Source organism: Eublepharis macularius, chromosome 11 (genome assembly GCF_028583425.1).
Source record: "Eublepharis macularius isolate TG4126 chromosome 11, MPM_Emac_v1.0, whole genome shotgun sequence".
Lineage (NCBI taxonomy): Eukaryota > Metazoa > Chordata > Lepidosauria > Squamata > Eublepharidae > Eublepharis > Eublepharis macularius.
Window position 1 is genome coordinate 37,567,308 of NC_072800.1, and position 288,358 is coordinate 37,855,665.

Genomic DNA, 288,358 nt, shown 5'->3' on the forward strand with positions numbered 1-288,358 from the left:
CTACTTCACAAGTCCACCACATATGATATAATGATCCTTCGTGCTTTTTACATTTCCAGCACTTATCTGACATATTAGCATTCCCCAGCGCAATTTTTTTCGGTGTTAGATACCATCTGTATATCATCTTATATACATTTTCTTTAATATTCGTGCACGTTGTAATCTTTATTGTATTCTTCCACAAGTGCTCCCATGCCTCCATTGCTATTTCTTTATGGAAATTTATTGCCCACTTCACCATCTGTACTTTCACTATTTCATCCTCAGTGTACAATTTTAGAAGTATCTTATAGATCTTTGAAATTTGTTTCTTTCCTTCTTGCAACATTACTTCTTCCAGTTCTGAATTTTCCATTCTTATTCCTCCCCTTGAACAGTCCGATTTATAAAGATCCCTAATCTGTCTATATTGAAACCAACTGTAGCAAGGAGACAACTCTTCTTCTGACTTTATTCTTAATGTTGATTGTTGTATTTGTATTATCTCCTTATAAGTTAAACATTGCTGTTCATTGTTGACAGTTCTCGGGTCTATTACTTCATACGGGACCACCCAGGAGGAGATTCGGTCTTCCAGATACATCTTATATTTCTTCCAGATTGTGAAGAGGCTTCTTCTAATATAATGATGCAGAAACAAAGAGTCCGCTTTTATTTTATCATACCATCCAAATATTTTCTTATAACCTTCCAATGCCAGAAGTTTGCGATTTTTCAACGTTATCCAATCCTTTATCCGTGTCAAACAAATTGCTTCGTAATACAATCTTAGGTTGGGCAGTTGCAAGCCACCTCTTTCTTTCGCATCCTGTAATACTTTCATTTTAACACGTGGTTTCTTTCCTGCCCACACAAAATTCGAAATTTTTCTTTGCCATTTTTCAAATTGTTTAGAGTCTCGAATGATCGGAATCGTTTGTAGCAGAAACATCACACGAGGTAAAACATTCATTTTTACTGCCGCAATTCTACCTGCCCATGATAAATTCAACTTGTTCCATTTTATCAAATCTCTCTCTATTTGTATCCACAGCTTTTCATAGCTGTTCTTAAATAAATCTATATTTTTTGCAGTTAATTCAATTCCCAAATATTTTACTTTGTTTGTTACCTCGCAGTCCGTTAGTTCCATCAACTCTTGTTGCTTCTGTTTAGTCATATTTTTACATAGTATCTTCGACTTCTTTTTGTTTACAAAGAAACCAGCCAAATCTCCAGATTCCTTTATCTTCTTTATTACCTTTGGCATGTTGTCGATTGGATCCTCTACAATCAACATTATGTCATCCGCAAATGCTCTGACCTTGTAGGTAAACACTTTTTTCTTTATACCTCGAATTGTATCGTCCTCTCGTATCTGGATCATCAGTATCTCCAAAATCAATATAAACAGCAATGGAGACAGTGGGCAGCCTTGTCTTGTGCCTTTGCTTATTTTCAGGTTTTTTGTCAAATCGTCATTCACTACAATCGCTGCACTTTGGTTTTTATATATTCCTTTAACTGCTTGTATGAACTTTTCTCCCATTTGCAGCTTTTCCATAGTGGCGAACATAAAGTCCCAGTTCAGATTGTCAAATGCTTTTTCTGCGTCTACGAAAAAGAAACCAACCTCTCTATCGCAATGCTTATTGTAGTATTCAATAGCATTTATTACTGTTCTCAAATTGTCCTTAATTTGTCTATTAGGTAAAAATCCCACTTGTTCTTCTGCAATGAATTCCGACATCCATCCTTTAATTCTTTCCGCCAATACCTTTGCAAATATTTTATAGTCATTGTTCAACAGTGAAATTGGTCTATAATTTTTAACATTAGTCAAATCTTGTCCTTCTTTTGGAATCAATGATATATTAGCCTCCTTCCAAGCGTCAGGAATCTCTTGCTCTTGCATAGCACCATTCATTACCTCTTTCAGGAGGGGCGCCAGCTCTTGGTCCATTGTTTTATAAAATTTTGCCATTAATCCATCTGGACCTGGGGCCTTCCCCAGCTTCGTTGATTGAATAGCTTCTTTTATTTCTTCTTCTGTCACTTCCTTATTCAATTTCTCTTTCCGTCCTTCTGAGATTGTCGGAAGTTTCATCTTATCTAAGTATTCCGCTATTGAATCTTTGTTCACTTCTTTTTTTTGATACAATTTTGCATAAAATTTAAAAAAGGCTCTACTAATGGCGACTTGATCACTTAGTAACTTGTAATCTCGTATCATACCAATAATTTTCTTCTCCTTCCTCTTTTTTAGTTGCCATGCCAAATATTTCCCAGGTTTATTTGCACCTTCAAACGACCTCTGATTCATCCTCTTTAAATTCCACTCCAATTCTTTATTGTTCATTGCCAATAACTGTTCTTGCAATATTTTAATATCCTGGTATATTTTCTTTTTGCCTGGTCTCTTTTTGAGTTGAATCTCTTTGACTTTAATTTTTTCCATAATCTCTTGTCTTTTTTCCTCCTTTTTCCTCCTATCTCTTGCATTCAAGTCCATTAGTATCCCTCTGATCACGGCCTTGTATGTGTCCCAAACCTTATTTGTTGATACTTCTTTATTCAAATTGTATTGCAAAAAGAACTTGGTCTCTCTCCGCAGCAACGCAATATTCTCTTCCATTTGTAACAGGTCCTCATTAATTCTCCATCCTCTTCTTTTACTGTTCTTACCAAATTTCCACACAATTGGATTATGATCTGAGCCTACCTTTGGCATTATTTCCACCTCTTTAGTCCAAAGCAACAGTTCTTTGGAGGCCCAGATCATATCAATTCTTGATAGTGTAGAATGTCTTGCAGAGTAGTATGTATATTGTCTGTTCTTGGGGTACTGTCTCCTCCATACATCCTCTAAACTTTCCTGTTTTGTGATTGCAAAAAATGACTTTGGTAGTAGTCCTCTTTTTTTTTGTATAGTCTTAGATTTCTTGTCTTCCTCCAAGTTTGTAACTCCGTTAAAATCGCCTGCCAATATTATTTGATCATAAGACAGTTCATCTAACTGTTTTTGTAAGTCCATAAAAAAATTTTCTTTTGCTCCATTAGGCGCGTAGATTCCAATCACCAATGTCTTTTTTGAATTCCAAATTATTTCCACCGCCAAATATCGAGCTTCTACATCACTTAACACCACTTTAGGCTGTAGTTCCTCCTTTACATACAATACAACACCCCTCTTTTTCTGTTTGGAGGCAGCTACAAATTCTTTTCCAAGTTTTGCCATTTTCAAATATTTTACATCTTGCTTTCTAATATGTGTCTCTTGTAGGCATACAATTTTACATTTCTGTTTTACAAGCCAGTGGAAAATAACCTTACGTTTACAAGGTGAGTTTAGTCCATTTACATTCCAAGATATAACTTTACACTCCATGATCAAGCTTTTGTGGGTTTTGGTAAGTCCTTTTCATTTTTACTAATAAAATCCTCCATTTCCTGACCAGATCTGATGTTCTTTCTTGCTCCACCAAATTCAAATGTCAGTCCCTCTGGTATTTCCCATCGGTATTTTACTTTCATTTCTTTTAACATCTGGACTAGCTCTCTGTATTTCTTTCTTTCCAACAACACCGATCTGGGTAGTTCCTTCATAATTCTTACCGCCTTTCCGTCAACTTCTAATGGATCCTGAAACTGTTTAGTCACAATTAATTCTCTTGTATTTCTTGTCATACTTTTCTTTCACCTTTATAGCTTCATATTTTAGAGTTCCTTTCATGGGGAGGAGGGGCTTGTAATATGATGAACCCACCCTTAACTAGGGCCTAACTGCATATTATGACCTCGGATATAAGGTGGAGAGGCATGTTATGATGTTGGCACTTCCCAAGTGTGCACAGAAGGACCAACTCAGATTGGGACTGTAGCACATGGAGAAATGGGAGTTTAGACCCTCTCCCTACATCATTTTTCTGACCTGAAACATCCCCAGGGGATGTTATTTGCCCTGTTGGGGGGTTGAATGTATGCTGATGAACTACATACTATGTTTCCACAATGAGGTAAATTGCACCCTCAGGGCTGTTTCAGGTTGGAAAAATGGCACAGGGAGAAGGTCTAAACCACCTCTCCCTGTGTGTCATGGTCCCAATCCACATTGAGCCTGTACATGCCTGGGAAGCACTGAAGTTCAGAACATGCCTCACCTGGGGATGTCCCTTGGGAAAACATCATGTTTACTTAGGCCCTAGAGTGCAATAGAAATCTAAGTGACCAAGCAAACAAATAAATCCCCATGTTGCTTTGCGTGACCTTGGGACAGTCACTCACTCTGAACAACCCACTTCACAAAGTTGTTTTGAGGATAAAATGGAGGAGGAGGAGAGAACCATTTAAGCTGCCATGAGCGCCTCAGAGGAAAGGAAAAATACAAATGTGATAAAGGACAGCTGAAGAAGCATTTTGTCTAGATTTGCTTCCTCTCTCTGGAAGGAAAGACAATTGCTAGTTGACATGTTTTATTTATATATATGTACATTTTGTTTGATGGTTTGTGAGAAAGCCTTTAATTGTGGTAGGTTTAACATTGACCATGTACTACCTGTAACCTTAACTTGTCACCATCACTTCAAGAGTCTATTATATCGACTTCTCAATAAGCAGTCCTGATGGATTCAATTTGTAATTTCTAGGGATGGGATCCTGAAAAAGTTTAGCATTTCTAGTTCCATTTGTTTTGATTGAAGGGTTAATGACATGCACAAACCTCTCTCATTACAGTCAACGTGATTTACACATGCCTAAATCTCACAGGGTTGGGCCCATTGATTTCAATGGGAGAGTTTTAAGTGTATGCTTAATTCTTTCTCCTTAAAATCAATGCTTATTTGGGATGCATTGGGCCCTAAATTTTTGTCCACTGCAAATAAACTAAACTTAAAAAAAAATACCCTGTTTCCTCTCACCCTATCTTTAACATTCTAATATTTTCTCCATAAATCCATCAACAGAGTTTGAGCTCTGATGGCATTGATAGACCAACCGCTGTTTGAAGAGATGTTATTTACAGTCATTTAGAGAGCAACGGAAATTAACCAGATTGCGTGACTGGGATGGGAAAGAGCTAGCAGTCTCTGCTGGGGGACCGATTGACAGTTTTCTACCTGTGTTTTGTGTTCTCTTTTGAATTTGAGCAGTAGAAACTCTTGGCCCCCTCTTGAATCAAAGAGGGAAAGCAAAAGCTGAGGGTAAAGGTGGACTAGTCATTTAACCTAAAGTGGGCCATTGCCCTTGAGGGCTAGTGAAGCAGAGGAGGAAGCAGAATGAAGCCCCTGAAGCTCTGTCAGCACCTTGGAGGCCTCAGCTCAGACCCTTCAATGGCCACAATAATTGGTGTCAACTCACCAATTGCCTCCTCCCACATGCTGGCTTGCAGGAGTGAGAAGACATTGCTGAGTCGAGTGGCCCCCTGCAACACAGGCTTATAGCTCTGCAGTTTGCCTTGTCCCACAACCATTTTAACTTTTCAGGGCCCTCCTCGATGAGGGAAGATCTAGAGGGTTAGAATGAGGGCTAGGGAGAACAACATTTGGGAGGAGAACTAAAACTCACCTCAGCCCAGAAACCAGAAAAAAGTTTTAGGAGAGATCCCTGATGGAGGAAGTCTCCCCTTACAATGTTGGGTGGGTTCAAGATTGAGGGTGATGGTGAGCCTCCAAAAGTCTGGTGAGGAAATCACTTCTGTAAGCTGTGTGTACACCACAGAAGAGGTACCACAGAAGAGGCCTATCTGACCCAGCATTTGATGACAGTGACTGCCAAGACTCAAGGGGGGGAGCTAGATAATACTTGCTTTAGGCCCTCCTCATACAAAATAACCAAATAAAAACAAGTCACATGCCATGCTCAATTCCATGGACCCCCCATGGTAATCAGGACCCCCAGAATGTTGTCCTCCTCAATCTATCATCTTCAATAGCTCTACTGATGATTTCTCACAAGTTAACATAGAAGTGGGTTTTACACTGGAGAGAAAGAAGGCAAACTCCAAATGCTTGTATTTCTTATATTCCTCCTTGTCTTCTAAAGGGAGTCTATTCCTACTTACTCCCTGCTCACCTTACAGTGCAATCCTAAAAAGAGTTACTCCAGACTAGATCGGAATAACTCTGTTTAAGATTGCACTGTTAATGTCCTTTGAACCTCTATTTGAATCATAATTTTTATTTTACTTTGAAGGCTAGATTGTAAGAAAAGCATTCCATATAGAGACATAGTGATTTTGAAGGAGACGTTCACTGGACAAATAATTCTCCATTATCTTAGTGCTGGTATTTTATCAGAAAGTGGATTTGTGAAAGAGACAGGCTACAGCCTGCTTTCTTTACTAGGTGGGGCTGCCATACTTTAAGTAGATCTTTAGGGAAATGAATGGAAAATCTGTGATTAACTGAGAATCCTGCTATCCTCAAGCCCATGCATGCATTTGTATGTGTGCACACATGTGTGTATATGTATGTATATGTATTTATACTGGCATTGGATAACATGGTAAAAAGGAAAAGTTATTTTTAAGTTCAAATGTCTTCCTTACTTATGATGAACATGTGCTATAAATAAATAATAACTCCCTTATGCTTTTCTCCCTTCAAGCACTTTGGCTTGTTCACAAGTTATGGTAGCTAAAGGGCATTTTTCAGTATACTTTCAGCAGGATAAAGGCAGTAATACTCTTTTAAAAAATAACCCTGGGCCACACACAGAAAAGTGGTGGAAGACTCTGTCTACTCTCTCCTGCTTTTAATTTTCTCCATAAAATTATATCTGAGTTATATTTTTGAAAAATAACGCAAGCTGTCCAGAAAACACACAGCTGTCCAGAACACTCCACCCAAAGGAAATGTTTCGGTGCATTACATACAAATCTACATATTTGCCAACCATATGTTTCCAGTCAATTTTCTTCCAACACTTGCTTATTCTGTTTAATGCAGGATCTCATACTTGCATAGTAGGAAATGTAGGAATGTAATATACACAAACATTGTATAGCCATTTTGCAGGCTTTTATTCTGGCTTGGGATGTTTAGTTCTGCTATTAAAATAAAAGAAGGTCAGAAATGTTTGAAGGCCAGAAAGAGTTTTATGAAAAATTTCTTCCAGGGTGTGGTTTTCAATCCAGGAAAGCTATTGCACCACTGATGTCATTTGGGATAGGATATAGTTTATGTCAGTGATGGCATATCTTTGCTTCCTTTGAAGATTCTTGTTGTGCTAAGCTGTAGGAACTCCATGCAAGGACCTTTTGAATGTAGGGTGAGAAAGTTAAGAGGGATGGGTGATCTCTAATGGACATGAGACCTATTCACATGTTACTGTAAACACACGTACATACTGCATGTACATGTGTACATCTGTTTTTAAGAACAAGCCAACATGTATTCACTTTACAAATGAGATTGAGGACTAGTACCTGGTTAAACATGTAGTCTAATGTTCAGCTGTACATACATTGAAAGCAACATGAAAAATACTCAAAGAAAAATCAAGTGTACACCGTTCATATATTGTATGAGCATTCACTGTGCCTTGTAAACAAGCTAGCTGCTCAATGGAAGGTGGACATTTATTGCTAGCAGAAAGATACAGCAAACAGGATTTGAATGGTTCTGGAATGTAACTCAGCATTAGAGCAACCTAGGTTCAGTCTTTGGCATCTCTAGTTAAAAAGATCAGGTACTGATCTTTTTAACTAGAGATACTGATGCATCTGGCAAGGAGAGCTGTGGTTATCGAAGGCTCATACTGCATTGGAATTGGATGGTCTAGCTGTTTGGCTGCTACAAACTAACAGGGCAAACTCCTTTGAAGCCAAATGATCCACACACCAAAAGGAGATGTTTACATATACTAGCAAAGGAATGTTTTGGTTGCACCCTCCCCCTCCCCCCTAATTGCCTCTTCTCTCTCCTCCCCTTCTCCTCCCTCCTCTTCTATATTTGACCAGTCTCTGTATCATGCATTTGATGAAGAGAACTTGATTCTCGAAAGCTTATGCTACAATAAAATTGGTTAGTCTTAAAGGTGCTACTGGACTCTTTTTGATTTTGCTACCACAGACTAACACGGCTAACTCCTCTGCATCAAAGATCAGGTAGTAAGCAGTGATGTGAAATACTCTGACTCAGTCTGGTAAACTGCTACCAGTCAGAAGAGATTATACTGACCTTGACTGACTACAGTTCTGACTTAGTATAAGGCAGCTAGCTTCATGTGTTCTGCCTATGCTACAACAGGGTCTCCCAGAAAGTATGATTCATATAATCTTGTAAAGCAGTATCATGATTTGACTTATCCCCATATAAATATGTCTAGAATCGCAGATACTTTTTTTCCTTTGGTGTTTCTGAGTTCATCTGGATATTTAAGAAAAATAGGCACAAAGCACAAATGCCCACATCTACAACATCCACTTATTTTCTAGTTTGCAATAAATTTAAAGTATCTTCCACCCCATCTGAATATGCATTCACTTGAAATGTGGATCATTATGTTTGAATTCTGAACTCTTACACATGGACAGCTGTGTTACTGAATATAAACCCACATTTGGGCACTATGTTGTCTGCCATTTAATAATAATAATAATAATAATAATAATAATAATAATAATAATAATAATAATAGTAGTAGTAGTAGTAGTAGTAGTAGTAGTAGTAGTAGTAGTAGTAGCAGTAGCAGTAGCAGTAGTAGTAATAGTAGTAATAGTAGATTGTGAACTAGAAGAACTATGGGCTGAAACTACAGCTATTATTAAGGAAGAATGTGCAAAGACTATTCCTGTAGCCAAGAGGAAGGAGAAGTCTAAATGGATAACTGAGGAAGCTAAACACAGATGGGAAGCAAAAGGTGACAGAAATAGAGTCAGCTAAATGCAGCTTTTTAGCAACTTGCATGCAAAGAAATCTATTATAGTAACCAGTGCAAAGAAATAGAAGAGAACAACAAAAAAGGAAGAACAAAAGATCTGTTCTACAAGAGCCAGGAAATCAAAGGAAAGTTCAAGCCATGGCTTGGAATGCTGAAAGATCAACATGGAAATACAATATCTGATCAGGCCAAAATAAAGGAAAGATGGAAACAATACACTGAAGAACTATACAAAAGAGATGGAAGGATGACAGATACTTTTGATGAAGAATCTTTTGATGAAGAACCAGAAATCCTAGAAAGCAAAGTAAAAGTTGCACTCAAAACAATTGAGAGAAACAAAGCACCTGGAGTAGATGGACTACCAATAGAACTATTTCAAGCCACAGAAATGGAGTCCATCAAAATCTTAACAAGAATCTGTCAACAAATGTGGAAAACAAAACAATGGCCCACGGACTGGAAACGCTCAGTCTACATTCCAATTAAAAAAAAGGGGGATACCAAAGAACGCAGCATCTATCAGACTATCACATTAATTTCCTATGCAAGCAAAGTGATGCTCAAAATTATACAGCAAAGAGACATTTTATTGACACGAGTTTAGCATTAACCATTCACTACTTTGGGCATGAACCAGTCTGAGTAAAATACAGTTAAATTCCATCCCTAATTATAAGCAACAGATTATCAAAGGCCAGAGTGCTGTAGCACAGTGGTTAAGTGGTTTGGTTGTGGATCAGCACTCTATTGGTTCAAATCCCACTACTGCTAAGAGCTCAGTAGGTGGCTTTGGAATGAGAAATGCCAGATATCCAAGCTGGATTCAGAAAAGGAAGAGGCATCAGAGATCACATTGCAAATTTAATGACTAATAGAAGATACCAGGGAATTTTAGAAGAAAAATCAGGCTACGTTTTATAGAGTATGGAAAGGCTTTTGACTGTGTGGATCATGAAAAGCTATGGATAGTGTTAAAAGAAATGAGAGTGCCACAGCAACTGACTGTTTTGATGTGCAACTTGTACTCTGGACAAGATGCTACCGTTAGGACAGAATATGGGGAAATAGAGAGGTTTCGAATTGGCAAAGGTGTCAGATAAAAATGCATATTATTTCCCTACCTGTTCAGTCTCTATGCAGAACATATCATAAGGAAAACTGGATTAGATCTAGAAGGATGTGGAATGAAAATTGGTGGAAGGAACATTAATAATTTGTAATATGCAGATGACACTATGTTACTGGCAGAAAATAGTGAAGACTTGAAATGATTAAACGTAATGATTCAATGCTTTAACCTTTAAATGTAAACGTTTAAAGGTTAAAGCACCAAAGTAGGATTGCAGCTGAACATCAAGATGACAAAAGTAATGACTACTGAGAAATTATACAATTTAAAGTTGACAATGAGGAAATTGAAACTATTCGAGATTTTCTATTCCTTGGCTCAATCATCAACCAAAACAGAGACTGCAATGAAGAAATCAGAAGAAGATTGAGACTTGGAAGAGCAGCTGTGAGGGAACTAGAAAAGATCCTTAAAAATAAAGATGTCTCTCTGGGGACCAAGATCAAGATAATCCAAACTACGGTATTCTCCATTACTATGTATGGATATGCAAATTGGACAGTGAAGAAAGCTGACAGGAAAAAAATTGATTCATTTGAAATGTGGTGCTGGAGGAGAGTTTTGAGGATACCATGGAGAGCCAAAAAGACAAATAAGTGGATACCAGATCAAATCAAGCCTGAATTCTCCCTAGAAGCTAAAATGACAAAACTGAGGCTGTCATACTTTGGTCACATCATGAGAAGACTAGACTCACTGGAAAAAACAATGCTAGAAAAAATGGAAGGAAGTAGGAAACCTAAAACGAGATAGCTTGACTCAATAAAAGAAGCAACGTCCTCCAGTTTGCAAAACTTGAGCAAGACTGTTAATGATAGAACGTTTTGGAGGTCCTTCATTCATAGGGTCACCATAAGTCAGAGGCAACTTGACGGCACATATCATACAACCCAATCCAACCTGCTGGTTTATGTTTGTGTTCATTTTTAATATTTTGATTCCTTCCAAAGGCTTTCTCACAGAACAACTCCCCCTTTCCATTGTATTGGCTTGCATTTTGGATAGCTTCTGGTATATGAATGCCAGTTTTAAGAAGTTAGAAGATCCTAAATTTAAAAATGAATCTTAGACAATAAAAGGTACGGGCACTGTTGGAAGACACAGGGCAAGTCAAATATCACACTTTTCATACCCAAACGTTGACAAGCTGTCATCTTTGATCCTAATTATTTGTGTCATGTTAACTGGGTTCTGTTAGGCTTCACGTTACGTTTGCACAGTTGCAAGACACTGTTTTGTCCATGGGCTAGTGCTAGGCTTATATGTAGAAGGTCTGCATTCAATTCCCATTTCAAGCAATATAGTTCATAGGGGGGTCTTGGACTAATAATTCTCTCTCTCAGGCTCAGCTCTCTGTCTTTAAATTAGGAATAATAATGACTTATGTCCTAAGAGCTAGCATGGCGTAGCAATTAGAGTGTCAGACTAGGATTGGGAAGACTCAGGTTCAAATCCCAACTCTACTATGAAAACTCTCTGGGTGACTTTGTGCCAGTCATACTCTCTCAGAGTCTCGCAGTCGCTACACAAGACAGGAATGCTCAAGTGAAAGATCTTATACTTGCTCTCCCATTGTGGATACACATGCACTGCTAGGGAGACAGAGTACACTTGAATATAAGACCACACAGAAAGTAAGTCACTTGAGCATCCCCATATAAGATGTCTTGTGTAGAAGGATTCTCAGTCAAACCTGCCTCACAATTCTCACGTGACAGTAGAAAAGACAAAGCATCCAGTAGCACCTATAAGACTAACAAAGTTTGTGGTAGGGTATGAGCTTTCATGAGTCACAGCTCACTTCTTCAGATACGAACTGTGACTCAGAAAAGCTGCTACCCTACCACAAATGTGGTTAGGCTTATAGGTGCTACTGGATTCTTGCTCTTTTCAACTTCTACAGATAGACTAACATGGCAACCATCTTGATCAGTTCTCATGTGAGTATACCAAGAAGGAGGGAGAATAAAATACATTGCCCAGAGTTGTTATGAAGATAATCATATGAACAGAAAAATACCTTGCACAATAGAAATATTAAACAAATGGCTGATCTGTAGAGCTGATATCATAAACATTTATGACTGTAATCCTGATAGTGCCATCATAAGCCGAGTTACCCCCCTTTTGAGCTGGCTGAAGACCATGAGCTTTGGACTGCATTGTAAAAACATATACCTGAAAAAAAGGAATCAATGTAACCCTATCAAACAAAGATGGTGAAGATTTTTGGATTGCAGACAGACATGAAGCTGAGTCAGACCCTAGGGCTATCAAAGTCAGTATTGTCTAGATTGGCAGCTTAGGTCTCAGGTGAAGGTCTTTCACATCACCTGCTACTGAAACCTTTTAACCAGAGATACTGGGAACTGAACTTGGAACTTTCTGCATACAGAATAAGCGCTCTGCCCCAGAGCCATGGCCTCACCCCAACGAGCGTTCTACCACTTACTAACTTTTATTTGCACCATGGATCTATGATATTCACACATCTCTGTTGCAGGTACCATGTACATCATGAAAGCTGTGAAGATACTAGAATTTTCTCTTCTCTGTATTGCTGTCCATCTGTCTATGCTTTCATAATAATTGCATACATGGAAGCAAAACAGTGATGGAAATCAGACTCAGTTGAGCTTGAACTCAGAAGTAAACTGTTCACTTTAACAGGGTCAGACTTTTACCTCTGCTTCAATTAATACATTTATAGATCCATTAAGTGTTTAAATGCAATGCAATGTAGATAAAAAGGCACTGCAAGGCAAAATGCCGACAGTAAAGCTAAGGATCAGGCTGCCAGCGAGTCCATTATAGTTGCACAGGTTGCAGTTGTTCATGCCCTCCTCTACGTGCAGCACAAAAGAACTGGTATTCATTTTAGAATAACCGTGACAGGATTACTTCACATGGTTTGCCCTTTTTCACAAGAATGCAGTTGAAGACATTACTTAACACCAATTGCTGACTCAGTTTGATGGATCTATAGGGACAATCACTGCTATTAGTTATTACAATCACAGAACCAAATGAAGAGTGATCTTGTAAACATAACCATAAACTCAACCATCACAGGGACAGTGAATGCATCTGATTTTGCCCCCTTGAAATTGTACACGTTCCTCTTTCTAAAGACTAGCATCAAAGAGCAACAGGTTTGCCTTTGTTGCAGGCCCATCTTCTAGTAAATGATGAAACAGATGGGACTGTGGAGACGAGGCATATGCCAGTCATAAATGCCTCCCAACATTGCACAATGGATTATCACACTGTTTAGCACAGTGTTTACTGTCTACGGTAAAGCACAAACTTTGCGTTAATTGTACCACTGATGTCTGAGTTATGCCCTGAGTTAAAATCATCTCCCGTCTTCTGCCTCACCTAAATGGAAGGATAATGGCTGCCATCCTAAATCTACACCGCTACGAAGTCCAGCTGTAGGTCCTGCTGACCAGATAGCCTCAGGGAATTCTGTGCTTGGAACATAATTCCCACACTGGGCCTAAGAGAGGGAGATGTTTCTAAATTAGAACTACAGCATGGGGGGAGACAGAGCTTAAACCTTCCCTCTCATGTTTTTTTTCCCAACCTGAGAGAGCCCCAGGGAACCTCTGTTTGCCCCACAGGGGAAATTTACAAGTATTGATGGGCAACTTCAATCTAGGAAAGCAGCACAGGGTTTTACAGTCCTTTGGAAGGAGGATGGCATACGGCCCCTCCACTCTGTTCTGTGGTTCCATTCGGAATGCCCCCCCCCCCACCACCACATTACTGGGAATTAAGTCACGTCCTTCTAGGGGAGGACAGAAGCACTTCAGCCCTCCATCAGGGGAGGACCAGGGCTCTTTTGGTTGCTCAGTCTGTCCTGTTGGGTAGGATTCCTCCACGGCACCCTGAGTCATGGCTAGCTCCTCACTACAGTTGCTTGGCTTCTCTTTCCTGCCTCTAGCGCTCTTCATCTGCTGCCCAGAGCCTTTCGACACTGGTGAGTTCATAACTGTCCAACTTTGTCTTGTCCAGTGACTTCCTATGCTATGCTTGCAATTCAGGGGTTCTCGTGTCTGGAAGGGTTGAAGAACACTGTTTTAAAAGATGTTAATAAACCCTACCAAACTTGTAGAAGGTGCAGGATATAAATTTCTTAACAGCAATTTGGGCTATAATCTTGTGTCACTTACTCAGAAGTAAATACCTTGGGATTTCGTGGGATTTACTCCTCAGAAAATATGCATATGCTCAGCTGTACTATGAGCTATGAGAACTTCTTTACTTATTGTGTGATCCATTATAGCCACAATTCCCGACTGGATTTGGGTCCAGTAGCACCTTAAAGATGAACTAGATTTCTAGGGTATGAGTTTTGAGAGTCGCAGCTCTCTTCCTAATCCCAACCGGATTACTATGCAGTGGGCAAGCCAGTGCAGTTGGGAATGCCTGCTAGTAGGCAACGCGTGTCCTTCGTTTCAGGGGGAAAGAACGCATAGGACGAAGCAAGGTCCACGGGCCATGGGGTCGAACCGCTACTAGCCACCCTGCTGATTCCTCCTCCTCGCACTAATGTGCCGCCAGCCTCCAATCCTGCTCCTCACACTACGGAGCGCAGGACTCCCAAAGTGGCGACTCGACCCGTTCAGAGGGCTCGTGGAGACGGTTTGGAGAACGACCGCTTCGGCTTCGTTGCCCGGGGGCGCCCGCCAACAGCCTGGCCTGAGCGTCTGCGCGCAAACGGCGTCGGAAGGCGGGAGCGTGGAACGAGTTGGGTTACCGCCGTCGCCTCCGCCTCCGCGCCGGCCTCCCTCACAGCTGGGCGGGAATCTCCCTCCCTCCCTCCTTCCCTCCCTCTTTGCAGCGACGAGGCAGAGATTCACAGCTGCGCTTGGCTGGAAAGGCCGGCCTTGGGGGAGTCAGGGCGGGTCTCTGGCCCTTTGGGCACCACCTCCTCTCCCGCCCGCCCCGGTAGCAGCAGCAGCAGCAGCAGCAGCAGGGGGAGGCGGCCGCGGGTCCCTCGCCCGGCCGTCCCTCCGTCTTCCCTCCTCGCCCTCGTATGAGTCAGGTATTTCCCGGCCGGCCGGTGGCGGCGGCGGCGACTCTCTGCAGCCGAGGCCGGAGCGGCTCCGGTCCCTCCCCGCAGGCTTCATGGAGAAGGCGACGGCGCAGGGCGGCCCCGAAGGAGCGGCGGCCGCGAGTGGAGGCAGCAACAGCAGCAGCCGGAGCAGCAGCCGCCCCGCGTCGGCGGCTTCCTCGCCCTCCTCCTCCGCCGGCCGGGGGCTCGCGGGCCGCCAGGCAGCTGCGGCTGGCAGGCCCGACGGAGGCGGCGGGAGCAGCAGCAGCCCCAGTTCGGCCGCGGCCAGCCCGGGAGGGGGGCTGACGCCCGGCAGGAGGACGGAGCCGGTGCTCGAGGGGACCCTGAGCAAGTACACCAACCTCCTCCAGGGCTGGCAGAGCAGGTAAGGGGCCACGGCGTCGAGGGGTGCCGCGCTCTTTACCGCCTCCGGGCGCGCAGGGGAGCTCGACCACCCCCGCTCTTTTATCTCCCCCACCGCGGCCCCGTCGCTTCACTCCCCGCCTCAAAGGGTCTCCTCTCAGCTTCCCTCACGGGAAGCTGCATACAGAATTATTATTCCTGCCCCTCTTTTTTGGCAAGGGATTGGGATTCTCATCCATTCTCTTGGCTAGTCAACCTTGTAGAAGTTTTTCCGCTTCATAGTCTTATTCGGGTCCCAAGAATGGCTACTTCCAGAAAGTTTCAAGTGGATAGCCGTGTTGGTCTGCAGTAGAAGAGCAAAATTCGAGTCCAGTAGCACCTTAGAGATGAACAAGATTTTCTGGTATGAGCTTCCGAGAGTCAAAACTCCTGGAAATCTAGTTGGTCTCTAAGGTACAGCTGGACTCGAATCTTGCTACTTCCAGAACGTGCTCATAGCCTTTTGAACTCCTTTACTGCTTCTGTTCTATGTGTGCTTCTGTATATCAAAGCTTGACTCTAGCTCTAGGTCTGTTCCCACTATTGTTAGCTGAGTGGTGGGCACTAGATCAGTAGAGCTGCCCATGTGGTGGATGGGGCGCAGATTTAAGTGGCACTGGGTATTATATGCACTGTGTAGTCATGTGCTGAGTTCCACTTCTGGAGGATTCCTGGTGCCTGCTGATAGTTGAGTCTTGTGTGTGGTTGTGGTCTTTGTGACCAGCTCAAGAAAGGCTGGAGGCCCCAATACAGCCACTGTAATGGATGTCATCTGTAAAGGCAATCTGAAATTTTGGATTCACTTGGTGCACATACTTAAGTCTTACATTGGAGGAAGTGAGCTCTTACTCAAGAAAGTTTACATTGGAATAAAATTTCTTAATATTTAAGATGCTACTGGAGTCTTTAATTTTTACTCAAGTTATATACTGATCCATTTTCCCTTAGTACACCTTTTATTATCTGAACTGTTTTAAAGATTTGAAGGGAAAGCAGATTTTCCTCACCTCCGCATTGCACAAAGAACAGAAATTACTGAGCACTTTGGTGAGCTAGAACTCAGAGAGCAGTATTCCGAGTTAATTGAGATGACATTTCTTTTTTAAGGGGACACCAGATTCCTTAACCACTGTTTTTACATTTTGGATACCTATCCAGGGGTATTGGAGTTTTATTCCCACTTGATCGATATATCTTTTTGGTTGAAGTAGGAACTGTAATTTGTGTTGGTCTGTTTTGAATATGGAATGGGGAAGTGGTAGCTATTCCTAATTTACATACTACAGATGTGAAGCTGGTATGTATACTGTGCAGGGATGCCATTCTTTGCATTCTACATCCTATTCCTTTTCTTCTGTGAGTTGATACTTTCACAAACACCAGTCCTAGTACTGGTAAATGGCACTTGATTTAAATTACTATTAGATGCTTTATTAGGATGGTAGTAGACAAACTATTTTAAGACAAATATGAAGATAGTTTTGGGTGGTAGCCATATTGGTCTACAGTCGAAGAGTAAGATCTTGGTCCAATAGCACCTTGAAGAGTAACTAGATTTCCAGGTTATTTGACTTTCAAAAGCTTGTACCTTGGAAATTTAGTTGATCTTTAAGATGTTCTTGCAGCCAGATCTTATTTTAACCCAGTTTCCCAAAAATGAATACTATTAGATACTAACAAATCAAAACCTAGTAAAATATTTTGGGAGAAGATAATAGAGTTGGATTATTTAAGGTACAACCTAAAAAGTACACAAGTAAGACAAAAGTAATGTATTGTCGAAGGCTTTCACGGCCGGAGAACGATGGTTGTTGTGGGTTTTCCGGGCTGTATTGCCGTGGTCTTGGCAGTGTCCACTGGGACACTGAGAGATCTCTGTCTTTTGGTGCTACACCTCTGAAGATGCCAGCCACAGCTGCTGGCGAAACGTCAGGAACTACAATGCCAAGACCACGGCAATACAGCCCGGAAAACCCACAACAACCAAGACAAAAGTAAGTTTTAAATGTCTTGAACAGTTTTTTTTCTTGCCTACTTGTTTCTCCGTTGACATTCTGTTAATCATTCTTGTGTGTGTATTTCACAGTTTGGTATATCTAATATCTTTTTTCTGTTTGTGGGGCATTGAGAACTTTACTAGTATTTAAAGCTTTGTGGGTTGACAGCATCATTTATTTTGGTTTGTGCAGTGTGAGCAAGCTACCCTCTACAAAGTCACTGTGACTTTAGTGGGACTACAGGTGGACACAACAACTGGGGAAGAGATGAATGTGCCATTTTTATGCAGCAATATGTGGGAGGATGTAATGCTAATAGTTTTTGTGAGTGTGTTTGTGTGTGCTTATCAGAGCTGAAGTTCTGTTTTCCTGAAGATAATCCAGTAAAAGATTCAAAGTATTTTTTAACAGTCAGTTTGAATAACTGGCAGAGTTGTTTACTCAGTTCAGTAAGCTTTTCTCTTCACCCGTGGATAGCCACTTTTCCCCCCCTCTAGAGCCACTTTGAGAAGAGGAAGAAACTGTTCAAGATTCCGGATTCCATGAGGCCTGTAAGCCAAGTCCTCATGCCCCCCACTTCTGTCACACCTCTCTAATTACTGGTTTGGCAGTACAGGGGAGGGAGGCAGCTGCTCCTCTAAGAGGGGCAAGTTTGCCACCAGAACAAGTAGTTGCTGATCCAACCAGGCAGGCATTCCTTTCCTGTTCAAGGATTTGTGGTCACTTAGTCAGTGTTTCCTTATTGCAGCCAGTTGATTGAAGAAAATTTTAGTCTTAGACTGGAGTACTTTAAAATTACTAGACTTAACCTGTTGGGCTTCAAGGTAAACATATTTCCATATGTTCCCAGTCTTTGCTTTTGATAAAAGGTGATCAGAATTTGCACAGCATTCTAACCACAGGCAGCATTATAATACTTGCCCTCTTATTTTCAGTCTCTTTTAGTTAAAAAGTTAACATGGAATGTGCTTCCTCTCTGCAACAGCACATTATCCTGATACTTTCATTGAGGTTTCTACTAAAATTCTATAGATCCTTATTCCTTTTGCTGGGGACTTGCTCTATTAGATTTCATTAGTGTATACGTGAAGCTAGATTTCTTTCTATCCCGGCCAGCATTCTTATGTTGCATCATCTCATCTGCCATTTTGTTGCCAACTCATCCAGTTTACAGAAATGTGTAGGGTTCGGTCGTAGGAGCTTTTGCCTTTCATAATAATTTTGTATCTTCTGTAAACGTGACTACCTCACTATTTATATTGTCTCCAGGTCACTTATGAATAAATAGATTCAATTATGGATATCTCTGTGTTTATGAATATGCAGAAAGGACTCTATTTAATTCTTGTTTGTGAAAGCTGTCCATCTGCTCTTAACTGGTTGCTGAGCTGTGAGAATTATTTCATACCATGTCTGCTAAGTTTCTTAGGTACCTGTAGCAAGGGGCTGTGTAAAAAAAAAATTTTTTTTTTGTAAATGCAAGTACACAATATTCACTAAATAGTCTCAATCAACATACTAATGGAGGTCCTCAGAGAAATTAATACTTTACTTTGCAGAAGTCATGCCAATTTTTTCCTGACCAGAATTATTTTATATTCAGTTATCTATATGTTTCGCTGTACCAGGATTAATGATTTCTGTTTATCTTCCTGGGGCCAAAGTTGGAGAAAGATGTCCATGCTTCTGCTTCCTTTACTAGGAAAAAGTTGTCTTTTTATCTAAGCTCTAGTCTGTACTTTACATACTTCTAAAACCCTTTATTCTCCATGAAATGCTTGCCACTTGTTAATTTTTTAAAGCTTTATATTGCTTTAAATAAACTCCTTTTTCACAGATTAGATAATGTAATACAGATGCTTATTTGTGGAAGGGATTGGATTTCATATGTTTTTAAAAAGTTCCTGATGTAATAAATCCTCTTGATCAGGGTTTAGACCTTGCAGAGCAAATGAGTTTCTGTTAAACTGCCACCCCTTTAAAGACACAAGTGCTATGAACAGATGCCAGATTATGGGACAGGTAATATTATACGTTAACCTGAATTTGACCAGCTCACGGAGCCAGAAAATAGACTTTCAGCTAGTATCAACTGTGTATTAGTGCTTTAGTGCCGTTTTGTTGAGTCCAGAGCCAGGCAGTCCTGACTTTCCCTTTAGCAGCACGCTTTCATACCCAGCTTGACACATGACCGTTGAAATGTCATAGAACACTTCTAGGATACTATTTGCTTGAAGTCTCTTGTTTAAACAAAGTCGGTTTCACATCCATACAGTGCAGAACAGCAATTTTCAAACTGCTGTCCCCTCTCCTTTAACACTGGGAACTGCAACCTGGGAATCCTGTCGAACTTCTAATCACTGATGATTTCTCTCTCTCTTTCCTCCTGTGTCGTCCTTTTCCCACCATTGTCTTCCTAACAACAACTTCAGAAAAGGAAGCGTTGATGATGCCGGTGGTGTGACTCATGTCATTTATGTGTGTATTGTGTCTATTTTTCAAACTGATACCCAGCTTGGCCTTAATAATTACAGTTATCCGAAGCATGAGATAATAAATGGTATATTTAAATTTTTAAAGAAGGCCATGCTCAGAGCAGCTGCTCCACTGAAATGAACCACTGTTAATCTGAACTATTTATTTAGTATTGAATCTTTTGCTGGGCTGCTGGAATTGGAACTGGATCAGTCATCTCTTTTTTATTGATTTTGCCTGCCAAGTAAGCAAAAGTTTCAATATATGGACTCTGTCTTGCATCTAAATGAAATTGTTCTTTTACTCAGACCACCCCCCCCCCCAAAAAAAAAGAAAGGAAAGAAACCCATTGCAAGACATAATTGTTTTGTAAGAGAGAATTTGGTCTGAGGTTTAGCCCAATCCTTTGCACAGTTGCGCCAGATTGAGCCCATTGAGTTCAGCAAACTGGAGTAACTCAGCCTTGGGCTGAGTTGTGAGTGAAGTGGCTGGTAATGTTCTGATCTCAGCATCTGACATCAATGAGAAAATGAACTAGGGAGGCTTTATCTTTATCTAAAGATCAGCAGTAGCTTATATGGTTCATCTCTCTTGCTCCACATCCATGTCATATGATTATAGGGTTGCCAGCCCACAGGTGAGGCATGGAAAGCTCGCAGAATTGCAACTGATTTCCAGACTGCAGAAATCAGTTCCACGCGAGAAAATGGTTGTTTTGGATGTCATAATATGCCATGTTACCATATTGAGGTCCACCACATATCTCCAGGATTAGTGTTAGCAACAGAAGCTAAGGGAGATTGACTAGGCTGTCACACTTACGGAGCTTGTCCCCTCCACCATTAATTTACAATTAAGCAGGAATTGAGCAGGTCCTTTAGCCACGAAACCCGCTGAGACAGCTTTTCATGTGAACTGGAACTGACCACAAGGTTTAAGGCAACCAAGTAATTTTAGCTTTGAATTCTGTCCTAGTTCACATGAAAAACCTCCCCGAATCATCTTTTGTCATTTTATATTCTGTCCATGATTTAGTAAAATGACTTATTGTGTTTTGGGATCCTTCTTGTTCAAAACGTTCATTTCACAAATATTCACAAAAAGCAGGGGTTATGTCTTTTTAGAACTGAGTATTTAAAATGCCACATTTCCTGAACTGGTTCAGCAGGACATCCAGTGTTCTCTGACTTCATTAAAGTATTTGTATCCTGCCTTTTCTTCCATATGAAGAGGCACAGAATGGCTTACTATAAGCATGAACCTAAAATAGGCACGGATGAAAAAGACAACAAAGCAACAAGTGAACAGTCTATATTCTGGACCCCCAACAGAGCATGTGGCAGAAATGTCAACCTCTTTCAAAGGCCCTCCTGAATGACACTGCTTTGCAGTGTTTCGTGAAAAACAACCGATGTGGATGCTGTCCTGATCTTCTCTGGTAGGCTTATTCCACAAGCAGGATACCTCCTCTGAGAAGGCCCAGCAGCTAGCAATCTTGGGATGATTAAACCTAATGCACAAGATCATAGCACCTTCAGTTGCCCTGGAAACATAGGTAACCAATGGAGCTGTTTTAAAAGGGGCAGATTATACCTACATGCTTCAGTCAGTAGGCAAGTTCCTATACATTGTGTCAGTTGAAGTGCCTGCACTGTCTTTAAGGGCAGTCTGATGTATAATTCATTGTAGTAGTCCATCCTTAAAGTTACAAAGGCATGGATCAGAATAGTAAAATGTGCTGAATCCAAATGTGGAAACAACTTCTGGACTAAATGCAGTTGGAAGAAAAGTATTATTTGCCATTAACAATAAATCTAATAGCCAACGTGGCTCCATCGGTAGATACTTAAATCCATGAACTGGGGCAACTGAAGAGATTTTTCTGCTAAACTGGGGGGACACCCAGCAAGTGCTGACAAATGTTTTCATGCTGCAGGTCAGCATAGGAGGAGGAGGAAGTGGGAGAAAGAGTGGAAGACCCTATCCCACCCTATCCCGTTTATCTACTGAGGGTGCAAAGCCAGAGGCAGACAGGGGAAGGAGGAGTGGGACCCATCACTGCCCTCCTCTCTCTCGGCCAGCAAGGCCTCAGTGCTTGATGTGGGTGGGGGAGAAGCTAGAGCTGTTGCTGCCCCCGGCTTGCAGAGGTGGCTGTACTGGGACAGGTGGGAAGGAGGAGCAAGAGACACCTCCCCACCCCTGAGGCAGCAGTGCTCCAAGGCTGTTGGTGGGGGAGGAAGAGCCACCACTGCCCCCCTGCCCTGTGAGTTGGTGAAGAGAGGGGCCAGTGCTTGGATGTTCCCCGGTTGCCTTGCTAAGAGTACCTGAGAAGCAGTGGGGAATCTGTGTGAATGTGAGAGGGCTTGAATTTCCCCCCCTTTCCTTTCCCTCTGGTCATATTCAGGTAGCCACCACCACTCATATTACATTTCTTTCACTGTCTGTGGTTGGAGGCCCAGATGGAGACTGTGTGGGTGAGCTGCTACACCCTCCTGCTAACTAACATTAGCTTAGTCAGGAGTTTTTGAATGTAGTCGAAACTCTTTGGAAGGAAAAAAAAAGACCTTTATTTACTAAAATACATATCTATTCAATAGAAAAGCTTATCAAAACATTACAGATGTTGGTTGTTGTGGGTTTTCCGGGCTGTATTGCCGTGGTCTTGGCATTGTAGTTCCTGACGTTTCGCCAGCAGCTGTGGCTGGCATCTTCAGAGGTGTAGCACCAAAAGACAGAGATCTCTCAGTGATCTCTGAGTGATCTCACCAAAAGACTGAGAGATCTCTGTCTTTTGGTGCTACACCTCTGAAGATGCCAGCCACAGCTGCTGGCGAAATGTCAGGAACTACAATGCCAAGACCACGGCAATACAGCCCGGAAAACCCACAACAACCATCGTTCTCCGGCCGTGAAAGCCTTCGACAATACATCATTACAGATGTGTTAGAAAACTAAGAAGAAACAACAAAACATGAGGCTAACTAAGTTGTACAAGTATTACCTTGGCATTCTGTTCTGAGGAATGGACACACCAGAGCTGGAAATTTGGAACAGAGGCTAATGAAGATAGACTTCACCCCATTTCTCTTTGTTTCCCGGCTTGTGCCCTTACACAGAGTGTGCTAGTTCATGTCGTCCCAGCTGGGAGGGTTTTGCTTTGATCTATCCTGGAACTGAATTTGAGTTCCCATGTGTGTTGCACTACACCTTTTCCCAATCATACCAAGGCACGTGTTCTCATCTTTTATTGCCCTAACTCAGGATACCTCCTGCCCGGTGGTCAGATGACCACCTCCATGTTGCTGATTTGTGTCCATAAAAAGAAACCATCTTCTCTCAGCCTGAAATCCAAGGATCTTATGACTTCATTCCCAAGAAAGAGGGTTACCTGTATGGGGGCCAGAGCCACTTGCTTAGCATGGAACTCTAAGCAACAGCCTGTCTTGGCCATGTGATTTGGACTCCCAAGAGCTTCCTGCAGTTGCTCTACCACGCAGGGGAGAGGCGGTCCTGATTCCCAACCCCCAATTTTTTCCAGGATGAAAACACAACTGTCCTTCTACCCTTCCTTTTCTCTCCCCAATTGCTGCATAACGGCCTGAGAACTGAACCTGTGGTGGAATTCTGAGCTCTCCAGAGGGAAAGAAAACCTACCTGTTCCATGCCATGCTCTCTGTCCAGGTGTGTCACCTGGAGTACAGAAAGCCATAATAGTCTAGGAACTCTTCCTTCCAGTTCCATTGCCCATTCCATGGAAACACATGTCCCTTCACCTTCAGATGTGATGGCTGTCCAGTAATCGCATGATGCTTTGGCCTCTGCAAGGACCAGTTTCCCTTGGGTATTGCCAGATGAAGGAGGGGGAGCAGCAAAAGCTGCAGCCATCACAATAAAGGGTGTGTGTGTAATATTTAGAAGCCTGTTCCATATTTTATTACAGTTCCCGGGTGCCAGAATCTGGAGGAGTTGAGGCCGGTGTCTTGTTACAGTTCTGTGTAGATCAGATCTAGGCTAACTGCTGTGAAGGAATCTGGTAGGCCTCATTCTCCTTACCTTTTTTCATACGCTTTGTTCTGAAAAGAACAGATTAATAAGGTTCTCAGTATGTTCCCAAGTGACAGGTGGAAAGGAACACATCAGGGGGTGAGGGAGCCCAGGGCCCAACAAAAACCTGGAACCGATCCTGCTGCTCAGGATGACTTGCTGAGTAAAAAGACGCTTTCGTAATGCTTGGAATCATGGCAGTAAAAACAAAGTCCTTGGCTGAAGTTCTAGCAAAATTTTTGCCTGACCGAGGATAGGGATATAATAGGTGCTCAGTAGTAAAACACCTTTGATTCTATCTCTTTGATGAGCTAGAATTTATAGAGAAGGACCACCAAGGGAAGGCTTTCATGCAAACTACATCCGTGACATTTTTTGTTCCTTTGAAATGACATTAAGATACAAATTGTAAAAATTCCGTAAATACTCTTTTCTTTTTGCATTTTCTTCTAAAATTGCGATCTCTGTTTGGATTGTTAGCCTTCTGTGAGGATTGAGCCCTGCCCCCTGCCCGCTAGTGATTCTAAATTAATGTCTGTATCATGACTAAAAAAAAATGTAGCTGGTAACTTTTGTGAATGTGTAAAGCGATGTGCTATACTAGTAGTGTAAATGTATGGTTTCTGCACAGTGGAATCCTGTTTTGTTCCAAATGGAGCAGATCTGGTGGAAGAAAACAAAGCATGTCTAGGACATTCCTAGGAGCATCTGGATTTGCTCCTCTTTCAACAGATGTTGGAATTGGGAGCAGATTTCTTTTCCTGGATTGGAGGAATTCTCTTCTCTTGACTCCCTGACTTCTGGTAGGAGCATTATGGATGAGTTGTTTGCTCCAGCTTGGATATCGTTGGGAAGCATGTTTTTTTCTTGCTTCTTAACAGTATCATGGTACTTTTGTGCACATTCTGGGCATTCTCTGGCTTTTCTTTCCAAAACCTGTTTGGCTACAGTGTTTTTGGACCGATCACATCAGAGCTAAGTGTGGCACCCATGTGGACCAGAAAGTCCATTGCTTCCTGGTCCCACCCACATCAGTGCCATTTTCCTTGCTTCAGTCTTGGGCAGTGACCATTGGTCCCCTGTAGGGTTGCCAGCTCCAAGTTGGGAAATTCCTGGAGATCTGGGGGTGAAACCAGGAGAAAGTGGGGTTTGGGGAGGGAAAGACCTTGGCATGGCATAATTCCATAGAATCCACCCCCCCCCCCAAAGTAGCCATTTTCTCCAGGTGAACTGATGCCTTTGGCCTGGAGACCAGTTGTAATTCCGGGAGATCTCCAGCCACTACCTGGAGGCTGGCAACCCCTGCCACTGGCTTGCTTTTTCAAGGTTTTTTTTTAAACTAGTAATTGAAAACTATGTTGATATGTCAATTTCAGGTTTTTAAAAAAAACCTTGAAAAGCTGCCTAGTGCTGATGGGGGAAAATGGCTATTATGGGGGACTGTGGGAGAGAAAATGCAGGGAAACCCGCCATGTGGAAACCCTGTTGTGGTGAAGAAATCACAGGAAAGGATTGTGAGGTCTAAGGTGCTGAAGTCTGTCTTTTCATTATCCCTTGCAAATAGGGTTGTCAACCTCCAGGTGGGGCCTGGAGTTCTTCTGGAAGTGCAGCTGATTTCCAGAATACAGAGATCCGTCCCCCCAGAGGAAATTGAGGCTTTAGAGGGTGGATTCTGCAGCATCACATTCTTGCTGAACTCCCTCCCCTCCTCAAACACTGCCTGCCCCTAGACACTGGCCCCAAACCTCCAGGGATTTCCCAAGCCAGAGATGGCAGCTTCACTTGCAAATATTAGCATAAAAGTCTTAAAATTGGATAACATGACATGTTGGAAACCTTAAAAAGGGGCCGGGGCAAGTGGTTTACTAAAGTTTCTTTGCTTGGTGAGGGTCAGTGACTCTTGCTTGTCATAGAGACTGGATATTAATGAGTCTGGTTGAAGAGCAGCTGAAACTGAAGTGATGTATCTTTCACAGGTAGGAAGAATAATAAATAGAAGCTTACTTGGAGTGTATATGTCACTATCAGTGTAAGCCTAAGAAGACCTACACCCATGTGGCTCAATTGGAGGCTTAGACGGGTGTAAACAGTATTTTAGTATTACAGGGGGAGTGTGAGAAACCAGTTTAAGTATCTGCTCATTAGCTCCTTTTTCTTTAGACTTTGATCCTAGAAATCCCTGTGTCTGTCACACAACTCTCTGCAGCTTATTTCTGTATTGTTTAGGGAGAGCAATAGCCTGTGTTTTAAGACTAGGCAAACAAACATCTGTGATTGTGCTTGGATATTAAGGTGTTAAATACTGTAAAAAGAAAAAAACGTTACCTTAAACCTAGTTCATGCTCTGTACTATGGATTGGACAAAGCAGCACTCCTTACCTTAGTCAGCAAAATGAGACAGTTTGTGAAAAAGGAGATATGAATAATTAAACCAAAATATGCATTCTGGAATTTAAGGCTAGTATTTTTTTTTAAAAAATGCAGTGTGTTGATGTAGAGAGATAACTGAGATATATAAAGGCAATGATGTCAGTTTATAAGATGTGAGAACTTGAATCCTCTAAGCCCCTTGTTCCCATTGATTTATTTATGCAAATTGACATCAGTTCATAGAGTTTAAATAGACGAAAGAATGAAGTTCTTAGCTCCAGAGAGACCCCAGTCTAAAAGGGAGAATGGAAAACAGCAGAGGGCGGGAATGGAAAGACCCGAAGTTGCAAAGGATAAAGGTGTAACTTGGTTACAGTGAGTAATGAGGATTAAGGGTTTAAGCCAAAGACCTTGCAGGAAAAGGTAGGGTTCATCAAGGAAGTTTTAAGACTTGGATCACTTGCAATCAATCATCTACCTTGCCAGAGAAGCCGAACATAACTTCCTGTTTCTCAGACTGCTAAAATAGAAGTGAGAGACTGAAACAAAGATAACCGTACAACTTTCTGCTCCATTGCAGTTGTTTAACATACATATTTTTGCTTCATCCTATTCCAACACTCTCATGTTTTGCCAAGTATTTAGTGCTGAAATGCATAAACATGGTAGTGAATTGAGGCCAGGCTTACAATGTGGTCAATGCTACAGGCTTAATGTTGTTAGTGATGAGAGCCAAGCTTTGGTATTATATATGGTATGGCTTTGATTTGGCCTTGGCCTTTAATTGTGCCATTGGAAGCTGTGACCATTATGACTAAATGAGGCTATGACGTGAGATGAGTGTGTGGGTGGGGGGTGGGGGGGTCACAGATGGCTTCCTGAACAAATGTAAACCAGCTAGCCTGGTATTGGTCCCAACTGAGTGTCACGTGGCTGTCTTCTAAGTGAGCAACAAAAGAGTTGGCTGGGAATAGATGGGAAGCCAGCAGGGAAGAAGGCTGGTGAGAGGAAAATTTGAGGCCTTTCCAGATGATTGTTTTGGCGCGCAATACATCTGCAGGGTTTCCCCCCCTTTTGATGGGATCCAAATATCTTTCTCCCCAGCTGGTGTGTCTGCTGTAAAGATATCTTATTTTCTCTGTACACAATTGTCTATGTTTTGTTTTAAGGAAAAGCAATGTGGTTTGTTCCTTAGCTCTAATTTCATTACTGTTCAAAGTGCTACATAGAATGTGGTTGCAGAAATCAAGACCACCGATGGGCTGTTGTCACTCATAACAAGCAGTTTCCCCACCCAGGCCATTTATAAAAAAAATCTGAGGCCAATTTCTTGAACATTTGAAAAATTGCATTTGGTGCAGAACATAATATTCTGAATACCAAGCAAGCGGTACATTGGAAGCTCATAAATGTAATGATCAGTTCAAAATGCTGGTTTTCACACACAGATAGTTTAGGATCTTATATACCGTTTAAAACCGGTATTTTCCTCCTTTTTATGTCATGTTTCTTTGGCTAGCTGAAGGTCCTCCATCTAGAAAAAGTGAACTCTAAAGACCCACCTCAAATCTAGAGAAGTATTTTGACTGCTTCACAACTTTGACACACATCCCTGTTGGTGATTTGACATTTTTTGGAAGCAAACCAAAGCTTCATTTAAACAAATGAGTCCTGGGCATAGGTGGATATATAAGAATATTTCAGCTGTTTACTGGTAGTCAATTTGTTGTTTGTTATAGAGACCAGCAGAAATAATTATCTTCAGCTATACTGTGTATAGGGCTGTAACTTAAAATTCCTGCATTTAATGGGTATGCATAAATATGTTGATTCATATATTTTACAGAAAATAGCCTTGGGGTTATCTGCCTATGAAAGTTAATGTTCAACACTGAAGACTTGCTGGTGTCTGGCAATAATTCTTGCTGAGGGCAGGATGTTGCTGCAGCAGAGGGTGAATTGTGAAGGACTGGGCAGGAGGAAAGCACCAGTATGACCTCGATGCACAACTGTGCTGACTCAAGCAGGCTGAATTAATATGTATATCACATTGCACAATGATAAAGGCTTTAACCGATTTACGTGCCTAAAATTTCATCATGTTCACCCAAAATGTGTGAATTCCTGGCAGTGTACGATTCAATGATATCTTGAAATAATAGTATTAGATTCCCCCCCCCTTGAATATGCCGGTAGTGTATTATTAAGAAGCAAGTTGGTAGTAATAAATGTAGTGTTGTTTTCTTTTTAAAGCTAAGCGTGTGACAAGTTGTCAGATGTATCTAGCACGGGGAAAGTTTACAGAAAAATTGCAGAAGCAAAAGTTGTCCTCTCTGTTTAGGACCAATCAATTCACACAGCGTTTGAGTTTTCTAATGCCCTAGAACTCTTCATCAGGCTGGAGGCTTGGTGCAAAATGTGGTGGTAGTGGATAGGACAGGGAAAAGTAAGAGGGTGACGTGAGCGTGGTGGGAATGTACCACTTTTCTTTATTTGCTGGGGGGGGGGCGGCGGCTCAGGTAGTGGGGGAGTGAGAGAGGTTTGTTCCATGAATGCAGCACCATTTGTTGAAGAGCCTAATTTGGACATAACATCAACATAGGTGTGCGCTTTATTGGAGAATCCCTAGTTTGTCATTGTCAAGCTCTGTATATATTCATGCAACTATTGTCGAGGGAGAAATTGGGGAGTACATGAGCCTGAGGACTAATTTTTGTTGAAGTAAGATGCATAAACAACCTTGGAAAAGTACATCTGTTCATAACAATTGGGCATGGTCTTCAAATGTCAGTAACTACACATCTTTGACATCTAGTAAGAACATATAGGACATACATGAAATATGCAGCATCTTAAGAGTATTCAAAACTGTTATAATATTTTATGGATCTATATTAACTTGTTTCACTTTAGTACTTGGCAAGAGCATTTAAGAAGGAATGCTTTCCAACAGTTTTGTAAGTTCTGTGGCTTGTCAATGATTGTGGTGGAAGGACAGATTTGTCAGACAAATTTAAGGGAGGAAGAAGATAACTTTCCATTAGCTCAGTAACATTGAAAGCACAAATTGTTTCTCTTCCTCTCGGACAAGCTTGAGGCACTGACCTTTTAAGAAACATGGATATTGTGACATGAACTTGCAGGTGCAAGATGTTACTGTCTCTATTTACTGTAGTATTCTTGCTAGGTCAAAATACAAAAAGATGCTACCACAATCTCTTCTCTTTTGAGATTTTAACAGAGTTGCAAGTTTCTGAGATACACGTGTGTGTGTGTGTTATGTGCCTTCCAGCGACGTATGAATTCACAACCTCCAGAATATCCTGTCGTTAATAGACATGAGCACGAACAGCATTACGAACGAAAAAAACTCACGAACAGCCCGTTTGTCTGTCCACAAACAAGCTGTTTGTGAGGCTCCATTCTAAACAAACAAGTGGTCGTTGCAAGCCTCGTTAGTTGCCTTCTTCAGCCATTTGTCAAGCCAGACAGTCTGGGGCCTTTCAATCAATTCCCCTGGCAACGACAGGGACTGAACTCTGTCTGAACTCCTTCTGGCTTTCCTTCTGGCTTTAACCCTTCAAAGTACTTCCAGCAGAGAGTCCCATTTTTGCCACTGTGAAGAGAAAATGACAACAAAGGGAAGGACCCATGCATCATGCCTTTTTCAGGGTGCAACCTCTCTGAAACTTGGGGAGTCTTCGGAGGACAGTGAGGACTATGTCCCCTGCAAATGTGGTGGGTATTGGACATTGGGAAGGTCAGTTTGTGGGGTGTTTAAAGGGCCCTGCCCCCTGCCAGTTTAAAGGGATCTTTAAGGGGCCAGGAACAACGAACATGTTTGTGAACAGGGTCATGTTCGTTACTGTTAGTTGTTCGTGGATGGCAATGAACAACGAACATCTTGTTCGTTTTTTTCCATTCGTGCCCATGTCTAGTCGTTAATAGCTTTGCTCAGATCTTGTATGGCTTCCTTTGTTAAGTCAAGTGATCTCATTTTGAGTCTTCCTATTTTCTTACTGCCTTCTACCTTTCCTAACATTATTGTCTTTTCCATTGACTCTTCTCATGATATGACTGAAGTATGATAGCCTCAGTTTCATCATTTTAGCATTTCAGGCTTGATTTGATTTAGAACCCACTTATTTGTCTTTTTGGGTTGTCCATGGTATCTGTAAAATTCTTTTCTAGCACCACATTGCAAATTAATCCATTTTCTTCCTTTCAGCTTTCTTCTTTGTCCATCTTTCACATTGATACATAGTAAGGGGGAATACCATAGAATGAATTATCTTGATCTTGGTCACCAGCCACACAACCCTATCCTTAGGGATTTTTTCTGGTTCCTTTATGGCTGCCCTTTCAAGACTCAGACTCCTGATTTCTTGGTTGCTATCTTCCATTTGTTTGATTGAGCAGAAGAATAGAAAATCTTTAACAATTTCAATTTCGTCATTGACTACCTTAAAACTGAGTAATAAGGGAACATCATATGTTCTATAGTATTCTAGAAACTCTTGCTTAAAGTGTATCTGTATAAAGTTTATCTGTATAAAGCATGGAATTCATTTTACCATTGAAAAGGGGGTCAATTGTTGGAGATATAGCAAGTGCAAGTTTTTCTCTTTTCCTCCTCCATTTTGTCTCTGCCCATCTCCTGGGCTGCTTTTGAGGCTCAAGTTTTGGAAATGGTCTTCTATGCACTGGGGGAGCTTGAGAGCCCCTCAGTCAAGCATCCATTTGCTAAAATTAGAGCCGCATTTACACCCACTGTCCTGAGCTGTCCTGAGTGGGGCAACTGGAGCAGTTTGTCCCAGGCAGTCACAAATCAAAGGGTTCTCCTAATGTTGGCCCCTGCTTTGCTCATCAGAATTCTTCATTCTAAAGAACTCTGGTGTGTGATTCTCCAGCTTGGTACATACACTTATGGGTCTGTGTGTGGGTGTGTGGATGGATAGTGGTAGGCCCCCAACATCACACTTGCCACAAGCCCTAACTCTTCTGATCAGCCTAACAAAGAAATTGCAAATATGAATTGTTAGTTCAGTATTTTTTGTAGCTTAGTATGTTCAATGATTCATACTCATGCTGACTTTTTTTGCAAAAGAATGGATAAACTGCAGTAGGCAAACTTTTTGAAAGACCTGTTGTGCTTTCTAAGAGACTGAGAACAGAAGTGAGACTGGGGAGTGGAGAATATTGGCTTTTGTCCTAGTGGTTGCTGTTCTTAAGTTTTCAGAGTAGGACACTTTTAGGAATATCTGGTGTGGGAATCTTATTTTATTAATTACAAATTGATTTGCTTTCTGTACGAGACACATTTAATTGGCACCTCTACCTTTGTTGTGACAGCTCTACACACACACACAGAGAGAGAGAGAGAGAGAGAGAGAGTATAGATTATTTGCTTGCTTTTAGTGCAGGGGGAGGCAATCCTTGGCATCATGCTGAACAGTGGCGCACCAGACCATTTTATCAAAGTGCAGGGCCAGTTTTCCGTTCAAGCAATTGAGATGAACCCTGCGGTTTTGGCAACCCCAGCAGGTTGGGAGAATGCAAGAAGTTTAGTGTGTCTCTGCCATTGCCCTTCAGAGCTACACAGCTGCCCACTGGGACCGAGGCAAGTTCCTGAGGTGCTAGGAGTGCCCCTGCATGCTGTCAATATGACTGGCCAAGCCCTTGTCTTGCCATCCCCCTTTGTTTGCTTGCACAATAAATGTTGTGGGGTTTTTTCCTGGCTCTTAGGCCAGAAAGGTTAAGAGTTAAGCACTGGGACTTCTTTATATGGTTCTAACCAGCAAGATGTTTTACATCATATGCTTAACTTTTCTTTATTAATTTCTATTTGATTTATGAGAAACTGAATATGTGTCTTGGCTGTTGAATTCATCACTGTACTGGAAGGTACATCTCATTACTTCTTTTCAGATGTTACAATCATACATACCAAGAACCTACCAGCTGCGTGCAACAGGACGCAGTTCTCATGGTTGCCATGTTGTGTAAACAAGGCAATGCACATTTGCCATGCACTGAAAGCATTAGTATGCATGAACCTTGAAAAATCTGGTAGTCAGTTCACATGTAATGTGCATGGTAAACATGCACATTGCCTGTTAATACAAAATAGTGACCACACATATTGCTGTAGTGTGCACTTCCTTTACACATGGTTGGCCCTTGGTACCTGTGAGTGTGTCTGGAATGTTAGAAAAGGGCTGTTTACACCCCCCCCCATCTTTTCCTGGCCTACAGTGGGTTTCATAAATGGTCCTCAACATGATAAAATATTTGCTGTAATTGTTGATTTGCTGGTGGGGGCCTGTAAAAATTGTTCATTTATATTAAAATACGGTTTCTAAGAAAGGGCTGCTGGCTTGAAAAGCAGGAGATTGTTTGCTTTTAAAAAGGACAAGTTTCATTTTTTCATAATAATAACTTAAAAAGGTTAAATTGAGGCAGTACCCACTCTCAATGCATGATCTTGAGGGGAAAAATATTGCTGCCATCATTTTCCATTTCTTAGCAATTAGTGGTTTGGAGATTTTAATATTAAATAAATCCCGAAAGAATTGTACATTACTAAGAAGTCTAGAATCAAATTACATGTTTTTATAATTTATCCTTTAGATATGTGTCTGATGTTCATGGTAAACCACTGGAATTGGCTGCAAAATGTGAGCCTGCCAGCATAGACTGGTAGTTATAAAGTAATACACAGGCACTGAAAAATATCCTTGAGCCTGTTTGCTTGAACTGCAAACAGTGAAAGGGCAAGAACCTTAATGTTGCATTCTACAAGGTTCAACATTTATGTGAGGGGGCTAAATTTGTGCTTATTTTTGTACTTGCTGCTGCTGCTGTTTGTGGGTTAACAGCTGAGTAAAGAAGAAATGTACTACAGGCAAGCATCATTTAGTCAAAACGTGAAACAATGGTTGAATAGGTAACAATGTAGGCTACAAAATTGACCGTTAAATGGAACTTCTGTTGTTATTGGTCATAAGCCTCTGAATCCCGATGCAACATGGTGCCCTAAGTATAATTACACCCACCAACACCTCTCCTTGTGACCTCCAGGTGTTTTTAGAAAGTAGGTGGGGCTTTTTCCTAGCAGGGATTCTGATTGGCCATTGGAGATTTGATTGGCTATGCTGATTTTTAAAAAGATTGCTTTGGCAAAAGCTGCATCTACAGCACAAGGATCTTCACTATATGACTGAAGGCAAACTGTAGCAGCCATTTTGTGGCTGGCTCCACCTCCTGTAGTAGCCATTTTGTGGCAGCTATTTTGTTGCTGTGCCCACCACACTGTGTTAGAATTTCAAATATGCCCACAAGCTCAAAAAGGTTGAGGACCCCTGCTTTAGGGGGAGGTCAGCAGCAGGCGGTGGTCTTTACTTCTATGCCCTGCTTTTAGGCCACCTGGGGGCATCTGATTGGCCACTGTGTGAAACAGGATGCTAGGCTAGATGGACGAGGGATCAGATCCTGTGTGCTGCCCTTGCGGGGGGTGGGTGGAGGTTAGCAGTTATATCTGGTGTCGGGCCAGTGCAGTGTTAAACTAATGTTGTCAGGTCCCCCTTGTGGAAGTTGATGTGATGTGTACTCTGACCACTTCCTGCTTGTTGAGCGGGTAAAAGATATGATAGGTATAGAAGTATAAGCATGACAACTTGTAGGCTTGTACATGTATATTTAAAATTAATGGTGAAGTTGCAAGAGAACAGTAACTTATGTGCAAAGCCTCATCAACAGCTGAAAACTAGAACAAAACTAAGGCCCCCATCACCAAAGAGAGAGTGGCTGGAATGAGGAAGCTTTGGCATACTCTTTGCTGAGTTGGAGACCGGTTAAGGTTGGCAAATCTTTGCAATTGTAGGTTGCTAACAATGTAAGAACCAGCTGAGTCCAAGCTTTGTTACCTCTGCTGGGTCCAAATCAGAATTATGATCTCTAGTATCTTCAATATAAGGATGCAGTTTTGGATACGAAGCTAATGTGCCATGTCAATATCAGATGTTTTGGGTTATTTTGCAGATAATAGCATATTTTCATTATGATTTTGCAGAGGGCTCAGATGCCTCCATAGCATTTTCATTTCCTAGTATGTTTTATGGCACTTAGCAGAATAATCAGCTACAGAGTTCTTTGCTATCTTGGAGGCTTTTTCTTTAGCTATGATGTAATAAATAAAAGCAAATATACATTTTTCTTTCTTTCAAAAGGCAATGATCAATGCTGTTTCTAATTATAAAACTGCAGTGCTACCTGCACATTTAAACGCTCCCTAGAAATTACTTGAATTTATTTTCAAGTAAATATAATTATGAGTGAGGCAAAAGTAGCATTTAAAAACATTCTAGTAGATACTGATAATAAATGTATTAGTCATCTAGTTGTTTTTTTTAAACACAAGGAATATGTTCTAGCTAAAGCACTCTTTAAACGGAACTTCATTTCTAATGAATAAGCCCATTTGTTAAATTGGCAGTTTTCATTAGGCTACTGCTGAATGTTTTAATTGATGGGAAAAATGGCCAAGTCAATTTTACTTGCTAGTTATTTTTACTAATTAATTATGGATTTATGTAGTTTCTGGCATCTGTGTTTGTAAGTAGCTTCATTGTAATTGGCAAGGCAATTTATATTTTCTGTATAGTGTAGCTGTTTTTCTGGAAAGTCTGATCTCTGTAATTTTTGATTGATAACGGCTGTTTGTATCCATATGTGTGTTCATGCCTGCTTCATCCTGAAGTCCATCCTTCAGATTTGGAATCACAGTGGGTCCCTTCATCCGTGAATTACAGTGGTGTCCACATTGAACTCAAGGTGCAGATTTTAAAGTGAAATATAGCTTCAATACAGCAAGCAACACTTTCTTTGATTTCAACCCATTCCACCATTTAATATCAGCAGGATAAGGTTGTGAAATTCCTGGAGATTTGGCGGTGATACCTAGGGAGGGCAGAGTTTGGGGAGAATGCTCGGAAGCAATGTTATGCCATAAATTCTGCCCTCCAAAACTGCCATTTCTTCCAGGGGAACTAATCTCTGTAGTCTGGAGATATTCTGTAATTCTGGGAGAACTCCAGGCCCCATCTGGAGGTTGGCAAGCCTACCACAAGACATTCTGCTTCAAAGACCTGTTGAAAATTAAGTGTGGAACTTGGCCACTGTAGCATAGATGTATGCTATGCTCCACCTCTTTATGTGTATTTAGGTTAATATTGCATTAATTGTTTTCAGATTCTGTATAGTAAAGTTTTGGCAAAATTAAATTACTGCTATTTCTTTTTCTCCTTCATTAACAGGTACTTCATGCTAGATTTTGACACTGGAATTCTACAGTATTTTGTGAACGAACAAAGTAAAAACCAGAAGCCGCGAGGGGTGCTGTCTTTAGCCGGGGCTGTGGTTTCCCTCAGTGATGAAGCACCAAACATGTTGGTTGTATACTCTGCTAATGGAGAAATGTATAAGCTAAAAGGTACAGTAGCCTGTTGCCAATGTTATAAAGTTTGTCCTCGAAACATGTCATTCTTGCAACTTCCAGTCTTCAGCTATGCTTTGCTTAACTGTTGGGGACTTTGGATAATGTACATCATGGGTGAAATCGTGGGGCAGCAATTTTGGAGGTAGAAATATTTGGGGCCAGAACCAGACAATTTGGCTCACATCAAAATCACTTCATTTAAAAATAGCAGTATATCCCATGATCTGAAAAGAGACTTGCTCGTGGTACCTCCACAATTCAGGGCTGAGCTGAACCTTGCTCCAAGTCTACAGCCTGGGAATAGAGTGAAAATAATTTTAATTGATGGGTAGAAGTCACAGGTAGTGGCTCATGTGGGATGTAACAACTTTCTCTTCTTCTTTCCTTGGCTAGTGTAACTAAAGGACAAGGGAAATTAAGCTGTTCAGTTCTTTCATACCTTCAAGGAAAGCTTTCTGATTGTGTCAATGACTGAATGTTAATAATAAAACAAGCTTCGTAGTAGATTATTCCCATCAGGTTTCTTTAGGATTGATGCAGTGTACTAATGGCTACTGTCAAGGGGCCTTCCAGAGAAGAACTTCACAATCAATTCAAGGCAATGTGCGGTTGTTCTATATTGAGTTTGGTGACTCTTCTGCAAAATTAGAGGAAACCAGAGTTGTTTCAATAATGCTTGCATTAAAAGATAAAAGTAGTCCCCTGTGCAAGCACCAAGTCACTACTGGCCCGTGGGGGGGATGTCGCATCACAACGTTTTCTTAGCAGACTTTTGTTATGGAGTGGTTTGCCATTGCCTTCCCCAGTCATCTACACTTTACCCCCAGGAAACTGGGTACTCATTTTACCGACCTTGGAAGGCTGAGTCAACCTTGATCTGGCTAGTTGAACCCAGCTTCCGCCAGGATCGAACTCAGGTTGTGAGCAGAGCTTGGGCTGCAGTACTGCCGCTTACCACTTTGCGCCACGGGGCTCATAATGCTTGCATTATGGTCCACAAATTGAGTCTTGGCTTTAGTAGCCAGGCGTTATTTTCTGCTAACTTAGCTTGACAGTGCAGTCCTAAATAGAGTTATGCCCTTCTAAGCCAGTTGAGTACAGTTGGTTTTAGAAGGGAATATTTCTGCTTAGGATGGTTCTGCCCCTGAACCTTATAATAATTGCGTTAATAAAAATAAAAGCATTCTCTAGACTTTTGTGTTTTTTAAGCAACAGGAGTTTGGACTTGCTGTATATAGTTACAGCATGTCCTCTTAAGTGTAAGTTCCTTTACAGGATTGTTTGCGGGATATAAAATGGAGAACAAGAGAACAATTAGCTCCTTGGAAGAAGGGTAGGATAAAAATATAAATAATAATAATAGAAACTCCTCCTACTGTAGGAAAATTACAGCGTTTCAACTTAGGAGCATCTATTTCCCCCCTAGAGTAAATATGGGAAGTTTATTCTACCTGAAATCATGGCCGTCGTCACACGGGCATCTCTTCCGTTAAATTTACAGCATATAGCGTCCTACCTGTTATCGGCACAGTAATGTTTCTTTGGGTCACCTAACGGCTCTTCGCGCCACCAGCTGTCCACACCGAAGCACTCTGTTCTGTTCTCTCTAACCGCGCAGAAGCAGCTCCTCCCCCCCCTTTTTTTATTATTCTGGCGTTTAATTCCACTATAACGGAATAACAGCATATAAACATTCCGTTAGAGCAAAACATTACGACCCTTTTGTTTTTCCAACATTGAAATTATATAAATAGCCCTTTGCCCGCAGAAAACTCCCTGTCTGACGTGATCCCCATCGCTGAAGGCTCTGCCATGGCGATTGAGTCATTTTTACTTCAGCAGAAAGTTTTCATTGTGTTATGGCGTTATGGCGTTATAAGGACATAATAAAATTTTAAAAAGGGGAGTCTCAGGAAGAAATGGATTCTGGGATTGAAGGGAGGGCATAGGACGTTGCGAGGCGAAATACATAGATGTGAGGCATTCACACTGAGGCACAAAATAGCATGACTAGCAAGCACAAAGCAGAAGAGAGAAAATCGCTACAGTGTTGGAATAAGGTGGGTGTTTGCTGGGAAATAGCGCCATTTTAGCGCTAAATAAAAGCCCGTGTGACGACGGCCTATATCAGAAAGAAAAAGAGGCAGACAAAAAAAAGGAAGGTTTGAAAAAGCATTTTAGTAGGTAATCAGTAGCAATTTTATTTTCATTTTTAAAAATAATTATTTATTTATTTATTTATTTTATTAGATTTTTAGTCCGCCCTCCCCGCCAGGTGGGCTCAGGGTGGAGTACAACATTTCAATTTACATAAGTAACAGTTAAAAACAGATGAAACATTATACAAATAACATTAAAACAACTTTATACAATAAATACAATACAGCTTCTCTTCAGGTGGCAATGATAAAATACTGCTTTTCAAGCCCTGGCTCATTTATAGGCTCATATGTAGGGTGGTGGACAGATCTTTAGTGTGGCTGGTGGTGGGGGGGCACCAACCTAGCCTCCACCACATGCCTGGCGAAACATCTCTGTCTTACAGGCCCGGCAGAAAAATAACAAATCCCGCCTGGCCCTGGTTTCCTCAGACAGAGAACTCTACCAGGTTGGTGCCAGGACTGAAAAGGCCCTGGCTCTGGTCGAGGCCAGGCGGGCCTCCCTTGGGCCAGGGACCGCCAACAGTTGTTTATTTGTTGAATGAAGCATCATCTGGGGTACATATGGGGAGAGGCGGTCCTGCAGATATGCTGGGCCCAGTCCACATAGGGCTTTATAGGTCAACACCAAAACCTTGAACTGGACCCAGTACTCAACTGGTAACCAGTGCAGCTGGCGTAGTATAGGTGTTATATGTTCCCTAATCAGGACCCTTGCAATTACTTGCACAGCTGCATTTTGGATGAGCTGTAGCCTCTGGATCAGGCCCAGGGGAAGCCCTCCGTAGAACGAGTTGCAGTAGTCTAGTCTAGAGGTAACCATTGCTTGGATCACTGCAGTTAAGTCATGGGTTGATAGGTAGGGGACAAGCTGCCGGGCCTGTCCTGGATAGTTGAAAAATGAAGACCGCGCAACTGCTGCGACCTGTGTCTCTATAGTCAGGGAGGCGTCCAGGATCACCCCTAGGTTCCTAACTCTCGAAACCGGTGCAAGTAGTGCTCCATCAAGAGCTGGGAGCCGGAGTCCTGTGTCCATGTCCCCCAGAACCACATGCAGGACCTCTGTCTTTGTGGGATTTAATTTCAGCCGACTCTGCTTCAACCACCCAGTCACAGCTTTGAAGGCACGCTCTAAGACATCTGGGGCAGAGTCAGGCCGGCTGTCCATCATCAGATATAGTTGGGTATCATCAGCATATTGATGACATCCAAGTCCAAAACGGTGCACCAGCTGGGTGAGGGGGCGCATATAAACATTAAACAGTAATGGGGAGAGTATTGCCCCCTGAGGGACACGGCACACCAACGGATGGCGGGATGACAAGCCACTGTAAGGTAGTCCCTCGTATACCCACATTGGTGAGGTGGTGGGTCAATAGATCGAATACTGCTGACAAATCCAGTAGTATCAGCAGTGCCAATCCACCGCAATCCAGCTGCCTGTGGAGATCGTCCGTGAGGGCGACCAGCAACATCTCCCCTGGTACCCTGAATGATTCCTCATCCCTAGATCCCTTCCAGTCCGGCTTCCGCCTGGGACACCTACAGGGTACCCTGTAGCTGCCCCACTACCACCTGCTCAATCACCTTAGCCAGAAATGGGAGGTTTGAAACTGGGCGGTAACTGACCGGGTCAGTGGGGTCCAAAGATGCCTTCTTCAAGAGAGGCCTAACCACGGCTTCCTTCAAGGCTTCAGGAAAAATCCTGGAGCTCAAGGACATGTTGTAGTCAGAACCAAGTAGTCTGACCATGGCACCAGTTCAACTGCTTCTAGATCCACATTTATTCCCACCCCAAAGATCAGATCCAGTGTGTGGCCTGCTTGATGCATGGGGGTTGAAACAATCTGGGAGAGTCCCAGTGCAGCCATGGAGGATATCAGGTCTGCAGCCCAAGTAGAGGCGGCATCATCAGCATGGACGTTGAAGTCTCCCAGCGCTATTAGTTTCAGATAGTCCAAGGCCCACCCTGCTACTGCCTCCAACAGGTATGACAGGGTATCTGCTGGTGTGCTAGGCGGTCAGTACACCACACAGATAGCCAAACTCTCCTCGGCACCCCACACTGGGCCCGCACAATCAATACTGGAGATATCAGGGGCGGGGAGCAGTCTGAAGGAGAAAGACTCACGGACAAGGATTGCCACCCCTCCTTCCTGGCCACCCATTTGGGACTGATGGAGGGCCGAAAACCCGGGGGGGGGAATCAGTTCTTTCAAGGTGACTGTTTCGCCCTCCCTTACCCAGGTCTCAGTCATGCACACCAGATCCATATCATTCGCTGCAAAATAATCATGCAGTGTTCTAGTTCTATTATTTATGGACCTGGTATTGCACAACATCAGTGTCGAAGGGGGGCTAAATTTCTTAACTCCACACCTAGCATTTCTCAGGATGGGACGCAGGTTGGAAGGACACCAAGCTCTACCGTATCTCTGTGTCCTTCTCATCTTGGCTTGAGGCCCACCGCCATACTTCCCTCGCCCCAGAGGATCGGGATCCCTGACTCCATACCGGCCAATCCTTCTTCCACCACCCTTTAGTTCGCTCTATCTGTCCAAGCTACCAGCTCTTTAATAATTACAGCTTAAAAATTCCAAGGCATACAATCAATCATTAATCATGTGAGCCAGCTGACATAGGCATTTCAGGCCTATTTAAGAACATAAGCATAAGAACATAAGCAAAGCCATGTTGGATCAGGCCAGTGGCCCATCCAGTCCAACATTCTGTCACACACAGTGGCTAGAAATCCAGTGCCATCTAAAGGACTGTCAGTGAGGCCAGGACACCAGAAGCCCTCCCACTGCCTTCCTTCCAGCACCAAGACAACAGAGCACCACCTCCCCACAAAGAGAATACCATCTATCTCCTGTGGCTAATAGCCACTGATGGACCTCTGCTCCATATATTTGTCCAGTCCCCTCTTGAAGCTGGCAATGCTTGTAGCTGCCACCACCTCCTGTGGCAACGAATTCCATGTGTTTATCACCCTTTGTGTAAAGTAGTATTTTCTTCTATCTGTTCTAACCCGACTGCTCAATAATTTCATAGAGTGCCCACGAGTTCTTGTATTGTGAGAAAGGGAGAAAAACACATCTTTCTCGACCTTCTCTAACCCGTGCATTATCTTGTAAACCTCTATCATGTCTCCCCTCAGTCGTCTTTTCTCCAGGCTAAAGAGCCCCAAGCGCCTCAATCTTTCCTCATAGGGAAAGTGTTCCAACCCTTTAATCATTTTAGTTGCCCTTCTCTGTACTTTTTCCAGTGCTATGATATCTTTTTTAAGGTGTGGCGACCAGAACTGTACACAGTACTCCAAATGAGGCCTCACCATCGATTTAAGTTCTTTAGGCACTTCAGGCCTGTTAGGCTCTGTTAAATACAGGCCCAATTAAATTCATGGCATGCCTCTCAAAAGGAGGGGCAAAAATGTAGTGCTTTTTATGGGTGAGGAGCATTGTGGTGGTCAGAAGCCATTTGATGCTTAAAGAAAGAGATCTCATAATACATCAGTCTGATAGTGCCTGGAACTGGTTAGGTATTCCCGCCAGTTGCAGCATTGTGCTTACTAAAAACAAAAAGCTTGCCCAAGAGGAGATTGTCTGCTGCTGCAAAACAGTTGTCTTTATGGAAGGCTTGGAGTGCAATTCTTTGCATTTCTACATGAGGTTGGCCACATTTGATAAGCAGGGCTTACTCCCTACATGTGCACAGGGTTGTATCTTAGCCTACAGTCTTGTTCACAGAACTTGAGACTGTGTAAACTTGTATAGAATTATGTAGTCAAAGAAGAAGGGGAGGGATGGGGAGGGGTGGCTGTTACTCCTGAATACACTCTGGGTTTTTTTATTCTTTTCCCGCTCTGAGCAGGAGCTGCGTGTTCTGCATGCCCTCTTGATAGTTCTCCCCTTGGAGTCTGTGGCAGTGGGAGATCTTCTGGGCTTGAATCCTACCTACCGCTGCTCAAAAGGGCAGTGGGGGAAAAATGGGGTGGGGGAATTTGGTTTAACTGTAGAATTTTGGATGAATCCTAGAACACCACCCCAATGATGTTGCTTTTGGTTTCATACATTGAAGTTGATAAGCTTAAATCTACATAATTAGTCTCACAACAGAGTGCCTTCTGGTTCCAGGGGATTTACTGGACAGAATGAAAAAACCATTGCCCATTGGCAACTGGTTTTACAGAATGCTGATTTTGCATAACAAGTGTGTGTTGGGAAGAATGAAGTCATTCTTTTTTAACATCATAAAACACAGGAGGAAAAGCTTGAACTTTTTGAAGAATTTAAAAATACTGTCCATCCTTGCTAGCTAAATTGTTGATTATTGTTGCCTTACAGATTATCATCATTATACCATTTTAATGGAAATATTATACTGGTTTAATGTTCTGCCAGTAGTAGATTAATTCCTTCTTTATTAAGATAAGATATTAAGGTAAGATAAGATTATTAAGGTATTAAGATAAATACCTTTAGCTTAATATGAAGGAGTTCAGGACTGAAAAGAGTATGCACTGAGAAGGTCAGTTAATTTAAATATGCTTCAGTTTATGCAGTCATCAGCATGGTGCGACAAAGGGTTTCTGGAACCCTGTGGTTGGATGATGGTAGGTATTACTTGTTTGCTCCCTCGTTGGGGAAGTCGCCCCTCCCAGCACACACTGAATTGATTAAATTTGTTTATGTTACAGGAAAGCAAAAAACCCTGAACATAGTGTCACTGGAGATAAGCCAGCAGCCATCAAATTTAAGGATAAATGCCAGTTAACAAAATGCCAATATCAGCAAGCCTGTTTCAGTATTAAGAACTTAATAGCAGAGTTTCTTCTTAGCAGAAAGCTGCATCCATCTTCACAAAATTGTTTCTGATTTTCTTGGCTATCACTCCAAGAGTCATCACAAATGCTTTAGACAATTATTAAAATGCCGTTCTGGCTACATCAGCTTGAGATTTTATCCTGACTAGCCTGTCAGGTATAGACTTATGCCTAGAACTACAATAAAGTGTGCAATATAATAAATAATGGGGATAAATGTTCCATTGATCTAGGTCATGTACGTTCAGAGTTTCTGCACATTTTAGTGTATCTATCTTTAAGAAGTATGGTGGGCATCTTAAGAAGAAAGTTCTACCCAGCACTACTTCTCATCATGCTGTTGTTCTGCCTGAAGAATTTCATGTGGTCAGATGTTACCTGATAGTTGAAATGAAGTTTTCTGTTCTTAAGTTTTCTGAACTGTATTAAAGGTATTCAAAAGGCTATAGTTACTCGAATTTAAATTAACTAAATTACATAATATTATGATTTGTTTCTTTTCCAGCTGGTGATGCAAGAGAGAGACAGTATTGGGTGACTCAGCTTCGATCCTGTGCCAAGTATCACACCGAAGGCAATTCAAAGGTAAATAATTATAGTATGGGAAATACTCTTTTGTTTCTTTTTGGGATAAGTAAAAGTCATTGCTAGAAATTTTAAGACCGTAAATACTATGCCCCCCTCCCACCCATGAGAGAGCCTTCTTATCTGCTTCTACAGCTAGCAGAATGGTGATCTCTATACATCCTGTTTGACATTTATTTAGATGTTGGGAAGTGATGTTGAGAAAAGGAAGAGGAGGTACTTGAAATTCAGTAGGGGCAGGGCTTTTTTTCAGCTGGAATGTGGTGGAACGGAGCTCCGGAACTGCTTGAAAATGGTCACATGGCTGGTGGCCCCGCCCCCTGATCTCCAGACAGAGGAGAGTTCAGATTGCCCTCGGAGGGCAATCTAAACTCCCCACTGTCTGGAGATCAGGGGGCAGAGCTACCAGTCATGTGACCATTTTCTCCGAGGGCAACCCACTGAGGGCCAAGCTACACATGACGAATGACACTTGAACGGCAAGTGTATTTCTCCCTGTTCACTTGCCCTCCACTCAATCCACTTGCCGTTCAAGTGTCATTCGTCATGTGTAGCTTGGCCCTGAGTTCCATCACCTCTTTTCCCAGAAAAAAAGCCCTGAGTAGGGGGATTTTTACTGACTATAGGGGATGTGTAAAAGGTAAATAAGATTCAGACAATAAATGCCTTCCCAGAATGAGAAGCAAAATTACCCCTTTAAGACTAGCCCAAATGATTGATTTGCAGTTGCATAGAAAAACATTGTTAAGCCTTCCAAGGTGTGCAGTTTGGCATGATAGGTTTCCAATGTGAGAAAAGATGGCAAAGAACAGTAAAAGTTGAGACTTTAGATTGGGAGTGGGTAGAAATAGTAGAGAGATGTGCTGTTTTGCCCAGGGGTGGAGAGGAGGAAAGCAAGATTTAGTGAAGAGAGCTGGCAGGCACAGTGACAAGCCCTTGTGCCCAAGACTGGTTCAGGAGTGGTGTTGGTTTCACATTACCCCAGTATTGTCTGTGAGAATGCAACATGATGTAAATTTGGCCTCAGCTGACTCTCTACTTCTTGCAACACCTGAAATTTATCTCCTGAGTTAATTTGATAACTTCCAAGTGTTTTCTTTGTTCTCTTCCCAGTTTAGAGAGATATTAGAGACAATTTGTTGGATTTTGCTTTTACTATTGAGTAATGGCAAACCACCCCGTAAAAAGTCTGCCAAGAAAACGTCGTGATGCGATGTCCCCCCATGGGTCAGTAATGGGTCAGTAATGACTCGGTGCTTCCTTTACCTTTAATGGATTTATTACCTCTTACCCAAAAGACCTGGGTGTCCCCTTCCCTATGTCATTCTTCACCAGAACCTTTCCCTTCCCGTAGCTAATATCTCCTCTCTTGCATTCTACCTGAGTCAAAGTGAGAGTGATTATCAAGTCTGAGGTTGTATCTTGGACAAAGGCAGTCTCCTTGAACAGCTGGTAGCCTAAAGCAGGGGTGGTCAAACTGCAGCTCGGGAGCCACATGTGGCTCTTCTAGACATATTCTGCGGCTCCCAGAGGTCTCTGAGTATTGCTGTGGCCATACATTTTATTTTATTTTATTTCCCTCCCTTTTCTTCTTTCTTTTCATGTCTTTTCCTCCCTTTTCCCTTCTTTCTTTCCATGACTTTCATATTTTCAATAAAAATGTTGGTGTTGCCAGATCTGATTCAGAAAATACCTGGGAACTTTGGGGGTGAAGCCTAGCAAGGATGTGACATCATTTTTGTGATGTCACTTCCAGCATACTGCTCCAAAACCCCACCTCTTCCTGTGATGTCACTTTCAGGACACTCCCCCAAACCCGCCTCTTCATCTGAAGTCACTTCAATGCATCATGTCTTGCAGCTCTCAAACATTTGACATTTGTTCTATGTGGCTTTTACATTAAGCAAGTTTGGCCACCCCTGGCATAAATCATCATCCTTTGGCAGCTGCCCTAAGGCCAAGCAAATTCTTTAGTGCCTCTGTGCTAGTTGGGTGGTGATGGTGTTACTTCAGCCTGAATTGCTATGAGCCTGAGGACCTGAAATTCTGTGGGCCTCATCTTTCCTTTCCTCAAGGTAAATAGGTACCCCTGTGGCCACTGGAGTGGGATGTGTCTTCTCAGCTGGAAGCACTGAGCAAATACGCTCTTCATTTATTTTAACAAAGACTGGATATTTGACAAGCAGGGAAAAAGAAAAAGTAAATATAGGAAAAGCAGAACTCATGCTGCCAGGTCTCCTGGTGTGGGCAAAGTATACCCACTCCCAGCCTTAGCCCCCTGCTGGCTGGGGTAAAAGGCCTGGGAAACAGGCCCAGGAGGCAAAAAAACCCTCCTGGGCCAGTGTGTAGCGGGCATGCTCCCACCAGGCACAATGATGTCACTTCTGGAACTGACATCATTTTGCCTGGTGTCGGTGTCCGTGTGGTGCGCACGCCTCCAGTAAGTGCCAGGTCCCCCTGTCCTGCTGGGAGTTGGCAGGCCCTAAGTTGTGGCCTAGTTTCAAGAGAACGAAGTTTCTACTACTTTGTCTGATGGTGAATTTAGTATGATTAATGTTGTCAGTTAGAACAAAAGAAAAATAGAATAATCAGCCTGTTTGTTTTCTGAAATGATATTGATGATGATACAGTAAAGAAAAAAAGAAGGGAAAAACACAAGCCAACCCTACCAATTGAAAAGGTTGGGACCAAAGACAAAATTAAATATAGTTCAAAACACAGTACAAATAAATAAAGAACCAGTACAAACATTTAGTCGAATAGAAAATAATATAAAAATGCATTTAAAAGCAAATACAGTGTGTTTCACTGTACTGGTACAATAACATTGTATACTGAAATAGACAATTTTCAAATGTACAGATATTACAGTACAGTTATCACCATATGTATAGAACCAAGAACTAGACTCTTTTGGGCCTAAAGCCTTCCTCCATGGTATATTCTCATGCTATGCATTTAGGGATCCCATTCCCTTGGTGGGGGTGAGGGATTCCCTGCTCCCAGTCTGCACCCCCCACTTCTCACCTGGCCAGTGGAGGGAAAGGCATGGGAATTGTGTAAGACACCCCCCCCCCAAAGTGTGCTCTGAGGCACTCTGGATCACTTGAGTGTCATGCTGGGAATGATATTGTTCCTGGCGTAATACAGAAGTGATCCAGAGCTTGCATTTTGTGTGCACACAAGATAAGTGCTCCTGGCGTGCCTCCATAACCTCTGGTTTGAGCCTCAGTCAACCTGGCTAACCTATATGCTCCCCATAAATATAGCTATTTAATGCAAAAATTGGTACAGGTTACCTTTTCAAAAGAACAAGGAAGAAAATGTATTCTTAGTCTCATGTCTTGTAAAGTACAGGGAAAATAAACTTGACCTTTGCAAGAAGCTATGTAAAGTGGAGGTGCTACATAAAATAAGCAGAATGTCAGACTGGCTTGAACTTTAAGAAAAAAATGTTAATTTAGCTATGATTTGCTGAATACTGGAATAGTTCACCATTAATCTTCTAAATGATCGTACAACAATGGTGCAATAGTATTTCATTCTTAGTGGGATAGGAACTTTAAAAAACTAAAAGAGTGAAGCGGTTGTAAAAAAATCTTATTTTACCATTTCCTTTCTTTTTTTTTGATTTTGTGTTAAGATTTTTACAGACAAAACCTAACCATTATGCCTGGTATAATCATGCAAATTGTTCTAGATACAACTGGCTTTTGTTTGAAACAGGAAATAGTGGCATTAGTTACTGAGTACTGAGAGCCACATTCTTTGGCTGATTGTTTAGAAGTAAGCCCCTATGAGTTTAGTAGGATTTATTCTTGAGCAAGGGGTCTTAGTATTGCAACCTTAGTGTTGCGGATATTTCTAACTACATGTTTTAAAAAAAGACACCAAAAAGCAAAATGAAGATTTTGTTTTAAAGATGTACTTCCCATACTGAATATTATTGGTTTACCCACAGTGTATGTTACTGTGCAATCCTATATTGAGTTATTCCAGTCTAGAACCATTGAAACCAGTGGTCTTTCTTGAGTAACTCATTTTAGGATTGTACTGCTGCTATAGCAGCTGCTTCAACTTGCATCATAGCATGCTAATATGGTTACATTTCTAGAGTTTAAATAAAATGGCAGGATTCCTCAAGCTATCTGGTTGTGGTGTTTAAAAAATCATTTGAGCGAATGTATTAATTGCTCAAATGCTTTCCCCCATGGAATATAGATGTCAGTTATTCTTAATGTATATGTTTCCTGGATAATGTATGCTTTCTTTTTAATTAATCCAAATCGTGAGCAAGTCTGATTTTCTTCACTATAAATTTGTGCTAATTTCTGTTCCTTCAGCTAGATGATCTTTGATTTCCTTCTCTTTCTTCTTTCCCTTTCTGTCTCATTTTTTATTATTAATTCTTTGCTTAATCTTTCTCTCCCTGGCTGTATCCTTCTGTTAGGGAATTTCTATGAACCCTATTCTAAAAGACCTATGTATGAGCATTTATTGGAGTTGACCTGTCACACAGAAGGCAAAAGTTTTTTTTCTTGTCGGCAGATTTCTTCTGACACTGTGGTTAAGTAAGGTTAGAAAGCCCTATTGCAAGGACAGTGTCTCTCTTGTTTTGACTTTGTACTTTAGAATTTAGCTTGAATAAGCTTCCACTCGGGAAGACACCCAAAATTCCTTTGTGGCACCAGACATGTAGCATGTTTAATTTACAGAGAGAGTTTACTATCTTGTTAATCAGGCCTGTATTGGTACCATGTCTCCTGAAGAATTTTATTCTGAAGAATTGTTTGTATCTAGTTTTGTATAACAATGTTATCTCCTTTCTGTAAACAAATAACTTTGGAAAGTATATAAGATTCTCTGCTATGGCTGATTTTTATGCATATGTCGGAACATGGCATAGCATCTGGGTTTTATTGTAAACAGAACTCATTAATTCTTTATGGATCACTGTTTGGTGTCTTAGTTAATTGTGGGTGATGGCTGTTCGGAAATATAATCTGAACACAGAGTACCTTTAAAGAAATTTTTCCTTAACACTCTGTTTCTAAGTTAGATAGGCTCTGCCCAGTAGAGTGGCAGTGAAGTTTATGAAGTATGAGTTTATGAAGTGCCACATTTTTTTTTCTGCACCAGTTCTGGAAGAGCTACATTGGCAGCCCATCTGCTTCCAGGCCCAATTCAGAAGTATTAGTAATTACTTTTAAAGTCTTAAACTGCCCAGTGTCAGTGTATTTAAAGGACAGCTTGGTACTATTACTAACTTGCTTATCATTCAAGGTGGCCACAGAGATCTTGTGTTATGTGCCTGTTTTCAGGTGGATAGCTGCTAGGCATCTTCAAGCTCTGGGATTATGCTGATAAACTATGGGAGATGGCACAGAGAGCATCATTGTTAATGGTCAGCTAGTTGGTTATGGTGCAGGAGGAGGGAGAGGGAAGGCAGAGGTCATGGGAACTGTTGGATAAATAAGCATAATTTGTTCAGAGAGAAAGTGTAGTGGGGGCAGTGTCATGGGCTGTAGAGGGGGAAGTGGCAAGAGGTTGAAGTTGGAGGGAGGAAGCAAAGAGATAAAGGGAGTTTTCTCTATATGGAAGAGGAAGGAAGCTATTAACATAATGTGTGTGGATTGTTGTTGGCTCCCTCCATGTTTCTGCTTGTTTAAACCTGGTGCTGCACATACTTGCTAAGTAAGAAGGCCTTCTGAAACTTTGTACAGCTGTCTGATTTTCATAGAATTCCATTTGTTTGATGCCAGTCGGTCTTGAGCATTTGTATGGCCTATGTTCAGGTTTTCAGGGGAGCAAAGTGGGGAATCCATAGAGAAACTTACACTGAATGTTTGCTGATACGTTCACAGTCAAAACTACAAAAAACTTCATCCTTGATTTGAAATCTACATTTCTTATACAGTCACCGTAATGGATGTTAACTTCTAATCATTCTAGAGCTCTTCATCTTCACGAATGAAAGGCCTTTCTTTGTTTCCTCATGGATCAACCAACTCCACATCTCCGAGTTCCCAGAAAATCCTGAACCCGAGTGGCCCACCAGTGGTCACAATTACACATCACAAATCCCCTGCAGTAGCCCGAAAAGCCAAGGCACTGTGTCCTGGCCATCTACATGAAGTCAGAGAGGTAAGAAATGCCTGCTTTTTTCTTTTTAGCATGTTAAACCAGAAAAAATCTCTAGAGTTCTTACAGTTCTAAAAATACAGATCATTTGGCATGAAATAAGTCCTTGTGGTTTAAAATAACTACTGAGGTCACCTTATTGTAGCGCAGCATTGTATATAAAGTTCAAGGGAAAGTATATTTTGGGGTACTGAGCAAACTAATTATGATTGGCCTGCTGAAAAGTATGTACTGTATTCCCTATTAAGAAAAGTGTGTGATGTGTTCTGTTTAAGACATAACTCTCTTTCCTCACTGAGGTCTGTCCTTGTAGAAGGAAGATAATGAATTGGCTCCTGTTGTGCAGAGAATACTGTATTTGGAGCTGCTATTCAGAAATGAAATAACAAGGTCCTACATAGTGTAGAGCAGGGCTTCTGAGAGCCACTGCAGACCCTGGGACAAAAATTCCAACTGCCCCCACCTGAGGTGCTGGCTGTGTATGAGTTTGAGTCTGCAGTATAATCACCCATTTTACTGGGCATATCAGGGAAATACATGTACCCTATACATGTCAGTGTGAAACAGCCCATTTTCCTGCTTAATCACATGGAAGAGAAACCTTCTTTCAGCTGCCTCACTTCTAGGCTAAAGAGAGAAGTTTCAGGCTTAGTTTTTATATCCATCATAAAAGTAGCTCCCAATTTGGGCTGCAGAGGATATGCTGAAAAAGCAATGAAACTCCTCTACAAACTTGGTAGGAATATTGAGAATCTGGAGAGTGAAAACAGAAACAAGGGGAATAGTATAAGCAGCTGTGCTGGAGAATTCACAAATGTGAGTGGTCAAAATAATAAAGCATTCAGAGATAACACCAAGCATTAGATGGCCCATATGAGTAGTCAGATATTCCAATGTAATGTGCAATGTATTGTTCTCAAGAAGGGGGAGATAAGAAGCCAAAAGAGTATAGTAAGAAGGTAAAACAGGGGCTAGAGTTACCTATCTGTGCAGGTCCAGCAAGGTTGCGGTACTCCAAGCAGGAGTCCATCTGTTCAAGCAACAAATAATCCCTAAGAGGAAGGGCAGTGAAAACATGTATCAGACTAGATTCTTCACAGCTGTGGAAACAGATGTTTTATTGCTGGTCAAACTCTGGCTCCAACTGTAGAGCAGGGGCTTGAGTTTAAAAGCACAATATTCTCTTTTTCATGTCTAAAAATAAGTTCTTTAAGAACTCAAATGTGCAGTGGCTGATTTCCTAACAAAAATACATCTCTGAACTTGACATTGCTTCTAGAGGACTGAAAGGTACAAATGTAATGCTGAATTTAGAAAGAGGTCCAGAGGAGATCTGGAAAATTGCAGACTAGTTGCCTAATGTCTGTTCAGGGTAAATTGGTAGAAACTCTTTTTAAAGGGGAGAATGATGAACAGCAACTTTATTGAACATGCAGGAAGGGAATATGGGAAGTCAGGGAATGAAATTGCTGAGGTAAAATTTGTTGGTAGAACACTTTAAAAGTAACAGGCAAAATAGTTTTTTGGCAGCTTAGTTTCAATATTTATTATTATTATTTATTTGATTTAAAGCCTGCCCTCCCCGCAAGCGGGCTCAGTCCTTAATAGTTAGAGGTGTTTTGTTTAATACTTTGGTTAAAGCAACAGTATTTCTTCACAATTTCCCTTTTCAAATCAGGTGTCCTGACGTTAGTTCAACATTGTTTTCCCTTTACAACAGACCCGGAGTCCTCCTTAGAGTTAAACCCCCTTCTAAACACTGGGCAGGAATGATTCTTCTTCACCTAAGAAGACATAACCCTATTCACTTGACTTGAATGGGAGTCTCTACTTACTACCCACTCTCTCTGCCAAACACCCCCCCCCCCCAGTTCTATTGTGACTGTATAAAAGGGTTTTAATTTGTGCTGGCTTTTATTCTTCGAATTCTTAACTAAAAGTCTTTCTTAAGACAAGGTTGTTACAATTAGGGCAAATGTTTTCCTTTTCCTCACTTCAGAGGGAACCTGTCTGACCCTCCTCCTCAGACTCTCAAACATACTCAACTGAACTAAAAAAAATCCTTCTTTCAGCACCGTCATCCTGAGGGCTGGTTCTGACTGGCTAAACAGAGAGAGGAGGGAGCAGCCTGTCAATCAAGCTTTCATTCCAGGCAGTTGTTAACTCCTTCTCTTCCATCTATCCGAGTGCTGCACTAAGGAAACCTACTTTAAAGTGAATTCCATTAAAGATGCACATTGGAGCAAACAAATTCCTCATCACTGTGTATGTGAACTAGTGATGACTGGCCAGGACAGAGTTCTTAGGGTTGTGGTGGATAATTTGAAGAAAATACTGGCTCAGTGAACAGCAGTGGTAGAGATAGTGCATTCTATAGTAGGGAAGAGATTAAAAACAAAATGGCAGATTTCATAGTCAGTGTGGCTGCATTAGAGATGTTGAGTATAGCTCTGTTCATCCCACTTCTGAAAGGATATTGTAACCCTGGAAAAGGTGCATAGAAGGGCAGTCAAAATGATCAAGCAGCAGAAACACCCCTGCAAAGAAAAGCTAATGACTTTGGGGCTCTTTAGTTTAGAAAAAAGATGGCCAAGGAAGGAATATGTGAGAGGATTAGACTTCTCTTTGGATTGACAGTTGTCTTCTGGAAGAGTGAGGAGATTATTCAAGTCTCGCTCCTTCTGCTAGATCTCTGATTTTTGAGGTGCTAATGGTTAAAAATCCAGTTTCTATTTGCCTATAACTTGAAAAGAGAATGTGGATCCATGTAAAATGTGGGGTGGGGGCAAACCAAAATGGACAATTGAAAGCTATGCCTATAAGTACAGAGGAAGTTCCTGAGGCCTGCTGGAACTTAGTTGGTGAAAATGTTCATCTTGTGTATGTGTGTCGAATAGACTCTTACATAAACAAAGAATAGACTTCTGATGAGAGACCCTCTAAGCTCAACATAAAGCATGCAAGCTTGAGTGCAGTTTAGTTTCTTAGATACTGCAACTAAAGGAAAGCATGGAGACCTTTACTGCTATATGTGAAATCGCTTGTTAGTATTTATTTAGTTATTTATTTGCTGCCATTTATGTTCTGTCTTTCTCACAGAGATTTAATAGTTGCATACTGTAAGTGTATCATACTCAGTCTTTTCAACTGGCTTTTGCTACAACTCCCATGCAGTTCTGGGATTGCGACTTAGCCCAGAAATAACTTCGCAGTATTTGTAGATTTGCCATTCCTGTAAAAAAATACTGGCCAGAACTTGAGCAGTCAATATAGATGGAGTGTTGTGGTCTGTTGCTTACAGTGGGGGATGGCAGCGCAACAATGTAGTGCTAGAGAGGGGATGCACAGGAAATATAGATGGGTATTCTGAACATTGCTGGCATTGAAAAAAGCCCTTCCATAAGGTAGCTGCTAAAAGTACTGGCTTGTTCCAGGTGAAGCTTTGATAGGTTGGTAAAATGAGAACTGTGTAACTATACTGGTTTCCATCAATGGGAGAGATGCCACTACTCTAGCTTCAACCTACCAGAGCTCTGTGAAAGTTAAAAAGCTTTAATATTTTCATTTGGCAAAGCTGGCTTATTGAGATTGCCTCATTTTCTTGTATCACTATGATGGTCTTTGTTAAATTCAGCAATTATAGGCATGGTTTATCATAACTGTGTCATAGGGATGTGTAGGATAAATGGGTGTGGGTGGGTAAATTTTTTTAGAACTAAATGTGGTAGTTGGTATTCTGCAGCCTGATCCATAATCAAGTCTAATATTAGGATGCTTTGCTCCACTGAATTCAATTGAGGAAATTAAAGGGCTCCTTCGGGACTGAACCACGTGAGAAAGAAGGCAAAAGCCCCCTGAAGGGGAAAAAAATCCAAACTGTCCTATTAAATATATTTTGTTTATTTTTATAGCTTCTTTTATTTTTTACTTTAAAGTGCACAGTGCCTAAAGTGCTTAATAAGTGTAATAAATATACCCAATACAAATCCTAAATAAATAGTACCTAAGACTCCCAATTTAAAATCCTAGGAAAGGGTAAATATGCATATACATCATATATAGTCTCATATACACCACTGGTTGCAGTTAGTGTGGGCTCAAAGGGGGAAGCATGAGTGAGAGGAAAGCTGCGAAGGGCCCCGGGGGAAAGGCCAGTGGTAAGTCTAGAGGGATGGAGGGGAGGGGGAGGGGGAGTGCTGCAGCGATCCCCCCACCTGAGCTGAGAAGGCCCTCCCCTGCTGCCATTCACCAGCCTGGCTTCTGGTGACAGGAAGTGGGTTCACAATGCCCTCTTTCCTGAGGCAGCTGCTGGAGGGCCACCCCCAACCCAGGTGTCTGAGGCAGGGGCTGGCACTGGGTGGGGGCCTGCTGCTGAGGCTCTCCCTCCTCCAGGGGTTGAGACCCAGCTGCTGGAGAAGGGGCAGCATGTGGTGCCTCCTGGGATGGACGTGGGACACATGATTTTTCCTGCATTCCTGCTCACCCCAGGGACCCGGTGGATGTTGAAGGAACTGCAGGAGGAACCCTCTGCTGGGCAGTCCTCCCTTGTTTTCTCTGAGGCCAGCAGCAGGCCTCTCATGGCTGTGCAGGAGGAAAGGGTGCTGGAGGAAGAGGAAGAGACTGGTGGAAGAGCCCACATCTCTACCCCTTCATCCTCATCCATCTCCAACTGCCCAGCTGAGAGTGAGACATGGTGTGTCTGCCCCGAGTACCTCACAGGAGGTGTCTCCTGGGGGGCCTGTAAGTGCCTCCCCTGTGCGGTGTGGGCCCCCCATTATCTCCGATATCTGGAGTCACTTCCAGAGAATGGAAGACCCCCGGTTTGCCCAGTGCCAGCATTGTAGGCAACAGATCAGTTGTGGGAGGGATGTGAAACATCTCTCTATGTCTGGAATGCAGAACCACCTGAAGAGGCAACACCAGACGGTGCTTCTTCGGGGGGAGAGTTCAAGTGGCACCACACAGCTGCCAGCTAGCCAGAAGGAGGCAGGCTCCTCTGGTGCTCTCCCCCCTCACGGGTTCCTGTAGGACAGGGATGCCAAGCCTCTTTGACGGAGATGCTTGGTACGCAGGGTGCTAGTGTGCCTAGAGGGGGGATCCAGAAGGCGACCCGGCGCGTCATGCGCCACATCATCAATATGATAGCAGTAGATGGTCAGCCATTCTCCTTAGTTGACCACTTCGGCTTCCAGGGGCTGCTCCGTGATGCCTATCTCTGGTACACGATCCCTGCTTGCACGACGTTGAGCAGGACCGTGGTGCCCTCATTTTACAGGGCTGCCAGGGACCATTCCCATGCTGTGGGAACCTGTATTTTCCTACAACAGGAACCAATGGAGAGTGGCTGGCCAGTTACTGCAGGGGTGGTTAGTTTTTTGGGAGGGGGGTTCTGAGGGGCTGCTTGGGGTATGTAGTAGCTGGACTGTGGCTGTGGCCATTGGCAGCCACAATCCATTTGTTTCTGCTGTGTGGGAGTCTTCCCCACAGTATAAATAAAATGGTGTGGTGGGAGAACCACCTCTTGGGGGGGCATAATATGGCCCCCAAAGTGCAATCTCCCTGAAAGTTGGGGGAGGGTGGGAGGAGAGGTAGGAGCAGGTCCCCTGAAAATTGGGTGCATTTTGCTTGCAAAATGCCACCCCAAGCCACCTAGAAAGCCCCCTTGTTTTTCTGCATAGGGAATAATGGAGAGTGGAGGAAGATAGGGGCACCTTCTTTGGGGGCCATAACATGGCCCCCCGAAGTCCAATCATTCTGAAACTTGGGGGGTCATTAGAGGAGAGTTAGGAGAAGGTCCCCACCAAGTTTGGTTTGATTCGTAAAGAAAATGTCCCTCCAGGCTCCCGAAAAGCCAGGCGCATGTTCCACATTGAAAATAACGGTTGAATCTTTACGAAACAAACCCGAATCTTTCCAAATCGGGTATTCCTAAGTGGCTTGCCACTTCGGAATTCCCTTTATTCCGAATTTCCCCCCTGATTCAGGTAATCCAAATCGAGAAATCCAAATCACCCTGGCCCTGCACACCAAATCACCCTGAACCTGCACAGATATGATGTAACATTTGGTGGAGTCTCCTGTTGTGTACCAACAATGGTCATTCTTATAAGTGTGTGGCTGTCATTGTTAGATGTTCAGTTTCACATTCAGCATTTTTTAAAATAAATGTCCAAAAGGATTTAGTGAATTAAGATGAAAATTATTGAATGCTTGTTGAAGCTGTGCATGACTGAATAAGCTTAGGGTAATTAAGTTCTGATAACTTGCTACATTCATTTATGTAGGGTTTGTAATCTTGCTATCTTCTAAAGAGATATTTTAGGAGTGCAAGCTTCAGTGGTAGGCCCAGTTAGAGGAATTAATGACTCAGGCTGTGGCAGAAACATGTTGAACTGTTACGTGTCTATCAAAGTCTGTGTTTTTAACCAAAATATTCAAACTTGTCTTGAGGGATGGGATGGGGAGAAATGGAACTGGACTGACATGTCCAGAATGAGGCATTTAATATGAATACTACATTCTCTTCAGTGGAAGGGCCCCCTCAAAAAGAAAACCCTTTTTTGCTAATGGACATGTGGTTTATCCTGAATGCTTCTAAAAACCTCAAGAAAACAAAAAAGAAACAAAAAAAGATGGAGGAATGGAATAAGAGACAAAACACTTGTGGTGCTATTGATTATTAGCTTAAAATATCTTTGTGGGGGAACTGAAATGGAGTTTGCAAGACAGATTTGGAATGAGAGGCAAAATAGTGTCTATGATGTCCAGAATAGCTAAAATATAGGCTATCTTGTACTAAGTACTGAGCATACTGCATTTTCCCCTCAGTGTTGGATGGAGCACCTCAGGAATAGGGGAATAGGGCAAGGCTATAAGGCTATTATCATGTCACATGCACTGTGGTTTTATGATTCTGTCATGATGAATACAAATGGTTCTTTAAGTAGAGTTTGGGAAGATGAAATGATGACTGTCAGAGGAACAAGCCCATGGATGTCTGTATGTAATGGTCTTTGCTGACACTTTCCAAAAGAATATTATAATATTATTTAGATTCACTTATGTTTTTAATATTCTTTATTCAAATACATTTTTGAAATCACATTGGCATTGACTATATGACAACTTCAGTCTTTTCTTAGTAAGAAAATGTATTGTTACTAGCTTTTGTCAGCTAAAGATTTTACAGTAGGTATAGTTTGGGTGAGTGTGCTATTAATCCTGTGCATTTTAATCTTGATTTTCTTCCAAATTGGTCAAAGCAGTGTACATGGTTTTCACATTCCCAATTTATCCTCTCAACAACCCTGTGAGGTTGGCTGGGCTGAGACACAGTGACTGGTCCAAGGTCATAGAGATTTGAACCTGGGTTTCCAGATCCCAGTCTGGCATGCCAACCAGCATATCACACTCTATGTATGTGTGCGTGTGTTATGGAATTCACTTTAAAGAAGATTTCCTAAGTGCAGCACTTAGAGAGCTGGAGAGGAAGGAGTTAACAATTGCCTGGAATATGAGTTTGATTGATAGGTTGTTCCCTCATTTCTGATTGGCCAGCCAGAACAAGCCTTCAGGATGACAGTTGGTGGCTGACAGGATTTTGAGGAGAGGATTTAGAGGTTAGATCAACAGGGAAGGTCAGACAGGTTCCCATCTGGTGTGAGGGAAAAGAAGGATTTTGCCCTAACTGTAACATCATTGCCTTGAGGGAGATTTCAAGTTAAGAATTCCAAGTTTAAAAGCCAGCACAGGCCGAAACTCCTTTACACAGCCGCAATAGAACCGGGGGGGGGGGCGTGTTTTTGGCAAGAGTGAGTGGGTAGTAAGTGGAGACTCCCATTCAAGCCAAGTGAAGAAGTGTTCATTCTTCTTTGGAGAAGAAGATTAATTCCTGCCCAGTGCCAAAAGGGAGTTTGGCTCTGAGGAGGACCCCGGGTCTGGTGTAGTTGTGAGCTAATGTCAGGAAACCTGAGTTGTAAAAAGGAACTCTGTGAAGAAACGTTGTTGCTGTAACCAAAGTACTAAACAAAATACCTCTCGCTGTCAAGGATTAAGAACCTAGAAACTAAGCTGCAAGAAAACTTAATTTTGCCTGTTACTTAAAGAGTAATCTGTTCTACTAATGATTTTTACCTCAGTTCTTTCATTCCCTGACTGCCCTTATTCCACCCATGCATGTTCAATAAAATTGTTGGTTTTTTTAATGTTATACAGTCTCCAGTGTCATTTTTCACACAGAAGAAGAGGGCTCCTGCTTTTCTCCCATCACGTTTCTGAAATGGGCTAAAAATCTAAAATTATAACTGCTTATCAGGATGGGACACAAAAGAACTTTAAAGCCACAAACAGACACACTACTTGGGGCTGCTCAGCCACAGCAAGCAATCCTGGCTTTTGGTGGGAAAATCTACCTCAGAATGAGGGAGTGAAGGGGAGTGTGTCATAGCATGTTTGGATCCGGGGTGTGTATAATATAGTACTGCCTTGGATACAGATTTATGATGCAATTCTGTATTTTGTGTTTGAATATGAGCTTGACCCCCCCCCTCCCCAAAAGTTGTAAAATATATTATAATGTAATATCTCTCTGGATGATTGAGGCAGCCAATGATGATGTTTTTTAAAATTTTGGGTTATGGTTTCTTTTAAGTTCATGGGGCTCATGTGCATAGCAAAACTGTATCCAGGTGTATACAGTGGCCATTTGTGCCTTATACATAGTGAAACAAGACAGTGTTTATTCCTTTAGTAATTTCTACCCCCTCTCCCTGACCGTACTTCATCAATGTGAAATCCTCTTTGAGCTTCCTTGTTTATATAAGGGCAGAAGCAGAAGTGGATAAGGCAAAAACTATAGTTACTACTTTGAAATGTCTCACAATCCCAGTTAGCCCAAGGAGAATAGAGAAAGGAGTTGTTCCTTTGTAATGCAGTGCCTTCTTCAGGCAGCATTTTTATATCTGTAGTTCTAGTGACCTAATTTTGTCATTACTGCTCACTTATTGGCTGTAACTCTGAAAGGGGAAAGTGAGTCGGGCCTCAATTACAGTGATAACCGTAACTCCAAAGTCAAAGCTTTCAGTACTGTGATGGGGAAGCAAAGCTCAATACTGCTTCTGCTGCCATTCAATTTCATGTTGATTAGAAGCATAAAGTAGTTGCTGAAGTGGATAGGCAGGTAATACAGAGAAGAGAATTTACTCTTCCTGTTTCCGCAAAGTGATGCCAAAAATCAAGTAATGTAAAAGGGCTGTAGGTATGTCACAGCAGAAGTGTGTACGAGTGTGAAAGACAGAACAAAATGTACTCTTAATGAACGTTGGTGATCACACACCCAGCTAGCAGCAGCTGCTGATAGGCTGCATATGTTTAGTAACATCAGTACTGTAAATAAACAGCTAAAGAGAGAGAGAGCGACCTCTGTCGTAGCCTAAGAATTTTGTGGATCTGTTGAAATCAGATCCCCCGAGAGTCACATTTGCAAGTAAATTTCAATTTTGTACCTTCCATTATAGTTCCCATTCAACCTTGTTATTTGCTGGAGCCCAGTACTTTTAACTTTGGCTTCAGAATGTTCTGAGGGTGACCATTTTTAATGTCCAATTTCTGTCAGTTTATCCTTTTGCACATAATCTGTATTGTTTGACTTGTTTAAATGGTGGAAATGTATGGATAGCCATAGATCCACAGGTTTTGGCTGACCTTGATAGTCTGCGAAATTTGTGTTTGGCACTATCTGTAGTAGCCCTCTTCTGAGGGGGAGGGACAGGATCTTGACTGTAGCAATATGCAGACTTGATAAGAGTCGGTTGTTCTCTAAGGTCCTCCATTTTACAAGATTTTCAAATATCAACGCAGAGCTCTGGAATATTCTTCATGTGAGAGAGAAGGGGATGGGGTGGGGGTCAGAGCCACCTCAAGGCATTCTGCTGCCCCACATGCCCTCCTCCTGTGCCCCCCCACTAGCTGTGTATGAGGTGAGCTGTAAAGGCATTGGCTGTTGCCTCCTCCTTTGTGTTATTTTGGCATATCTTATGATGATCTGGCTTTTGACAAGTTGCTTTGTGTGTGAATGTATTTGTACTGTAAATATGTGTACATATACTTTGCAGATGATGAGCCAAGTGGAGGGACAGCAGAAGAGCCTTGTGCAAGCCATCGAATCCCTCCCAGGTTCTGGTCCTCTTTCTGCCTTGGATCAAGACTTGCTACTTCTAAAAGCTACCTCTGCTGCCACCCTCAGCTGCCTTGGGGAATGCCTGCATTTGCTACAACAGGGCATACACCAAGTGAGCCAGCACAGTAGTAACAGGTCATTGGCTTCAGGTGAGCAACACCATTTTTATGGTAGACTTCCCTTTTCCTCAGTAACAAAATTCCACTCATAGCAAACCATACACAACAAGACTTTTAACCAAAATGTGGAGAGTAGGAGAAAGGTAATGGATGACTTAATCTAGTTCCCTGTTGGTGACTCATGAACCAAGTCAGCACTTAGCTTTCTGTGGTGAATTTAAAACTTAATTACTTTGTATGGGATTTTAAGTGAAGAAGAATTCTCTTTTGTGTGGCTTGATAATCAGACTTGCAAATGTAGGCAAATACATTCTTAGGAAAGAATGATCAACCACTTTGCCAGTCACATGTCAATCTAATGGCATTTCAGGAATATTTATGAAAGGTCTCAGTAGAAATGCATTTACCTATATTTTTAACTGAGCTCACTATGACAGTATAGTGTGTGGAAAAACAGGATATGGTTTGCAGATGATTGCTCAAATCCTGCTGAGTCTTGACAAATCCTGGTTTTCCTTGTTTTTTCTCTGGCCCAGCATCCCTTTAGTATTCCAGTCAAATTGTAATAATGTGTAGACCTTACGCTGGTCTTGGGAATGATCTTTCAGTTCATCAGACCTTTGAAGATCATAAAGCACCCAGGTACAGTTTGCACAACTAGTGTTCTACCGTTTCAAAGTCTTGAAAATATAAAATGTCTAAAATCTTCGGTTTTCAGCCATACCTTGACATTTCTGTTGATGATTGTTTCTACATAACTACATTTATAAAGAGCCATGAATGTTCTGATTTCAAGCCTGCTTGGTGAATCTCCAGTGTTCATTTAGTTAATTCAGATTCCAACAACAACCACTGTGCCTATATACCACTCTTCTAGACAGATTAGTGCCCCACTTAGAGAGATGAACAAGTTAGTGTCATTAATATCTCCACAATACAGCTGGGGAGCTGGGGCTGAGAGGAGTGGCTTATCCAAGGCCACCTACTGAACTCATGGAAGTAGTGGGATTTGAACCAGTAGAGTGCTGGTTCACTGTGCTACAGCTATAACAGCTTCCTTGTTTTAAGACAAGTATAGGCATGACATGGGCTACTGATATGGTTTGCTGAGTATTCACTGGTCTGTGGGTAGCTTGAACATGATGGTTCATGTACCTCTTTGCTTTGGGAAGGCAACTTGAAGGAAGACTGGTTTTATATTAAAAACGACAAACTGGGATTTAAGCCCTTGCTGGGCAACACAGAAGTATAGCTTCTGGCATTCTTCCTTTGTTCCATCACAAAAGTCTAGAGTGAAAAAAAATCTTGCTAGCATTCTGTGATGTCACAAAGCCCTGTCTTCTTTTCAGAAGCGCAGTGGAAGCCAGTTTGAGTGTTTCCTTCTTCAGAACAGATCTGGCATTTTCATCTATGCCTATATTCTTGTACTTGAAGCAGATATTCTGTTTCAATTGCTGCTGCTATGACAGTGAAAAAATCTCAGGTGCTTGTTTGCTGTTTTTATGCCAACATAACAAGTTTTCTGATTGTGATTATTTTGTATTTTGAGGTTACAATCTTGGAATAAATAGATTTTTTTCCCAGAATTCACTTCTGGGTCACACAATAAAGTTTTTGGCTGTCTAGGCTGGATCCCTCAAAAGAGAGTGAATAGAACACATCTTGAAAAAACATGTATTGCAGATAACTTTGTCTTTTCTTTCAGAAAACATCCTAGGATGGCATGGGCCAAAGTCTCATTCTGCAGAACCACTGAAAAATGGTGCCCTTAGTTCTTTGACATCTGCCAGTGCCAGTCTTACATGGGCAATAGTACCAACTGCAACACAGGAAGAACACGTACAACCAGCTACAGAGGTGAGTGTGGTATATATACAACTTTTAAAACTTGTACTGTTGTACAATATGGCCTGGGTGGTATGATATGACCTGTTAAAGACTGAATTATTCTCAATAAATGCCGACTTCTCTTTATAACTGGAATACGAACATGCTTCTATTAAGTGCTGTTCCTTTCTTAATGTCGTTTTCTGAAGCTGTATTTTTTTCTTCTAAACACTAGATGTAGCTTAGAGAAAAATGTTGGTAAGGTACAGGATGGCAGTCATGGAGTATTTTGTGTGGACCTTGCTGTTCCATTGCAGATTACTGGTTGTCATTTTATCTGGGTACCTCCTGTGCTTCTTTTGATGCGGGGATATGACTTTCATGTGTGTCACAATTTATGCAGCTTTGTTGTGCAGCACTCCTCTAACATTTTCTTGTACACGCTAACATAATATGCTGTAACATCCCCCTTCCCCGCACCCCAATGTTGGTATTAGGTAGCTGGGGAAAGGAGAAGAAATCATTGGAACCTTCCTCCCCAGCCAAAATACCCTCCTCCAGGATATTGCTAAGGAACTTGAGCAGGGCATTTTCCCATCTTCATCTTGATCTGGTTCGCCCCCTCCCAATTCTCGCTGGCTCTTGATATTTCAAGGGCAAGGAGCAGCAGCTCAACCCTCATGAAACTTTTTTGTGGATGGGGTGTGTGGTTTTCTTTCACAAATGAGTATGTCTCTGCATACCTAAGGACTTTTCTGAGTATATCAACAGTTGTGGGTGGACTCATTTTACTGCCTTCTTGATAGGCACTAAGTTTATGAGTTTTTCCTGTATATCTTTTGTAGTCCCACAGTATTGTTTGCAAGTGGCCGAATTATGTAGTTTTGGCAATCAGCACATGCCACCCACGTTGTTGTTATATATAATAAAAATAACTATGCATGTTGTGATATTTGTAGCCCAGGATGATAAAGGCCCTGTAAATAGATGCTGATGATGGGTAAATGAGTTGTGTGTGTCTGTTCAAGTGCTTGGCTTTCACCTTAAGCATATTTATAGTCTAATTGGCAGATTTTTGTGTGCAAGACCTTTATTCAAGTCGCTGGGCAGTGAAGCAAATAACTGCAGAAAGTGAGTATGGGCAGAAAACACTCTCTTGCTGATGAATCGTTTCCAAAGGCCATGTCAAATTAGGAATTGAATAGGAAATGTTGCTGCATATTTGAACTGGGCAGCCAGTACAGTAGGATGAATGATATAAATTAATTGTATTGCTTGCAGTTCACTTATGGAGGTGGCCCCTGGGCCTTATTGGGATTTATTGCTCACTTTGAAAAACTAAACCGTTTGGAAGTGATGTACGACACTTTCATCCAGGAGCATGTAAACCACAGGTGCCTTGATAACAAAGGAACTGCTTTAATAACAAAGTAATGACCTTCATCACCATGTTAATGGCTTTCATTTTCACGAGTCTTATTATATAGGTCAATGCAGTATTACTGTTTATGCCTATACTTAATCAAATCTGGTCGTTCAGATGAGATGAATGTGTTTTCTGCCTCCCTGAGAGCAGCAGTGTATGCAGTTGTTTGCAGTACACCTTATTCAAAACCTTATCTCTTGCTAATGCACACTGGTCCTGGTGACTGTTGTCCAGACCCTGGGCAGGTCTTGTGATGTGTGTTGTCCACTTGCTTTCCTTACTTCCTCTTTGCTCAAAATCTCCTTGAGCCTGTTTGTTGTCTTTCCCTAGGGATGTGAAGTACCTGTTTTCCAAATTGTTTTCTGCTTTTGCAGGTGGGGAATATGCAAATATACCCTCTGTTTTTGTTCTTAAAATTTTATTTGTTTGTGTTTCTTGGGTTTTAGTGGAAAATAATTTCTGTCCAGCCTGGATTACCTTTTCAATGATGCTAACCTTCCCCCAAGGTATCATATCTGCCAAATTTCAGACAAATGTGTGAACAGTCCATTTTCTAGGCATTTGAAGTTGAAACACACCAGAAACGAAAAAATCTGTGACAACTGAATGCCTCCCATATGTCAGTTTCTTTTTTTTCTCCCCTGCTGACTGCACATATCAGAAACTAAAAGATCGGTTTTGCTTTTGACAGAATTAATTCCTGTTTATATGAAAATCTCTAGTGGGATGTGTGTGATGTCTTCCCACACTTTGCGGTTGTTGAAGAGGTAGTTATCCTGATGCAACATCATTCTTCCAAAAAAGATTCACAAGCCTTTATTTTAAATTGCCTGTAATACTGGTACCCCTTTCTGAATCTCTCAAATTTGGCAGAGATAACTCGTTGGTGAATGATGCAATCCCTAAAAATCACCTCTCCATTGGATGGAAAGCGGAGAAGGTGTGCCAATAAAAACATAAACTTAACTGCGTAAATTAGTTTTCATATATACATTTCAAAATTAATGGCTGGTTTTGGTTTGTATTTTTTCTTTTGCTTTGAAATAAACCTACATCTCAGCTTAGAGGCTTGCCCAAAGAAAAGAGAGTGCTTGAAAATCATTATCATGTTACAGGACACCACCTGCTGGTTGTATGCTGTCACAGTAGTCACACTTCAGAATCAATTTTCATTTTTCCTCCATGTAAAGATAAAGGTAGTCCCCTGTGCAAGCGCCGAGTCATTACTGACCCACGGGGGATGTCGCATCACGACGTTTTCTTAGCAGACTTTTTACGAGATAGTTTGCCATTGCCTTCCCCAGTCATCTACAAATCCAAAACCCCCAACTATCGGCATTACCATGATGACAACAACAGCAATTCCAGACAACATCCTGATGTCACTGGCATGTTTCATCTAATGTCTTTCTTCCACTTAGTGGGAAGTAGAAAACTCCTTGCCTAGTTCTGGGGGAGTTCTGTGCCTGGTCTGCCTTCTGGATGATGAAAGCCCCCAAATTAGACCACCCACAGATAAGGATGGAGGTCTTTACTTACTCAGGGACTCCCCAGTTAGGCAGAATATAACTTTGTAAATTAAGTAAAAGAGAAACGCCTTTTGAAAAAAGCCCTGCTGAAGGCTGAAAGTCCTTAGAATGGATGGAATGTTAAGAGAACAGCTGAGTGCTGGTTAAACAAAATCAGGGAGGGGGAGAGAAGAAATTGGATTGCCCAAGCTCCTGAGAGCTTAGAGCATTCTGGAGATGTTGTACAGTGGGGTTTCCCTGTGGGCTTCAAAGGGTATAACTCTGCTTAAGATTGCCCTGAAAGTTATGTATACTTGCTATGGACATGCCATATTGCCTTACAACGTGCCCCAGTTAACTTAAAAGTTGTATTTTGTGGTGAGTTGATGTGGAATGTGATGTAGTGAGCCATATATTCCTGTTTTCCGTCATATAGATAAATTGTTCTTTTGTACATTTGGGTTCTCTCTATTTTTTTCTTTGTGCCATTTATGGATTTGAAAAGTTTGGGGCGAGGGGAGATCAGAATGTTTCTGGAGTGGTACAAAGTTAGCATAGTATCTTTGAGTTGCCTAACTGAAGATCACAACCAGGGGACCCAAAAGGTCTTACTTGCAAGGGCATCTCATCTTCCCCATCTCCCTTATTTCTGCTTTCCAGTCCATGAAAGCCCCTATAGTCTTTTTGCTTTTCCTGTTTCCTTCTCATGTTCCCACCACCACTAATCTATCCTTCATCTACTTCATTGTCTTCAGCTTTCCCTCCTTCCTTCCCCATAGCAACCCGGAAAAATATGGCCCAGTTTTCTGGTGCCGGCTGCTGGGACTTGCAGGGGGCACCTCATTTTCCTATGTATCCCCCTCCTCACACTACTTCCTCTTTCTGTCCTCCTGGCAACTTTCCCCTGCTTCCTTCTCTTCCCATCCACCCATCAGCCTACCTTTTATCTGCCCCCCTTTGGGTATATTTATTATTTATTTAATTCATTTTTACCCCATCTTTCTCTACAACAGGGACCCAAAGTAGTTTACATCATTCTCCCCTTCTCCATTTTATCCTCAAACCAGTCCTGTGAGTTAGCTTGGGCTGTGAACGTGAGAATGGCCCAAGGTCGCCCAGGCAGCTTCTGCAGCAGATTGGGGATCTAAACATGGTTCTTCCAGATCCTAATCTGAAGCTCTAACCACTCCACAACACTCCACACTGGGGTGACTGCTGTTGAACAATAGCAAGAAGCTGGGCCTGAGTCAGTCATGTAGGTTGTGCAGTAGCAGATTGTATGGTGGTTGCTGGTGGGCCTGGCCCTAATGAGTCCTTCCTCAATGGCCAAAGCAGCCTTAGAAAGAGCTCTGCCCCCTGCATTTTACTGACAGAAACCAAGGTTTAAAGTAACATATGAATACTTAAATGTATGTTTGTCCTCCTATGTTGGTGGTGGGGTGAATGTAACAAAGCAGAAGTATTTTTAAAATGTGGGGAAAGTATTACACAGAGAAGTGAGTCACCAGCTTCAGCCAAGCAGCTGAGTGCAGAGTTGGCTTCTGCTGCCATGCCATGCAGAACCAGTTTTCCTTTGAGTGTGATCTGGGGGAGAAGATCGTTATGAGTACACTTCCACAACAGATTTGTGGTTTAAATTATGTGCAGCTTTATGTACTCTAAGTTTAAAAAGTGTTTTGAGTGTCTCATACAATAGCTCCTGAAGTGAAATCAGCATTTAAAACTCATTTTTGTGCATGTCATCTTATTGGGCTTGTCACCATAACTTTTCTAGTAGGTGGTATTAATTTTGCATTTGTAACTAGTTTCAGAACAGCATTAATTGTTGTGTGTTTTACTTCACACTAAAAGTATACTGTGACTATGTAATGTTTCTGCAAATGACCCTTGATAGGTCTTGGGGGAAAAATAGATTAAAGCATGACCTGCTACAGAAATCTGTGAGGACCCACCCATGTGTCATGTGAAGCTTTTCCCTTGAGTATTTGCATGTCAGTTGACTATCTCATCTACAGACAGATTTCATCTAGCGATTGGCTTTGCCTTAATTTCTGTTATACTATGTAGTACACCGCCACCGCCTCAATCAGAAGTCATAACCTAACTGGGAGGGGAGGAGATGTGTTTGGCTGGCATCCAGCATATACATTGCAAATTACAACTAAAAATGACCCAGGTGGATACTGCCAGCAATAGAGGAATTCTCTTACCTCATAGCTGTAATTATTGTTATTTTGGAATTGTGTCATTTAATATGCTTGAAATTTCAATGAGTGTTTTAAAATATCCGTATGAAGGGATATATATGTGTACCATATTACATAAACAAGGGTCCCAGCCTTGTTGAACCTGCAGGTGTTCCAGAATTTTGAGAGTGGGTGCCACTTCAGTGGGTGTCACAGGTTGGGGGGGTGGAGATAAGCTTGTTACTTTGGGGAAAATAGGCTATTTAGTTTCTGTTCCACAGTAAGGGAGTGTTTGCTTCCTGCTCTGCCACAGAAAGAGATTGCCAACCCCAGAGACTTAAATCTGTGTCTGTGGCCAAGCTGTGGGTGAACAGTTTGCCCAGGATGAGCTCAGTCCTTTGCTAGTTAGTCAGCTGTTAGGAGTGACCCAAAGGTCTCTTCATTACTATATTGTCATCTTTCGGGATTAGTTGTGTGGCTGATTCCAACTAGTTGGGGATCAAATCATAAACTGGATAATGTTGTGATGCTGTGGACAGGGTTTTCTGAATTAAGAAGAGCCTAAAAACCCTGTTGGATCAGACCTATGATCCATTTAGTCCAGCATGCTGTTCCCCACAGAGACTGACCAGATGGCCCCTGAAGGCCTGTAACAACGGCCAAAGCTTCATGCTTCTACTGGCCCCAGTGACTGGTGTTCTGTGGTATACTACTCATGATTATGAAGGTTCCATTTAGCCGTCATGGCTAGTAGCTATTCTGGATCTACTGCCATGCACATGTCTTAGAATCTGTGTAAGCTAGTGGCCATCCCATGGCAACAGGGTCCTCAAGGTATGCACCGTATAATTACTTTCTTTTTCCTGTTCTGAATCTACTGCACAACAATTTCATTGGGTGCTCCTAAATCCTAGTATTTTGGGGATAAGGCAAAAATATTTATATAATTTTTGCAGACTATGCATCATTTTATAAACCCCTTTCAGTTCTTCCCTTAGTCATCTTTTCCTCCGAATATGAGAACTTCCAAACTCTTTGGCCTCTGTGTGGAAAAGACATTCCCTTGATCATTTTGGTTGTCCCTCTGCTTTTTCACCTTTCCCATCTCTACCGTATCCTTTTTGAGGTGAGCAAAGTGAACTGGACACAGTATTCAAAATGTGCTTGTACTGTACTCTTATACAAGGGCATGACAACACTGGCTGTTCTGTTGTCAGTCCATTTCCTAATAATCCTTGGCATGGATTTTGCCTCATTTTCTGCTGCTGTACACGCAGTTGGTATTTTTGTCAAGATATCCGCCACGGCCCCAAGAACTCTTTCCTCGTCAGTCACTGTCAATTGAGACGCTTTGCCCCAGTATGCATCACTGTAAACTAACCTCTTTTGAAGCCGTTATTGAACAATTGGCAGGATATTTGTCTTGATGCTGCCAAAATGCTTGTGAGAAGCATTTTCTCTTAAAAGGTGAAGCCTGTGTAGAGTAGACCTGAACATAAAGCTCTTTAAATAGTATCTGCTGTAAGCTATTAAAAGGGATGTGTTTACAGGTTCTAAGTAAATAGATCATGCAGATCAGTTTCCAGACAGGACACCCCATTCCATTCTGGGGTCTTGCCTACATATGTGACTTGCCTACACGAGAATGATCATTGTAACAACATCAGTTCAAAAAAGATACTAAGGGCAGGACAGGTTGCACTGCACAGCCTTCTTGCCTCAGGCCCATAGTTCCTTCTCCTTTATTTTTACTTATACCTTGCTTCCACTCCCATTCTTCTTTCTTGCTCTGCCTCTTACTCCAGCAGGTGTGCTGATTAAGAAAATGATTTCTCCTTAACCCTTATCCTCCATTCTCTTTCTCTCGGCGCTAATTTACCCCATGGATTTACTGAGTAATGTTTTTTTAATTTTATTTTCATTTTATTTCATTTATACTCTGCCTTTCTCCCTAGTGGGGACCCAAAGTAGCTTGCATTATTCTTCTACCCTCCATTCTAACTCTTCCTGTCTTTATTTCTGCTTATGTCTTCCTTTCTTGCTGTGAGCCCTACAGTCCCCAATATTTCTCCTCTGTACCATCATCCATTCCTTAGTAGCTTTCTCTGACAAATTGAGCTGCGTTTTCCAGTTTTCTTCTCCTGTGAACTCTGTGGTCAGGATTGCAGATGTTGCTTTCTGTGGTCCAGCATTAAACTACTACCAGTTCTGTAAGGATCCCCAAATTGCATGACAGAGTCTTAGAGCATCAGCGACAAAGGTTCTAGCCAAGGCCTTTTTCTGATGTGTACATTTTTTTGTATATGGGAGCTCACATTGTTTACCAATGAAAGCTGCATGCTCACCAAAGGTGAGTGGCATATTGTAAGGCTGCACTGTGCCATTTGTGGGTTGCATCACTCTTCTGTCTAGTGGGTGGTCTAGCTAAATGAGAAGGGAATTGTATTGAATATTTATATTTAAAACAAGATGGCTTTCTCAGGTCTTGGTAAATCAAATGCATCCTATTAAAACCTACGGTCGCTTGCTGTTCATTAGCAGTAGATCATGTTGTAGAGAATAGAAATGCCAAGGGCACTGCTGTTGCGGTGCTGCGATTGTTTTTAAAGCCAGGAATTGGTATGTTGCATCTTTCTCCAGACTTGGCGTAAACCTTAGTATTTGATGTCCCCAGATTAACTAAACAATAACCCTGAACCAACATCATCTGCAATAACCAAAAGTGAACAGCTTCAGCTTTGGCAAGAGCATGGGCAGTATTACCAAGTGTGGCACATTCTCTGCATGGCAGACAAATTAAAGGATTTCTTACTATGGCCTGTCTTTTTCCATTATGCTTGATTAAATCCGTTTTAGGTTGTATAGTATTGCAAATGCCTTTAGCCTATAATGATTTGTTGTACAGTGAAATTAATCTGTTGGCAAAAAGCTACAGTTCCAAGCTTATTCCCTCTTTGAGCATTTGAGTAAGACATCTGAGACAATCTGTTGGAAAGTCCCAGGTACAGTTCAGTGATTAAATGTACAATTATACTAAAAGTAGAATTAAAGGACATAATCTTATGATAGCGGCATTAGTAGATATGACAGTGTAATCTAACTAATCTTAATTTTGTTTTCATCTTGCTCTGATGAACATTATGCATGCAAGTAAAATTGGTGGTAAACCTGTTGTGTATATAGTTACATTGAAGTACGTCTTAAGCAAAGTTTCTGCCTTTATTGTCACTTGGATTGGAATATTATGGGCAAGAGATGTATTGCAAGACCTCTTGTATTTAAAAATGGGATTGTTTAGTTACAATACATGATTTGAGTCCTGTAGCACCTTAAAGTTCAACAAGATTTCTAGGGTATACTCTTTCGAGAGTCAAAGCTCCCTTTGTCAGATACAGGAAATTTGTCTCCTATTTATGCATTTACTTACTTCATTTATACCCCACTTTTCTCACCAGTGGGAACCCAAAGCAGCTAACATCATTTTCCTCTTTTCCATTTTATTCTCACAACAATCCTGTGAGGTAGGTTAGTGTGACTGGCCCAAGGTCACCCAGTGAACTTCAATGGCAGAGTGGGGATTTGAACCTGGGCCTCCCAGATCCTAGTCTGGCACTCGAACCACTATGCCATACTGGCTCTCCAGTGTAGGGGAAGGGGGTCACTTGAAGCTGACTGTCAAAGACCAGTTTATAAAATGGTTAGTTTCTTGTTTACTTAACCTGCAAAACAGTATATTATCTTTATCAGGTGGGAAATATCTTTTCTATAGACAATATTGTGTTTCGCAGTATTCCTGCTGCTTATATTAATATAAAAATAATACTGTAAAAAGGGATTTCAGAAATATTTTTAAATTTAGGGCAAAACAATAGAAGTTTGCTCTTTGATCACATAATTTTTTGGCTTCTCATTTATTTCTTTTTTGATAGCAATTCTGATTGAAATATGCTAGTCTTGAGGTGTACAGTGCTTTCGGAACAGATAAATTGTGTTAATTCTGACATTTTCCTACTTCCCATACCTCATACTGAACCTGACATTCAGGGTATGGATCAAAAAATCCGTACAATGGGAACACGCAGTGATACAAATGGGGAGATTTTTGAACAAACCTGGGGAAATCTCCAGGCTAGCAGAGTTAGATGGGTTTTTTTTTTTTAAGTGAGGGAGGATTTAACCTCCCCCAAAGTGAAAGAAAAGGTGAGGTCTTGCAAGATGTCACCTATCATCGTGGGCATCCCCCAAGATACAGTGACAGGGATGGAAGGAGCTGATGGTTGGGGTGGGAGGGAGACCAGGCAGCCATGGGCTCCTTTCCAACCTAAACACTCTGTGCTCAGCCTCTGCCTTTCCCAGCTGACTTATGCTTTCCTTTCTGGCATTAGCACAGGAGAGGGTGCTAATTCTCACAACAATCCTGTGAGGTGGGTTAGTGTGACTGGCCCAAGGTCACCCAGTGAACTTCAATGGCAGAGTGGGGATTTGAACCTGGGCTTCCTTAGGAAGGCAAGAGGGAAGTAGGAAGGCAAGTAGGAAGGCAAGAGGGAGAAAAGCAGTGGCAAGGAGGAGGAAGTAGGGAGGCAACCAGTGTTGGAGAGAGGAGCAGGAAGAAGTCATGGAAGGAAAGAGGTAAAAGGTGGCAATGGGAGGACAAGGTGGTAGTGGTGATGGTGGAGGCAGAAGCCAGAGGAGCAAGTGGGGCCTCCAGGGGAATTTCCATGTGAGTTGCTTGCTGTTCTCTTCATGTCAAATATCTAGAATCTATAGCAGTTTTGGGTATAGTCAATAGTATTGATTTCTCCCCCCGTTGCACAGCAGCTCTCCCCCTGCCGGTATCAGAAACTGATTTATAAAAAGGGTCTTTTGTTTCATTTTGGGAGAGCAACACTACCTTTTGACAATATGATTTGACAGCTTGGTAGGTCACATTGGCTGAGTGTTATTGAGGAGCAAGGACAGAGTGCATTAGAGCCATCAATAGTAATTTTCCTGTATAGAGTGTAATAGTAAATTGATCAGTGCTTTACTGGAGTGTCCTCTGGAAAAGGTGACTTACAGTGGTCATGATTTCCCTTTTCTTTTGTATTCATTAACTGAGCATTTCTCATGTTTATCCTGAATTGTGCATTGGAAGGCATCCTCAGTAACTCGCCTAATTTATATTGGTACATCTTTCTGTGCTTATAAGGTATATATACATCTTTCCAGGTTCCCAGGACTGAAATTAGAGTTTGTTTAGCTCAACCATATTGCTTGTTTGACTCTTATTTGAACAATGTGTTTCTCTCACTTGACTATGAGTCTGTGGAAAGAATTGGTGCTTTCAATTGTTACGTAGTGGGGAAGTGCCACAGAGAAAAAAGTGCTGTGGACAGCTGCCACGGACCCCAGGTAAAAATTTCCTCTTGGCCCCTCCTCCCATGAACCAGTACCAACCCAACTTCACAGGAAAATCTCATTACTTGCCAGGGTCTGTTGGATCCAGGGTGACTAGGGCACCTGGAATCTCTTCCCTCCAGTTCTTGCCCCCCACCAACAACTTGAAAAGGAGGAGAATTGTGTATGTGGCCAAAACTTTCATACCTTAGAAAATTTATGTTGCTCAATTAAAAGTCCTTCATTTTACCTTGGCTACTAGAAACCGTGTATAGATTTTGATTCTAGGATCTCACAGACTGCTATGATGGCTGCTGTCAGGAAAAATATTGCTTCTACTTCTGTTTAATTCATCTTAAAGGTGAATAAATTGTTCTTATTTCCTTCCAGTTTAATTTAGGGAACCTGAAAATTACAATCCATTTCAAAGACTGTTTTGCTGGGAGGTGGGGGGAGATGTAGCTGCCTTACACTGTATCAGGGTAAACAATACTGGCCTGAATAAACAAAAGGTCTAACTGGCAGCAGCTATCCAGGGCTTCAGGCAGAATTAGGGTTGCCAGCCCAAGGCGGACAACTGGCAGGATATGGGGGTGGAGGGGAGCTTGCTGGCAGTAATGTCACTGATAGCTTGGTGAGGCCTTTTCTGGCACAACCCAAAAGTGATGTATTCACATTTCAGGTGCTGCTGTACTATTCTCCCCAAACTCCGTAGTTTAACCATAGAGTTCTGGGCAAATGCTAGAATGTCTCTTCTGGGTTGTGCTGGAAGTGATGTAATGGTGTTGAGATGCTGCTGTCATCCCCCATATCTCCCATTTCCCACTACCAGGGTCTCTTACAGGTGAGCACATGGGCAAAATCAACTGCAGTCCATACACGGGCCTTCTCTGTGGTAGCCCCTACCCTATGGAACAACCTGTCTGAGGAGGTCAGGAGAGCTCCCACGGTCTTGGCTTTCCACAAACAGTGCAAAACTGAATTATTCAAAAAGGCTTTTTACTCACATAGGAGGGTGGTTTTATAGGGAAGAGGTCTCGGATGTTTTGCTAGTGAGTTGGGAACCATGGGCTCTACCATTCTGCTGCTTTACATATTATCTGTTTCTTTGAATATGTACTCGTATATACTGCTTGTCCTTCATGTTGTCTAATGTCAATCCTATAATGGAGTATGAAGCAATCCTTCAACCCAGTATTGGATCCTTGCTAATGCTATGTCTCTGTAAACTTGTATTCATCTACCCTATGCCATTGTTTATGGAAATGTCCTTGACACTGTGTGGAAATGCCTACCCTTGTCCTTGCTACTGATTGTACTGATCTCACACTATGTAATCTGCCTTGAGTCCCAGTGAGAAAGGCGGACTATGAATGACATAAATAATAATAGTAATAAATAATAATACTATCCCACTCAGCTGAGTGGTGGAGTGTGGTCATCTGCTTTGGTAACCCTGGGCAAGTTTTTCACATCACCTGCTACCTGATACCTTTAACTGGGAGGCTGGGAATGGGGCCTTTTGCATACTAAGCAGATGCTCTACCACTGAGCCACAATCCCACTCCTGGGCTTAATTTACAACAAGGGGTGTGTTTATATGTTTTCTTCGGTTACTTTAAAAGGTTAAGTTCTTTAACCAGGGACCATTTCAGATATTATTTTCTACTGACACGTACCTTTAAAGGCATTAAGCAGGATCTGAAGTGCTGTAGGTTTTACTCTCTTGGAGGGACTTCTCAGTCCCAGCAGTTGGGATGCCCTCTAGAGTGGCACACCATGAGAGGTGCTGTTGTGGATATACTCTCTGCTTGTTCAGGAATGGGAGCAGTGAATACTGACCATTATCTTTATACATATCAGCGTCCCTTTGTGATAGATCTCCATGCGTCTGTGTTCTTCCCAGATGAGTGTTCAGAAAAATCCCTATCTATGGAGAAGCATATTAATCACAGAAAGAAGAACACTTGCAGTTTTGAGACACGATGGTGTGTATATGCAGTCTTTTAAACCTGAAATTCTCTCGCACAATTTATGACCCACCAACCCTGTACATGTAGCCGGCTAAGTCTGGGAAATCTCTCTGTTTTTGCAAAACCAAGCAAGGAGTAAAACCAATTTATTGCACCTTTGAGCTTCCACACATGATAAGAGAGTCAAAAGGTATGCAGTGTGGTTACAGAACAGAGTTGTGTATGAATTAGCTCTTCAAGACATGTCTTAGTGTGTTTTTAAAAAGTAATATTAACAGCAGCCCTCTCTTTTTTCTTTTGGCAATTCAACTTGCATGAAAATAAAGATGTGTGTGTGTGTGTGTGTGAGAGAGAGAGAGAGGGAGGGAGGGAGGGAGGGAGGGAGGGAGGATGTGGGGATATGTGAGGGTGTGTTCATGTATACACACCCATTTGTTGTTTTCAAGATATCAAATTCTAATGATTTCCTAGTAAAAGTAAAACACTGATGGTTCCTGGAGTGTGACATGCTCTCGGGGCCCTTGGGATCTCCCAACCAAACACTGCTTTCTCAGTGCTGAACAAGATGCTCTTTCTCGAGCTAGCTCATGTGTACCTTGGGGCAAAAAACCCCTAACAGCAGCATTTCTAGAGTTGCAAGCGATTTGGAATTAAGCTCACTGATCCTGGGTCATGTGATTAGAAATGTAGGCAGCAGATTCATGCTGAATTGACATCATGCCTTTCAGATTCACTGGAAAATTAAAAAGAAGGTGGGGGCAGGACAGTGAGGAGAGGTTCTCTTGTCTCCTCTTTCTGGTGCTGGTACTAATTCCTAGCTCCATCTTGCTATTTGGGTCCCTAGCAGCTGCAACCAAAACCAGCAGTGCTGTTACGTAAGTCGGGACGCTTGATGAGGTCGAGTTGGATGCAAAGCAAGCCTGCTGTAGAAACCTCTCCTGTAAGTCCCAAAGCTCCTTCTGATAAGTTCTTCCCTCTTGTGGTTCATTTGCAGGCTAAGCTCTCTACTTGGCAAGACTGTGGTTTCCTACTTTGCAGCTATTGTAAGATGATAGAATTGGATTGTGTTACACTTTGCCTTTTTATGTACTAATATTGAAAATTTAAGCTGTATGTGTAAGTGAATGTCAAGAGATAGCATTGTTTGTAAAGGATATGTTGTCCTACATGTGCTTTGACGGGGAAGAGGAATGGTTATTTTACTCCTGCTGCAAACTATAAAACTATCTAGTTATGCTAAGCTGGTGACAAGAGCAAATAAAATCATACCATGGCTTGGGGTGCAAGATATTTATATAAGGTAATGTTACGTTTTGGAAGACAGATGTTAATCTTGTTCAGGTTCTATAGATTGTAACAGGAACATGCTTATATAATGTCTCCACTGAGTAGATTGCAGAGACAATCCTTTCTGCTTTGGACTGGTTGGAAGTTCCTGAACCAGTTTTATTCGTCTCCGAAAAGAGAATTCAGTTACTTGTAAAAGAACAAGCAAGATGTTGCCTTTAATTCTTCTTCTTCTGAAACTTCAATTCTGTGGTCTTTTCCCCTCTAGTCACATTTTTACAACTACTTCTGTAACTACCTAAAATTATTTATTGATTTATTTCACAAGAACAGATATTGCTATGAAGCTGTTGCTGTGCTTTCATCAAATATAAAATATAAATGAAACTAAATTTCCCACGGTGTTTAGTTATACCCATGCAGGGATACAACCTTAAGAAATGTGAGTGGTGAAGGTAATAACTCTGCAAGAACAAGCCCTCCCTTCTTTTCCTCCCCCAAAGAGGCAGAAATGCTCGTCTAACCCAAATGCCTGGAGGAGTGCTTATGCTTTGCTTGTGATCATGGGATAGGGATTTCAAATCGAGTAAACAAGTGCAGTTATTTTCATAAATGCCACAGGGGAAAGTAATTAGTTAAAACAGGATCTCAAACAATATCCACTATGCCTAGAAAAATGTTCAATATAATGTTGTTATCTTTAACACAAGGCAAAACCGGCTACATTCTTGAAATCACTAATTTTATTTCCACTTTTAGTTTTAAGTAGCTGGTTGTGGTGTGTGTGGGGAATACAAAATGACGGGCACATTTCTCAGGAGAAAACATCGTTTTACATGTTTCTCAGTGAAGAAGATGACAACGTAGGCAGTGTTGGTATAGGAAATGCTCAGATTCATTCTGAGTACTTTTTGATAAAACTGTGGTACCCTCCAGAGGAATTAGTCGTGTTAGTCTGTAGTAACAAAATCAAAAAGAGTCCAGTAGCACCTTTAAGACTAACCAACTTTATTGTAGCATAAGCTTTCGAGAATCACAGTTCTATGTATTGTCGAAGGCGAAACGTCAGGAACTACAATGCCAAGACCACGGCAATCACAGATGCATCTGAAGAAGAGAACTGTGATTCTCGAAAGCTTATGCTACAATAAAGTTGGTTAGTCTTAAAGGTGCTACTGGACTCTTTTTGATTGTGGTACCCTCAGTGCTGTGGAAATTCCTATTAATAATCTATTGATGATTATTCTAGTCTTCTCACAAGATTGAGTGAATATTTGAGAATGGATCTTCCCTTGTGTTTTCAGACAGCCCCATCATTGAGAGTCTATGTATTCATGCCATATTGCATTTTGTGTGTCCAGATGGTGATACTTGGGTATGTGTTAATCTTTTTTTTAGTGTTCAGCTCACGAATCAATTCTGGTTGAAGAAGAGATGACAGATACTGAAGATAATGCAGAGGATGATTTAGGAGTCATGGAAGATCAGCGCAGCATAATTCTTCATCTCATCTCTCAACTCAAACTTGGAATGGACCTGACCAGGGTACGCAAATCACATTTTCTTTAAAAATTACCTGATGTTAAATTGTCACAAGACATGCTCTGGGGATGTTGTACTTTTATTTCTTTTGAGTCTTGACTCATTTAGGTTTGTAAGGTTCAGTTTCCTAGTTAATCAGAAATGCTGTGTTTGAGAGAGGCTTTCAGGTACTAGCTTGTGTATATAGCATGAAAGTTGTTTGAATTTACTATACTGATTTCAAGATCTGGCACGTTGATGTTTCTGCCTTATTCTTAGGCAGAAGTCAAGAGCTAAGTAAACTAAAAAATTGAGAACTGTGGCCTGTTTCTCACTATTGTCCATCATGGTGTTCTTTCCACCTCTCTACCTTGTAAATGACATCTGTTCCCATCTAATGTTAGTAGAAAATTAATTCACAAATATAAATAGGAGTGTTAATTTTCTCCCTTCATGCTTGTGAAGTCCAGGCTAATCAACATAGCAGAAAGACCTGTTCGGTTTTAATACCAATATGACTGCTTTTCTGGTTGCTGAAAGGAAGTTTTGAGCCCTATAAAATGGCAGTCGCACAACACCAGACAGGCCAGAATCATCACATTTTGAGATCCAGCTACAGATGCCTTTTTCCATTGACATTTTAGCCTTGATTCTTCCCATCTGGACTTCCTTATGTAGGACTAGAGAACTTACTCATCATTTCCTGGGTGTGGACTTACTTTCAAACTTGCAGTCTTCTTGACCGACCATCCATAAATTGGCAACTCTACATTCCATTTTGATTAATGTTGTAGTCTCATGGACAGAGCTCCTGCCCCTTCTTGTGTGTGTGTGTGTGTGGGGGGGGGTTAATGCAGCTCAAAATGTTTCCTTCCCCCAAGTTCTCTACATGATGCTTAGAAGGTTTTCTTTATTTAGAACATTTATATGATGCCTGTCCTGAGACCTCAACAGTAGGGATCTCTTTCCTTGAAATGGACTCTAATGTGCATCTGTCTTTCGCATTTGGTCGCCAGATTGGGACATTGCACTCCAGCCATACTTCTGGTTGTCTTGCTGGTAAAATGTTGTTCATGTTTGTGTGTGTGTGTTGTGTTGAAAACTTGTAGGAGTGCTGCAAAAATCTCTTATTATGCTGGCCTGTTTCAGTCAGCGCTTGTCATTTTCCTGAACATAGGAAGGTCAGAAAGCCATCGATTTTGACTGCTGCGGTAACCTAATATACTGATGTTCAGAACGCTTTCCTGAATAATGCATGAAAAGAAAATGGTTTCTAGGTCTGACCTCGCAAAGTGGATGAATATAAAAGACAGTTAAAGAGAAGGCATTGGTGAAATGTGTATTTTTCCGTTGAATTAAGTGCATTAGCAAGCACATTTAACAGAATACTATTAAATATGTATTTGCATATTTTAGATCATTCCAGAGAACTTTTTTTTCAATCAGAATGGGTTATCTTATGCTGGTAAAAAGTATTTGTGTTTGCAGTGGTAGTTAGCTGTGATGGCTAAACAGAGCCTCCTACTTCAAGCAGCTGGTATTCAGATGTATGCCTCTTTCCGACATCTCCCTCCCTTTTCCTTTTATGACCATTTGCTCTTCATTCAGATAGCAGTGTTTGTCTAATGGTACATGTAGAAGTGTAACCAGAAGTGTAACTTTTTATAGAGTTGAAAGAGGCCTCATAGGACATCTAGTCCAGCTCAGTGTAGGAAATCAAAAGCCAGTGCATTCACATTAGTTGGCCTCAGCTTTTATAAAACATCTTTAAGCGAAACTAAATTCTCAGGGCCAGATGAATTGCATCCAAGGGTACTAAAAGAACTCGCAGATGTAATTTCTGAGCCTCTGTCCATTATTTTTGAGAATTCTTGGAGAACTGGCGAGATATTAGAAGACTGGAGCCGGGAAAATGTTGTCCCCATCTTCAAGAAGGGGAAAAAGGAGGATCCGGGAAACTACCAACCCATTAGCTTGACGTCTGTACTTGGAAATTTTTTAGAACAAATCATCAGACAGTCAGTCCTTGGGCATTTAGAAAGGATGGCTGGGATTACTAAGAGCCAGCATGGGTTTCTTAAGAGCAAGTCATGCCGGACTAACCTTATCTCTTTTTTTGAGAAAGTTACTACCTTGCTGGATCAGGGGAATGCATAGTTTATCTCAATTTCAGTAAGGCATTTGATAAGGTTCCACATAATATCCTTGTCGACAAGTTAGTAAAATGTGGTTTGGATCCTATTACTATTAGGTGGATTCTGTAATTGGTTGAAAGATTGCACCCAGAGAGTGCTTGTTAATGGTTCCTCATCCTCTTGGAGAAGAGTGACAAGTGGAGTGCCTCAGGGATCGGTCCTGGGACCTGTTCTGTTCAACATTTTTATAAATGATTTGGATGAAGGAATAGAAAGAATGCTTATTAAATTTGCAGATGATACTAAATTGGGAGGGGTAGCAAATACAGTCAAAGACAGAGTCAGGATACAGGATGATCTTAACAGGCTAGAAAACTGGGCTAAAACAAACAAAATGAATTTCAACAGAGATAAATGAGAAGTTCTACATTTAGGTAGGAAAAATCAAATGCATAATTATAGGATGGGGGAGACTTGTCTTGGCAGTAGTATGTGCAAAAAGGATCTTGAGTTAGACCCAGGGCCTTTTTTCAGGGGGAACGCAGGGGAATGGAGTTCTGGCACCTCTTGAAAATACTTGGCAATAGTGGTTGAAAAGAATATGATTTCAGGTGGCTATTTGGATATCCTGAGTTAAGCCCTGCATGTGGGGATCCACTCCCAGTTTCATTACAGGTTAAAGTGAAATGCTCACATTTGGGACAGGATGAGTTAAAAGGTTTGGACACCTCTCAGAAGCGCACAACCCATGATTTGAGGAACAGGAAGCAATGGAGTGAAATCTGCCTTAACCAACCTCTCTTTTTTTCAAAGTTCTGGTGGGTTTGCATCCATTTTAGGGAAGGGAGTGCTAAGGTAACACCAGTGTCAGTCCACTTTAGCCTCCATTAGTTTTCTGTTCCTAGTTCTGTAAGACCATGCAGTGTTTTGATTTAGTTTTCTAATGTCCTTGTGTCTATTAAATTGAGGCTGTATTTTGGTAAATAAAGATATTTCTTTTTAAAGCTCTACAGCTGTGGTCAAAGAAACTCACCCAGGGCAACTGACTGCTCATCCACTCAGTATACTAAAAACTCCTGACTGGGCTACAGAAAGTGACCTGGCCAGAGAGGAGGGTGTGTGAGAGACTCTGCACAAACCCGTGCATGCACATAGCCCCTATCTGTTCCTCAAGCTGCAGGTAGAATAAGAAGGGGCAGAGTTTGGGTGATGGTGGCTGCCAAAGGAAGAAAGCAGAGAGAAGGAGGGAGGGCTGAGGGAAGGCCAGAGCCATCTCTCACACAAACAGATCCCCGGTCCAACTTAGCCTCCATTAGTTTTCTGTTCCTAGTTCTGTAAGATCGTGCAGTGTTTTGATTTAGTTTTCTAATGTCCTTGTCTCTAATTAAATTGGCCAAAAGACAGCAGGAGGGAAGGGAAAACAGGGTTGACATACCTGTAACTTGTGTTCATCGAGTTCTTCTGTGCTGACACACATGGGGACTGCGCAGGCGCAGGCCAGCCGCTGGAGAATTTTCTACAGCTTCTATAGCTCCGAAGGGGCCGTTTGTCGCGCGCCTCAGCGACCGTTTTCCCGCCCAAACGGTCACATGCTCCTCCAGCGACCAACGGCCCCTTCCCTCAGTTCTCCCTTGTCGCCGCTCAACCAATACACATAGCCAGAAACCTTCAAAGACACCAATTTTCGTTATAGGCATCACAGCATCGTGCATTGGAATTCACAGCGGGGTAGGAGGGAGGGTTGTGTGTCAGCACAGAAGAACTCGATGAACACAAGTTACAGGTATGTCAACCCTGTTTTCATCTTCGTTCTTCTGTGCCTCCACACATGGGAGAGTACCAAGCTTCACACAATGAGGAAGGTGGGGTGAAGTCCAACTAAATTTTATTATATACAACACAGTAACAATCAACATGTGCAATAAATATACTACTAACTATACAGGAATATCTACACATATACACAACATGTGCAATAAATATATATACATATATATACATATATACAAACACAAGAGGTCTTGTAATACCACCATACCATCCAAGACTCCCTTAGGAAAACAGGGAATGTAGGACAGCCTTGGCCACAGATACATCCTGCTCTGCATTGACATCAACGGCATAATGCCTCACAAAAGTGTCAGCAGAGGACCATGTGGCCGCCTTACAAATGCTAACCAGGGGCACACCCCTGAGGAGTGCCGAAGAGGCAGCTTGGGACCTTGTGGAATGGGCCCTGACCTGAAGCGGGCAAGCTACCCCAGCAAGAGAATAGGCCTTAGCAATGGCCGACACGATCCATCGTGACAGGGTCTGTGAAGATGCCCTGTTACCCTTATCCGTGGCCCCAAAACACACAAACAAGTGAGGACTAGCACGGAAGACCTTAGTCCTGTCCAAGTAGAACGCTAGGGCCCTTTTTAGGTCCAACGTATGAAGGGCTTTTTCCCCCTTTGAAGAAGGTCGGGGAAAAAATGCAGGCAGCGATATATCCTGCGAGAGGTGGAAAGCGGACACCACCTTAGGCAGGAAGCCTAGGCAGGGACGCAGGACCACCCTGTTTGGATGGAATAAGAGGAACGGGGGGTCAGACCTCAACGCAGACAGCTCACTGACCCTTCTGGCAGAGGTTACAGCCACCAGGAATGCCACCTTGTACGATAACAGGTCCAAGGGGCAGGTTGCCAGAGGCTCGAACGGAGGCAACATTAGACGTGAAAGCACCAGGGACAGCGACCACTGAGGCACCGGTGCCGACACTGGTGGGTAAAGGTTGAACATCCCCTTAAGGAACTGGCGGGACTTAGGGTGAGAAAATACTGTACCACCATCAACTAGAGTATGGGCAGCAGAGATAGCTGCAAGGTGGACCTTGAGAGAGGTAACCTTCAAGCCCTGGTCCCTCAGGTGGCACAAATAGTCGAATATAACCCCCAGGGGGCTGCTGGCAGGCACCACTCCTTCAGCAAGTGCCCATACCTCAAATCTGCGCCACTTGGCCTCATAGGAGCGCCTAGTGGACGGTCTGCGAGCATTCAGGAGGACCCTTTCCACCTGACCCAAAAAACCTACAGGGGAGGAACGATCCGCCAAGCCGTTAGGTGCAGCTTCCCGGGGCCGTGATGGACTAAGCTCCCGTTCAGGAGAAGGTCCTGCCGAGGGGGCAGACTCACATATGTCCGTTGGGACATCCGCAGGAGCTTTGGAAACCAAACCTGCCTTGGCCAAAAAGGGGCCACCAGGTTGCAGTCCGTCCCGTCCTCCTCTATTTTGCACAGGACCCTGGGAATCAAGGGGAACGGTGGAAACATGTAATGCAATCCCTGGGTCCACATAAATTGGAATGCATCCCCAATAGAGAGGGGGTCGGTCCCAGCCCTTGAACAGAACCTCTGGGCCTTGGCGTTGTCCGCAGTTGCGAACACATCTATGTCCGGATGGCCCCACATCTGAAAGATCGGCCCAACGTACTCTACGTTCAGTTCCCACTCGTGGTCCAACAAAAGGACCCTGCTCAGGGCATCTGCCCGAGTGTTGTCTGAACCTGCCACGTGTATAGCTTGAAGCGTCACGCCATTCCTGACTGCCCACTGTCAAGTGAGCGTGGCTTCCCGGCAGAGAGCCAGGGACACTGTGCCCCCTTGCTGATTTACGTAGTACATGGCCGTCGTGTTGTCCGTCTGTACCAACACCCGGCGATTTTTCAGCAGAGCTGTAAGGGACACAAGTGCGAAACGAATGGCTCTTAGTTCAAGCACATTAATATGGAGGGTCTTTTCCCTCTCAGACCAGACATCTTGCACACATACATCACCACAATAAGCCCCCCATCCCAGCAGAGAGGCGTCAGTGGTCACCGTGACGTCAGGATGCTGATAACCAAAAGGGGTCCCTGTAAATAAATTGTCATCAGACAACCACCAGTCCAAGGAGGACAGGATGACCCGTGGGATGGAGAGCTTGAGGGACGGAGGGTGCTGCATGGCATTGTACCTCCGTACAAACCAGTTTTGGAGAGGGCGCATATGCAGCCTAGCGAAGGGGACCACAGAGGTGGCCGCTGCCATATGACCTAATAAGCACTGGATAGTGCGCACGGATTGGAAACGGTTCCTCTTAAACATGGACACAAGACCCCTTAGGGACCTAGCCCTCTCCAGGGGGAGTAGAGCCTTACCCTCCACGGAGTCTAACAGTGCACCAATGTAGGAAACCTTGCAGGTGGGCACCAGCTTGGATTTCTCAAAGTTTACCAAGAGCCCCAAGCGTTTACAAGTGCTAAGCACTAAGCCAATGTCCCGCACCAGCCTAGCCTCCGACTCAGCCACGATGAGCCTGTCATCGAGGTATGGAAAGATGGTACAGCCCTCCTCCCGAAGGAAGGAGACCACAGGAGCCACACATTTTGTGAACACTCGTGGGGCAGTGGATAGGCCAAAGGGAAGCACCTTATACTGGAAAACCCTTCGCCGATAAACGAAGCTTAGGTATTTCCTGTGCTCCTCCCGTATCCCCACATGAAAATAGGCGTCCTTCAAGTCAAGGACTGCAAACCAATCCCCCTTCTTCAGCAAGGTGATCACAGTTGCCAGCGTGACCATCCTGAATTTGGTAACCTTGAGAAAGGCATTAAGGCCCCTCAAATCTAAAATGGGACGTAAACCCCCATCCTTCTTGGGTACCAGGAAGAACCTAGAGAAAAACCCTTTCACAGATTCCTCATAGGCCACCTCTTCCACAGCACCCTTGGCCAAGAGCGACACGAGCTCCGCATCCAGCTCTGCCATAGTGTTATTTACAGCTGTCAGGGGAGAACTGCAGCGAGGCAGCTCAATGAATTCCAGCCCGTATCCCTTATCAACAATCATTAAGACCCATGAGTCAGATGTTATTGACTCCCACTCAGAGAGGAGTGGACTCAGCCTGTCCGAAAATATTGGGGGTACGGCTGGCGTGTCCCGTCAGTACTGCCTCCCGGAACCCTGCTGATCCCTCTGCTGGGCCGGTGGTTGCGACGGGCGAGACTTGAACGGCCTACGCCTCCTCTGTTGTTGTGCAGGAGGATAGGTCCGTTGCGGGTAGGCATGATATTGCTGGTAGCCTGGTCGCTGCTGCTGGTACCTGCCTTGGTAGTGATATGGGCCGTACCGGGGAGCGTACCGTGGCTTGGAAGTGGGTTTGTCCGAAGGAGCCAGCCCCAAGGACCGTGCCGTCTGTCTGTCCTCCTTCTTCTTTTTTAGTGCCTCGTTGGTGGAAGTGGAGAACAGCGAGTCCCCTTCGAAGGGCATACTCTCTACCCTGGATCGCACCTCCTGCGAGAGGGCGGTGGACCGCAACCAGGAGTGGCGCCTGAGGACCACCGCCGAAGCCATTCCCCGAGCAGCAGTGTCGGCAGCGTGGCTCCCCGCATTCATCTGTTGCTTTGATAGCCGCACTGCCTCAGTCTGTAGAAGGGATACCACCGCCTTCTTGTCAGGTGGGAGGTCACCAACATAGGATGCCAACTTTTCCCAGAGATAAAGTTGGTAACCAGCCATAATCGTCTGGTAGTTGACAATCCTAAGGCCCAGAGAAGCGATCGAGTAGTGGCGCCTGCCAAGTGCGTCAAGCCTCCTGCCCTCCTTGTCTGGTGGTGCAGAAGGCGGGCCCGAACGCCGAGGATGGAACTCTTCTGTGACCAGTGAAGAGGGCAGAGGGTGTTTCACCAGTGCTTGCCAGGTGCCCTGCTTGATCTTATAAAGCTGCTCGATCCTCTTGGAAGTCGCAGGCTGGTCACAGGGCACCTTCCAAACCCTCTCCACAATCTCCTCAAGGCCTTCCAGCATGGGGAAACCGATGGATGCTGGATTGTCCCCGTAAATTCTTTTCAGGAGTTTGTCCTTGGTCTGGGGGGTCGCCGTTGAGATGTCCATCTCCAGCGCCTGTGCCATCTGGGCCATCTGGTCTGAGTAGATCCTCAGATCTTCATATGGTGAGCTGGTGCTCGGTGCCACATTGTCATCCGGCGAAGGCTCGGAGCAGGACTCGGAACGGTAGTCCCCCATGCTCTCCACTTCTTCACCTTCGGAACCGTGCTGTGATTCCTCTCCCTGGATCGGCGGAGCCACGCTTGCCTTGATGTAGAAGGCCTCAGTTGCGAGTAGGAGAAACCGGCAGGTGCCCCTTGCCACTGGCAGTGGTATGTCGGGGGGAGATAGGAAGCCTGGCGAAGACGGGAAGCGATGGAACGGTCGGAACCGACACTCTCCCCAGACCGACGCCGTTCACGGTTGGAAGCAGCAGGGGAACGACGGGCAGGCGATGGTCGGCTCCTACTCGCTAAGGGGCTCGGTTCCAGCCCTGGAGAAAACTCGCCCGGCACGACCTCAAACGCCATCGGTTCCGGTATCGGTTCCGGGACCGGTTCCGGGGAACCCAGGTGAGGAGAGGGCGTGCGAGGGAGTATAATGACGTCCTCTGGTGGAACGGGACGCGGTGACCGGTGGCGATGCTTAGTTTTCTTTTTCTTGGCCGGTGGTTCCGACGAGGACCTAGGAACCGAAGGGCTCTTCGTCGTTGAAGCGGACCTCAGCTTCGACCCTTTTGCACCGACCGGAATCGAACCGGACGTCGGCTCCGACCGGGGGCTTGGCACCACGATCCTCGGTCCCGAAGAGGGTGCTTTCGGTTCCGAGCGGGTGGAAGATGCGCTTCGGGGCGGCCTTGCCGAACCCTGCGCCGGTGAGGCTGCTCTCGACGCCGAGGCACTTGGGGGCCGCGATTTCGACCCCGACCTCGCTGAGACCACCGAACCCGCTCTAGATCGCCATTCGGCAGAGGGGCTAGGGCTGGCCTTGGACGAGGGCATCGGGGTGGCCTCCGACATAACGGACTTCCACAAGGCGGAGTTCAGCCGGGCTTGGCGATCTTGCCGGGCCTTGTGGGTGAACCCCTGGCAGACTATACATGCGGTCACGTTATAGGTCTCCCCCAGGCAAAAGAGGTACAGATCATGGCCATCAGTTTGTGCCATCTTCGTGTGGCACTTCACACAGCGCTTGAAGAGCGCCTTTGAGGCCATCTCCAGGGGCACGCTAAAGAGGGGTCAAACAGTCCGAGTCGTAATTACCATTTTTAACAAAGTCCGAATCAGTCAACATTTCGTAGTCAAGAGTTCCGAAGTCAAGCCAAGAGATCCAACAAGTCACAACTATCCAGAAGATCCAAAAACACACCAAAGGTGACAGAGCAACGAAGCTCACGTTCTCTCCAAGCGGCGGCAAGAAGAGAACTGAGGGAAGGGGCCGTTGGTCGCTGGAGGAGCATGTGACCGTTTGGGCGGGAAAACGGTCGCTGAGGCGTGCGACAAATGGCCCCTTCGGAGCTATAGAAGCTGTAGAAAATTCTCCAGCGGCTGGCCTGCGCCTGCGCAGTCCCCATGTGTGGAGGCACAGAAGAACGAAGATGAAGGAGGCAACTGTTTTACAGGGTTTAGTCCACAAAAGCTTAAGTTAGAATAAAACTGTGCTAAGTTTTTAAGTAGCTGTAAGTCTCCTGTTTTTTTCTTAGAGTATTTAGTTTGCTTAACAGAACATTTGATCCTTTTTTCAGTCTATCAGGGAGTTGAGGTATAATCTTTTACATATATTTATCTAATTTCCCCCCAGTCAAAAATGAATTCCCAAAAAAGTTCACAGTAATTAAAATATGATCCAAAATGCTGCTGGAGGGGAAGGGTATCCTGTGCTTGACCCGGGTCCGGCATGGGTTACTGGCATTAGCTATTCCAGTTGGGTGGCCAACCTCCCGGTGGAGCCTGAAAATTTCCTGGAATTACAGCTGGTCTCCAGACTACAGAGTTCAGTTCCTCTTGAAGAAGCGGCAGCTTTGCAGGGCAGCATGATACCTGCTGAGTTCCCTCCCAAACCCTGCCCTCTCCAGGCTTCATCCCCCAAATCTGCAGGAATTTCCTAGCCCAGAGCTGGTAACCTTATGTCCCAGTTGCCTCAGAGGCGATAGTCGCTAGTTGGAGGGAGAAGCTTCTTAACAGAGAGGGTTTTTTTTTGGTTAGGTAGATGGACACATCACCCCTCCTGAAGGATGGCAGTTGGTGGAACCTCGTCCCTCTATTCCAAAATGTAAAGCTGGCACTGTTACTTCTGTTCATTCAGAAATTCTTTACTAAATTCAATATTCACATCATCACATGCCTATTCTGCATTAGAAGTGCTAAAGATAAAAGGAAAACCATATATTTTTTGTGACAGCCCTTTTCTCCCATAGTTAGCGTACCTCGTTACTACTTTGCAGTCTACTGTATTTGGATGCTACAGGAGAGATGCTGTTTTTATAATTTGCTTCCTTAAGACAAACTCCTTCTTTATGTAATCTGAATGCTGGGTGCCTGCTGTCTCAGGGCCCTTTTCTTTATTTGCTTTCATTAACATTGTGATTGCTGCTGAAGGAAGTTTAATGGCATTTGCCCCTGAAGGACTTGCTCATTATGTAAGCTCATTTGTTGTGCCTGTTGTAAATGGGTGACTCTAGCAATCTGTTGGCTGTGGCCTCTGGGCACATATGGAATTGATTACGCTTCCCATATAAATCAACGTTAGCACTCAGTGTTGCATAGGTGTTAGAGAGGCATGATGCTGAGCTTGCCCTTAACAAAGGATTTTGTTGCATTGACTGTTCTCCCGATAGACAATTGCTGAGTAGAGGGGACAGTTCTGCCCTGGACTGGCACATTGCTGCTGTGGAGACTGTGGCTAGCTTGGGCAGATAATTATTCTTTAGCTTTTCCAATATGATATTAAATTTAATATTAGATATTGTTTATTTTTTAAAAGATCTTGCAATGAAGGAGGATTCAAGGCAGCTTATTAAGCCAGTAATCACTGGCACGATGAATTTCGGCTGGCATTACTGGCCAATAAGCAAGAGGAGCAGTATGGCAAACTGCATCATTAGCTATGCGTGTGCCACTAGGTAGGCAGATCATTCAGGAGTATACTGGTCATTATTCTAGAACTGCTTATTTTGCTGTTTACCATGCCATATCCCAAATGTCTACTTACCTGATGTTTTAGATAAATATTCTTTTTCCCAGTCATTGCATAGCCAGACAGACTGAAGGTGTGCATTAAAGGCAATATGGCCTCTGGAAGAAAGATTGTTTGTGACTGTGTGCGCGTATATATAATGCTAACAGTGATTTAGATTGCAGGATTACTTGCTCTCTTCCCTCTTGTACACACATTTATCATCCTTTTGGATGATCTCTGCTCTATTGCATTTGGCAAGTGATATCATCTCAGCTTTCAATTCTGTGCCGTGTTGTGTCCATAGCGTCAGCAACCAGCTGACAAATCCAGAATGTCGTGTAACTCCATGTCAGTCTGACAGGTTTAATGTGGTTTGGAGAAAGTGGGTGGAAGGAGCACAAACTAATTGTAAGAAGAGGAGCTAGTTCAATAATTAAAGTATGGCAAAGTTTATTATTGAGTGAAAGATGGTGATCCCTTGTATTCTCCAAAGCAGTTGGTCAGGGAAATAGAAGTATACTTTGCCATGCAGCCTCTTTGTATGCAGATTAATGATGTGTCACTTCTTGGCACCACCTTCCAGTCCTCTTTACAGATGAGGAGCACCTGCTCTTGGGCATTGCTTAAAAACATTGTATGCAAAACCTAGAAAGAGAACACAGTGTAGCACAATCTGGCAACGTCTGGAAACAGTTTTACATCTCAGAAGTCAAACTATTGGCAATCTTTTTTTTTTTTTGCCATACATTAATTAAGTTTTGGTAGAGCTGTGGGCATCAGTTGAAATTTCCTTGGCAGCTGGCAGACTTTGTGACACACATGGAGTTGGCAGCTGGGTAGCAGAACTCAATTAACTTGACTCAAACTGCTGTGCCACTTTCTGTAAACAATGAACACTGTCCTTGAACAATTGGCCCACATTAGCGTAGCAGAGAGAGACAGAATGAAAGAGCCCATGGAGTTTGGATAGTTAGCCCTTGTTACTTGTAGGTCCATTGAGGACTATGGCAAAATAGAGAACAGGTTGTCTCATTGACCGAGACCTTTACTGGTTGCTTTTATTCACAATCTAAATCTTAAGTGCTTTTTGATAGTAGCAGAAAGAAGGTTGATTTTTGGCTCAGTCAGTTATGCAGCTGTTCTGCGTGTTGCCAGATGCACATTCATGAAAACTAGTACGTGTCTTTTATTGCTTTCCATATAGGTAGTCCTTCCAACATTTATTTTGGAGAAGAGGTCCCTGCTGGAGATGTATGCAAACTTCCTGGCCCATCCAGACCTGTTTTTGTCAATTGCATCAGGGACCACCCCCGAGGACAGAATCATTAACTTTGTGGAGTATTACTTAACAGCCTTTCACGAAGGTCGCAAGGGAGCTGTTGCCAAGAAGCCCTATAACCCAATCATTGGAGAAACTTTTCATTGTTCTTGGGATGTGCCTAAAGACAAAGTGAAACAATCCAAAACTCATAGTGCCTCTGCAGCTCCTAAGGACCAAGTCAAGGGGGTTGGCCAGGATCCATCTGCATGCTACAAGCTGAGGTTTGTAGCTGAACAAGTATCCCATCATCCACCAGTATCTTGCTTTTACTGCGAGTGCAAGGAGAAGAAGGTGTGTGCGAATGTTCATGTGTGGACCAAAAGCAAGTTCATGGGAATGTCTGTAGGTGTTTCTATGGTAGGTGAAGGTAAGATACACTGCCAAAAATACTACGTTTCATAGCATGCTTGCCCAGCAGGAGTTAAAGCTTCTTTGCAGATAAGTCCAAACACTTCTTTTTCACTAGCCCACCAACAGAAAAATATACTGGTAGGTGCAGTGGCAAAGCCCTTTACATACTTCTCAACTTGTAGGTACTAAAACAAAATAGTAGAAATAACCCTTGTCTAAGAGAAAAGGGGTTTGTTCTATTGAAAAATTAAACATATGATCAAAACAGAAAAAAACGCTCCTGTTTTCTAAAAGTGATTTATAGTTTCTGGGCTCAATTACTGTGTTGCTTTAGAATGCACAGTAGATGAGCGTGGGCTGCATAGGTTCATTTGGCTGTTTTGAATCTTTATTTTATATTTACATATATGCATGCATGCATACACAAAGTTAATATACCCATTGTAAGATCAAATGCAGTACAAAAATGATATCCTCTTTATCTGTTTCCTTTAGTGTATGGCAACCTGCAGTGGTGGGAAATATCCTAAACCCAAAAATGTACAATTAATGGGATGGCTGTTTTTGACCTAGATACTGAATACATGTTATAGTTTGGATTTTATTAGGTTTTGTCTGTCCTTAGTTCTTTTGCTCTTGTTTATGGCCTGTTTTTTCCACTGAACAATCAAACGAAAATTACCTCTACAACTGGAAAGGGTGCAGAACACAGCGGTTGAGATACCGCGGCAGATGGTGGTCGCTGCTGCAGGAGCAAACCTGGGGGATTCTTTCATGCAGGCAGCTAGTTAGAGATTTCTGGCTTTGGGGTCAGCCAGAGTTTGCCGTTATGTCCAACCTTGCAAATTATCATTTGTACTTTCCGTGAAAATGGGGACTTCAAAACAGAACTTAAACCACTGTTTTGGAATCCTGGTGGGTAGACAAAAGCACAAAAACCATACAAACGTGTAAAGTCCCTTCTAATCAAGAGGTGAGATTGATCAGGCTGACGTCATTTGAACTGTGGCCCTCTGAAATCAGGTTACCCGCATTAGGCAGTCCACACGTCCACAGGAATGCGCCACACAGGAATGATCTGCTTAGGGGATCAGTAATGAAACCAGCAATGTCTGTTTGGCTGTATGCTCACAACACATGTAAGGACACTAAGCATGTTCATGTACTTGAGAACTAAATCCCAGGACCTCGTAGAAGAACTAAGTACAGGGCAGCACTTCTCCAGGGCATGGGAAATAAGGTTCCTGTGAGCAGGAAGGGGGCAAAGAAAGATTCCTGACAGTTCCCCCTTCTTTTTGCAGCCACCCCCTAAATGTTTAAAATGTTGTGTGAAAAGGGCCAAAGTCACAGAACCTCCTGAGACTTGCATCCTGTGTCTTGCACTTCAGAAAGATGTTCCAAGACGTGAGCTACTCAGGAAGAGCTATTGAAAGAGGAACTGTTTTTCGGGAGTGTGAATTTTTTTAAAAAAATTATTTTTATATAGATTTGATGTATTGTTGAAGGCTTTCACGGCCGGAGAACGATGGTGGTTGTGGGTTTTCCGGGCTGTATTGCCGTGGTCTTCGCATTGTAGTTCCTGACGTTTCACCAGCAGCTGTGGCTGGCATCTTCAGAGGTGTAGCACCAAAAGACAGAGATCTCTCAGTGTCTCTCAGATCTCTCAGATTTGCTTACAAAATACTAATAATAAACATGCCAATACAAATTTAAAACGATCAAATAGAAAAATACCAATAACTCCATCTAATTACATGTCATATATAAGCATATACTGAGAGAATAAGGCAATGAAGGGAGAATTTTCCTTCTTACCCTTTACCAATACTTGTTGGCTCTGGGAATAGATACTTGGGAAGTTTCTGGCATAAGCAGATGGCCTGCAGTAGACATCCCTGGATTTGGCTCTATGGAGGTGACTCTAGAAGCAACCGCTGCTACAGCTGACCCTCAGTTCCAGCTGGGAAGTATAGCAGAGGAGCTGTGGCAGGTCTACTCTGAAGGGAAAGAGTTGGGCTCAGAGGATGCACACCTCAGTAGGTGTATCTTCCAGGGCTAATTCCCTTCTTCCCAGGGTCACGTTACCAGCAACAGCAAAATGGCCTTGCTAGTAAAAGGATCCTAATTACTGCTTGTAGGATAAAGGACCCTTTTGTAGGGAAGATACGGGGAATTTGGACTTGAAGCATGCACACCTGTGAAAGGGAGACAAATGCACCTTTTTGCTCTGCCAATATTTGCTGCATGCATGCTAGCCCTTGGCCCACAATGATCTTATTAAACTGTTTGTACCTTGCATTTCCTCTTAGCTAAAGGTAGCTTACAAGTAATCATGAACACTTTTCAGATTAAAACCAAATAAAATAAAATCTCCAAATACCGCCCCCCCTCCTGTTCATACCCCGTCAAAAGCTCTGGCATACAAGCCTTACATTGATCTCCAGTGAGGAGGTTCACTTTGCTGCTCCCGGTAGCCCCTCCCGCAGAAAAGGTGCCATGGTGGAAAAGGCCCAGGCTCTGGTTGATGCCTGGTGGGCCACCCAGCCACCCTGAGTGGGGACACAGGTAGCTGTCAGTTTATGGAATGCAAGTTACTCTGAATTCATCTCCCAGCCCCTTGCTGCAAGAAATCCAAGGTCTTGAGTCAAAAGGTTCTTTATTGAAAGATTACATCCATAGTACAAGTGTCCATAATTAGTCCAAAGGCATCAAAGCTTCTGGCTGACCATGAAGTTTTGTTGAGAATGACTTGTTAGTTACAAAAGGCAATATATCAAAACGTCCCTCTGAACTCCCCCCCCCCCACTGCCTGGCCACAGTCGGAGCCTGGGAAGGCAAGTTCCACGGTCAACATCTAGTTCTAGTAGATAAGGTCCTTCTGCTTCCCTGGGAACACAGCTGCAAACCTGTGGGCAGAAAAACACTGGAAAGCTACAGTGTGAGAAAGCATCTGAACACAATATGGAGTCGCTGTGGATAGCAGGCCTGACAGTAGCAGGTGGAAGTCTGAAGACTGTAGTTGGGACATAGGGACATATGGGAGGTGACAGTCCTTTGGATCTCTGGGCTCCAGGCCATAAAGATTTTTAAAGATCATAACCAGCACATTGGACTGGACTTGGCAGCTAATGAAGCTGTTTAAAAATGGGGCAAGATATGTTCCCATCAGCTAGCACTTGACAATAGTTGGACTGCTATCTGCAGGTTCTGGGTTGTCTTCAAGGGCATCCCAGTGTAGAGTGAGTTACCGTAATCCAACTGTTAAGTTACACAGCATGGATCTTTGTGGCTAGATTGTCTAAGTCCAAGAAAAGAGTGAGTTGGTGAACCAAATGCAACTGATAGAAGGTGGCCTTGGCCACTGTATCAACCTTATTTTGAAATAGCAAGGCTGGGCCCATGACAATCCCAAACTCTATGGAGGAGAGGGCAGAGAGGCAGTTTAAGAACCATAACAACATGCATGTACAGCTTATGGGACAGCATGTACAGGCTCCCACCTTGCTGTCCAGTATGCCAACATATCCAACTATTCACTTTCTCAATCCAGGAAGTGATAGTAGCTCCTATCAATGAAAGTTGATTCAGTGAGAGCTTCAGAACTGTATCTGAATGTGCTTCATGTTTTAGGTATTATATAAGCATAAACCAAATGTTGTCTAAAGTTGTTAATCACTGACTCTCATGTGATGCTAGGATTCCATCACAAGGTTGTGCATATCATTACGAGTGCTGTTTTGCAGCTACTTGTTCTATAAATCATTGTTGCTGGTGTGTGTTACAGTCATGTGGTTGAATCTTGCAGTACTGGGAACCATGTGATTAAAAAGCGGTTATGTAAAGATTCTTCCTTGAAAACTGCCTGAAGCTGCTGATCACTCATTGGACAATCCTGATGAAGTTTTAATCTTGGCTTTTTTTTATCAATGGTAATTTTGTAGATCTAACATAACTTATTAGGTAGCCTATTGGTGTATTTCATCACTATGATTGACTGAAAGCGTGTTGCTCAGATAATGGTATCAAAGAGCGGGTATTGATGACGTTGTTTATATTCACTTTTTGGAGCATTCCTTGTCCTGTATAAGCAGTATCCATGAGGCTGATCTGCTTTGGGTGGTGGAGGTGAAATTGGAAGCATCAGTTCATACCCCTAAATGAATTGGCTGAGCCTAGAATATTGTAAGTGTAAAATTGCTGCTCCCAAGAGACCAGCCTAATTAAAATCTGCATTTCTGTTTGCAATAAATGTATTTAGCAATGAATCATGGAGAACAAGAATCTCATTATTCTAAACGTAGGCTTGAAGGAGTTTTATTAGGTGGTTTGGTAGCTACTGATAATGGAATCTTGTTACCATATGAATAATAACAAGTGCAAACTGACTGGGTCAGTCACAGCTTCTAGGAGCACTCTGAGCCCCACCCACCTCACAGGGTGTTTTGATGTGGGGATAATAATAACATACTTTATAAACTGCTCTGAGTGGTCATTAAATTGTCCTGAAGGACAGTATATAAATTGAATGTTGTTGTTGTTGTTAAACTAAGTGACATCTAAATGTGATCTGAGCAAATACGTAATCTTCATGCTGGAACTGTCACTGTAGTAGAATTAGGTGAGGAATTGAGTTAATTTTATTGAATATTAAGGGAGGTGTTTACAAGTTGGCTGTTTCTATCCCTCATCCTCTCCTCTTCTGGGGCTCGTTTTCATAAAAGTCGTTCTGTGACATTTGCACTGCCACAGTAGAGTCTGGAGACTTAGAGGTGGTTTGTCTCTTCGATGGATTCATTGGTCCCATCTGTTTTGATGAATTACATAGCTACTAAACCAATTTATCTCAGACTAGGAAGACTCTAGGAAGAAACAGTTGCCATCATTCATCTTGTTTTTGTTAAAACCTCACCAGATTTAATCAAACTTTGCACACACACCCCCACCCCAAACGACCCATCACTGAGAGGAGTCGTCTACCAAATAGTCCCCCCCCCCCAGTCTCATAGGTGACCATTCCTCCAGAAATGTTACTCATCGACAAGCCTTCAGAACCATAAAAGTTTTTCATGTTTGGCTGAATTGTACTCAAACTTTGCTTCATCATTCCTGCAGTTTATTTTGTGCTTTTAAGTTTCTTTCCTCCTCCCCTCCGCAGGTGTTCTTCATCTGCTGGAACATGAGGAGGAATATGTATTTACGCTGCCTAGTGCCTATGCACGCTCTATTCTTACCATTCCTTGGGTGGAGCTTGGAGGTAAAGTCAACATTCACTGTGCCAAGAGTGGCTACTCTGCTACTGTCACATTCCATACCAAGCCTTTCTATGGGGGAAAAGTACACAGGTACTGAAGATTGTCTTTTGCATGCATTTCAGTTGTTTGTTGATGTACTAAGGCAAGAAGCATTTTAAATTCTGTGTCTGATAGTTATTGATAATTTTATACATTGCTGTGACAAAACATGCTATGTTTTGTCTTCACAGCTGCTTACTCTGTGAGTGAAACAAGACAAGAATTTGAATCCAGGTCCAAGTCCGATGCTGTTATTTGTTAGGTTATATTAGCTCACCGTGGTGTATCCTAAATTGTAATTTTGGGCATAAACCACTTGCAAGTTCTCTTGTGTAATAGTAATTGAAACAAATGGGATCTGGACAAGATCTAGGTGGTTTCAGCAGAGCATGCCAAAGAACTTCGTGGCAGATTATGCCTGTTGTTTACATACGCATATCTTAATGGTCAGTGCTGCAAGTCTTAACTCGAATGGAAGGTTGTTTCTGCTCTGTTCATAATCAAATGTTGAGATGATGTGAATATAGGGGGGGGAAATTTACGCAGTTAGTTCTAATGATCTAAACACAATACCGTGGATGTTTTCCGTCTCAGAAATGTATCCAATTTAAAAATAACAAAAAAAACCTTTCTTGCTTGAAAACTACATTCTACACTAACGTTCCTCGCTTGAATTTAGTCATGGTGGAAATATCTACATTGTTTGCAAGTTACTCCTTGTAGCAATAATCTGTGTTAATATTTGTGTTATTTGAATAAGGGTTACAGCAGAGGTGAAACATAATCCCACCAATACCATCGTGTGTAAGGCACAAGGGGAGTGGAATGGCGTACTAGAATTTATATACAGCAATGGAGAAACCAAAATAATTGACACTGCTAAGCTACCCATTATCCGCAAGAAGATTAGACCAATAGCAAAACAAGGTCCGTTTGAATCGAGGTGAGAATGTTTGGGGTTTGGGGGGGGGGATCATTACCTCTAGCAGAGTCAGGAAGACCCACACTAGTTACTGCTAAGAGCAGCCCCCATGGCTGATGAAGGGAATGTCAGAGAAGCAGGGTGGCATGGGATGCATGTCTTTTGTTCAATTTTAAAAACATGGCCTTTTGAATCATGCCCATTGACTGAGATCCAGAGAGCTGTACTAGGCATGTCAAACAGATTTGGAGTGATGTATTGTCAAAGGCTTTCACGGCCGGAGAACGATGGTTGTTGTGGGTTTTCCGGGCTGTATTGCTGTGGTCTTGGCATTGTAGTTCCTGACGTTTCGCCAGCAGCTGTGGCTGGCATCTTCAGAGGTGTAGCACCAAAAGACAGAGATCTCTCAGTGTCACAGTGTGGAAAAGATGTTGGCAGGTCATTTGCTAATGGCCTCCCGCCATTAGCATTCCACACCCTGGGAAACTCTTACAGGATGACTCAGCTCAACCCCACCCCTCCTGAGTAGATACAAATGACCTGCCAACATCTTTTCCACACTGTGACACTGAGAGATCTCTGTCTTTTGGTGCTACACCTCTGAAGATGCCAGCCACAGCTGCTGGCGAAACGTCAGGAACTACAATGCCAAGACCACGGCAATACAGCCTGGAAAACCCACAACAACCAGATTTGGAGTGCCTAGTGGATTTTTTTTTACTATAAACCTCTGTGCTATATCACACAGTGTTTTTGAAGTCCCTTTCCAAAGTAGTTGCCTGTTCCTTGAAAAACATAAGCCCTGAATCCCGTTGGAGGCATGGAAGTTGGGGTGGTTCTTTGATCTTCATTACAGTGTTAGTATTGGTAACAACAGACAAGTAATTCAGGGTTAATACTGATACGAAGTTTCATGCAGCAAATCTGCTTAGACGTTGAAAAAGTACTCTTCTGTCATTCAGAGTTGTTATTAAATATTGAATGTTCTTAATATTGATGCCCAGACCAAGAAAGCAAGAGAGTAATATATGAAGGCCATTCTAAAACCAGATAATTATATCAAAAATCTGATAATGTTCTGCTTGCTGCTCTCAGTTGAGATCTCTGTCCATTGTAATTAATAGATCTAAACTAAATTCATGGCAACAGATTTTCAACTTCAGATAAGCTAATGGTCACTCAGTGCAAACTTTTTCTCCATTTGATCTACTGCATATATCAATTGTTGTAATTTTATATATTTTAAAATTAAAAACAAACCCCAGAACTTACAGTATCAAAGCTTGATTGAAATAGCAAACATTTGAGATTTTCCTAGATGCCACCTCTCCAGGGAGAAAGTTCCAGAGTTAGAGCTGTGAGTTAGAAGTCCTTTGTTCCGGGCCACCACTGACTTTTGTTGGGGTTTTTTGGCCTGGCATATGGAGCTGGATCTCATTTGCTGAAGAGGCGTGGAGGCTGGTCACCATTCCACAAAAATGTAGTTCTTGATGCAACTTTCTCACTGACTTGTTTTTATTGTATGGCTTGATCTACTATACTAGACATCTCTGGCAACATGTCACCAGAGCCCTGAAAGAAGACAACATTATTGTAGCGACGGAGCATAAGCACCTCCTTGAGGAGAGGCAGCGGGCGGAGGAGAGACAACGGGAAGTTAGCAGTTCTCCATGGAAACCAAAATATTTTATCAAAGAGGTAATGGAAATGACATGGGATTCGACAGCAAACAGTTATTTTCTTTTGCCATGGCCAGCCCCTGTGGCAGTACTCTTAATGATCTGTAGAAGTGTTTCTGGACTTGAGTAACTGTTCAACAGCAGCCAGCCCTTCAAAGCCAGTATGGCTCAGTGGTTACAGTTTCAAACGAGGTTCTAGGTGACCCAGGTTCAAACCCCACTCACTCTACTGTGGAAGCTGGCTGGGTTGGTTGGTGAGTAGGAAGGACAGCAGGAAGTAGGAAAGGGGGGAATGAGAAAGAGGAAATAGTGGGGATGGGGGAAATGAGATGCCTCCCCCTGCAAGTCCTTTCAGGTTCCCCACTTGTTTTGCAAAAGTATAGGTCCCCGTTATGAAGTTAAAATCTGAATTGTAAGTATTTTCAGATATATTCCTTTGATTGTTTTGAAATGATGAGAAGACTGCCCTAGTTATGAAAACCTTAATCATGCCTTTCTTTGCACTTTAAATGTTTTGAGTGGGAGCAGTGTGGGCCTTGAGAGAGAACGAGGCTATGGACAGACCTGCTCTGCCGCTGATATGTTCACCAAAACAGACTGCTTTGTTGCTTGGTGAACACTAACATCAATAAGAGTAGTGATGCAAAGAAGCTACTACAAAGGGGTAATGATAGTTGGTATGCATCTGGAGCATCTTCTTTAGCTTTTTTGATAGCAGATGCTCCATTCCAAGAACCAAGCTGCCCTTGATGCTCTTTTCTTAGTAGAATCCTTCACTCCTGATAGTTTGCCACTATTCAAGTATCTTCTGTGCATTCCCAGTACCCTTGCTCTTGAGTAAATGAATGCTGTGAAACATGGCTGTTCTATACAAGCTTGTAGAATACTTTTGTTTTGTGTGAGTAGCAAGCTGCAAAGTAATAAAGTGAGGTTTATCTGCAAAATTTTCTTTACAGGGTGATGGATGGCTATACTTTGATCCCCTCTGGAAGACCCATTGATAAGCTCACTAGGACTCATGAGGATCCTGTTTCCTAGAGGCATTAAAAAGATGCACTATTTACATTTCAGGTGTGATTAAGTCTTGGTATAAATTAAAAGCTGCGTACTGTGAATAATGCAGCTCTGAACAGCTAAAAGCGCAAGTTTACTGAGGAACCATTTTGGGGGGAGCATCTATAGACTTGCACACTTACTGTGTATTATGTAAAAGCCTATTTTACACTCACGTGCGCAGGCATATAATATATAATTATAATATAAAAAGATCTGATCCTTTGCACTGAAGCCAACGCTTACCACGTTGCTTGCAGTCAGGTCTTGCGTTGGGAATTAACATTTTTTAAATTACTAATTGACGTTTTCTATTTTTCACATTGCCAAAAATGTTTTGCACTTAAAACCACTTGACACTGATGGCCATTTCATGTTCAAGCCTGTGACTTAAATGGCTTGCTTTATTGGACACAAGAATGCTGACCCACCTTGGGTATCTTGTAAGAGCATGTTTGTCTTTGCGACTCACCCTCCAGCACTTGCTTCCTGGCATTTTGGAAGAAGGTGGGAATATCTTGTCCAGTTCATCCATTGTATCCTGTTCTTCCAAAGGCATGTTTTGCATATGCATATATTATTCTCTTGGTCCTTGGGAATCAGGATCTTTGGATGGTGCCAGAGTATGGACATGCCTGAGGCCCCTGAAAATACTGTGCTTTACAGACCGTTAATTATTCTCTTGAGCACAAAGTAGTCCCCTCTTCTCTGTTCTTTTTGGCAGTGCTAACTGGTTAGATACTTATTTGTTTATAGAGAGCATATGCCTAGCCTCTTAAGTTCTTCATGGCAAAAGGGCTTTCAGAAGTGTGAAAATCCTGCAACATATCTAGTGGTCTTAGCATTAGCTTCCCCCCACCCTAAAGTGACTGCTGATGATTTACAGAGCAGACTTTTCTACTTTTTGGGGGGAATAATCATATAGACCCCAATCAGGTATTCTGAATGCTATCAAACAGCTGGTGGAAGTTGGAGTGCAGGGGATTAAATCCACTTTCTTGTCCTAATCACTGATCTTGTAGAGTAGTTCCAGTTGATGGATTGGGCAGGCGAATAGCATGCACAGCAGCTGTTTTGTATGTGCCGTTTCCCCAGTCTCTAGCCAAGGAGATGTATGCCAAAGCGTAGTTGCATTGTGGCAATAGGGGAATCTGTGTATTCCTAACTTCAGACTTATTCAAGAGGTTCACGTTAGTTAAGATGGCTTGCAGAATTTGGACAACCTTTGAACAGCATAGACAGGACTAATATGTACAAGGAACTGTATCAAGAGAGGACTACAAAGCCATTTTACAGTAAAGGAAAAAGGTCACATGAATTCATCATGAGAAATTATACAAAGTTTAACATTACTGAATTTTGGTTGTACTTCAGTTGTGGGCTTGCAGTATTATTTCTGCTCACCTCTAAATTAATGTTTGTGTAGAACATTCTGTGCTCAGTCCTTCAATTATTTTTATGGCATCCCCTAAAAATTCTGTTATGCAAACTATCTTTACATTGTAATGATTATTTTTGTGCCTTTTGTTAAATCCTCCCAGCTACTCACATGCTGTATATAAACAGGAAAGATCAAGTTAGACACACCTGGTGGTAGTACCTTTTTTTAAAAAAATATTTTCTGCTAAGGCAGCAGTTGAAATTATATGTATCTCTTATAAAGAAATGTGTTGCATCATGTTACCTTTTGAGCTATCCTTCCATTATCTGCTTTTTGTTGAAAGAGCATCAGCACCTGCCTCAAGATGCAATGATCCACCTGTCTTGAGCCATGTTTACTGTACACTTGTCTTGGCATATGAAAGCCATTGTATTTACAAAAGTTTTTCTTAAATGTGTTAAATCTCTTTTAAAAGAAATAAAATATGTACATCCTCAGATGTATAGAAATCTTGTTTTGAAAGGAAAGCTGTATAGACTACGCTTTTCTCTCTTCGTTTCTAAAAGCCAGTCACCTGTATGGACAGACTCCAGTAATACCAGCAAAACCTCATTTATACATCTTGAATTTAGAGGCCCTGGGAAATCCATGCCAAGTCATTTTTAATTCTGACAAGTGTCATCATTCAACTTGTTGGTACCATGCTTTGATCATTCACCAAAAAACCAGTTGCACTTTTCTGGAATTGTTTTTGTTTTTTATGTTCACATCTTTGACTAGAGCCCTGGACTCTTTTCCTTCTCTGATTTGCTAGGTTTGGCTGTAGCTACTCACAAACGAGAGCTTTCGGAGGCCAAAGAAAAAATTTTGAGATCCACTCATGTATAAGTAAAGAGCAGCTTGAATTCAGGGTCCTGATGGATCTGGTATTTACCATTCTTCTTCTGCCATTTCTGTTGGCAGTGGCCCTCTACAATTGCTATTAGGTGTAGTAGAGGAGAAAAGACAGGGACAACAAATGCCCAGTGTATCAGATCTAATTTCCTATGTGGCCACTTCACACTGCATGGAGCTGGTTGCTTCTGCTGAAATTAAGGTATACCACACCAATGCAGAACCAACTTTTGCCTTGTTAACAAACACTACTTTTTATCAGCACCTGCTGCGAGTCTCGAAATCTGCTTGGGTTTGTTTTCTAAGACAAACAGGCGCAAAATAATGCTAATGAGGACAAAATTCCCAGATGAAAGCCAGGACAGCCATTCATGTTCTTTGCCATTTAAATCATGCTCGATGCATTTTGCAATCGAGACATTATTTGGGGAAGAAGCAACATGCCTTATTTGTAGGTCTTCTCATGTTTGTCTTGCACCTGCAACCGAATACTTCCCTTGAGCAGACACTTTGAACTGTAATGTAAATTTTGATGTTCTTCCAGTTAACTTTGTGCACAGCTGTAGGACCTATGCAAAATTTTTCTTACATAGAACTGTTCAAAACGTTTAAAAAAAACTGTTCAAAAAGTTTATACTTATTTGTTAAAATCAAATTATCTGGCAGTCACTTCTGATTAGCCTTCCTTTCATAATTTGTGAATTAAAATCACAAACTGGAGACACTCAATAAATTTTATTTGAATGTATTGGTTGTGATGCACTGTTGTCTGTTTTACTTAGCTGTTCCAGATCCCTAGCATCTGGCACAATCCAAAAGTCAGTTTCACTTTGGTTAGTATTCAACCTCAATTTCTGTGTGTAAATTGTTTAGCTTGCACTTCTCTTGTCAAGCAAAGCACAATGAATGGGAGCAGATGTAAGTGAACCATGAGTTGAGAACTGAGAACATGTTTTTTGGATTATGTTGTACCCTAATTTATCATTAAATGTTACTACCTGAAAACATCAGTATGAGCTTTTCTATCTGGCACTTGGTTATCCAAAACACTGTTACTTGGTATTTTCCAGAGGGCAAACTCTACCCCTTGTGTCTTCAGGCAAGTGTATACAACACTGCCAACTTGATGCTTCCATTCCCTTCTGGGTTTCAGACAGCGCAGTCAGCTGATGCCATCCTCAAGTTCTTCCTTCCCCCTCAACCTGCCCATAGCAGTTTGCAGTCAGCTCTGCAGGACTCCAGGGCAGCACATCTGCTTCTTTGCTTGACATGTAGGATGACTCTGTGGCTTGGGGGGAAGGGAAAGGGTCCTGCCAGGCATGATGGCTTCAATCCGGCATGCCCAGTGGGGAGGGGTTTGGTTGCTGCAAATTCCTCTGGGTATGGGCAGGGCAGAGCAATAGCCTTGATTAACCAGCCCCCCCCCCCCATGATTGCCAGATGACAAATCTTTTACAGCACTGATCAAAAGTTCAGGTATAGTTGGCAGCAATCCCATGTAATGATAAACTGCCATAATTGGCAAGGAAGATGAAACAGGCCTATTCTGTAAGCCTGATTTCTACATGACAGCTACATGATTAAAGTGTAAAAAATGAGAACTTTTTTTTCCTAAACAAGAGCTTAATTATACCAGGGCTGAGCATAGTACATTAGAACAGAAGTTTAATTGAAAATGGGCTCTTGCTGCCATTCTTGGTACTATTCCTGCTCACTGCCAGCTGAAAAGTACTTTGGACATAGAGGGACAGTTATTTGTCCAATGACCCTTAAGAATACACATTTCAGAACAGAACCTGATTGTTTATTTAACAACGTTGGCAGCATTTTTTCTCTAAGAGTGTGAAAGTGTAATCCTGTACAAAGTTATTCCACTCTACACCTACTTAAATCAGTGGATTTAAGATCAGGAAACTGCAGAATTGCGCTGTAAGAACCATCTTCCTACTCTGAAATCAAATATGAATCTCGTGTCCAGAAAGAATTTGAGACCAATATAGTTGACTGATCTAATGCCAGCGTAATCCAGAATTATGTGTTGTCTGATAGCATGGTTTGGTTCTTGTATCTTAGTAGTCTAAGCCTTATCACACTTGCTTTCTATGTAATGATATATTCTGTTTTGGAGATTAATTTATACACATCCAGATGGCTAAGGGTAGAGAGAGACAAGATGCTTCCAGAAAACCCAAGTGCAGAATGTTATGCGGTGAATGTTTTCATCTGGCTCAGTTTTTAACTTTCCCCCCTTACTCTTCCTCCTCCCCCACCTCAATGCCTTTATGTACTCTCTGGTGTTTGTAGAACTTTTCAAGAGTCCAGCAGGTCAACATTAAAATTACTGGAGAGAGGGATGGAGAACTGCCATCCGGGAAGAGGAAGCTTTGTGATTTCCAGTCAGCACCAGATCCCTTTGCTCCTGAGCTTGCATCTCTACCACAAACCACACGTGGGTGTGGATTCATAGTGTAATTTAAGTAGTGATGGATCAGCTTTGCCTTCTGTCTGAAAAAAATTTAGCTACCTCAACCATTTTGATACTTCCATATTTTAGAGGTATAACAGTAGTTCCTCTGAGTCTAGTCAACTGTGGCTTGTGTAATAGTAGGCTAGGCCCCCTACTATCATCTTGTTCCTGACGAGTGGTTCTTTGGGCTGGATATAAACTTCCCATGACTAGAAACAAATCTAAGGATTTATTATTCATTTATACCCTGCCTTTCTCCAAAATGGGGACCCAAAGCAGCTCACATAATTCTCCATTTTATCTCTACAACCCACTGAGGTAGATCAGGCTTAGAATGTGTAACTGGTCCACAGAGTGAGGATTCGAACCTGGGTTTCCTAGAACATGGTCTGAAACTAACCACACCACACTTGGCTTTCAGGTGGTGGTTGCCGGTGAACAGTCGAGATGCTGCGCCTGCATGAGTCGTGCAAGTCACTCAGTGGTTGCTGCCAGCCCTGGTTGTGAGCCCTGCCCCACACACCTCAAAGACCAAAACAGCCCTGAAAAGGGCTCTCCCTTTGCCTTTTACTGTTTACCTAGCAACAACCAGAGGGCATTTATTTCTTAAAGCTAGTTACATTATTATTTTTAAACAGTATACCACCACCACCACCCTGTTTTGATTTTTTCTGCAAACTTGGGGCCTTTCTCAGGTTTGCAGAAAGAACTGTCTGGTTTATTCCTGTCCTGAGGATTTTTTTAAATATCCAGAGACTGGGCCATTTGTGAATTAAATACATCGACAGCAAAGGCCATTTCATGGCCATTTTGCGATTACACGAGAGCAAGGTGAAATTTGCACACACCCCCCCCCCACCAGACTCCTTTCCCAGATCACCCTCCTGGAATTGAGACCTCCTTCAGGTTATCACCTTACAGGTTAAGAAACACTCCTCTAGCTGCAATAAGTTTAAGTAACAGGGATTAGGCTTTTGGCTTCTATTATAGCATCCCCACCAGTAGTATATATACTGCCTAAGTCAATGATATCTGAAATGAAGGTCTTAAAGTGTAGGAGCATACTCATGTTGATTTTCAACAGGACTAAATATGCTTGGAATGCCAGATACAAAGTAGCAACTTATTTTCATAAAGAGCAAGGAACTACAATGCTGAAGCATGTTCATTCCGACTCCCCTACAAAAAATCCTAGCGTCTTATATTTCAAATTTAAAAGGAAGAGACACATAGTCTAACTTACATCCAATAGCATATGGTCCAAGAGAATGATTGCTGTGGTTGGGCAGAAAGTAAAACAGGACAGGCTTTTAAAACACAAGTGGGGATAGTAAAGTAGTTATGGATGCACCATAACCGCATGTTATATAGTAAGACAGAATGACATTTCTACTTCACCTGAACCAGCAATTCTCTTTATGGTTGGAGGCTTATGATTTAATGGAGTCAAGTTAAAGCTGATAGCAAGCACTTTTCAAAAAATGACCACTGTTAAGTGATACTTTGAAGTATTTTGGATGTTTCATTTCTAACTTCATTTGTAAGAAAATCTTTTTGGACTGAAAATGAGGTATAAATTGGTTGTAGAAAAGTCTTTTCTGTATTCTGATCGCTTCAAAGTAAGTAAACGTGTTCATTCACACAATTTAAAAAGTTATTCAAAAGCATCTCTTGTATTTCTAATTTAGGGCTGCAAGAAGGTCCATTTTTCTCATGCAGTTCCTAATTCCTGCATTTTCCTTGTGATTCATGTTGCTATGAAAACATCACCATTATAATGAAGTTGGTGGCTTGTATCATTTATGGTAAGAGCAAAAACCAGAGGATTCCAAGAGATGTCAAGAACTATGGCTTTATAACTTAATCCAAAGGAGTAACACCCAAAAGAAACATCATGAGGACTGAGTACAGTCCTCAATTGTATGGGCTACAATTAAGAAATGGTTTAAAGAAAGACCAGAGAGAGGAAATCTGGCTTGCTCAAGCCCCGTGAGGTTACAGAATCATTAGGGAGTGAAGAGGAGTTACAAATTGTCCCCCCCCCCCCCGCCAACTTGCTTGTACTGTATGATTAAGTGGTATACTCAAAATAAATCTCATATATTTGGAGAAGTAGAGAGTGAATTTGGATTTTTGTAAGCCTTATAAAAAGTTAGCTGTTCGGCTGAAGTTTCCTATTAAAACTGAAATCCAGATTTATAGAAATGGTATTAAAATGTGATACTGGTTCAGTGAACCCAATAAGAAGCATAACACGTCAAGAGTGATCTACATCAAAATCCATGTAAATATTATAGATTATAATATGCCTGATTATAGATATGCCTCAAAATGCATAGCAGTCCAAAGCAACAATTGTACCTGTACTTTATTTTTAAATCCTCAATGGAAAAGGAAAAATATTTATCCAGGCTTGTTTTTGGAAAATACAGCTTTTTTAATTAACACAGTGATTAGTGAACCACTACTGCAAAAATATCTGAATAAGGTAATAAGAGAATTCTTATAGAGAAGGGAAATTATGTTTAAAGAAATATTTATAAGCAGCCCCGTATCAAAAACTGGCACTACCTAACTGACAGGACAGCTCTTGCCAGATTTATAATATTTGTTGACTTCTTAGGATGGAGTCCTCATGGGTCCTTAGCACTGCACCTTTTAGAAAGTAAAGTAAGTGAAACAAGCAAAAGGAATAGAAGCCAATCACTTAACACAAAACTTGATTTAACTTTATTTTTCCCTATAGTCAACAACGGGTCTGCATTGAGTTTTAAAGCAACAAAGTAAAATAATCTCCATGACAAAGGGTCAGAAATCCAGATTATTTTGTGAAAATGTTGCCACTGCATTATTGATCTAATAACCTCTTTACTCAAAAAAGAATTTACAAATAAAATTATACATCTGAGAAAAATCAGCAGTAACATTCTCACTGAGCAATATATCTGTTTGGAAGGTACATACTATTCTGCTTTATACCAATATGTCTGGTATAAGCGGTCTCCTATATCAAAATTATATCTTGCGGCTGTCAAGGGAAACCCACCCCTCATATCTTTTCTCTCTTTTTAAAACTTTATTAAAGTAACTAACCATTCAAGTTCATAAAGTTTCCTATAGCTGGAAAGTGAACATGTTCAATCTCCATTTGTATTTAGTGCACTTGATAAACTGACTTTTTTTATAAAGTATAAAAGACAAAAGCGAATCTTTCAAGCAGACGTTTTGTAACTAAAGCACTAAATAAAAATATGAAGATAAGATAGTCATTTCCAGGAATCCAACCCCATGAAGAGGGCAGGCCAGGTTCATAAATCCTCTGCCTTTCTGATAGCCACAGCAAGGGAGTTTGGATACTTGTCAATTTTTTTTTCTAAATGGGCCAAATTGTTACGATTTGTAAACATGTAGATAAACAACTAGCAAGTTCTGAAAACACCAGGTGCAGTGGTGCTCAGCAGCATTCATTACTGTCGTGTCAGATTAAGATACAAATGTAGCCCTTGTATCTGTCTACTCTGCACAAGATCTGCCCCTTGTATGTTTCAGGAACACATGTGCATAAGGGCAGTGAGGCCATCTCTTTTCAAAACAGGCTGCATCTTCCGAATTATATAATCTATCCCGTGATTAGTGAAAACTGCAGCTTGTTGACAGTCCTGAACACAACATAACAGCAATAGAAGAGTACACAGAAGGAAATCTTGTAAAATAAATACCTCAAAAAGAAGTTGTTCTAACAGCTGAATATAAAAATATCCACACTTCTGAAAGTGTCAGACTGAGAATAGTCGATTCATACATTACCATTCCAGTTAAGATATTGCTGTTCAGCTGAACTTAAAAAAATGACAAGTATGCATGTGCCAAGGACCGAATTAGAGGGCTCTTTGGTGCAATCAGTCCAAATTCTCAATAGATTGGAAGGATAATATGTACCAATAAAAAAAATCTGCTGCTAGACCTGGACAGCAGCTCTGTCTTGCTCCACAATACAAATCTAGAACAGCTGTTCTCAGTAAGCCAAAAATTTTTTTAAAGTCAGACATTGCCTGAAAGTTTTGTACAATAATCTGGACCAATGATGGTTCTGCACCCTCATGTTGCTGTGAAACATGACTTGAGCTAAAGGCAAAGACTGGTTATCTCAAGGACAACTGCTTCATATTAGCAATCAGTGTATTTAAACTGTCTTCCTGTTGGGTCTCTTGCCCTTCTTTAAATTTAGTTTATTCTTAATGTAGCCACGCTTCCTTTTGGCAGTCTAAAAAGAAAAACAAAATAGTATATTAGTTAATTATATTGCTCTAGTGACTGCATCACGTTTTGTATTTCTCTTGAATTCCTTAAATGTTAAATTTATGTTGGAGCTGGAAAAGTGGAAGGCAGCTGGTTGCCTAGGCATTTAGAAACTATCACCAAAGAATCAGAACTATTTTTCAAGCTCTGACAATATATTGACTTAATGGCACACTATACATCTGAACTCTTAAAAAAAAAATAAAGATGGAAAAACCTTTCTGCTAGTGGGAATTCCAATAAATTAAGACTTTTTTTAAAATACCAAGGCAGTCCGTTGTATCACTATTACATGAAACCAAAAGAATAATCTTGCATACGCCTTTGAACAGTTGAGCTGGTGCCATTATAGCCCTCAGTATGGACAGTGCCTGTTCAAAACACACAAGCATTACCAAATCATGGACATCTTTTAGAAAGTTTTCCGGGCTGTATTGCCGTGGTCTTGGCATTGTAGTTCCTGACGTTTCGCCAGCAGCTGTGGCTGGCATCTTCAGAGGTGTAGCACCAAAAGACAGAGATCTCTCAGTGAGAGATCTCTGTCTTTTGGTGCTACACCTCTGAAGATGCCAGCCACAGCTGCTGGCGAAACGTCAGGAACTACAATGCCAAGACCACGGCGATACAGCCCGGAAAACCCACAACAGCCATCGTTCTCCGGCCGTGAAAGCCTTCGACAATACATCTTTTAGAAAACTGCGCTGTAAAGTTATTTTCAAAGTAACTGTTGTCAAATGGGGCACCACCCTACTTAGCTTTCATAATACATTGGGTAAAAACATTAAGCATGACTTGTTTAATACTCAACGTTATTGTACATGTTTTTGAAACAAAGGGATGTATACATAGTCTGATCTTTTCTTCGTAGCTGTGTCCTATAGAACTCTTATGCTGGCATCTTATTCCAAATTATGGTGGTTACATTTCAGTCTTAGAACTATCCAGCTACTTGTGTCATGAAGGACACAAAGCAGTCAAATTTTGTGAAATTCACCCCAAAGAACTGTTTGTCACACAAAACAAAAGGGTAATAGTATCACCATTCTGTGGTCTGGTTAATCAACTTACCCTGACACACTGCTATTTTGGAATTAAATCATAAAGCGCTAATTGCAGGATGTCATACTAAAAGCAATAAATAAATGTACAACTTCTTAGAAGAACTGCATCCTTATTCCAAGTTCACAATGCACTTTCTTAAAATGAATGGCAATCTTACAGACTTTCTGAAAGTGAATGCTAATACAAAAATGGCTTGCAGCAGTTTATGTTAAGGCATATATACTTGACTCATCCACACATCTGTTTCTCTAAAATCAAGAATGTGTTTTGTTCATTTCAAGAACTGAAAAAGTGGAGACAATACTATTGGCTGAAATGTGCACTTCAGTATTAACTTTGCAATATGTCATTAGAAAATATGGTATAATAATTTAAACACACATGAATGCTGCACATGAAAATAGCATTTGGAATGCTTATCACCTCACCTGAAAACATTTACATGATCCACTAATGGCATCAGATTAAAACCAAGGTTGGATACTGCAGACACAGCGGTCTCATTTTTCACTCCATAATTATTTGCTGATTGTGAATTTGCATTCTGTCCTACTGTAGTAGGATGTGAATACAGTGACGGTTTCATATGAAAGCTAATACTTTTTTTTCTGCAAACAGTGCAAAAATATGCACTTCTTACATCCCCATTCACAAAACAGCAGGATGCATGTTTCCAAGCAGATGCTTCCATACACCCACGTAAGATGCACATGAAGGAAACCAGGAAGCAAGACAGAAACACCAGAAAGAATGAACCCAGGGACAGGAAGGAGTAAATACGGCAGACAGAGCAACAGAGAAGCCAAATCATTATGAAAAATCAGAAACCTTTTAAAAAAAGAATGGCTAGATAATGATGTACAAATTCAGACTTACCATCAGGTCATATAAACTTTAATTCAGGACTGATTCACCTGATACAAAGTCCTCATGGCAGAGTGCATGGAGAAGTGGCTTCAGCCTTTCCGTCTGTACTGTTATCACAAACACAAACTGTCCTTAGAAGCTGGCATCTACTCTACTGGGAAACTTAGGTGTGATGATGGTTACATATAAATTTCAAATCAGAGCAAATAGTATCTTCCCAGGACAGTCTGTGAAGCACCAAGAGGAGGGAAGGCTGATGTCCCTTCTGCACCATGGTCACAATTGTGACATGGTCATTGCGAGGCATGGAATTCCTGGCATACTGCTAATACAAAGTCTTTTGTACTCTGTGAATCCATTCCCAGTTCCAATGTTAACTTACCAATAAATTTATGTTGTGAATTGTCCACATAAGTCAAACTCGATCAATAAAATTTAAGCATACAACCCTAAAATGTTTACGGTGGCAGTGATGTGACCTTACTAAAACTGTAATCATTGTAAAATGTTAATTTAATAAGGTTCTAAAAATGTTAGTTATTGATAAGGAATCATGCAAAATCAGTGGAGTTTCCAATGCTTTACTAATAGATTAAATAGTACACAAAATAGTGTGTATGAGTGGTATGTTTAAGTGAGATGATTTCAAAAAAGAGTAAGAAGCCAGACACTCAAGCAGTCAACAAAAACTCCAGATTTAATTATTTTACAAAAAAGGCATTCTGAAATTTCTAGGCATCACTTTTCCACTTTTCAGAAAGACACTTTTCACATTTTACTGAGTGAGCTGCCATAGTTAATCAAACACTACTAATGTAATTTAGATAGTATACTTGTTACATTTAGCCAGGATTTTTAAAAGACTTCGTAACAGCCTTTGACAGCCTGCCAATTTAGCAACAATAAAATTTAGTTGTTCTCACATGCTTGATTAATCAGAGTGTTAGTAAACCGCTGTCACCATTAGGCAGGTCTGATCTTCAATACAAACTGTCTCTGTATTTTGCTAGTGGACAGAACTAATACAGGTGGTAAATTTAGGTAACACTGTAAGCCTCTATTTAGATACTTCACTGTGAACCCACCTTTTTTGACAAATACTTCTGTTTTGGTAAAATGTTGGTTAATCTAGGTTTATGGTCCAATGTCTCTCGGTTGTCTAGGTGTTTTACTTTATATATTCTAACAAGCCAGTGCTCTGATGTAAAGGCTTCTTCCAAATGTTTGAATTTAATGTCCTTGTTGCCAATCTCAGCATTACGTGTGCGGTCAAATCCTGGGGGTGTCCGAAAATCCAGCTACGAAATTAATACCAAGTATTAGTTTGCAGGAATGAGCAATGCTGTGAACAGAACTAGTCATATATATATTACTGCTTTGAAAAATTATTTGTATTTAAATGCGATTTCAAAACCACATTACATGCATTTACGTACAATATTTTGTAAGAGGTTATCGTCATGGGGGCCTAGTTTCGAATAATACATTAAAAGTCAAATGTTTTGTCTTTTGTGTTATTTCTTTAATATAGTGTACCTCTCCAGTATGCAAAGTGGTGGTCAATTGCTAAAATTGTAAATGCAACGTAATATGTTCAAATAAGTAAACCAACAGCTACAAAAAAGCAGATGGAACCAAGTTAACTATAAAACCAGGAACAATAAAACAGAATAGCTAATAAAATTAAGTTAAAGTATTAAAATTATTAGGCTGTTCTCTATAAATACACTGCTTGTAACAATTCTCATTTATGCCTAGATACTAAGTTGATGCAAAAAGAAATGAGCACAAAAGGTTCCTTTAGGAGACATTTCATTAGCCTTCATATTTTTATAGGTATTTCTTCCTGTATTTGAGTGTTGGAGCAGGGAACTTGCATACTGCATCCTATGAGCTTTCCACTCATAGAGGAGGATCTTTCTTCTCCTTTCACTTGCCTCTGCTATACCTGAAAATCTGCTGCTGAACATCATAATACCCCCATATGTGCCACAGCCTACCATATGTGCCAAAATGTACCATAGCAAGAAGAGCTGCTGAAAGGAAAGGAATTGGGAGAAACATCTTACACAAGCAGAAAGCTCAAAAGAGCCTATTATAAGAAAACACAAAGTGACTACCCAATAAAATAAACTGCAACCATCTGTGGCATAAAGCATCTGATTTCTACTCTGAACTGACTTGAGACCAGTGTTATTGTAGAAAGATTAACAGATGGTTGGAAAGGATGCTTAAAAGTTATATGGCTGAGCATCCAAAGAATCGTGGTGTGTGACTTTTCAATATTTACTACTATTTGCTTATAGAGAACTAGTCTGGGAGACAGGTCAAGCATAGTAAGTAACCCACTCCAGCTCAAACTACAATTATCCTCTGTATGATGTTATTAATCATCAAATTAGGGTTTTTTTTTTTTGGAAAATAGGTGTGGTGGTCATTCAGACCAACCTGGAAGTCATATATTAACCACTAAATCACAATGCTGCTTAGTAACTGAATGGGTTTCAGGTGGGTAGCTGTGTTGATCTGTAGGAGCAGAGCAAGTTTCGAGTCCAGTAGCACCTTAGAGACCAGCTAGATTTCCAGGGTATGAGCTTTTGAGAGCCAAAGCTCCATCGCAAAAGCTCATACCCTGGAAATCTAGTTGGTCTCCAGGGTGCTACTTTTTAAAAATTCTGATGCAGTGGGGTAAGTGGGAAGCTGTACTGTGATGGGAAGGAAAATTCCTAGAGTGTGGTGGCTAGCCCCAGGAAATTTGATACAGGGGCCCAAGGAATATTCCCAATTAATTCTGCATTGTTAGTACATGGATATCTATAAAAAGGAAAAGAAAGGTTAGCTGTTCATACATTTAAATACACATACCTGAAATTTGTAAAAGAAACAAATCTCACCAACCTGCATTTCTCCAAATCTGTAATATGACATTTTATACATGAGACAATTTAACAAGGTTGGAGAGCCTGCTTTGTCCACCCGAAATTCTCCCTGGGGAGTAAAGTAGTCACTTTCCTAAAAAGAAAAACACAAAATCAAGTTTTGTCAATCATGCCCTCAAATGACCCCATGGCAGTTAGGGTAGCAAAGAAGTTTGTGGGCATCAAATTCTTTGAGGACAAAGTAGCAATGTTACTTTTTAAAGAGCTTACATGTCAGACTGCAGGTTCTGATCATCATTCCTGGGTTTGTTTTTTATAAATTTCTTGCATTTACTGACTACCACTAACTCAGGGTTACAATACGTTTGATTTCATCATCACAATTACTTTATCAGACATGTTATGCTGAACCAATGTATTTGGCCAAAGCCCCCTGGTTAAATGATTCATCAACAGTTAATTCATTATTGAATATTTAGTCCATCAGTTAGGATAAAAAAAATCTGCTGGAGGGCACCCAATATTAAGGAAACTGTAGGTTCTCAGAAAATAAAAAAGGGTGGACCTGAAATGGTTGAAGCAATGGGCTAAGCTTGAGCAGACACAGCAACTTAAAGAAAAAAGGTGATCTTGTGACATAGCAGCCCTCCAATGAACTGAGTCAAAATGTACAGTGGCAGGTTGTGTGTGTGTGGGGGGGGGAGGTGGCAGTGGGAGGGGGAAGGAGAAAGCAAGTCAGCGAGGAGATAGCGATAGAGATGGAATTCCTCTTCTTCACAGATCACCCAGTTGTATGATTATAGTCCTAATGCGGAGTATCCAGGAGCTATAGGACATCAAGCAAACCCAGCCACTGCCACTGAAAGTATAGTGGAATTAGAGGCAAGCTTTTTTATCAGACAGTACCAAATAACTGCATCTTTCCAAGGATGGGTTACTTATGCTTTTGTTTTTTAATATTGCTACTTACTCTGATGTCCTTAGGATGTTCACCTTCAGCTATCCTCACCATCCATAAGAACTTGTTGATATCATCACCAGAGTAGCCAATTACACCTCCAAAAATTATTAACACATAATCCACATCCAGACTTCTCATGATCTCATAAGCTGCTGTCTCATTTGAAGACATAGCTTTCCCAACCTGCAATAAAGTTTATTTAAACCCGTATACAAACACCACACATTTGGCAATCCCCTTTAAAAATGTACAAAAACAGCAAGGACAATATGAAGATGAGCAACTCAACTAAGTTGCCAATTTAGAATTGTGGGGAAACAGCAGTTATGATCACTGTACTGTGGAAGTGGGTCCCCTGAAAAATTAGTGCAAAATTACACTGAAAGAATTTTACATTAAAAATTACTTTGGAAAAGTCACACTGATGTTAAAAGGGCCTTTTAGTAGTGTTAATGTGAAATCTAGAATTTATACACACACAGAGTGCAACATTACTTTTCATCTAGCTATACATCGTTGGATAAGCTATATTTGTATTTCTCATGCTCACTTGTTGCAGATAAATATAGAGCAGGTTGTATTATTATAATAAATAATAATAATTTATAATGCTGCCCTTCAGGATGACTTAACACGCACTCAGAGCGATTTACAAAGTATGCCATTATTATCCCCACAGCAGAACACCCTGTGAGGTGGGTGGGACTGAGAGAGCTAGAAACTGTGAGTGACCCAAGGTCACCCAGCTGGCTTCAAGTGGAGGAGTGAGGAACTAAACCTGGTTCTCCAGATTAGAGTCCCGCCGCTCTTAACCACTACACCAAACTGGGTCCTATATTAGGTTCTGAATATAAGACATTCTGGAAGCAAAACTGCTGTGTACAATCTATCCCAACCAATTTTGATATTCAGAATGTAATTTTACATTCAACATTAGGCTTATAACATTTCAATTTTAACGGCATCTAAATGAACACAGCCTAAACATCAGCCTTATTTCAAGGAGCTTTCAAACCATGCCTCCTGTAGTTGTGTACAATATAAGATCTGTTTAATAGTGGTCACTTGAGATTAGTTCTCTTTCCTGAAGTAGAAGACAGTAGATACTGCAATCAATTGCCACAAAGAACGTTTCTGCAGATTATTATCTCCCTAAAATGAGCGGACAAAAGCAGTAAAACACAGGGGAAGACAGAAGCCAAATGCAGGGAAGTTAATTTTAACATCCAAAGTAAGTTTAGCCTGATGCCATCCTTACTCTGTGTTTTCAGAGAATAAAACTGAAAACTGCTTTCCAGTTAGAACTCATAACCATCAAAACATCACACCACCACCATGTAAGATACATTTCTCATTCCTCACATTAAAGTATGCAATACCTGCACATAAAGCAAGGACATTTTAGCATACATTAAAATGTTAAATTGTAAATATTTACAATACAAAGTACTATGTGAAACATCCCAATAATCTAATTCTCAATACTGTGACATACCAAGGCTATGTGGCTGTTATTCCAAGTATTATTGTCAACTAGAGTAGTCCGATTTGCCATTCCTGCTATTTGATAGCCATAATCCCACCAAGACATTACTCTGGCATGTTCGTCTGTATTTTGCCTTAGCCAGTAGTACGCTTCTCTGAAGTCATCCAAGATATTCCGGGTGCTGAAATGCAGGAAACAGTTCGCAAAGTGTAAATACAACTTTACTATTAGATAGCAGAATTGCCTTGATTAGATTTAATTGCCTTGATGCCCCTCAACAATTTTTTTCCCACTCTCACACAGTCAAAAATTCAATCACTGCTATTAAGCATACAAAATGGTGAGTCTTACCCGTCATGATTGTAAGAAGCCAGAACAACACTAGGACTAGAGTAGGCGTTGCTAGTGACCCATGTGCAGTGCACAGCAAACATCATCAACAGCATTAGCATCAACATCGTAACAATGCTCTTGATATTGGGGCCAAGGCCTTCTTCAGTTTTTTCCTGTTCAGATATGTGTTTCCTCACTTTACCTGCCTGAACAAAGAAACATTGAATTTTTTGATCCTCTTAGTTGATGCTGAATTTTTCAAAGCCTTTCCTGTGTTCAACAATACCACCACCACCGGGGCTCTTTCGATAGCCTCATCCCACAGGAAAACTATCACCCTCTATTTTTTATTTAGGTATTTATATAATAAACACCCCAGACAGACACCATTACGATTTCCATGGCCTACCTTATCATAAAGATTTCCTGGGTTTCTTTTATCATCCTCATCGCTGCTATCTTCTACTGGTGGATTCTCTCTCTTCATGTCATCACCCAAATAATGTTCAAAAACATTAGAGAAAGCAATTGCCGACAGCATACAGACAACTGGAGTCAAAGTTAACATCAGACGAACCATCACTCCAGCAAAGTAAACAGCACTGATTGCGTACAGAGCCACTGCAGAGACACAAAACCACTCAATTTTACTATGAGGTTTTTAAAAGGAACCAACACCATTAGTTATATTAGTTTCAGAAATAAAGGCAACACACACTGAAGTGAACTTGCCAGTTTAAAGTCTCCTGTTGCATATAGACATACACCTGTCTGAATTACATTACAACTTTCAATAAAAGGATTTCTTTACCATATTTAGTGATAAGAAGCAAGGTTATATTAGTTTTATTTTACTAAGACATCTCATCTCTCAGCATACCAATTTAACAACAGCAGGCAGAAGATTTGAGGAATAAAAGAAAATAGCTTTTAAATGACAACTGAATTACTCCAATGAGGTCTGGGTGAACTACTGAGCTCATCTGCACAACTGCTAAAGTGGGAGAGCTAAACTTGAGTGCTCACAAGTACTGTTCTAAAAAAGATTTTTTTTTTCAGACTGGATTGAATAAAATGATTTCTTCGTATCAGATTAAGCATCAGATTTAAAATTATTACAAAAGGAAAAACCCTGAGCAGACTGGAGATAGCAATTATGTCAACAACAATGAACCAGAGCAATGCTCAAATAGTATACTATACTGCAGCTATACTAGTTTTTGATGGAAGAGCAGCTTTTACCAGCAGGAAGTTTTACCTCTGAAAAACACTATATTTTTGTTTAGTTAATCACTAGATTCATCAACTTGCATATATAACATTGTCTAAAATAATGTGAATATATGCTAAGAGATATTCTGCTAAATTATTGTTATTATAAATTGCCATATTGTAGACTATTAGTGACAAGCAACCGTTTATTAGTGGAACACAAATGGGTAGAGTAACCCACAAGAATTGTGGAAAGAGGAACAGCTCCCCCTTTCTTCCTCTCCTCCATACAATTTTGTAATTCCCCTTGAGCAGCAAAAGCACAGAAGCTGTGACACAGAGACTGACAGGAAGGGAACCCTGCCACTCAGCAATGAGACGGAGGTGTGGCAGTTCTCCTACCCAAGGAGAATTGATCAGCTGCTTTTTTTGTCCTTCTGCAAGAGAAGCACAGAGGAAACTTATTTCCTCCCTAGTCACATAAGCTAAAGGAAAACACTCTGTAAGTGGCTTGCTTCCCTTCACTTTAAAGACTACTAAGCAGTATCTACGCTTGCCCCATGCTCTATATTCTTATGGTGCCAGGATTCTGAGGGCAACCCGGTTCCCATTCCTCCTTTTGGAATCCTCCCTCTTGTAAATTCCATTTTTTTGCATGCCTGGGTTTCTTCTGGATATACCCCTCCCTGCCCGGTGTGGTTGTGGCTGGTCTCATTATGCTGCTTTTGAGGGCAGAGGGCTATCCAGGCCACTATTAGAGGGAACGACATTTAATCATGTTGAGCAGTGTTTTCGATTACTAAGAAAACATTTTTAACCAAACATGTGAATGGATTAAAGGACGTCTTCTGTTAAGGAAGGAGCCTTCCCACATAGCACAAAATAATTTTTGGATTCAGCCTACTGTAAACGAACATGCAAGTATGTCAACTTTGGGGTTACAGTTTGATTTTGAAAAGGTAATTGTTTCCTCTTACCAAAGACTCTTTCATCATTGATGTTTTTGATACAGAACCACAGCCCTGCTGGGAAAGTACACACGAGAATATGTAGATCAAAAAAGAAGGACACCCATGTTGTAGGCTGATGCTCAGACACAGAAGCAATGATCGGGATGTGAATTTTCGCATACCTTGTTTAAAAAAAATTCAGTTCAAATTAATTTGAAGTGATAAACTAATAAAGAGAGTAAGTACAAAGGAGCACTGCAATCTTTAGGTTACGTATTATGTCATTTTGACTATTCAGTAGAAATGCAACGTACTTGACCATCTTCACCTTTCATAATACTTATGGTAAAGGTTTTTAAAGCTCAAATCAGGTTAGTGATATCAAAATAAGCACTTTCAAGATGCCAAAAAGTGCTTCTCACTATAATGTTTCATTTTGTGCCCTTGCTTCAGTGATGGCCAAACTAGAAATAACAGTGCCCTCATGGTGGCCACAAGGATGCCAACACCATTTCAGAAGCTTTAGTAGGCCTGCAGTATGGCACACCTGCCTCTGTGCCTTTTCATGCCAAGACATATTCTTTCCTCACACCTGGTTGTTTTGAAGCTCACTAATGCAAGGAAAAGAGATGCGGTCACTGATTATGTGTATTATGCTTGTTTTTGCCATCATCTCACCTTGGTAACTATGCACTGAGGTGCTGGCAATTTCCATATGATCTCCCTTCTGTTCTATATCACTTTCATATACGTGACCTTCTTCAATGTTTATTTTAATGAATGAATGGAAGTTTTAGCAGCACTATTTCTACTGAGAAGAACAACTGTTGTGGCAACTTTATATCCATAAGCTCCTCAAAAAGAACACTTGAGTTCACATCAACTATCACTGCCATTTTTGTGAATGCTTTCAAACTCGTCCGTCACACCGACCAAAACTGATTGTCTGAAAACCCTTAATAGAAAAATTCATGGCTGAAGATCAGAAGAGATTTTACAAACATTAAAGGAGCCAATTTTTCATGCACACAGAAGAGTAACTGAGACAGATTTGAATATTCCTACTTACCCAGTGTCCCATAGTGAATAGAATCTGCCACTCCATGGTGCAATATAGCCTGAGAAAAAAATACTTAAGACAATCAATGAGTATTATTAAAGATTTATGTAGAAGTGTGTATCAGTGTCCACTTTATCTGCATGACTGAAGAACAAAAGATCCTTCAGAAGGACAGAATGAATATGGAATACATAATTTGTTCTTTTAAAGAAGCACAAACCTTAAAGGCAGGCAATACATTAAGCTTCCTATTAACAGAGGTTTTTTTAAAAAAATAGTGAATACAGTTCTATAATCTAGGAGCCTGAAGGAGGAGCTTGGCCCAGAGTCTTGACAAACTGTACTGTTTGAACATCTCGTTATATATTATGAATTATTGAACCTATCTAAAGTGCCATCTGGCAGTGAAAAGTATTCATTTAATGTTATTTACCTGTATATGTTAGATATATGACACTCAGGAATACAACACCAGCAGCTAGCGACACACCCAAGAAGAACAAGGTTTGAAATTCCTGCTTCGTTAGCCTGTCTCTCATATACTGCAAGAAGGCATAGGCCTGCAGTAGTGCAAACACACCTAGTTCAAAAAAAAGAAAAAGAAAAAAATTCTTTTTTTCTTTATACAACTTTTATACGTATATACAACTTTTATATGTATAAAGTGTTTATACAACTTTTAATGCTTGTTCCAAGTAGGCAAATCTTAGTAGATGATATAATCCTGTTCACATTACAGGTAATGAGAAGATTAGTGGCTACAAGAAGAAAAGGAAATACATTCATTATCCTTTACTTACATATAATATTTTTTGTGTACTGATGAGGTACGTAATTCTCTTTTATATTAACTCCTCCAACCAATCTCTTGTAGAGCCATTTAAACAAACAAAACTAATGTTCAAAATTATCACTGCATAATCCATTATGGAAACTTTTTAAGATTCAACTATCCAGACTACCATAGGCATAAAGAATGATACTGTAATTCCAGGGAGAAAGACATCTCCTGGCTCTTGGTGGTGGCAAACAACTTCCTTGGTTATTGTTTCAGAAGGCTTCAGGAAGGTGTAAGTTACACTCATACATACACCCAGTCTCTGCACCATTTTTCTCTGTAGCTGTGCAAAGTAGTCTGGTCTCCAGCATAAGATTCCTAAGCACTTTTATGACTGTTGTGCAGATGTCCTCATAAAACTGATTCACAGTGACTCCAAATTATAGAAATCACTTGTACAGCACCCTGCAGCAACAGAGCAGGGGTTGTGGCTTATGAGTCCAGTGTTGTGGATGTTTTTCAGAGATTTTAATTAAGCCCCCAACTTTGCCTTCTTAATTCATATACTAATAAAGAACCCCTTAAACTACAGATTATCAGAAGATCAGAACGAGACACTTTATTTCCAACCCAAAAAGAAAAATTATGGCATTGTAGGATTGTGCTGCAGAATTATAACACAGTGAATATGTTCAATAATGGAAACTGTTATTCTTACCTGCAGCTGCCATGTGCTCACTTGTTCTAATAGGCTGAAATCCAACAAAAGGTATCTGCATGGATAATATTAAGCCCACAATATAGAAAGTGCTGTATGCTGCAAATGAAAAAACAGCAAAACAGGAAAATTACTACACTTAAACGATTTTTTAAAAAATTATACATTTAGGAAAAATGACTTAGCCTTATTAATCTAAAAAAGAAAAAAATTAGAATTTCAGAAGTAACAATCACATAAATTACAAAAGCGTTTTCATAGTTTTATCCTACATCTTCAAAAGACGTTTTATAATATTCAGATGCCCCACTTGGAACTAGCATGATTAGTAACAGCATTTTTAATATGTAACTGGTGAGTATTATTGACATAAAAATCTTCAAAGGGTGACATTTATGTTTTTTTTCTGGTGCTCAGGGAAGCGAGGGAGGGAGACTAGGACGTATCTCTGAGACAGCTTCTACATACAAAGGTGAAACAAGACAAGCAGATTGTTTCATGGTGTCTTTTGCCATGCAGCTGAGTATAGCAAAGAACATAGCAGCCTAAATGTGCCCTTGTAATTTACAAAATATACAAATAGTACAGAGATGCAGAGGCACACCGGGAGACAATACTAGTCCCCAAAGCAACATTCAGTCTTCTTCAAACCCACATCCTACTTTTCTGTAGCTGTCTCCTCACAACGCAGTCAGAATCAAATTTCTCTCAGTTCTCTTTGCCCTCACTGAGCCCAGATGTTTTCTTCTTTCAGCTTCTTATCTGGGAAGGGGTGCATGTGTGTGAGTGTGTTCATGTGAGAGTGAATTGGCCTATATATATATATAGGCTGCAAATGAAAAAAAATGAATATATATTCATAGCATTCATTCATATATATATTCATAGCAAAATACATTTCTGCATCTTTTTCTCCAACTATTAATGTATTAATTCAAAATGCAGTTGTAAATATACTTGACCTAGAAATAAATACACATACTGCTAACATATGCTAACATTATATATTCAAAATTACATGTAATGAGCACCTGTTTCCCTTCCTCATCTGATCAGCTACACTGGAACTAGTCTCGCTATACCACTAGATTTCTATAATGCACCTACACCAGAATTAAACAACAGCAAATAAAATCTGTCTGTTCATCTAACCAGGACAGTTACTCCAGACATCATAAAATCAAACTTGCAACTGTTTTGCAATACATAACATCAAAGTTACTGCGACACTGCTGCCACCATGTGGTATTCAACAGCAAAGGGTATTCACTTCTGCTTTTATTGTTTTAATCTCCTGCACTTTATTAGTGCAGGAGAATTACCTAACTGTAATCTAAAAATCTGCTCCCATCCCACACATTACATTTCAAGCGATCACATTTACTGCTGCTTGCTTATGTGAAAATGCTAACATGTTTTTAGGTCTGGTTGTGGGAAGGAAGTACAGACTTGCCCCGTCCTACTCACATAACCTTCAGAAATTTCTGACACATGCTCTTTCAAAGTAACTGCTTCCTAATTACCCTTACAAAGAACAGGGGCCTCCTATTACAAATGGAACAAGACGTTCAGCAGCACACACAGGACTCTCAGCTTTGTATTCCATCCCTGCTCTGCAGTTCAGAGGCAAGGTGGCTCATCCACTGCTTCTTTCCTGTAAACTATGGAACTCTTTTCTAGTTGGCAGAAAATCTGGTCTTAGAGTCAGACTAGGTAAAGCAGTTTATGACGGAAGATGAAGCTTTCATTTGCCTAACACGTGTCCCTGCAAATGAACCATTTCTGCAAACTTCCTTCTGCTGCAACTCAATTCTAATAGCTAACTTTCATTTATTTGGAATATATCATAGCATGTTGAAAAGGACAACAGCCAAGACATGACTGTATCATTTGGTATTGTGTTCACAAGTTGATTCAGCTACAAAATAGACACTGGTTTGACTTCTGTCAAATTTCACAGAAGTGTGAGATTTCATACTAGTAGGCAGCTCCACAGCCTGGGGAACATTGCTACAATGGAAATCTCCATAACTGCTCTAGCTGGTTCACATATTTTAGTTAAAAGCTAGCATGATCAACAATTTTTTGCATCACTCATTAGCAGTCTCATCATGATGATTCAGCAAAACTAAGTGCTAGTCTTCCTTATTTCACCAACATTCAAATTATTTACACAGCTCCATTACCAGAAGGTAGTTCTTGAAAAATCAAGAACTGTTCTCCCTGGCTGAATCAGTCCGAAAGGTGTTATGATAGCTGTGTTGGAGATAGGCATGCCTGGGAACCAAAACCATCTGGAAACTTCTTACGGCTTCAGGCAGATGACATTAATATCTCGTGTTCTTGATATCCATCCAGTCCTTCAGATTTTATGTTCAAAGGAATGGAATCAAATTGCTTCACTATGAACATGGAAGTGTCCATGGCAATGACTATTACCTGACATTCAGTTTGAGTGGACTGGCCAGCCGCTGTATTTGTGAAAATACAACTGCAAGATTAATGAAACATTTTATAAATGACACAGTATGAGAAACACAGTAAAAATCTGTGTCCAAATCTGTATTGTTACACCTGCAGCTACATTTTATATCTGATGTAACAGATTCTACTCATTATCAGTACAAGCCAGCCAAGTGCTGTCCTGTAAACTGAATCAAACGTTGCTTTGTTGTAGATACATACAGCACAAAGCAAAACAATTCGTGGAACAAGTCAACTAAGAATCCTGATGCAAGGACAGTATTCATTGTAGACCGCACGGCGGCTTTTTTTTTTTTTTTAAAGGGGGGGCGGGGAGACAAGCAGCAAACGTATCTTTCCAAAAAAATACATGAAGCACCTCAGAGAGATAATTTTTCCTTTTCTTTACAAACTAAATATAGAAAAGCCATTAAGTCTGCACATGACTATGGATTTCAGATTAGAAAATAAAGCATTTTAAAGGATTTAAACACACAATGATACAGAAGAGAAAATCATTAACAGACGTCTGCAACATGCATTTTACATATCAGGAAGCATCAGCATCTACTACTATTTTACTAGTTATACATTTATATTGTATTTCAGAAACATACATAATGGAAGAGCTATCATTTTACAATATAGGGAACAGATTCTATTAAATTCAATCAGAACTCGGTCCCAGTGAATGGGGTCTTCAACCTCACGGTGCAAGGGTGACTCACTGCAGAACCCCGCTCTGCTCCCTGCGCTATTCATGAGGATCCCCTGATCCTCAGGAAAATAATTTCATGGGGCTCAGTGGAGTGCGGCAGGGGGTTGGGAAAGTTCTGCTTCACAAATTGTTTGTAGAAGCTGTAGGATACAAGCCATGGCTACAATCATGCTATAGGTCTAGGATCTGCCCTTTGTAGGTTAACCAGTTATCCCCATATATAACTTTCTTTTTTTCTGGAGGAAAAATATGTAGTGCAATATTAAGCGTAGTTACGCTCTTTTAAGTCTACTGAAGTCAAACAGCTTTAAAGGGTGTAAATAATGGAATGAACCATTATTGGCTGGTATCCATTTTTGAGGCAATAAAAAGAAAAGAATCATTATGGCAGAGGATTTGGGTTTACAGACTAAATTTGATACATTCCTAATTAGGAAGACACAACCTGTAATATTGGTTTCAGAAATGAATGCAAAATCAGCAATGCTGAATTGACTTTTATTGGACCAACACCTGTTAGGATATAGGTTTCAAGCTATCCACAGCTGTTTTAATGACAGGAAGTAGAAGCAGGTTGGAGCAGAGGCGATTAATTTAAATGAACTGATTTAGTCACTGATTAAATCAAGTTTCCCATTTAGAAATTCATGTGTTTCTTGAACAAGAATGCACGTTCACTAGTGACGGGCAAACCCCTCTGGCTTTAAACTGAAGGATATAAGATTGCATGGTTCCAAATCCAATTCTGATATTCAATGCGCTCCCCCTTCCCATGCTAAAAAACGGTTATTCAAGGCAGCTGAATTCTAGACCTTCCAATACCATAAAAAGCTCTCTTACAGAATTATGCCTAAGATGTATATACATTGGCAAATGTTTATATTTACAACTAGACTGTATTACACTGCAGACTGAGTCATGTAGCTTATTCTGTTTTGAAGGGTTTTTTTTGTTGTTCATATTACAACTAAGCATTTACAGCAGGCTCTTGTAATATTCCAAAATTGACTCAAAAGAAGTCATATGGATGTCAACATCAATAACTTTGCATCAAATATGCATGAGCAGTCAGCAGGAGTTTAGTCAGCATTGTAGTTATGATGCCAAGTAGGTCAAATAGATGCCCAACTCTATTCATTCACTAAAGCTATAAAAAGTCCATTCCTGGCTTTACGGAAAAGCTCTGTGAATGTTAAATGATCCTGAATAAGTGCTAGACTAATTATATTATGCCCCATTAACCTTTTTAATAGTGTATGAATGCTTAGGAAAAACAATAAATACGTTACATAGGTTTTTGATGTTTTATGACAGAAAGCCAAATGTGTATTTGAATTTGCTTCACTTATTATACTGGTCAGTCTGTAAAGTATAAAGGGATTGACCCAATTCTGGTTATTTGTTCAAACTTATTGTACTAGTTATGGGGCAAACACTCTTCTACTCTGTAAGCATTACCTGTTTGCAAGCTCCAGCCAATAAAGCCGCCAAACAAAGGTTGTGAAAGACAATGATGGCAAAATAGATCACTGTCTTAAATATGACCAGGAGCTGATTTGGTCTTTATGAACAGCCCTTCTCACAAAGGGAACAAGCAACAAGGTTGCATAGATTTCTGCAAAAAGTCCATCTTAAAGCCAATTAAATGTGACTGATGCTGTTGGGAGAATAAGAAAAGCCCACCTGAGTTTGGAAGTAATGCAGTAATGCATGGGATTAACAGATCAGAAGAAATCAACTTGTTCTGTTCAAAGATCAGTGTACTGCATATGACTGGACAAAGTTAATCACAAAACTTAATTTCACAATCCAAGAAAAGGACAGAATAAAAAGCAGTTTTCACCCAGAACACTCACCTATGTAGACCCTCCTGCTGTATCTTTGCATCAACAGTAGCACAAATACATGCAGCGGAATAAGATTGATGATGAAAACATAACCACCCCATGCAGAGACCTGTGAGAAATGAATAAAACATAACTAAACAAGAGAGCTGTAAACTGCTAAATTGTAAGAATCAGAGAACACACATTTTCAGTAATAGTCAATGTAATTTTGTACATAAACACTAATGATGACCATGTTGCATATTCCAAGGGACACATGGTAGGAAGATCCATCTACCAGTGTTTTTTTAAGAGTCTATATTAACCAAGCAACAAACATTTCAGGAAGAAATAAGAACCATACACAAAGTAGGTTGGATTTATTTATTCATATATTTACTTTGGGATTCCTAATGAGGACCCAAAAGCAGCTTTAATTGTTCTCCTCTCCATTTTATCCTTACAACCACCCTGTGAGGTAGGCTAAGCTGAATGTGTGAGGCTGGTTCTACGTCATCTAGTAAGCTTCCATGGCATGGTCAGGATTCAAACATGGTATACAAATGTTGTTTATATAAACAGCCTTAAAGAGATAGCAACCAAGCCACCTGTGTGTGTGTATTTGTCACCCCAGTCCTCAGCACCTTTACAAAGATGAAATGGAGCCGCTCAGAGTCATCACGATTTCATTCTTTAAAAAGTTAGAAGTCATGGCAAGATATGGCAAGAAGTAAAAGTATCTTTAAAATACATTGTTAATACGTTCATTTGGCATGGATAGCTCAGCCTTCTTGTTCCTTCTGCTGATGGATAGGCCAGGCCACATATAATGCCCTCTCACACTGGTGAGAGAGGGAACTTGTGACATCTCTGTTCCACAATGTTACGTTTGTGTTTTAACTCTCCTTGGGCTGCCTACTTGCTGGGACACTCAGCTTCAGGACATAATACTGCCATGGATGAGGTGGCAGAAAGCTCCCACCCTGAATGGAACAGCAACATCTGCTGGCTGTAGCGAGTGGCCATTAGCTGGCACTTTCAAACCAAGCTAGTCCACTTTGTTTCATTCTGCCACAGACAGCTCAAGAGGGCTTTACCTCTCTGGCACATCCTTCCAGCATGGAGGCCCATGTCTAAGTGTGGCTGGTGTTGAATGGAGGGTAGGTAAAGGTACTTATCTGTGTTTCTGGAAGTAGTTTCAACTAGTTATTTCATCTGATTTTCTTATCAGGTGCACAGGGTTGAGAGGAGTGTGAGGAAACATGGAGGTGCTTGTCACTTGTCTGGTCTTCTTCCTATTCTGAGCTGTGCTTCACTGGTTTCTCAAGCCCTTTATCTCAAGCTTGATGTTGTGCAATATCAGGTCTCTGAAAAATTAGACCTCAATAATTCATCACCTCATCTTAGAGGACCAGGCAGACCTAGCATGCTTGACTGAAACCTGGACAGATCAATCTTTCAATATTGTTCTCTCTCAATTTGTTCCAACTGGGCACATGGATTTTCACCAACCCAAAAAGGGGGAGGGGAAGGGGTTGTACTCTTCCATGAGCCTCTCTCCTTCAACAGGTTCCCACAGGTGACATGCCAGCTTTGATTTTATGTACCTTATGTTAGCTTTCAGGAGTAGCTAGAGGTTCCTGATAGTTTATCATACATCCAGTTTGCCATTAGATTAGCATAAACTGCTTGGGAGCAGAATACCAGAACAACCACCTACTCCCATATAATTCTTAACTGCTAAGGTCATCTTCCAAGGCCCTGCCTCATGTGCCCCCACTTTCAGAGCCTGAGCAGGTGGCAACTTGGGAGTGGCTTTTTCCACTGTGGCACCAAAACTCTCTCCTCATTGATATTTGTCTGTCCCCTTCTGCCACTTTCTTCCTCTAGTGGGTGAAGACTTTTTTTGTCCCTCAACAAAAAAATGTTCATCCTTCATCTTTTTGTCCCTCATCTAGGTTGACAATTCTAAAAATTAATACAATTAATTATCCCACTACTCTATAGATTTAAACCATTAGAGTATTACATGGATTTTAGTCCCAAAACCCTTCGGGTATATCTTTTAGAGGATAGCCAGAGAACTGTATCTTACGCAGCTGCAAAATTCTGTGTGACAGCACTCAGAAAGCAGTATCATTTGACGAAGGAAATGTCAATTGCTGGGAAGTGAATTAACGAAGTGAGTGAGTTTTTACTGTTAAATATATATACATATATATGATTTTATCTTTTATGTATTTACCCATTTTAAGTATTTAAAAACTGTTCTTTTTATCTGTATCTTACTTGGCTGGTCTTGTGACCGTAATAAACCCTTTGATTGATTGAGTTCTAAAAATCTTCACTATCCATGCCAAATCTACCTTGTCAGGACAAGCTCAGGACTTCATGGCCAACATGGCAATAGCAGAGGTTGCTTTAGGCTCAATGTATGAAGGACATACACACTATCTTCTTTTCTGTACTGAGCAGGTAAATTTGTGATCTCACGGCTACGTGTTCATTAGGGAGATTCAACCATTGTCACGGTCTGAATGTTTGGTTGTTTGACATTTTTTCCAAGGTGGTTGGCTGACAAAGTCTCATCTGATACAATTCAGCTGCCAAACTGGACCCTGCACTAGAGGGGTTGAACTCATTTGCTTGTCAGAATTTTATGGATAGGTTCAGGTTGCTTTTGTTGACATACACTGAAAATATCTTGGAGTTGTAAAACACATGACCTACAATTTGGATCCCTAGGGAAAGCCATGAGAAAGATTACCAACAATTCTCTGAGGTGATGATTTTGCATCTCTGAATCACTCCCCTCCCCCACATGGATGCAGAGATGCAAAATCATCAGTTTGAATCCTGTCCTGAGGAGCTCCAAAAGGCTCAGTGTTGTGAGCAATGCTGTTTAATATGTATATGTGTATTTATGTTTTGAATGAGATCAATTGGAGCTTTGTGCATCAGCAATATGCTGATGACACCCAGGTCTATATTTCTTTATGTCCCCAAAAGCTGCTGCTTTGGTCTACAACAAATGCCTAGAGACTACTGTTAAGTAGCTAAGGCAGAACAAACTGAAGCTTAGTCCAGACAAGATGCTGCTAGTTGGCAACTCTTTTTTTTGGAGGGAAAAATGTACTTACCTTAGATAAGACTGAGTTCCACACATGATATAAAACTTTAGAGGTGTTTCTGGACACAGGCTTATTATCTGAGAAACATGTTAGTGCTGTTGCTATATGGCTTTTGCCTACTATGCCGTTTTCAACCTCCCTCCCTTTATTCTGTTGATCTGTACAAAAAGCAGCTGCTAGTTTGTAACTTGGGTTAGCTATCAAGAACGTATTACTCATATTCTGAAGCAACTTCCTTGTTAATTGATTGTTTTTGGAATTAAACTGTTTGTTTTTACTTTAAAATCCCCCTTCATGATCTGGGATCCACATATCTGAAAGACCATCTCTTCCTGTACCAACTGTGTTATTGGAGCCACCTTCTGCTTGCAATTCCCCTTTCCCCCATAGTGTATAATCTTTCTTAGCTCAAGCTTTTTCTGCTGTGGTGCTAATCCTAGAATGGCCTCCCAGAGTGAATGAAAAGCTGTTTTAATTTGATTGGGTTTCTCTATGATGTATTTGGGAGGATTTTGAAGAGCTAATCAGTATTATTTATTTGGAAATGTATTGTTGATATGATGTATTGTTAGTATTCATGTCATTAAGCATTTTTGGACCTTTGGGGGAAAATAACAGGATACAAATATTATAAACAAACAGCGATTGCTAGTGTGAATTGATCTAATATTTTAAAAATCAAACCTCCATCAAATGATTTCCATGTAATAACTTCGTCCTATTAAGCAAACTTGAAACAGCATTTGTGTCAGGGTAGGAGCAAAGGGTACCCTGAATAATGATTTCTACAAGACAGAACAGCAGCAGCCTAACACTGCTTTCTGAAACAGCTTAGCGAGGAAAACTGGAACCACCTCAGACAGAGCCTTCCATCTTCATAAAATCCCTTAGGTAGCTTTGTAAAATGTAATTAGTGCCGAAGGTCACCCAAAGATCTAGTAATACCAAAGGATACATTCAGTGTCTATGAAGTATGCCCAAAATGGATCAGAAAAAAAATTATTAAGTGAAAAATGTAGAGGAAATATAACTCTCATCGGAGGATAACAGTATAAGATTTTACAAGTTATCCCATCTCTATGATTATGGAGGGTTGCTTAAAAAATTGACTTCAGATCCTGGGGAGAGACATTCCCATGTTCTTGAAGCATATTATTTATTTTCATATTCCTCTGAAGTTGTCTGCTTAATTCAGAGAGAGCACCTAGATGTACAAGACATTGTTCATAAGAACCTTCTGAATCAGACCAGTGGTCCATCTAATCCAGTTTACTGTTTCATACAGCAGCCAACCAGTTGCCCTGGATAGTCAAACAAATGCGTATGGAGACCCAAGGCCTTCCTCTGATGTGGCTTCTAGCACTGGTATTCAGAGGTATGCTGCCTATGTATATGGAGGTTCTAAGATGCTCCTACGATGCATGCCAACTTTAAAGACACAAAACCTTTTAAACATACCATCATAATGAAAGAATAAACCTGAAGGTCAGCTGTTGTGAGCTGAAACAATATAAAGATAGCATTTTCAAACAACAGCCAATATACTTACAGTTTTTACCTACTATGAAGAATGTTCTAGACTTTAAATATGATTAATAAATGCTATTATACTGTGTCAATAAAAAATGAACTTGCATGGATAACTTTAAATGAAGAAGTGAATGTGTAATTTAGGAATTCACCTACCATGTAAAAGTAGGATAGGCAGCAGCATATTGTCCAGAAGACTGACCCAGTTTTCACAGACTTCACCTAAAAAGTAGTCAAGTTATATTACAAGTAAAAAACAATGAAATAAAAAATTGTCATACAAATGAAAAGGTAAGCAGCAGTAAGAAAGGGATACGAACTACACAATGGCTTTACATTTTTCCCCATTAAGATTCCCTAAAAAAGGCTGATCAGTGCAACATAGTTAAAAGTCCAATTCAGTTCACAGTCATATTATCTCAATAAGTGGGTTCCAACTTCGAACTGGGGCAGCTTAATATGGAGTGAAGATACTGCATTATCTCCTCTTTAATGGAGCAAATTAGCAAAATGCCTGGCTTGTGTGTATCTATGATGCAAAACTTCTGGTGGACTCATGACACACTATTGTAATGGCCAAACTCTGCTAAATGAGATGCCATTTGAATTTTGACAGACGGAAACTATTTAAAAAGAACCCTTCCATCAGATATTGAAATAGGAAGCTGTATTCTTGCCTATTTTACAGCTCAAACAGATGCCCAGCTTTTATGGTATAATTTCACCATATAGCTATCAAAACTCCATAAACGATTTTAAAATGTTAAAACTTCTTTAGGTTTGATTAAACATTTGCTATTTACTATCAAGCAAACAAGTCAAAACCTGCATAGTATGTTTCAATGTATAGAGACCAAAGACACTTGAAATGAATCTGTTTTGTTTTTTAAAAAGCTATTTATATGGATGATTTAGAGCAGTAAGTGACTGGAATGCAGGGGCTTTATTTTTTCATGTCCTAATCATTAGGATCTAATGGTTTGCTGTTTCAAATCACCTCTTTAATAGCATTCCGAAGGGATTCCAAATGCATATTTAAGGGGGGAAATGTTTGTGGAACTCTGAAGAGTAAAAAGCAGATCTGAGGGAGGGGAAATAGTTGGGGGAAATAATTTGAAGCACAGCAGTAGCAGCAAGCAGGGCAGTCTCACCCAATGGCCAACAAGGGAAGCTGCCCAAGGCCCCATGCTGAGGGGTGTGTGTGATCACAGTCCCACTCCTGATGAAAGGGGAGGACACTGCTACTCATACCTATCCCATTCAGGGGTCAGGCTGCCCACCTGTAGCAACAGGCATCTGTGCCCACCCAGACTGAGGTTCAGGTAGTCATCTTGGCAGCAGTGGCTCCCATCTGCCTTACATGTGGCAAGGGCCACCCTTTGCTGGCCTCAGCAGGAGGGGCCAGTTGGGGGGTGGCAGTGATTCTGGGGCCCCATGCTGGATTTCTGCCCAGCATGCTAGCATCACTAAGACCATCTCCGGCTGCAAGGAAAGGGTAAGCATCCCATAACCCCCACTTGTGTACTCTAAGTCATTAGTGATGTATGTTTTTCAAAAAGATACGGAAGGGAAAATTTTACAATGCCCTACAAAGAGCACAATCTGATTAATGGACTTAGTTCATTTATAAGCAAAATTTTAAAAGCATCCATATTAATTTTATGTCCCAATAGGAACAAACACCTGAACTAAAATACCTTATTTTGGAGGAGGGGATCAAAGAAGTGTGGCTTAACTGTTATCGTAAGACCAATTCAGAGCTTTATGTTGAATTTTTAAAAAATTGTAATAATATCTGTAAAAATGTAAAGACAATATAATATATACTTCCCTTAAATTGTCTAGATAACTAAAAAACCCCGAAAGGCACTGAAAATTGTTGACATACTAATTTTAGCACACCCAAAGAAATGTGCGCGATATAAAGTGGGTAAGTCTGTTGACTCATCTCTTTCAATAGAAATTAATTCTCTTCTATGGAGGTCACACTGGGCACCACAGTTACACAGCCAATCTCTGTGCCATCACTTGCATTACTTAACCATTTTGTATCAGACCTGTGATGTCAACATCCCACTATGCGAGAGCAGCTATAGACAAATAAGAATTTTAGCTCTCGCTTTAGGTGAATTCATGACTAGATTTTTATTTGGATTATTATATGTATCTGTGATTTTATCTCCCCATCCACAAATAAATAAAACAAGCAATTCCTAAGGATAAGAAGCATTAACAACTTTGAAACTGCCACTCTCAGCCAATATTGTACTGGCAATGGCATCCATTCATTATAACTGATTTTTTGAAACAATGAATCTTTAGAAATGGACAATTTTCCATGGAAAAATAAATAACCTCACATATCTGTGTGTTATCCTATTCTGAAACAGTTTCTTAAAGTAATGGCTGCTTGGTTGTTTTATATGTATGTGTCTGTAACACACAATAAGGCCCTCAGTTCAGTCAATATTTTAGTTCATCATCTCATGAAACTAAGCTTTAAGAAGGACATCAGAAACGGTAATGCAAGTGAGATTTTTCTTGGCCATGATAAGGCAGGATATCCATCTTGTTTAGAAATTAATGTAAAACATTTAAGTAAGCTGTATGGTCCATGCTACAAGGTCATGATGACGCAAGTTGTCCACCTCTATTTTAATGTGAATATTTTCAGATTCATATTTTGCTTCACACTTGTGTCACAGATTGGGCTGGTAGTGCTCTCCATAATAATGTTTGGCACCTTAACAATTACCTATGGTCACCACTGCAGGCTCTCACTTGAATTTCACCAGAAATTTCACCAGAATTTCACGCATAAGAAAAACAAAAACACTCTCTTATAGTGTCAACATTACTCCATCAGATTGCTTTTAAGAGTTTTATATTAAAGGATTACTGCATTCATGTGTTCTTTGCCAAAGTTCAGAAATACTGGCCTTGAAACTACATAGCTCTAATTTCTGCTATGAATTTTATTTCATTAATAATGGTTGATGATTCCTGCTTTGTGAATTTGTTCTCAGATTGCTCAAGCTGACGAAACATCAATGAAACACATTTTATGATTTCCTGAAAAAACAGGTTAATTATATAACCTGCAGATTCTTTTAGGTCAGTACTAGACATTGGAATTATTAGTGACATTACACCTGTGATCCACAGCACATGCATAAGATATGGAAGCAAAATATGAACTGCGTGCACGTGTTGCAGAAAAGACAAGTGCAATACCAACAGTCATAATGTGAAGCACTGCCTTTGTTCAGAAGTCATCAACAGCTAAAAGCCATTGTTTTGCTTACTACGCTGCCTAAGGGCACAATCCAGGCAAAGTTAAGCACTTTTAAGTCTCACTGATTTTAATGGGAGATTTAAGCATGAGTTTGGCTCTCTCATTGCAATTAATGGGGCCTAAAAGTGCTTAACTTTGGCTTCATCGTGGCCATACCTTTTAACTTCTGCAGCAACAAACAAGGCAGGAGACCACAGGATCAGGCTCATTCAAAATTTTCTGAGGGCCAGTTTACAATCAAGATTTTCCTTCTGATCTGTGAAAGAGGGTGAATGGGGGCAGTATGATTATTCTAATTATATAACATTCAGCAGCTCACCTCATGATCTCATTTCTACCTTATAATAGCTGTGTGCAGTTTCAAGTTGTTTTGCCTAATGTATAACTTCTTTCTTCTATTCCATGTGGTGGTGAAAAATACCCTCAAATCATAGCTGATTTATGGCGACCCCTGTTGGGGTTTTGAGGCAAGAGATTAAGAGAGGTGGTTTCCACTGCCTGCCTCGACATAGCAACCCTGGTCTTCTTTAGAGGTCTCCCATCCAATTACTAACCAAGGCCAACCCTGCTTACCTTATGAGAGTTAATGAGATTGGTCAGAATACTATTCCATATAGCCTATATAAAATCAAGATTCCTAGTTACAGTACAATTTACAGTGTACAGATACATATATACCCATATAAGAATCCATGTTTTGTATACAAAACAGAGCAACTGAAGGCCCATTAAATCACCAGCAAAACACTGCAAATTTTTTTAAAAGTGATGTATTGAGTGTGACTTAATTGTTATATAATACTAAACTTAGCCATATGACCGTTTAATTTGTGACATTTATCGTTCTTAGTCCTCTCATCTATTTGACAGATTCTTTGCAAATGCCTAGTAGAATCATTTAGCCTTTGCCATGACTCCAATATGAAAAGAAGAAAATACTCAGGCCACAGATATGAATTGTTTCATTTACTCAAAGGTCTTTGGCATAGAAAAATACAACCTTTTCTGTTTGAAAGGGCAGGGGGATCTATAGCAATACCAAATTTTACCCAATAGTTGTTCTTACCATTTTTTTCTACTGACTACTAGAAAGAAATCTAAAGATTCAAAAACAGTTTTAAAGATAAAATGTTAAATGTGGTAAACAACATGCACAGTTACTTACCCACAAATAATATGTGAACTGCAGTGCAAAAATAGCTATCCCTTCATTGTCAAAAGATCCCGCCACTGATCGTGATATGTAACCTGGTACTATCGCAATAAAACAGGCAGCTAAAAGCCCTGCTCCCTGGTTCCACAGTTCTCTGGTGAGCAGGAAAGTAGAAATTGATGTAAGGCCGCTAAAAACTGGTGCTAGAAACACACATACATCTCTTATGTGGACTGTTATGTTAAGCATATTTAAAATCCAATGTATAAGGCCTGCTGTCACCATCAGCCCTGGGTATACCTGAAAGAAAGAGAGAGAAAAATCATACTGCAAACTGAAGATACATCCTGAACTCCCACAGAAGACACTGTGGCATCACTAACATGTTTAAACTAGAGATGGGCACGAATCGAATTACGACCCAAAAAACCCGCACAAACTAGGCCGGTTCGTGGTTCGCGGAAACTTGTTTCCACAAACTGGTCTACTGGTTTGTTTGGGTCATATTAAAGGGGCAGTTTAAACTTTTGAACTATTAAAGGGGCATATAAACTTCTCCTGCTGCTTGCAAGCAGCAGGGCCCTTTAAACTGCCCAAACCCCAGCCCCCACACCCCCAGTCTTACCTTGCCCTGCAGGCCCACGGTGTCCTTCCGCGAGGGGCGGGAAGGCTGTTTTTGGCCTCTTCCGCTGTTGCGTGTGCCCGCAGGGTGGCAGAGGAAGCCAAAAATGGCCTTCCCACCCCTCACGGGAGGAGGGGGAGGATGCTGGGGAGGATGCCATGGGCCTGCAGGGCAAGGTAAGTGTGGGGCTGGGGCTAGGGTTTGGGCAGTTTAAAGGGCCCTGCCTCTTGCAAGCGGCAGGTCCCTTTAAACTATCAGCTAGCAGGCGGCGAGGGGGGGAATCCCCCCACTGCCTGCCAGCTGATAGTTTAAAGGGACCTGCCATTTGCAAGGTAGGAAAGGGTCCCTTAAACTGTCAAATGCCCCTTTCCCTGCTGTTGCTAAGCGGCCGGAAAGGGGCATTTAAACCCACGAACCATGACCTGGTTCATAAACTTGCCCTAGTTCATGCCAGTTTGTGGTTCCTGATTTGTGAAAACTCATGAACCACGAACCTCATGATTCGGTTTTTTTGTGGTTCGTGTCGTGCCCATCTCTAGTTTAAACTACCAACAATACCAAATATCTTGTTTAGCAGCTATAGCCAAGCAGGATTTGTATCATATAAGCAATACATGCAACTAAAAAAATTTCTGAATTTCAAGGATGGACTCAGAACCATAATGAGTTATCCCTTAGTAAATCAAAATTACTGTGTTCAAAAATTTCTCACACATGCCAAGTGAGAATTTGACCTTTGTGAGGGCTGACTCAGCTTCCTTCTATCACTTCTTCCATGAAACCACTTTAATCCAAGTGGACATATAGTGGATGAGGAAAGGGCTTGGAAAAAGCAAACAGGACAACTGTTAAAGCAGTCTGAGATGCTGAATTAATACATGAATCTGAAATGTACCAATGGGGACTAACCTGGTTTCACCCACTCTTGGTCACCTTTAAGGATGGTGAGAATGGGAGCAGGAACACCAAAGAATAGCTGTTACGCAAAACTAAAATTCTAATTATGTGAATTTTCATTCCAGTAGGGGGCATAATAAAAATCCCAGTAATGGGGTATACTGGAGCCTTCTAGCTTTCAAAGCAAAAAAAGAAGCACTCATTTTGTCCACATCTTTGTAGGCCTCACAACTACCCCAGCCTGGTCATTCTAGTAAGATTTTTAAAAATGGTGGCCACTACCATGCTGCCACCCACCACTTCACTTGCTTCTATGATGCCATTTTTGCTCTAATCAACTGGATAAGGAATTTCCATCTGCCAATTCTGGAGGAAGGAAAAGGGGAATTTATACTATATCTACCACAATGCAGGTTGTACAAGAATGACTGCACCCAGTGATTCCTTAACCATTGCTCCCTTTCCAGAGTCAAGAAAGTATTGCTTGGGTCTCAGAAAAAGTCACCTATCACATATGTAATGTGATTTTTAAAAGTCTGGTCATCTCAAGGGTCTTTGTCTATATCTCAGCCCCAAAGCTGATCTTGCTAGGCAGTTATTCAGAAATAACTAAACTATATAGTTCAGATTCCAACGATGCACCAGTTGCTAGACTGGCACTAATTTAGGCTGCAAGTCTATCTGAATGTCTACACACACACAAAAACATTCTCTATGTATACAAAACTGACATATCAGGGTGGTGCAAAATAACATTTAAACAGATCAGTAATCTAACAGAGAAAACCCAGTGACAAGTAATTTATGAAGCTACTTTTCAGATGTAAAAAGCTTTGTATCAGTCCTACAGCTACTGGGAAACTAGTTACTAAGTGTGTACAGTAATGTTCAGGTCCTCTGATAATCCACATAGCTTTTAACAAGAGGGGAAGGATCTTTGGTTAGTGATTAAAATCACATTTTCCATTTTGACATTCATATTTCCTGCTATAACTATTAAAGCATTGGTTCATATCAAAACAGCCCCATTAATAAAATGTACGCATTTACGTTAAAAACATAGCCAGCATGCATATCTGTTTAGAGATAACAGATACGAAAGCTTGGCTGCTTACAAAGCAAAATAACCAGAAACTGCAAGTAAACATCTAAAAAATCCAAAAGAAGTTGTATGTTAATACCTTTATTTCAAACTGCTTGAACATCTAAAAATATTGAATCATTTTAAAATGCATCACAATTATTTTTCTGACTGGTTATTAAACAAAATGCACAGCAGAAAACACATACCAAAAAGCACATGGGAAAAAATGACAGAAGACATCTATGCCAGCCTAAATTTTTTTCCCATTTGGTACAGGACTCGATCAAATTTATTTCTGGTACTTACAGTTCCACCTACAATTCTTCCTAGTGGATACCATGCTCTTTCATCAAACCAGTTTAAGAATTCATAAAATCCATGTGATGCAAGATGATGTGTTGATCTGTAGTTAAACCTGGAAACATAAAATCATTTTAATAACTCCTCATTAGTAATTTAGACTGCTATTCTACAAGCATGTACTTGCAAATAAACTGAAGAACTGTGAAATTTGCTTCTAAGTTAACAGTCATAGATCTGCACTGTAAAGTCTACTTAATTCCAAGTAAATTTAAAGCTGAACATTTGTCCATCTTTTGAATCAATGTTTCATTTTTCTGTCCCACAAAGCCTGCTACTAGTGCTTTACAGTACACCATGAAAGCACATAAGAACAGTTTAAAAATACACCTGAAGTATACACAGCTTTAACTTCAAATTAATTTTTTAACAAATATCCTTCTGGGGTAAGGGATAGGGGACTAGGAGGTTTACTGACAATCTCATAACTGGCAGATATATTGGCATGGCATTTTTCCACATTCCTATTGCCTGATTCTTTTAGATTCTTTGGAGTTTTTCCTGTTTTATATCTTCAAGCATCCCCTGGATGAGGGCTCTTTGGTGAGAATTTGGACCCAAGGCAAATCTGAAGATTTTCTCTTTTTATTGAAAATATTGAGAAATTTCGAGCAGCATTGAAAAGAAAACTATGAATTCTCTTCCTTCTGGAAAGAGTGAAATAAAGGGCAAGGTTATACTCAAAATGTGTAGGATGAAATTTTTAATTTTAGACAAATTACAGCATTAGATAATGACAAGTGAGGGGGCTGCAGGATCTTGCTGGGGACAACTTATTTCCTCCTTCCCCACTATTTCTTCTTTCCACTCCCTGAAAGTCCCTATACTCTATTCTCTTTTCTTGCTTTCTTCTCTCCTTCCCACACACCAGCCAACCTATCATTATCTGCTCCCAAATCCAGCTTTTTCCCTCCCCCAGTTTGGTGTAGTGGTTTAAGAGTGCGAGACTCTAATCTTGAGAACTGAGTTTGATTCCCCACTCCTCCACTTGAAGCCAGCTGGGTTACCTTGGGCTAGTCAGAGCTCTCTGGAGTTCTCTCAGCCCCACCCACCTCACAGGGTGATTGTTGTTGTCAGGAAAATAATGACATACTTTATAATGGCCCAGTAGTGCAGCGCCGACCATCAGGACAGGCCCAGTTGCACACAAGATCTTGCAAGAGGACCTCATTTTCCCCTGTACTCTTTTCCCTACACCATTTTCTCTTGCCACCTTCCCCTGCTTCCTTTTCACTGTCCCACTCACCTTCCCACTCACATATCTATCTACCATTTAGCTGCCCCCAACTTCAGCTATATTTATTATTTCATTTGTACCCCTCTATTTCCCACAAAGGGAACCCAAAGCAGCTTACATCATTCTCCTCTCCTCCATTTTATCCTCACAACCAGCATGTAAGGCAAGTTAGGCTGAGAATGTAACAGCTCAAGGTCATCTAGTGAGTTTGTATGGCAGAATGCTGATTCAAGAATTGTTTAAATACAAATAACAACAATCCAATTAGCTTAATATCTGAACTTGCTGGCAGTCCTACCTACTGTGACTGTGCGTTTCTGACCAAACAATACTTTGGTTTGTTTACTACAAAATTTGCTTTCTACCTTCAACTTTTATTTTTTCCTACCACTTTGGTGGCAAAAATTAAAGATACTTGTGCTATGGTAGCATATGGTGCAGAAGTCTGCTATTCTTTCAAGTATTACGTGTGTAGTTTTTCTTATAAAACTAAGGAAATTATACTTTTAAATTCCATAAACAAGCTGCAGCGTTTTGCAACAGCTAAAGTCTCTGAGTCGTATTTCAGGGAAAACCTATGTAGAGTGCATCACAGTTGTCTAGTCTTGATGTTATTCTGCTGTGAATTCAGTGGCCAGAATGGCCATGTCATGGCAGGGGGCCATCTTCCAGGCTAGTCTAGGGACATTTTTGCTGCTGCTTTTATTTCCTTCTCTAACAACAGTGCTGGATCCAATATAACCCCTAGGCATTTCACTGAGACAGCCAGGGTCAACTGGACCCCATCAAAGGTAGGAAACACAATATCCTTCAAGATCTCTGGCTTTCCAACCAACAACACTTCTGTCTTGTCTGGGTTCAATTTCAATTTGTTTGCTTTTAGCCAATTTACAACAGCTGTCAAGCAGCAACTCTACCTCTATAACATCAGGAGGAGATTTGGACAGCGAGATACAGAACTGGATATCATCTGTATATTGCTAGCATCCAATTCCATATCGACAAATGAGCTCTCCCAAAGGCTTTATGAATAATTGAATAACATGGGGGATAAAATTGTGCCTTGTAGAACTCAGTAATTCCCACACTGAGTATAGCTGGTCTCCAACAACAACCCTATGAGTTTATCCTATGAAGAACTATTTAATCCAATCCAAGGCACATCCCCTGATACCTACTTCTGTCTCCAAACATCTCAACAGGATGGCATGGTCTACCTATTGAATGCTGCAGACAGATCTGGGAGGAGCAACAATGAAGCATGGCCTTTGTCTACATTCAGGAGGAGATAATCAACTAGAACCAGTAGAGCTGTCTCCGTCCCACAGACTCATCTAAAATCAGACTGAAAAGGGTCCAGAGCACAAGTCTTGTCCAAGAAGGCCTGGAGTTGGTCAGTTACTGCTTTCTCAACCATTCTGCCCAGAAAGTGCAGATTAGAGACTGGGGGATAATAGGTTACATCATTTTTGTCTAAGGATGTTTTAAAGTAGTGGGTGGATAACTGCCTCTTTGAGAGGCTGAAGGAAAGTGCCATGAGTTAGTGACTGGTTTATGACAGACATCAAGGGCTCCTTTATGTTGTCTCTACAAGATTTAAGTAGTCAAGATGGGCAAGGATCCATATGCTAGAATTCTGTCAATATCTGTCCCTGTGACTGAGTCAAAATGATTCAGAAGTGGACCAGTGTGTTAAGCAGTACTTCTGCTTCACTTATATTACAGCTGGCATTCAAATCAGAGTATATTTGAGATATTTTATCAAGAAAAAACTTTGCAAAAATTTCACAGCTAATTATCTGTTCTTGAGCCAGTGAGGGTTCAGATTGTTTTAAATATTTATAATACTTATGTGATTTTATTTCTGTTTTAAAGTGTATATATACATATTTTTCAGGTTTTATATTGTATGTAATCTGCCCTGAGACTGCTATAGAGGGGAGGGTGGAATATAAATAGAATTAAATAAATAAATAAATAAATAAATACATACATACATACATACATACATTAGGAATCAAAAGAAGTTGAGATATCTTAAACAGCTGGGATGGACTCGAACCAGATGATGCAATAATTGTAGAAAAATAACATTTCTTTGCTGCTATCATTGCTACATCGTAAGTCTTCCAATGGGCTTTGTAGCATGCTTTATTGGATTCAACATGAGTTTTCCATCAATGTCTTTCTAGAAATCTAGAACTCTTTAGATTACCCAGCTTTGCAATGAACCATGGGGCTGGCATCTGCTGTGAGGGTGGTCAGTGAGGAACCACTTTGTAGAAATCTTCAAGGAGCTTCACATTCCATTCTTCTACTGCCATTTTATCAGTTCGTGTTTGGAATTCTAAAATCTCCCAAGGCATTTTGGAATCCAGAAGGATCTACAAGCCTTTGTGGACAGATCATTTTAGCTGGGCATCCCATTGTGTGGGATGCCATGTTAGCCCTTGACTTCAGCAGGTAATGGTCAGCCCATGGTTCAGGCTGAATCTCCAGTCTCAGGAGAAGCCTTTCCCTCAAAGGCTCAGAGCAAAAAATTAAGATCAAGATGTGACCTTTTCATGTGTGAGTCCTGTCACTATCTGAGAGAGTCCTAGGGCTGCCAAGAAAGCTATGAAGTCCTGGGCTGGCCCTGATGTAGAGCATTTGACATGGATGTTGAAGTCACCTAGAACTAGTAGTCTAGGTACTTACTGGGGAATTAGTTGTCTGATACACTAGCAGAATATGCAACCTCCCCTTAGTTCCCAATGACAGGCGCGCACAGTCAAATGCTTGTTATAGCTTGCACCACGAGTCTACCGAAGTCGAAAGTGTCATGGAGTACAATAGCAACCTCACCTCCTGCTTCAGCAGGGTTGGTGGAAGACTGCAAAATCAGGTAGAGTTAGTTGTGACAAGCACACCATGTCATTTTCTTCTGTGTCTCGGTTATGCAAGCTAGATCAATTTCCTCCTCTTGCAACAGTGCATTAACATGGGCAGATTTTTGCCTTACCAATCTAACATTACATAGCATTAAAGATAAAGTGGAGGAAGAAGAAGGATGTCTCTAAGGATGCTATGGGGGTTCGGTAACCAGCAAGCAACCTTACCTGACATTGGCCATCTTTGATAAACCTTATCTTCCAGCTCTCATCTGTACTAGAATAGTACTTTCACTATATATCCTGTTCTAAGTTGAGATAGCAACCACAACAGTAAAGATACATGTGAGGTACTTCATATTCAACATGCTAGTGTCCTCAAAAACCCTATTACAGTCTCAAGTTGACCTCGTGATGCACTGAAGTTAATGTTGCCCAACAGATGTTCTATCCCTGCAGCTCCTAGTTTCCAGATTTAGCTTTTGGTGTAGGTCTACACCTGTAGAAATGGGGGGCCCTGGCTTTGTGCTCCAGACTAAGAGCCATAGTCCAAGAGCCTTTTGGCTCACACCTTTGGCTGTGTGCTGGCCTCTTATAGATTACCTAATGGAGGTGAGAAAGAGCAGGGGCTCAGTAAGCAAACTGGCTAGTTCTCTGCCAGCCCTCTTCAACACACAGCTGAGAGCATCCTTCTATCTCTAGCCTCTGGCTGGGTGCTGGTCTCTTCAAGCTTACCTGATAGAGTACTGACACACACTAAAACTAGTGCTTTATTTAATAAATAGTCATGGGTTGGTCCCATGCAGACAGGGAAATCTGCACTATGAGGCCAGCCATGGATGAGCGAAATTCACCAGATTTATAGAAAACCCTAAACCCAACTAGAGATGTGAAGGCTTTAGAAGGGGGAGAAAATGTAGTGTGTGTGTGGGGGGGGGGAATCTCTTTTTCCTTCTCAAGGACTTTTTTCATATTTGCTGACACAAATGTTGGGGAGCACTGGAAAAAAAACCCTATCAATTTTTTTTGCTTTTAGAATGAATGACATGCTTCTAAAGGCAAGGTTTTTCATACTCAAAATACTGAGGAGTTAGCCGTGTTAGTCTGTAGTAGCAAAATCAAAAAGAGTCCAGTAGCACCTTTAAGACTAACCAATTGTATGCTATAATAAAATTGGTTAGTCTTAAAGGTGCTACTGGACTCTTTTTGATTTTTCATACTCAAAATATACAGCATGAAAAAGCCTGAGGACCCTGAAAAACTCTAAAAGCATAGTGTGAAAGTTTTTATGTACAATAATCTACAGCACTAGATAATGTGTACTGCAGACATAACATTTTCAAGAACTGTTTATCTAAATGCAAATAATTTTGGCAACAGTTAATTTGCTATAATGCACATAATGATGATACATTATTAAAGAGTTCAATGTTATGAAGTTAATACCTAGTATGCTGGTAGTCCTATGTATAGTGACTGTATGAGATTGTTTCTGTCTAGATAATACTACAGAATTTGTTTTCTACTTTTTTATTTTTTCTACCTCTCAGACAGCAACCTCCCCCCTGAGCCCCCTTCCCCCACTTACCGCAGCAGGTCTTCTGCTGCTGCCGCCGCGGCCAGCAGGGCGGCAGGGAAGGCTGCAGCCGGTGCATCCGCCGCCCGCACTGCTGTGGAGGCCTCTGCAGCGGCCGGCAGGCCTCTGCGGCGGCCGGCAGCAAGCGCCGCAGCCTACGCCACCACCAGAAGACAGCCCCAGGTAAGTGGGGTGGTGGTGGGAGGGTGGGCACTCTTTAAGGCCCTGAAGCTTTCCGAAGCAATCCAAATTGCTTTGGAAAGCTTTGATTTGGTATTTCCAAATCAGGGCCATCGTAGTGGCCCCAATTCAGAAATACCGAATCTTTACAAATCGGGCCAGGTTCGGGGTTTTTTTTCCGAACCGGGAACCCAAAGCGCACACCCCTATGAACTACATGCAATTTTTATTACCAACCTGCTGCTAAGTTAGCCACTGTACGAAGCAGAATGCTAGACTCAATGTAACTGTAGTTTGAGCCATATGTTTTATTTTCCTCCTACTTTAATTTCCAAAATTTTGGTGTAAGAACCAGAAGTTTATACAGGGTCTCAAAATAAATTCCTTCCTAATGTTTCAAGAAAAGCAAGTCAAACAAGGACTGATCATTGTAGGAGACTTATTGTCAAATGATGGAGTACACACAGAAGCAAAATAACAGGAATGGGTTACTTTAGAAGAGTACTTCAGAAGAGTTACTTTAGAACAGAGATCTGGCCCAAGGCCACAAAAGCATTTATTTTCAAAGACTTTTAGATCTTGATGGCTCAGATGCTTCAGATGTAGACACATTAATGTTCTGTCATGGCACTGGGCAGTTCCAATGGAAAAGCAATTCTATCAGTACAAAAGAAAAGGATATACTGTATATACTGCATATTGGTACAAGCAATCAGAGAAATATCATTGCTCAAGACAGCCTAAGAATTAATGTCACAGCAATAGCCCACATCATTCTTATGAAAGCCCAACATGAGAAGGAGGAATATTTTTGAGAGCCCCACCAGGGGGAGAGTCATGTTGAACTCTCCTTTCACGAACAAACATGGGATCAAGGACTTTACCACCTGAAATTTATTGATAATGTACATTGACAAAGGAGTGTTAAGATCAACTCAGGTGGCTCAGGCAGAGTTAACCTCCAATGTACTCTGGCCTATCCTCCAAACTCTTCCTCTTGCCTTCCTCTGACTACTTTCCTTCTTTAGTTTATCATCTCCACTTCTACTTCTGTCCTCCCTTGCTCAGTGCCAAACTACATGAGATGCCTGACACATCCTGGGTAGTATAGTCAAGCCATCAGTAGCAGCAGCACAGGAGGGAAAAAGTCAGTGAGGGGAGCCTTAAGCTGTCTCTCTGGGAGAAGGGATGGCTGAGTCTAGCAGCGGTGGTAGCGAGAGCCTCAGCAGCTCCTTCTGTCATTGCTAGCCACCTTTCAGCTTGGGGGTCAGCTCTCTTTGGGCTCCTCTCACTGACTTTCCCTCTTGTCCTTCTGGCTCTGCTGCTGCTGCTCTGCAAAAATCCACTCTGCTCAAATTTTCCGCCAAGAGCTTGGGGATGGGAGGCATGTCAGAGCAGCAGCAGGGCCAGAAGAACGGAAGGGAAAGAGTCAGCGAGGGGATCCTCGCTGCTGCTAGCCGCCTGGCAGCTTTGGGCTCCCCTCGCTGACTCTTTCCATCCCATCCTGCTGCTGCTGATAGCCTAACTACACTAGTCAGGTAAACTTGTAAGAATACAACACATCTAGTGTCTTGTGTAGTTTACACCTCAGTTCCCCATTCCACCAAGCTTCTCTATTCCTACTCCCATCTCCCACTTCTCTCTCCTGTTCTTTTATTCATTTCTTCCACTTTACTCTTCTTTAGCCAGACATCAACATTTTCCTTCTTTCCAGTTGCTTTCTCCCTTCCATTCTGCCCTTTCCACCCTCCAGGTACATGTGATCACATGTACCTGGCCAACATGGCTGAAGACAGTTGCCATCTGGGAGTTTCCAGGACAGCCATACAATGCAGGTTCTCCAGCATATCAGCTCTCAAGGAAAGGCACAGAATGTGGGCATACAGACTCCCCCACCCCACCAGATAGGCCAACAATTTTATATACAAGTGTATATAAACAGAGTTATAAATTGCACAGTCACAACATTTCATATTTCCAGCAGCAAGCACTGAGCATACTGCACCATGCAATGGTGAGACAAAATTGAAAAACAAAAGGACTGCAATAAATAAATCAGCTGTCTTTTCTTGAAAGACAGCATGGTAGAACAAAATGGTTATCTTCAAATTGGTCTCCATTTTCTTTTCACCAACCATCCAATTTGATGGATGACTGGTTTAGCAGATTTTGCTGTCTGCAAACCAATGCTACTATTACACATCTAAGGTGCACATGCAGGAAGGAACAAAAAAAATTCTTTCAAATTTCTTGGTATACTAACATACATAAATGCAAGGTGGACTCAAAAAATGCCATCCATATTGTTGCATGAACCATAGGGCAACTATTGGGTGCATCAGCCTGCCACTATGAAATATAGCAACTGGAAAAAACAACATTCTGAAAATTCAGAGCACTTATCCATGGATAATAAATATACAGTGTCATACCTTCCTAAAACATGTCTTTTAAAACCATATCCTTGTAAGCAGACAGGACACAAATGTACTATTTGTAGTATACAATTATTTATAGGGTAATAGAATGTTAAGAACAGAATCACTTAATTTTTCTAGAAGCACAAATGCTCCAGAGCCTAGCATGTTTCACCTTTACATATACTCACATCACAGTCTGAAAAGTGCTCACTTATTTATCTCTTTACTGTACCACAGTCCACTAAGTTTACAAAGCAAGCAAAAGCTGATATGCAAAATAAAGCTGAAAAATAAAAATAAGCTATTTTTTAGAGGAGGTAAACAACTATGGGGAAATGTGGAGAGTTTTTTTAAAAAAAAAATAAGGCATCAGTGAACAAATGTCCTCTTTCCCAAATTACAGGTTTGGGTATTTTTTTTTTAAAAAGAAACAGGAACCTGCCCCCATTCTTAGGGGATCAAGACTACATATTCAGACACACCCAGCAAAGTATTTCTCATGCAAAAACTACTATCACTAAGGCATCGTTCACATGAAGACAGAAAAGCAACTACAGCATATTGTGAATGGCCAAACATCCACAATATTATGTGCATCATTATTCCACTAAGAGACAAATCTGAGCAATTTTGGATCCTCAGCATACCACTGAAAGATAACACAAAAATATCAAACATTAGATCAGTGAACTGTGAATTAGATCAGGTCTAGTCCACAAGCACCTCCTTTAAGCATTCAGAATCAGTTGCTCCAAAGATACATTCCATTGAGAGTAGAAAGAGATATTCAGAGAAGCAGAGGATATTCAGAACTGATAACAACATAGGCAAAAATCAAAGATGTGATATAAAGACAGAGAGGGGAAGAAGGCACCTCCAAAAATGTAGGTGCAAAATTTTAGAAATTTTCTTTAAGTCTTCCTCTGTCCTTAAAAAGGTTCTTAGATTCAGCCACAATCAGAAAAAAATGAGAGTCCTAGCATCCCAACTTACAAAGCCACTAATGTTCTCTGGTATAATGGAACGCAAATGCATATTTCATGGTGAAAAAGGTGATTTCACCTCACCAGATAAAATAATAAAACGAAAAACTCTTTATTAAGTAGAGACCAGGATCAGTCTTAAAGAGTTATTTATTTAAACTGTTTATGTACCTTTCTTCCAAGCATATCAGGACCCAAGGCAAGTAACAACAACAACAACAACATTTATCTACTGCCCTTCAGGATGACTTAACACTCACTCAGAGCGGTTTACAAAGTATGTCATTATTATCCCCACAACAACAAACACCCTGTGGGGTGGGTGGGGCTGAGAGAGCTCCTAGAAGTTGTGACTGACCCAAGGTCACCCAGCTGGCTTCAAGTGGAGGAATCAAACCCAGTTCTCCTGATTAGAGTCCTGTGCTCTTAACCACTACACCAAACTGGATCTCAATATAAAAACAATTGGATAAAAATAAACATGAAAGCAACAGTTATAAAATACATTAAAATAATAAAAATAAAACATTAAAGCAACAGGTATAAAATACATTAAAATCATACTACAAACCAATCTAAAAATACCTTATGCCCCACTAGCAGAAAATCCCGCCCCCCCCCTTTTGCCCAGGTTTAGTTATCATGTTTGGCTAGACAGATGTGGGAAGGAAAGGACAACTCATGGAAATATGTATAATACTTAACGTGTTACTGTATATGATCTTAACAACAATCTGTAAGGTGGGTCAGTATTTTCACTCTATTGTAGATGGGGTGTTGAGTGATAGCGGCTTATGGCCATTTATTGAGTTACATGCAATGACATGATTGTAACTTGGGGATTTACTGATTCATTGCTGCCACTGCTACTCTTGTAAATACAACCAACTTTCTCTAGCATATTCAGATTTCCCTTTCCCTATCTTGCAATCCCTACTTCTCTTTAGCATCATTCTCACACTTCTACTTACTTGTTTCATCTAAACATGCAAGGACACATTTGTTCTGAAAACTTGGAATTTTGTATCTCATAGTAGTAATCATTTCATACCCATATTGCTATTCTGGTATGTTTTAACCAATGCTAAGGATCTTTCTGCATTCTATTAATAGTGTCATTTGAAGTCTAGCTCAGTTGAAACACTTGCAGAAGTCAAAGAAAATATGCTAAAACCAGTGGCTCATGTAGCTCAGAACTGTATGAATAGAAGCCAACAAAAGGGCATGGGTGTGTGCGTGTGCGGGGGGGGGGGGGGAGATTCCTTAAATTATTAAAAAAGCGATGAGCTAATAAGCTGATAGTCAATTTCACTTAAAAGCGCTTTAAAACAAAAAGTCCAATTCTATTCATATATACAATTAAAATCAAAGGAAACTGAATACAAAATCACATGCTGACAGCACAGGAAAATCAAGTTTCACTGTGCTGTCTTAAACAGTTTGTCAATTGAAAATGACTGGTTTCTCTGTTTTTGGGGATGCCACTTGAACACTTGTTTTGGTGAAAGCTTTATTTATAAACTTCCACATTACTAACCAGCGATTAGGTAGATCTCACCCATAATTTTTAAAAAAGTGTTATGGCTATATGTTGAGAAATTAAATTACCATTTAAAAATTCACTTAGCACTATTTGTGAGGATATGAAATTATTGAGAACACCAGACAGAACCAATGGTCTATCTAATCTAGCATCCTGCTTCCAATAGCAGCTAACCAGATTCTCAGAATGTCCTCACCTTCTACTAAACTGAAAAGCCCCAAACGCTTCAGCCCTTCCTTCAAAGAAAGGTGTTCCAACTGCTTGACCATTTTGGTTGCTATTCTTTATACCTTTTTTAGCTTAGAAGGCAGTATATTCTACTCATGCAGAGAACATAGTAGGATAGCTAGTTGATTACCATTCCAGAAGAAGGCCTATGAAAAATCATGGACTTTAAAAAAAAGTCTTAAATGTTGATAATTTGGACCTTTAATGGAATGTAGTAATTTTAAAAAGTCTTAGTGAACTCTCTAAAAGGTAAGTTGAAGTAAACAATTTCCAGGAGCACATATGTTCAAATGAATGCATTTGCCACAACAGAATATACTACTATACAATACTGACAAGAGTTCTCTGTGAAAATATATAGATCTTGAGGCTAGCTATGACAAACAATCTGATATAACATTCTGTACTCCTCTGAAAGAATTTCCTTTCTGCAAGATAACTGGCCCACTGACAGGGCAGGCTGGACAAGTAATATACACAAATATTAGGAACCTAATCACTTGAAGCCACACAGTATTTCAGCAAGGAAGGATCCAGACTTGCGAAACAAAGGATGAAGTAATCAACCCACAGAAAGCATACTGGAAGCCCTTGTTGAGTGGTTAATTTATGTAAAATCAATTTCATTAAAGCAGTGGTCTCTAGCCATTCTAGACCTGGGACCTACTGAGTTGGAAGCCCATGACAACAAGTCATGTGACTGATTCATGCACTAGAAAGAGAGAGCAGCCAAAGTGGACATCATAAAAGTCAAAGCCAGGACCATATGCAGCAGACCAAGTGAACCGAGGAAAAGAAAGACCAGCACCAGGGCAGTACTGCAGCAAGGCACAAACCAAGGGTTAGAGCCACAAAGAAATTCTATCCATCCCAGAGATCCCACCTTGCTGGCCTGCTGCAAAGGCAGGAAGCACAGTCTCTCTCTGCGCACAAGGTACTTCCAAAAGGCAGCAACTACAACTGGTGGTTTTATAGGGACTTCACAACTCAGCCAAAGGTCTTGATCCATGGCTTGAAGACCAATGCATTACTTTGAAAATTAAATGAGGCCAGAAGGCTGAAGAAATTACTTATGATATTTGAGATTCATTCGAAATGAATTTATGTAAAGGGGGTAAAACACATCTAATTTGGATAGGATTATATACATATAAAGAGTGGGAAAATATAAACATGTATGGTGGCTAGATCATAACAACTGTTGCATAATAACTCAGTTTTAATTGTTCATTCAATCAATACGGAGCCACAATTCAAAGGAAAACCAGTATGTCTCAGCCTATATCAAAAGCATATATAGACAAATGTGGATGCATCCAGGGAACAGTAGTTTAGCGCAAAAAAAGCCTTGAGATCTCTTTCAGGGCGATATTCCTTCTAAAATTATCAGAGTGGCAGAGATTCCTGCATTGCTTTTCTGATTTTGCTTTTGTTTAATAATCATGACCTTCAATGGCCTATTCGCTAAAGCAAATTTGCAAGGGCACATACCAATCCACTGCATTGTGAATACTGCCACAGGCAAAGGACCTCAGTTTATACTGTTTCCTAACATACGGAATCAAACATACCTTTGTTTAATAAAATAAAGCAGACTTGGGTAGACTGACTACACAGTTCTTTGGACCCTAGCTACCGATTTTAGACAAAACCATTAAATTACACTCAAAAAGTAATTAACTTTGAAGTTTTATAAGTTTATTAGCACATTACATTTCTCCATATATTTCAGTTGTATTTTTTCTAAGATTATTTTTTTTTGGTACTTGCCCCACAATCCTATTAGCACTTTCACAGAAACACTTCAGAGGAAAGACTGAAACTCAAAGCAAAACAAAATAACCAAAGCCCTTTCTGGGTGTCTTTTCTAAAAAGGTTTCACATTTGTCTGTAACACCAACACACTGCTGCTTAGTCCCATATACACTCCATGAATGTATATAATCCTTTAAAACTCTATCTCCCAAGATGCCCTCTGTAGCTCCATGACTTATGAAATACAATGTTCTCTGGTCCCATTACTGCATGGAAAATCTGCATGTGGATGTGTCCTAGACCTCATAGTCAATGATCTTCAATGGATCTTTTTAAAATTTCATTTGCTCAATAAAACACCATTGGGACAAAACATACACAGTATCTGTTTGAGAATTTACCATAATACAGCTCCAAAAGGTTACTAAATTTGCTCCATACCCTGGTAACTGAACCATTTGGGCACGACTCTCTCAACCATGTGGCTTCATTCAGACATGCCCTTGAGCTCAGATATGCCTTTCTCCCCTTGTACATGCCTTGGATATTGAAGACATCTTGGTTCCTGAGAAATGCAGTTTGTTGTAAAATCCAAACTGCATGATAATACAAACTCTGGTTTGTTTTCCTGACTACTTTATGGGCAAGAGAACAGTTTGTTATTAAGCTTGATTTGGTCACCACTGGATGCAGTTTCTCAAGAGGTTTTGCATATCCAAGTTGTGCACAAGGGGGACAGTAGCAAGCTCAAGAACTTCAGAAATTCACTCTTATAATGAACAAACCATTATTTGTTTCATCTGAATTAAGATTATTTTCCCCCTAACTCTTAACTTGAGCCACTGCAAAAACAAGCCTATCCCTTTCAGTGCTGCTGCATCTAGAGTCTGTATTTTTAGTGAACTTTACACTGATTACTCTGAACCTTTAACTTTACTGTATGTATATCTACAGTTAATAGCATGTTTAACTTCCAGCATATGCCATATCTACTTTAAAAGTTAAAATATATAGAATGAACTGCATTCTTTAGAAAAAAAATTTAATCCCTGTACATATGCAGATCATCACCAGCCTTCACATCCCAAACCGCTTAATTTAAGCTTGGATTAGGTTACATTCAAAATATTAAAGGCTGAAATGCACATAAGTCTTATTTAAATGTGTGTTTTTTTGTACAGCCTATAGGTGACAAGGAAAGGACAGGGACAGATAGCAAACATGTGTTTTTAAAGTGTGTAATTTCCCCCTGCACCCCAAAATAACCCTCATCTGCAAATAAGGTTATATCTAACCCCAATATTTTGACTCTATCCCCAGCAGCAGCAAATAAATCAGCAATTAAAGCAATGAAGCCTTGAACAAAATAAACAGCACACTAGGTAGCAAAAAACAAATTGTTCAAATATCTAGATATGGAAATTACCATTTTTACTCTCATGTGTCAAGCCTCTTATATCAGTCCATTCCTTGGTGTCCTGCCTGGCTATAATCCTGAACACACACAGAAATAGTTCACAAATTATATTTTAGTGGATGCATGGTACAGAGCTGCAAGTATGTGGCCCTTAAAAAGTATTACGACCTTTAAGTTAAATCAGCTACATGCCTTTATAAAGCCAGCAGAACCTGTAGTTTAAATGGATATAGCTGCTTCAAACATATGATATTAGACTAGCATTATTTCTTCAGACCAGCTGCAACTCTCCAGGGCCTGAGGCAGATGGCCTAATATTATTTATTATTATTTATGTCATTTATAATCCACCTTTCTCACTGAGACTCAAGGCGGATTACACAGTATGAGATTAGTACAATCAGTATCAAGTACATTTCAATACAGTATCAAGGACATTTCATAAACAATACCATAGGGTGAACAGATACAAGTTTTAAAGACATAGTATTAGCAAGAATCCAATACAGAGTAGGGAAAAATATTTCAGTGAAAATATATTTTTCACTGAAGATGCTGGAAGTTCAACCTGGGACCTTGTGCATCCAAATTACATGCTTAACCCCTAAGCTATGGGTGTTCTCAAAGTCTGTAAATCCCATAGGTGTGCAACATATATCTACTAAAACATATTATCAGAGGGCAAATGAGCACTCTTGCACAAATAAACCAAGTATTGGTCTGGTGGATAGGCAACTTTCTGAACCCTATATACTCTGCCTTAACACTTTAGAACGGAAGAAGTTGGGATATAAATGCAATCATATTTGCATCCTATGCTTTCTCCAAGAAGCTGAGGGTGGAATACATAACCTTATTCCATTTTATCTTCACAACAAGCATGTGGAGGCAAGTTAGGCTGACAGCAAATACAAGAATGACTGGCTCAAGGTCACTCAGTGAGCTACCTGATTGCACAAGGACCTGAAGGTGGATCTCCTTTGCTCAAGACCAACTTTCTGTTCCATGGCATTTCACTGGTGTGATTGTAATTGCACACCAATGTAATGAGTGAAATAGCTCTCGGAATATGTTCCCATAGGATTTTCTAACATGAGGCATGATCTTCTTGAATATATCAGTTCAATACATCCTGTTCTCATAAGAAATGTAGTATTCCACATGGTAGAAGTATCATGGGATTAATGCAGGCGATGCAACCCACATAGGCAAGACACACAACCCCTCACAACACTAAGTGGTGGGAGATGCTACTGAAACACCTCCAGAAATGTGCTACTAACACAGCATTAAAAGTACAGAAGTCTCTTATTCGGAAATAACCTTGCGAGCTCTGACAGCACACAGTCTTTCAAGTCAGAAAGTATAAATTTAAAACCAAAAAATGCAGCAAAAGCACAGAAAACACTTATAAGCATGTGGAAACCGACACTAAGCCTGTACATGTCTCTGTAATTTGACCAAGATCAGACGTGAAATCTACAAATATGTTTTTTTTTAACGAGGTAGGCACAGAAGAATGTGATGGTTAAATTATACACATGTACTGATAGACATGTTGACTTGGAAGCAAACCAGATTCCCAAGAGAAGCCACACTGCAAAGAGAAATGGCACTGCAGTAACAAAAGTTTTTATATCAAAAAAGCAGGATTTGAGTCCAGAGGCACCTTAGAGACAAACAAAATTTTCATGGTATAAGCTTTCGGGAGTCAAAACTCCCTTCTTGAGGTTCAGTATAAAATACTTATAATCCTGAAAATCTTGGTCTCTAAGGTGCCCCTGTATTCAAATCCTGCTGTTCTACTGCAGGCCAACAAGACTTCCTACCTGAAACTACATTTTAAAAAACATCCACATTTCAGTAAAGTTTTACTTTCTTTCCGTTTCATTCTAAAGCCACAAGTACCTTTTTTGCGCTCCTTTGCAACTTTCTCGCTTACCTCTCATGCCCCAAACCACATTTTGCAGATCCTCCCCAGAGGGCTGTGCGCGTGTGTATTAACACAGCGCAGTTCATAAACTAGCTTGCTGGCCAAGCCAAAACACCGCGCGAGCGAAACGCTAGTTTTAGCCTCTGCTGGGATTGTACTGATTTCCCCGAACGCTCTCAATAAGATCGCAGGGTTGGCTTTGCAGATACTCCTTCCGTGCCACAACAGCGCCGAGACCTCACGGCGAGGAAAGGTGAATCCACCTGTAATACGGCTCGCGGCCGCTCCCCTCCCCACTTCTTTGCCAGCGTCCCATCAGCAGTCTCTGACAAGGAGGCTCCCCCCTCCACCCCCAAAGCTCCCTCGCCCCCCTCCTCTCACGCACGCCCGTCGCCTCTGCCGCAGCGGCGAGAAGAGCGGGCGCTGCACAAGTTTGCAGAACGAGCACACGGGCGAGACTCCCGCGGCCTCCGCTGCCCCGCCTCAGACAGCGAGGGGTTTGGGGGGGCCCTTTCCCCGTATAGATTAAAGCACAGTTAGAAGAAGCCCCCTCAGCAGCGCCCGTCGACCCTGGCCGCCTCAACCCGCAGAAAGGCAACTCTGCACCGTCTCCTCCACCAACCGCCCCGCGGGGCTCTTGCTCGGCTCTTCCCCTCCAAGTTCTCCGCCCGTCCTCTGTTCGCCTGACTTTGCACCAGCAGCGCCTCGGCAGCGCCGGGCCTCCCTCCTCCCGACGGGCCCCGCAAGGCCCCTCTTCCCTGCCCTCCCCCCGCCATACATTCAATGTCCGGGTCTCCGTCGCCCCGAGCGCATCCACCAGCGGGGCTCCCCGGCCCAGGCTAGACTCTTCTTACCAGGGGTCGAACTCGTGTATGATGCTCTCGAAGCGGATGACGGCGAAGAGCCTGGAGCTGAAACCGGCCAGCCAGGCCAGGAAGAGGATGGTGAAGGAGAGCAGCGACTGCCAGCCCGCCGGCTGCGACAGGCCCCCCGACAGGCCGCCCCCGCCGCCCGCCGCCGCGCCTCTGCTGTTGGCCAGCGCTTGGGAGCCGCCGCCGGCGGAGTTCGACGAGGAGGCGGAGGAAGAGGCGGCGGCACCGGGCTTGTGCTTGTGGTCGGGGGCTGAGTGTTCCGCCATGTTGCTCCGCGGGCTCCTCGCTGTCTCTCCGCCTCACGCGCGGACGGGCGGGCAAAGCAGGGGAGGAGGAGGGGCAGAGTCCGCCCCGTTCCCTCCAAGCGCTTCGGAAGCGGGTTGGAGGCGGCCGCGCCGGCTCCTCGCAACCCCTTCACTGGCGGCGGTCGCAGCCTCCCGCCTCCTCCCCCGCCTCCTTCTTCGGAGCGACCCACGAACTGCCGCCCGAGGCCGCCGCCAACATCCCAGTGCGGCGCCAGGCAGAGGGACGGGCGCGAGACCTGACCCGCGCGCGCACGCGAGATGGGGGGAGAGGGAGGAGCGCCGAGAAAAAAAACCGCGAGAGGCTTCCGTTAGGCGGCTGAGGAGACCAGCGAAGGAGTTGGGGAGGGGAGGTGCTACAACGTGAGGGGGGAAAGGAGCGCGCGCTCAGGCGTCAGGGGGCGGGAGGCTGATGGAAGGGGAGGGGCCAAGAGGCTTTTTTTTTTTTAAAGTTTGACCACCAGAGCAACTGACAACAGTTACGGTGAACAGAAGCAAGGCTACCTAAGGGGCGGGCTATAATGGGCGAAGGTTTCTCCGCCCCCCGTCTTTCTGTCAGGAACTCCCTACCGACCTGTCAGAGAGCGACAGGTACTTCACGAGAGTGGCTCTAGCGCCTATCAGGGTCGAGAGGTGTAGGGCCCAGATAAAAGCTCCGGGGCGGGCTTTACCGGCTTTCACCAATGAGGACGGGCGGTGTTAAGTGGAAAGATGGGATTGGCGAAAGTTTTCGCCATTGACGTTCGGGCTAAGAGAGGTGAGGGTGGGGCTTTTTTAATGTCACGTGAGGTGAACGTTGCTCTCTCTCTCTCTCTCTCTCTCTCTCTCTCTCAGGCGCGAGTGTTTTAGCAAGGAGTTGCGGCGGCTCTTCCGCTGAGGAAATCTGATGAGGTTTATTGCATGCTGGGGCTTGTAGTCCCGGTGGGTGCTCCCGGAGTCTGTGAAGCTCTTCTGTTGTTTTGATAGCAGGTTCGTCTCTAGAAGGAATAGACTGGAGAGCTCAGAAGCCTTCTTTGAAATTCTGAAAGGCATTGCCTTGGTAAATGTAAAAGGCAAATTGAAGAGCACTCTGAAACAGACTGACTTGAAAGTAAGCGGATCCCACGGTCCTTGTGTGAAAGTGGAGACGAGCTGCGGTAAAGCAAATCAGTTGAGGTCGCCAAGCTCCAGCTGGAGCCCGGAGATCCGCTGGAATTACGACTGATCTCCAGACTAGAGACATCAGTTTTCCTGGAAGAAAGGACAGATTCAGGGGGTCGACTCTTGGCATTATACCCTGCTGAGGTCCCTTCCCTCTCCAAATCCCACCCTATCCAGCCTCTAGTCCACCCCCAATTTCCAGGAATTTTCCAAACTGGAATTGACAGCCCTAAAAAGTCAGCCGAAACTCAGTTCAGATGACAGACATGCTGATGGCAAATAGTTTTAGATGGGTAGCCCTGTTAGTCTGTAAAAGAAGAGGTAGATGGCCCAACCCTGCTAGAAGTCATTGCATAGTGATTTCTGTGGAATAAATTTTTAAAAAGGGATCTGTTTTGTGACTGTTCTGGGGGGAGGGAGTTGTACTTATGAAAGAGCAGGTTTAAAATTGTGCTTCTGTGTCCTGAGAGGCTCTGTACTCAAGACATTACATGGGGATGCTCAAGTGAAAGATCTTGCACTTGTTCTCCCATTGTGGATACACATGTGCTGCTAGGGAGACAAGTATACTTGAATATAAGACCAGGGCAGGCATGCCCATGGAGGCCAGGTAGGCGGTGGCCTTGGGCGCGAGGGAACTGGAGGGGCGCCGGAGAGGGTGTTGGGGGCTGAGGCGCGCAGCGAAGCTGGCATGACTGGGCTGCAGCTACTGCTGTAGCCAGCCAGCCCCGTGCTGCCGCCGCCACCGCCACCATATGCCCCAGCCGGCGCAGCCTCTGTGCGCCGCCCCAGCAGCGGCTCGGGGCTTCTGCGCCCGGCTGGGGCGCGTGGTGGCGGCGGCAGCATGGGGCTGGCTTGCGTGCTCCTCCGCTCCCACATGCCCCGGCCGGGCGCAGAAGCCGTGAGCCGCTGCTGGGGCAGCGCATGGAGCAGCCTCCGTGCGCCGCCCCAGCAGTGGCTCGGGGCTTCTGCGCCCAGCTGGGGCACGTGGCAGCGGCATGGGGCTGGCTGGCTGCAGCTACTGCTGCAGCCAGCCATGCCAGCTCTGCTGTGCGCTCCTCCGCCCCCACACGCCCCAGCTGGGCGCAGAAGCTGCGAGCAGCTGCTGGGGCGGCGTGCGGAGCACAGAGAAGCTTCCGCGCGCCGCCCCATCCATCTTGCACTGCATGATGATGTGATGTCATCACGCAGTCAGAGGTGTGCGCACGCACAGCACGCGTGCTCGTGGCTGCGGGCGCCAGAAACTCTGGCGCCGGCCCTGTATAAGACCACACAAAGTAAGTCACTTGAGCCGTCCCTGATCATTCATCCGGAGGAGTTAGCCATGTTAGTCTGTAGCTGCAAAATAGTAAATACTCCAGTAGCACCTTTAAGACTAACCATAAGCCTTTATTGTAGCTTATGTTACAATAAAGTTGGTTAGTCTTAAAGGTGCTTCTGGAGTATTTACTATTTTGAGCATCCCCGTGTAAGATGTCTTGTGTAGAGAGACTCTGAGAAACATGTGGCTGAGACTTCTAGGAGTGCCACCTTCTAACAGTTCAAGCTGATTCATCCCTTGCCAGTGGCCAGGTTACTCCTCTGTTGTGTCAGCTGCACTGATTTATTTCCAGGCCAAGTTCAAGGTTCTGATGTTGGCTTGATGCCCAATATGACTTGAAACCACTGTATGTAAAGAACTACACCTTTTCATAGGCATTCACTCATCTGTGAGTTGATGTTGTTTGGTACCCTGCTCTGCATATCTTCTATGAAGGAAGTGAGTAGAATGGCTGTCTACAGCGATAAATGAAGAAGAGGATAAGAGCTTTTAAAAAAAAGAACAAATAAGGTAGAAACAGGACAAAATTTGCACATGACATTTTACATTCATAGAAGCAAATTCACTCATAATTACTATAATTTAAATAGAAGTATGACTCATCATAGTGCCAGCGCTGTCTGTGGCAGCAGACAGAGGTCAGTTCCTTGAGTGACAGCCTGTCACGCAAATGTTTACAAAAAACTTTTCCAGAGAAAACCAATGCACTTTGGCCTTTAGAAAGCTGGCAAAAACCTTCATCTTCAGGAAGGCCTTTTGACAGTCTGTTATGACACAAGCAGCTGTTTTTATTCTGTCGTTTGTTTTATTACTGTTAACTATCTGACATGCTGCATGATTGCTTTTAATGTGGTTTCATTAGTTAGAGAATCACTATAATTCAGGTATTTACTAGCAGTCAGTGTGTTGGGAAACCACAAATGGCAGTGCTCCTAAGGAAGATACATGACAATAATAATAACAACAACATTCGATTTATATACTGCCCTTCAGGATGACTTAACGCCCACTCAGAGTGGTTTACAAAGTATGTTGTTATCCCCACCACAACAATCACCTTTAATTTGAGAACTCCAAGCACATATGTTGTTCAGTTATTTCTTTTGTACAGGTTTAGGGGATTCCTGTGCTGTAATTGGGGAGAGCTGTCAATCCCCAAGCCTTGGCAACCATAATATTTTCCTGCATCCCAGTCTTATTCCATAGAAGCAGATGGAGCACTTATAGGGCACACAGAGGATTATCATGTATTCTCTTTTAAACTGGCCTGCGTGACTATTTGTGTGCATGTTAAATCATCAAGCTCAACGCTAGGAGTAATAACAATATAAACCCGTCTCCTTTCTCCCACCCTGCACTCAAAGGTATTGTAGTTTGAAGAAAGGCCTTTTTCCATAAACAGAAGGCACTGCCATTTTGTAGTCTGTATTTGAGAGCTGATATATGTTTGTTATATTATGGAGAAATAACTGCATTTGTCTGTTACAGCAGGGAGAAAATAACCAAAAATGAGTCTTGTGGCATTTTAAAGATTAACAGACTTATTGTGCCATACACTAGTGACTCATACCTGAATGCAGGGCTGCTAACCAGTCAGAATGTTACAAACTTGGCTAAGATTTTTCTGTGTTGAGCAGTTGCCAGAATGATGTTTCTGACATCTTTCATATTCATAGAGAGAAATCTTGACTGTCTTCTGCCCTAAATCTTATCTCATTTCTGTTTTTTTCTTAGAAAAAATAAAAAAAGACTTTAATAATGTATTTAATAAAATATAAAACCGTTTGTAGAAAGCCTGTGCGCTTGTTTCTTATTCAGCTCCTTTGGACTGACAGACCATGGTAGAGTGGAATTATTGGGGTTGTGACTTTGCTGTGGGCTATGGGCTAGGCAAAGTATTGCATGGATTGATTAGGAGATACTAGAGATTTAAGTTCTTTAAAAATCCCCCTTAGAACAGGAAAGGGGAGAATAAAACATTGAGATAAGCTGGGCACCAAGATAAAGAGGAGAAGCCAAAAATAATGGATGCCTTGCTTTGGAAGGGAGAGCTTGCTCAAGCTGATGATTTGTAGGAACAGGCTTAAAAAATACTTTGATATCCAATGATAATAGGGAGGGGGCGGTTCAGCGTTGCATGGATCAGAGCACTGCAGCCCATTACAATTCCTGTAATGACCCATTCCTACACAGCAAGCTCTTATGAGGCATAAGTTACATTTGGGGCAGTGGGACTGAATTATTTCCTGCCAGCTACTGGCAGCAGTTCAGTTGATCCTTTAATGAATCGTTTCCTGATCTTGTTTCCTTCCCCTTTCCATGCTCCGGAAGATACATGCTCACCCAGTACATCCTGCCAGGTGTTGGTTCCCCACAATTGGCCACTTTCCCCTGTATTTTTCTTCTCTGTCATCCAGCCTGTCCTTTGCTGGATCCCTTCAGTTTTCCTCTTGAGCTGGTGTCTGCATTAAGTGTTTTGAAAAGGGAAGTGAGTGATTGCCAGTCCTCTTTTCTGTACTAAGTTGGGCATCTTTTCAGAAGGCCTAGCCTCTCTCTGGCAGGAGCTATTGGAGCAGTCCTCTGACCCCTTTGCTAATTCATTCATTTTTCTCTTTGCAATTCTTTCATTTACCCTCCTTTTTTGTAAGTGATTGTTCTCTTAGCACACTAATGAAAACAAAATTATGAGATCATACTTTCTCATTCTCCTCTTACAATTTGGCTTTGGAAGGGAACATTTCTTGATCTTTCTTCCGCCGTTCTTTGCAATGTCTGCTGTTTAAAATATGGCAAGAGATTGAGTGGCAGAACACTTTAAAACGACAGAGGTGACAGGAAGTGGCAGAAACTTCCAGTGTTGTCATTCTCCTGCCAGGTACATAAGTTGCTCTTTGTCAATCCAAACCAGACATCCAAAGTTTTTAAAATTGCCAAAATCTTGGCCATGGAAAAAGACAAGAGGACAACAGAGATAACTTTCAGTTGGATAATAATATCTTCTGTGTTCTCTGTTATAACCATATGAATCAAGTATGGCAACTCTAGATAACACAGCTAGAATGGATAGGACCCTAGTTATTAAATAAAAGTGTAGTAGCTAGAAAACATTTCAAACAGGTAGAAGCTTAAAGGAAATGCCATGAATGTAGCAGAAGTTATGCTGGTCTTGTTTGTGTGGCAGACACCTTATAAGTACAAGCATTTGCTTTTCATCATGACTGAAATGGCATTGTGGCCCATAAAACATTGTGTGGAGACTTGGATCAGGTATGCCAAGTAAATATCTGTGCCGTAAAGAACCAATGCATTTGAAAACTTTGATTCTGTATACTGAAGAGAAACTTAGCTAACACTTTTGGGCAAATATACCACTTTTTCCCAAGTGTCTACATTTAATCAGATGATTCTTTGAGCTAAGTAGATGCTAATTACTTTGTTGATACTTCTCTGTCCAGTAAGTCCTGTAACAGCAAGGTGGCAAGGAACAGTAGAAATGAGGTAGCTGTGCAGCCATGGTATCTGGTCACCTATTTGTAAAATTAGGCCTTTGTTGATCATAATGACACAAATTCCCAAATAGCAATACACATGTGGAAAGTCGTTTATGTTATTTGTCTTAACAGACCTCTCTGGTTGGAACATCAGCTTATTTTTACTGGTAGAGTGCCCCTGAATAGAAGCTTCCAGAAAACCAACATTTTCACCTTCATTCCATGACACGGGATCTTTTCTCCACTGCAAAGTTGACCTTGACTCTTTCCATTATCTGAAGACATAGTCCTTGCATGGCACATGTGGTTAGTGGCAGATCGGTACAAGCTATCTGTGGCATTACTGCAATGTGCACAAATCCTCTGTTTGGTGGAATTTGTACTCTTTTACCAGAAGGGATTTTAGATTTCCTCTCCTAATTTATGTCATTCAAATTTATTGTTATTGGCAGTGCTGAAGAAATGGAGCTTTTAACCAGTCTTATGTAGTTTGAGCTAGAACAGGAGAGCTATTTGCCCTGTTTTTGTTATGACACAGAAAAAAACCCCCAGCCTTTTTTCTTGCAAGGGAGTGAAAATATATAGATAAGATAGCCTTTAAAAAGACTCAATTTCTTCAAGATTCTCTGCAAAGATACAACAGATCTCACAGCTGCTACATCTCTCAGGAAATTTGACATAAGATGGTATATGGAAGAAAAATATCCCACTTATGTCAGGATTACTATAACCTCAATACCTTAAATGAGAGAAAGCAAGAGAAATATATCAGTGCACCGGTCTTTAAGACTTAAGAAAATTGGGTCAGTAGATAGATGATTCTGACATATCCAGAATTTGTGGGGTTTGGAAGAATAGACTATAACCTGAATCAGGCATACTACTTTTCTAGCAGTATGTAAGTTTTTTTTTTAAAAAAATGAATACATAATGGTTAAAAGTAAAATTCGGTGTAAAAAGGAATATACAAACATTCACACCTTTTAGTATGATGCAGCAGCTTGGTCATGGAGCCTGTGGTTGCTTTTCTGTTCCATTATTATACGTGGACGGTTTTAACACGCCATGCCCAGCAAAACTTGTCTGACAATTCTTGGAGCGGTGCTCGTCTTCAGTGACTCAGCAGTGGCCGTTCTCCAAACAGTAATGATGGTGCTCAGATGACGTTATGGTTCTTTTTTTCCCCCTGCCTCAACATTATTCTATTTACTGACTGAGATCAAAGCTCAAGGAGAGTTTTTATCAGTGTAGAAAAAAAATTATTAGGGTTACAGGGAGTGGAATGGAATGATTCTTTTGAATCCTGTCAAAAAAGAGAGCTACCTGCTCCTCACTGCCCCGGATAACAAACCAGGCTGCTGCCAATTCTAAATTGTTTGGCAGTCAGAATTCAGAATCCTTCAGCAGCAGGATAAAAAAAATGGCAGTAAAATGACATCCCCATTAAAAGCTTACAATTTTCAGGCAGCCTTATCCACCAGCCAATTAAGAGGCAATATTTGGATTTAACTGGTTCTGGATAAGTCTATAAACATTCAGCGCTGTAAGGCCTCTCTGTATTCTGTGAGCTGTTCAAATTGTATTGTGACATTAAGCATATTAGGCTTCAGAGTGTGATCGATCAAGTTCCATATCTGGAGCCTGGCATATTTCTCAGACACCAGTAGTTAAAATTGAAAAATACTGATGGGGTCATTGACTGCATCCTTCAGCTAGTGAAACATATATCTTTTACTGGTAGATAGGACTTGATGGATTGATACAGCCAAACCTTTGAAAACACAACTTGATAAGAAGCAATGTGAGTCCCATGTTATCCTGGTACATTTCTGTCAACCCCTTTCTAAGATTTAAAATGCTGAGGTACATATTTTAATCAGGGTCTCTTTTTGTTTTTGTTTTGTAATGTTAAGAGATTTACAGATGAAGAGGATTTCCCCCCAGAGATTAATACAATTTCTTAAATACACTGCAGCAAGTGTTTCAGATCCTAGAATATGGTTTATGTAACACTCTGCCTGGGAATTAATATAAGCTATCCGTTCAAAATCCAGCAGTTTTGGTTGTGATCTCGGATCTGTTGCCAGCGTCTTGTCTCTAGGCAAATGATGGAGGAAGAGAACCTCTCTGCAGAGTAGATGTCTCTGGGTTAAGTTAGGCATCTTGTTTGCATACCAACATTTGCCTATTCCAGATGCTTTAAAAGGTTGGTGATGTGGTTTCTCTTGTTCTCCCAAGCATTTTTCCACTATGCAAAAACAGCACATGGGGTGGTGGGGTGGGGAGTTTTCCCATTTCTGCTTCCACACGTGCACAAAATACCTCCACGTGGAGCAGACAAAATGGGAAAACTCCCCCCCCCCACACACACACGGTTTTTGAACGGGGGCAGGGAGAGAAGCTTGGGAGAAAGGCAGGAACTCTCCCTACCCCAGTGACAGCTTTCTGAGCCCATTTGGGCTCTCCTTTTTAAATAAAAGCCATTCCCCAAAGCTGTTGTGCAACTGCACAGAGCACGGCTTGGCTCTGTGGCGAACTCATGAAAGAAGTAACATTTAAAGTGACCCTTAGGGTATAGTGCTGTTTAAGACTACACTGCTATGTATTTTAGCACAACCTATAGTGGTGTTATCTCATATTTAGAACTTGTGACATGCTTTCCATTAAGGTTGTGGAATAAAGGGTGCACTTTTAAAATGTGTCCATAATTTGTCATAATCTAATCACTTTGGGTTAAGGTTGATTAAGTTTGGACATTTGGGCTCAGAGTTTTCCATCCTAGTAATAGAGTGTCTTTAGTACATTAACTAATTCAGGCAGAAAAATTTCTGAAGATCATGTATAGTTAATGTCAGCAAAGAATGTTCACGCTTGAAAAATTGCCTTGTCAAGTTTTCTTCAACTCTTTTCCGTTATGAGGTTTGTAGACTTGATTTTCTAGCCCTGAGGGACAAGAGGTTATTTTACCGGATATTATTTTCAGTGTATTATAGTGATTAGTAATTTGAATCATGTTGCCTATTTTGGGGTTTTTCTAGCTGCCCTTTGATATTCAACTAACCAGCACTACTGTGTTAATGAGTATGTCGAAACTGTAAGAAGGATCTCTTGCATACAAAGTGATTCAGCAACACAAACCTGAAACTTCTGTGCTTGGAGAAGTATAATTTAAATGGGTTATAAATATATCAAAGTGATCAAAATACTCCTTGGAATAAAATTCAGCCATGATTAAAATTGAAATGAATCTCTGATTTGAATTTACTAATCTAGACACTGTACTAGCATCAACTGAAATGCACAGGAGTTGAATCACATCACGAAAATTAATAACCTCCAAACTATTGATTTCATATAGCAAATGGACTGAATGTGTTGTCTGTTTTAAAATGTTTCATAATGCTCATCTGTCATTTATTATCACATTGAGAGCAGTAAATCACATTCCAGAACCAAATCTGCATCTACCCTATATAAAGCAGTGAAGTGTCACAATTATTCTTGCCTTGTAAATAGAGCTTGTATTCTGCAAGCATAGCTACTTTCCTGGCTGCTGCTGAGATTCCCTTTCCCCCCCAATAGAACCATTGATGGAGACCGGGGGAAAGCCAGTTCACACTATGGAAGATGCAGGTTCTGTCTGTGGTTCCCATCCTATGTAACTGTCAGGTACGAGTTTGGGTTGTCTTCATTTCCCATGAATGTGGTGCCCAGTTTGGATCGGGGCTGCAGTGTGTGTGAAAAAGGGACTTAAGCCTTCTCCCCACCTGGTGCCAGTTTCTTGACCTGAAACATTTCTGGGGGAGTCACTATTTAGCCTGTTTGGGTAGCTCATGTATCCCAAAAAACACATGGTTTCCCCCAATGGGTCAAATAGAACTCTCTAGTGTTTCAGGTCAGGAAAATGGTGCAGGAGGAAGTTTGAAGCCTCATCTCCATGCATTTCATGGTCCTGATTAGGGCTGTGCTATTCAGGTTTCGCTTTGGGTAAAGTTACCCGAAACAGACCCGATTCGGCAAGCCTCGGCATTCCCGAGGCAGGGTCAGCATGCTGGCCCCGATTCGGGAATGCCAAAGCTAAGCTTACCGAAGCAATTCAGGTCACTTTGGTAAGCTCCGGGGCTTGTTTAAAGGGCCCCGCCGCTGCTTGTTTAAAGGGCCCCGCCGCTGTTTAGAACTTTGGTTTGTTTAATTTAACTTGAAATACTAAAACAATTAGCATAATTGGCATATTAAAACTATTTTAAAGTACACAAAATAATGCACAAAAGCAGAATAAATTAATTGAATAAAACTAGCCTGTCAGCCTATAGCATACAGGCCCTTTAAAACAGAAGGGCTGTCCCATTTCCTTAAAGTAAGAAAATGGCACTAATGATGAAGTTCATCTACAAATAAGATCCTGCAGGCAGTTGCCAGAACTAAAGAGATTCTTTCCACCACCCTCACTAACTCTGCGTCACTCTCAGCAATGAAAGGGGCTAACTGGAGCAAGGAGAATGTATGTTTATGTATTTTAAACCTTATGATCACAGTAATTACTGGGGGATATATGTATTCAAATTACCATATTTCCTGAAAAAGAATATGAACCTGAATTTATTAATGACTCCCCTAAAAAGATTACATATTAAGGTTTTTTAAAAAAAATTACTGTACATAATTGCAATGTGTATGCGTGTTTGATGCCCCCTTTTCTTCTTGATGATATGTGGAAAGACCCTAGTCTTCCTTTCAAATAAACAGGCTTGGACATATGTTTGGGCTCCGTGTTGAACTTCCTTCAAACACAAAATAATGCTCGTGAGGAGGCCTCCCTCCTGCTTCCTATCCTGACCACTTGTTAATAACTCTGCAGAAGGGCTGTGCCTCTTTACTCGACCCCCTCCTTATATCCACCCCCCCTAGCATTATGTGTGGTATGGCTTGACAGGAATTCCTTTTGCAAATGCTTAGAGCAGAGATGTTCTCAGTAGAACTTTTGTCTATGTGTAGTAAGGCGAGTTTGATAGTTTTGCTTAGAATGGGCTTGTATTCTACAGACTCTCTAAATGTATTTAGAGAATGTCCTGAGACTCCCGACAAATAAATCCGACAAATCAATTAAATAGGGAGTCAGCAGACATGGGTTTAAATTCAGGGACCCCGTCACTTTATTTATTTATTTATTTATTAGACTTATAGGCCGCTCTCCCTGCAGTGCAGGCTCAGAGCGGATGTAGCGTGGCCCTCTGTTATTAAATGAATGTGATTAAGGAGGAACTTGGCCTAGTGATGCTCTCTCAATCTAACCTAATCTCACAGGGCAGTTATGATTATAAAATGGACAAGGGGAGTACCATACTGCTCTGGGCTCATTGGAGGAAGGAAGGAGAAAATGTGATGTGTAGATATGCAACGTCCTTTTCATTGCAGGGTATGAACCTAGACCCATAGATCAGAACAATTGCTGATGTTCTAATGCCACTCCCTTGGACTGAAATTTCTTCTTAACATAAGGACCGCTATAACTACATTGCATGGGATGTTCTTATGAGTATCTGTTCGGGAAAACAGTTGCCTCAACAGAACCTGAAACTCTTCCCGGCCCCCGCCTCCCCTGGGGGATCCTTGGGTTCTCCTTGTGTGCCTTCTATCCATTGAGCTAAGGACATTTAGAATGGAACTCCTTTTCTCTGGCTGGGATCCAGCAAGTTTTTCAGATGTTGAAAAAGGGAGGAATGGGTCTTTTTTGGCCACCAGAAAGTCTGTGCTGGGGGATCATGGGACCTGCATGGACAAAAGCCCAATGTGATTAGACTTATTATGAGGAGAACTGGGCATGAGTAAGGGCGGGGGGAAGCTACGTGGAGCCAACTGTTCCTTTCCTATCTAGGCCTGGCTGCTAGTAGTTGTTCACTGCATGTCATGACTGGTTTGGGCTGAGCTAGGCTGGACTAAGACTGCAGGTGGCGATGGCAGGATTCAGGTCTGGGAAGCCTGTTCTGCTGCTCAGGGCACCGGGGAATATTGCTCTGTCAGCCAGGTGAAAGGCCAAGCTCCCAATCGTTATATCACACATGGTCAACTCAGAGACCTCTTCCAAATATAAAACATCCAATGCAGGTTTTAAAAATCAAGTTAATCCTTGCAAGTTCCTTTGGATGTTTAAACAAGTGTTTTTTCAATTTCCACCAATTCCCCCCTCAGGACTTGTGAGAACCCTGGAAAAAGGTCCTGGTACTCTCTCTCATATATATATACACATATACAGAGAGACACTCTCTCTCTCTCTCTCTCTCTCACACACACACACACGCACACACGCACACACACACACACACACACACACTCTCTCTCTCTCATATATCTATCTATCTCCCTCTCTCTCTCTCTCTCTCTCTCTCTCACACACACACACACACACGTACGTATGGGTCTGACAGCTAACATGAAATTTCCCTGAAGCTCTCCAGGGGACTGCAAACAAACACCTGCTTGTAAATACCTGAGCTTCAACTGCTGGATATGAGGGGGAGAGCTTTTTTCAGTCTCAATAGCGTGTTCACCCAGAAATTCACAATTTGTTATGTTGTCTCTTTTTAGACTTTTCTGTTTGTTAGTGCCAATTGTAAATGCAAGATGCAGGAGGTTAATGGTCCCTTTTTCTTTCGAGAATACTCTGATAGCCTCTATATAAAAAGTTCCAAACAATTGGTCAATAGTACTAATCAAGGCATTAGCAACTTAACTATCAGTCTTAATTTGCTGAGCTCATTCCATTTGTGTCTCCTTGTGAGGGCTTCTGCTTCTAGAGAAGATAGTGACCTTTCCCCTCTTGATGCATAATATGAATAGCATGTTCACATTTTGTGATGACACTCTATTTTGTTACAGTCGCTTGAACTAGGAAACACAGTTTTGATTCCTTTTGTGAGGGTTCAGTTCAACTGCTGCATGCTTCTTCTTGTCTAGCATGCTCATTTAGGATGTATTTCCTACATTTTGAAAGCTTCCACCTGGAACATGTGAGAAGACATGTGGTACAGACCTCTTGTGGAATTCTACTATCTCAGAATCTTTCTTTCGATTGTTTATTTAGAAGGATACATGTATCAGTCTGGCTACAAGTGGAAAGCTTCTGTACTTTGAAGAAGATGTAGGATATAGGTACATGAAAAGACTACACCTTTCATGGATATTTTAACTGGCTATTATTCCTTTACCAGGAGACTTCACAGGGCTGTTATCTCCAGCATGAAAGCTATGGGCACTTGCTTGCTTCTGGTGTCTTGGGGACACCAAAGGGTCTTGAATGGAAATGCAGCACCATACCTTGGGTTGCCAGCACTTGGGGAAACTCCTGTCAGGTGGTGCCCCTGTCACCACAAGTGCGTGAGCATGCAAAGTGTGCGTGCTCCTAGGACCACATGATGACATCACTTCTGGGAAATGATGTCATTGCACAGGGTGAAGCTGCCCCCCAGGAGCGCTCCCACAATTCAGGCCACAGCTCTCCCGTCAGTGTGACAGCCGCCTGGGCTGCTGCCATCAGCTTTGCACACCCAGTGAGCTGGCCGCCCTGTTGGCACAGCAGGCAGCTAGAGTGGTGCAGGCGGCCTCCCAGCTCTCCCACAGAGCCGCCCATATTGCTGCTACCAGCTCTGCATGCTCCCAGCCAGCAGCCGTGCCTGGCTCCCTCTCTTTGGCGGCACCCGGGGCATGCAACCCCCCGCTCCCACTAAATACGGCCCTGTGGAAATGGAGTAAAATAAAAGATGTTTGGATTGTTCCCTACCAACTGACTGAGCAACAAAGGACTGAGCTTATTGTGAGCATGCTTGTCACAGCTGTGTGCTCCTGGTTTGATAATAGATCCTTTCTTGTCTCTGTTCTTGGATACCTTTATTGGGGTCATGCAGGCAACAAACACTTCCCTTTCTCTGGTAACTGAAAACCATCATCTCTTCCCCAAAGCAAAGGGCTAGTTCTGCCCTCCTCTGTGGCAGCCATTTTGGGGCATTGCCCACTACCCTGCCTCAAGATTCCAGCAATACCTACAGACGGCACAAGGTTCACAAGGTTGTATGTTTGAAGAGTATTTGTAGAAAATGTGTCCAGTTCCATGTGGGTTATTTTCCCCATTTAAGTTTGTTGCTGTTGGAAATGCCTTTTTCCTCCTTCTGCACAGTATTGTGGCCCATTTGTACACTTACCAGGGATCCCCTAGCTTTTCATCTATTTTTCCCAAACCTGCTTTGCTGTGAAGTTTTGGGGGAAATCACAGCAAAGCCTGGAGGGCTGCTGTTTGAGTGAGAAAGTTTGGATTTTCCTGGTTCTGTTCACATTACAGTCATCTTCCTGCTATCATTTTCGCAGGGGCATTTCCTCCCCCTGGCACCAGGGTAGTTTTAAAAAAATCAGAAATAGAATATTGTTAAAACATTACAACAATCTGAATATCAGATTCTTTGAATTCTCCACTTCCACTTTTTAAAAAATGTGGTGCCAACTCCTTTTTGTTGTGGAGATATAAAAGGAAAGGCATATCACTGCAACAAAAGGAGCTATACATTTTTTATAAATTTAAGTTGGGAATTCAGAGAATCAGATACACAGATTGTTATATAACAAAACACAAGCGCCAATTTTATAAGCAGAATCCCCCTGAAAAAGTCCTGGTACCTCATCCAGGGAGTGGAAATGACTGCTCTCAGGAGACTGGACAAAGAAAATACTAGGAAACTTACAATGTGGAAGCTCCTTTGCTGCTGCACTGTATCAGCAGCCATGCCACCAATGGGGAAAACACACGTCTGTTCCTGTGTGGAAAACACCTACTTCTTCAGGGAGCGTTTAACCTGACAAGCAATGCATGTAAAATATCCAGTTGGCATGGATCCTATGCATGTCTCTCATAGCAACATGAAGTGAACCACCACCAACCCCCACAACGGGTGAAGCACATATTACACATGGAGTGCAAAGATCAGAAACCCTGAAGTGCGATCCATCTGGACATGCCCTTTACTGAACGTCTGGATGACTCTGACAAAAATAAATAAATCCGATATGGCTGTCAGTTCTAAGCTGAAGAGGGTACATCATTTCCCATCTTTCTGCAGGGCCAGCAGGTTAAGAGTTAACTACTCCTGACCTGTATTCGCACATGAAGGCTTATTGAATGCATCTTCCTTTAATGCAACAGAAAAAGATAGTTATTAACCCAGTCACAGATGAGCTGCAAGCACTTTATGCCTTTGCTACTGGTCATCACAGCTAGGAGACCATGAAAGCTGAATACTAAGTGCCGGGAAGGAGAGCCTCTCTCACATAATGCTTTTATTTTAGTCAAGATGGAAGAACGTTACAGAAGATCAGCCAGATTCTCAAGAGTATTATAAGCACTTGTTGCCAGCATAATACAATTACGTTCTGGAGTCCTACAGAGACTCCTAAAAAATTCTGAAAGACAAGGTCAAACCCTGAGAGCTTCCAGGTATGCAGTGCAGAATCACATTAATTTATGATCGCAGGGTTCTCTCCCCTCTCTTCTCACCCGGCTCTCCTGTATCCATTACTGATAAGGGTAGTCTTAGGAACCATATTTCTCATTAAGATTAAAAAGTATGATTTGAGTATTTTAGTCTCTTCATCTATCTTATCCTCTAATTACCCTTTCGTTTGACGCTGTTATTATTATAACATCTAATCTCTTAGATGGGGAGACAACCATTACCTTGGGTCTCAAAGTCAAGAAGGCAAAATATCACTGGCATTGAAACAGCTGTGTCTATCAAGTTTGCCTAAAATATACTCTTGGTACCTATTTGAACTATTAAACCATAACCTCCGTTCACAGCCTTTGAGAATTGCACCCCCCCCCGATTTTGCCCCACCCACCTTGTCACATTTTAGTAAATTACCTATACTTATGCTCCATTTCACTGAGGCAGTGTTATGCAAATCACGTTTATGCCTTGCTTAATTGGGAAATGGAATGCGAGGGAAGCCATTTCAATATTACAAACAATGAATATTTAAATTGTTCTGAAATGCATCTCGTTGCGCTTACGTGCCTATTAAGAAATGTCAAGTTTGGATACGTTGCTTGTTTGTTTCAAGTGGCGTCATGTGGGCGCTCAGGTATGCCCTCAAGGATTTTCAGAATTTTCTTGAGTTGTAAATGACATTCCATTACTGTGGTGTCTTGTTAATTTCATTACAGTCCTCATGAAGCATAGGGGCACACTTTCTCTGGACATTTAAAAACACTTTTTATAATGAAACACAGGAACTGTAGATGCCCTGTTTAGACTGGGATTGTGACGTCCAAGAGAGCACCTGAACTCCTTTTACCCTGCATCATTCATATATCGACAGGGACATTTGAGGTCAAGAAAATGGTGGCTGAAACCGTCTTCTCTCTGCCTTGCTGCCCTAATCTCAGTTGAGCCCCTGCACATCTGCTATTTAGAAAATGCTTGGAAACTTCTAACAGAACTTCCAGCATCTTTGTCTAGTTTGACCCTTATGTCCCTTGTTTGACTTCAAAGCATATTTTCCTGCAAGGCACTAAAAGCATCATTAATGCACTCTCATGCACGTATGAGCGTGAATTATGGTTGCATGAGACTCAAAACAGAAAAGGGCTGGGTTTTTTTTAATATACTGGGTGTATTCTAGCTAAAATAAGTTTTACTTCTGCATTACCGACACAGGAAAAGCAAAAAGTATTTTGGGCGTAATAATTTCCCCTCCTGGTATTGGTGGATAGGCTTGCAATTTGCTCACAGAAATCAGGAGAAAGAGTTTTTTCCCTCTGTAATAGCCTACAAACCACTCAGAGAAATCTAGAACTAGAATGCTAATGCTGATTCCACACATTTGTGGGAAAAGGCAATCCCGCTACGGAAGTGTGAGTGTGTGGGATGGGATGGAGCAGGAAACGGCATCCTCATGCAGTGTCTCCATACCATTTACTTCTGATCCTGTCCCCACTTCTGCCCTTTCTTCTTTTCCTCTGCTGTATCACTCCTGCAGCAATTATTATACTTGGCCCAGGAACCCCCATTTGAAGGCAGAGCTGAACACTATTCCCTCTCCATATTGGCTACAAGATACTCTGTACACAGCCAATACAGAGGGTGGAGCTTAGCTGTTTCTGGAAGCTTCCACCCAACACCTTGCTCATTGTGAGCATAATACTCAGGCATCCTGGGGCTGTCTCTTTAGAGCCAAGTCAAAAGATAGCCTCTTTTGATTTGGTTCATCAGGGAAAGTGTGGAGTAGCTGAGGGAGGCTTCTTGAAACAGTGGGATAGCCTGGGGAAAATATCCCTCTACAGGTCTTGGAGATGTGGAACCCACTGTTTAGTACTCAAAGTATGTCCATGATATAAAGGCACAGATGGTGTGAACAGAACTTTATGTGGCCATAAGACTATATGCATGTAATTCCTATGATCGTCTTCGTCCTTCTGTGCAGCCCCACATTGGGACTGCGCAGGCGCAGGCCAGCCGCGGAAAAGATTTTTCTAGCTCTAAGAGATGTGAGGGGGACGTTCGGATCCACCGCGCATGCGCGCCGGTGTTCCCGCCAATTTTGAATGCATATATATCCGAACGTCCCCGGCATTCCCTCAGTTCCTTTTTCGCCGCCGTCGAAAAGGTTCTTATTGTCTAGCGTTCGTTTCAAGCGTCTCTTCGGAGTTTTGGATCGTTTCTTCTGCTGGTCGGTATTTTCCCCTTGTCATCTGTCGGGAGATACCGTTCATTATGTCGCAGACATCTTTGTTTAAAAAGTGTCATAAATGCGGCACTAAGATGACCCATTCGGACGGCCATGAGCTCTGCCTCATCTGCCTGGGCGAGGGGCATGTTGTCGAGCGCTGCTCCATTTGTATGTCCTTCACTCCGAAGGCAAGGAGTGATCGGAAGGCCAGGCTCCGTGCCTTCTTGTGGGATGCCAACCTTCTCCCCCCCAAGCCGTCAGGCTCTTCGGGAGATAGGCCGCGCTCCGCCGCTCCGTCACCGGCGCCGTCTCGTAAGTCGCCAGAGCCGCTCCCCTCGGAACCGACGGGGCAACCCGTTCCGGAGGCCCGTCCTGATTCCGGTTCCGGGGATCGTCCTTCGAGCCGGAAGGCCAAGAAGCGTTCCGCGCCCAAGCCGAAGTCCTCCTCCAAGCCTTCGGTTCGGGAGGCTGTTTCGGAGCCCCCGTCCAAGAAGGCCAAGGCGAAGTCGAGGGCCAAGGACCGTGCATTGTCCCCAGCTCCGACTGTGCTGCCTGGTTCTCCGGCCGAACCAGTCCTGATACCCGACGATGTGGTGAGTCTCCACACCCCGTCGCCTCCTTGCACGCCTCCTCCGTCGGTTCCCGAGGAATTTGTGCCGTTTCCGCCTTTCCCGGATCCGTTCCAATCTTTTGAGCGCTCCCTGCCGTCCGCCCCGGCGCCTTCAGAGGCCTCCGTTCCACTGCCGTCTACCTCGTCGGTTCCGATGCCTCTTCGCTGGCCTGCCCCGGTGCCTGCTCCTCTGCCCCCTTGCCAGCCGGTCGCGGGGGTTGGGAACATGACCTCCTGGCAGGATTTTGTGGCGTGGTTCCAGCAGTCGCTGCCCTTCCTGCAACATCCGTCGGTTCCGATGGTCTCCGTTCCGGCACAGCCAGTCGGGCTCCCAGCACCCGCTCCTCCACCTCCGGGCTTGCCTCTGCGACCGCCGGTTCCTGCAACTTATCCGTCGGCCCCGACCGCTCACCGGTCTTCGGTTCCGACGCAAACCTCGCCGGAGTTTTCGGATTCCGAGGATGATGAAGGTCTGGCGTCACCGTCGGAGTGCTCTTCAGACGCGGCCTCGGATCCTTCCCCGGATGACACCGTGGGTGGGCCCCGCTCATCGTCCCCGAATGACGATTACAGGCTATTCTCCGAACAAATGGTGCGGATGGCCGCCGCGCTGGAGATAGACGTCTCCTCCACGACCGCCAAGCCCAAGAGTAAGCTGCTGGAGGCGCTGTATTCCGGGTCCCCCGCGTCGGTGGCGTTTCCCCCTGTGGAGGATTTTGTTGATAACGCTCTCGCGCTCTGGCAGGCGCCGGCGTCCCTGTCCGCGACGGCAAAGAAGGTGGAACGGTACTACCGTTTAAAGCAAGATGATTGCCCGTACCTCTTCAATCACCCGAAACCCTCGTCGATCGTGGCTGAGGAGGGTCAGGCTCGGTTCCGTTCCGGTTCCTCGTCGGCCCCGGCGGACCGAGAAGGCAGAAAGCTGGATGGCGTGGGCAGGAAACTCTACTCATCCGCGTCTCTGGGATTCCGTATTGCCAACTTCCAGGCCATAATGGGATCCTATAATCTATTCCTGTGGAAGAGGCTGTCCTCTTACCTCTCCGACCTCCCGGAGGATCGCCGCCACCTGGTTAAGGCCCTCCAAGCCGAGGCCGTGAAGCTGTCAAAACAGCAAATGACAGCTGGCAAGGACGCCGCCGACTCTGCAGCGCGAGCGATGGCAACTTCGGTGGTCCTGCGTCGGCACGCCTGGCTCCGGTCCACGGCCCTGCCTCCGGAGAAGAAGGCGAAGGTGGAGGACTTCCCGTTCGAGGGGCCCCAGCTCTTCTCGGAGAAGACGGATGAGTCCCTCTCCCTGATGAAGAAGAATCAGCAGACGGCCAAGTCCCTCGGGGTCGCCCCCTCAGCCCAGTCGTCGGGTCCGAGGTATCGCTATGGTCGGTTCCGATCCTACCAGACCCCTTACCAGCCTTACCAGCAGCGTCAAGGGCGCTTCTTCTCGGGCCAGTCCTACGGTCACCGATCCTACTCTGCCCAGCAGCGTCACCCTTCCAGGCGCTCCGGCCGGTCCAAGGGCAGGCAACAGCCCTCTTCGCCCAAGCCTTCGACCTCGGCGCAGAAGCCCTCGGTCTTCTGACTGCGCCTGAACGCTCCCCCGTTGGCCTCCGAGGGTGCTTCCTCTGCTGCCCAGTTTCTGGACAGGCTTCGACCTTTTTTGCCCTGTTGGCAACGTGTTACTTCTGACGCTTGGGTCCTGTCCATTGTGGCCCATGGTTACAAGTTAATGTTTACGGATGCACCCCCTCTCTCTCTCCCTCCCCGTTGTTCTCCATGTTGTGATGTTGTGTTACACAATAATGTTATGGAGTTGGTTACCAAAGGTGCTGTCCGGGTGGTCAATGTCTCTACTTCCCCATGGGGATTTTACTCCAGATACTTCCTTGTGGATAAAAAGGGTGGAGGTTCCCGGCCCATCTTAGACCTTCGAGGCCTCAATGGTTATTTGAAGGCTGAGAAGTTTCGCATGCTGACCCTGGCGCGAGTCATGGAACTCCTAGAAGTGGGCGTCTGGCTGGCCATTCTAGACCTGAAGGATGCCTACTTCCACATTTCTATATTTGAGGGCCACAGGAAATACCTGCGGTTTGTGTATGGGAATTCTGTGTATGAATATACAGTGTTGCCCTTCGGGCTAGCCTCTGCACCCAGAGTGTTCACAAAGTGCATGGCCACCGTAGTGGCATACCTGCGGTCCCAGGGTTGCTTTATCTACCCGTACTTGGATGACTGGCTCCTGGTGGGACCCTCGCCTGACTCTCTCCATGCCCATATTGCCCTCACTTTGTCCGTGCTGGCTAGGCTGGGCTTGGTGGTTAATGGGGATAAGTCTATCCTGACCCCAGGCATGGCCATTAGGTTTATTGGGGTCCATTTCAATTCCCTGCTGGGTAGAGCCTACCTGCCCCCTGACCGGTTGGCCAGGCTTTCCGCTTTGGCCCGGCATTTTATGCATTGCCGGTATCAGACTGCCCTTTTGGTTCAGACTCTGTTGGGCCTTATGGCCTCCACCACAGGGGTGGTTTTCTTTGCGCGCCTGCGTATGAGGCCTCTGCAAAACTGGTTTGTCCGGAGGTACAACCCCCTCACCATGGGTCAGCACCAGAGGTTTTCCATCCCCAGGGTGGTGCTGCGCTCTCTGGCCTGGTGGACTGTCCCTGGGAACCTGTCTGAAGGTTGTCCTTTCGGCCCCTTCCTAGCCGAGGTCACGGTTTATACCGATGCCTCCAACTTGGGATGGGGGGGGGCGCTGTGGACAGCTTTCGGCTCAGGGCATCTGGTCCCCATCTGAGGCATCCATGCATATCAACCTTCTTGAGCTTAGGGCGATCCGTTACTCCCTCGCTTCTTTTGCAGATGCCATTCGGAACAGGAGGGTTCAGGTCCTGTCAGACAATACCACGGCCTGCTACTACCTCAACAAGCAGGGAGGGACATGGTCCACTGCAGACACTTTCATCAAGCACTATTCTGTGGATGTGCATGCACGACGTGACTCGGCTGTGGGCACAGCTGTCCTGCAGTCCTTGTTCAAGTAGACACTCACACCCGCCCCCATTGGTGAGATGCTAGTTACTCTCCCAATGTGGGGCTGCACAGAAGGACGAAGACGATAAACAGGGTTTCTCACCTGTAACTGTTGATCGTCGAGTCTCTTCTGTGCAGACACACATTCCCTCCCGCCTGCCCCGCTGTGAGTGCTTGGTTTCTTCCATTGTTTCTCCGGCGGCTCAGGTGAACTGAGGGAATGCCGGGGACGTTCGGATATATATGCATTCAAAATTGGCGGGAACACCGGCGCGCATGCGCGGTGGATCCGAACGTCCCCCTCACATCTCTTAGAGCTAGAAAAATCTTTTCCGCGGCTGGCCTGCGCCTGCGCAGTCCCAATGTGTGTCTGCACAGAAGAGACTCGACGATCAACAGTTACAGGTGAGAAACCCTGTTTTTCTCAGCACTGACTACCAAAATGGTCTGAAGGTTTATTTACGTTTTGTGGTATTCAAAGCGGATAATCAAAAGTGTTCTCCCTTCCCCATGAATGCATCTTTTATGATGTTGGAATTTTCTTCTAGCATTTGGACAAACCTGTTCACTTTTGTCATACAGCACTTGAAAACAGGATGGGAACATAACATTACAAAATTCCCAGAGCCCAGGTTGCCTCATTTTGCTCTCACAGAACAGCAGAGGAGAAGTCAGTCTGATGCTTTTGGTCCAGGCCAAATTTGGGGGCTTCATCAATATTTAGAGGCCTCTCTAGGAATCCAAAATTGCTCTAGATTGGTTTTATATTGAGTGGTTGCATACCCGTGGGAGCTCTCTTCAGTTGTTGTGACTCAGTATCAGAGTAAGTGCTATCCTGCAGCAAGAGAGTTTTTGCTATGTTTTCCAGTTTACCTAAAATAAAAATAGCAGTCTGATTAGTCCAGCTTGGCCTGAGCTTGTCAGGGCTTGGGAGCTAAGTGGGGTTGGCCATGATCATTACTTGAGTTGGAGACCACCAAGGAAGACAGAGGAAGGCAATGGCAAACCATCTGTGGTCATCTCATCATGACTGGAATGCCTCAGAAAAGGGATCACTATGAGTTGGCTTGCTACTTAGTGAACATTCTTCAAAAGATAAAGTAGTTGTGCATAGAATCTGTTTTCCCAGAAAGGTTTTTTTTCCTGCTGCACTCCCTTAAGCATTGGTCAATTCCTTTTCTCCATTGCCCAATGTCTTGGAGGAGTAGTTGTTTCTCAGGTTTGCTATGCAGAGAGGGAGTAATGAAGGAGAAGTAAATCCTACTGAGATCAGTGGGGTTTATTTCACTTTTCTCATTTCCCCCCCTAACCCTCTCCCCTTTCTTTTCTTCTTAATGTTACATTTCTTTACATTGTGAATGGGGGTGGAGCAGAGGGAGAATCTTTGTCCAGGAACTGTAGGTGGTTCTTGGCGATCCTGGCTGGAAAATTAAGATGCTTTGAAAAGGAAAGCTGAGCTACAATTAGGCAGTTCTGCTGAGAGTTTGGATGTAGAGTATAAATGAACAAATGTCCCTAACCAGCCATTCAGTGGTCCTAAATGTTCTCTTCAAATGTATTCTCACTTGTCATCCTGGCATCACAATATTATAATTTGAGGGCAGGGAAATCTAAAGATGTGCTTGCGGAAGTCTCATTTCAGACTGGATTGTGCATTGTCTCAAGCACTTGACATCTCCAGAATTGCAGGTCAGGATGAGAGAAAATGTGTTTGTGCTTACCACAGCTATGCAAGTTCATATTTGCATTAGTTGTATCTCCGTATGAAGGTATTTGTTGTATCAAGGTCATTTTATAAGCTGGTGTTCTGTAGTAGACCATCAATTGGACTTGGACTGAGAAGGCCTGTATTTGGATCACTGTTTAGTCCAGGGTTGCCAACTCTGGGTTGAGAAGTTCCTGGAGATTTGGGGGTAGAGCTTGGGGAGGGCAAGATTTGGGAAGGGGAGGGACCTCAGTGAGGTGTAATACCATACATTGCAATGTCCAAAGCAGCCGTTTTCTCAAGGGGAATTGAATGCTCTAGTCTGGAGATTGGTTGTATCTGGAGGTCAGCAATCCAGATTTTGTCATGGAATTTGGGGGAGAAGGCATAATTGTTATATGTAACAAGCAAAAGAAGTATTCAGGGTTGTGCCACATGTATACATTGTCTAAAGAGATGCAAAAGATACCATGTTACTCAGATCTTATAGCAGTACTTGAATGTCCCTGTCTCCTAGCTTTTGCACATCAGTGTTTCCAAAGTTTGGGAAAAATAATACTCCCTAATCTTCCTTCCCGGCCAGAAGAAAAGGACTCTATAGAGCGAGGCACAGATCCCAATGCAAAAATATATTGACACCATATTTGCAAACTTTGTTTATTTAGGGTATTTCCATACTGTCTCTTCAGAGTCCTGCTTGAGGTAACTTACAAGTTAGGAAAAGGCATTTAAATCCAGAATGTTAATTCGGTTTAAATTTAAAAGTATAGGCTGACACATCAGATTATTTACTTAGTCTTATCACTATCCAATGCAAAAAAGTAATGAGTTAGTAAAATGAACCAGATCTGTAATAAGTGTTTTTAAAAAGCAATCAGCCTTTTTGTGTATTCTATAGATCATAGAAATTAAAGATTGAGATATTGTTCTCAACGTTTTATCTCATTTCCACTTGGAATAGTTCCCAACCGTAGATTTCTAGCACTTTTGTCCAATACAATTTAAAGGTATCCTATACAATTATGGTTCTTCCACATCTCATGGGAAATTATTGACTAGTGCCACAGAAATTACATTTTTAACTTCTTCCCAGTGCTGCTTTACATAAATTCATTCATTTTTATTATTAGGAGCTGGCCAGATCAAAATAATAAGTTAGGATATATCACAAGTACTAAACTCTTCTAAATTCTCTTGCTGCCCTTGCAAATTTGAAATCAGGCTTTTAAAAAAAAGACTTGTTTCTTTTTATTGCTTTATGCATAGAGTCTAGCTGTTATGGACTGTGAGATGTCCCTTGGTCCTTTGGAGAATCAATAATGTAGCACCAAAGAAGTTGTCTGGGAAAATCAGATAAGGGTCCATTAGCTTTACTCTCTTGAACATAAATCCACCTCAGAATATTCTCACAATATCTGCCCTGCCTATTAGTCTACAGAATAATAGGATCCTCCTATAAGATGGCTAGTGGCAGTGGTGGTGGTGTGTGTGTGTGTGGGGGGGGGGGTTGGTTCAACTAGACTGCCAAGTAACCACTTTGCCAGATTTACATCTCCAGCCTCCCACTTCCCACTTTCCACGCACTCTTTAGTAAGCTAGAACTTGAAAATCACTGTATCTCAATCTGTTCATAAAATGTAAATTGCAAGCTCAGTTTGCCTTGGGGCCTCTCAGCGAGGGGGATGAGGTTTAATTCTTCAATCATCTTTCAGTTTCACTATTCAAAACCAGTTCTATTACCATTTTAAAGGAGAAACATATATTTTCTCCTTTAAAACACGTATTTTCTCCTTTAAAATGCTAATAGCAGAGCAGGAGAGCCAGTTTTGAACAGTGAAATGGAGTGGAGATTAAAGGATTAAACCTCCCCTTCCTTGCATGGCTCTGAGGCAAAGTAAGGCAGCGTGAGCCTGCAGTTAACAGTTTTTTGGTCCAAGACACTTACACTGCAATCCTAAGAACACTTTCCTGGGAGTAAGCCCCATTGAAAAGTCCTCAGTGAGTAGTTCTTCTTAGGATTGCTAATCCTAAACAACCCTAAGCAGGGTAACTCAGAAGCAAGTCCCATTTTATTCATTGGGGTTTACTCTCAGGATTACAGCTTTGTCTTTTTGAGATTTAGATGAAAGGATCGGGGAAATAGTGCAGGGTGACAGATGCTTAGGTAGAATTCCCCCATCAGAAAACACAATTCGCCTTAATAACTAGTTAGATTTCTTAATAAATCACTAAGAACAGAATCTCAGTCAAAAGAAATAAACCCATTTTTCACCTTTTATCTCCTCATACTTGCAGTACACTATCTCCAGATGCTCCTAGCAAAAGCACTAGGAATTGGAGAATGAAATCAAATAGTCATACCCTTAGAAGTCCATTGAAATCAACGGCCTTGGAAGATTGTGATGCTTTTTAGGATTGTCTTGAGTCATTTTCTGCCTTTCAGGCAGAAGCTGCAGCATAGACTCTAGGAAGAGTTGCTCCTGCTTACTCTGTCCAAGTAAAGACAGTGAACCAATGTAGTTGGTGGGGAGCTGATATTGACAAGCCTCTTAGGCATAGTCCTGCAGCATATTTATGTAAGGCAGAGGTTCTTAAACTGTAGGTTATGTCTCTCTCGCAAGGGGGTCATGAGTAGACATGGGCACGAATGAAAAAAAACTGAACAAGCTGTTCGTTGCCATCCACGAACCCTGTCACAAACATGTTCGTTGTTTGTGGCCCCTTAAAGATCCCTTTAAACTATCAGCTGGCAGGTGGCAGGAGGAATTCCCCCCTGCCGCCTGCCAGCTAATAGTTTAAAGGGCCCTTTCCTGCCACATGCAAGGGGCAGGGCCCTTTAAACACCCCACAAACTGACCTTCCCAATGTCCAATACCCACCAAATTTGCAGGGGGCATAGTCCTCACTGTCCTCCGAAGACCCCCCAAGTTTCAGAGATATTCCACCCTGGAAAAGGCATGATCCATGTGTGTCCCCCCTTCGCTGTCATTTTCTCTTCACAGTGGCAAAAACGGGATTGCCTGTTGGAAGGCAGCTACTTGGAGGGGTTACAAACTGCCCTTCCCAATGTCCAATACCCACCACATTTGCAGGGGACATAGTCCTCACTGTCCTCCAAAGACCCCCCCCCCCAAGTTTCAGAGAGATTGCACCCTGGGAAAGGCATGATCCATGGGTCCTTCCCTTTATTGTCATTTTCTCTTCACAGGGGCAAAAACGAGACTCTCTGCTGGAAGTACTTTGAAGGGTTAAAGCCAGAAGGAAAGCCAGAAGGAGTTCAGACAGAGTTCAGTCCCTGCCATTGCCAGGGGAATTGATTGAAAGGCCCCAGACTGTCTGGCTTGACGAACGGCTGATGAAGGCAACAAACGAGGCTTACAACAACCACTTGTTCATTTAGAATGGAGCCTCATGAATGGCCTGTTTGCGAACAGACCAACGGGCTGTTCGTGGGTTTTTTCCGTTTTTAATGCTGTTCGTGCCCATGTCTAGTCATGAGTAAGGTTGCTAACTTCAAAGTAGGACTGAAGATCTCGCAGACTTAGAATGGATCTCCAAGCCACAGAGATCAGTTCCCTTGGAGAAACTGGCTGTTTTGGGAATTGGACTCTTTGGCATCATACATCTCTGAGGTCCCTCACCTCCCCATGCTCAACATTCCCCAGGCTCCACCTTCAAAATCTCCAGGAATTCCCCAACCTGGAGCTGGCAACCCTAGTCATGAGGCCAGGTGGGAGGGAGAGGAACAGAGTTGGCTCAGAGGAGAGGCACTGGGAGGCTCAATGTGAAACATGGCTTCTGCAAAAGGAAGTCCTGCCTCACCTCTCTTGGAGGAATTTTGAGAAGGTGAACAAATATGTGTACATGGCTGAGCTAGTATCTATATACCTGGACTTCCAAAAGATCCAAGGTACTTCTCCAAAGACTCCTGACTAAGCTTAAGAGAGGGAAAGTGGCGTGGAGTTAATTTTCAATCAAGTCCCAAAAAATACAGTGACAGTGAAATCCTAAGCAGTGTTACTCCAGTGTAAACTCATTGAAGTCAATGGGCTTAGAATGGAGTACCTCAGCCTAGGATTTCACTGTTATTGTAGTTGCCAGGACCCATAGTTACACTATTTAGAAGCTTGAGAATCACTGGGGTTTTTTTATTTATAAAAACACTCACCTTTCTCCTAAAAAGGATTCAAGGCATATGCTAGGCAAGGCTTTCAATGTACACTTAGAACCTTGCCACTTAGAACTAGATACACACATTTACAAAAGAACATGTAGACTTTCTATAATTTAACAGTTAATATTCTTAAATCTCCCTAACTGGTTGTACTTAGGGAATTCCTTTGGGATACAATGTACATACTTCAATGGATTAAGTCAGATTATTCAGAACTAAAAATAACCCCTCCCTTTCGTTATTTCTAACCTCTATCATGTTTTCAGTGTATACTGTCCTTATTAGACATCCTTTTCCTAATAGGGTAACTAACATTGAAGGAGAATGGCCTGCCTGAGACCCTCCAATAAGTTCACAGCTGAGCAATGTTGGAAGGAATCTAAGGTCTCCATCGGACAGTACCGATAACATATTGGTGAGGGCATCCTTGTTCTTTTTCTTGCAGATTCATACTTCAGGCAGTTATTCCATGTATATCAGGGTGCCTGGTTCATGAAGTGGGGGGACACATGCACGTTGAAATACTTATACGTGGGGAATTTACAACACAGTTCTATGTATATCAATTCAGAAGAAGTCATCAGTATATTTAGTGGGCTTTACTCTCAGGTAAACATGCATAGGATTGCAGTAATTATACATCTGTAGGGAACTATTTCTGACCAACGGAGGGGAGACCATGAGGAGTGGGAGCCAAATTTTTCTTCTCCTCCTTGATCCTTATTTGCCTTCGGCTGCCAGCCTTCTTGTAGTCGGTGGAGGCTGGAGGTCCCTGGCTTCTGTGCTGATTTTCTGGGGAAGGGGGGGGGGTAAATGCTTGAAAGGCCTGGAGAGCACATGGTAAACATATTGCAGCCCCTCCTGTATTTAGCTGTGAGGGAGCAGAATGAAGCTAAAGTGGTTTTCTTAGGTTATTATAAAGTAGTCCTCAGGCCAGATTTGGCCCACAGGCTTCTGGCTGCTTACCTCTATTATCAATTTTGAAGCATTTTTTAGGGTACAAGTAGATGAAGCTCAAGAGATCTGTGGTCTTCTGATGTCTTTAATTTTATTTTTAAAAGTTAAGTACAGGGATTGAATTGGGACTGTGGTGCTGCTGAGGAAGGAGGTGGGGGATAACTTCTGTACTGTTTTGCAGATAGATACACACAGAGAGACACAGACCGACACACACAGGCATGCACAGCTGCTTTTAGCTCTATTGGGAGGAAAAACAGATCCTTGTGATTGCCCCCCTAGAGAGGGTCTTTTATGAAGAAAATGTTCTTCGGGATTATTAGAGTGTATTTTAAACAGAGGTCCTTGAGTTAGAGATGCTGCTAATCCTTGAACTCCCTGCAGCAATCAAGCAAGCAAGCAAGCAGTTGATTCCTGTGAGGAGTCACAGGGATCAACTGGTTGCCTAATTACTGCAGGGAAGTCAAATAGAAGTTTCTCACATGTGCTCAGTTTGATGGTTTTCACAAGGTGATGATTTCAGATCACCGTCTCTCAATTAGGTGGTCAAGTCATCATGTGAGGACTTTACCTCCTCAGCTATGCCTTGCTCTTTTACCTGTCTATTATGCTGGAGGGCCAGCGGTTCCTAACTGTGATATCAGTAGGTACAAAGTACGGACCATAAGTCCAGCAGCAAATCATTCAGGTTGGGAATAGGTTCCACTATAATGCACTTGGCTCAGTTGTTTTCCAGTTTGACTTAGGACCAAATGAGATAGGACAGCATGCTCGTGGCTCCCGTGATTTTAAAATGCCATGAGGGCTCAGTACCTCAGTGTGACACTCTTGTCTCCTTTCAGGCCTTTTCAAATGCCAAAAGAGCCACTCCAGTGTGTCTATGGGCAGCTTGTGTCTATTTGGCACTTGATAAGGGGTTCGTGTGTGAGAAACAAGAACACCTAAGCTGGCAGAGGGCCTCATCAGGACTGAACCCTTGTGGCATTTTAAAATCACTTTAAAACAGCAACAGCATCCTTGTGGTGGCCATGAGGGTGCTGTCACATTCAGTTTGGCCCTCAGAGCTCCTCTTGCAACTCTTCTCTCTCTAGCTCAGTCTCCAGTAAATGACTGTTTAAATTTCAGCTAGTATTACAACTGTATATATGAATCAGCCCTTATACCTGACCAATCCTCTTGTGATTGTAGGATTTTATTGTTTTCGAATTTGCGACTACTACTGATGGACTAGTTGAAGTTTAGAAGTAATCTCAGATTTACATGGCTGTAACATCTATTGGCATTCTATTTCTTATATTTCTAAAATAATGGCAAAGGGCAACCCCCCCTTAATTAGTAACAATTCATATTGTAAGAAACGTTGATAAATTTTTACCTCTTAGAAAGCCATGGGGCAGTAATTGTTGTCTCAAAAAAAATCTAAAGACAGTAATTATTGAGCTAGTTTCAGGTGGGTAGCCATGGTATGCTGCAGTGGAAGAGCAAGATTTGAGTCCAGTAGCACCTTAAAGACCAATAAGATTTCCAGGATATGAGCTTTCAAGAGCTTTCAAACTCTCTGAAGAAATATCTGATGAAAGGAGCTTTGACTCTCAAAAGCTGAGAGCCAGTTTGGTGTAGTGGTTAAGAGCAGTGAGACTCTAATCTGAAGAACCGGGTTTGATTCCCTGCGCCTGCACTTGAAGCCAGCTGGGTGACCTTGGGTCAGTCCCAGCTCTCTCAGCCCCACCCACCTCACAGGGTGATTGTTGTGGGGATAATAATGGCACACTTTGTAAACTGCTCTAAGTTGTCCTGAAGGGTGATATATAAATCGAATGTTGTTGTTGTTGTTATTATTATTATTATACCCTGGAAATATAGTTGGTCTTTAAGGTACTACTGGACTCAAATCTAATTATTAAGCTGTGAACATTGAGTAGATTTCAAGACTGTTCTCAGCTTTGGCTGATTCTCTTCCCAGAAAATCTCTCTGTCAAGACTTGAAAAACCCTTGAGGAAATGTTTCAAATGCTACACTGAGGCTATTTTGAATTAACTGAAAAAACCAAGCTAGGCAACTGTCAGAGACTGAATGTGTCTTAGAGTAGCACACCCCTGTCAGGGTATGAGCCAAGATGTGTTTGAGAGAGAGAGAGAGAGATTCAAAAGGCATGCTTAGACCTCTGAATTGATTCTACTGCCAGTGGAAGAAAGATTGCTAAATATTTAAGTATTAAGCAGCATGTGTTTGTGGGGGAAAGTTGGAACAGTAACCCAAATAAAGGCTTATCCATGTGATCAATGAATATGTGCTCCAATTGCATTTTTAGCCTTTGAATCCCATCCATATGTAACTAGTAGAAGAGCTAAAGTGGGATACTGAAACCGCTGCTTGATTCTTTTATTATTTCAGGTGAGATATGAGGTGTGTCTGGAAAGATGAAGCATTGCTGTCTTAAAGAACTGAATAAATAAAGTTCATGAAATAGCATGAGGGCACTCTTGTAGGAAGAGTGTTACTTTCTTGGTATTTCCTATATTTTTGAGTGGTATTCCACAGAAACATATCAGGTAAGAGTGGATAAATTTCCCCAAAAGATCACTTGTCTGCTTTACACGTAGAAAGTCCCAGGTTCAGTCTTTGGCATTCCAGGTAAATGGATCAGGTAACAGGTTCTGTTGAAGACCTCTTCCTGAGAACCCAGAAAGCCGTTTCCAGTTTAGGACTGTGTTGACCTTGATAGACCAGTGCTCTGTCTCAGCATAAGGCAGCATTTGGTATTCTGCTAGTCTGTGTCACACCATGTAGAGGAGAGGCCTTATATAAATAATAAATGCCCAATGTCACAGAATAGCCAAAGATGTGTACTAGTGAAGGGGACTGTGTCATTGATCATGATTCATGTCACATGGACATTATTCAGTAGGTGCCTGCGTGACACTCATGCAACTTCATTCCATACGCAATCAGGACAGCGTTGGATAGCCTGTCTGGTGAAAGAACAGCATTAAAATGTAGTTTATCTAAATGGTGAGAAATTCCCGTAACTCAAAGCAAAACTGTAATGTTGATAGAAGATGGTTGGATTTCATCTGACAAATATGTATTTATAATGCAAGTAACTGATTTTTGCACTTAATGGCACCAAAATCTCACAGTCTTCCCTATAAACCATCAATCCACTGAATTTTTCATCAGTTACACTACACGCACATACATCAATGGACCCCGAAGAAGGCAAGTGTTGGCAGTTGCACGCTATGGTGGGAAACTGGCTGGCAAAGGGGTAACAGGGTGGTGGTGGCATTAAAAACAATCCTGCTTTATGTTCACTTTTTTCTTTTTCTATAGTGCCAATAAATAACTTTGCATCCTGCTGTTGCTTGTTGGTTTCCTTGTGTTTTGCAGTTTTGTTCCCATGATGAGGGGGTGTCCTTACATTAATCTCCATCACCCAAGTGCGGGCAGGCAGATAGCATGATTGTCTACCTCTGGTCTAAAAATACTTGTATTTTCCCCATAAGTTTTTCTTTCGCTGTAGGCAGGCAGGATTATTTTTGAAAGGGCAAAGTAGGCAAATAGCGCACAGGATGGGGAGGAAGTAATCCTTAACAGGTCTGCTCAGATGTAAACCCCATATTAATAATAATAATAATAATAATAATATTTGATTTATATACCCCCTTCAGGACATCTTAATGCCACACTCAGAATGGTTTATAAAGTGTGTTATTATTATTCCCACACCAATCACCCTGTGGGGTGAGTGAGGCTGAGAGAGCTCCGAAGAGCTGTGACTGACCCAAGGTCACCCAGCTGGCTTCAAGTGGAGAAGTGGGGAATCAAACTTGGTTCTCCAGATTAGAATCCCATCGCTCGTAACCACTACATCAAATTGTTATTCAATAGTACTTACTCCTAGGGAAGTGTTGCTAGAATTGCAGCCTATGATTGAAATCTGCACATTCTCCCTTCCAAACGTTTCCAAAGCTGATTGATAGGGAGGGATCTCCCCTTGTGAGGATCCAATTGGCAGGGACACAGTGTCATTTCCTGGGTAGCAATGAGAAATCTGCACATTCCCCCTTCCTGCAAACAGAGTTAATTAATAATGTAAGGCTCTATCCCCTCTGGATCCGATTGATGAATGCCATTAAGGAAAACAAGCTGCCACCTCCGCCGCTGTGAAATCTGAACTGAACTGAACCAAAACACAAACTTTTTAGTAGGAGGTGTCATAATTTGGTTTCCTGTATTTGGTTCACTGTTCTAGAAGCTGGTTTAATGAAACGAGACAGGGATTCTGGCTTGTTTGTTTCATTTTGCACACCCCTAGTTCAAATCCCCACTGTGTCATGGAAGCTTGCCAGGTGACCCTGGGCCCATTAGGGCTATAATAATCTTTTAGTCTAACCTCTCTCACAAAGTGGTTGTTGTGAGAATAAAGTGGAGAATGGCAGAATGATACAAAAAGCCACTTTTTGGGTTTTGATCAGGGAGGAGAGCAGGATATATATATTTAAAAATAAGCATTAAACCCGGAGCAGATAACCCCTGTGGATATCACCTTAATCATCATAAACTTATTCCATGATTTCAACTGGATTTGGTTGTGATTGACTTTAGTCGGACTGGGATTTGAGGCTTGGCAAAGCCGTAAATTACAATAGAAGAATGACTTTATTACATTGAGGGTTGGCAATGGTTGATATTTTCTTACAGAAGATCTAAAAATGACCAAGGATTGCCACAGGAAAGAATTTGGACAAATAAAGCTTTATGAGAACCCTGTGGCATTTGGGGAAATCAGTCCAATTCTCACTCCATTTAACTAGAAAGCAATCAAGACATACCTGCTTCACTTTTTCATAAGAAGCCCCCAGCCGAACATTGAATAGAGATTTATTTTCAAGAATATCAGCTTTTAGCGTACTTAGCACTTCTCCAAGGACTTTACAAACATCAAGAAGCTATAATCTGTGAACTTGCAAAAATGTAGCTTGATTTCAAACGACAGGAGAGAGATAATATTTAGTGCTTTTCCTTTGCTGAACTGAATGAAATTCAAGACAGCATTTGCAATGAGGGTTGCCAACACTAGCTTGGAAAATTCCTAGAGATTTGGGGGGGGGGGTTGGAGATTGCATTTGGGGAAGGCAGAGTTTGGAATAGAAAGGAGCTCAGTGGTGTGTATGTAATGCCTTAGAGTCCATCCTCTAAGAGATTGGATTTCAGTAGTCTGGAGATCAATTTTAACACTAGAACAACTTCAGCACCCACCTGGAGATTGTTAACTGTATCTGCAATAGCAGTATTTGAATCCAGTGGCATCACAGAGATCAAAAAGATTTTCAGGATATGAGCTTTCAAAAGTCAGCAACCTTTAAAAGATAGATTTGGGAAGTATGACTCTTGAAAGCGCATACCCTGAATAATAAGATAATGTCTCTAAGGTGCCTTTGGACTCCAATTCTGTTGTTCTAGCACAGACCAATACAACTACCCACCTAAATCTATTTGCAATGTAAGATTTCTTTCAAAAGGATTCAGGGTTCAAAAGAATTTACCAGCAAGTGTCATAAGATTACAGAATTAAGATAGTTGCAGAATTAAGGTTCAGAGAGGCCCAAACCACTTCCAGTTTTTGAGGCACCTGGCCATAACAATAACAATAACACATGAACTTAAAAATAAGAATCAAAACTTAGATACAAAAAATTATCAAGTGTCTAAATTTGTTATCATTTTGCTGGGCAGGACTTGTTATCATTTCGCCGGGCCTGCAAGACGGAGCTGTTCCACCAGGCATAGGGGTGACGCTGGGCGGTGCCCCTCCCCCCTAGTGTGGGGGGATGAGATTCTGTGCCCTCCCGCCCAAAGTCATCTCACATCTTTATACGATCACTGTAATCTGCTCTATAGATGGTGATAGGTGAATGTATAACGTGCTGCTATGTTTTAATTGTTGATAGCTGTATTTATATGGTGCTAATATATGTTTTAAATGAATATGTATTATTTATATTTTTAATGGCTACTGCTGATGAATTGTGTAGTGTGTTTTAAATTGTTGTGATCTTCCCTGAGCCCACTTGGTTGGGGAGGGCGGACTTTAAATTTAAGTAAGTAAGTAAATAAATAAATAAATACATTTGAGTTTGAGGCCCAGGCCAAATGGCACTCCTGGCCTCCTCCACTCTGATTATGACTAGTGTTTAGAGATGGGCACGAAATGGGGAAAAAAATGAAACGAGCGTTTCATGTTTCGTTGTATTCCATAAATCATGAATTAGGAACTTTCACGAAATTGTCCCAATTTGCGAAATGATTCGTTAGTTTGTTGTTGTGGGTTTTCCGGGCTGTATTGCCGTGGTCTTGGCATTGTAGTTCCTGACGTTTCGCCAGCAGCTGTGGCTGGCATCTTCAGAGGTGTAGCACCAAAAGACAGAGATCTCTCACTGAGAGATCTCTGTCTTTTGGTGCTACACCTCTGAAGATGCCAGCCACAGCTGCTGGCGAAACGTCAGGAACTACAATGCCAAGACCACGGCAATACAGCCCGGAAAACCCACAACAACCATCGTTCTCCAGCCGTGAAAGCCTTCGACAATACATCGATTCGTTAGTTTCATGATTCGTCAGAACCCAGGGCACTTCAATGCCCCTCTTCATACCTAGAGATGCCAAACTCGCAGGGAGACTTCAGCAGGCTCTTCTCCACCCACAATCACCCAATAAGCCGGCAAGAACAAATGCTCTAAATAAGAATATAAGCAAAGAAAATTAAAGAAAAAAAAGGTGTAGGCCTCAGTCAAGCTAGGCCCCAGACCAGGCAATGCTCTGAGGGTGGGGTGGAGTGGAGGAAAGAAGGCATCCTCACCCAATGACCTTCCTAGCAAGGCCAAGAGCTGAAAATAAGAAAGAGGCTTTTCAGTCTCGTTTAAAGCAGCAGCAAATTCAGCCAAAAGCTCCCAATTCCACTCTCTCACTCCAAATCCCAGCAACAGGTCCTCCCTCTCCCTCTGTCTACTGGAACTGAAAAGCACGAGGCACAGAGCTGTGCCTTATATAAGAATTGCTCACATAGAGCAGAACAGGAGGTGTCTGGTTGGCAGACAGATCTGCCTAACAGGATTTAGAGGGATGAGATTGGTGTTCCCATGGCTACAGAAGGCCCATCTCCTCAGTTGCCTAGGGGATTAACCCCCCTGCTCCTTGCTGTATAGGGCAGAATGGAAGCTCTCCAGTTGGCAGGGAGGGCTGCCTATCAAGGTTATGTGGGCTAAGACTGGGGTTTCCAATGGCAACAAAAGGTCTGCAGACATTCCGGGCCTATGTTGCCTAGGGAATCAATGGATTGGTGCCAGCCTGTCTGGCATCACGAATTGTTCGTGAATTGAATGAATCAGCCCCAAAAGTTATGAATTTCATGAAAACCGCAACCCCATGAAACGCATTTCACACAACATGAATCAGCCTGATTTGTCATGAAATTTGATTCGTATTTTAATTCATGCCCATGTCTACTAGTGTTGTCCTTATTCAAGCAAGTTATGCATTGGGTAAGTGAATTTTAACATACAATCAGCTTGGGTTTTAACTTTGTGTTTAAGTTTCTCATTAAGTTTCTCATTTCAACCTTACCATTAAGCAAGTTAATAATTTTAACCACAAATCAAAATCAGAGAGAAAATTTAGATAATCTCTTCCAAGTGTTTTGCAATTATTTTTGTTATTCCCTTTCAATGTTAATTTAATGATAGGAATTCTTCTGATGCAGCTCAAATCAAGCATTTAAGTGTTAAGATTATCTAAATATAGAAAAGTGCTGTATTTTTTTACATAGTGCAATCCTAGGTCCCCCGGCGGGGGAGGGGGATTCCCCACTCCTACCCTCTACCCTCTGCTGTCACTCACCTGGCCATTGGAGACGGGCAGGGAATAGGCCTTCTGGGCACACTCCTGGGGCAGTGCAACAATGTCACTCCCGGGAGTGACATCATCGCTCCACCCCGCGAGCACTCCCACACTTTGCAGCAGGTTGTTTAGGTCCCCAAATGGGCCAAATTGGTCCACTGCAGAGTGCAGGAGTGGGCCCAGCCCCTGCATGATGACATCATTTCCTGGAACATACATACAAATATGTTGAAAAAGGTGAATGCCAGGTCCCCCCTCCCGCCTGGAGGGTAAAGAGACCTGGCAACCCTAGCTTATAATGAAGTAACTCCATATATGATTGCAGTTTTAGTGCAGCTTCCTTCCCTTTCCAAACTAGTTGTGTATAGATGCATAGTTTACAGGTATAGTTATAGCTATCAGTTCCATAATATATGCTGAAAGCTATATACTCTGAGCATGCCTGAAGAAATATAAAGGAAATGAACATAATAATCACATCACTCACAGATCTAGTTTTATAAATTGGAGACCAATGAGGCAAACCAACACAATGCAAATAACAATAATATTACTATGTTATAACATTATTAAGTTTTCTTTTTAAAAAAGGAGCATCTTGGGAAAGGAGGACAATGAAGGGAAGGAGGAGGCAGATGGAAGAGGGAGGAGCTGAGAGGAGATTGGGGAAACCAATTAGTAAGAAGTCATCTGCAGAGGGACGGAGGAAGGTGGAACAGAGGGTGGAAGGTAAAAAAACTAAAGGAAAATTCTGCATGATTGAAAAAAGCTGACTCAAAAGTCACATTGAGAAAAACATTGAGGAATAAGCTAGGGTTGCCAGCCTCCCGGTGGTAGCTGGAGATCTTCCGGAACTACAACTGATCTCCCCGCAACAGCGGCCAGTTCCCCTGGAGAAAATGGCTGCTCTGAAGAGTGGACTCTATGGCATTATACCCCATTGAGGCCCCTCCCTTCCCCAAACCCTGCCCTCTCCGGGCTCTACTCCCAAAATCTTCAGGAATTTCCCAACCTGGACCTGGCAACCCTAGAATAAGCGCATGCAGAAAATTTGAAGAGAACCCTTGAAAACACTGCATCAGAATCTGAAGGGGGAGTTAAGCATGCAGAATTCAGAAGAAAACTGGAAGTGGTATGGGGCCAGAACCAGTGAAAATCACACACGTGGAAAAGGCCTTATTCTCAGGATCAGGTTATAATCCAAGCCAGAAAAACCATGTCTGGTCATAATTCTCTTCTCAATGGAAGAAAGCACTATGAACTCCCAAAATTTGTATTCTGAGCCTATGAATTACAAACTTCCGCAGCATCACTGTTTCTAATGAGATTGGAAAAAGTACTCAAACCCAAATTGCATGCTTAGTCAATAAAACAGAAGCCTTATCTATAGCAGATAACAAATGGTAATTAAGCGTCATCAGAAACTGCAGGCTCCAAATGCTATTTTCAGTGAATCAAAATTGATTAACAAACAACTGGTCTTCGTCAGACATAGGTTAGTATCCGTTTAATGAAGTCTTGACTTTCCTGTTAAAAAACAACAACTGGGAGTAGAACATTAATTAGTTTTGGTCCTGTGGACTGTGCAAGCCATTTGAGATTTTGCCAGGAACATACAACATGAAAATCTGGCAAACTGGACATACTTTGGGAGAAAGTGAACCAAGTTAACAGGCACCTTAGTCATAATGGCCCAAATACTTACCATGATCTGTCCATTATATCTGTAGTTCTGTATTAGGAAGAGAGGTACCTCAGTGCGCTGTAATACAAGACCTAAAGACTGAAGACTTTTTCCAGGTGCATGGTAACATCTATGTATAAAAAATCTGAACATGTTGTTCTTCAGAAGTGTTAAAAATTCTAACATCACAGGATAAAAATGCTACTTCATTTAAACTGCCCAGTTTTACAAATATTTTTAAAACCAAGGTTAAAACAAATCCCTCTTGATTTAAAGCACCACCATGCTTTCTTTTTCTTTCCCTCCCTGTATTAATACTCATCTGCCTATAGAAATCTTTAGTAATGGACGGTGTAACCTATCCGGTATAAAAATAGAATTTCTTGTTATTGGGGGAGGGGGAGTTGGTTTAATTTGTGTTATCAGGGGAGCATGTCTTTCGTGCAAGAATACTAATAATCTAGTGGCCAAAACTTCAGGGATAATTAATCAAAATGCTGGAGTTTTAATTCCCTTAAGGAAAAAGATAAGGGACCAAGCTAATCCCTTGCATAACTTCATTGTGGTTTTACTGTTCTTTCTCTCCCTCAACAATTATTCCAGCGTAAGTGTTATTAGGAAAACCTTGATTACTGTCACTAATGAGACCTCATTATTATTCTCTGATGCAGAGCGTCTTTTCCTTTGACTCTTATTAGTTTTTTTGGGGGGGGAGTGAGGAGAAAGCAACTTTATTAATCTTCATCTTGCTTAGCTGTGAGACATAAAAGTTGATCTTACAAACATGTGCCTAGAATTTTCACCTTTATGTGTAAGGTTCTTAGCAAGATTTTTTAAAAAGTAATGATAGTTCAGCAATGAAGACAGGTGTGGCGGTGAGTAACAGTTTAGATCAAAAATAGGGTAAGCAACATATGGCATTCAGACAATTCAAGATTTGTTCCAACACCTCTTCCTTCTTATCCCCCCTCCCCATCCCTGCACCTTTTGGAGTCTGGAAAGTGGAGACTTTAGGGAAACTTTTCTACACAGGGCCATATGTTTCCTGCTGCAGTAAAATGTCCTTGTAGACAAATGTTTCTAAAAGCAAATGGTAAGTCATTCCTCATCTAGTCTGCCCATTTGATGTGCCTATGATGCTTATTACCTTGACATTTGCTATGCGGTTACAATTTTAGGGGGGGGAAATGCAATGGAATTTCTTGGGTTCATGACCACACATAAAAAGATACTGTAAATCAAATTATGTTGGTATAGAAAGAAAACAAGAAGGTACAGCCCTTACAACACAGTCAGTGAATAGTGACAGAGGATACCAAAGGAACAGGGAAGGATTATTGGGGCATTGGGACTCTAGCTGGACAAAACACAGTGATTTGAGTTCAGTGGCAGTTTAATATCTGCAACTATCAGTTTATTAATCTTTAATCTAGAGAAGATGGGGTGTTCTAATCAGGGGAGCAGTAGAAAGTTCAGCTATAGAGGAAGGAGATGGAATTCTCCAGGAGCTGCATCACTTTACATGCACATCTGTCGATCTTTCTGATATGGTTGTTTTTGCTCCTTTCTACAAGGGTTGTATTGTTTTCTTCCCTCTTCTTTTCCTGTCATAATCTGTTCCCACTTCTTCTTTGTGCCTTGAAGGTGTTTGCTTCTGTAAAGATCCTGCTGAAGCTTTGTCAGTAGAAGGACAGGAGCATTGATGACTGCCCTCAAGTTCTTCCTTTCTGTTCTGCCATCTCTGTTTTACACGATCTAAAAATTGAGGGCATTATCAGAAAGATATTGTAGTTTTAGAATTTATTTTTTGTTCAGGGGGCCAAAAGCCCACTCCCCCAACAGAAATCATGTTTGTTAAATAAAAAACAAATCAAATACCTCTCTGAGGGACAGACAAAGATCTGTGAATATGGTGACTGTGGTAATAAAAATTCCCCACATGAGGAAGCATTTATACAAACAGGCTTACCGTATGAAAACGAGCAGCCTTACAAAATAAAATGAACATATAAATCTATTCTAAGGGTCAGGCCAGAAGAGGCTGGGAGATCTATGAATGGAGCTTTCCAACATTTTAAAAATGGAAATAACAGCTGTGTCAAGCCCAAATTGAATTGAGGCTGTGGTGAAGGGGGGATAGGAAGTTTATTTTAATAAAACTGTCCACTTTTCTTGTTATATGCTCCCTATCCACCCTCCCCCCGATATTTCCACAGAGTTCATCTGGCTGTTGACACCAGTCACCAGTAAAAGTTTCCAATTTTCATTTACACTCAGACTTTGGTGAGGAAAGTTCAGAGAAGGAAAACCATCTTTTGCTTGTAAAAGTATATATTTATACCTGTTCATTTGTTTGCCTCAGTGAGAATTTACAGTTATCTGGATAAATCTAGTTTTTAGCATTACCTTAATTTGATGTCTATCATGCCTTAATATACAGCTTTGGAAGCAGCTCTCAGGACTTCAGCTTACATTAACTAGCGTACATACAAGAAACAAACACACAGATGCTTCTCTAATATAGGATCATGAGCAGAGGGTAGGATTTTCCCTGGGACGGGGCTCTGATAATCATGACTGTCCTGCTGAATTGAGAGCATTCAATTCACAGTCATGCTTTAGGAGGCAACTGCTCAGCTTCTTGAGCTGAAAAGGGTTTTGATGGTTTCCTCCTAGGAGGGGTCATGTTCAGAAGAGATAATGCTCCTGAATAATTAAAAGCCACTTGAGGGGCATGAGTCACAGTGGCAGCCTGTAGGAGCCAGCTGCTTAAGTATTCCAAGATGGAGTTTGGTGTTCAAAATGAAACCTGGGAGAAGTAAGTGAATGCAACTAATAACCTGCAGCTCCCCGGGTCTCCCACACAGGGCAATGATGGCGTTAGAAGGAATAAAGAGAGATGAAGAATATCTGTTAAGGCTACTTATTCAAAATATTGTGAATGGGTTTCCACTCTTCAAAAAAATGCAGGATTCTTGAGGTTTGCTTGATGGTATGTTTCATTTCAGTGTGTATATTTAACAGTGAAGTTTGTCACAGTTATCGTCACGGCTTTTTTTCAGCTGGAACGTGGTGGAATGGAGTTCTGGCACCTCTTGAAAATGGTCACATGGTCAGTGGCCCCACCCCCTGATCTCCAGACAGATGGGAGTTTAGATCGCCCTCTGCACGGAGACCAATCTAAACTCCCCTCTGTCTGGAGATCAGGGGGCGGGGCCACTGGCCATGTGACCATTTTCGCTGAGGGCGATTTAAACTTTAAAAAACTCCCCCCCGTTCCAGCTGACCCAAAGTGATGTCATTGCGCAGTGCTGGAAGCATGTGCGCACTTAGTGCATGCGCACGTGTTACCAGGGGCACCACCTCCCACCAGGAGTTGCCCCCTATGGTGGCAACCCACTGAGTTCCACCACCGCTTTTCCCAGAAAAAAAGCCCTGGTTATCGTCAAGCACCCCAAGAACTGTATTTCTCAGGGGCCACAGAGGCTCAGTTCCTTGGATGCTACAGAAAAGGTTTCATGTTTCAGGCCCATGATCCATCAATCCAAATGTAGCCATGAACAGTAGCTTCTTGATAAACTTCTTGCTTCTGCTACTTGTTGGAAACTGCAAAAACGGAAGGTCTATGAATAAGGTTTCCAACTCTGAATAAGGTTTCCAACTCTTTCCAACTGAAAATTTGGGTATATGTGTCTGAGAAGAGCAACTTGGGGGGGGGGGAGCTTATTGGGGATGTGTTCCTGTAGGTGGTGTCTGAAACTGCCCTTTGTTCCAAGGGAACAGATCACTGTAGCCTGGAAATCAGTTCTATTTCCAGGAAAATGCCAAGCTCCACCTGGAGGTTGGCAATGCTGGTTATGAGGAACTTTAAGGGCCTAAATTCATGACAGGGGAGTGAGGCACCACTGCATTTGACTTGATGGATTGATCAAGATGTCCAGGCTTCGTTTATTTTGAAAAGTTTCTATTCAGAAACAATAAGATTCTGTAGTGCTTGTGATTAGGACTCCTCATGTTTTTAAAAAGCATAAGAATATCTCCATGTGACTATATTGAAGATGGGAAAAGGTTTTTGAGAGAGGAATTTTGAACCTTTTCCTGCCTTCCATCTTCAAAAAAATCCTGCCACTACCTTCACAGAAGGAAAAAGACAGTGCAAAGCCTGTATCTGTCACATTTTAACATTTTTAATTTTAATTTAAGGTTGTTCTTTCCCCTGAAGTAGATTACTTGCTTTAAATATATTTATTCTTGATCATTTTTATATGTGCTGTAAATATAGTATGGACTTATGAAATAATAATATTTCTAGAATTAAATGCAGGTGCACAGTTTTATTTAAACAATATATTTTTCAGACAAATAGTCTGAAAAGGTCTAAAAATGTGGTGTGTGTATAAATAATAGAATATGTTAATATAATTCTTGAAGTATGAATTTAATGGCAAGCAACTATAGCATATCAACTCGAACATAAATTATAGACACACAAAACATTTCTCTTGTGCTGGACAAAATCAGAGGAAGAAAAGGTTATATCAGAAAAGTAATAACATAGTCTCATTAGTACTGTAATAAGAGTATCTACAATAGCATTTCTACTGGGATAATTAGAAGAGGATTATAAGGAGCTATGAGAACAGTAGAGAAATGATGCATGGCTGGACCTTTATCTAAACCAACGTGGTGATAACCCTTGAATTCAAGAATCCCTGCTGGAGAATTATAGTAAATGAGCTCTGTGTCCTGGTGCACTTGTGTCCTGGTGCACTTATTTGCCTACACACAGTTCATCTCGAATGTCTGCTGCAATGAATGCATAATAATGCATGTTTTGACGTTCTTCAATGCAAGAGATCACCAGTGATTTCGGCTCCCCAAGGATTGGTCATCAACACTACCCAGGAAAGTTGTTCCATAGATTAGCTGCACTTTTTAAAGAATGAACAGTATGCTCTCAAAGATAGTTCATGAAGTTTTTAGCCAGGTACCATTTGCCATTGCCAAGTGGTAACTCCAGACTTATTATATAATACAAATATGCTTTCATCTGAGCCGGTTTCTAAAAACTCATGTTTTGGAAACTAGTTTGGATGAATTTTATTTTATTCATTAAAATATTTATGTCATGTCTTGATAGATCAGCATCTCTGGTTAGCATCTGTTAAAAGCTATGTAATATCTGTCCCTCGATTAATGCTGTTTAGGGTTCTTTAAAATACTTGCCATATTATGTCTTACCTAGCTTGCGTGGTCCATAAATTGCTTCATTTGCAGCGATGACCACTTTTTTTTGGTCATGCATTATTGTAGTTTTTATTTCCAGCTTATTTTATGTGTATGTTTTTCTTAATAGCAAAGCTGTTGTTGAACATTTATGTGAAGTTTAAAAAACAAACCTTCACTGTTTATTTGTTCCCTCATTTTTCCTTTGAGGGAAAATGTATCCAAGGAGGCTAAGAGAAGTTTATCGAAACCATGGTATGCCTTACATGTAAAGATAGTAAAGCCAATCTATGCAGACAACAATGGTGACAGAAGGCATTACAACCTAAAACATTCAAGGCAGTTCAAAAGTTGTCTGAGAAAGAAGCGTCTTATTGAGGCACCTAATACTATCAGGGAGGGGTCACTGCAGGAAAGGCCTAGGGTTGAGAGGTCCCCTTACCCTCCCAGCGGGAAGTGGGACCCAGCCCAGCACTTGCCTGTTTTCTGTTCTTTGGGCCTGCATGATGATTACACTTCTGGGAAATGACATCATCACATAGGCCTGGGAATGTGCATGCACCTTGCACCAGGCTCATTTGGGCTCGAAATGGTTCCAATTTGGATCATTAGGAGCCCAAACCAGGCCCCTTGTGAAGTGTGGGAGCGCTCCTGCGGCGGCATAACGACGTCACTCCCAGGAGTGATGTCATTGTGCCACCCTATGAGTGTGCCCAGGAGGCCTATTCCCTCACCTTTGCCCCCTGCCGGCCAGGTGAGTGGTGGAGGGGGGCAGAGGGTGAGAGTGGGGGAATCCCCTGCCCCCACTGGGGGAACAGCAACCCTGCCATGACCTTTGTAGTTACCCATTGTACTTGATGACAAAAGCACACAGAACGTGGGTTCTGAAGATCTTAATAGGATTTTCAATACTGCTTAGGCAAATGCTGGGAGATTTGGGGGGGTGGTGCCTGAAGATGGTGAACCTTGTGGAAAATGTGAGGTCACTTCCAGGAGATGCTTTAGGAATTTCTCCTAATCTCTGTGGTAAAGATGAAAGAGACTAGGGGAAATTACTACAGTGTCACTATGAGGGCCATGTTTTCTCCTTCTCCTCAATTTCTTGAGGTTGGGAAATTGAAGCTAGGGGCAGAGAATTCCTTGCCAGGCTTGTGGAATTAGGAAACCTATTTGGTTCATACAGGAGTAAGCAGTTCTCAAGGTTTCCTGGACCTAAGCCATTTAGAGCTGTCAATGTCAGCAAGCTGAGCCTGCTAACCAACAAGGAGCCAACAAAGTTGTTGAAAAATTAACATAATATGCTCCAAGTGACATCCTGGTTAGCAACCTGATAGCCGTATTTAACATTGGTTGTAGTTTCTATACACTCTTCAAAGACAGCCCCATCTAGAGTGCATTTTAGTGATCTGGTTACATGCCACCAAGGCATGAATTACTGTGGCTACGTTGTTCCTCTCTGGGAGAGGACACAACTAAAGAGCCAGTCTAAACTTACAGAAAGCAACTCTTGATGGAAAGCTGAACCCAATAGCAAAGTTCTCCTATGGATACTGATCCATTCTAAGTTAGTCTTTGTCAGTACTGAATTAGGGTTACAGGGCTGGCAACCCTGGTGCTAAGTAGAAATGGGCACGAACAGAAAAAAACCCGAACATGATGTTCGTTGTTCGTTGCCATCCACGACCAGGGACTCACAAACAACCACAAACATGGCCCTGTTCACGAACGTGTTCATGGTTGGCTGTTCATGGGGGCCAGCAGACTCTCCTCCAGCCATCATCCAAGTCAAGATCCCTACCGCACCACTCCCAGAAACCGGCTTTGAGCAGGCACCAGGAAAGGTACCAATAATAAATAATAGCTTGGCCCCAGAGCCTGGCAGCTGCCCTGGAACTTGAAGGGTAGGTCCCTACCGCACCACTCCCAGAAACTTTACCTGAGCAGGCACCAGGAAAGGTACCAATAATAAATAATTGCTTGGGCCAGAGCCTGGCAGCAGCCCTGGAACTTGAAGGGGTAGATCCCTATCCCACCACACACAAAGAAAATTCAAGCTCCAATGCACTCTCTCTATCAAAATGCCAACAGCAACAGTCTCTCCACTGTCTGCGAAGTCAGAGCTGGAAGCCCCCCTCCCCCCTGCTCTTTGCTCCCTTGTTGTAACAAATGTGGAGCTCCACACTTGAAAGGAAGACCTGCCTATCAAGCTAAATTGGGCTTAGATTGAGGTTTCCAGGGCAACAGCAGGAGTTCAGACAGAGTTCAGACAATCCCTGCCTAAGTTGCCAAGGGAACTGATTGTAGGTGCCAGACTGTCTGGCTTGACGAACAGCAATGAACAGCAACGAGGGCTTACAACAACCACCTGTTCATTTAGAATGGGGCCTCATGAACAGCTTGTTCGCCAACAGCAGATTGGGCTGTTTGTGGCTTTTTTTGGTTCATATTGCTGTTTGTGCCCATCTCTAGTGCTGAGCCATACCTGTGCCCAATTGATTGGAAGTCAGGAGGATTTATTCCAGTTTGTACATTCTAGTATACATGCTGGTTGCGACAATCTGTGGTTGAGGTAAGGTGCCTGGCCTAAGCCAGGATTGTGAACCGCTTCTCCAGCTGTGGGTTCCTAGAGATCAGTTGCTTGAGTTGAACAAGTGGCAAGCGGGTTTTAAAGTTCAATAAGCCTAAGGTGCTCTTTGGATAATTAGGCAAACACAAAGAGCTGCTGTAGCATAGTGGTTAAGTGGCTGGACTGTAAATCAGCACTCTGCTCGTTCGAATCCCACAACTGCCATGAGCTCAGCCTTGGACAAGCCACTCCTCTCAGCCCCAACTGTATCATGAGGATAATAATGAGTTTGTTTACTGCTTTGAGTGGGGCACTCATCTGTCTAGGATAGTGGTATATAAGCACAATTATTATTATTATTATTATTATTATTATTATTATTATAAAAGGCCAAGATCCTAGAATATGTACTTGCCAGCTTCAAAGGCTGATATCGCACACCCCTGTCCCTTCAGCACCTGGAGAGGACTCTCAGACCTGAAGCATCAGATCTCTAGGATAGGCTTCCCATTTCCAGCGACAGCTCAGTAATATAGCGTGAGCTTTGTATGCAGATGTTGGGTTCAGTGTCTAGCATCTCTAGTATAAAGGATTTCAAGTAGCGGACTTGAGATAGATTTCTGCTTAAGAATGTGAAGAGCCGCTGTCTGTGATAACAGAAAATGGGACTAGATGGGCCATGGATTTTCTTAGTATATGGCAGCATCATGCATTCAAAATCCCAAAGGTCTTGAACCAGAGATTCTGGTGGGTGGGGCTCAGAACCTAACTCCCCATGCCACCCTGGCAATGTGTAAGTAGCAGCAACTGCTTTCCTGATATCCTGGTGCATTGCTGCACCGCTACTGCAAAAGGAGGTGAATGGCACTCTAGATTCCGGTCCATCAAATCACTGGGTGATGCAGTAGAAGTTTTAAATTGCTGCCTACAGTGGTGGTCAGTTGACTGAAAACAAACACATTGGAACTGAACCCAGACAAGACAGAAGTGATGCTGGTTGGGAAGGCAGAGATATTGAAGGGCATTGTACTCTCCCTTTAGCTGACCCTTGCAGACTTGATTAAGGGCCCAGCACTGCTGCTAGAGAAGCAAGTTAATGCAGTTGCAAAAAATGTCTTCCACAAGCTCAGTCTAGCCTGAAAGATGGTCCCCTTTTGACATGGCCAATCTGACCAACTGGATCCACAGCATGGCAACAGTGAGACCAGACTACTGTAATGCATAGGGCCGGCGCGCCCATTGAGGCCAGGTAGGCAGTGGCCTCGGGCGCGAGGGCACTGGGGGGGGGGCGCAGGAGGGGGTGTCGGGGGCAGAGGAGCGCACAGTGGAGCTGGCATGGCTGGCTGCAGCTGCAGCCAGCCAGCCCCGTGCTTCCGCCGCCGCTGCCACACGCCCCAGCCGGGTGCAGCCTCCGCGCGCCACCCCAGCAGCGGCTCGCAGCTTCTGCGCCCGGCTGGGGCGCATGGCAGTGGCGGCGGAAGCACAGGGCTGGCTGGCTGGCTGCAGCAGCAGCAGCAACTGCAGCCAGCCACGCCAGCTCCGCTGCACGCTCCTCCGCCCCAGCCGGGTGCAGAAGCCGTGAGCTGCTGCTGGGGCGGTGCATGGAGCAGCCTCCACGCACTGCCCCAGCAGCAGCTTGCAGCTTCTGTGCTCGGTGCTCCTCCACGCGCTGGCCAGCCCCCCTGCGGTGCATGATGACGTCTGCGATGACGTCATCACGCAGTCCATGGCGCGCGCTGCGCGCGCATGCCGCTGCGGGCGCCGGAACCTCTGGCGCCGGCCCTGGTAATGCATTCTACTTGGTCTCCCTTCAAAGTCAACTAGGAGACTCCAGCTGGTGCAGAACGCTGCACCTCAACTATTATCAGAACCTAGGTGGAACATGCATATTATTCCCATTCTGCAATCACTCCATTGTCTGCCCATCAGTTATCTGGCTCTGCTCAAGGTTTTGAGGTTTTGACTATCACTTACAAATAGGGTTCCAGGGTGCCCACCAGTGGTGGGCAAATTCTCAGCATTCTGCTTCCCTGGTGGCAAGCCAATTTATTATTGCCCACCATAGGCAGGCAACCCAGCCAAATGTGCAACCCTGACCCATCAAAATGATGTCACTTCCAGAAGTGACATCACTGACTGTGGGAGTGCTCTTACACTTCCAAAGTGCAGAAGCACTCCTGCAGGCAACGTGATGATATTGCACCAGGCATGGAGTGTGAATGCAATGCAAAGGAGAAACAATGGTAAGTACTACTCCCACCAGTTGCTAGGGAGACAACTCTGCATACAAAGTCTTTTAATGTCTTTCATCCCTCATAGCTATGGGAGCACCTCACTCCCTATTCTCTACCATGGCAGCTTCATTCACCTGAACAGGGCCTTCTGCAGGTGACACTCTGCAAATGGGCAAAATCAACAGCTACCCATACAGGTGTAACATCTGTAGAGGACCCCACCTTACAGAACATCCTGCCTGAAGAGATCAGGAATTTTCTGCAGGCTATACCCTATTGAACGCCTCAGCTGCTGATTGTATTGAATTACACTGTGTAGTCCATCTTGAATCTCAGTGAGAAAGGTGAACTATAAATAATATTAACAAACAAACAAACAAACAAACAAACAAAATATCAAATGGCACAAGAAACCACGAGCCCCAACCTGGCCCTATAAACCTGCTGCCTCTGGCCCAGCTCCTCAATCCAAACAATTGATTGCAAGTCCAAGTTGTCAGCCTGACCTGTCCACATCTCATCTGTTTCATTTGGCACCAACCTTCAGGCCACCAGCACTATACTGCTTTTCAGTTTTTTAATGGAACGTGGTACACTTTTCTGTATGCATGCATGTGCCGTAACCTATTGGTAATAATCTTCCACTACTATTTTTACATGTATGCTTCAGATAGTTATGAATTTGATGGAACTGTGACAAACCTATCCTTATTTCCCTGGCTCATCACCATTTTAGATGGTTCTAGCCAAGTCTCTTGCGGCCTGCTGAGCCTTCTCAGTGTGCTTGACAACTTCCAATGAGCTCTGTCTTCTCTTAGGTGGTCTGCCTGGGAAAATTTAAGAGCAAGGAATGAAGTAGTGAAGAAAGAAAGAAAAATGCCAGCAGTTCTCCCTCATCAGGATTGCCATGTTCATTAGCCTGATTGAAAGCAGCATTTCACTAAATTTAGAACTGCAGCAATGCTCAACACAGCGAACTTAATGAATGTGGTGGGCAGTGAAGCTGAAACTATTTTCAAGTAATTTTCTTCAGCACTGGATCCAGCCCTCCTGTAAGTCCTGATAATGAAGGACTTTGTAAAAACAAAACGTAGAAAAGGTTGCTGTTGCCAACTTGGACCAAGGTTGCGTCATAATGTCATGACCTCATGATTTCCATTTGCATTGCTGTAGGAATAAATGGTCAATCCTTACAATACATTGTAAATTTACCTATGACCTAGTTAAGGGCCAAGAGAATTATATTAGAATCAATGTCAATTATTTAAAAAACATGCATCTCTAACAATGAATAATGTAGGTGCTTCTAGAAAAGCAAGCAAAATTCAAGTGCAGGTGGCTGGCAGAAGTCCTATTATTTAAAACATTCTTCTATTCAAGAAATGGAGATCTTTTATTAGAAAGGTGCCAGTATTTGGGGTGTCAGTATAAATATCTTCCCTCATTCTAAATCCCAACTTTTGTAATTGGGAGTGAGTCTGCCAGCACAATGTTTGCTCAGAAGTTATCCCCACTATGTGCAATGAAGTTTACTCCCAGGTTAGTGTGCATAGTATTGAAGCCTTAATCGGGCAATAAACTTTCAACACACTAGGAAACATTCATCATTACTTCTCCATGGTCAGAGGGACTCATTTTCAGGAACACACCTTAGGAAAGGTTTCTTCAAGGATAATCTTGTGGAATTTACTGAAGAACAAGAATTGTCCTTAAGGAGTCTTGCCTTTGCTCTTTTTTTTATTTTGAGGAAACATTGGATATCTTAAAACATAAGCTGAAAATGCATGCTGTGTGTTTTTCAAACTGGATGTCAAAATAGCTTGTCTATTCTGATTTTCCATAGGAAAATGGCATCGAAGGAAAGGGGTTAAATAAAACTATCCCATCCCTTCTTCTTGAAATATCAAGCCTAGTGACTAGGCTCGCAAGTCCCCTGATCGGGGCAGGGAATTCCTCCCCCCCCAGCCTCCCCCACTCCACCTCTCTCCTGGCTGGCAGGGGGGAATGGTGTGGGAATGTAGTGGTGGGGAGAAGGCATGCTCCTGTGTACTCTGGAGCACCCCCCCCACCCATGTCACACCAGGAATGACATGGGGAAGGCAATTAAGTACACGTAAGTACAATCTGAGTCCTGGCAATATTGGAACTGGAATTGGGATGGAATGTTGCACCAGAAGACTAAGATGCAGATCCCCATCCAGTAGCACAACAGCTCAAGACAGGCAGAGCCAATTTCACGCTCAGGGTCCCCCCTTTTCTCCCTGGAAACAATGGGCTTCTTAACTTGGGTAAACCACTCCTCTCAGCCCCAGCTCCCCAGCTATTTTGTGGGGATAATAATGACACTAACTTGTTCACCGTTCTGGGTGAGACACTAATCTGTCTAGAAGGGCTGTATATAAGCACAATTGTTGTTGTTGTTATTGTTGTTATTATTTATTACTATTCCTTCTTGCTCAGGCTATTAATATAGGAGGGATTAAAACTGTAAAACCCATGATTCCCAGCACCATAGGAGGCTCTTGAGCATGCCTAGAAGCCTCCGTTGTGTTTTTGCAAACAACAAAACATAAAAAACTGTCCTCTTCCCTGCTCAGCCTTCTGTGCTACCAGTTTCCCTTATGCCCTCTGAGAAGATACATTTGAGAAAGTGTGGGGTGGGGGAGTGAAAGGAAACTGGAAGCAGAAGAGGCTAGTGCCAGCTGGTGGTGAGGCAAGCTATTGATGAGCTCATTTGAACTGGAAAAGGATTTATTTGGCTTGCCTTGTAATTAATGGCAGTTTTTCAAATTTATTTATTTATTTATTTTCCGCCTTTCTCACTGAGACTGAAGGCAGATTACATAGTGTGAGATTAGTACAATTAGCGGCAAGGACAAGGGCAGGCATTTCCAGATAATATGTAAGGCAATATAATGGTGAAATCTATGGTTTCTAACTCATTGCAAAACTTCTGGGATCCCTTTCCTACAATACCACCCTCTTAGCTGAGAAAAAAGGCCTTTTGAATATATTGTTGAAGGCTTTCAAGGCCGGAGAATGTTAGTTGTTGTCAATTTTCCGGGCTGTATGGCCGTGGTCTTGGCATTGTAGTTCCTGACGTTTCGCCAGCAGCTGTGACTGGCATCTTCAGAGGTGTAGCACTGAAAGATAGAATTCTCAGTGTCCACACTGAGAGCATTCTGTCTTTTGGTGCTACACCTCTGAAGATGCCAGTCACAGCTGCTGTCAAAACGTCAGGAACTACAATGCCAAGAGCACGGCCATACAGCCCAGAAAATCTACGACAACTAGCCTTTTGAATAATTCAGTTTTGCATTGTTTGTGGAAAGCCAGGAGCGTGGGGGCTCTCCTGACCTCCTCAGGCAGGCCATTCCATAGCGTAGGGACCACCACAGAGAAAGTTAATGCCTGTTCCCCTCCAACCCTTGAGAAAATTTTATTTATTTTATTTAGGAGATTCTAAATACTGCCTGTCCAAAATCCTGCTCTGGGAAGGTAGGCAGTGGGTAGTCTAGAAGACATGCAGAGACACCTGTGCAACAAGTACGTATGCTATAAACTGCCTTGAGCACTAATCATGGTGGAGAGGTGGTTTATAAGTTAAATAAATAAGTAGGAAGCCAGCACAGCCATGGCCACCATGTGGCTCTAGGGTAGAGGTGGGCATGAACAGGAAAAAACCCCAAACACAATGTTAATTGTTTGTTGCCATCCACAAACAGGGATTCACGAACAACCACGAACATGGCCCTGTTCACGAACATGTTCGTGGTTGGCTGTTCGTGGGGGGCAGCAGGCTCTCATCCAGCCATCATCCGAGTCAAGATCGTACCACACCACTCCTAGAAACTTTACCTGAGCAGGCAGCAGGAAAGGTACCAATAATAAATAATAGCTGGGCTCAGAGCCTGGCAGAAGCCCTGGAACTTGAAGGGGTAGATCCCTATCCCTCCACACGCAAAGAAAATTCAAGCTCCAATGCACTCTGTCTATCAAAATGCCAACAGCAACTCTGTCCCTCTCCACTGTCTGCAAACTAAGCCAGAGCTGCTCTTTGCTCCCTTGTAACAAATGTGGAGCTCCACACTTGAAAGGAGGACCTGCCTATCAAACTAAATTGGGCTTAGATTGGGGTTTCCAGGGCAACAGCAGGAGTTCAGACAGAGTTCAGACAATCCCTGCCTAAGTTGCCACGGGAATTGATTGCAGGTGCCAGACTGTCTGACTTGACGAACAGCAACGAACAGCAACGAACGAGGGTTGCAACAACCACCAGTTCATTTAGAATGGGGCCTCGCGCTTGTTCACGAACAGCAGATTGGGCTGTTCGTGGCTTTTTTTTGTTCGTATTGCTGTTCGTGCTCACCTCTACTGTAGGATTGCCAGCCACAGCTGTGGCACTCAGGTGGAAGAAACTGGGAGAGTGGGGACAATATCTTTGGTGATGTTTTTGGTAAATCCTACAGCATCACTTCAACACAATGAAGTCAGTTCTGTTTTTGAGCTGCAAGTGACGTTGTTTGTTTGCATGATGCCAAAGACACCCCCATTTGCCCCCTGCTGGCCTGTCAAGTGGCAGCAGGGAATGGGGGGGGGCAAGGCCGAGAGGTCTCCTGCTGTAGTGGGAGACCTGGCCTACCTATGTGGTGCTGTTGCCTAGGCAACAAGTATCAGACACATCCTGCACATTTATTGTGGAATGCTAAGCAGTTACTCCCTTAGAAGGGTATAACTTTGCTTAGGATTGCACAGTTAACAGTGCCGAATCAAATTAAAGGTCCATCTAATCCAACATTCTCTTTCCATCAATGGTCAGCATGAAGCCCCTGGAAAGCTCACAAGCAGGATGGAAATAGCCTTCTGTTGTGGTATGCCACTAGCATCTGGTATTTAGAGACATAACATGGAAGCTGTTCCCCATAGACAAACTTACCCTCCATGAATTTGTCCACTCTTCTTTTTTGGAGCGTCATACAACTGTGATCGATTAATTATGCTTAAGCTGCTGGACAGCAAGCACTGTGGTTAAGCAAAATATTACTGCTAAAGTTGCATTCTGTGTACTCATTAATCTCCTTACTGCATTTTGGCAATGAAAAGATCGAAGACATGGCTTATATAAAGTTATCATCTTTAACAGGTGTCAGATATTAAGTGCTATCGTGGTGCTTGCATCTGGCTACTCCACTCAGCTTGTAGATTGATACAACTTCTTTTAAGTAACAGCACTTCCCATTATTATTCCCTACGCTACAGTAGGTCTATTACTCACTGTGGGAGTTCCGAACTGTTGTGGCAATACTCTTCCACTGTTGTCTTTTTGCAGGTGCTTCATGCCTGGAGCATTACAAAGCATAAGGTGATGGAAGCTTAATATAGAACAACTGGAGGATTTGAACAGAAAGGCTTAAGGAATAAAGATATATGCAGGTTACAGAAAAGAGTGTGGGTGGGATCTTAATAACAGCCAATTGAAGGAATCTGGCTTGTTGCTGCATTCCAAAAGAAAGTAGATTTTAGAAGTTAGATCACAAGAAGATCCCTGCTGGATCAGACCAATGGTCCATCTAGTCCAGCATACTGTTTCACACAGTAACCAACCAGTTACTTAGGAGGGCCTGGCTGCTACCTCTCAGCCCTGGTATTCAAAGATCTGCTGCCTCTGTAGATGGAGGCTCCCCTCAGTCATGGACATGGGTGCAGAACCCACATGGATCAATGGGAGGAGGCATCAGTGGGGGTGGGGGTGAAGTGACCCTTTCTACTTTCTCTGTTAAAAGAGGGAGAAGTGATTTGCCCTCTTTCCTCTCCCCACTGCAGCCCCAAACCTATGTGCCTTCATCCACACAGATTCCACTGTTCCAGGCATCTACTTTCTGAGGGGTCAGAACAGACTACTGGAGAGAGGGGAACAAGACAATTCATGCTTTGGCTGGCAGTAAGCTTGCCAGGCTGCCTGCCAGCAAGCCTTGTTGCCCACTGCCACTTTGAGGGGTGGTGGGAGAAAAATAAAATAAAAAGCAGCAGCATTGCTACATCACTTTCAGGCCCAACTGGTGGTTTCGCCATAGAGCTTCCAGCTATTCCTAGAGCCACCCTTTGTCACTTCCATGTTGTACTCAGAATTGATGTAGTGATATCAGTGATGTTCTTGTAGGTCCCCTTGTCCCTACCCCAAGCCATGCTGCCATTTGTGAGGCTCAACCTGGCAGCAGTTATGAAAGGGAAGACGGTGGGTTAGGGGGAGTGAGCTCAGCAGGTATAATGCCATACAGTCCACCCTCCATTGCAGTAATTGTCTCCAGGGGAACTGACCTGTCTCCTGAAGATCAGTTGTAATTCCAGGAGATCTGTAGCGATCATTTGGAGGCTGGTAACTAGACATGGGCACGATCTGAATTATGATTTCAAAAAAACCCCGATTTTGGCATTTGCGCCATCGTGACTCAGCTAATCGGTTCCATCCATGGCAACCGAACCAGCAGTCGGGGGTTTGCTTGTTCGGGACTTGATCAGATGTATCGGTTTCTGTTCAGAATTGCAGACACTCTTGCGCCAGTAATTTATTCCCGGGGCAACGGAGCCAGGGGAATGAGCTGTGTTTGACCTCCTTCTGTTGCCCTCGAAACACGAATGGAAGCCCAGCTTTCCTTGATTAGCAGGCTTCCTTCCAACGATGGAGCAGCAACCCAGGGGAGGGAGAAGGGGTTGTTCTGAAGCCATGAGCACAAAGGAAAGGCAAAAGGCAGTGCGGGAGGCTGGGAGGCCGCCTGCGCCGTTCGTCTTTCCCCAGGACAAGAAGCATGTGGGCAAGCCAGCTGCCCCTTGTCCTGGGGAAAGGCAAAAGGCAGCGTGGGAGGCTGGGAGGCTGCCCGCGCCATTCGTCTTTCCCCAGGACAAGGGGCGTGTGGGCAAGCCAGCCTCCCCTTGTCCTGGGGAAAGGCAAAAGGCAATGCGGGTGGCTGGGAGGCTGCCCGCGCCGTTCGTCTTTCCCCAGGACAAGGGGCGCGTGGGCAAGCCGGCTGCCCCTTGTCCTGGGGAAAGGCAAAAGGCAGCGCGGGAGGCTGGAGGCCGCCTGCACTGTTCGCCTTTCCCCAGGACAAGGGGCGTGCGGGAAAGCCGGCCGCCCCTTGTCTTGCGGGGCAGGTGAATGGCGCGGGCAGCTGCCGAGCCACTCGCGCTGCTGCTAGCTCTGCTAGCTCTGCAGTGTACCGCTGGCTTGCTGTGTGGGCGGGGGGGGGGGGGCGACCCAGGAGCATGGCATGCAAGAGTCTGACTACGATTGCCCTGGGTGCTGGCAACCGTAGATCCGGCCCTGGGAATATCCCCTCCCTGAGGGGAGGCGGCTCGTTGCCGGGTTAAAAACTCCCCCCCTACTCTAAATGTGTGTATGTATGTGAATGCCCCCTCCCTCCCTGAAGGGAGGCGGATCATCGCCGCCTCCCCCTGCCCACCAGGCCTGGTGGCCGCTGCCACCAACCACTGTTCCTATATCACTGGAAACAGTGGGGCGCCTTCCCACTTTGGCCTTCCCGATTCCGGATCTTGATCAGTTAGAATCAGTGGCCTGGGTTCGGCAGTGGCCTGGATCCACGAACGGCTTAATCGATATTTTCTTTTGGATCGTGCCCATCTCTACTGGTAACCCTACAGTAGTTGGTCTGAAGAGACACTTACTTGAGGCATCTCGCAAAGTAAAAAGAATAAAATAAAATTAATAAAAGTTATCAGAAACAAAAAATGTAATAAAAGCAGGGGAGCAGCCCCCATACAGCATGCTACAATAATGTAGCCTAGAAGTTACCATAGCATGAATTATAATGGCTAGATTGGCTGAGTCTTTGAAGGGAACTTTTAAAAAGAGACAAGATGTATAACTGGGTGTCATCGGTATTTGGAAATTCTGGATGATCTCATGCAATGGTCTTGTATAAATGCTGAAAACCATAGAAAATAGTATGGATCTCTTCACAATCCCATAGACTAGATCTCAAGCTGCAAATTCAGCCTTCCACAAGAATTTTTTGAATATGGTCCATAAAGAAGGCCCAAACCATTTGAATGCTGTCCCTCTAATCCCTGTTCTCTTCTCCAAGCACTTCAGCAACACTAGGTGGCCAACTGTATTGCAGCAGGCCAATAGAGCAAATAAAGCTAAAGGGAAATCATTCCTTTGTTGATCTACTTCTACAAATGGAGATAATCCACTAGAGTAACCAATGCTGTCTGTGTACCATAATCAAGCCTTAAACCAGAACAAAGAGGTCAAGATCATCTAGAAGACTCTAAAATTGCTTTCCTTGAAAAAAGACACCTTCGAAACTGGGTTATAATTGACCAAAATCCAGAGTGGACTACTTTATCAAAGAGGGAACTATTGTCTTTTTTCTGTCTTTGGATTAAGAAGATTGCTTCGTTATTACAAATTCAGTTCCAAATGCCATTATCTCACTGCACCACCATAATCAAATGGCTTGTCTTTGCTCGTGAGCAACAATAGCATAGTTCTTAGGGAGTTCTTAGCAGTTGTGATGCCGGGAGGTTGTATGCTGGATTAGTAAACAGCTCATTGCACAATGAACATGTACTTTTCAATTGCCCATAGATACTTTGGTTTAGGTTCCGATTGGAAACTTGGCTGCTAACTGTAGTCCAAAAAAAGTATAATTGCTCTCTTAGGTGTACTTTGCTGCTGGGTTTGGGGAAGCATCTCCCACATTTTCCTTTTGTGCCAACACACAAGGATTTTGAAGAGGGCTTTCGATTAGAATTTCAACTTCACACTTTGAAAATTGCTTATCTTGCCCGTCTGTGATATGCTAAAAGAGTATCGTGTTGATGATCATTATTTAGACAGAATGAAAGGCGAGCTCTGTCTCAGAGGTTTAAAGCATTTTTATTCGACATTTTTAACTGGCACTTCAAAACCTAAATCTCTTACATTTCTCTTTCACTGTTTAGACAGCTTATTTGGTTGCTTGCCACTGGGATCCTCCAGCTGACATTTATCTACTTTCCTGGAATACACAAGTAAAAATGTCTTTTTTATTTTATTTCTTTAAAAAGGCTCTCTTACACCAGACTAGCTAGTTTAGCTGGAAAGTGATACCGTAGAAAACAAAAATGATTCCTCCCCAGTGACATTGTTCAGATGGTCTAATAATAGTATTGCTTTTTCAATTAGCACCTCAGGATTGGAAGGAACTATGCTGGATATTTTGTAATACATTTGCATCCATAATCAACTTTACAGCCTTCGTTACTTTGCATCTAAGTGCCTTTGTCAATAAAAATCTTAGACTCTGGCCAAGTAAGAGAATGAGTGGTCAAATTCAAATTCTATTAATCTTGTCTGCCTCAAATAAATGCAGTGTTGAGACATGTGTTGGCCAGGATACAAAGCACTGCTCTACGTTCCTCCTACTTCTTGAACATGCCCCAATGATCTGCCTGCCATGAGTAAATGCCTTTTGAAGCTCTTCCATTTGCAGCTTACGAGAGCTGCTTTTCAATAAATAAAGCCTCCATAGATAAATAGCCCCATTCTTTGGATGCTACCAACGTTTTTATTTATTAAAATATTTATATCCCACCTTTTCCCATGGCTCAAGGGGACTTACAAATACAATACATAATTTAAAACATCAGGTAACAATAAAACTGCAGTTCCTCTCTCCAACCTAATAAAATATATGCCACTTACACACAATTTAAAATTCTGGTGAATAAACCAGTTTTACAGCGCCTCCTAAACGTTTCTGAGGATGGTTCTCTCTCACTTCCTCAGGGAATGTGTTTAGGCTTGCCAATCCCCCACCCAGGGTGGGGGATCGCCTGCTCCCCCCTCCTCCCCCCTGACCCCACTTAACTGGCCAGTGGGGGGCATGCCCCCAGGGGTGCTCCCCAGCGGTGCAGCACACCCCCAGGTGGTGCAGTGCACCCCTGCACCCCACAATGGGCCCATTTCAGGCTGAATCAGGCCTGTGGGGGGGGATTCAGTCCTTCAGTCTACCAGGCATATGATTGAGGCTGGTCTTGAATCCATCTAGTGAGCCTCTCTACTGGTCTCCTGTCACTGGGGTGGGGCTGTATAGACACAGCCCCCCCCCACATGAATCATAGTTTGATCAAGACAGCTGTTCTTCCCTATTCCCTTCCTCCTGTGCATCATTGTAGGATGGTATGGGCTGCTATCCCAAAAATTGTATTTTATTGTAATATATGATTATGTTAATTATGTGGTTTTATTCTGGTTTTAATTTTGTTGTAACCTGCCCTGAGCATGCTTGCAGGGAGGATGGGCTAGAAATTGAATAAATAAATAGACATCTCCTCCATGAATCATGTCAGAATCAGTAGCGCACGCACACAAAGTGCATGTGCAAGGATCAACCTGCCCCCATCAGGAGCGTATTGGGATCTGACAACCCTAACTCTCTGGCATTATACCCCCCCTGAGTCCCTGCTGTTCCACAACCCCCTGTTTAGGCTCTGCTCCAAAATCTCCAGGAATTTCTAAACCTGAAATTGGCAAGTCTATTTTACAAGGACGAGCATGGAGCTTGAGAGGTGGCTGTCACACCTCCAAGATCTTTTAAGAGATGATGAGTCCTTTGTTACTCATGTTGATAAGAAGGAGAAATTGCTAGTTAACCCATGCAAACATAATTTGCAGACTAAGAGCTAGTTTTATTGACAATAGTTTACGAACTGATGCAATAGTTTACGAACTGATGCAAAATTTTCTTTTGCATCAGTTGGGGTGAGAGAAGGAATCAAACTGCAGTTGTTTGTGACCCCCGAAACATCAAAGGTGGACAGACACTCACTGAGTAATCCTGTGTGGAGTCACACCATTCTAAGTCCAAGTCCATTAGAAAGGTGTAAGAATTGTACTATAAAGCCTACTCACCTAGCACCTACACTAATGGCAGTCCTGGCATCCTCTTATTAAACAGGCATCGTTCAAGAATAATACTGAAACAAGAAAGAGCTGGGCTAGCTGTCCTACAGCTATTCTATTTTTCTTCTGACTTCCAGTCATTCATTTCACAGCATATGTAGTGAGATGAAAAAGAGTCTGTTCAGGAAGACAGTGTTCCATTGATCAATTAATGCAGGAAAGTTATGAAAAGTCTCATCAGCTATACTGAATTAAACTGCGACACTCAAGTTGTTGAAATTTCCTCTTGAAATATCAGCTCTGCTATAGTATGTGAGCATCCATCTGCTTTGAGAGGAGAACAGATGTGGCCCCTTCAGATGCAGAGTGAAGTAGAAGACACATATTGTACCCTTCTAATTTGGTGGGGGGAAAGCCCCTGAAAAACAGCTGTAGTTTTGCTAAGTAAATCTATCATTTTAAAAACTGTAGTTTCACTGAATGTGAAGAACTTAAGATTCAAACAAGTTTAGAAGAGCTGGACACTTATGAACACATGAAGATGTTTAGATTGTTGGTCTGTCGAAGTCAGTTTTGTCTACTCTGACTGGCCCCAGCTCTACAGCGTCACAGGCTGAGGTCTTTCATTCATTTGTTTCTTTATTAAAATCATTTCCATCCAATATTTCCTTGTGGCTAAAGGTGGCTTACACATCACCATTAAAACCATTACAGTTTAAAATATAAAGCCCCGGATATTCCCCCTCCCTTTCCCCACCATATCACCTCTCTCTGATCCTTTTGTGCGGAGATGCCAGGGATTGAACCTGGGATCCTCTATGCAAAGCTTTTGCTGCCTAGTGCTGATGGTGCGGAGGCGGCAGGCACGGCGACAAACAGAGACCACACAAATGGCTGGGTGAAAATAGGCTACAACTTTATTGAAACAGCAGGAAGGAGCGAAGGCAGTCATGTGGATCGGATCCCCCCAAGCATCGGCTGGCCCGCCTGCCAGCTGATGAACCCTCCCCCCTCAGGACACCAGCTGAGGGGGGGGCACCAAGGAGCGGCATTAAGGGGGGAGATCATCTGGGTGTACACCCCTGTATGATACCCCTGCCGCCTGGTGGTGAGTCCGACCTGGCAGCCCCCGAGCTGGGCATGCACCTCCGTGACTCACCCCCCAAGATTCCTTATGGGAATCCCCTTACCAGAAACCAGGGTGGAAGCCCTGATTCCCCCAAAAGAGATCCGATCCAATGACCAACCGCCACCAGAGCCCCCCCCGTGGGGGGGGGCTCCCGCCAAAGCTCCTACCACCCCAGCCACTCAAGCAAGCCATCCTGGAGGTCCTGCAGCCAAATGTCCTGACCCCAGCTGGACAGGTGGACCCCGTCCGGGCGGAACAGCACCTCCATCCGAAACGAGATGTCCGGGTGCAAAATGAGCATGCCGCCAGCGGCGGCGATGTAACACCCCATGGCGTGGGCCACCCTTTGCCGAATCCCGGTGGAGCACAAAACGCCAGCAGCACCTCTGAAGCAAGTCCGACCACAGGAAGAAAGTCCGTGGAAACAGTCCCCACAGGTAGTCCAAGTCGGCGCACATCGCCCGTCCCAGCTCCGGACCCTCGCGCTTGCCCAGGTCGTTCTCTCCCAGCTGGATGATCAAAGCGTTGGGTGGGCCCTCCCGGCAGGCCTGCCGGACCAAGGTGGGGGCCAGCGCCTCCCATAACATGGCCTGGGTGCCGATCCAGCAGATCTCAATGTGGTCTTCCAGCCCGAGGTGCCTCCCCCATCCTGAGGATGCTGCATATTTCCCGGCCCAGTGCACGATGCTGTGGCCACAAATCCACACCTTCCTCTGCTGACCTGTGAAAAGGAGGCACAAACAAACTCAGTGAGCGAGTGCCCGGCCAGGGCGAAGGTAGGAGCGGAAGGCCCCTGACCACCAGCGGCCGAGCTCTTGAATGGCCGACGAGGGGAGCCCGATGTCCGCTGCCACCGTGGCCGCCCCAATGCGGAAGGAATGGGAGGCAAAGTCCAAGGGCGGGAAACCAGCTGCCTGTAGGCACGCCCTCAACAGCACGGTGAACTGGTAACGCGTGAGCGGGGAGCTGCCCTTGTGCACCAGAAAGGGGCTGGGGAGGTGGGGCCGGACCGCCAAGAATGCCCGGATGACCCTAACTGGACAGATAGCCCGCTCCCGTCAGGACCGCAGGAGGATGGAGACCCCCGGCCCCGCTGGTCAGTCTTGGATTGCCGAATCGAAATGGTGACCTTGCGTTGGGACAGGACCACATCCCCTGCCGTGAGGGCCCTGCCGGAGGAATCCCCGCGGGACCCAGCCACCGGTTCGCTGACCCGGAGGGCCCCAAAGAATGCCAGAGCGAAGGCTGTGCGGACGAGGCGCTCCTCGTAGGAGGACCAGCAGATGTCAGGGTTCACCCGCAGGATGCCCCGCAGGATGGGCAAGGTGATGGGTCTGCGCTGGTCCGGTACCCGAGGGGAGACCCTGCCCCAACCCACTATGGCCCGGCGAGCCTGAAAACAGTCACATGGGTCAGGGAACCCCGCTGCCTTGCTGAAGAACGAGATGGCCGACAACTCGCGCCGCATGGTTCCTGGAGCAAAGCCAGACCCTCGCAGATGGGCAAGGTAACGAAGCACCATAGTCTTGGATGCTGGCCAAGAGCCCCGTTCCCCTTCCTTTTTGGAGAAGGTGAAGAAGCGTGCTGCTGCCCTCGAATAAATCCGCAGAGTGGTGGGGGCCACCGAGCTGAGAATCCCTTGTGTCACGGTATCTCGCCAATCAGCCACAGGTCCGCTGGGAATGGGTCGGGAGTGCGCGATGCTTGAGGGGCCAGCGAGAAGAACCTCTCCGTCTGGAAGCGAGACAGCGCATCTGCCATGCCGTTATCCATACCTGCTACATGGCGGGCTGAAAATGAGATGTTAGCAGCTAGGCAGCCAAGCACAAAATGCCGGATGAGTCGCATGACCTGCTCAGAGCGAGAGGACTGCTTGTTAATCACCCAGACGGACGCCAGATTGTCGCACCAGAAGAGGACCCGCTTGTCCCTGAACTCTTCCCGCCAGATTGTGATGGCAACCAAGATGGGAAACAGCTCAAGGAAGGTAAGGTCCCTGAGGACCCCGGAGCTGGCCCATGATGAGGGCCAGCGCTGAGCGCACCACCCATCACGGGCCCCCATGTGGCCACCTCCTCTGGCAACCTCAAGTCTGAGCGCACCACCTCCCTTTGAAGAAGACCCAAAACCCAGGCTGCCAGCTGCGTCCGACAGCACTTGCAAGTCGGAGCCAAGTCAGACCCCTGCCACAGTGAAACCCCTTTGTATTTGGAAAGGAATTCCCCCCAGACCCTGAGGTCATCCTTTATGCCCTTTGTAAGCCGTATGTGATGGTGCGGTGCCGATGCCCCTTTGCAAGCCCTGGCCAGGCGAGCACAGAAGGCACGGCCCGGGGAAACCACTCTGCAGGCAAAGTTGAGATGCCCAATGATGGACTGGAGGTCCCTCAAGGTGCACTTTTCCCGTGCGAGCGTGGCCGCGATGATGGCCCGCAGCCGGACCAATTTCTCCAGGGGGAGGCGGGAGACGCCAGCCTCAGAATCAAGTTCGATCCCCAGGTAAGTAAGGCGGGAGGAGGGACCTCCGTCTTGTCTGGCGCTAGCGGGACCCCTAATTCATCAGCCAAGTCTTGGAATATCCTCAGTTGGATGGCGCAGGTGTGACCACCAGGGGGCGCCATGATCAGGAAATCATCAAGGTAATGAGTAATGTGGGGGGAACCCATGCGATCTTTGGCGGCCCACTCAATGAAGGTACTGAATGCCTCAAAAGCAGCGCAAGCCATGGAGCACCCCATGGGCATGGCCCTGTCCACGTACCACCGTTCCCTGAACCTGAAGCCCAAGAGGCAGAAGTCCTGCGGATGAACTGGAAGTAGCCTGAAAGCGGATTCAACATCACACTTGGCCATGAGGGCCCCCTGCCCACAGGATCGAACCAGGCGGACCGCCTGGTCAAAGGAGGAGTATCTAACCGAACAAAGCTCCTGGGGGATGCAGTCATTGACAGAGGAACCCCGTGGGTATGACAGATGGTGGATGAGCCTGAATTCCCCTGGAGCCTTCTTAGGGACAACCCCCAGAGGGGAGACCCGGAGGTTGGGTAACGGGGGGGAAGAGAAGGGGCCAGAGACCCGGCCCGCCACCACCTCCTTGGCAATCTTAGCGGCGACCACCTCGGGCAACTCCCTGGCAGACTTGAGGTTGCCAGAGGAGGTGGCCACATGGGGGCCCGTGAAAGGGATCTGGAAGCCCTCAGAGAAGCCCTTGAGCAGAAAGGTGGCCGCTAGTCTGTTAGGGTATTGTGCCAGGAGGGGGAGGAGGGCATGCAGACGAACAGGTGTGTAAGCCAGCCCTAACTCCGCCTGTCCTGGGCTACTTACTGCTATTGCTGGCCTGGTGGGCAGCGGCAGAGCTAGGCCCCCCATCCCTATGGGCACTGCTGTTGGAGGACCGCCCCCCCCAAAGGGAGCAGCAGCCTGGGACCCCCGAGGGCATGACTGACGGGAGTGCAGGGCCCCGCAAGATTCGCAACAGTGCTCGTAGCGGCACTTGGACCGCTGGCACCGTCCCTGATTAAACTCCCAGCACAGGCCGCGAGGCCTGTCCCGGCGGCTGAACTAGCGTCCCCCCCCGCGCAGCCTCGCCCGCCCCCTCATCTGGGGGCCCACCAACCAGAGCCAAAGCTTCTGGCTGATGAGGTCCCATCTAGCCTTGGGGTTGTGTGAGGCCCTCTTCCGAAAGGCCTCATCGTAGTCCATAGCTGCAGCATCCCCCGCCAGAGCCCTGGCCCGTAGGACGTTGCCCAAATGGTTGGACAAGTGCCACCCCCGTTGTGTATACGCTATCTGTACCACCCCCATGTAGACGGTGAACCCCTCCATCCCGTTATTGAAGGTGCGTTCAGCTGTCTCCTTTTTGGGGGCTTTTTTATCCCGCTTACTGGATGGGGCACCCCTGCCCTCCTCAGCCTCTGGCCTGAGGAGGGAGAAAATATCCACGTAGAACCCGTTTAGGATTCTCTCCCGGGCTTTGCGAGACAAGTGAATCCCCTGGGGATCCTCATCATCCATGAAGGACCTAGCGGAAGGGGGGGTGTTTTGTCGCGATCTGCCCCCCAAACCTCCCGGGAGTCCCCAGTGCCTGCCCCCCCCGTGCCGTGAGGCCCATCCCGGGATTCCAGGGATGGAGGCAGCTGCTTCCCAGTAGCTAGCCCCGTCAAACTCATCATCATCATCATCGGAGGAGGAGGACTCACCTGTGGATCCCCCGCTGTCTGATTCCTCCTGGTGTCGGCGGCTTCGGCCCTTTCCCCTGGGGGCCTTCCTCCTCTTGGCAGACGGGCGCCAACTGCGGCTGGAGCTCCTTGAACTGGAGCTCGACGACCTCTCTCCACGGTGCCTCCTGGCCGGGCTGGTTCTCCTCTTCTTGCTGCGCCTGCTCCTGGGGACCTCTACAGGCTCTGGGTGAGGCGAGGCTCCCCCAGGCCTGGAGTTCCCCAGGCTCTCCACCCTGGCTGTGAGCAGCTCAAGGGTGCGGCTGATGCTCTGAAGGGAGCTGGCCGTGTTGTCTCTGTCTGCACCCCCTTCCTGCTTCATGCCTCCCTTACCCAGAGAGAGCTTGGGGAGAGCTTTCTTTGCCCTTCCCTTGCTGCCTGTGGGTGCAGCCACGTGGGGCATCCCCGGGGGAGGTGGGGAGCTCCTTGAGGCAGTCCGTCGCTGGCCCCCCCCAGTGTGGGGTTCCCTCCCCCTGCTGCTGGCCTTCTGCTTGGGCTTGCCGGACTGGGGGCCCTTCTTACCCCGGCCATTGGCAGCCCCCTTTTCGCTGGTGGCCCCAGGGGAAGTTGATGCCGACTTGCTGCCCCCCTGAGCCTTTTCTCCCAGCCCGCCAGCCCTCCTGGATGATGCCCCGGCCCCGGCTGGGGATTCCCTCTGCTGACCCTGTCCTCTGAGTTGGGGGGGGGCACCGCTCCCACCTGCCCTGTGCTAACAAAGGGGCAGGGAGCAACACGAGGCAGGCGAGCATTGGGCTCGGGTCGCGCCCCTCCGCCTTCCTCTCCTTGCTGGATTTCTTCACTGCGGTGGGGCCTGGGCTCAGCTCTGCCCCGGGCCCACAACAACGGCGCTCCCACCTGCCCTGTGCTAACAGGAGGGGCAGGGAGCTGCGGTCCGAGAGGCAAGTGTTGAACGGAGAGGCTCAGCTAGACCTCTCCACCTCCGCGCCGCGCCATTCGTCCTCTTCGCTGAGTCTTCTCCCGACGCTGAGCCTCCGTCCGTCAATCCTCCCTGTTCCACAGCCCGACGCCGAGTGGGGCGCCTGCTTAAGTACCCAGCGAGCAGACCTGAGGGAAGACTGCCTCCCTGAGGTCCGGTCGCTGGCCCCGCCCCCCGGCCGGCCCCCCCGGCCGCTGCGGATAGGCCGCCGGGACTTTGAATTGATTGGCCGCTGGCTGCCCGACCACGCTCGGGCAAGGCAGCATCCGGCCACCGCGCCTGCATCGCCTCCCACCCTCCGCGGCAGCAAACCGAGCGCCCGGTAAGTCGGGCGCTCGCGCATCCTCCACCGCTGAACCACACCCCCTGGCCTTTGGTGAACTTTTCATGTTTCAATAGTGAATCTTATATGGAGAGATGCTGGCATGGCTACCTTAGCAAAAGCTTTCCTTTATTTAGACAAAATCCCATTTAGGTACTTCCAGATGAAAGTAAGAATCAGTTCTAATGTGAACAAATAGCACATAGTATGATCCTTTCTAGCCTGTACCACTTCAGATTTCTGGTGCAGGATCCCATGTTTAATACTACCCCACGGAAGCAACTGCCCATACATAATAAGCTAGCATCCCAGTCAAAAGAGAAAGGTTTGCTTAGCCTTTTCTTTAATGGGAATTGAGTTTCTTTTCATGTGGTGTTTTAACGATGTCTTAATGTGCAAGGGCCATTGAAACATGCAACCCCATTCCTGAATTATGAACTAATACAGTCCAGGGAGGATATTACCAACAAATGTGATTTGTGTGTGTTTGAGACAGCTGTAGCTACAGGGAGCTTAGAAGTGCTGTTTTAGTACTCCCGGCTTTGTTGCATGGCTGCAGACTGTTCTAATTGAATGTGATGGCATCCCAGGGGAAATGAAGCCTCTCTTTATCCAGGACACTTCCCAGCCTTCTAGTGCTATGGCACCCTGCTAAGAGTCTGGGTTGTTGTAATCTGGCTAGGCCCCAAGGCAAGCTGTTTCTTCTATACAGGAGTAGCCACAGGCTTTCCGAGACCCTGCACGATATTGTGATTGGGAAATGCAGGGTGCCTTAATCAACACCCATGGCCTCAGAAAAAACAGTATAGCCTGAGAACTAAGTCATAAAATCCTCCAGTTTCAGGCTGAGACAAACTGGTCCTCCTTTATGGAGACAGATGGGCAGGGAAGTGATAACCGTGCCCTCACCTGCCAGGAAGAGGCAAGATAGAATGCTTGTGGGATATTCTGAGTTAGAGCTGTAAATGTTAAGCATGTGTTCATGGTTATGACTGGGTAAAGGGAAGCATGCGCAGTCAATTCCCATTTCAGGATAGGTCAGAGAGAATCCTTCCAAACTGGGAGAGAAAGAGTTAAAAGGTTTAGCACACTGTGAGAAGGTGTGCAAGCCAAGGACCAGGGAATGGGGACAAAGGATTGAAATCCCAATTGACCATCCTTTGCTTATGTCCATTCTTCTGAAAGGGAATGTCAAGGTAAAACCAGTGACTTGTACAACTTAGGTTCCTTCTTGTTTTGGTTTCCTTTTTATTAGTTCTGTAACATTTCTGCTAATGTTCTGATACTAGTTAGGAGCATGCAATTCGGTATACCTGTTCTGAAAATATATTTAAAAAATACCTTATTTGTATTTTTTCCGGTATATTCAGGAATCCTCATAAAATCCAGAATTCTTGGATAAACTGTTATTCCATTATTCATTATTCCCTATGGGGGAATCTTTTTAGGTGTTTCTTATGAGGGGAAAATCCAGAGCTTTCTCCAGTCAAACACACAAAGAGCAACCAGCCTCCTAAAAAGAACTATCAAAGCCCAACAGAATCTGAGAATCCCTGCAGAACCCACCTGAGAGCAGAAAAAAAGGCAAGGGACGCATGTACTGGCAGACATTTGCAGCAACCTTTTTCTTGGCTTTTCGGAGGCTGAGGAAAAGGAGGGAATAGGGGGAAGGGAGGCAAGTCTCAGGCAGCAAGTTAGGGAAAGAGCTCCGTCTGTCCAATCATGACGATTTTCTCATTGGAAGGGGGTGTAATGTTGAGTAGACAAATAGCAAGAAGGGAAAGGGGGTAAGACCTCTTCTTCCATCCTGCTCTGAGGATGATTTTCAGTTTAAAAAGACTGATAGAGAAAAGATATGAAATTTCATGACAAGTCAATTTCAGTTCTACAGGGAAATGGAATTTCAACTTGCAGAAGCAAAGTAATATTGTCCTGTTGCATTGCCCCACCTGCCAAGAATTGTTTCTTAGGAAGATCTGCTGCAAAAGGCTGCGACTCAGACTGATCCAGCTGATGCACAGAAACCAAGGAGAGAATCTGAAGGCATCCACAGAATTACTGCAAATGGTAAATGATGCTAACTAAAGCATACGTATTAAACCCAGCCATCCAACTCATGATGTTTTGCTGCATAGGCCTCAATGCCCACCCTGGTAGTATATCATATTGTACTTGAAAAGGATGTACAACACTAAAATGACTTAGGTTAATTACACTATTGTTAGAAGGATGTTAGAAAAATCTATGGTACTTTTCACACTTGGACTTTAAGGCGTTTCTGTATCTGTTCGACGTCCCATGTTTGCAGGAGTCTTACACTTGCAAGCTAGTCATGGGACACAGTGCCGCTCTTTGTCCATGTTATCCCTGATTTCCCCCCCTGGGGAGATACCGCAATTTTATTTTTTAAGCTGCTGCCAACTTGTGGCTGGCCCAATTAATGCTAGTGTAAATACTTTTGCTTTTCTTCTCCCCCCCCCTCCTTTTTTCCTGGGAGCTGATTGGTCTGTGTAGAATTAACCACTCCCACCCAACTCAGCTCTCTGAACTTCTTTTCCATCATTTTTTTTTCAGTGAAGTGACCCAAGGGTCATAAGGCTGCTTCTCCATTGGCTTCCTTCCTCCTGGGTATGCACTTACTCTCCCCCCCCCAAGTCAGCAGGTAATAAGCAGGGAATAAGCAGCAAGGTGAGGTTAGGAATTGTTCCTGGCTTTTTTTAAAAAATAGGAGAGTTAAGTGCAGTGGCAGGAGCAGGACTATTTGTTGAGTTTCTAGGTAAGATCCTCCAACTTTATTCCTGCCTGGGCATGGGGGGGAAGGCGTTCAGGCCCCCCTTTGATGCTGCCCCACCTCTCTGTGCCTTACGGTGGGGCTCGGCCATGGCTGAGTGTGCGCTGCTCTGCAGCCCTCCTGGGCAAGTGAAGAAAGGGTTGTCCTGACACTGCAGCTGTGAAGCAGGCGAGCATCCAGCCCAGCTGAGCTACAGCTTGGCCAGCATCTCAGCTGAGCTGGAGCTGGGTGCTCACTTGCTTTGCAGCTCTCTTGGGTGAGTGGAGCAGAGATTGGCCTGATGCCATGCAGCTCAACCCTCCTGGGCGAGTGGAGTGGGGGATGGCCCAGCACTGAGGCTGTGAAGCTGGCAAGTGCCCAGGCCAGCTGATCCACAGCTCAGCCCACATCTCAGCTGAGCTGGGGCTCGACGCGTGTCTGCTCTACACACACACACCAGCCATGTGGAGCAGGGGGCCAGTCAGGTGTGGCACACCTTCCCCCATGGCCCTCCCAGGCTGAGCGGGGGAGTGGAAGTGCGCCCACCTGCTGCCCCCCCAGCTGGGCAGGGTGTGGGGGCCAACAGTGCAGAGGGGAGCCATGGCCCAGCTGGGGTGAGCGTGCACCTACCCTGCAGCCCCCAGTGGATGAGGTGAGAGGCTGGCATGTTGTTGTGGGGGGAGAATGGGCTGCCTCCCAGGCCAGGGTTGCTGGCCTCCCAAGCCCCTCATTACTACATATACTCAAAGTTTTTTTTAAAAAATGACGTTTACTGTGAAGCCCTGAAAGCCCAAAACTGAACGGAGGCTTCCAAGTAGGTCTGAAAGGAATCACAAGATGCTAAATCAGAACTGCTGTGGACAGTGTGAAAAGAACAGGTGCAAAGCCGAAGCTATTGTGATCACTGCAACTACTCAGAAATAGCACTTTAAACCATAAGTGCAAAAGAGGCCTATGTAAATCGATATCCCAACCCTGCTTACCAGGATCCAGCCTTCACTATGTAGGGTAGCAGCCAGTTTGTCAGAGTTTCTCTGCATTTCACAGCCGTGTCATAGCCATAAAGAAGCATATTTCTAATGGAGGAGGGAAGAGGAGGAGAGAGAGAGAGAGACAGTGAGGCAGAATGGCTAGATGTTGCTCTTGGACACAGGGATCATATCCATACTCAGTTTGAAGCTTGTTTGGTGGGCATTGGATAAATTCCCTGCTTCTTGGACTGAGCTACTTCATAACAGAGGAAGTGATGGTGCCCTAGATTAACAACAAAATTAACTAGTTGCAACTTTTAAATAGCACAGAAGAAGGCAAAAACCTCATCCATTGTTGAAGTCCTATTGCTGTCTGGGGAAGAAAGAGCTCAAGGGAAAGTTTCCTTCGTTATTGCAGGCAATTAGGAAACCCTGCTGTTGTGTGTGGTGGGTGATTCCCTTGGCTGAAATGTAAAAGACTATGAGCCTCGCTACAAGTGACATCTTTCACGCAAACGGCACTTGATCATTTTCGCAAGTCTTTCTGGGTACTGAAGTTCCTCTCCCACACCCCTTTTCCTTCTGTTCCTTCCCCTCTCCATTAGCACGGCTGCCTGAAGAGACGGAGAAAGCCTACGACAGCAGCTTTTGCAAATCGTCTTGCTGGGGGGTGGGGAATGCTCTAGAGAAAGCTGACATGTCGGTGAAGCCCTCCCCTCTCTGTTAGAACTGTTAGGATCGCTGCCTTAAAAGTCAGAGAAAGCCTACGTTTGCAAATCGTTTCTCTAGTCGCAAGCCTGCTCTCAATGATCTTTGGGGGCAGGCAGCTGCAACTTTCTTAGCTTTCTCTAGAGTATTTCCCCCCCTCCCCGAGCAAGACGATTAGCAAAGTTGCAGCAGGCAGCTCAGGGAGGGGGGGAATACTCTAGAGAAAGCTAAGAAAGTTGCAGCTGCCTGCCCCCAAAGATCATTGAGAGCAGGCTTGCGACTAGAGAAACGATTTGCAAACGCAGGCTTTCTCTGACTTTTAAGGCAGCGATCCTAACAGTTCTAACAGAGAGGGGAGGACTTCACCGACATGTCAGCTTTCTCTAGAGCATTCCCCACCCCCCCAGCAAGACGATTTGCAAAAGCTGCTGTCGTAGGCTTTCTCCGTCTCTTCAGGCAGCCGTGCTAATGGAGAGGGGAAGGAACAGAAGGAAAAGGGGTGTGGGAGAGGAACTTCAGTACCCAGAAAGACTTGCAAAAATGATCAAGTGCCGTTCGCGTGAAAGATGTCACTTGTAGCGAGGCTCTATGACATGCAGACAAATTCCACCAGCAGCAAACAGTCACATCCACATAGCATATTTAGGACCCCAAAAAAAGACGCATAATGACAGAGTCACGGCAATTCATTGTTAACATTTAAATGTCTGCATGTTTCTGGCTGTTAATGATCGGGTTCATTCATAGGGTTGCCATAAATTGGAAGCGACTTGACCACACATAACTCTCTCTCTCTCTCTCTCTCTCTCTCTCTCTCTGTCTGTCTCTAAATCAGCAACAACAAAGCAGGGAAAAATCCAAACTTTGCTGAATAACTTCGGAAACATATACTGTTTAAAAGCACTGCAACAATAAAGAAAACAAACAATCCTCCCACTAACCAGATGATAGTTGTACAAAGTAGGCCTTTAAGCCATTTTGCTGTATATCTGGGTTCTCAAAAAGAGTTTAAGTTTTAAACGGGTTTACCAAAAACTTGGTAGACTATATGTGTGGCTGGGAAAGGATGTAGGAATTGCAAAGTTACAGCTTGTAACATTTTGGGTTTTGTTGTTTAACCTACCTTGGACCTTTATTACAGTTCCTCCTTACATTACCTTAAACTTTTACCTCATGAGGGACCTGGTCACAACCAATACTCCTTCTCTTCCCTCCCCCCCTCCCCCCGAACCTCAGGTGTTCTCTACTTTACCCAGGCCTTTTACCTTGAGAACACTTTTCTGTTGGGATTTGAATCCCACCACTAACACCACCTGTGGTGTTTTGCCTCCTTTGTATGACCTGTATATTGCAGCCTCTCTGACTTCCTCAGTGTTCCCCAAACTTTTTCACAGCCACCAAAGGCTTTCACCTTAGACCTCTAATACTAATACTGTAGGATGGCTTAGTTGTAGATGGTAGTATGACAAGTTGGCATGTGGGGGTGGTTGTGAGGTAAAAAGGGATCCTAAACTCCAGATAAATCAGTCATTTTGCATAACCAGAAATATAAGGAATTTATAAGTACATATGCGTGATGGTTGCAGAGTATTGCTAAGTGCCTTGATTTCAGAATAGTTCATAAAATAGTTATATATTCTTAAAGGTATATTCACAGACCCAGTCACATGGACTTCTTTTTCAAACAGTACTTCTATCATCCACATAGACATAGATTAACTCAGACTTTTCCACAGTTTGCCTAATCTAGATAGAATAATGTCTCCCTGAGATATACACAGACTGACTCAGGCATCCACACAGTTTTCCTAACTTAGAGTCTCTCTACACGAGACACCTTGGCTTGTGTCCATCAAGTGTAGGGAGATGCAATGTTAGCTGGGAAGCATAGTTTTGAAAGACAGAGCTGGTGGAGATCCTGCCTCAGAGGGTCTGTTAATTTCATCTTCGCCTCCCCTGCAGGCTCTGTCAATTTCACCTCTCCAGTCTAAACTGTGTGGGATCACAACCAGAGGGCAGCAAGGAATGGAAATGGGCTGGAGCTGCCTTCCAGAGCCAGGCTTGGACCTGGAGAGCTTATAATGGGCTGAAGTTTTACAGACCCTTCACACAGCTCCAGTGTATAGCAAAGCCTTTGCCCTGTGGCCAGCTGTCTTTTTAACGTATTTCCTGACATGTTTTCTTCACATGTCAGATGTGTCGTGCAGAGAGACTCTTAGCCACAATGAATACTTCCTCTCAGCACACTGACTAAAAACTGCAGTTCACTCCACCCCCAGGGTACAGCTACCATCCAATCACAGCGCACTTCACTCACCCATCCAGCCCCTCTCCTCTTCGCCTCAGAGGCCTGCACTTCAAATCACAGTAAACACATATTCAACCCTCCCCCTCACTAGGGTTGCCAGGTCCCCTTACTCTCCAGGCAGGAGGTGGAAGACCCGGCACTTATCTGTTTGCCATCCTTGTGCGTGCTCAATGTGCACGCGTGCACGCTCTTGGCCTACACTATGATGTCACTTCCAGGAAGTGATGTCATTGTGCAGGCCCATGCTGTCCCTGGGAGCGCTCCCATGCTCCGCAGCAGGTCGAATTGGACCTGAAAAAGGTCACTGCAGAGCGTGGGAGCACTGCTGGGGTGACACGACAGGCCCTGGAGTGCTCCCTGAGCTTCAGCCCCATTCAGCCTGAATTGGGCTGCTATGGTGCGAAGAAGTGCTGCTGAGGTGGTGTGATGGGTCTTGGAGTGCTCCTGCGCTCTGCAGCAGCTGGATTTGGGCCAAAATTGGCATGATTCGGACTGAAATTGCAGTGTGCGGGAGCATGCATGCTGCCTGGGTGCATGTCCAGTGAACCTCAATATAAATGTTAATCTAATCCAAAATGCAGAACAATAATTTACATTCCATACAGTGAATAATACATATTTTAGTGATTTTCACAAAGACAATTCTTACACAGCTATAATAGCAACAGCTCCAAAATTAAATATTTTTAACAGCTCAACCCTCCCCCCCTCTTCGATGTGCAAGAGTCTCATCAATGGGGTATAGGTCCTAAGAGAATGCAGCATAATATTTGCTAGTGCACACAAGGCTAATAATTTTTGCTAGTGTACACAAGGCTATTCATAAAGTCCTGTTGTATGTTTCAGGTGGCTGAGAAGATATCAAAGCCCATGTCTGGCGTGGACTCAACAAGGGGCCGGCTGAAGTCCAACTTGTTTCCCTCTGCTTCATCAGGAGTCCCTCGTCAGAACCACCATCAACAATTCAATCTTAAGCTGCAAACTTTACATCTCTTCAGCATGTATAGAACATCTCTCTGCTGTCACTGTTGGTTTGCTGCTTTAACGGAGGTTGGCTTGTTTACTGTGTGGGAGCATGCCCTGGCAGGCACATTCCTCTGCCTTTCCCCTGCCGGCCAGGTAAGCGAGGGTGGAGGGTGGGAGTGAGGGACTGTCAACCCTGTGTATGACTGTTATTCTTTATGCTAAGGTGGAAACCTGGAAGTGATGTCACACTGCTCTAGAGAGGTGTGACTTCACTTATGTGTTTTCCCTGGGAGTGATGTAATGCTACCATGCTGACTTGCTAACAGTGATTTTTTCTTCATTCCTTTCTCCCCCTCCTTGCTGGCCTACTGAAAAGTGGTTGGGGTCAGGGGCTGAAACCTGGGATTCCCCCACTGGAAGAGGAAACATGGCAACCTTATGGTACAGTGTAGCTTTGTAGGGACAGTGAGGGGAAGGGGGAAGATTCAAAGTCCTGGAGGTCCCTGCACTGTTAGCCCAGGCATGATGGGAGAAAGTGAGAAGCAGGTGGGAGGGCCGCAGCAGCAAGCAGCACAGCAACAGAGGGGTGTGGATACTTTGCCTGTACTGCTCGCTGCTGCCTCAATGATTGAGGTTGTGTTTTTGCCCTCCTCTGTGTGGAAGTTGCCCAGATGATCTTGGCTTCCATCTGGAGTGCCTCTATCATTGGGTACATGGGTATATGCGGGAAGAAATGCCCCATGGGAAAAATAGATCATGGGAAACACATCATTGGAACTGCAATTAAATTATGTTCAGCTTAAAATTAAGCAAAAAGCTAAAATGGTACTCATCCTTTCACCTAGAATAATTTTTGATAACTATTTTATTAGAATAGAGATATAATGAATAAGGATGTATCAAATAGAAATTAAAAAGATTTGAAGCACAGAAAGTCTTCCAGATATAGTGAGATCTTAAAAAAAGATTATGGATGTTTATATAGGAAAAGAGATAAAATAGAGATGAAAATGAGATGTATAAATTATGAAAAGTAGAAGGCTAGAGGAGAGTTGTTTTTGAAAGACTTTTTGTACATTGTGAGAATAAAGTCCCTAACCCATTTAAAACTGACAGCAGGAAATTAGTTTTTAATATAATGCAGAATGAACCTTTGGTAATTCCTGATTAAGATTAATAAACAGAAACTTATATATGAAAGGCAAAATCTTGCCTGGGTAGCTAATTCTTCTGTATTTATTTGAATAAAAGTGAAGCTACTAACTGCTTCTGGTTGCTTGAGCAGACTCTCCTCCATAAGCATGATTGTTCTTGCAATAGCCCAAATATTAAATGTGAGATGACTAAAATGTCTCTCTTGCCCACACACCAGTAGCATTTTGGGCAAAACACGACAAATGCCATTTTTGTTGACGTGTGATCATTTTGCATCTTTGGGTCAAAACAAATGTCACACCGGGAGATCTGTGTGTCAGAGCTCCTGAATTTTTTTAATAGAATGTGAGCATGATCCAGCTTTGGAATGGGACTGTGGCACAAAGAATAGGACCATGGCACAGGGGGAAGGAGGGTCTAAGCCTCTCTCCCTATGCTTGACACTGTATGGAAATGCCTGCCTTTGTCCTTGCCACTAATTGTACTAATCTTACACTGTGTAATCTGCAGCGCTGGATCTAGGGTTGCCCATGCCCGGGGCAACCTTTGCTGGGCTGCTTCGTGCGCGCGCGCTCCCACGCTGTGTGATGACGTCACTTCAGTGACATCATCACGCAGGGCGGAGCAGAGGCAGCGTGCGGGGCTGGGAAGCCGCCGCGCCATTCGCCTCCCTGCAGGTGAATGGCGCGGGCGGCCTCGCAGCTCTCCATGCTGCTTTTGCCTGCCACGCAGGGCAGGGGGCGACCGGCTTGCCGCGCACCCCCTGCCCTACAGGGCAGGCAAAAGTAACGCAGGGGTCTGTGAGGCCGCCCGCGCCATTCACCGGCCCTGCAGGACGGGGTGGCCGGCTTGCTGCGCACCCCCTGCCCTGCAGGGCAGGCAAAAGGCAGCGCAGCCACCCGCGCTGCTTTTCGCCTGCCCCATAGGACAGGGGGCGGCCGGCTTGCTGCGCACCCCCTGCCCTACTGGGCAGGCAAAAACAGCGCGGGGGGGGGGGGGCTGTGAGGCCACCTGCACCATTCACCTGCCCTGCAGGACGGGGTGGCCAGCTTGCCGTGCACCTCCTGCCCTGCTGGGCAGGCAAAAGGTAGTGCGGGCGGCCCCACAGCCCCCTGCGCTGCCTTTTGCCTGCCCTGCAGGACAAGGGGTGCGCATCAAGCCGGCCGCCCCCTGTCCTGCGGGGCAGGCGAAAGGCAGCGTGGGGGGCTGCAAGGCTGCCCGTGTTGCTGCCTGCACCCTCTGGCAGCTGGCCCCTGCTCCCGGCGCCCCCTCCCTGGTGGTGCCGGGGGCAGACTACCCCCCCTGCCCCCCGTCAATCCGGCCCTGGTAATCTGCCTTGAGTCTCAGTGAGAAAGGCAGAATATAAACAAACAAACAAACAAACAAACAAACAAACAAACAAACAAACAAACAAACAAACAAACAAACAAACAAACAAACAAACAAACAAACAAACAAACAAACAAACAAACAAACAAACAAACAAACAACAATGCTAGTTTAGGTAGGTAGCCATATTGGTCTGCAGCAAGATTTGAGTCCAATGGCACCTTAGAGACCAACAAGATTTTCATGAGTTAGAGCTCTCTTCTTCAAATGCAAGTAGGAAAGAAGATTCCATCCTGAGCCTTTATATCCTAGCTCACAAGAGCCCCGTGGCGCAGAGTGTTAAGCTACAGTACTGCAGTCCAAGCTCTGCTCACAACCTGAGTTCGATCCTGGTGGAAGCTGGTTTCAGGTAGCCGGCTCAAGGTTGACTCAGCCTTCCATCCTTCCAAGGTTGGTAAAATGAGTACCCAGTTCCCTGGGGGTAAAGTGTAGATGACTGGGGAAGGCAATGGCAAACCACCCCGTAAAAAGTCTGCCAAGAAAACATTGTGATGCGACGTCCCCTCATTGGGTCAGTAATGACTTGGTGCTTGCACAGGGGACTACCTTTACCTTTATATCCCAGCCAAAGGTGGGTGGGGTGTTACAAGAGAAGGCATCAGGGTGTAAAGGTGCAATGCGCTATGCTATGTTCCTGACTTGAAACAGCCTGTGGAAGTGTTATTTGTGGCTGTATGCTTGTCCTAATAGGAAGCAACTTTTTGGAATGGAAGTTCTGCTTAAAGGAAGTTCTGCCTAAAGATGTTATCACTCTGGAAAGCTTTCAGTGCACAGTACTGATTTTGACAGCAGAAGGCAAGAGCTTTAAAGGTGGGTGTTGCATGTTTATTTCAACAGTCCTATGCCCATAGAACTGAGTTGTCAGCTTACATCACAGAAAAAATAGTTTTGCAGCCATCCACACTGTAGGAAGCATTTAGAAACAGAGCACCTAGTTATCTGCCACTGGATAGAACATGGACTGGAAGTGAGCATCTGAAAATGTGCTAGAGGATTCTTTGTGTGTGTGTGTAATTTGCTGTCAAGTCCCAGCTGATTTACAGCAACCCTGTAGGGTTCTTAAGGCAAGACACAAACTGAAGTGGTTTGTCATTGTCTGCCTCTGTGTAATGACCCTAAACTTCCTTGGTGGTCCCCGTCCAAGTACTAACCAGGGCTGACCCTGCTTAGCTTTCAGGATCTGATGAGATCAAGCAACCTGGGTCATCTAGGTCAGGGTAGCAGATTCTTGAAGGAACTTCTATTCTTGTATTTGATAACTCAAGGATAGGGGTGTGCATCCCGAAAAGATTCGGGTTTCCCGCTTTGGGTTTACCTGAAGTGGGAAAAAAATTCGGAAATACCAGAATTCCGAAGCTGCAAGCCCCTCTCACCCACCCCCTGGGGCAACCCCTCCACCCCACCCCCACCCCCACCCACTTACCTGGCCAGCAGAGAGAGGTGGAGGGTGATCAGCTGGGTGGCAGGACGCCGCTGCCGCTGCCACTGCAGGGGCGGTGGCAGCAGCACGCATGAGGCTGGGACTACCCGGAGCCGGCTCCTCTGCTACTGCTGTGGCCTGTGCGAGGCCGGGATGGTCCGGAGCCAGCTTCTCTGCTGCTGCACCACCTCCTCTGAGCCTGCAGGGCAGTGGGGAAGGCCGGAGCCGCCTCCTCCAGCCCTTCCGGGCCCTCAAATGGCTGCTGTGGTGGCCATTTTGAGGGGCAGGAAGGGCTTTCTCTGCCTCCTCCACCGCCCCATTGCCCTGCAGGGCAGCGGGAAGGGGTGGAGCCACCACTGCCTCCACCACCAGTGGCAGGGCCAAGGTAAGTGAGGGTGGGTGGCTGGGGCTGGTGGTTGGGGGGATGTTTAAAGGGCCCTGCTGCTTGCAAGCAGCAGGAAAGGGGCCCTTTAAACTCAGCCCTGAAGCTTTTCAAAGCATTACAAATGCTTCGGAAAGCTTTGATTCAGAAATCCCGAATCTTTATGGATCGGGTCTGATTCAGGTATTTTACCTGAATCGGAAACCCGAAGCGCACATCCCTACTCAAGGGAAGTTTTTTCCCCTTTATCTAAAGTGGTATGCTCCAGGCATTAGACTATACAGTTGGCACAACCTCCAGTAAATAAATAGTCACTGTTGAAGGAGGATGGATAGACAAGCAGTTATAGCTGAAATATATTTATGTGGATTCGTCCCATTGATTTCACTGGAGCTTTGTTCTGTTTGCATGTTTGGAATCATGGCCAACTATTCAAATATTAAGAAGGAATCTATAACGTTTATCTATCAAATCTATAAAATTAAATATAAAGTATGGATTTATTTTCTTGGCCCTTTCTTCTTTAATTTTTTAGGTTTCATATCCAGCACTGATCCATGCAGATACGGAGTTTTCTGTTTGGCTGAATTTGCTAACGTAGCAGTCAATATTGGAATGTAAGTGCAATTGGTTCTTTTCTGCATTCAACTCCAAATTAATATTTGCAAATCACAAATAGCTTGAGAAAAAACAGCAGTTTTTTCCTTCCAATTCCTGGGTTCTTTAGGAGCTGTCTGACCAGTTGCAACAGGCTCAATGGATTTGCCAGAGGTTAGTTGCATAACCTAGTGCTGTGTTGTGTGCATGCAACCTTGCCCAGTGTTGCAATTTGTGAATTATGCCATAATAGTATTTAATTTGACTTTATCCTAATTCATTTGGATTGGTTCTTGTATCCTAAAACATGCATACTGGGGCTGGTTCCAGGTTTTGGGGGGCCCTGAGCAGAGAGTTCCCAGGGTCCCTCCCTATCCTCTGTCCCCTGCTCATGCCCTCTTTCCCTTCCCCCTTCCCACATGATTTCCACTTGCTTGTGTGTCTTTCCCTTGTCTAGTCACAAGCCCCCCTCCCCCACCATCCATGCTCACAGTTGCCTGCAACCCTTTCTCCAGTGGCACTGGACAATGCATGCAGCAGGGAGCAAGGATGGTAGTGCGCTAGCAAGTGAATGCATAGGGGGCATCAGCAGCAGTGGACCCTGCTAGAAATCCTGAGCCCTGGCGGCTGCCCTACCTCAGGGTATGTTACACCGGCCCTGATGTGTACTATTGTAATGCTTGCTCTACTTTCTTGAGTGGTCAGAAGTTCCAATGGCTATTTATATACAGAGATGGAAGGAGAGAGCACTGGAGTCGTGTGGTGTTTTTTAATAATCTTGGATGTTTTTACAAATATTACATGCAGAACACAGGCTGAGGCAAGGCAGTTCATCTTCTATGTCACATCAGATCCTGAGAAAGAGAATTCTTGCAACAAAGTTCCCTTAGTCAACTCTCTCAGCAATGGTTACTGCTTCTCTCCTTGTCTCTTCTGTTCCAATCCCCCAATGCTGTGCCTTCTTCACACAGAACCCCCCACCCACTGCTCTGCCTTCCCCCCTTCACCTAGTGCATATGAGTGTTGGGGGATATCATCCTCTCTGGTCCTTATAACACTGAATGTTATCATCCCTTTTATTGTGCATGCTAGACTTACAATGCAACCAGGGCTTTTTTAAAGCTGGAACACGGTGGAACGGAGTTCCGGCACCTCTTGAAAATGGTCACATGGCTGGTGGCCCCATCCCTGATCTCCAGACAGAGGGGAGTTTAGATTACCCTCCACGTCATGTGGTGCAGAGGGCAATCTAAACTCCCCTCCATCTGGAGATCAGGGGCGGGGCCACCGGCCATGCGACCATTTTCGCCGAGGGCAATTTAAACTTTAAAAAACTTCCCCCTTGTTCCAGCTGACCCAAAGTGATGTCATTGTGTGGTCCTGAGTTCCACCACTGAGTTCCACCACCTCTTTCCCCAGAAAAAAAGCCCTGAGTGCAACAGTAAGAACCCTTTTAATTGAATAGACCTAAGTAGGACTCCAAGAAGAACGGCTAAAGATTGGGTATCTGATGAAGGGAGATTTGACTCGCAAAAACTTATGCAACTAGATTTGAATTTTATTCTACTGCAATCAGAACCAAAGAATGTAGGACAGAACATGTACCCCTTCACTCTCCCTGCCCTTGCTCCAATTACACTATGTTTCAACACTGTATTTCATTCATTGGAGAATTGGAGGAGTACATTGTTCTTGGTTCGGCATCACAGACTGATAAAAAGACTGGTTTCCCCCCCAAAAATTGCACACCCAATTTTAGTTCAAAAATTAAAGCTTTTTTTTTTTGCTTTAAAAAATGAGAACATTAAACTAGAATCTTTTTAATAAGGTGGAATCAGGTGTGCAAACAGTGAAGAAAATTACTCTTGACTTTTGCAAAAGTAGATAAAACCCACAAACGGCTTACCGAGGCTGATGACAGAAACATTTTGTTATGATAAGGGGTTATTGAATCTGTTCACTATGAGATTCAGTTGCAAGAAAATGGAAGTGAAGAACATGTGATAATAAAATTGATGATCTGAGAGTCCTATGATTTCTTTATACACGTTAGTGAAGAGATCTATACTTTAAAAACCATTTTGGATGCTAAAGCTGTTGAATTACCTCGATGGCATTTTAATTAATCTGTATTATGAGCTAGATATAGTTTATTTGTAGATATAATAATCCTTTATTTAAATACTGGAGCACAGCCTGAAGAGTTTTGGAGTATTCATGTCAACCTTTCTTCTGTTGTAGAAATCTGCCCTCTGCCTCTCCTGCCCCCTGCAGTATACTTTGTCTATGTAGCCTACATTTCTTCAAGTTCTCTACTATGCATTTTTATTAGGGTTGCCAGTTCCAAGTACAGTATTCCTAGAGGTTTGGGGGGTGGAGCCTGAAAGGGCAGTTTGGGGAGGGGAAGGACCTCAGTGGGATATAATGTCATAGAGTCCACCCTCCAAAGAAGCCATTTTCTTCAGGGAGATTGATCTTTATGACCTGGAGATAAATGATAATTCTGGGAGATATTCAGCCACCACCTGGAGGCTGGCAACCACAATTTTATTATATATTTATATTTAAATTTCTGTCTCACTTAATCAGCCTTCTCTAAGAGGCTTACAAGAGATCAAATACCATGAATCAGCATTAAAATTACAAAGATTATCAAGGAAATTTAATATTTTTAAAAATGCAATTGAGTATACTAAAATCAACAATGTTCCAACCTGGCAAACCCTTCCTGAAGAAGAAATGTTTTACAATAATGTTAAAAACCATCAAGAATCCGGGCTGAACTGCTGTTCTTCCCCTGTTCTCTCCTTGTTGGGAAGATAATTTTTGTCTTTGTTTTTGACATTCATCACTCTCATAATAATTTGTCAGGTCAGTTCTTGCTGTCTATTACATTTTTACCCCCATTTATTTGGGGGAATCGGATTTCTTCATAGAGCCTACCTGATCTCAACAGTCATACACACCCAAATGAATTGTATATACTTTTAGCCCCCGCCCCCTGCACCCCCAGTAGATATAGAAGTTGTTCTGTTTGGGCAGAGTGATTTATTTGTGAGAGATTTTTCACCGTTAGAAACAATTCTTCCCTCTTTGCTCTTCAGTATTTTCCTTGGCTTCTGATTATGGTTGCTCTAAATTTATAAAGTGTACAAAAAGTATATTATATTAAGCAGAAATCTCATTTTTGTTTTGTTCCCAATTGCCATCTATGATGATTTCCCTCAGAAAGAATTATTCTTTTCTGAACTGTTGATGACTTTTAGGGTTACCTCCGGGTGCGCCCTAGAGTTCTCCTGGAATTACAACTGGGCCAAATCCACGTCTTAATTTTTGTGCTACTTTCCCGCTACCACAGCGCTAGTTGCACTGCTGTTCACATGCCATCTTCTCAATTCCGCAATTCTACTGCTTTTCCAGCGCTGTGGTTCAAATGCATCTATACCTCTTGGTAACAGCTTTTCATGCAATTTTCACTGTGGATATGAATGCTTAGAAGTGGTTCTCCAGAGACCACCCCCGCTAACCACCCCCCCTTCCAAGCGGCTTGCTACCAAGAAACAATGACTCTCTGCAAAGGAATTCTTCTGGCCAGGAATCTGACAGAAGACGGTCTACAACCCCCCCCGCCAAGCCTTTGAATTTTTTTTAAAAAACAGACTCCTCTTGCGCTATTGTGAGGTCTTCTGTAAGAAAAGCCAGATGCTGGTTTGCGAGTGGAGCTACTACACAGCATAATAACACATAGCAAGTTCCTGGAGATTGGAGAGGCTGAGCCATGGTGGGTTGTTTGGAGAGGAATTAATCCCTGGAGTACATGCTCAAATCTGGCTGTTTTTGCTGGTGGAAGTGCTCTGGGCAATCTGTAGATATGCATTAATTGTGAGAGATCTCCCACCACCGCAGGGAGGACGAGAACCATGGAACAAGGGGTTGCCGCTTTGCATTTTTTAAAAAAATAAACGGAAAAGCGAAATAGCGCAAATCTGATTCTGCTTGTTTATCATTTGAGCGGGAAGCTAACAGGCAGCAAAATATCTTTGAGCATGAGCCCGCTATTTTTAAAACCTTGTCCACAGCCAATATCCCGCCATCTATATCTGCGATCCATACCATGCTCTAGGGGCTCTTTGTTTGTTGCGAGCTGGCCCACTCCCCCCTCTTTTTTTTTTGGTATTCTAAAGGTTTATTCTTGTGCTACTGCGAGGTCTCATAATGATATTATGCAGCAGATGTTGGTTAGTGATTGGTGCAAACTGTAAAGCATAACAACACAGTGATGTATAGTTACCATCTTCAGGATGGCAAAGTCAGGGAGATTGGGGAGGATGGCCCTGGTTGAGTACTTTGGAAAGGCACGAAGCCCTTGAGTACACCCTCAATTCTAGCTCTGCAGTTACTGTAGGCGATCTCCAGACACCGAAGGGAGGACAGAACCACGGAACTAGAGGTTGATATAGCGCAAATCTGATTAATTTTTTTTAAAAAAGTTCTGTTGTCATCGGTGATGGCAGGTCAAGCACTGCCCCATATCCTGTGATTTCTGAAAGGCATGTGAATGGCCAATAGCACAACACATACTCAGTTTGGGCAGGAATGTAAACGGCAGATGGAAGATTGCGGAATAGAAACCAACAGAATCGTTGCATTAGAAAAGTGGAAAGTGAATGTGGATTCAGCCCTGATTTCCAGACTACAGAATTCCGTTCCCCCGGAGGAAATGACAGCTCCAGAGGGCAGAATCTATAGCATGACATCCCTCCTGAAATCCTTCCCTAAACTCCACCCTCCCAAAGCACCATCTTCGAATCTCCAGAAATTTCAAAACTCTAAGTTGGCAGCGCTACTTCTCAGGGTGCCTCCACATTAATAGGTTTGCCGGTCATAAGAATCCTTTTAAATTATATTTTTAGCTGTTTTATGGTCCGCTTCTTGACAGAGGTCTGTCTTATGGATTTTTAATACTATTTTTTATGTTCCTGGCTTGTTTTTAATGTCTTGTTTTATATTTATATTGTTAATTTATTATTTTATTTGTAAGCCACCTTGAGCAGTACTCTAGAGAAGTAGCCGAAAAACTTCCTAAATAAATAAATAAATAAATAAATAAATAAATAAATAAATAAATAAATAAATAAATAAGCCCTTTCAGGTGCAGTCCTGGTTCCAGTTACTGCTTTGACAAGACAAACTAGCAGGACTGGCTCACCAAATTGTTGGCAGTTTTAAACTCCATTCACAAGTAGCTTCCTGTGGAACCTCTTGTTTGCTCGCAACAATTTCTCAGCAGAGCAGTGTGTAGAAGTACCAACTTCACACCAGCAATTCTGGGCTCGTTTAATTTCTGATTTATCTCATTTTTGCCAGATTGTTCTCATACTGTATATTCAGATTTAGAATCTGATTCTGTGAAAGAACTCACGCCCTTCTGCCTGTAAACAGTGCTATTTAAAACAACAACATCTTGGAAGAACTGCAACCAAAGTAAATTAGAGCTGCTCAGATGCCACATCACGGAAGAAAAGCAGGTCTTGCAAACGATTGCATGAATCTTGCTAACTTTGTAAGTCCTCTTACAATCACAGATCTACAATTTCCAAGCTAAGTAATGGGCATAAACTAGATTCTAATCTATACCAGGAAGGCACTCATTTCTTCCTTTCTTTAGCATCTTTTAAAAGAACGAAGATGGGCCGTTGCAAAGAAAGTGCTGTCTATCAGCTTTTAATTTCCCAGGAGCCCCATTTACAGGATTGTAAGTAATGGTGGAATACGGCACTCCTTACTTCTCTGAGTAAAAGAAGTAGTCTGCTTTGTGGTTCCAGTCTTTCTGGTTAAAGTTTATTAAGGTTACCCTGCAATGTTGTACTTATTTGGTGCTGGCAATTGTGTTCACTGTTCTTCTTTACTGCGGAGAACACAGAAAACTGTAACTGATACTTCACTATACTCAACCAATAAGTCGCTCTCTTTCCTACCCTGTCTGACAAAGTGATCATAATTTATGTTCCTTAATGCTACATTTTACTGTTAATTTCCACATTGCCTCATAGCTATTTGTCTGCAATAACAGTTCTCGAGAACATGGAACTTCACTTTTAATTTGTGCTATATACTATGCTAGTTAATAATACTCAGCTAGAAAGTCAGTTCTGCCAGATTTGAAATTATTATTGGTAGTCGTCTGCTATATTATGGATTTTTTTCAGATTTGGGAAAGGCAGGCAATTGCTTTATGTGCCCAGGTATAGCAACATTTTTCTCTGCAACTGTAAGGGTGAAACTAAATGTTATATTTGACGTGGGCTGCTGCTGAAAATGTCTCCATTTCTCTATGGCAAGCGTACTCAGCCTTTTTGAGCCTGTAGTCATCTTTGGAATTCTGATACAGGGTGGTGGGTGCAATCACATAATGGCTGCCACAAGAGGCAGATCCAAACACAAAATGGCTGCCATAGAAGCCAGATACAACCACAAAATGTCAGGTAGGGAGTATATGCATAACTCTGATGCCTTTTTAAATGATTATATCATTTGAAAGTATTTTCTTGCTTACACACAGCTTACCTTCAGTCATGCAGTGAAGAGTCTTGTGCTGTGGTGGCAGCTGCTGCCAAAGCAACGCTTTTAAAAAAATCTGCATAGCTAATCGGAGCTCCAATAGCCAATCAGAAGCCCTGGGCAAAAGTCCACCTGCCATCTTTCTAAAAACACTTGGTGGGCATGAGGAAAGTGTTGGCAGGTGCCATGCTGCCCACAGGTGCAACATTGGGAGGCTCTGCTCTTCTTCATACCATAGATCAAGTCACACATATGCTGCTACAAAGACTTTGGGTCAGAGGTGTGTCTTCTGGGAACTCAATTCCCAGGAGTGTGTGAGGATCCCAATGTGTGAGGAGAATGGACTTCAGTCTCCCCTGACCCTGTGCTGGTTTTGCAACCTGAAAAGCACTCAGGGAGTTGCTGTTGGTTCTGTTGGCGAAACTTACATGTAGCCATCAATACATATAAGTTTCCCTATTAGCCAAATAATGGATCCTCGGTGTCTTTTCAGGACAGGAAAATGAGGGGGGTTGAAACCTCTTCTCCATGCATGCCACAGCCTGAATCTGGCCTATGCACACCTAGGATTTAAGTTTCCAGCTGGGTACTCCCAGAACACATCTGAAGGAAGTCCACATTGGGGGACATGAACCATGTATTATGTGAATCACTTCTTATATTTACTTGTGTTGCCATGTTATCATGCTAAGCATTTTCTGCCTCCGTTCCACATCATTATCTGCCTCTGGTATGGAAAGAGGAAACAAACAATGTGATGACATCAGATACAGGTAAAAGTATTTAAACATTATAGGGTGAAGGGAGAGAATTCAATACGTAGCTGCCATTTTTGATGTCAGACCCATATTTAGCATAATGTCTAGATTTTATCAGTCCTTGAGGCCTTTTGATTTTTTTAAAAAAAGGTATAGGTGTCTAACAGGGGTGTAAGCACATTGCTCATCCCTTTACCAGAGGCAAAGAAAGACAGAGCTTTTGTACTTTTAAAAGCTGTGTAAAATAGTGGATTTCTTCTAGTTCACCATTTCTCACCCTTGCATGACAAGCTGTACCTGCTAAAATTTGCTCTGCTGTACTAGTTGAGATCTGGGAATCTTGTCCATTGACTTCAATGGACTTAGAAGGTTGTAACTGTTTAGGATGGCACTACAACTCACCTAGATATTGATTGCTTTAGGCATGAGGGATGTAAAGGTGTAGTCCACTAAGTAATGGGCCTTTGTGACCATCATTAAATTAGTTTGTTCTGCTTAAAGCACATGGTAGCTTGATTCAGCAGGATTCCCACTGTAGCAAGAGGCTTCCTGGCCGTTGAACCTTTATTTCCTACTGCCACTCAACAGGATGGTGATAAAAAAATGGAAGAGTAATTCTGCATCACACAGATGCATGACCTAGGGCTGGCAGTCTCCCAGAGTATTGGGAGACCTCCCAGAATCATCCTTCCTCTGCTGCTGCTTGGTGGACTGGCAGGGGGAAAATAGGAGGGAAATCAGCAGTGCTACGGTGATATCATTTCTGGCACAACCTAGAAGCGATGTCACCATATAGTTTAAACCACAGAGGTTTTTTGGTTTTTTTAAAAAAATGAATATATTAAAATAAACAAGTTACAAATATATATAAAAGATACCAATATTTGTAAAATACATTCTCAATCTAAGTCCCCTCATCCTGCCTCCATAGACACATAAAACCCTTCACCATCAACTGACAATACTGATACCATTTCTAGTTACATAATTGCTAGTTCCATTCTTTGGATTGCTCTTTACCATAAAAGATCAATACTATTATTAGAGATAAACCATAGAGTTTTGAGTGAACGGTAGAGTGCTGCCCCTACACAATAACATCATTTCAGGGTCACAATATCACCAAGGAGGCTCCCCTGCTGGTAAATCTCTCTCATGGATTGCCAGCAACTCTAGCACAATGTCACTTCCTGCGTGAAACTGGAAGTGACATCGTCACATCGAGGCAACACTCTAGAATTCATTTAGGGTGAATATGACTTAGAGCACTGCCCCAAGACAATGATACCATTTCCAGTTTCACACCAGAAGTCATGCTGTACATCAGCATGACCCTGAATTGCTAGTCCCTCCCCACCCCCTGAATTCTCCCACTGGGGTGTCGGTGTGAGTTAGCAACCCTGTTCAGCAGCCTTAATTCTTAAATTCTGTAGCTTTCTCACTTAAGTTAATGGTTCCTCTGTTTGCCAAGAACACGACAAAGAAATTGGCATAGAGAGTATATAGGGCAAGCGCTTTCATTTTGAAAACCTGTTCCTAAATTATGAATTATTTTTGAAGCTCTGCGGCATTTGGATAAAAGGATCCCCAAAAGTTAAGAAGTATACTCACAGTTTTAACACCATATAACCTTTTAACTATTGAAATGCAGTCTATTAATTTTTATCCTTTGAAATGTTATTTTTTTAAAGGTTTCATAACAGTTTTTAAGTTTTTATCATTTTCACTGATGTAAGAAATTTGAATTTTTCAGGATTCTTCTACACACACATACAATGAGGATTTTAAACAAATTTTCAGAAGAAACATAAAGGATTTATGAAGCTTATTTAACTTAGTGATATGTTAGTAGTTAAAATGAGATTTCTTTCAAGCTCAAGAAATACAAAATGTCTAAATAATGTGCAAAATTCCAGCTTTAATTGGCTTCAATTGTAAACGTGTGACAGCTCCTTGCATATTATTTTGAAATAGAGGAGCCTTTTAGACATTGTCCCAGCTGTGTTGGAGGTGCTTATCCAGCACAGTTATTTTATAGTGCCTCTGTGTAAGATTGCACTGTTAGTGTTCTTAAACACTCTTTCAACCTCAAAAGGCCCCCAAGGTAGTTAACAGTATAAAACCAAAACTTGCAATAATAAAATTACAATTAAGACAATTGCCATTTAAAACACATAAAAACATCAGTACAATTAAATCAGCAGGCACTATCCCTCAATCAGTTTGAAGGTCTTTGGGAACAGAAATGTCTTCTACTTATTCTGGGAGGCTCCCCCAGAGGAAGGGAGTTCCAGAGTTTGGTGGCAGCAGCTGGGAAAAAACATCCTGTGGGTCTCAAGCATCTTCACTTCAGATGACGTTGGTTCTACAGATGATATCCTCATGCAGGAATCAGCCTTCCTAGAAGTGAAGTTGACGAAGGCCCTTGAGGTTGATCCGGAAGTTACAACCGGTCCAGTATGCAGCAGAGCATATCCTTACCAGGATGCTTGTTAGGACACACATTAGACCTATTTTGTGCCAGCTGCACTGGCTTCCAGTTGAGTTCCGAGTCAAGTTCAAGGTATTGACTATGACGTTCAAAACCCTAAACGGACTGGGACCTACATACCTGCAGGACTGCCTCTTGCCGTATGTTCCCCGGAGGGCTCTACATTCAGCTGATCAACATCTTTTGGTGGTCCCTGGCCCCAAGGACGTTTGCCTAACCTCATCTAGGGCAGGACCTTTTTGGCCCTGGCACCAGCCTGATGGAACTCTCTCTCAGTTGAGACCAGGGCCCTGAGGGACTTACTACACTTCCGCCAGGCCTGTAAGATGGAGATGGTAAGCAGCCAATTAAAAATAATGCCTTTTCACTTTATAATTTGATATATAGCAATTCACCCATACAGCTAAAGAGAGATGGGGTGGGGTGGGGATGACCAGAAAGGTGGCAGCCATGGGACAGTATTTTGTGCATGGGGACAAATGGAGAGAGACAGCCCTTCTGACATGAGTTTGGTTAACATCATTTTAAGATACATTCAAGAGTACCAGCCTAACATTTTTTGCATCGAAGTGTGAACTGAAAAGACACTCCTTCATTGTGCTGCCTGAAACAGCTGCTTCATAATAAGGCTAACTCCTGCTTTAAAATATCTCATGGGTTAGAGAGAGCTGGCAACATTGCATTTTCTAAAGGTGAATGCAACAATGGGTGACTGGCAATCAGTGGAAAAAAGAGAAAAAATGACGCATGTTTCAGTGAATGCCTTATTTACAAGCTATGCTGCTGCCTGGGAATTTTTTATCTTACCAATATGTCTCCCTATGATTTTATTTCCCTTGCTGAAGCAGATGTTACAATAAAGATATTAACTCTGCAGCTCCTCAGGACATGCCAGTAAGGCCACCAGCATCTAAGCCTTTGCCAGTGAGTGGGTAGAATTTTCCCTTGAAGACTCATACATGCACCTAAGTCACTAAACTGCAGTGACTGAGGTTTAAGGGACTAATCTTATAGGGAAACTTATTGCAGCCTACCTAGCCTGCTGATTGTTTTGGTTCCACATCTGCTCTTCAGGATTTTTGGCAGGCATCTTTCCCATTTATCTGCTCGAGCTCTCAAAACAGAAGATGCTGAAACCTCGGCCGATTCCAGATGACTAACCTTAAGGCGCTTCATGCCGCCCTCTTCCGGATCGCGACGGGGAAAATGCGAAATATCGCATTTCCTCGCGCGAGTTTTGCGTGACGACGCGCAAAACTCGCGCGAGGAAACGCGATATTTCACATTTTCCCCGTCGCGATCCGGAAGAGGGCGGCATGAAGCGCCTTAAGGTTAGTCATCTGGAATCGGCCCTCACATAGGGGCCTCAAATGTGTAGATTCGTGGTAGTCATGGGGCCAATTCCACCAATGTAATAATAAAATACAGGATTCATATCACTCTGAGAGCTGAAAGACCTACAGTGGCTGCCCGTCTGTTTCTGGGTACAGTTCAACGTGCTGGTTATTACTTTTAAGCAGGGCTTTTTTTCTGGGAAAAGAGGTGGTGGAACTCAGTGGGTTGCCCTTGGAGAAAACAGTAACATGGCTGGTGGCCCCGCCCCCTGATCTCCAGACAGAGGGGAGTTTAGATTGCCCTACGTGCCAGTCGGCGCATAGGGCAATCTAAACTCCCCTCTGTCTGGAGATCAGGGGGCGGGGCCACCAGCCATGTGACCATTTTCAAGAGGTTCCAGAACTCCGTTCCACCATGATCCAGATGAAAAAAAGCCCTGCTTTTAAGGCTTTAAACAATTTGTGGTTGTGGTACTTGAAGTACTACCTCCTCCCATATTGCCCAGCCCACCAGTGAAGATTCTCTTCTCAAGCCCTGGGCCGTTTCCAGACGGCTTACCTGCCTCCGGAACGTTGCGCCATCTTGCGGGGAAAACGCGAAATATCGCGTTTTCTCACGCGAGTTTTGCGCGACGTCACATGACGTCGCGCAAAACTCGCGCGAGAAAACGCGATATTTCACGTTTTCCCCGCAAGATGGTGCAACGTTCCAGAGGCAGGTAAGCCGTCTGGAAATGGCCCAGGTGTCTGTGGTAATATGGTGAAGACCAGAGACGGGCTTTTTAATTCCTCTTCATTGGAATGCCCTTCCCCTTGAGGCTTGTCTGGCACCTACCTAACTTTCCTTTAGGTACGAGGCCTAAACATTTTTATTTACCCATTCTTTTAACTAAATGAACCCATCTTCGTAAGCTGCTTTATTGTCTGCTCTGAGCCTTAGGACTATTTTATCATGGCCCTTTTCACACTACTCACCGACTTCCGAAACATCGCGAGATGTAGCGCAAAAAACACAGAAGATAGCGTCTTCTCGGGTGAGTTTTGCACGATGTCGTGCAAAACTCGCACGAGAAGATGCTGTCTTCCGTGTTTTTTGTGCTGCATCTTGCGATTTTCCGGAAGCTGGTGAGTAGTGTGAAAAGGGCCCTGGTTTTAGATGGCTCTGCTTATTTTATGTGGCTTTTTTGTCCTGGCAGATTTTCTATTGACCTAGTTTTATAGGCTTGACTTTTTGTTGTTTAATTGTGAGCTGCCTTAAGCAGGGTTTAGAGAGGTGGCATACAGATATTCTAAATACATTAATAAATATTATGGATAGGAATCCAAGAAAAGTTCTATATACAGGATTCTCAATTCCTCTTTACTCATTTCCATTGGTCTTCCTTGTCAAATCCACATGGATTTTACATTCTCATGTAAAGGTTTTTTTCCTCTGTGTATTCCTCCTTCTAGGCATAACATTACATTGTAACTGACCGCTGCCTTCTTCCATAACTTGCTACCTATAATTAAGACAGTTTCAGGTGAGTAACCATGTTGGTCTGCAGTTGAAGGGCAAGATCTAGATTCAACAGCACCTTAAAGAACAACTAGATCTCCACTAAAGTCAAAACAGCTTTTGTCAGATACCTGACAAAGATATCTGGTAAAAGGAACTTTGACTCTAGTTAGTCTTTAAGGTGCTATTGGAGCTGGATCTTGCTCTATCTATAATTAGGGTTTCTATCTTCTCCCCATACATATTTCCACTGAAACTGATTGATGACAAGAAATGTGTCAGCTTCCAAAAAAGTGTATACACTGTGCACATTAGAGTGTTAGAAAACAATAATGACCCTAAATACCCTGAGCAATGGAAGGGGTCTGGGATACATAAATAGATTAGAATTGAAATGTCTGTGTGCAACTTCCAAACTTCACAAGGCTTTATTTTATTTTACATTACATTCTACAATTCCTGCAGAATTTTCTGCAGAATGTTGATGGGCTTTGACTTCGAGATTTACTCTCTGCTAATGTACGCAGGAATAGAACAGCTAAATCTACTGAAGCTATGCTGCATGTTTACCCAGGATGATTAGTTGATAAATATAATAAAAGTTGTTTTCAGACAGATAATGTACCAGATGGAAATAAAAATTCAATACACTTTTTTTTTAAAAAAGCGTGTAAAATGAGACTGCCTTCACAGAAATATTTGTTTGTGGAAAATGGCATATGGAATGTAGAAAAAACTGAAAATGGAGATATGGAGGACAAGTGCAGAAGTGGTATGGGTAGGCCAGCTTGTCTTTAAACTCCCAGGTTAATTTAAAAAAATCCCAGACAGGCAGCAATGATTAGGTAACGGAATAATTTCTCTGAGAACAATAGTGTATCCTTATGACTAGAGACATAAATTGAGAATACTTGATAGGAATATAGAGGATTTGTAGAGGACATTTGGACACTTCTAATATCTGAATGTAGGTAGTACAAATCCTTGGTTAAGCCTACTAGCACTCTTCTCAAATTATTATGGAAATAGAGGGCTAAAAAAAATTGAACACTACAGACAACAGAATTCATTCCTAAGTAGACTTTGATGTATAATTTCGTCGACACAGTAATATATTTTTCTTTGAAGGTTCTTCACGTAGGTTATCATTCACTGCAGCTGCAGAGAAAGATTCTTGTGGTACTGGATGTGTGCTTTCTTAGACTATGTGCAAATTTGAACTGACCAGTTTACCTGAAAGAGGTGGGCAGAATGTCAAATGTTTGTGTTCCTGAGAAGGATGTAGTGACCTCTTTTGGTAGCTGCAAACTGTTCAAGCCTGGCTGGAATAATGTGAATGTTCATTTAAGAAATAACTTTTCCTTTGAATGCAATATGGTACCTTTAGAGTTAGGAGATTAATTAAATCTCTGAGCCTTTCCTACGTCTGGTTCTTTAGGAGATTTTTATGCTATGGTGATTTGTCTATCAGGAAGCAGACGAGATGAACTGTCTTGCCTTGCATATAGGCCCAGAGTTATCAGCTGGTGCCAGCTTCGTAACACTGGTACATATTCAATATTGTGACATAACTATCGCCTCTATTTCTTTTGGAAGGAGTTACTGGCTGCTCCAATCTTTTATTAAAAGAATTTAAAATCACTGTTTTATAATTATGATATTAGGAAGCCCTTTTGAATATGCCTTTTTAATAGTAAAATAGAATAGCAGTAAACGTAGTGTTGTCAAGTACCCACTGGTCAGAACCAGTGGCCCACTGCTGGTAAGTTTGGTGGCAGGAGGAAAAGGGAGGGGAGTAAAGACAGTATCCCGTGCACTGCAATGTAGGGTTGCACATCATCATCATCATCATCATCATCATCATCATCATCATCATCATCATCATCATCATCATGAAGATGAGGATGAGGATGAGGATAACAACAACATTAATAATATGCTGAATTCAGATCAGGTATTCAACAATGCCATAAATATTTTTATTCCTAAAATGTGGGTCAGATTCTCAATTTGGGTTTGGTTTAAACTGGGAATACTGAATATATTTGGCCTATTATTCCATACTAGCTTGATACTCGTGCTTCGCTATGGTATTTAACTACTTTAAATCCAGTTATAATACGTATGAGTACCCCACAGGGAGATTGGCAACCCTAGTGAACTTTTAGGGGAAGACTGGGAGGTGCATTTTACCTCAGGACACATTCAATGACTCCCAATAGCAACTGTATATTGTTTAGAATGGGGGGGGGGGTGAGGACCAATCAGGCCACATATGCAAATGACCTCTGTGTTCCAACTGTCTCTTGGGGGGGGGGGGTGAGATGTGGAAAGTTTTGAGCCCCAATCTGCCTGCATATGCAAGTGACCTTAAAAGGCTGGCCCAATTAGGGAAGAGTGGCTGAGCTGGCAGTGGGTAGGGGCACAAGCAGGCAGCAGCCTGTCAGCCACACAGGGAAGCTGTATCCCTTTGGGAAAACACATTTTACCCCTTTTTACCCCCTTAGGGGGTGAATTTCTTTAAATCCCTTCTTAGTGCATGTTTACATCATGAAAGGAATGTTCTCCCCAATGCTTCTAGGTCCAGGGGGTTGGGTTGGGCATTGATGAGTCAGTTAGGACACTTGTCTTTATATATATAAGATGGGGGAAGCTATCTGGGGGGGGCATTTGTCAAGAAAATTTCACCAAATTTACAGAGAATCTAGTCCTGTCTGTCCTTTAAATATCCCCCAAGTTTTAGGAAGGTTGTACCCCCAAGGACTAATTCTATGGGTCCCCAAACAAGATGCCCCAGCCACTATCCATTGTTTCCTATGGGGAAACATTTCCAAGACTTTCCAGGCAAAGAAACCTTAAGCAAAAGGGCAACCTCTGGTGAAAAGCCACTTCCCAATGCAAGTCCCAATGCAAGCTGAACCAACAAAGGCCACCAGAACCAAACTGAAGCAAAGGAACCAACATCACACCAGAGCAATGTCAAACCAGAGAATCCCACCAGTACCGAAGTGAAGGAAACCAACACCACACTAAAGAATCCCACCAATGTCAACCAAGAGAATCTCAGCAGAACCAAACTGAAGCAAGGAAGGACACTGTTGCAAGCCCAATAGAACCAAGAACAAACATCAAACCATTACCAGCCAAGTCTGAGAAGTCTGCAAAGGGGGAGGGCTCACTAATTCACTCACTCCCCTTCCCTCCTACCTCACTCTTCCCTGCCCTGGATGAAAAAGTCCAAGAAGTAAAGTTGTGGGGGAGAAAAGAGCTTGCAAGATCAGCCAGTCAGCTTTAAAAAAACTGTAACTGCATTTGACAGATGAACCTGAATAAATTCAGGTTTATCCAGCATTGATTTATTTGGTATCCTGATTTTATTCAGGATTCTCTAATGTTTGGTATACCTGGATAATACCAAATAGGCAATTATTCAGTATTATCTGGGTATACTGAATTACAAATTGCACACCCCTACTGCAATGTCAGTTCAGTGAAAAAACCCAGAAGTGACAGAGATGCTTTAGGAATCCCACAAATCACTGTGGATTTGCCATAGTGTCAGATCTTGACAGGTATTTTCCCCCAAGCACTTCACTGCATCACTTAGGTGTATGAGTTAAAGTTACTTTATTAAAGAAGAATAAAAGTATCAAGATGGTCAGACAGGATCATTGGCTGAAGTGACTCAGGTAGCAAAGCAAGGTTAATTACAGGACAAAGTCCATGCCCGCTCGCCCCAAGTGGGAAAGAAAGTCTGTTAAGATTTTGGTGCACTGAGCCAGGGAGTCAGGGAAGAGGGGAGGTGGGAAAGGATGAGCTCTGCTCAGTCTCTTAGGAGGTTGGTGCAGTCTCTGCTGGAACTTCAAGGTCGCGTTCTCAGGCCTGCCAGGAAATTGTAACCAAAACACCTGCAAGATAAGCAGCTAGCAACCAGTCTGCATGTTCTCAGAGGTACACTACACACTGCAGCAAGGAATCCATAACATGACAGATATGCTGGAGGCATATCTGACATAGAGGTCTGTGGGATTTCTAAAATGCAACTGTGTCACTTCTGTTTTTTTGGCCTGAAATGAAGTTGAGCTATGCCATTTTTGCCTCTCTGCCTACCCCCCTGTACTCCAATAAGCTGCCCATTTGTTTCCTCCCATGCTGGTAATTCTAAGCAAAGGACATCTATTCCACCTGGCACATGGAAGTAGGAATGACTGGGCTTAGAACATCCTTATTAAAGATCTAGATAGCCTAGGCAAACTCAATCTTATCAGATCTTGGTAGCTAAGCAGGGTTGGCCTTGGTTAGTAATTGGATGACAGACCTCCATCGAAGACCAGGATTGCAGAAGCAGGCAATGGCAAACCACCTTGTTAGTCTCTTGCCATGGAAACCCCACCAAGGGTCACTATAAGTCAGCTATGACTTGATGACACTCTCCATCACCATATTAAAGGACTGCAATCGGCTTTTATAATGTAGCAACCCTTGAACGAGAATTCACATTCAGGGGTGGATCAGATATCCAAGAGTGGAAATCTAGGATTCAGTCAGTCCTAAGAATAAGTGCACATGTTGAGTTACTTGTGACAATTTCAATGGCTACATGTTATGCTACTCATCTGGCAGTTGCTGTGGTGGATATTTCGTAACTGAAACCCATGGGACTACTATATGATTTTGGGATTCCATTTAGATTAGTTTGGAACAGGGTTCTGCTTCACTTGTTCGGTAGGTTTGGGTGTTATGAATTAGACTTGGTCCATTGAGGCTGGTTAGGCTTTAAGTAAGGATGACAGGAATAAGGTGCGTTGTTAATGCATAGGCAGGTCTTCTTGACAACCATTCTGAAGCATCTTACGAAGAAGGGAGGTTTTCTCAAGTCATTCAGTCTTTGGGCAGCTGAGGAGCTGGAAAGGGAACTCACTTGGTGCTGAGTGCCATCAAACAAACCCTTAGTTGCTCTGTAGCAGTGGAAAGGAATGAAGCTGAACAACTCTGGGCAGTTGTCTGGGTAGGTTACGGTAAACAAGCCTGGCAGTGAGGCCAGCAGAGTTTGGAGCCAGGGTAGAATTGCCCAACTGCTGGGAACCATCAAAATAGATACTTAACATAAGAAAATGTTATTCATCATTCAAGAGGGCTTTCTACTCAGATAGGAGGGCTGTACTGTAAGGAAGTGGTATCAAGAGACTCATTGTTAAAAGGACAGGGAACCCAGTAAAGGGTTAGGGATAAGGAGGGACCACAGAATTTACAACTATTACAGTATGATCCTCCTGGGTAGTTCTTGTGTTGTTTAATACATCAGTCATGGAATTGCCTCTGTTTCAACAGCTCTGTACTGAATTTCTGCTGGTTTTTAAATCTTTGCAAATATGCATGTATATACCTATTGCATGTTGGCTGAAATGTCTTTGATACTGACTGTACTGACTTGCACTATGTAATTCGCCTTGACTCTCAGTGAGAAAGACGGACTATAAATGACGCAAACAAACAAACAAAGAAAGTAGGTCAGGGTTCAGTTTCACTTGTTCGGTAAGTTTGGGTGTTATGAAATAGACTTGGGCCATTGGGGCTGGTTAGGTTAATATATATATATATATATATATATATATATATATATATATATATATATATATATATAGAGAGAGAGAGAGAGAGAGAGAGAGAGAGAGAGAGAGAGAGAGAGAGAGAGAGAGAGAGAGAGGTTAATATAGGTTAATATATAGGTTAACAAAGCTCAGGTTAACCTATATATTCTCATCATGACCGAAGTCTTTATTCCTGAGTGCAGGGACTCATACAGAATCTAAATTTACTTGTGTTCCATTAATAGAATTTCTGAACTCTTGATGGACTCATTTATGACAGCTGAAAAGTGTGAGTGCTTCATATTTCTTAAAAACAAAGCCATTATTTACACACCAAGGTTACTCATTCTGGTCTTTTTTTAAAAAGCATTCTGTACAATTTGAAACCCCATCTCGAGTCATATTGGAGGTTACTTGTCTTGGCTCGTGCTAAGAATGGTGGCAAATTCTCAGGAATGGCAAGAATGGAAGTGGTGAAGGGAAGCAGAGATTATGTAGAGTAGGGAAAGGCAAGGCAGTGGCATGTCTGGCAAGAAGCAGGAATGCCAGCAGATCTCCCCAACTACCCATGCTCATGTTTGGCACTCCCTGTGGGCTCAAGGCCAGGGATCTTATTTTCAACCAACATAACAACTGCTTTTATAACAAACCAAATAAATATATTGCATTTGCAAGAAAGCAAACTATTGCTAGGAACAGCAGAGTGTGTAAAAAAAATGTAAATGTAAAAATGTAAGGTTTAAAAATGTAAAAATGTAAAATGTAAAAATGTACGGTTTAATTTGTTCTTCCGTATAGCTTGTTCACTTGATTAAAGATTAGAATTTTATATTGATATAAATCCCTGTCATAAACTGTTCTTGCAGCTTGCTGGCACCCTCCCAGCCATCATTATGAATGACTTTGGATAAAATTCACCGGCAGAAAATGGCAATAATTATAATTGCTTTGGATTGTGGGGCTATGTGGGCCTGTATGTCCCAAGCCTGGAAAATAAATCAAGTCTGTTCCAATGTCACATCATTCCCCACCACTACTGATAAGAACTTAAGGTTTAAAGAAGGGCTCAAAGAGGAAGAATTGATTGTAGATAGAGGTGCAGCACCAAATGCCGACTGTAAGTGCCCCATGTAGCAAGTCATACAGCAGATGCGAAAGAGATAGAAATGAAGGAACCCTGCCTCCACACCTGAGAAGGACCGGGAAACTACAATTCCCATTAAGCCCAGAAATCCAGTAATTTCTTAACCTGTGCCAACTGTGGCAACCTTTTGGCTGCCTATGTCATGATGAATGCCAACACCAACCATGCTGAATGCAAACAGGACCTATACTGCTCATTTTAAATTGTGAACAAATCAGAATAAACAGCCTTTGAGGGGAAAAATGGGCACTTTGAACAGGCTAAATTCATCTTTCAAGCACATTACATGATGAAAGGATTGCAGCATCACTAGATCTAGTTCATCCCTCATATTAGTAAAGAGTCCAGCAGCATCTTAAAGAATAACCAACTTTATGGTAGCATAAGCTTTCGAGAACCACAACTCTCTTTGTCAAATGCACAGAGACTCTACTGGACTCTTTACTATTTTGCTATTACAGACTAACATGGCTAACTCCTCTGGATCCCTCATACTGTGATACGTGAAATGGGATTTGCGTGTCTTATGTATAGTAAGATATGTGGGTTGTCAGGAGTCCACCAAACTCACTGTGGAGTGTGGTTCCATCTACACATTACAAAGTCCTCATGTTTGTTGGGAAACAAAATAAGGGCTTTGTATCACATGTGAGATGGGAGCTTTATGCCTTCCAGATGCACATCATCTCTTTTCTGTTTGTGACCATTGCTCACAGGAAGAAGCAGCTTTAGCCTCCCCCTGTGCTGTTTTAGCATTCTAAAACCACTCCATGGAGCTGTATGTAATATGGTTTTTACAATGGAACCAACAGAGCTTCGTGAGGCGCTTGGAAGATGCAAAAACAGTGGCCATTTCTCCCTGCGTGCTGTAGTCACACAAACAGGAGAGGCAGCGTGTGTCTGGGAAGCACAAAATTCACATTGTACATGTGATACAAAGCCTTTGTGTTGATCCCCAATAAACACAAAGACTTGCAAAGATGGATCCAGTCCATGTTTCACCCCTTATAGCAGACCTCAGTGAAACATTTGCTTTCACTGCTTCTTTGTAATGCAAAACCATTTTTAAGCAACATCAGCACTTGAGTGTATTAGAAGGTGAAGGCTAGAGGAGCAAACAGAAAGAGCAATCCTAATCCTATAGCGTTGCTTATTGGATAGCTCATCCTGTTAATTGTATTGACTAACTCAGAGTAATTCACCTTGAGACTCAGCGAGAAAGGTGGAGCGTACGTAAAGTGAAATAAATAAATAAACAAAGGTCATATAAAATGAGTACCTGCCCTCTGCCATAAATTGTTATACCTGCCACATAAGCTGAAGTCCATGGAGCTGGAAACAGCACAACCATTTCCACACAAAACTGGACCCAGGTGTGGCTGCAAGTCACATTCTGTGCAAAAGTAACTCTCAGCAGAATTCCATCCCCTTTCCTCCCTCCCTAGTCTCACTGACTGGAAGAAGGTCCTAATTATATGGAAATGGCTCTATTGGGGCTTGGGAAGGAGATGAACAGGTTCAACGGGAAGGTGAACAAAGCAAAAGGTTTACTGGGACAAAAGCCAAGCATAAAACACAAAACTCCCATTTTCAGTTCTCAACCAGTTCTCCAGGAACTAGTTCAGCAGGACTAGAACACTGTGTTGGCTGTGCACACGAACAATTACTTTTTCTCTTGCACATGGTAACATTTTGTTTCTTATTACATTGCTCCTTGCTGGCCCTGTGTCACATTTTGTGCCCGATTTCCAGTAAAACGCAGTTGCCTTACGATTTCTAAACTATTTGTGGCATGTCAGAGTGTATGATGTGCCAAATATGCCAAACGTGGATCTATTGTGTCTCCTAAAAATGGAAAAAGAAGGTGCAGATGGGTGAGTCTGCCTTTGATCACAACTCTCTAAGGCAGGTGTGTATATGGTAAGAAAATAAAGATGCCCAAACTTCCTTTGCTACTGCTCACTTGCACTGTGGATTACTAGATATTATTGGTAGCTATGCAGATGGCTTTAAAAAAAAATTAAGAAGAAAGCTGCCAACATCTTCCTTTTAATACAAGAGCAATTTTGTATGACCTTCTTTTCCCTTACAAGGATACACAATATTAAAATTTAATATATCATTAGCACGCAGGCTCAGACTAGTCTACTGAAGGGTAAAAAGCGGCAAGATAATGCATTTTGAGTCTTTGTTCCGATTTTTATTTATAATATATAATAGAGGCAGCCACCAATAAAATCATTTAAATCACCCGTTAGATTAAGCTAATGTCACCATCATACTTCAGGGCTTCCTGCAATGCTTGCCTGCTCCTTCAGCAGCACGGACATTAATAATCGCCAGCACTGCTCAAATGGGTCCCCAGGCACATCCCCCTTTTTGTAAACAGCCCTGCTTGCCTGCTGTTTCCTTGCTCTCTGTGCTTCTAAATAAAAAACCCATACAATGAATTGTCACACACTGTAAAGTCAAATGAGTGTGTAAGGTTGAATTTACACAATTGTTTCCCCTCCACAGTGAGTGAAATGTTTTTTTTTAAAAAAAAGGATTTGCTTGTACACCAGTTTTCAGAATTCAGCAGCCGTTCTTATAGAGCCAAAAGACATGATACATTTTTTAACAAGTTGGGCCCCAACTTGTTTTGACCTTAGTCACACAGCACCTGCAGTGAATGTCACTTGTTAAGGTGGCAGGAGCTGATTTGACTCAGGAAAAAGGTGGGGGGAGGTGGGGGCTAGATATGGGCACGAACCAAAAAAAATAATGAACCTGCGGTTTGTGGTTTGGTGCCGCTGACGAACCCGAACTCACTAACCGCGATGAACATTTCCTGTTGCCAAACCTGTTCGTGGTTCGTGGGGCTCAGAATGGCCCCCATTAGAATCAGAGAGCCCATATTCACGGGGAGTGTTTAGCAGGCTCTCCTCCAGCCAGCACCCAAGTTTGGTCAAGATTGCAATAGGGATCTTGGAGTTATACCCTCTCCAATCCAGGAAACTCCCACTCAATACAATTAGAGCAACACAGGAGGTCTGTGGTTAGCCGTAAGAGCTGCCTATCAGGGTTTGCAGGGATGAGAATGGAATGCCCATGGCTACAGAACACCCCTCCCCTCCCCTCCCCTGGGTGTCTTCTCCCAAGTTGTAACCGCTTTGCAGCTCCATGATTGGAAGGAAGACCTGCCGATCAAGGTAAGCTGGGCTTCGATTTGGGTTTCCAGGGTGACAGAAGGAGGGCAAATAGAGCTCAGGCATTCCCCCGGCTCCGTTTCCAAGATAATTGATTGATGGTGCTTGACTGTCTGGCTTCATGAACCACGGACATGCACAATGAACTGGGCTTCTTATGAACGCTGGTTCATTGGACTTGGATGTTCATGAACTGCCAGATCACGAACGGACGATCGGGTGGTTCGTGGGTTTTTTGCGTTCATAATGTGGTTCGTGCCTATGTCTAGTGGGGGCTCCTGCCTCTCCCCACTCCTTTTTCCTGAGCCCAAATGGCCTCATTGGGAAGTAATTTACATAACTTTGTCGTTGCCCTCCCCTCCCCTTTCTTATATGCCAATTGCCACTTTGGAGTCAGGAAGGAGTTTTCCTCCAGGCCAGATTGGTCAGGACTCCTGGAGGTTTTTTGCCTTCCTCTGGGCATAAAGCAGCAGTCACTGGGGAAGGAGGGGAGGTAGCTGTGAATTTCATGTATTGTGCAGTAGGGTAGACTAGGTGACCCTTGGGATTCCTTTCGGTTCTATGTTTCTATGTTTCTATTCTAAGCAGGCGCCTCCCCAAAATTATGCACATTAGTTGGGAAAGGCATGGAGAAGACAGAAGGAGCCTCCTCCTCCTGCTATGCTGCTGTCGGTCAATGTTTGTTAAATGTTCCATCTTTCAGACAAGTTAAATAGTGTCTGTTTGTTCTAGAACTTTTCTAACAGAGTGACCCCCTTGAGGATGTTGGTGGAGTCCCCTTCTCCCCATACACAAATGGTTCTTTGGGAATTTTGCAAACTTGAATGATTCATACAGCCATTTTCATGATCTATAGCCATCTGAAGGGGCAGGGCCTTTGGAGATAGGTCCAAGAATGGGTCTGCGGTCGTATGATATTAGAGATATTGTCAGGAGGTCCAGTTTTTGTTTTTTTTTCATGGTTTTTATTAACATTATAACCTGCTTTGAGTCCTTATGGGGCAGGACAGACCAAAAGTGTTGTAAATAAATACATTCAGTAATACGTTATCAGCTTAATCTTGCATGTTTATTGTCCCAAAGTAAGTCCTACTATCATCATGCTTCCCTGGAACTTGTAGTTCAGCCTTTGAGGAATCAACATTTCTTTCATGCTTAAGTTAACTTCCAGTGCAATGCTAAGAACACTTTGCTGGCGCCCACTGAACAGATCTGAGTGGGATTCAGAGTAGACCAGTTTAGGCTTGTACTGTTAATCTCTTTCTGAATGACAAAACCCTGTAAAATTGCACTTGATAACACTTACTAATAAGGTTTGGGCACTTTCAACCTACTTCACCAATCTGCTGTTGCACTGCCTTTAATTTAATTAGTGGTGCTTTATTATCAATCTCAAATTGAGTTAATATGGTGGAATAAAGTTTAATTTATGCTGTGTCATCTCTATATTATTAATGCTAAAGAAACAAACAAAGTGAATTTCATTAGACACCCTTCCCCGTCTCTAGGATAGTTTTAGTTTAGCCTGCCTAGTTAGATTTTGTTTATTTTACTATTAATACATTTCTACAGACTGTTACTAAGCAATGGTTAATACGGATGTAATGCCAATAAAGGTTGCTGCTGCTACTAAGCAATGGACTCATTAGCAGATGTTTATTCCTAGAAATATTTATTTGTTTTGAATAATTTTAGCTTTGATCTCTTCTTTTGGTTTTCAGATCTACCCAAATCTCAAGCGACTCTGACTTTGATTTGGTTGACCTTGAAACCCAAATGACCAAAGATGATTAAATCTCTTTGAACACATTTCATTGTATGATTTCACTTGATTAAATTATTCAACACAGCATCTTCCTACAAAGGCAGCCTCCTGTCCAGTGTCCTGCACTTAAAGCGTGGATCCTAACAAACATTTGATTTCCCAAACCAAAAATATTTGGTTTCCCATCTCTAAATATTAACACAAAGCTTTGTTCTTGTTTTTATGTTTAAAACTACAGGGGGGAACTTGTCCTTAATGTGTAATGGGGTGCCTGGCAACTGGCAGGAGGACTGTGAGCTTTACATCACTTCTGGTAAAAAACTGACAACGTAGCTTTAGGAATCACCAGAAACTCTATGGCAAAGCTGGAAATTTTTAGAGCTTTCCCGTATCAGTTCCAGCTTTTTACTGGAAGTGATGTGATGCTGCAGCTATGCTGCTGGTTTTAATTTTTTTCCCTCAGAGTGGTGGCAGGCAATTGGAGCAGCTGCTCCCTGGCCCCATTAGGGGATTAGGACAACTGCAGCCCATAGGCCAAGTTGGTCTTCAGCACCACTGGTTATACTATGCCAATCTAATAGGAATACTGATGCAGACAAACTGTGATTCACCCATGGAATATGTATCCAAGTGAGCTTGAAATGAAGAGCTGTTCTTATCTGATAATTGATAGTATAAACAAACTCAAACAGCATGCTCTTTTCCTTTGCTGAACCTTGCATGAACGGTTTAGGACCACATTTAAGTCTCAGTTCAGATGTTCAGTCAATTCCTTCATATAATGGAGGAGCAGGTCTATGATCCTTTTACCCCTTACATATTTAAAGAAAGTTGTGAATGTGGAGCTATGGGGTGGAGGCCTATAGACATGGGACTGATCTGTGTGATCCTTCTTTATTTTTGAAAGCTTGTGTCCATGCTTTTTCAGGTGTTGTAGTGTCCCAGTGTAGTGGTTAAGAGCAATGGGACAAATCTTGAGAACCGGGTTTGATTCTCCACTCCTCTGCTTGAAGCCAGCTGGATGACCTTGGGTCAGTCACAGCTTCTCGGAGCTCTCTCAGCCTCACCCATCTCACAGGGTGTTTGTTGTGAGGATAATAATAACATACTTTGTAAACCATTCTGAATGGACATTACATTGTCCTGAAGGGCGGTATATAAATCAAATGTTGTTGTGGTTATTCCTTTACCATTCTGAGGGACCAAGAGGAAGGAAAACAAGGTGGGCAGTTTGATGCTCTGCCTGTTTCTTCAGAAATAAATCTGTGTTTGGCAGGGCTTATTCCCAAGTAGGAGCGTGTGAAATTGGAGCCTGGGCCCTTTTCTTGTTGCAACAGACCTATATTTATGTGGCAGACCCCAGATGTGCTGTGCCTAACTCTCTCTACCCAGCAACAAAGTTGCCTTAGCTATCTAGCTTCTTACCCGTCAGCAGCATGGAAACTTCCTATGTGTCTTTGCCAGGGCTTTTTTTCTGGGAAAAGAACTCAGTGGGTTGCCCTTGGAGTGGGAACTCAGTGGGTTGCCCTCGGAGAAAATGGTCACATGGCTGGTGGCCCCACCCCCTGATCTCCAGACAGAGGGGAGTTTAGATTGCCCTCCGCGCCGCTCAGCGGCGCGAAGGGCAATCTCAACTCCCCTCTGTCTGGAGATCAGGGGGCGGGGCCACCAGCCATGTGACCATTTTCAAGAGGTTCCAGAACTCCGTTCCCCCGCGTTCCTGCTGAAAAAAAGCCCTGATCTTTGCAGATGTTGAACAGTGACAAATGACAATCCCCATTCTACATGTCAGAGTGGCCATGTCTAGTTATGATATTGGTGCACTGCAAAAACATGCTGCTGGGGGAGGAAATGGTTATCCAGACAAGTCAGTACCAATGTGATCTTTCACAATTTGCTTTACAAACCTAATATCCCACGTTATCCTCAACATGCATGTCCTATATCTAGACAGGAAGTCTACTGTTTTCCTTTAAAGAGTTAAAATATCCATAAGACAGTCTTTCTTTTATAATGCTGCAGCATATGGTCTAGGAGAAATGACATAATTTTACAAGAGAAAATCAATGAAAAGTCTGCAGATTGTCTTCTACCTACAGAAAGGCCAATTACACAGATAACTGCTGAAATAGATCAAACAGCCGCACACTGTGATATAGGAGGAACCAGTATAAAAATATTGTACTGATGAAGACATATGTTGAAATATTTAAATGGTTCTAAATATAAATGTGCTTAAGGGTGTGGAGAAACAGCATTTTATTGCAACACAGTATTTTACAATTGTTTAGAAACACCCAAAGGCCATCAGTTCTTATGACAACCTGGGATATATAATTATAAACAGATATAAGAAACCATTTATTGCTAAAGGTCTATAAATATGCAATGAGGATATTTGAATGGCCTAGTTCTTACAGAGACCTAATTCAGTGTTCTCACTGAAAAACAGAGTTCCCTGACCCTCTGCTATGTCTATAGCCTTCATTGCCTGAAGTGATGGGAGAAAAATGTTGCTGTCCTCCATGCTGGCACATCATTTCTAGGTGCAAGTCCCAAAGTGGCAGTGAGTAGCTTTAGGGATCATCAGATTACCACAGAGTTCCTGGCTATTCCTAGAGCTACCCACTGTCACTGCCACGTTGTACCCAGAAGTGAAATAGTGATATCAGCACCAACGTTGAGGTCACCCCTCCCATGTTCCTGCCCCCAACCCTTCTGCTGGCTAAGCCAGGTAATTCTACTGGAAAACTTGTGGGTGGCCTGTAAAATTTTAGATGCAATTTCACGATTTAATGTTCTTTATACTGGCTTATATTAGTCGGGTTGCCAACCTCTAGAGGGGTCTGGAGATCTCCCCAAATTGCAACTCATCTCCAGACTACAAAGATCAGTTCCCCTTGAGAAAATGACATCATTTTCTGGTGCGATGGGGAATGTGTTGCACTGGGAGATGATTCATTAAAAATTGCCCTTGTTTACTAAGTTCCAGCTCCATGGGGGAGCATGCATGGACCTCCTCCTAGATGCTTTCCCCTCTCTGGCAGGTGAGTGGAGGCGGGGGGGGGGAGGGTTTGGGGGCAGGGGATATCCCACCCCCATCAGGGGGATTGCACCCCTAATTTAAAGTATGATACCTTTTCAAGTATCCATATTATTGGGGTTAAGATATGAAGAGGTTTTAACAGAATGGCAAAGTGGAGGAGCATTAGAATGCAGCTGAGGTACCAGAGCAGCTAATGTGAGACTGTGTTCCGTCCTGATTGTTTGGGGGCTAAATTATCCATGAGGCCTGTTCTTTGTACAGCACAGCTTGGTAATAATAATGATATGAGAGCTGGTGCACGGCAGGGTTCTTTTCTTTTAAACTGCCAACAAGACATTCAAACCCCAAGCAGCTGCTTCTTTCTGCTGTTCCAGCCCAAATAGGGCTTCTAGGCCAGTTTTTCTCCTCCTCCTGAGTAACAATCCAATGCTTACACAGGGCAGAGTTAGAAGGCAAACATCCATTCTCATAGCTAAAGTGCTGACCCACCTGCAGGTGTTCAGAATCCTTGCAGAGCAATTAATCAGTGTGCTGAGATGACGGATATTAATACTTGATTATTTCTGTTGTTTATGTAATCATTATTTTATAGCATGCCATATTGCCCTAGGTAGGCGCAAAGCAAATGCAAGCAGTCAGCAGTGACCGCCATTCTTCTTTCTTGCATCAAAGTAGTTCTTTCACATCATGCAATCACAGCAAATGGCATTTTTCTAATATGTATAATGTATAGCATTAGCCAAAGGCCACAGCATCACAATGACCCACAAGATACAACAATATATACAACTCACCAATAATGATCGTATTTACAGCCATATCCATAGCAATTTCCCTCTGCTAAAACTTGACCCAGGTCTTGCGGCAACCCTCTAGCAAACAATCAGACTCTGATTGCCAAGTAGGAAAGTAATCTTTGAAAGAATCAGTGCTCTAGATAACATTTTTTTCATAAGAAAACGTAATAAAAAACAACCTAAGAACAGCCCTACTGGATCACAGCAAGGCATCTAGCTAAGCATTTTTGGAACAGCCCACAAGGAGTACAAGAAGACATCTTTTCTCTATTGTTTGCTCTTCAGCAACCAGTATTAAAAAGAACCACTGCCTGTGAACGTGGTTATTCCATATAGCTCTCACCATCCTCTGCCAATTTATCTAATTATCTTTTACAGACATCAAAGCCAGTGGCCAACGTTATCTCGGCAATAAATTCTGTCAGTCACTGGTTCTCAAACTGTAGGTGGGAGAGGGTCTCTCTTCTCTGTTGCATGCAGGTGTGAGGCTGGGGCAGAGGCTGGGGCAGAGAAGGGATTGAAACGCTTGGAGAGGAGATCTGGGATGTTTGAGGGCATGTGAGAAATGGCAATGAAAAAACAGCCTGTTTCTCAGTAATACTACATATTTAATAAATACTAAAAATAATTTTAAAAATTGTGAGGTGTAAACTGATGTGAGGTTTTTGCATTTTGGGGGGGGAGCAGAGAAATAGCATGGAATAACTTTGGAAGTGGGTTCTCAAAAGGTAGAGCAAGTTTTAAAATGGGTCCCACTTCAGAAAAGTTTTAGAATCGCTGCCATGTATTAAGTATACATTGTGTTGAGAAATTCTTTCTCTTTTCTGACCTGAATCTACTGTCAATCCATTTCCTTGGGTGACCTTGAATTCTTGGTAGTATGAGAGCTGGAGAAAAGATTCTCCCTATTCACTTTGACAAAGCTATTCCTAGTTGTATAAACTGCAAGGATGGCTCCCTTTGTCATGTTTTTGCCCTCCAAACTAAAAAAATTCTCAGAGCAGAATGAATAGACCTTTGATCATTTTCCTCGACCTTTTTGCTGACATTTCCAGCTGGATATTATCTGCTTTATCTTCAGTATTTTTCTGGAAGTCCATAATATAGAATTTACCATTTCCCATTGTCATTACGCAATAAGCAGATAAGCACTGAGCTACCCCACATCAGCCCCAAGTAGGGTTGCCAGTTCCCCCGACCCCCTACCCGCCGGGCAGGAGGTTGGAGGCCCAGCACCTACCTTTTGTCTTCTCCCTCGCGTGTGCTCCCAGCCTACATGATGATATCACCTCTGGGAAATGATGCCATTGTGTGGGTCATGCACCACCATGAGCGCATTCCAGCACTCTGCAGGGGACCAAATTGGGCCAGAATCGGCCTGAATCCGGCTGTTGCGGAGCACAGGAGCGCTCCCGCACTCTGCAGTGGCCCGATTCAGGCCAAATCAGGACAGAATCTGGCCGAATTGGGCTGCTGCGGTGTGTGGGAGCGTGTCACGCTACCCGGGAGCACGCCCTAGGAGATGCGTTTCCCCCTGCAGGCCAGGTAACGGGCCAGAGGGTGAAGGGTGGGAGACTGGCAACCCTAGCCCCAAGATCTCCTTCCTTGAAAGTCATTGCGAGTTGCAATCCTATCAACATACATGTGGATGGGATTTTTTTTGCCCCAATACGCCTGTGTTTTCATTGAATCTCTTTTTGCCATTTTGTTGCATATTCAACCTGTTTAGAGAACTTGTCATGATTTGCTTAAGTTTTCATCATCTTAATTAAATGGGTGTCATTTATAAACTCAGGTACCATATTGCTTGTTCTGAGCTGGATAGCCTAGGTGAGCCTGATCTCGTCAGATCTCAGAAGCTAAGCAGGGTCAGCCTTGGTTAGTAATCGGATGAGAGATCTCCAAGGAAGACCAAGGTTGCAGAGGCTGGCAATGGTAAACCACCACTAATACTCTTGCAATGAAAACCCCAACAAGGGTCACTGTAAGTCAGCTATGACTTGACGGCACTCTCTACCATACTGCTTACTCCTAAATTCAGATCATTTGGAAATATAACCAGTCCTAAATACAACCTTAAGAGAACCTCAAAACTTCCCTCCATTGTGAAAAACTGTCTCCATGTTTCTAACTTTTCCTTCCTGTTTTTTTAATCAATAAGACTCCTTATATTTTATGACAGCAGAGTTTACTCAGCAGCCTTTGGTGAAGGGCTCTGTTAAGACCTTTGAAATGCAAATATTTGATGCCTACTGAATTCTCTTTACCTACACACAACTGAAATTCTCTGGAATTGATATTCTCACTTGTTGAGGTGGTACATACTTTGCTAAAGCCAGCTCATTCTTCCTCAGTAAGGATTGTTATTTCGTAAGTTTAATAATTCAGCTTTACTAGTGCTTGCTATCTGTTGACTATCATTTTTGATTGCTCACTTATTTTAAAAAAGGTGCCACATTGGCTACCTTCCAGACCTCTGGTAAGGAGGCCATTTTTAGTGACAAGCAGTGATGGGCAAACATTCCCATACATGTCCTAAAACTGCTCTAATTTTTGCAAGCATCCCCAGTGAACATTAAGACTTTTGCAAGTGTTCAGAGTGGATGCTTGCAAAATGTGTATGCACATACACACATAAGGTGCCTGCTCACTTTACTGTAAGTCCCATCCTTTTCCAAGCCCCAAACCTCAAAAATGGGACGGGGGAGAGTAACTTGAACAGAGGGATTCAGTTTGGCTCTTTAAACACAAGAGAAACCCCAACTGCCATCTCTCTTCCCAGTAAATTGTTTGTGTCAAGTGCCGTCAAGTCACAACTGACAAATGGTGACTCCAGCAAAGGACTTTCAAGGCAAGTGAAAAGCAGAGGTGGTTTGCCATTGCCTTCCCCTGCAGTCTTCCTTGGTGGTCTCCCATCCAAGTACTGGCCCTGCTTAGCTTCTGAGATCTGATGAGACTGGGGTACTTTTTGCACTTGGATTTTAAAGTGTCCCCGTACCTGTTCCGCATCCCATGTTTGCAGGGGTTTCACACTTGCAAGCTAGTCATGGGACGCAGTGCTGCTCTTTCCCCCCATTACCCTGATTTTTCTCCCTGTGGACATACTGTGATGTTAATTTTTAATCAGCTACCCAGTTGGGGCTGACCTTGGCCGATTCCAGACGACTAACCTTAAGTCGCCTCATGCCGCCCTCTTCCGGATCGCGACGGGGAAAATGCGAAATATCGCGTTTCCTCGCGCGAGTTTTGCGCGTCGTCGCGCAAAACTCGCGCGAGGAAACGCGATATTTCGCATTTTCCCCGTCGCGATCCGGAAGAGGGCGGCATGAGGCGACTTAAGGTTAGTCGTCTGGAATCGGCCCTGATTAATGCCAGTGTGAACATTTTGCAGTGGTTCCTCCCTCCTTTTCCCTGGGAGGTGATTGGTTTGTGTGGAATTAACCGCACACCCCAAAGCCAGCTCTCTGAACTCCTTTTCCACCATTTTTTTGGCCTCTCTGCACCCCTCCCATGCAAGCAGAGCAAGCTCACAGCAGCTCAGCTGGGGTGGCTGCACTCCTCTGCAGCCCTCCTGTCAACTCCCCCCCCACACACACACTTTTCCCAGTGGTCAGGCAGGACTTCAATTTGCACAGCACCTTTTTTAAAACTTTGAGCATGTGTAGTAACATTTCTGTTACTACATCTTCTGACTGATAAGCCTCCCCATGCCCCTCTTCAACCACACACCCCACCCCACTTTTCCCAGGGTTAAGGCATAGTGAGGGGGAGCAGACTCATACCCACCCTCGGCTCAGCTGAGCATGCAGCGAGCTGGGACTCAGCTGGGACAGCTTGCAGAGCAGGAGAGCGGGTGCTCCAGCCAAGCCATGGCTTGGCACATCTCAGCTGAAGCCAACAGAGAAACCCTAGGAACCCACAGAAAAAACACTACAAGGTGTACAAATATATATCTCTATAATCAGTGTAAACAACTTATATACAGTGAATGCAATAATTAAACACGTTTCTATAATCAATGTAAACAACTTATATACAGTGAATGCAATAAATAATCTCAGCTGAGCCAGGGGTGGGTATGAGACTGCTCCCCCCACCGTGCCTTACCCCTGGGAAGAGAGGGGTGGGGATGGATGGTTGAAGAGGGGCATGGGGGGCCTTGTAGGCCAGAAGATGTAGTAACGTAGAAATGTTACTACACACGCTCAAAGTTTTAAAAAACCAGTGACATGTACTGCAATGCCCTGAAAGCCTGATTCTGAACAGAGGCTTTGAGGCAGATCTGAAAGGAATCACAAGAGGCCAAATTGAAACTGCTGAGAACAGTGTGAAAGGAGTGGGTGCCAAGCCGAAGCCATTGCAATTGCCCTCACTGCTCAAAAATGGTGCTTTAAACTATAAGCGCGAAAGGGGCCTGGACTATACCATGCCACTTTCCCTCCTGTCCTGGTAAATTATTTCCCCAAAATTCCCCAGCATGACTTCCTGACTTCGTTGATGGTTGGGAGTCTGGGGGGCAGGAACATGGCAGAGGGCGTTGTCAGCATTATGACATCATATCAATCATGTCCCCCTAGAAACATCATGGTAAAACCATAGTGTTTCTTGTGATTCCTGTGGAGGCATGATGTCATTTCTTGGTTTTCCCCAGAAGTGATGTAATGCTATCATGCTGCTGGTGATTTTTTTCCCTTTATTTTTCTCCTGCTGGCTAATAGAATAGCAGCAGGCAGCAGGGGTTGGCAGCAGGAGACATGGCAACCCTGGTTGATACAAACTATTGTTTAATGGGCCTCCTAAAGAAGGGTTGCCAACTCCACCTTGGGAAATTCCTGGAGATTTGGAGTTGGTGGAGCTCGGCAGAGATGTGGTGCCATAGTGTCTGCCCTCCAAAAGTACTATTTCATCCATCCAGGAGAACTAGTCTCTGTAGTCTGGAGATCACAAGAACTTTAGGCCTCACCTGGAGGTTGGTAAACCTCTGCCAAAGCCAATAACAAGTAAAATAACAGAAGTCAGTTCCCATCAACCATGGCAGGAACTCATGATGGGAAAGTTTGGGAAGAGTCATTTGCAAGAGAAACGGCCATGGTCAGAGCCTATACTACATTTAAAGAACCATCTGTGGCTGACTGCCTCTCTACTTACCGGGGAAGTTCCTTGGGGCTGTTGCCCTGACTGGCCTTTGGGGAACTGGAGCAAGCTGAGCTCATTGGCTTCCATGGTGCTGGCCGTAGCACAGCATCCCCTTGGCTTGGACTGGGGCAAGTCCCAGCAAGCCAACATGCATTGTCATTGTCACTGCAGCCTGGGGCAAAGTTAAACAGATTCTGTCCTCAGGGCAGGCTGGGAGGGGGGAAAGGCCCTGGAAAATAGCCCCTCCCCCACCCCATTCTGGCCTCGCCTCTGACCCATCCCCCTAAAAGAAGAAGGGAGAAAGAGGCTGTTGTGGTAAGAATTCTGTAGTTTGGATCAAGGCTAGGCCCAAAACTATAGCAAGGAACTAGTCCTGGCTTGAAAACACCTTCCTAAGGCTCTCTCTGCATTTAAAGTTTCATTGCATGTAGGTTTGTTTCTTGAGAGAGCTGGCAGAAGGTTGCAGCACCTTTCCCTGACAAGAACCAGGGAGGGCCATAAATGAGGAGTAATTGGGAAAAAGCCTTTTTGGCCTCTGCATGTAAATTATAACAAGACAAGAGAGGGGAATTTTATCACCCCCTGGGTCAGTTTGACCCTGCCAGTGACGGGAAAGAATGTATACATCTCTCTGTTATTTACAGCTTTAGCCTATATGTATATCAAGTAACTGTCTATCATGTGAGAAGAGAATGTTCTAATAACATCCCTATATCAGGAGAAGAGAAGGGCCGTTTCCAGATGGCTTACCTGCGCCCGGAACGTCGTGCCACATTGCGGGGAAAATGCGAAATATCGCATTTTCTCGCGCGAGTTTTGCGCAAAACTCGCGCGAGAAAATGCGATATTTCGCATTTCCCCCGCAACGTGGCACGACGTTCCGGGTGCAGGTAAGCCATCTGGAAACAGCCAAGGTTTCAATTGTGTCCCCCCTAACATCCCTGTGTCAGGAATACCTGAAAAGAATAAAACAAAGACTATGTAGCTGATCAAGTGTCAAACTACGTCAGAGACCCAGAGAATTGGTCTATAAAAGTACAAGCCTGGGGACACTCAAACCCTGCTCCTTGGGAAGACACAGGGACCCGTTGGTCCTGTGTCTGCCAACAAGTAGTCATAAGACTGACCCTTGGGAACACACAGGTCCCTGTTTGGGTCCTGTGTGTGTCAACGGCAGTCACTGCTCTGCCTCTTGGGAACTCATAGTGGCCTGACTGGTCCTAGGGTTTTTAACAGGTAGGCCAAGAGATCTCTCATGGGTATAGGGGTTTATATTACAGTATCATTACTCTTGCATGTTGTAAGGATTTATATTATAGTACATTATATTATAGTACATTATTGCACATTATAAGGATTTATATTATAATGTCATTATTCTTGCATGTTATAAGGATTTATTTTATGGAATTAAGAGTCTTGCATGTCTATACTTTGTAGCATTATTCTTGCATGCTTCTATGTCTGTATCATTATCAGTCTTACTAACCATTGGAAACATTCAAGGGCAGACAGGCCCAGTTTCAGAGCCTTATATTGTATCTCTTTTGTTTTTAAAATAAACCTTCAGCATTAGTTAAGATTTTGTCTGTACAAAGGTGCCTGTCTACATCAGTAGCGCAGATCAGGGCCGATTCCAGACGACTAACCTGAAGGCGCTGCATGCCGCCATGTTCCAGATCGCGACGGGGAAAACGCGATATTTCGCGTTTTCCCCGTCGCGATCCGGAACATGGCGGCATGCAGCGCCTTCAGGTTAGTCGTCTGGAATCGGCCCAGAACTAGGGAAAGCAAGTTTAGCTTTACATCTACACAAGCCTTGGTGAGGGGCTGATCACCAGAACAAACAAACCGAGGTGCCAAAGGTGATCCAAGAAGAAAGGGTCCCCCAGCTGTCTAGCCAGCCCTGCAGCCCCTGGGGCTCAGCCAGGCACTTGCTTTCTTGGGTTGAGCTCATCCCTCCCAACATGGGGCCAGGCCAGGCTGAGCGGGTCTCATCCTTCCCCTCTTGGTGACTTGGAGGGTGGGTGGGTATCAAAGCAGCATTTTGCAAGCTGCTTCATTTTGGGCCCGTTTTTGAATGCTTTCCAGCAGGCGACATTCACTTTTCAAGCTACACCCAAACTCAAAGTTTGTCAGCTTAGCTACTAACAAGTTTATTTCTATGTATTGTCAAAGGCTTTCACGGCCGGAGAACGATGGTTGTTGTGGGTTTTCCGGGCTGTATTGCCGTGGTCTTGGCATTGTAGTTCCTGTAGTTTCTGTAGTTCCTGTAGTTTCACAGAAAGTTTATTTCTGTGAAAAAAAAATCTAATTTGTAGTTTGCTAATTTGTAGCTTAGCTCTAGAGTTTTATTTCTGCCATCTCTGTTTCATTTATTTGTACTAATACCTTTCTACTTCCAAATGACTACATGGGCTCTCTTAAATAAATCTAATTATGCATTATTTCTTAGAACTTTATTTCTACTTGTCCATAAATATACAGCATAACTCTGACATGGCATTCTCTGTTTCATTAACATGGATCTTAATCAAGAGCTACTGGTAAAATAACCTCGCCATCCACTTGATTAAATTACAAACATGCTTTTCACCACATGCCACACTTTAATGACGAAAACATCCCATTACTCAATGACAACTCAAGTAGTGTACAGACTGAGCATCTCCACCTAATTATGGCAAATAGAACATTATTTTGGTATCTTGTTCCCTATGTTGTGTGACACTTTGTAGCTGTTATGCCTGGTGAGTTACATATAACAGTTGTGTGTGTGTGTGTGTGTGTGTGTGTGTTTGTTTGTGTGTGTGTGAAGGAAAGGATGACCCAAAGTCAGAACGTCAATGCTCTACAGTTGTTAACTGTCATGCATTTCTAGAGTGGTAAAGGGATGTCAGTCTCTAATTTGAGAAAACATCTGATTAATAAGAATAATCAGCTCTCAGTGTAGGAATGCTGTCAGAAATCAAACCCCATGAAAGGACAACCAAGATGATCAAAGGCACCTTTCCTAGGAGGAAAGACTCAAGAGTGGGACTTTTCAGTTTAGAAAACAGGTGACTAAAGGAGAACATGATAATATAATCCTTGGAATGGAGGAAATGGATAGATTTTTTCTCCCATTCCCTTAACACTAGCACCTGGAGGCACCCTATGAAGTTGATGAGCAATAGGTTCAGGACAGACAAAAACACTTTGCTCACTAAGTAATTTAATAGTGGACCTCACTGCCAGTGGATGTGGAGTCTTTCTACATGAGACATCTGACTTATGAAGAACATGTGTTGAGAGATGCAATGTTAGCATGGAAGCGTAGTTTAAAAAGACAGAGCTGGCAGCAAGGCAAAGGCTTTGCTTTACACTGGAGCTGTGTGAAGAGACTGTGAAATGCCAGAAGGGAAACTTCAGCTATCCAGGTCCAAGTCTGGCTCTGAAAGGCAGCTCCAGCCCATTTCCATTCCTTGCTGCCCTCTGGTTGCGATCCCACACAGTTTTAGATTGGAGAGGTGAAATTGACAGAGCATTCTGGTAGGCAAAGATGAAATTAACAAACCTTCTGATGAGCAATCTCTGCTGGCTCTGTCTTTTTAAATTACACTTCCCAGCTAACATTGCATCTCCCTACACTTGACCGACACATGCCCAGGTGTCTTGTGTAGAGACACTCATAGTTATGGTCTTAAGTATAAATGGCTTTAAAAGGGGATTAGACAGATTCATGGAGGAGAGGTCCATCAAAGGCAACTACCCATGGTGAGTTAAGGAAACCTCCATATTCAGAGGCAATAAACCTAGTGCCAGGAAGTGTTGCCTTGGCCAGGGCCTTTGTACCATGTTTATTGGTCCTCCAAGGTAGCTGGTTGGCTGCTGGGTGAGATGGGATGCTCGAATGATTGGACCACTGGTCAGATCCAGCAGGATTCTTCTTATGTTCTTACATTTACCTCCCTTTCTGCTACAGCAAATGTTATTAGCAACAGAACTTAATATCAGTGGATGTTATAGAGTTTCATCAGGGGAGGGAGTGGAAGAAGACCAAATTGAATTTGCATTGTGCAGTGGGTCCATTACTTGACAGTTCATATGCGCAGAGGAACCAATCTGAGATTCATGCAAAGTAGCTGAAAATAAGCTCTCAGAAGAAGCTCCTTCCTCTTTTAAACAGTGCCCATACATTTATACCCAACACTCCCCTTTCAGATGTTCTGTCACCTGTCCAATACTGAAAACACATCATAAATTTAGCCTTTGTCTCATCAATGTCTACAGTGGATCTTTGAAGCACCATTCCCAGCAAGTTGTAGTTGTAGCTATCCTGTAGCACTGTTGTGCGAGGGCTGCTGTCTGTCAGACGCCTCCTGCCTTGAGATCAAGGTGTGCTTGTGGCCCTACTGCATTCTCTGTGGTGGCCCCCACCCTATGGAATGGCCTGCCTGAGGAGGTCGGGAGAGCCCCCACTCGCCTGGCTTTCTGCAAACGATGCAAAACTGAATTATTCAAGAGGGCTTTTTTACTCAGATAGGAGGGTTGTACTGTAGGGAGGTGGTCTCAAAGATATTCTTCACTAATGAGATACGGACCATACACTATGAGATAGGGGCCTACTATGACTAGAGATAGGGACCTACTATGTCCTATCTGTTGCTTCAAGTATGTGCTACTATGTCCTATCTGTTTCTTTAAGTTTGACCCTACTGGGTTGTTCTGTGTTGTTTAATGTCAGTCTTATGCTCTGCTTCAGCATTTCTTCAACTCTGTATTGGGATTTTGCTGATGTTTTTTCTTTGTAAATTTGCATTTATATGCCCTAGGGCATTTTTATTGAAAATGTCCTTGATATTGACTGTACTAATCTCACACTATGTCTTAATGAGAAAGGAGGATTATAAATGAAAATAAATAAATAAATAAATAAATAAATAAATAAATAATCACGTGAGTGGCAATGAAAGAGACAAGGCGGGAGTGAGCCTGAGATGCAACTGTCATGTACAAGGAAGGGAAATGGAGAGGTGGAGAGGTGAGGAGGTGCATGCAAGAGGAAGACAGGTAAGACTGGGGAGAAAGACATTTGTCTGTGAGGGAAAAGTTTGGTATCCTAGCACTCTGTTAAGCAAAGCTTGAAGCCTTCCTCCAAGTTAAGGGACCATCCTCCAAGTGAAGTAGCTCTCCCCCGCCACCCCCAAATTAAAGATTTCTTTATTTCTATTTTAGATATTTATATCCCATTCTTCCCAATGGGAAGCAAAAGCAGCTTACAACATGAGTCTCCCTTCCTCCATTTTATCCTCTCAACAACCTGGTGAGGAAGGTGAGGCTGAGGGATAGTGATTGGCCCCCAAGGTTTTGCTTCCATGCAGAGTAGGGATTCAAACCAGGGTCTCCCAGATTGTAGCCTGACACCCTAACAACTATACTATGCTGGCTCTAACTACCATGTTGGAAATCCACTTAAGTAACAGGTTATCTCCTTAGGGGTGAAGAACTTTTAGGATATTGCCCTGTCAGCTTTGCCTGCCATAAATGTGGAGTGGCTTTCAAAATCTTGCCTCTGCTTATGGCATTTTTAAGTAGACATTCTTTCACAAAAGAATTGATTACCATGTTGTATAAAAAAAAGAAAAAAAAACAATTTTATTCAAGTACCAAGGCCAGACCAGGCCTGGAATTCTTATAAGCCCTCTGGGCTCAACTTCCTATTACAGCCCATCAGCAACGCACTCCTTGAAATAATTCAGGCTTATGTTGCCTCTGAAAAACCAACAAGGTGGGAGTTTCCTTGACAGCCTCAGAGACTACAACAGAGAAAACTATATTTCTAGCTGACTCATCTAATAACAACAACATAATAATATTTGATTTATATATCACCCTTCAAGACAACTTAATGCCCACACAGAGTGGTTTACAAAGTATGTTATTATTATCCCCACAACAATAATCACCCTGTGAGGTGGGAGGGGCTGAGAGAGCTAAAAGCTGTGATTGACCCAAGATCACCCAGCTGGCTTCAAGTGGAGGAGTGGGGAATCAAACCCGGTTCTCCAGATTAGAGTCCCACGCTCTTAACCACTACACCAAACTGGCATGGGATAAAAAATCCCATGCAGCATGGAATTTTTAATCACTGATTGATGGAATGGAACAACCTACATGGAGCATATCTAGAGAGAAGTTCCTTTCACTTCTGCCAGTAATTTCTGGCTTTGGCAGTCCACAGTTTGGCATGTGATCTGTATGTGTTGAGACATGCAGTATTCTTCTCTTTGTCTCTAAGACAAGCCAGATCTTTCTCTCTCCCCACCATCATCCTCCTCTCACCAAGGGCTGGGACTGCTAAATTTCATCCAGAAAGACTTCTGGGTTCGGCTTTGATTGAAACAGTATTTTCACTTTGAGTTCTGCAGCAGTCATCTTGCATGGGGAAAAGGGACCCTTCCTCACCCAATAAGCAAAGTATAGCAAAAATAAGAACAATTGACTAGTTTCCTCTTCTAGGTTTCTGAACTTCCTGATCCTAAAAATTTGCATTGACTTTTTAAAGAAGGCTGTAACCATATACCCACTAAGTGTACCTAGAATTTTTTGCCTTCGTAAGCCTTTTCCTGTGCACCTTTAAGGCCATTGGAAGTCACAGAGAAGTCATAGACTTACATATACCTGTCTGTTTCATAGAGCCAAAGTAGATGTTACATGTGACATGAGTTGCACACCCCGATTTGCTGTCACATGTAAGAACTGGGTAACTTACCTTGAAAGAACTCCATTGCTCCATTCAGCTCCAGAGCACTGCAAGGGGAGGAGGGGGAGGAGAGATTTCTAGTTACCTTCCCGTGCTCTTTCTGCTGGCAAAAACAGGAAAACCATCTAGCAGGGCTCTGGAGCCGAATGGAGCAATGGAGCGCTTTCAAGATATCTTACCCAGTTCTTACAAGTTGCAGTGAGTCAGATCAGGTGCCTGTATCTTTGCTGGATCAGACTGATGGTCCATCTAGCCCAGGATCCTTTTTTCCATGGTGATCAGTGATATTTATTTGCATTATTTATAGCTTGCCTTTCTCACCGAGACTCAAGGCAGATTATTTAGCATAGGTCAATATAATCAACAGGATGAGACACCTAATAAGCAATGCAACAGGATTATTTATTTTAGTTTATTTGTTCATTAGGATTACGTGCAAAGTAAACGTATGCTGAATTGCAGCCACAATGGAGCCCAATCCTGTACATGTTTGTGTTTTTAAAAGTCCCACCAAGTAGGATGGGGCTTATATGCAATGTGATGATTCTCTAGGCAGCAAAATAACAGTCAAAATGTCTTGCAAGTATTACAGATAACAGAAGGAGCAATCAGTGAAAACACCGAGCAGTTTGAAAGAAGCTAATGAGAAGGTGATGGCCCTGGAGACTGTAATGTGATAGATAAGAAATGTGCCTGTCTAAATTATGAAAGAAAACAGAGCTTTAATATCTGCAAAAGCTAACTGTCGGGAGGGGGGGTGGTACTGAGAGGCTAAACTGTTCATTATGTCCCTAGATCATTCAAAAAATTGTTTCCATTGGGGAAGTACAGTGTCAGTCAACATGAGTAGGTTAAGGGTTTCTAGGCACAAAGGTAACATGCAGTAACCTCTCCTTGCCAACTGATTCTACCTGTTGGAATTGTGTCAAGTCCATTAAAAACAAAAGAGAGAACAATACATGAATGTTTTAAACTTAAACCACCCATCGGCATCATTTATTCATATTTCATTTTAGTTAGCAATTTAACCCTTTTTTTCTCCCCAATGAGGATCAAACACTGCTTACATTCTTCCCTCCTCCATTTTATCCTCACAAAAAAATACCCCTGTGAGGCAGAACAGGCTGAGAGCCAAGCTACAAGTGACGCCTTACACAGGTTGGACACTTGTCAGCTTCCCTCAAGTTTTGATGGGAAATGTAGGCGTCCTGGTTTTACAGCGTGGCTCTCCATTACAGCTGCAAGACCAGGATGCCTGCATTTCCCATCAAAACTTGAGGGAAGCTGATAAGTGTCCAACCTGTGTCAGGCGTCACTTGTAGCTTGACTCTGAGAATGTGTGACTAGCCTTGGGTCACTCGATGAACTTCCATGGAAGAGTGGGATTCAAACCCAGATCCTAGTCTGATACTAGAGTGTGGTATGTTTTTTGAAACAGTAGTGTTTCGCAGTGATGATTTTGAAACGATGGTATGTGGGTTTTTTTTTTAAATGTTATGCTTGACCTCTTCAGCTGTCTCATAAGATCCCAACTACAGGTGTCTTCTGCAGTTTGCTCTTTGAATAGTTCTGCTGGGAAATGCCAATCCTTTTAGGATTTTGAAAGCCTCTTTCCTTTTGTCGATGACTCCTTCCTTATGGGTAAAAGAATTTTAATAATACTCTGGTAACCAGAAGGGGAGTTGGCATCTGCGCTGACATTGATAAGAGAGAGTATCTGTACTAAACTGAAATTATGAAGAGACAGACCACTCAGTTTCTCTCTCCTGGAAACTTATACAATGTCCCCCAAATTGCTGCCTAAGTTTCATTTAATTTGTGCTCTTCAGAAGAAACCATTTCCACAGGTTGAAAGAACTTGCCACAGTAGAGAGGGCAAAATGTAACTGAATCTATTTGCTTCTAATGAATGCCAGTATCTTCTCCATAGAGGAGGAATCCATTTTGGAAAAGATAGGTGGGTAGCAGCAGAAAAAAAAAACCCTTGGTTAAAAATGGCTATCAGGCATAAGAAGTCTCAGCAGCCAGCTCAGTTTGCAATGTGAAAACCAATCTTTACTGCCTTTAAAGCCTTCTTTGAATGTAAAACTCAGCTGAATTTAAAAGTCTCTCATGGTGTTTAGATCACTTCAAGCCCTTCCCTAGTGTATGTGGACAACCTCCCCATTATGTCTTTTTTTGGTTTTGGTTTTTGGCAGCTTGCCTAGTGACAAAGTATGGAAAATTTGAATTTACTGTAATTCTAAGGCTGTGTGTTGTAAGTCCTACTGGAAGAAAGCTTTCCTCAGATCTTATAAAAATGCATCTTACTTGGCAGAGGGACAAAAAATGATCAGTGAAGCAAACAAGAGTTCTGTAGGCCTCTGAACAAAAGGTATAGGACAAGAGGATTAAGGATAGTGGGGGGGAGTGGCCATGCAGGAAAAATTAAGAGCTCTTCCCATTTTATAATTTGACAACACAGTGATATCCTTGCAAATTTATTATTTTTTTATATGAAAGTGTATTGTGGGGGAAGAGGAATATATCTAACTCCGAGTTAGACATCTAACTGTGCCTAAGTTTATTTTTTAGCACTTTCCTCAGTTCATTCTGGTCTGCGGAAATGTGACAACAGTTGCCCACAGCAACCCACATGAATGCAACTGATTATGACTTGGTCACATACAGAAGCTGCGTCACCTGTATCCATTCTTACTAGAGTACATTCATCCTTCACACATTGTCAGATGGAGAATGACATAAAGATGAACTCATGGGTTGTTAAATTATAGCTTGGAAAGCACCCTCGACACTTCTTGATTTTATTCATTTTTCAGTTTCCTTAAATGTCAGCTACTGTAGCAGTGTTAATTTAATTAGGGTTATATATTATGCATGCCTGTAGGAGTAGAGAAGCTCACTGGGTTCAAGGCAGGTTTGGATTCATTTATAAGGATACTAGCTTGATGCCCGTGCTTCGCTACAGTATTTAACTACTTTAAATCCAGTTATAATATTTATGGGTAAGTAATGTTTTTGGTTGGGGGGGGGGGGTTGAATTGGTTTTGTAGTATAATAGCATAGTACCCGAGCTTCTCAAAAGTGTTTGAATAAAGCGAAGCATGTTGATGCCTAAAACTGATGAAGTGAATTTCAAAATGTAACATTTATTGAAGAGATTTTTAAAAGGAAAAGATTGTAGTGCAAGAAATAAAGTGAAAAATACGTACAACCTTTTTTTTTCTACTGAAGGACCTCTTTGTAGACCTCATTGGTGATTTTCCCCTCAGGATCACCAGGCTGCTGGGTGAGCTCACTCTGGAGCAGGCCACATAGAACTGCCCATGTGAGAAGCAGTCCTCCCTCAAGTCAATTCCTGCCACCTTCAGTATCTCCCCCTGGGACTTGTTGATCATCATAGCAAAGCAGACCTTGAAGGGGAACTGCAGTCTTTTGAACTCAAAGAGGTTATCTGATGGTATGAATGGTATGCGTGGTATGAATACCGACTCCCCAAGAGCACTGCTGATGAACAATGTGGCCTCAATGATGTTCCTGTGGAGGGCTTTCACTCATAGTCTGGTGCCATTGCAGAGTTTGGGTGAGGTGTGGTTCTGGACCAGCATCACTGGAGCCCCCACTTTGAGGAGAAGCCTGTGGGATGGGAAGCCAGGAGGGTTGAGCATGTTGAGGAACTCCACAGGGTAGTGGACCGCATCATCCATTTGCACCACTGAGATCTGTACTCCATTTCTGCCCCTTTGTGTCTCATTAATGATGGCAGCCTTGTCATTCTTGGGGGTTAGAATGGCATGCTTGCACAGCACGTCCATAGACTTCTCCGTGATAGTGATGATATCAGGGTATACTGTGGCTGTTAGGTCTGCTAGGGTCATCACTAGACATGGGCACGAGCCAAAAAAATTTAACGAACCGTTGGTTCATGGTTTGGTGCCATCGACGAACCCGAACTAGTGAACCGCAGTGGACTTTTCCCGTTGATGAACCGGTTCGTGGTTCGTGGGGCTCAGAACAGCCCCCGTTGGACTTAGAGAGCCCATATTCCCAGGGAGTGTTTAGTAGGCTCTCCTCCAGCCAGCACCCAAGTTTGGTCAAGATTGCCATAGGGATCTTGGAGTTATACCCTCTCCAATCAGAGGCCCCCCGGAAACTCCCACTCGATACAATTAGAGCCACCAGTTGACATTGGCCCAGTGTACAAGGGGTTGGCTGTCAGAACTGCCTATCAAGGTTTGCAGGGATGAGATTGGAATGCCCATGGCTACAGAACACTCCCTCCCCCTCCCTCCCCCGAGTGTCTCCTCCCAGGTTGTAACCACTTTGTAGCTCCATGGTTGGAAGGAAGACTTGCCGATCAAGGTAAGCTGGGCTTCCATTCAGGTTTCCAGGGCGACAGAAGCAGTGCAGACAGAGTTCAGGCATTCCCCCAACTCCGTTTCCAAGGGAATTGATTGATGGTGCCTGCCTGTCTGGCTTCACGAACCGCAGAAGAACACACCGAACTGGGCTTCTAACGAATGCTGGTTCATTGGCCATGGACGCTCACGAACCACCAGATCGCGAATGGAAGATTGGGCGGTTCGTGGGTTCTTTTGGTTTGTAATGCGGTTCATGCCCATGTCTAGTCATCACTGCTGTGCCCTGGCCTGCAGGGATGATCACCTTTCCCTCGGACTCGGGACTTGCTGGTACTTGGCCACTGCTTCTCAGTGCACCGCAGGAGTACGATGTGCATATTTCTTTGCCACATCTCTAAGTTGCTTCCTCCTTTTAGCATCAGTATATTTTGCACAATGTCTGCCAGGAGGCTTCTTGGGAGCAGTAAGAGATGATGGCTGCAAGAGGTGCGAGGTGGAGTTGGACTGATGGAGGGATGGTGCGGTGGGCACTTCAGCAGGTTCATGTGAGTTCGCATTGAAATGGCTCCCAGAGAGGTCGTGCACCATCTCCCCATGAACATTTAAAAACTCAGTTGCCATACTGACTTTTATATAAAATCTCTTTTCAGGAGTCTTGTACTGTTTTTCTTCAACTGTCTGCAATTTCCTTTACCTAATTTTTACCTCAGAACACAGAGTTCCATAGCTGACCCATCAGCCTGCCAGCCACACAGGAAAGCCAGGCCCCACAGGAAGATTGGCAACCCTAGATTGGGAGGTGGTTTTTTTTACCTCAGGACACATTCAGTGACTCCCAATAGCAAGTATATACTCTTTAGAATGTTGGAGAGATGACCAATCAAGGCCACATATGCAAATGACCTCAGGGAAGAGTAATAACATTCAATTTATATAATAACATTTGATTTATATACCGCCCTTCGGGCCAACTTAATGCCCACTCGAGTAGCAGTTGGCAGGGGGGGGGAGAGGACCCTGCCAGCCGCATAGGGAAGCTGTATCTCTATGGGAAAACACATTTTACCCCTTTTACCCCCTTAAGGGGTGAATTTCTTAAAATCCCTTCTTATTGAGCCCCTACACCATAAAAGCAATGTCATGCCCAAATTTCACATGTCTAGGTCCAGAGGTTTGGGCTGGGCGTTGATGAGTCAGTCAGGACTCCTGACTGACTCATATATTTTAATAAAGAAGTAAGTAAATAAATAAATAAACTTTGCTCAGTGGAGCAGTAGGATGGGATTAGGATCCACTCCAGGGTTTTGCAGTGTGTCATGTAGAGCAGCAACCATCAACCAACTTTCCTTTAGTAGATTTCACATGTGGTAGCCAGTGGGGAAACAGAAGATACAACTGAGCTGTTTCTCTCCCCTCCCTCATTATTCTGTTCCTCCTGTGACCAGACATTGTCTGGGAGTTTCAGGCCTGGAACTTAATTTTGAGGCAGGCATGGACCTCCTTCAGATTGGGACCACAGAGCGTGGGGAAAGGGGTCTGAAGCTTTTCTCCTCAAACTGCTTTCCTGACCCAAAACAGCCCCAGGGAGCTGCTATTGGCTAAACTCGCATGTATGCCATAGTTCCATGTGCCATAGTTCTGATCCAAATTGGACCCTGGCACCTGAAAATTAAGTTCCAAGCACAGAACTTCCAGAACGTATCTATCCACAGGATACCTGGTGGACATGAGGACTTTATTATATATTGGTTTGCCCTTCACAAACTGGCTTTATATATACACAGGATAGATTGTATTTGATGTGAGACTGATGATTTTCATCTAGCTGGATTTCCTAGGGGTCTTGACATTTAACGTTGTTTTTTTCTGTTACTTGTGACATATGACTTGGCATGCCTATCTCATTCATTCATTCATTCATTCATTCATTCATTCATTCATTCATTCATTCATTCATTCATTCATCCAATGGGGGCCCAAAGCAGCTTACATAATTCTCCTCTCCTCCATTTTGTCCCCACAACAATTCTGTGAGGTAGGTTACGTTGAGAGAGTGTGACTGGCCCAAAGTCACCCAGTGAACTTCCAGGGCAGAGTGGGGATTTGAACCTGGGCCTCCCAGATCCTAGTCTAACACTTTAACCACAATATCACATTAGGTCTCTAATCTGAAGTTAATTCTCTCATTGTGTTGTTTGGCTGTAAAAAAAAGCTACATGGGATATGGACTGAAGTCATAATGCTGGGGAATTTTTTTTTTAAAGTCAGAAATTTACCACCCGGCTGTTTTAAGGGGTATAGGAAGGGAACAACATGGGTACCTATCATTTCCCCTACCAAAGCCTCAAGTAGCCATGGAGGCCATTTTCAGTCTGGGAAATGCTACGGAGGAAAGAGAGTTAACTTCCTCTTTCTCAGCACTGCAGCTCAGCTTGGTCTTTGGAGCCCCAGTGACTGCTGGCAGTGGGGTGGGGGTTGTAACATATTGAGAGTCTCAGCCAAGAATTCCAATGTCACGTGTAGTTAAGTGAGGTAAGCTACATATTGAAATCCACAAGACTTGTAATATCAGTGTTCTAATGCTGTTAGAAGAAAATGTGGGTGATTTGTATTCTTTTGCAAGTTAGCATCTAGCATGTGTGTGATGATTTTTCATTTATTTATTTAATGTTTTCCAACTGAGACTAGATGAGAGATACAGTTCCGCTTTACGTATTATGAGCTTTCCTCAGTTGCCAAACTTATTTTTTTATTCATCTGAATTTATACAGAAAAAGGTCACTTACTCTATTGGGTTCAAAATATAGTTCCTATTACATACACTCTTGCATTCATAAAATGTGCGTGCAGAATGAATTTTACTGCATCAAGTAAAAGGTTGATTGAAATCTTCTGTTATCTTAAGTTTGCCATATTAAGAAAATGGCTCCAGTGCTTGTTCATTTGATCGAGGAGATACAGTTCAGAGGTGGGAGGAGACATTACTTTAGCTGTGAGGGTATCACCAAAACAGTGAGTGATCACTGCTAGTTTCCACATCTTTCCCTACACTTAACAGGAATATGGGATGGAACAGTAGAGATTCATAGTTGAATGCCTGCAGTCCATATGTCATTATGGAGGGGGAAGAGGAGGCCTCACCAGGAAAGGCTTTTGGGGGGATACCTACATGGCAAAAGTAATATCTGGCCTGGCTCTGACTGGATATTCTCAAAAGTACCTCATATATTGCTTGGATTTTTAAACTAGGTAGTAAAATTTATCCCTAAACATTTCCAAAAGCATTTTTAAGACAGCCATTGGAAAGAAAAAGTTGTTGGTTGAGTGCTGAATCATGAAGTAGACGTACTTATTGTAAAAATGTAAGGCAAATGTAACCCCGAACATCAATTTGGGTTTAGTGAATGGTGCTTACAAGGGTAGGGAATAGGCTTGCTATCCCCTAGCCCCTACCTGCAGTCCCCCAACCCATTCACCTGGCCAGTGAGGGGGAAGGCATGAGGGGGAAGCATGTGCATGTGCTTCTGCAATTCCCCCTTTGCGCCCGTAATGGAGGAGCTGCAGGATGCGCTGAAGCCCAGTTGAGTAAAAATTACCCCCGAACTGTTAGTTTTCACTGAGCTGGGCTTCAGTGTGATCTATTCTGCAGCTCTCCAGAAAGTGTCAGTTTCCAGAACAATGGGGAAGGCATGGGTTGTGCTGAAGCCCAGTTGAGTAAAAACCACCTGTTTGGAAGTGATTTTTACTCAACTGGACTTCAGTGGGCCCGCAGCTCCTCTATTGTGCTGGAAAATGATGTCATTTTCTGGTATGATGGGAGCGTAGGAGCTCGCATGCACTTTGCACATGCCCAGGAGGTAAGTACCCCACTGCCCCCCATTCCTCACCCCTACACTCCTGCTTTGGTCCCTGGGGCCCCTGGAGAAGTCCCCATATCTGATCCTGTAGAGAACTAGTGTGATAGTTGTAGAAACAGAGAGACCCAGGTTCATATTTCTGCTTCCCATGAATCTTACTGAGAGATCTTAGGTCAGACATTCTCCTTCTGCCTAACTGATGTCAGAGCTGTTGTGAGGATAAAATGGAGGAGGGAAAAGCCATAGAGGCTGCCCTGAGCTCCTTGGAAGAATAGTGGCATTAAAAATGCATTACGTAAAGAAATACAAGCCCGATATGCTTACAGATTGCACATATGCAGTTTTGGCTTCGTGACTGGAAACCTTCCACCATGCCCCCCTTCCCCATATGTCCATTCACTAAACCCAAATTGATTGTCTGAAAAATTGTATGGTGTACCTTCACTGACTCAAAGAGGACTTGGGATGTTTTTTTAACCAAGTCTGCAATTAATTTACAGCAATCTAATTAACTTTCTGTCCAAAATGTTAATTAGATTGTAATTAAGGAAGTGTAAGCAAGTTTTAAACAATTTGACTAAATGGCTCTTTGCATGTCCTCGTTAACCAGTCTATCATGGCTAATTATCAATGTCAGACTTACAGGAGATAGGCTGGTTCTGGATCATCTGATGAATTCATAACTCTTGTGTCACAATATTTGGATCAGACATGGAACCTTTGGATGTTTAAAAATAGCATTTGCCTCTGCTATTCCTGCAGCTTGAAGAAAGAGTGAGGAGAAGTACGATCTTCCTGATTTACAGTGCAATCCTATGGACACTTACCTGGCAGTCAGCCCAACGGAATAGATTTCAGTAGGCCTCTGAGCAGACCTGCTCAGGAGAACGCTATTAACGTATGTTTCACATAATGTTGTTCGAATTACCACTGTACGGTTTATTTCAGCAGCTGTGCCCAAATAAGGAGCCGAACAGAGAAACATAAAGTGTGAAAATGTAAAGAGCTTTAAAGACAACAGGAAGAAAATCAGAGGTATAAAGGAACAGAAGAGAAATTAAATTAAAGATGAAAAAGAGAGGTGAAACCTGATATTGAGAAGCATATAGTCAGTCAGTCAGATTTATTTACAGTTAAAAACCAGTACGGACTTGTAAAAAACATAAGTGAGTATCATACACAAAATATACCACTTTATAAAAATAATTATATAAATATATAATTATATAAAAACTTGGCAATATACGTACAAAAGTGTGGGCTTTCAGGGTTAGAAATAAAAGCAGATGTTACTTTGCACATTCCCTGCGGATTCTACAAGCCGCGGCTAAAAATCTGGCACTAGCCAACGTGATCTGGGGGTCAGCAGCACCTAACAGGAGCTTATTCGTTTGCTCAGTGTCAGGGAGGCTCGAAAGCTTCTTCAATGCAGGTTGGATATGTTTTATACGTATTTCATGGTAGAATTTACAAGCAAGCATGATGTGCTCAATTGTTTCTACTTTCCCTGCCTTGCATGGACAAACTTGCTCAGCCATCGGGACGTTCTTATAACGGCCTTCAAGTACTGCAGATGGGAATGTATTACATCAGGCTAATGAGAAAGCCCTACGGTGGGACGGGATCTCCAGGCTTGATAGATAAGAGGCTGGAGAAACCACATATCTTGTTTGATAAGCATATAGAAACACAAAGAAATTCCTGTTTGTAATAAATGAAAGATAGTAACCGTTTCTTACATATGGCAACGATCAACAGTGCAATCATAAGAAGAGTCCTATCCTTCTAAGCCCATTGATGTCAACGGACTTAGAAGGCAAGCCTAAGGAGGTCTACACAAAAGTAAGTCCAATATTATTCAATAGGGCTTGCTCACAAGAAAGTGGCTCTAGAACTGCAGCCTGAGGTGGCTGTAACTCTGCTTAGGATTGCATTGTAAATGTTTCTGGCTATGCTACAAACATGGAGTTAGGAACTATCAGGTTTCTGCACATCTCCTTTTGTCTACTGAAAAGCCATCGCTGGGGATCAGAGGGCCCATATGGACAAATACCTCACGGGGCAGGGACTGCAGTCAGGAGGGGAACTAGGTGATTTCCACTGGGAAAGCCGGTAGATCCAACCCATGATCGTTCATTTACAGGAGGAAAATGATATAAGATCAGCCTGGAGAAGTTCCAGGCTGCCAAGCTACAAGGTTTTGAAATCTATAAATGCTTTCTTGGAAGCCTGAGACTTAGTCATTTCCTGGTATATGAATATGATAAATGGGTGTTGTTGTTGCTAATTTGTAACTCCAAGAAGTTTTTGAATTCAAATCTGTTTAGACCCATTGGAGTCAATGGAACTCTTAGCTCCTCTTAACTGTGCTGAGGATCAGGTTGCCACAAGCCAAACAGAAATTTCTGCAAGGAATTTCAGTCCAGTGACGCCTTAGAGACCAGCAGCTTACACTCTATTGGTCTCTAAAATGTCACTGGACTGGACTCAGATCCTGCTGTTCTACTACAAACCAACACGGCCACCCACCTAAAACTTTCCAGAAGGGGATCACTCAGCCTTATCATCTAAAACACCAGAAGAACTCTCAGTAAAATCTTCTTAGGTTATACGACATGAGAAAATTATATGCGTGTATTCTATGTCAGCTGATAAGTTAGTTTATTGCATTTGCTTAAATACATATATTCATCTGCAGGTGGGACTTATTTTAAAATAATGTAGTCTGTTTAGAAACAATCTGAATTCATGATGTTTCAGTACAAGGGATCACAAATCTCAATTACACTTTCTCATTAGTCCGAATTATTATGTTGCAAGCACAGTTACAGCTACAAACAGGAGTTTTGCATCTCTTCCCGTTTTGCATCTTGTAATATTGTCTTTCATTAAGGTATTCATACCTCACTTTTCTCCACAGTGGAGCTGCAACTAGAGATGGGTACGAACAGAAAAAAACATGAACATGATGTTCATTGTTTGTTGCCATCCACGAACAGGGACTCACAAACAACCACGAACATGGCCCTGTTCACAAAAATGTCCGTGGTTGGTTGTTCGTGGGGGCCAGCAGACTCTCCTCCAGCCATTATCCAAGACAAAATCCCTACTGAACCACTCCCAGAAACCTGACCTGAGCAGGCACCAGGAAAGGTACCAATAATAAATAATAGCTTGGCCCAGAGCCTGGCAGCAGCTCTGGAACTTGAAGGGGTAGATCCCTATCCCACCACACACAAAGAAAATTCAAGCTCCAATGCACTCTCTCTATCAAAATGCCAACAGTAACTGTCTCTCCACTGTCTGCAAAGTCAGAGCTGGGAGCCCCCCTCCCCTCTGGTCTTTGTTCCCTTGTTGTAACAAATGTGGAGCTCCACACTTGAAAGGAAGACCTGCCTATCAAGCTAAATTGAGCTTAGATTGGGGTTTCCAGGGCAACAGCAGGAGTTCAGACAGAGTTCAGACAATCCCTGCCTAAGTTGCCAAGGGAATTGATTGCAAGTGCCAAACTGTCTGGCTTGATGAACAACAACGAACAGCAATGAATGAGGCTTGCAACGACCACCTGTTCATTTAGAATGGGGCCTCACGAACAACTTGTTCGCGAGCAGCAAATTGGGCTGTTTGTGGCTTTTTTTTGTTCGTATTGCTGTTTGTGCCCATCTCTAGCTGCAACTTGCAACACAACGCCATTATTTACCACATGTTAAGCGAGAAAAGAATAGGAGATGCAGTGTCGCAGTTCTCAGTGGTCACCACCACACATATGTTGTTATGTCTAGTGCTAGTCTAATACCGCAGTCCCAAACAAAACCATTGGGAAGCAAGGCGTAATGAATCATAGGGAGTTGTGATGGGAGTTTAGAGCATTTAATTTTCCTTCTAAAAAGGTAACTTGATGTAGATAAAATATCTGCTGCAAATGAGTTTTTGAAATGAATTATGTGATAAAGGAGTGCAAGTTCCAATACAAAAACTCATACCAGTCGCACGAAACTGACAATCGCCTTAGTGCCTTTGACTTCAACAGAGCTGAATAAGTACGTTGAAGACTGACAAACCTCAGCGCGAGCTTCGTTTTTTTTCTCAAGGCTGATTTTGTATGAACTACATGTACAAAATCTTCATGGCAGAATTCCAAACTGTAATTTCATTTAATTTAAATGGGGTCTAATAGTTTCTCAACTTTATTTTCCTCAGACAGACAGCCATTAAAAATAATCTATTGGAGAAGTATAGGGTTTTTTTTCTCCCTTAAAAAGTATTTTGCCCTGTCTCTGTATTCCTTTCCAGACGAGATTTATTTAAAACATCAAATGCCTCATTTTCCAACCATTATAGCTGCAATCCACAAATGACTTGCTCCAGAATGATATTGCTGAGCCCAGCTGAAATATATGGGACTGACCTCGCACAACTGGAAGGGAGGTTTCTAATGCCATCCCTGTAATCCTAAATATTTGTCTGTAGCTGCCTGCAGTGTCAGCAATATTACAGTTATGTGATGTTATGATGACATCTGTAACATTGGTGCAGCCATTGTGGTATGCTGCTGCTGAAGTTACCTATCTATGTTAACTAAATTGATATAAATGAACACTGTTTGGCTGATTCCCATTTTTCCTGAGCAACTGAGTAACTGTGGGGGTCATTTTTCATTGTTGTGATAGTGTGCTTGGGACTTACAGGGTTGGATCCAGACTAAATTTTCCAATGGTAGAATGTGACTTTCCTGCCTTCTCCCTCCCACTGCTGCCCACGGATCTCTACAAAACACTGTTTCTGGGGGACAGAGGACCACGAAGAATGGTGGGGGTGAGGTCAGCAATAGGATGAGGGAATCTGTAGAAATTGCCAGTTTAGTCTGGATCCAGCCCACAGTGTTTAAATAACATTTGTTCCACGTTGAACATAAGACCTGGTTCTTGTTAAGGATGGCGTGAAGTGAGGCAAACAGAGAGGGAATCATGTCTTTAAATGGGTCAAAGGCAGGCTACCATGTTTCACTCTGGATGATTTAAAGAGACCTCTTTGTTGATGCTTCTGGTCTTTCTAAAGTCCCTCTATTATCTATTTATTTTATTTTATTACATTTGTATTCTGCTCTCCCTGAAAAACAGGCTCAGAGCAGATCACAGTAGAAATATAAAACAGGCACTACAGCAATTAAAACACTTCAGTAAAAACATCACAGCAATCTTATTGCATAACTCCTCTATGTACAGGAATCCATGGGTGTGGGTGGCAAACTGCTTGATGTTCAGCAGACCGAGACCAATTAGGTGAGGAGGACGCTCGCCTCAACCAATGTATGTCTGGTGGAACTGCTCTGTCTTGCAGGCCCAGCAGAACGATAGTAAATCCTGCCGGGTCCAAGTCTCCATAGACAGAGAATTCCACCAGGTTGGTGCCAGGGCCAAAAAGGCCCCGGCCCTGGTCGAGGCGAGATGAACCTTCAAGGCCAGGGACCACCAACAAATGTTGGTCTGCCGAACTCATCTCCTGACTTGAGGGCCAGGCAAGGGCAAACAGCACTAGTCCTTAGCAACATTAGTTCCTGTAAGAACAAATTGTATGGCCTGGAGATGCCGTCTGCTTAGAGCTGCAGCTAGCCTTCCTCATTGGAGCTGACACATTCCCAGGTGGGTCTTTGAAGAAGTCCATGGTTTCGTCATAACCGGCATCTATAACTTTGTTACAAACTCATCTGCATGTATTTGAGTGTCCATAAATAATTAGCATCACTGAATTAAAAAGTTTTTTTTAAATTTTTAATTGCTTAAGAGCCAAACTACAAGTGACAAATGACACTTGAATGGCAAGTGTATTCCTCCCTGTTCACTTGCCCTCCACTTGCCATTCAAGTGTCATTCGTCACTTGTAGCTTGGCCCTATATTTTCATATAACCAGGGCTTTTTTTCAGGGGGAAAGCAGGGGAACAGAGTTCTGGAACCTCTTGAAAATGGTCACATGGCTGTTGGCCCTGCCCCCTGATCTCCAGACAGAGGGGAGTTTAGAGCGGCGCAGAGGGCAATCTAAACTCCCCTCTGTCTGGAGATCAGGGCGCGGGGCCACCACCAATGTGACCATTTTCTCTGAGGGCAACCCACTGAGTTCCACCACCTCTTTTCCCAGAAAAAAAGCCCTGCATATAACGAAAACCTTCTTTAATATATAGGAGTTTCATCTTCCTCCCTTCCCATGTACTGTGTCATGCTCACAATCAGCTAAAAGGGGAATTTGGGGGGTCATTTCTGAGTGGCAATGATCTTGAAAAATCTACCCTGAACCAAGCTACGGGGCATCTTGAGTGGCCAAAGTTGGATAGGCTGGCTGACTGGTGTTTTACCACTTTGGGGGAGCACCATATGCTATTTTTTTAAACAGCCCTTTTCTTATTCTAAAAAACAAACTGTCATTTTTTTAAAAAAACCGAAACACATCAACACACATAAGCTGCTTTACACTGAATCAGACCATTGGTCTATTAAGGTCAGTATTGTCTACTCAGATTGATAGCTGCTCTCTAGGATTTTAGGCCTGGATCTTTCAGCTAGTACCTGATCCTTTTTAAAAAACAGTAATGTCAGGGATTGACCTTGGCACCATTGCATGCCAAGCAGATGGTTGAGTGTTGAACCACAGCCCTTCCCTGAAGCTGTCGCATCACAAATTTAATTACACGAAATCCATGGAACACTTTTTATTGTATTTTGTTTCTTTTTCTGGATTTTGTGTGAGCCAATATGGTTTACAACTTTTTTCTACAAATTTAAATAGCCCATTTTTTTTTAATCTTAGGTGCAGTGAACCAGTGCATCTAGAAGGCTGATTCCCCTGTTGGCCCCATCCTAGCTACAGCCCTGCACTCCCAGCTCAGCTTCTTTTCAGCCAAATGCAAAACTTAGCCCTATGTCTCCTTTCCCAGAGACAAGTTCGGTGGATCATAGTAGCCACCCAGAAAGCCATTAATGCTCATTTAAACAAACATCTTCTTGCTATTAGTTCCCTCTGAAGAAACATATTTCGCTATTAGTTACAAGCCAGCCTAGATATAATTGTGTCTTCACTTGAATCAACACAGAGGAATTCCTATTAGAACATACTTTTTTAAAAGAGTTTCAAAACTGTTTTGGCAATTCTGAGCGAGAAGGTATGTCACCCGTAATAGTTACTATCCAAGAGACCCACAACACAGTGCATTGAGCAGTGGTGCTTTTGCTTCTGAGAACTAATTCCAGCTTTTCCACGATAAAGCTTGCGGCACTATGAGAACCTGCAAAACTAGATTGACCAGCAGTTGTGGCAGGATACAACACTGTAGGAAACACCTCCATAGTACTGTCTCTACATATCTGAAAAACTGTCTCTTCTATGCAACTTGATAAAGGCATGTGCTTAAAGTGGAAACAAATTCAGCCTCCACCTCCTCCCCCGCTCCATGTCCCATTTCTACTTTATCCATTTTGGTTCATTTACATCTAATCAACTTCTTTGTTTTCCCCAATGGGGGAAATAGCAGTCAAGAGGCCATTTGCCTCATGATAACAGCATGGGAAACGGTTTATCCCCCCATCACCTATCCACTCCACAGACATATACACAAAATTCTTGTTTACAAAATATATGTATATTGTACGATGTCTACTTTGTCTGTGGATGTCCTGGTGTTGCTGCTTTTTGTGATTGGCAGGAG

At 43.0% G+C, this 288,358-nt stretch overlaps 2 protein-coding genes across 4 annotated transcripts; one reads left to right on the top strand and one right to left on the bottom strand.

Annotated features, from left to right (window-relative positions):
• The first annotated feature begins 14,875 nt into the window (after positions 1 to 14,875).
• On the top strand, positions 14,876 to 105,501 carry OSBPL10 (oxysterol binding protein like 10). Of its 3 annotated transcripts, none has more exons than XM_054991310.1 (12): positions 14,876 to 15,441; positions 35,659 to 35,834; positions 43,330 to 43,409; positions 49,362 to 49,553; positions 59,663 to 59,876; positions 61,552 to 61,703; positions 76,828 to 76,974; positions 89,313 to 89,796; positions 94,936 to 95,122; positions 95,832 to 96,014; positions 97,538 to 97,691; positions 105,156 to 105,501. In XM_054991310.1, the coding sequence occupies exons 1-12, from the start codon at positions 15,131 to 15,133 to the stop codon at positions 105,243 to 105,245; spliced, it is 2,370 nt and encodes a 789-aa protein (XP_054847285.1). In that variant the 5' UTR covers positions 14,876 to 15,130; the 3' UTR covers positions 105,246 to 105,501. The 3 variants fall into 3 exon arrangements, with proteins under 3 accessions (XP_054847285.1, XP_054847286.1, XP_054847287.1); XM_054991311.1 differs by lacking the exon at positions 105,156 to 105,501 and adding an exon at positions 98,629 to 102,010; XM_054991312.1 differs by lacking the exons at positions 97,538 to 97,691; positions 105,156 to 105,501 and having other exon boundaries at positions 89,313 to 89,786; positions 95,832 to 95,933.
• Positions 105,502 to 106,174: 673 nt separating this feature from the next.
• Positions 106,175 to 154,804, bottom strand: STT3B (STT3 oligosaccharyltransferase complex catalytic subunit B). The gene is made up of 16 exons (XM_054991055.1): positions 154,148 to 154,804; positions 137,098 to 137,206; positions 134,201 to 134,488; positions 129,897 to 129,962; positions 125,110 to 125,209; positions 120,073 to 120,171; positions 119,010 to 119,156; positions 118,586 to 118,634; positions 117,544 to 117,698; positions 115,764 to 115,975; positions 115,373 to 115,560; positions 115,031 to 115,202; positions 113,545 to 113,718; positions 112,594 to 112,707; positions 110,781 to 110,993; positions 106,175 to 107,731 (listed from the first exon to the last, which is right to left on the bottom strand). Exons 1-16 carry the CDS (start codon positions 154,429 to 154,431, stop codon positions 107,651 to 107,653), a joined length of 2,451 nt encoding a protein of 816 aa, XP_054847030.1. The 5' UTR covers positions 154,432 to 154,804; the 3' UTR covers positions 106,175 to 107,650.
• Positions 154,805 to 288,358: the final 133,554 nt, after the last annotated feature.

What these genes read in the sequence shown, in the direction of transcription:
- OSBPL10 (XM_054991310.1), top strand. Translation starts at nt 15,131, where the DNA reads ATGGAGAAGGCGACGGCGCAGGGCGGCCCCGAAGGAGCGGCGGCCGCG. An exon ending in ACGTACAACCAGCTACAGAG is followed by an intron (nt 61,704 to 76,827) that starts GTGAGTGTGGTA and finishes TCTTTTTTTTAG; the next exon opens with TGTTCAGCTCACGAATCAAT. An exon ending in TTGGAATGGACCTGACCAGG is followed by an intron (nt 76,975 to 89,312) that starts GTACGCAAATCA and finishes CTTTCCATATAG; the next exon opens with GTAGTCCTTCCAACATTTAT.
- STT3B (XM_054991055.1), bottom strand. Translation starts at nt 154,431, where the DNA reads ATGGCGGAACACTCAGCCCCCGACCACAAGCACAAGCCCGGTGCCGCC. An exon ending in GAAGAATTGTAGGTGGAACT is followed by an intron (nt 134,489 to 137,097) that starts GTAAGTACCAGA and finishes TCTTTCTTTCAG; the next exon opens with GTATACCCAGGGCTGATGGT. An exon ending in CAGGAAATCTTTATGATAAG is followed by an intron (nt 115,561 to 115,763) that starts GTAGGCCATGGA and finishes TTCTTTGTTCAG; the next exon opens with GCAGGTAAAGTGAGGAAACA.